Here is a 284,027-nt window from a genome sequence, read left to right as displayed (position 1 = left end):
CAGGGGCCAATTTATTGTTTCACTATTTGTCATACCCTCTATTTGTTTATCTCATCACATGTTGATATATGATTGGATATTTCCAGTTTGGAGCTATGAAAAATTAAGCTATTAGGAGGCTGGGCCTGGTGGCACATGCCTTTAATCCCAGCAGAGGCAGAGGCAGGTGGATCTTGAGTTCAAGAGCAACCTGTTCTACATAGTTCTATGCCAGTCAGGATTCACAGTGAGACCCTGTTTCTACCATTGCATATGTGCGTTTGCTTTTGAGTACACCAACACGAACCACAACTGTGTTTGCTTCTGTTGCTGTGATAAAACACCATGACCAAAGCAACTTATAAAGAGAACATTTAATTGGGCTTACAGTTTCAGAGGGGTAGAGTCCATGAGAGCCGAATGACAGCCTTGTGAGAGTGAAGGTATCATAGTGAAGCATAAATTTCATTAATCTTATCAGTAAACAGCAGGAGTCATCTGTCTCTCTGGGGGCTCCTCTCTGCCTCCTCTCTCCAGAATTCTCCTCGTCTGGTAGTCCACCTATACTTCCTGCCTGACTACTGCAAATCATGTCCATCAATCAACAAGAGAATCATATATACAGAAGCACATCCCCCATCAGCCTACCCCTGGTGACATACATCCTCTGGTGAGGCCACCCCCCCCCCCACACACACACATCCAGCATGGTCTCACTATGTAGCCCTGTCTGTCCTGGAATTCGGTAGATTATGCTGGCCTGGAACGGACAGAGATCTGCCTAATTCTGCCTCCTGAGTGCTGTGATTAAAGGTATAAGGCCACAGTTTCTAACCCTCCCTTAACAGGCAGCAAATGGGAGACTGTATTCAGACACCTGAGACAGTACATGTGTGAAGGTCAGGGGGCAACTCCTGGAAGTCAGGTCTGGCAAGTGCCTTTACCTGCTGGGCCATCTTGCTATCCCACTCCTAATTGTATTGCGTTGTGTTTTGGTATTTTTGTTTTTGTTTTATTTTTATTTATTTTTTGAGACAGGGTCTTGTGTAGCCTAGCTGATCTCAAGCATCATTGTGTAGCTAAGGATGAGCTTGGACTCCATCTTCCTGCCTCTACATTCTGAGTGCCAGGATTGCAGAACCCTGTCATCATGCAAACTTTACACAGCAGTGCGTGTCAAACCCAGGCAGCAAGTGCTCTCCCAAATGAGCTAAAGATTTTTAGATAGATTTAAGCAAGGGAGTGGGTGTGGAGGGGAAGTATATTAATAGAAAAAAAAGCTCAGGAAAAGAACAAGATGGGTCCAAGGAGAGCCAAACTTAAGTGTCTGAGCAGTTGTCATTGATGTAGTTGGAGTAGACTGAACACCTGTCAAGGGTTGCTAAGAACCTTTTTTTTTTTCCTTTTCCTCTTTTTTTGTAGATGACTCTGTGGGTGTCATGGAAAGGATTGTAACATGTCTTAGTTACTTTTTATTGCTGTGGTAAGATACCATGCCCAGGGCCACTCATAGAAGAATTTGTTGGGGTTATTTACAGTTCCAGGGTGTAAGTCCATCATCATGGCACAGTCACATGGCAGGGAGCAGGCATGCACTGGAACAGTAGCTGAGGGCTTGGGTCAGTCCAGAAGCACAAGGCTGCAACAGTAGCTGAGAGCTTGGATCCATCCACAAGCAAAGGGCAGAGAGGGGTGGGGACAGCGATTACTGATTGCTAATGGTGTGGAATTTTCAAACCTCAAAGACACCCCCACCCACCCACCCACACCGTGACACACCTCCTCCAACAAGACCACACCTCTTAATCCTTCTCAACACTCAAACATATGAGTCTATGGGGCCATTCCATTCCATTCCATTCTCACTACATACCCTGGTCAGATAAAACCACAAGAGAAGCCTGGTGTTGGTGGTGGTAGTGGTATGCACCTTCAATCCAGCATTTGAGAGGCAGAGGCAGGCAGATCTCTGGAAGTTCACACCCAGTTTGGTCTAGAAGGCCCAGAGAAATCCTGTCTCAAAAAACCAAGACAAACAATGCCCCCTAAAAAACCCAAAATACCAAAACAAAAAACAAAACCCAAAACCCCACAAGTGGAGCTAGAAATGTTAGTAACTAAATTTTGTTTTGTTTTTGAGAGGTGGGAAGGAAGGCTAACTATGTAGTCCCCTTGGTGTCCTAGAACTCACTCTGTAGACCAGGTTGGTCTCAAACTCACAGAGATCCTCCTGCCTCTGCCTCTGCCTCCCAAAAGCTGGGATTAAAGACAAGCACCAGCACCTGGCTCCCACCTTGCTTTTTGAGACAGGGTTTCTCACTAGCCTTGTGCACCCCAAGGTCCCAGGGATCATAGGCAGGTTGTCATAATCTTGGCAGAAAGTGCATTTACCTGCTGAGCCATCTCACTGGCTCTCTGTTATAAGATTTTTGTTAGTAAAACCATGATGTTCAGCCAGGTAGCAGCCCTTAAACCCAGTCCTTTGGAGGCAGCAGCAGGTGGATCTCTTGAGTTCAAAGCCAGCCTGATCTATAGGGTGAGTTCCAGGACAGCCAAGGCTACACAGAGAACCCCTGTCTCAAAAAACCAAACAAGCAGACAAACAAAAACCATGATGTAGACATGAAGCATTTTATAGCTATAAATCTAACAACAACTTCATATACAAAATCCACTATCTTTTTAATCCCTGCCTCTACTTACACATTAGGGCATTAATATGATGATTTGTATCTTTAAGATGTGATGCCTAGTGTAGTGGTTCATGCCTAGTGATCCCAGAAGTTGGGAGACTGAGACAGGAAGATCATCAGTTCAAGGCCAGTCTGGGCTCCAGAAGGCCCCATCTCAACTTATAATGCATTATTGTAGATAATTATCCCTAGTCATTTGCTTATTTTTGAGACAGAGTTTTGCTATATAGCCAGACAAGTCTTATATTCCCAAACCTCCTGCCTCAGCCTCTCAAATGCTAGGATTATAGGCTGCAGTAATGTTATATCAATTGAAGGTGATTCATGTGTGTGTGTGTGTGTGTGTGTGTGTGTGTGTGTGTGTGTGTGTGTGAGAGAGAGAGAGAGAGAGAGAGAGAGAGAGAGAGAGAGAGGAAAGAGAGAGAGATCATTGTGAAATCCCAGGATCCTGAATTTGTCTGTGTATACCTTTTCTAGTGAATTTGTACATTGTGTAATTTGTGGTAATAATAAACATTCTTTCCTAATCTTGAATTGCTTATAGCATGTCTCACAGGCAAGGATGGTGATAAGCTCACTGGCTTGCACTTATTTGGAAACGTCTATATCTTCATTTCTTTTTTTTTTCTCTCCTCCTTTCTCTTCCCCACCTTTCCCCCCCCCCCAATCCTCTTCTGTGGTGGAGACCAGACCCAGGGCCACACATGCCAAGCAAGCAGAGCAGTTTTCCACTGACCTGTTCTTCAGCCTTGCTGTTCTGAAGCCCAGCTCTGCTGGGTCCAGGGATCTGTGTTTGTCATTGTTGTGGATTTTCTTCTTTCAAGATTTTCAAAATGTTCCATTCTTTCCTTCCCTTCAGGATAGCTGCTGAGGAACATGCCTATAGTCTAACAGACTTTATCCCCTTGTAGCTGTTGAAACTTTTTCTCTGATTTTAGACAATTTAACTATATTATGTCTTGGTGTCCTTTGGATCAACTTTTTGGGGACTTATAGGCTTCATGAATCTGAACAGCCATTTTACTTCCCAAGTTTGGGAAGTGTTTAGTAATTGTTTAGATGACCTGTGTGTGTGTGTGTGTGTGTGTGTGTGTGTGTGTGTGTGTGTGTGTGTTTAGAGGGAGAATCTGAGAACATGATTTTAGTGTGAGGGAATAAAAGTAAAGTATTGTGGATAATCTGGCATTGTTTTCTAACTATTGAATAATTGGAAAGCTGTCAGAATAGCTGGCATGAACTAATGAAAATAAATGAAAAAATAGGATTTCCTGGTCACCATCTTAGGGCTATGGAAATTTTCCTTTCTATTATGTACTTTATGGAGGCAGTGGCTCATACCTGTAATCCTCACACTCAGGAGGCTGAGGCAGAAGGCTGAAGCAAGCCAGAGCTACATCTTGACTCCTCATCTCAAAATACAATAAAAAGTACTTTTAGATGTCTGTAGTTCATGAATACATTGCCCTAGTCTCCTGTTGCTCCTGGCTGTTAAGACAGGAGCTTTGCTTAGCATCTCTCGTCCTCATCCTATCTGTCTCAGCCCAGGCCCAGAGACAGTGGAGCCAAGTGACCAAGATGTCTCTGCCACCATACCCAAACTGATAAGGAAATCAAAACCCAGCTGAAAATGCATTTTGATTAGTTTAACAAAAACATTTTTCAGTTAAATTATGAACTGTGTATTGGCATTCATACACATAAAATACATAGTGAACTGAATAATTCATACAAACTCTAGGAGAGTATTCCAAATACAGAATTGTGATTGAACAACAAAGCAGTCAGGTTCTAGGAAGGAAGCCTGTGATTTGGTGCTGAAATTCACAACTGTGTATCTGTCACAACCCTTTTTGTTCAAAAAACAATGTTGACTGACTTGAGACCCCTAAAGAGAGATGAAAAGAACAATCTTCTGTGTGCAGAACACAGCAAGGGACAGAATGACAGCGAGCAGCCTTCAGCATCTCTTTATGTAACTCCTAGAAGGATGATGGAGCCCAGGGCCATGAGAATCTGACACTGCACCGTGTCCATACTAAACACTCGAATAGTATTTCCCTGTGACAGATGGTCTGTGAGCCACTGCTGGAAGAAGGATGGGCTACTGTAGACGCCGGGAAAATGTCTCCGCCCACAGCCATGTCCATAACTGGTGATTCCCATCACAAAGTATCTTTTGTGTTCTGGCAAATAGCACATGAGTGGTCCACCGCTGTCACCCTGTTAAAATCCAAGATGTGTTTATCATTTCTTACCCTCAGATGACCTAGTTACACCACACCTGTTTCTGTGAATATTCTTCTCGGTCTACTCCAAGGATGACAGATTTTCTTTCAGGCAGTAGCCCACCACGCTTCATGTCAGAGTGCAGTGCAGGGAGCTGGTGCTTTGCTGGGACAGCCCCCAGATCACACATGTTACTAAGATGACCCTAACATGTTAATAGAATGCTTTGGGAAATCAGGACACGGTCAGTCTAATGTCCAACTCAGACAAGAGGTGTGCTACCCTGGAGGACCAAGTCATTGCTTGGTTGTGAACTACAATATTATAAATAAAATTGTTTGGATTTTAGAACACAGTTTTCAGGAGAAATATAACAGGGAGAATACAAAAGATTGAAAAAGCACTGTTCTTTAGAATATTTGCTTTACCACTGAGTAGGAAATTCTCTTCAGATGTGAGAATAGTGTGTGCCATTAGTTACCTTGTCGTCCACAAGGGATAGCATGTCCATGTTGAGATCATCTACTGAAGGAAGAAAGGGGTATGGGGAGGGCTGTCAAGGGTTTCGTGACCAATCAGCCCCTCCGTGTTTATACAAGACTATCAGTGCACCCAAAAGTGCTTGTCATGATTGCTAGTAATGTCCTCAAAGCAGAAAGGATGTGAAGGCCACCATTTCAGTGCCCACAGGTTAAGGACTAGCTCTGAGTGTTGACAGTTCTTTAAACCAGGCAGCAATTGAATGATCATTGAAATCATTGTTTTTTGATGTGTCAGGGAATGCAATTTGTTTAAACCAAATGTTTCATAAAGATTTTTAAGGAAAAGAACAGAGGAAACACTGGGTGGTGATGACACACGCCTTTAATCCCAGCACTCCTGAGGCAGAGGCAGGCGGATCTCTGAGGTTGAGGCCAGCCTAATCAACAGAGTTCCAGGACTAGATCTATAGCTACTGGAAAACCCTATCTCAAAAAACAAAAACAAACAACAGAGAAAACAAATTTTAGACTGCAGAAATAGGAATGGAGAGAAAATGTGAGGGTGCAGAATAGTTTTGTACAAGCACAGGGCTAATGGGTTTGGAAATAGTGATGAGCATGAGAGGCCAAGCACGGAGAGGCGGGCATCTCTCTCATGACACAATGTGCACTTAGGGCCAGTTCCCAACAAGGAAAGAGAATAAGCTGGGAAAGAAAAGGCAAGAAGGAAAATGGGTTAAAATTTGGAAACTTGAGGTCCAAATAGTATCTTTCACAAAACTGGGTATAGGGGTTGCACACTTTTAATCCCGGTGCTCAGGAGGCAAAAAAGCAGGCAAATCTCTGAGTTCTAGACCAGCAAAAGCTACACAGTGAGATCCCGTCTCAAAAAACAAACAAACAAAAAAAAAAAAAAAAACGCAAATAACAACAAATGTGAGAGATAGGTCAGTGGTAGAACACTGCCTAACATATGCAGGCCCTGGGTTTGATCCCCAGTGCAAAGGAACAAACAATGACCAGACAAAGCAGCAGCAGCAAGATACAGTTAACAGAACAGGAGAAGATGCTTTTGAACAGCACATCTAGGGATATGTATTCAGCATGGATGACATGGTGCTTGCTGCCCTGAACTGAATACAGAAGAGAAAGTGAGCGAGCTGAGCAACAGCATATGTCACTCTGCTTCCTGACTGCAAACAACAGGTCACCAAGTGCCTCACACTCCTGCCTCCCTGCCCTCTGTACATGACAGACTCTGTCTTCTCAGCTATGAGCCAGAATAAACCCTCCTTCTTTTAGTGGCTTCAGATATCATGTTGATGGCGGTGAAACAAGTAGCTAGGCAGTGCTAATGTGTCCTCCAGTCTAGGCAAACCCTGAAATCACGATAATGAAACAGCCAGTCTTGGAAGACCACAGATGGCAAAGCTATGTAGTCCTACAGATTAGTAGCTGCCTGTCTGGGGGATGGGTGGGATGAGAACAAGGTGTGATTTCTCTGGGGGTGTGTGGAGGTCAGAGGTCAATGTCAGGTGTGTTCTTTGGATGTCATGGCAAATGTGTAGATGTCAGAGGACAACCTCAGTTTGGTCTTTCCAGCTACTGGCCTGGGGCTGTGTCTCTTGATTTATTGCAGACTTGTGGGGATCTCCTGTCTCCCACCTCCTTGTTGGAGCATGGGGATCACAGGCATGTAGCATGTCCTGCCATTTCTATGAGTTCAGAGGCTCTGACTTCACATCCTCGTGCTTGCACAGCAAGCACTTTCCTAAGACATCTCTCCAGCTGTGGCACAGGGTTCTTAATGGGGGGGGGGGTCTTTTAGTGATGACAAGAGTCCTAAAGTTGGACTTGATGTGATGGTTGCACACGTCTTAAAAAAATATGCTGGATTATATACTGTAAGTGGGTGTGTGGGTGCATTGTGGTTCTGGGTGACAATAAAGGAGGGAGAAAATGGTTCTGGGTGATAATTTTAAAAAGCAAGAAAATGGAGAGATGGCCTAATGGTTAACATCATTGGCTGCTCTTCCAGAGGACCAGGATTCAGTTCCCAGCACCCACAGGGAAGCTCACAACTGTCTGTAACCCCAGCTCCAGGGATCTGACGCCCTCCATAGACTCCTTGAGCACTAGGCACACAGTACAGGGGGAAAGAGCTGGCAAGACACCAAGACACACTGAGACAAAATTTTAAAACAAGAGGCAGAGGAGCAGCAGGGTGAGGACAGATTCGAGGCAGATTTTGCCTATGTTTGAACCTGATGGGGATAAGAACCAGGAAATCTGACCCAAGGTTTGGATTGTTGGAGTAGGAAGAACAGAGAAAAGTTTTGTATTAGCCTGATGAATAAGGCCTCTGTTCAGGTCCCTCCTGGCTTTAGAAGACCTCTCAGAGGGGAAGAATTGGTCTTACCCTACACGTGTCAAAGGTCCCGTTTTCATGACCTGCACAGAACGAAGTGTTAGGGATCATTCCGTAGCTCTGCTCAGAGTTACAGATCTCTCGAGAAATGAAGTGCACTTTCGCTTCTTGTAGGAGGTTTGTACCATTACCTGTAAGCATCACAAGGAACAGAGCTCTTAAGTTATGTCTTAATAACTGCAGGCATTTTTACAATGGTTTAAATGTTGGTGTGTAGTCCAAGTGTGGTGACTCACAGGTGTAATTTAGCACTCTAGAGGCTGAGGCAGGAGGATTATTATTGGTTCAAAGCTAGCCTGGGCCACAAGGTGAGATTTAGACTCAAAAAGTAAGAAGTGGCCAGAGGTGTGTAGGTCACTTGGTGGAGTGTTTGCCAAGCACACAAAGCCCTGGGCACCATCTCTGACATTGCCTAAGTATGCGTGGCGATACATGCCTGTGATCCCCAGCACACAGGAGGGGTCAGAAATTCAAGGTAATCCTCAGCTACACTGTGAGTTTAAGGCTAGCCTGAGCTACATGAGCTCTTGTCTTTAAAAACAAGATGTGAAAAATTAAAGTGTGAGCATTTAATGAGAGCTCACTGGCTTCCTCACTAAAGAAACTGGCTGCCAGTTACATAAAATGTTATCTCTTTATCACTGAATCAAGGTTTGTTTTCTGAAATACCCTGGGTGCTCACAGCCACTCATCTACTTTGTCCAGGGCTTGCCCATTTGAGGCCTTTCATGATATAAATGGACCTGTGGACTACACTGCGTTTTCTGTCTGGCTCATTTCACTTAGAATAATGTTCATTTATGTGCCAGTATTCCATCCCTTTGTGTAGTTTAATAGCATTACATTACATGAAATTACTAAAAACTATGAATAAGAAGGTTGGAGAGATGGCTCGGGTTAAAAGCACTTACCACTCTTGCAGAGGACTTGAATTTGATTCCTACGCCCATATCAGGCGGTTCCCAACCTCCTGTAACTCCAACTCCAGGGGACTTGACAATCTCTCTGGTCTCCTGGGGCACTGCACACACACACACACACACACACACACACACACTTAAAAATAATAAAATAAATGAATGCTGGCTACAGTGGCACACACTTTAGTCCCAATACTCAAGAGGCAGAGGCAGGCAGACTTTTGAAAGTTCCAAACCAGCCTGGTCTGCATTGTAAATTGCAGAACAGCCAGGGATATATGGAGAGGCCCTGTCTCAAGACAACAATAAAATAAGATAAAAATAATAAGCTAGGCATGGTGGTACATGCCCTTAAAAAACAAAGAAATAGCTGGGTGGTGGTGGTGCACACCTTTAATCCCAGCACTCGGGAAGCAGAGGCAGGCAGATCTCTGTGAGTTTGAGACCAGCCTGGTCTACAAGAGCTAGTTCCAGGACAGCCTCCAAAGCCACAAAGAAGCCCTGTCTCAGAAAAAAAAAAAAAAAAAGAAAAACAACAAAAACGAGAAAATAAATGCTGGGTATAGAGGCTCATACCTTTAATCCCAGCATTTTGGTGCAGAAGCAGGCAGATTTCTGAATTCAAGGCCTGCCTGGTCTACAGATATAGTTCTAGAAGTACATTGTGAGACTATCTCAAAACTAAACTAAAATAAAATCAATGGCTGTTCTGTGTTTGGTTTACTCAGTCATGAGTTGTTTGGGCTTCTGAGAGATCTCCCATTTTTTTGATGTTCTAAAGCTGCTACAGATGTTTATGGAAGGGTTCCTGTGTGAACATGCACATTCATTTCTTTCTAGTGTACATCATGAAATTGCATCAATTTTGAGGAACTCCCAAATTGCATTCCAGAGCAGCCTCCCCATTTTATAATCCCAGCAGCAAGACTGCAATTTCTTCAGCTCCTCCTTGGTGCTTATTTTTCAACATTTCACTATTATCAATCCATGTGTGGCATTGAATTAACTTCTATGTACCTATTTTTGTGTGTGTGCTAGGAGCTAGTTCAGGGCCTGATTCATGTTAGGACATGTTCTCTCACTGAGATACATTCCAAGCCCCTGACTTTTAAAATCAAATTCTCTAATTCTTGCTAGTACTGAAACATTTGTATATATTGTTCTTATACCTGGTCATTTTACTAAACCGTTTATTCCAATGATTGGGTTTTTAAATGTTTTAATTTTTATTTTTTATGCATATGGATTTTTGCCTGCATGTATATATGTACACCATGTGCATATTCTGCCTAAGGAGGCTAGGAGAAGGGTTAGGGCCTCTGAATTAGAGTTACAGTTGTGAGCCACTATGTGGACACTGGGAGCCAGATCAGGTCCTCTGGAAGAACAGTCAGTGATTTTAAACCCTGAGCTGTCACTCCAGCATTGGGTTTTGTTTTTTTATCAAAAGCATCTTAAGGAGACTTTTATTAGCATTTAAAAGAAAAATGGTAACAGGTTAGCTGAAATCCAGGTGGCAGCAGCAGTGGGAGGAGGGATGGAAGAAAATCCATGCTTGCTAAGCCAGGCATGGACTAGGCCAACAACTCATTAAGAAAAGGACATGGGCTAATGAGCCTAGGAGAGCCTGCAAAGCCATGGTTTTCATTGGTTTTGTTCTTTACATGGGGTTTCTTGTGTGTAGCAAGGATAATCTTGAACTTCTGATCCCCCTGGTTCTACCTCTCCAGCACTAGGACCACAGGCCTGCATCCTCACCCACAGTTCATTCAGAGCTGGTGTTTGACCCCAGGGCTTTGTGCATGCCAGGCAAACATTCCACCAACTGAGCAACATCCCATATTGTGCCAATGGATTTAGAGCCTGCCTTAGTGTAGACAGCTCAATAGCCTGTGACTTTTTGTAGACTAGAGCTCACTCTGTGGAATACACAGCACATCACTATTGCTGGGCATTTAGGTGGTCTCCACTTTGGAGTTTCTTAATGACACTGTGATGAGAATTCCTGTGGCAGTTCTCATCTGATAGATTCCTAAGACTGGCTCATATAGTAGCTGTGTTCAACATGGTATGAACATGTGACAATTTTGAAGAAACTGGCCAAGCTAGATGTGATGGGATACTCCTGTAATCCCAGTATGCTGGGAGGTGGTGGCACATGCCTTGAATCCCAGCACTCAGGAGGCAGAGGCAGAGGCAGGCAGATCTCTGTGAATTCCAGGCCAACCTGGTCTACAGAGCAAGTTCCACGACAGGCTCCAAAACTACACAGAGAAACCCTGTCTCAAAAAACAAACAAAAGTAATCCCAGCACTTGAAAAGCTGAGGCAGGGGGATTGCTGTGAGTTTGAAGTCAGTCTGGTCTACATAGCAAGTGTCAGTCTAGCCTCGGAGATTTGCATTTCACCAAAAAAAAAAAACTGCTTACATATTTTCACCATTTTACATCCCCCATCCCGACTCAGCAATGTGGAGGTGTTCCAGTTTCTCCAGATCCTTGCCAAGACTTGGAATTGTCCATCTTTAGGGTTGTGACCATTTTACAAGATGGTGGTGACGTCTCCTTGTGGTATTGTGACATCACTATCTTTTCAACTAGTATTTCATCTGTATGCCTACTTTGATAAGGTATCTTTTCAAATTGTCAGCAAATTCACAACTCAGTACTGAGTAATACAAGTTTGGGGTTTTGTTTATTTTTCAGGACAGAGTTTCTCTGTGTAGTTCTGGCTGTCCTAGAACTTACTCTGTAGGCCAGGCTGCCTGCCTCTGTCTCCCTAGTGCTGGGATTAAAGGTGTGCTCCACCATTGCCTGGCTCCTATCCATTGAGCCATCTTCCCAGCCCTAGATTTAGTTTTTTTCCTAAGTGTTCTTTTATTCATTTGCATTCCACCACTACACTTTTTAAAGACAAGAACTCATATAGCTCAGGCTGGTCCCAAACTGTGTAGCTGAGGCTAGCCTTGAACTCTTACCTTCCTGTCTTCACCCTCTGAGTCCTGAGATGACAGGTCTGGGGTTATGCCCAGCTTCCATCCTCGTCTTCCTCCCCCTTTGGCCATACTCTTCCTGTTGTGCTAGCTTGGCAGGCCCTTCAGTTGCATCTTCCACATCACACCTTTCTTCTTTATTCAGTGAGTGCCAATTAAAGTTGTTAGTTTTGTTTTTTTTAAAGATTTTATTTGGCTGTCACTGAAGCATGCCTGATCATTTAATCATCTACTAAATTATAAGTGCTCTTTTTCTTCCTTCAAAGAACTAAAATTTGTTTACTTGATATTCTATACCTAAATATTAATAACATATGAAGTGCTTGGAGGGTTAATCTATTATTTGCTATTTCTATTGGTTTCATTATGAATAATGCTGATTTATTTACTTGGTGATCTCTGTGCCTCTCCATCCCTCCCTTCCTTCTACAGTCCTGTGGACCAAACTGAGGGACTGTGCACACTAGCCCTCTGCCACTCAGCGACATCTCCTCTTTTTTTTGGGGGGGGGGAGGCATGACAATTATTATTTAATTAGAAATTTTTATTACAATTATTTAGTATGTACACATGTGTGCCCACACATGTCAGTGTTAGAGGACAACTGTGGGAGTCAGTTCATGACAGGCACCTTTACCAGCAGCCATCTGACCAGCCTTATTCATGGTATTTCCATGTATTATAATCACATAATAGTGGGCTATGTAGTGACGTGTTATACATGTATATATTTTGATCATATTCACCCCATTACCCTGTTTTGTCTCTCCCTCCCCCATCCCCTTCCCAGTTATTCCCTGTATCCACTTTTCTGTCTTTCTTTTGTGACCTAATGAGTTCAGCAGGGTTGTTCACACGGACACCTGACCAGTGGCTACACCCTGCCGTGTCTTCTCCCTCAGCAGCAGTACTGTGTTCTCCAGGCTTTCTTGCTCCTCTCTTGAATGCTTCCTGATGACTATGATATCTGAACTCCTGGCCTTTATTCTGCTGAGTCTCCCTCATGGCACCTGGCTTCCTTAAGTTTTAATGATTTAAAAAAGTAACACCAGAATATTAACCTATTCATTTTCTTGAACCTCTATGAAGCAATGCTCTGAAGCCTTAGATAAAACTGGAGTCTACAAACATGTCTGGTGCCAGACAGACAGCTCCATGCTGTCCAAATTCTCAGCCTGAGTCTACGTCTTCATAGACTTGGTATGATTCAGACTGCAAATCCAGGGGAGTGGTAGTCATCATTACGCATACAAATGTCCACCTCCTTATCCCATTTGGCAGGTTTTCTAACTATTTCAGGGCTTAGAATATAAGTAGATAATTCTTTGATTATATTTGACTCAATCCCCAATGATTTTGTGGCTGATTGTAGCTAAAGTGTGTTGCATATACATAAGGCAGAGGCCCAGTGTACCCTTTATGTAGTCTTCTGCTATAATTTCATGCAACTAAAATACATCAAAGTTATCATTGTGTGTGCGTGAACACATGTGTGCTTACATATGGAGCCAGTGTTCTCCACTGAGAAGATCCCAGGGATCAAACTCAGATCATCAGCCTTGAAGGCGAGCACCATTTCCCACTGAGCCATCTTGCTGATCCCACAAGTAAAACTCTAGTGCACCTCTGTGAGTTATTACTGTGGGCATTTGGCTTTCTCCATTTCCCTCAACTTACTTTCTTGTTGTTTTTGAAACAGGGTTTCTCTGTATATTCCTGGCAGTCCTGAAATTCACTCTGTAGATCAGGCTGCCCTGGAATTCAGAGATCAGCTTGTCTCTTCCTCACAAGTGCTGGGATTGAAGTGTGCACTACTGCCTGGCTCTTGTTTTGTTTATAGGACAGGGTTATACTCTGTTGCTGAGTGCTGTGACACAAGCTGTAACCTCAGCAATGAGAGGCTGGGCTGGGATGACTGAACACTGGCCAGCTTGGGCTTTATAGTGAAATTCTGTCACAGGAGAGAAACCTCCTTCTTTGGGTCTGTGAATCTGCAGTTGCTACTTCTGGTGGATTGAACCTTTTATTATTATATAATCTTCCTCAGCATTCTGATAATAATTTTATTTAATCTGGTCTACCTTATAATATTAATATAATTCCGGCTTGCTTTTCCGCTCTAGATTTATTTTATTTTTATTATTATTTTACACATATGGGTGGGTGTTTGCCTGTATGTATGTCTGTGCACCACGTACATAAAGTGCCTATGGAGGCCAAGAGGGCATTAGATTCCTCAGGAACTGGAGTTAGAGACAGCTGTGAATTACCATTTGGGTGGTGGGACTTGAACCTGGGTCCTCTGAAAGACCAGCCAGTGCTCTCAACCACTAGGCCATCTCCCTAGGCCCTATGTGGTTTCATTTTTAAATTGCTGTTGTCATGTCTTTCCCATTGTCTCTCACATGGCCATATAGTCTCTGGGACTATGAGATGGAGTACTGTTCATTAGAGTTTCTCTGAGGATTAACTTTTCTCCTGCAACATGGTGAACTACATGAATACCAAAACAATCCTGAGAATACCATTAAAGGAAGCATGTACAGGCCAAGGACCGAGTGTAACATGCTTCCCAGCTTCCTGTTGTATCTGAAGGATGCTGTGGCTGTGGCAACTCCATGCTGTTAGGAGTCATGGAGCTCCAGCTCTATGGGCATCTCTCCTGGCTCAGTGGGCTCTTTGTTTTCCCCAATGTCCATAAAACCACTCAAACCAGGGATCAGTACTCTGTTAGCTTTGGCAAACACTCTCAAGATTAGCATTACCTTTGTGTTCCAATCCCCTCCCCCTTGTGCTCAGGTCCCTTTCTCCATGCTCCATCTGAAGTTTTCGTGTTATTGTGAGAATGGGGTGTGTGCATGCCACGATGCAAGTGTGGAGGTCAGAGGACAGTTTTGTGGAGTCCTCTCCTTAAACTCAAGTCATGAAGCTTGTTTAGCAAGTCCTTTACCCATTTGAGCATCTTGCCTATTCTGTGTGCTCCATTCTGCCTTATGTATCCTTCCTGTTGGGTGGTCCTTGGTGGGAAGGCTCAGTGTGTTTGTGGTGTGCCATACTAGAACACCAAGTTTTATCTGGACTGTATTCACTTATATCTGTCTTCCAACTGCTGGGATTAAAGGCATGCGCTACCACTGCCCAGCCTCAAAGTCATCTTTGACAACATGAGTTCAAGGCCAGTCTAGGCTACCTAAAACTGTCTTTTAAAAAAGATAATCCATACTTGTTGGGCCCATGTGCAATGGAAAACAAATCTCCATGCTTGATCTCATATGCTCCAAACTGGTCGATGATGCTCTCAGAACAGGTCATTGGGCTAGTTAAAGCCTGAATAGGCTTCTGATCAGGAAGAGCTCAATCTGAGTCCTAGCTGCTGCTTTGTAAAGGAAGGATGGAGCAGGAGGGAGAATCGGCAGGAGGCACTAAAGGTTGAGATAGGATTTCGTGTAGCTGAGGCTGGCCTTGAGTTTATCCCACACATCGCTGAGGATGACCTGGAACTTCTGATCCTTCTGCCTCCACCCTGAGTTCTGGCATTACATACGTAGGCCACTGTTTCCATAAAGTCTCAGTTCTTAATACCCATGGTCTCTGTGCAGGTTTTATCACTGTGACACAACCCTGACCCACCTGGGATGAAGAACTCCCAGTTAAAGAGCTCCCTGCATCAGACTGGCCTGTGGGTAAGACTGGGTATTTTTCTTGATTACTGACTGATGTGGGAGGGCCTGCCCACTGTGGATGGTGTCACCTTTCAGCACTGGCCCTGACTAGAATAAGAAAGAAAACTTAAGTAGATATGGCAGTGTACACCTTTAATCCCAGTACTTGGGATACAGAAGCAGATAGATTTCTGTGCGTTCAAAGCCAGCCTGATCTACATAGAGAGTTCCAGGACAGCCAGGACTCTGCCTCAAACAAACAAACAAAGCAGGCTGAGGAAACCATGGATGCAAGTCAGGGGGCAGTCTTCCTTGGTTGTCACCTGCCTGATTTCCCTTCATAAAAGACTGCGATGGGGACACATAAGCCAAATAAAGCCTTTCCTCCCCACACTGCTTTTGGTCATGGGGCTTATCACAATATTAGAAACTGAGCTAGGACAACCTGAAGCTCCTGGCCCATCATGCAGAATGACAGCAGCAGCAGCATTTTCAAAGGGTTACTGAGGGGGCAGGAGCCTGAGACATAGACATGCTCCGCTCCAGAAGCCTTTTCTGTCCTCCCTGTCAGGCCTATGGATCAACAGTGAGTAACTCCATGTGAGAGAGACACAGCCTCCTGCCTAATCCTGCATAGGGCATTAAATGAAACAGAAACTAAAGAGTCAGTTCTGGGCATCCCAAACTCTGATGTAAGGTGGGCATTTCTGTCACAGTTCTCTTGTCAACTCTGGGCTGCAGAAACACCAGGCTGTCACCCCAATGCCTGCTATCAGTTCAAGGTTTTTTGGTGTTTGTAACCAGGTTCCGATATACTTCTGCTTGTGCAAGGAAACTTTTCTTTCCCGTAAGGGGAAAAAAAAGTAAAACTTTGCTTTTCCAGTTTATAAAACTCAGTTTTTTAGCTTTTGGGTTAAAAGATAAGAATAAAGAAATAAATTTGGGCCAGTCAGTGGTGGCAATGACTTTAATCCCAGAAGCAGGAGGATCTCTGTGAGTTTTGAGACCAGCCTGGTCTACAAGAGCGAGTTCCAGGACAGGCTTCATAGCTACATAGAGAAACCCTGTCTGGAAAGACCAAATAAATAAATAAATATAAATAAATAAATAAATAAATAAATAAATTCATAAATGGAGCAAGAATAAAACTTAATGGTAGACTGCTTGTCTAGCTCATGCAAAGCACTGAATTTGATCCCTGGCATAATAAACTAATTAATCAACTAATCAATCAATTGCTTAAAAGAAATACAAGGATATTAACATGAAAGTGGATTCCCTCCCTCTGCCAACAATCAGGAAGCTGTGTGTGTATCAGTTGAATTCAGACTATAATTACCTTCTTCTTTGGTTCGTCCCCAGCCACTTACAAAACACGTTGTGTTTTGGTCCAGTTTTTGGAAAACACCAAAAGGTAGACAAATAGGCTGAATATAGTCATTATACCTCACAGCTTTCCTTAAACGGAACAGTGCGATATCATTTACGAAAGTTTCCAGAATGAAGTCTGGCTGGACAATGATGGCTACTACCCGTATATTCCTGATGTGGGTGCCCTTCCGGGAGAGGTCGTTGGTTCCAATCACTGCTCTCCACTTGAAAGGGTCACTGAAAGGAAACACATATTCTTATTAGACAGGTTCATGTAGACTGTCCTTGATTTTCCACTAAATTGGGTTTTTTTTTTTTTATATTGGACTGGGAACCAAGTTTGAAGTGATTTTCCATGTGATATAAGTGTAAAAATAAAAGCCCAATGTTATGATTCAGCAGAGGGGAGAAAGAAACTCAGATTCTAGAACAGGAGAGCTTCATGGCCGACTAGGACAGTGTCTCTTACTAGCAAATGGAAGCCTGAATTACACGGCATATGGTGTTGAGACAGCTAGCTGTTTGGAAAGAAAAGAAAATGAAATCTAGAATGAACACAAATCTTACCAAAGTAAGATTAAAAACTTAGAACTATCTAAGTTGATCTTCAAGAGACGGGGAGGTGATAGATGTGGGATTTGCCTCCAAATAACTGGAAAACAAGGCGAGGAGCTCAACTCTGTAGAGTCTAGGGTCAGCAGAAGTTATATGTAATTCATGGCAATAAAAATCATTAAAAGATTAGGTATAAGTTTAAAAACATGAAGCTCTGTGATAAGCACATGGAAGAAAATATTTCCTTTAATTTTCAAGATTTATTTTATTTTATGTGTTATGGGTGTTTTGCCTGTATATGTGTTTGTGCTGTGCACCACATATGTGCCTGATGCCCAAGAACACCAGAAGAAGCTGGCAGTGGTGCATGTCTTCAACCCCAGCACTGGGAGACAGAGGCAGGCAGACCTCTGAGTTCAAGGCCAGCCTGGTAGAATGAATTCTAGGACAGCCAGGGCTGTACAGGGAAACCCTGTCTCAAACAACAACAACAACAACAACAATAATAATAATAAAATGCCAGTTTCCCTGAAATTGGGAGTTCTAGGCAGTTGTTAGTTGCCAGGTGGGTTCTAGAAATTAAAACTAGGTCCTCTGGAAGCGCAGTGCTTTTAACACTGAGCCATTTCTCAAACCTTAATTTTTAAAAAATATACTAGAATAAAACATATGGTCTTATTAGAATTCAGAAAATTAAAGCAAAAAGAAAACAGATGAAAATTTAGCATTGACAAAAGAATTTGTTTGTTTATTCAGACAGTTTTGCCATGTTTATGAGTTACTTGTCTCACTGCTGGGATAAAATACTCCAATAAAAGCAATGTAGTGGAGAAAGCTCATTCTGGCTCACGATCCTAGTACATCATCCATCATGGCAGGAAGGCGTGGAGGCAGGGGTTTCAGGTGGCCAGACACTATATCAGGAATCAGAGGATAATATGCCAAGCTCCCCTCTTCCCTTTTACTCAGTCTAAAAAAGGAATGGTGCCTCCCTCAGTTAGGGTGGGTCCCACCTCAATTAATCTTCTCTAGATAATCTCTCACTGGCATGCCCAGAGGCATGAAAGTATGTCCTAATTATAAAAGAAACCCATTAGTTAAACGAGAAATGAGAGAGAAGAAAACTAAATCCCATTGGTCTGCTGTGGAATAGTCCTTCTGTACACTGATTATGTACTACTCTCACTGGTTAGTAAAGAAGCTGATTGGCCTATATCAAGGCAGGATAAAGTTAGGCGGGGCAATCAACCTTAGGGATGAAGAGGGGCAGAGAGAGGGAGTTACCGGGAGGTGCAGAGAGAGCAAGATGGGCACACCATACTGAGAAAAGGTACCAAGCCATGTGGCAAAGCATAGCCAAGAAATATGGGTTAATTGTAAGAGTCAGCCAGTAACAAGATTGAGCTATCAGCCAAGCATTTGTAATTAATATTGAGTCTTCATATTGGTTAATTGGGAAGCAGCTGTGGCACAGGAAAACTCTACCTACAATGGCTGTTTCTGCCAAAGTGAAAACTGGCATCACAGGAAAAGCCCTGTGGTTCTGCCCTGTGACAGACACCAATGCCACTACACATGCACTTTTCGGTGTCATATACATGGCTAGAAATTGTGGCTCAGCATTGGAACACTCACCTGGCATGAGGAAGGCCTTAGGTTCAGTCCCAGTATCAGAAAAACAACAAGGATACTCTCTCTTTTGCCAGAAGTATACACTGATGATATATGTGATATACCTTGTACAAGGAAATGGGATCTGCCCACTCTGTCCTCAAGATGCCCTGATCCAATACATGTCCCAAACCCTTTATCCACAGTTCTGTTTGACAGGGGTGGATACTTGGCCAAAGGATGGTTCATTAATAAACTGGGGGAGTATTGCTTTACCTAGAATGAAGAGCTAGGCGGGGCCAATCAGATAATTCGTCATAGAAGTTGATGAGTGAACCGCTTAGCAATAGAAGCTAAAAATGAAAGATTAATATATAGAATGAAGGGCTATAAAGGACAATGGAGAAGTAAGTGTTATGACAAATTCATTTAGTAGAAAGAGGGAAAAGGGCAGAAAAATTAAACAGCAGCTAACTAGTGTTTTATAAGGGATGCCTGTGAGCTAGAGAGATGACTCAGGGGTTGAGAGTGTTACTGCTCTTGCAGAGGACCCAGGTTCTGCTTCTAGCAGCCTCATGCTGGCTCCTAACCATCTGTAATTCCAGGAACAGGGGACTGGATGCCCTCTCTGACTAACTTGGGCACCATGGACACACATAGTGCAAAAATATACATACAGACAAAACACTCATAGGCATAAAAATATTTTAGGAAAAGAGACACTTAAGAAAAGTCTGTCATAATTGTCCTATACCATAGGGTCACTAGGATGGAAACTTGGAAGTTACTGGATTGGGCATGAAGTTAGCCTTTGGAATTATGTTTGGGTCATAGAGATCATATGGAATTTTATATGACTTAGTGCAAATGAGGGCCAAGAGTCTCTTTGAGAGTTCAGACAATAAAGATTAAGTCTGACTTGTCCTGTTTTTATGCAACCCATGAACAAAGTATGTTTTATGCATACACATACATAATTATATATATGGATTTACAGGATCACACCAACAGTCATTTAATTATGTAATTTTCACTTATGTACAGTTCCTTTCATACTAAGTAATATAACAAACTGCATGGCCTGCAAACTCTATAATGTATCTACAGAAAAAGTTGCCGTTGTGTGGTTTAAAGAATTCATTTAAAAATGCAATGTCATATATATGTTGTGTGTGTGTGTATGTATATGTATATACATATATGGAATTACATATAACTACTTGTAGATATGCTTAACTAAAGTCCCATAACACTTTACCATTTCAAACTATTCCCTACCAGAAGAAAATGGAAGTGACATTGTGAATACATACCTAGCCTCTTTAGTGCAGTGGGCGGCTGTGAGGACCCACCTGTCTCTCACTAAGGCACCACCACATATATGCACAAGGAAATTGCCATCTTGAACCTGCAAGCTAACGAGCCATGGCCAGGCACCAACGGCAGCTCGTGTGCCTCCTATAATCCGAGACCCTTCCATTGCACCCTTAAGTGGTGCTATTCCACAATCTAAAAACAAAGCAATACATTATTTGGAGTAAACACCCACATTCTGTGTTACTTCCTAACCTGAACACATTAACATATTCTGTTCCTCTTTAGACACTGAAGCAAGCCAAATCTGAGGCAAACTGAAATTTGAATGGCAAACGAATTAAGGCAAACACGTCATATTTGATTACTTAGGAAGACACAAAATCAACATAATTTATTAAGTCTATTGCCCAGGAACATAAAAATAAGTTTCTCTAAACAAGTCCCATTTCTTTCCTTTATGAAACAGTGATTGAGAACCTAAGAGCCAGCAAGCATGGTGGCATATAATTGTTTTTTTTTTTTCTGGGTTTTGTTTTGGAAACAAGAGTTTCTTCGTGTAGCCCAGGCTGTCCAGGAACTCACTTTATAGACCAGGCTGGCCTCAAACTCAGAGATCCTCCTGCCTACTGGTGGTGGTATACACTTGTATTCCCAGCATTCATGAGGATCAGATTGGAAGATCACCAGTTCCAGATCAGCCTGGACTAAATAGTGAGACCTTGTCTCAAGTGTGTGTGTGTGTGTGTGTGTGTGTGTGTGAGCGCGCGCATGCGTGCATGCACGCTTACATAAAGCCTCACACTTAGTGGCTCAATGGTAAGGATATGTAGGTAGTATGTATATAAATAAACTTCTGGTTCAATTTCTGGCATAAAATAAAAATTGCAATTGATTAAGTCTAGAGGTACAAGCTGTATAATTCTTGCCATTTAGCCTGTTGAATAATTGTCTCAACTGCATTCTGAAAAGGCCACCTAACAGCCCTTTGGGCCATGAACACTAATACATTTGTTTATAAAACGATAAAAGCCGAATGTTTTGGGGTTATCACTGACATTGCTAACGAGGGTCTGAGAGCAGCTTAGTTCTGTGTCTTTGGGGTGAGGAGAGTCTCCCTGTGCTGAGGCAGCCAGGGCCTCGACCAGATACTGCCCTTCGTGACAGGCTGTTCCTCTTCAGGGGCCCTGGCCTCCGGCCCTTGTTTGGTAGCCTGTCCCTGCGCTGGGATGGGGCCATCCTTATGGAGCTTGGAGTACACAAGGGTGCTGCCCAGACACAGCAGCGCGGCACTCAGAGCCCACGACCCCATGGCACCCACAGGCCCCACGACGGAGCCAAGATGGCGATGGCGCCTGAGGTGCACGCACGCGCAGTGCCTGCTGGTCATTTCCCCTACACTACTTCCTGCATTTGCATAGCTGGCAAGGCCGCCCCTGGGCCCTGTTGCCCAGCGGAGGACTTACAGAGAGCTGCCGGCTTGGGCACGAGTCATCGCGGGTTTGAAGCGGTTTACCACCAGCACCTTTGGGTGGAAAGGCGGGGGACATGTGTGGAAGAGAAGAGAAGGGAGGCCTTACCGTGGTGTCCGGTACAAGCCGCCTGGCAGCAGCTGAGAGATCAGAGCTCTGGCAGACAGCGGGGAGGTGGGTCGGCAGGTAAAGGCCTCGCCTTGCAAGAATGCCCACCTGACCACCAATTGCAGAAGATGGCCTCCTCCCACAGCCACAGGCACCGTAGCATGCCCAACCATACTCCACAGGCTCCATAGCATGCCCAACCATGCTCCACTCCACCATAGCACGGCCACTCATGCTCCACAGGCCCACTCATACTCACATGTGTCATACACCCACGATGCCCACAACAATAACTCAATTTAACATTAAAAAACTTTGAAGTGAAGGTTGCCTATATATAGATAATACTTCTTTTATGTGGGAGTATTTTAAATAAAAACGTTAAAATGGCGTTAAAATCATGCTTAAGGCCTAAGTGTATATGGCCTTTTTATGTTTCCCAGCTATAAACCTAAAAGTTCCTAGGAATCTCAAAAGAGACCCCATTTACAGTGAAAAACAGGTCTTAGCTCCCTTGTTTAGCCCTTAGGACCCATGGTTATATATATATATTTTTTAAAGATTTATTTATTTTCATTTTGTTTGGAGTGTTACCTGTGTGTGGATATAAGTAGTAATATACTTTTGGATGGTTGTGAGCCACCATGTGGTTGCTAGGAACTGAATCTAATGCTTCCAGAAGAGCAGCCAGTGCTCTTAACTGCTGAACCATCTCTCCAGCCCCACACTTAACTGAGAGAGAGAGATATTTTTGTGTGTGTGCATGGGTGAACACATGTACACCACTGTGCATGTGTGGCGGCCAGAGGATAGCTATCAGGTATTGGCTGTCTCCTACCACCGTATAGGTTCTGGGGATTAAATTCAGTCAGGCCTGGTGACAAGCATCTTCTCTTACTCAACCATGTCAGGGACCCAGATGTGGAATGTTTCTTTAACTAGGCAAAGATGTTATACTTGTTTATGTTGTGGAATACTACTTTAATTATGTAAAGGTGTGTTGCATTTGTTTAACAATGTGAAGATGTGTTGCTGTTTCACCTTGCCTCCTAAGGTATCTGATTGGTCTAATAAGAACCAAATGGCCCAATAGCCAAGCAGTAGAGGGATGGACACAGCTGGCAGGCAGAGAGAATAAATAGGAAACGGGAGAGAGGAGGAGGAAAGAGGAGATAACCAAGGTCTGGCGCCAGCCCACCAGCCAGAGCGGCCAGCCAGAGAGCACTGCGGAAGTAGGACATAACAGAGTGAAAGCAAGGTAAAAAGCCCTGAGGCAAACCATAGACGAAGAGAAACAGATGAAATGATTTAAGAACTATGGGACAAGCACCAGGCAGAGCACTCATAACTAATATTGTCTATGTGTCACGATTTGGGGGCCAGAGGTCCAATTATGGCTGCTACACCCAGCCATAATTTTATTTTATCAGATTAGAGTTCTAACCAAGGTACCTTTGAAGCCATCCTATAATTTCACTTATCATTAAAGGGAGGAGGAGTTTCTTGGCAAACCTTTGAGATGTAACATGAGAGCTACCAAACTTGTTCATATAATTAACCATGGCTGAGACAGTCATGTGACTCTCCTTTGAAAAGCCCACACCCTCTTTTCCCGAGCACCTCTGCCTTTTTTTTTTTTTTTCTTTTTCTTGTTTTTCAAGACAGGGTTCCTCCCAGTAGTTCTGGCTGTACCGGAACTTGCTCTATAGACCAAGCTTGCCTTGAACTCACAGAGATCTGCCTGCCTGTGCCTCAAGTGCTGGGATTAAAGGTGTGCGCCACCGCACCTGGCAGTTTATTTTCATATGTGTGTGGTGTGCCTGCTTGTCTGTTCATTTAGTACTATAGAGGTGTCAACCTCCCTGGATTAAGAGAGAGCTCTTAATCACTGGACCATCTTTTCAGCTCTGTCATGCTTAAATTTGTGTTAGAAATCGATTTTTACTTTATCTTATTGAGACAGGGTCTCACTATATACCTCAGGCTAGCCTTGAACTTGGTGTGTAGATCAGGATGGCCTTGATGCACCTGTCTCTGCTTCCCAAGTGCTTGGATTAAAGGTATACACCACTGTACCCAGCAGAAATCTCTTTTTAAGAAAGTCCAGCCCTGCTTCATACCGGCTGATCCCAAAGTTGTTGGCTGGGACAAATTCAAGGACACACAGCTTCACCCTAGTAGAGGCTCCTGAAGGATAGGGACCTCTCAATCAGCCAGCTCCATGCCGGCTGTTGTCTCCCACTGTATTGCTGTTGACAAGGCTGGGGTGATAAATCACATTTAAAGATCTCCTTCTCCCCCAGCCAGCCAGATTCCTTGCATCTCTGAGAGACTCTGGACACATCCCTTAACATTCCAGCCACTTTAAGGAGGGCCTTTAAATAGCCCCAGTTAATCCATGGAACAAGTTAGTACTACCTTTATGCAACACATGCTGGCTTTCTTTTCTTTCCCACCAGGTTGGCTTTTAATTCTTCAGCCAATTACAGGCATGGGCCACTATGCTTGATTTAGTGCTGCTGATGGAGCCAGGCCTTTGTGCATGCAAGGCAAGCAAACCCTGTGTCAACTGAGCCAGGCCCCATGCTCATGCACCTAGCCTATTAGTTTTTAAATTTTTATTTTATTTCATGTGTATGGGTATTTTGGCTGCATTTGTGTTTGCACATTGCTTTTGTTCCTATGCCAATGGAGGCCAGAAGAGGGTGTTGGATCCCATGAAACTGGGTTACAGACAGTTGTGGGCTGCTGGGAATCAGTCCCAGGTCCTCTGGAAGAGTAACCAGTGTCTTAACTGCTGAGCCATCTCTCCAGTTCTTAATCTCATGCACCTGCCTTAACAACCTTGAGTGGAGAATGCTTTAGTAAACATTGCTGACCAGTTCCCAGAGTTTTAAAGATTGATGGCTAACATTCAGTTTTAAGTGGTTTTGTCATCCCTATCTTGAGCTACACTGAACTTTATCATGCTAACCCCATACTTTCAAGCTTTCATGGAACAGAGGAATACTGTAGGCAGTGATAGTCTTAGGGGTTGGTCTTTTGACAGAGTTGTGGGAAGGATGAATACAAGGACAGCTACATTGCATGTATCATCTCTCCAGTGAGAGATGGGTGGCAGCCCTGGGTAGAAGGGGTAAATTATGGGGGTGAGGTGCTAAGCTGAAATCAGGGAGTGGAAAGTAGACACTTGGAGAAGCAGTTCCAAGTGGTCCCTGGAGGTTGACACGCTGGCAAGAAGCAGTCCATCCTCACTCAGTATTTGTCAGAAGGTTTGAGAAGGAAACAGCTGGCGCAGGCATATTTCTGTGGGAGGATTGTGCAATTAGATTGGCAATGGTTTTGGAATTGGCAAAGTCCCTGAGTTTTGCTATGAAGGATCTCCTCTCAGAGGTGACAGACAGCAGTTTGAATGTGTCCTCCAAAGGTTCATGGCCTAGAGGCTTGGTCTCTAGTGGGTGACACTGATGTGTTGGGACATTAAAGAAGGAGGGACTAAGTTGGGATTTGGGGACATCAGAGTCTGGACTTTGAGACTCCAGACTGAGGTTTTTGTTTGTTTTGTTGTCTGGAGACAAGGTCTCAGGTTGACCAGGCTGTCCCAGAACAGCCTGCAAAGCCAAGGGCAGGCATGTGCCACATCCAGCTAAGTCGGAGCTTTCAAGCAAATCTCTTTTCTTTGCAAAGTGCCTATTATCTGGTACTCTGTTGCAGCAACACAAAGTGGATTAGTGGGTGTGTTAGCACTGTCGAGATTAAAGTTTAAGAGATTGTGACTTCTAGCTTGGGCATTCTCCAGGGTTGTTCCTCCAACATCAGCTGGCTTCTATGACATGAGCTGCCCTGTGGCCTTTTGGAGAGGCCTCTAAACAACCAGGGAACACTGGGTGAGCGGGGTTAGAAGAACAGCAGTTGGAGCGGACACTGGGGGCTAAGCCCGGGGACTGGGGGTGGGCAGGTGGCTCTGTACCAGGAGCTGCATTCCCATCTCCTTCCTTCCAATCCTGTTTATTAAGGCCTTTTGTCTGCTACTTTTGTTTTCAGAGACCAGAGCACTCCAGTGTTGGGGGTTTCTTTCATGGGGTTCAAGAGAAGGAGGGGCTGTTACTATTTTGATAGAGTAGATCACACGTGCATTTTAATCCCTGCTGCTCCTCCCTCTTCCTATTACATGTCTGATCTTAATCATATGCATGTCTGATTTCACACTACATAGATAGTAAATAAGTATCTGCCTTCAACCAGGCATAAGACAGCCCTAAAAGGTGATCAAAGGACACAGTTTTGTCTTACTGCGCATATACCCAGAACAAGTTCATGCAGGATCGCCTTTCTAGTCTTCATATTGGGATACATTGGTATTGAATAGAAATTGTCCTGTTACTAGGAGCAGGGAAACAGACCATTGTTTGCAGGTGAAGGTGGGGGCTTGGGGATTCTGAGGTTGCTGGATGCTCCGTTTGGAGAGGGGTGTGTGAATGGTATGTGCAGATGCAGTGCCAAGTGGGAGGGTGCCTGGCCAAAACCAAATGGGCTCCCAGATAAAACTACCTCCTATCCTTACCTGTCTGTTAAAGTCCCCACACAAAATTAGGCGAGCATCTCAACCTGATGTTCTCCTCTCTCCGCTCCTAAGTGAAGTCTTGGGAACCATGTTCAAAAGCAGGTGAAGGCATTGTGTCAGGGTTGGAGACCTGGGAACACTTAGACTGACAGTTCTCAGCCTTCCTGATGCTGCAACCCTTTAATACAGTTCCTCATGTTGTGTTGACACCAACTATAAAATTATTTTTGTTGCTGCTTCATAACTGTAACTTTGCTGCTGTTATAAACTGTAATAATATATCTGATCTGTGACCCCCAAAAGGGTAGAGATCCATAGGTGAGAACTTCCAACTTAGAGAGTCAAAATAACCACACAAGGATTCACTTGGGGCATGTGAGTTAGTGATAGGAATGTGTTTTGTGTTTTTCTCATTCTGCCCCTCAGTGTTGAGACAGTCTCATTTACCTTGGGCTGGCCATGAACTCCTGATCAGCTAGTGGTGTGGTACATGGTACATTGATTCTGGAGACGGCTACAGTTTGCTACATTATAAAAGAAGCTGAGATCCAGCAATTGGTATTGGAAAATGGGTTGGTGATAGCTTGCGAATTTCAAACTTGAGGAGGGCGACTGCTAGGACGCTTGGCCTTTCCTCTCAAAGAGCAGCACTCCATGGAAAAGATGGACAAGACTCAGGAAGTCCGTGTGTGCTGGTCTGAGTGGGAGGTGAGTCCCTGGAGCAATCAGAAAAGGCAGGAGTGTTGGATTCGCTTTAATAAAAGAAAAATGAGCACCTAAGCAGCAGGAAAGAAAGATAGCTCATCCCAAGTTTAGCCATTTCGTGTCAAATATTCATTAACTAATTGCTTTTTTAAAAAATCTGAACTGGGCAGTGGTAGTACACACCTTTAAGCCCAGCACACTTTTTTTTTTTCCTTCAGGTTGTGGGGGATTCGAGACAGGGTTTCTCTGTGTATCCCTGGCTGTCCTGGAACTCACTCTGTAGACCAGGCTGGCCTCAAACTCACAGAGATCCACTTGCCTCTGCCTCCTAAGTGGTAGGATTGAAGGTCTGTGCTCCATGCCTGCCATACACTTTTTTTTTTTAAGTAAATAATTTCTGGCATGCATGTTAAGTGATTGAACTCACGTTCTCAGGATCTGTGACAGTCACCATTGTCCACTGAGCCATCTTAGCAGCTCCTTACCTGCCTGGGCATTGGTGCTGGAATGCTGACCTCACCTCTGTGTGAACACTGGGCAGACCTTCAGGAATGTGACTGAATGCTGACCCTGCCTGAGCAGTTCCTGATGTCCCACATGCCTTTGTAAAAAGGGAGAGCAACGAGGGGGAAGATGAGAAAAGGAAGAGCAAGGAAATGAAAGGGGGGTAAGGGGAAGTGGGGGGCTCAACTTACAATGTATACAAATACTTAAAAAACAAATGTCTTCCTCTTGCTGGTACCAGGATTTTAGCCTTTTCCGTCCTTCAGCATGAGGTTATAGGAGAAATTTGAGTTATTTGGAGACTATTTTTTGTGATGGCTCATGCTGTTAATTGAGGGGAATCTAGGATCATCTGGGGGATAAATCTCTGGGCTTGTCTGAGGGCTGTCACCTAGATTATGTCCAAAGGTCCAAAGGCCTGCCCACTGTGGATGGCACCATCCCATTTGGAGAAAGGGAGCTGGGCATCAGCATGCATCCGTCTCTCTGTCTCCACTGTGGAGGTGTGTGACTAACTGCTTCAGGTCCCTGCCATCATCTTGACTTTCCTGGTCACCTTGAGTTGCAATTTTTTTTTCAGCCATAAAAAAAGAATGAAGTTATATGTTGTTGGCAGGAAAATGGATGCAACTGTAAAGAATCATAGTAAATGAATTCATTGAGCTGGACACGTTTTCAAAATGTTTTCTCATTTATGGTTCCTTGACTTTATATAAATACATAAAATTATTTATATATCTGTGAGCCCAAACCCATCAGGGGCCTGCTAGCCAGAGGGGGAAGCAGCAGGGCGCCTCCTCTCCAGAGCCACCTTGAAGCTCTCTGTGATTTTGCCTCATCTTGAGGGATCTGCAGTAATTGCTGGACTTGTGAAAATCCCTGGGATCTGTGTCTGAAAGGACTGTTGCAGAAGATACAAATATGAGTCAAGGTTAGACATTAGGGTCCTGTGGGCACAAGGCAGGGGTGGCTCAGTCAGCAGAGTGCTTGCTACACAGGCGCAAAGACCTGAGGTGGCTCCCTGGAACCCACATACAAAGTTGGACGTGGTGCACATGCCTGTAATCCCAGCACTGAGGCCAATGATTGATACTGACTCAGAAGAGAAGCTAATCACTAGAGATTGACTCCTGACCCCTACATGCATGTGCATACATATGCATCTACACATGTGTACACCTACACAAACATTTCCCCCATATACACAATACAGAAAAGATGCTGCAAAATCTTAAGGAGAGAGACAGTCATGTCCTGAGAGGACTGGGGTTCCTTGGAAACAGTTCAGGAGAAGTTGTGGGTCTACTTACACGCCATTGTGCTGGGCCCATGTCTGTGTGGAATAGGGCTGCCCATAGCCCCGAGTACTTGCACTTTGTTGATACTGGCTACCTCAGACTATGGAGAGCCAGCTCCTAGACCGTGTCCAGGGTATTGAAATCCAGAGTTGGTATAAAGCTACAACTTTCTATTGAAGGAGGCTTAGAGAAAAGAAAAGCACTCGCACACTTTCATGATGGTTTCTCTCTGGATTCTCTCGTGTTGAATTCCTGCTCTCTTTGCTTTTCACAGCTTATAAAGACCCACAAGATCTTTCAGGCATAACATTCGTCACACTTTATTTCTAAGTAAATGGTAAGGAACAGAGTCCTCTAAACTGCTCTCATACAATAAATCTAGTTGCCAGAAATAGAAAGCACCCTTACTCTCAGTCAGCTCCCTAATTGGTGGGTTATAACTTGCAGTTGTAAGGAAAGGATTTTAAAGGAGTTATAAAACTAAACTACTAAGGAATCTGAGAAAAATAAGGAAATTGTGTGCCATATCCTGTACATATCAGTATATAAACATTTTAAACATTTTGTGGTTAGCAGTCATAAAAGCTGGGTTTCTCAGACTGGAGACTGTTTATAGAATGATACATTGTCAGGGTAGAGCACAGAGAATGAGCCACAGCAGTTGCTGGCCGGGAGCTGAGCCCCCCTTCCCCAGCTAGATCAGGGCCGAGGGCAGATAAGCTTACTCGGCATCTCCAAGGCACAGTGACATAAAAAGCATTTTAAATCTTAAAATACATTTTGTTTTTCTGTCCTGCATTTAACCCCTTGACCATAAAAAGGGAAACTTGTAACTCTTTCTCAGGCAGAGCTGTGAAGTTAGTTTATATTTTGGAGCCCTGGCCAGTTAGAGAATCTTTTCCCTTGGTATCTGAAGAAAGAGCGTAAAACTGAGGTTAGGAATTTGTGTGGAAGTTAATCACTGTCCTTGGTTATCAATCAGACCTGGTACAGCAATTAAGTTGCTTCACACTTTTTACCTTGGCTCAACAAACCAGAGAGCTGGCTATATGTCCTTGTAAATAAGATTGTTCTTTGCTCAGCATAGTTTATCTTACAAACCATTAGCAAGGCACCTGGTCTAATCTAAAGCTACTTTGAAGTTTTATATCAGTTGATAGTATATAGCTGTCTTGGCAGCTGGGGAAATACAGTGTGCATCGGTGTTTTGCCTATGTCTGTATGAGGATGTTAGATCCTCTGGCTGTGAGCTGCCATGTAGATACTGGGAATTGAACCTGGGTCCTCTGGAAGAGCAGCCACTGCTGCTTTAACCACTGAGCCATCTCAGCTGTTTTCTTAAGCTGTGTCCCAAGACAGCTCTTAAGGGGAACTTATAGTCCTCACTTGAGTAGCACCACCTCTTTGTATTCATTACAACATTATTATCTGTCAATCAGATAACACAGCTGAGGAGGAGCCACCATCTTGACAATCCACAGATAGAAATGCACAGGAGATTGGGATGTATTCATGAGATACACACATACTAGATGCAGACAGTGGGAGAGTCCCCATGGCTGCTAGGGAAAGAACGTTACAGCGTGTGCAGTTGTAGTCAGGAGCAAAAGATATCCCTGGGTCTGGATTTCTCGAAGCCTTGTTTAAGTGAGATTCCTCTGTCAGAGAGTATGTTTCTGGTGGGTTGACACCTTGGTTCTGTTTTTATGTCATGGCTCTCAGTAATTGACCATTGAGGATAAAGCTCAGCAAGCCATTCTAAGCCAGGCTTCAAGTGTTGTGTAAGATTTCACTGGCTGGGGCCAGCAATGTGGCTTGGCAGGCGAAGGTGCTTGCTAAACAAACCCGGGAACCCCAGGAAAGATAGGTAGGAGAGAACCAAACCTATCCACAAAGTTGTCCTCTGACCTCTACACACAGGACAGAGACAGAAAGAGCCACAGGCCCCGCTCAGCACAGTGCATTCAGGGCCCAGTGGTTAAAGGGTGGGAATCTGATTGTCTTTGACCTTTGGACCTTACCATTCAGTTAGTGTCACGTTTGTTTATAGCCTCTTAGAGTTGGCAACTTTGGAAGTGCTGGCACAAGTGACTCATTTTGTTGGCTTTGAGACTGGGCCTTGCTGGCCTCAAACTAACAATGCTCCTGCTGCAGCCTCCCAAGCATTGGGACTGTAGGCATTTGTCACCATGTACACGTGCCACCTACTCCGGTAAACCATCTCATAGCAATTTGTTTTTTGAAACACGGTCTCACTATGTAGCACTGGCTGTTCTGGAACTTGCTATGTAGCCCAGGTTGGCCTTAAACTCACAGTCATACACCTGTTTCTGCCTCAAGTGTTGCTGGGATGTGGCTTTTCCTAGTTGGTGTGATCCCACTGGTGGCCTTACCCCATGCTGGGAGGGGCGTGGCACAAAGACAGATGCCAACTGTAAGAACCCGAGAGGAGAGAAGGAAAGTCCCTGGGCTAGAGTCTCTCAGAAGGGACCCTTTTCTTTTTGAATCTGGTAGGCATCCTTTGTCCTTTTGACAGGTTTCAGGGTGGAAGCTTTTCTCTGAAGTTCAGCATTAAGTCTACCCTGCAGTGCCTATTAAACACCTAAAAAAATTCTCTGTATTGCTTTGGAGCTTGTCCTACAACTAGCGCTGTAGACCAGGCTGGCCTTGAACTCAGAGATCTGCCTGCCTCTGCCTCTTGAGTGCTGGGATTAAAGGCATGTGCTACCAATGCCTGGCTTGAGATCCCTCAATTTAAAAAAAAAATATTTTTTTTCATTTTTAATGAAGTGTATGCATGTGTGCCTGAGAATGAGTAGGTGTGCATAAGTGTAGTGTTCTGGGGAGCCAGAGGCATTGGATCCCCTGGAGCTGGAGTTACAGGCAGTTGTGGGTCACCCCATGTGGGTCCTAGGAACTGAACTTGGTTCCTCTGAAAAAGCAGCAAGTGCTCTTAACTGAGCCATCTCTCCAGTCCTGTTCTGCTTTTTAAGACAAGGTTCTCGTGTAGCTCAGGCTACTCTTGAAACCTGTCAAGTAAATAGAGATGACCTTGTCCTGCTGATCTTCTGCCTCCATATCCTGTGTGCTAGGATTGTAGATGTGTATGTACCTCCAAATCTCTCAATTCTGTATCGGGCTTGGAACACAGGGCCTAGAACAACTATCCGAACTGAGCCACAACCCCAACTCTGGATCTAAGATTTGTTTGTTTGTTTACTTTATTTGCCAGCTGGTTTTTCGGGTCAACTTGACACAAGCTAGAGTCATCAAAGACAAAGGAGCCTCAGCTCAAGAAATGTCTCCATGAGACCCAGCTGTAAAGCATTTTCTCAATTAGTGATAAATGGGGCTGGTGGTCCTGGATCTATAAGAAAGCAGGCTGAGCAAGCCATGAGGAGGAAGTCAGTAAGCAGCTCCCTCCGTGGCCTCTGCAACAGCTCCTGCCTCCAGGTTCCTCCCTTGTGTGAGTTCCCATCCTGATTTCCTGCAGTGATGAACAGAAATGCTGAAATGTAAGCTTAATAAACCCTTTCCTCCCCAGCTTGCTTTTTGGTCATGGTGTTTCATTGCAGCAATAGGAACCCTGACTAAAACTATTTATTTATGGATATAACGTTTAATAAGAGAATTACAAAACATGTCAAAGGAAGCTTAGCAAGCTACACACTTGCACATACACTCCAGTGTTTTCCAGAAAGCTCATTGCTTTAATCAGAGAGAAATGGGTTCTAGTTTTAAGTTGAAGAAGTAGATTTTGGCTTTAGAAAAATCCTTTGGAATTTACATTTTGAAGACCATCCTATACAAAATCTTTGAATCTAGGCATAGCAGTGCATGTCTTCAATGACAACACTCAGGAGGCAGAGGACTACCACATGGAGTATGGGACCAGCCTGCTGTATATGACAGGTTCTACACCATCCAGTGATCGAAAGATCCTGTGTCAAAACTAAAAACAAATACTATTTAAAAATAGCATATGACTTAAGCAAGTGGTACATAAGTATATCCCGTGTACAAGATGTCCCTCTTAAACCAGAGGTATAAAATAATGGTTAAAATGATCTGTCATGCTGGGTGGTGGCAGCACATGCCTTAAATCCCAGAAGTCAGGGATAGGTGGATCTCTGTTAGTTCAAGGCCAGTCTGGTCTATAGCGTGCGTTCTAGGCTATCCTGGACTACACAGAGAAACCCTGTTTTGAAAACCAAACAAAAGAGACGTGTCTTAGTCAAGGTTTCATGTTGTGATGAAACATGTCCAAAGGCAACTTAGGGGAAAGGCATATTTTATTTGTACCTCATCACAATACATCATGGAAAGAAGTCTGGTCTGGAACTCAGAGCAGGAACCTACAGGCAGAGGCTGATGCAGAGGCCATGGAGGAGTGTTTCTTATTTATTGGTTTGCTTATTGCTCAGCCTGTTTTCTTCCAGAACCCAGGACTACCAGCCCAGGGATGGTCCCACCCACAATGGGCTGGGTCCTCCCCCATCAATCACTTATTAAGAAAATGCCCTCCAGGCTTGGGTGCAGCTTGATCTTGTGGAGGCATGTTCTCAGCTCAGGCTCCTCCTCTCAGATGGCTCTAGCCTGTGTCAAGATGACATAAACCAACCAGCACAAGGTGGCTTAAGTGGAATTGCCAGGACTCTAGCAGGCAGCCTGACCTGCTGCATTTTTCTAAATAAGTAAATAAGATCTGCTTCTGTTAAAAGGATGACAGAACTAAGACGCAGCATAGAGGCTCAGCAGTTAGGAGCATGTACTGCTCTTGCAGAGGACCCAGTTTGGTTCCCAGAGCCCATATCTGGTAGCTCAAGCCAGCCTAACTCCAGCTCCTAGGCATCTGCGCCCTCTTGTGGCTCCTTGGGCACCTACACACATGTGCACATGGGCCCTTTACATAAAGTAAAATCTTTAAAGTTATCCTTTTTAAAAACTTTACTTGAAGTAGACCAATATATTTTTAAAAATCCAATTCACTTAAATATAAAGCACTAGAAACAATTTAAGCATATTTTATTTTATCAACCTAATTACATATGAATCTAGTCTCAAAAGATTTTTTTCTATGCCTATTGTAACATATTTTAATGGCAAAACACTGTTGTGACTCTAAAGTTAATAACAGGGCCTTTACTGGGAGCCAAATAGTGACCTCGGCTGAGGAGCTGGGTTCAGGTTGACCTGAACGACATGGTCCTCTGTGGAAGTGGTCCCATGAACTAGTGCAGTCACAGGACAGTTTCAAATCTGTTACTGAGTAACCTGTGGGGACAGCGCGCGCACACACACACACACTCATACACACATTCACACACACTCACACACGCACACTCACATACTCACAAACACACACACACTCACCCACAAACACCCACTCACACATGCACTCACATTCACACACACTCACACATGCACACTTACATTCACACACTCAAAATACACATACACACACTCACACACATACTCACACTCATACACGCTCACACACGCTCACATGCACACACGCACATGCTCAGACTCACATTCTCACACGCACTCACTCACACATGCACGCTCACATTCACACACTCACACTCACACATGCTTACACATACACTCACACGCACACACGCTCACACCCACCCACACACACATCTTAGAAAAGGAGAGCTAGATGAACTTTTGAGAGATGAGACCCTGTCTTGTAATAACAAACTCAAGGGAATAGGAAGTGATGCAGTTTTATTCAGTGATCTTGGCTAATTTGGCCTGAGACCATGCAGCTTTGGGTTTTGTTTTGTTTTTTGAGACAGGGCCTTACTATGTACCACTGGCTGTTCGGGAATTCTCTATGTAGACAGGACTGACCTTGAACTGGAAGAGATCTGCCTGCCTCTGCCTCCTAAATGCTGGGATTTAAGGTGTGTGCCACCATGCCTGGTTTTCATTCCACCCTCTCTTCCCCAAGAGCTGGGCACTTCAAAGAGTTACGGTCTTTCCCATCATCTAGCACAGCCCTTCCATCGCATTCGGTCCTGCTGAGGCTTGAGATTCCCTGTGCCTTTCCAGATGTATGGGCTCAGTCATCAGCTCATGTAACTTCAACTGTAAGGGAAACCAGGGAAGGGGCACCACGTCTAAGAGAGACTCTCCAGAGCCCCTGCTTATCTGTACTTCTTCATGAGCACTAACTCTGGCACGGAAACTGGACCACAACTTACGTAATGGTTTAGGCTGTAAGGCCAGGATTTGGAGGCTGAGGAAGGATGATTGATAGGAGTTCAAGGTTGGTGTGCAGGTTAGTTTTATCAACCTGACACAGATAGTAATCTGGGGAAGAAGTAACCCCAATTGAGAAAGTGGCCCCACCAGATTGGCCAGTGGGCAAACACGGGGGGGCTGTTTTCTCCATTAATGATTCATGTGGGAGGGCGGGCCTAGGCAGGTGGTCCTGCCCTGACCTCCCTCAGTGACAGTGACTTAAGACTTGTAAACTGAAATAAACCCTTTCCTCCCCAAGTTGCTTTTGGTGACAATGTTTCATTACAGCAATTGAAATCCTAAGACAATTAATTGGCATGGCTACATATTGCAGGCTAGCCTGAGCAAAGAGGACAGCACTGTCCCAAAAACAAGTAATGAAATTATCCATTTACAGTAAGCAACTATAGCTACCACTCCATTTTAAAATTCTATTGAACAGTACAACCTATCGATTTTCTGTATTTTTCAACTGTATCCATTTTCTGAGTGTGTTAAGTAAGAACGGTAGCTAGATTGGTGTCTTCCCTCCTACTGGAAGGGAACACAGAGCTGAGTCAGGACAAAAGTAACTTGAGTGTGCGTGCATGCCTTTAATCCACTCAAGAGGCGAGCTAATTTCTGAGAGTTCCAGGACAGCCAGGGCTACACAGAGAAACCCTGTGTGTGTCTTAAGCTGAAGACCCAGGGACAGGAATTGGCAGTTGTTGGCTAAACCTACTGATCCCATTATGAAGGTTTTGGCTAGTCTGAGGACTGTCAGTGGATGTGGTCATGTCCCAGTAGGTGGGAGGGAAGTTCTGTCCTCTATGACCCTTTTGAGGGGTTCCTCTGCCTCCTCTGTTGTCTTGTGTCTGAGTTCACAGTCCTGGTTTTTCTGAAGTTTTCACCGACTCATCTGTCTGCTCTGATTTAATCTGCTGAGTGTCACTGTGTGAATGACATTGCTGTCCCAGTGCCATGGTTTGTGCTGGACAGATGGCATTGGTTTGTACATGCCAATGCGATGTGGAGTCATTCTGCCCCGGTTTTGCCCTCAAAGTGGAGCCAACAGTTGTTTTATAAAATGGAATCATTCAGAGCAAGGCACAGTTTTTGGAAGCTATTGTCTTCTCCAGAGCAAGGCCTGAGAATCGATGTCAGTCAGGAATCTCCAACCAAAGAGAAGCATCTGGAGGAGGGAGGGGGAGAGGCAGCATGGGAATAGGCCCACCTGGCTGAGAGGTCAAGAAGTGCCACCTCTGCCATTGTGGCCTCAAGAGCCAGGGAAGCCAGTGGTGTCAGAGTCTAGGTCTATTGGCCCTAGTTCAGCCCAGAGGCCCAGAACCGGAGTGCAGGTGCCTTGGTAGGGGGTGGGGGTGGGGGAGAGAGAACCTCCCATCTTTTATGCATTTGGCTCTATTAAGTTAAAATCACAACTCTCCTCTCCAAGGAGATAGATTCTAGAACCATGGCCTGGGGACACGGAGTTAGGTTCCCTTAGACTCCACAGCCCACTGTGGTTATCAATTTCATGAAGTTTTTATAGTATAAAGAAAGTCCTAAATTAAGGCACTTATAAATGTATTGGTGGAAACATTAGGCAGGGGAGGGAGAAATCTCTGCTCTGGGTTTCTGAAGCTGCCCGTAGCCTTTGGGTAGGAAGAAGCTAATTAATATGTTAACACATTTCAAAGGCTCTGTCAGTCACAGGATGTTAACTCAGACAGAGTTCAGGTGTAATCAGCCCCGAACCTGTAACATTCCAGCGTCTGTGCAGTGAAGGTGGGGTGCTGGGTGGGCTTCACTTCAAGGACTCCTTTTTCACACCCCTCAAGAGACTGGCTGAGGGAGGCCTTCCTACAGGGCTGGGATTGGATTCTACTCAGTCTGCTGACTGAGATGCTGACCCCTTCTGAAAATCCCCCCACAGATGTAACCTGTGAAAGTTCCAACAGTGTCTAATTTTAATCTGTAAACATTTTAATGTTTGTTTTAAAAACAAAAGACCTTTTTGTAAGAATATAACGCTACAATCCAGACCAGACCTTGCTGCTCTGAGCCACAGTCCCCGCAGCTCAGTTATCCCCACAGGTGTCGTGCTAAGCGGGTCCCCTGTGAGCAGCTTGACTTCCTGGTGCTAGGATCTCCCACCATGCTGTCTGTCTGTCTCTGGTGCTGGGACCTGAACTCTTGTCAGAGCACCAGAGTTCAGTCTCCAGCACCCACATAGCAGCTCAAAACCGTCTGTCTGTAACCACTTCTAGGAGATCTGACACCCTCTTCTGACCTCTGTGAGTACCAGGCACACATGTGCTACACATACACGTGAGCACAACACCTGTACACATCAAAGCAATTGAAAACAAACATGAACAGAAGACACCTCCTCCAGAGTTGATACAGTTTACTTCAAAATGGTCTCTAGGAAACGGGAATTTTCTCAGGAGTCTCACACTGGGGAAGGCTTGAAGATTTCACATGATTCTAACTTGTCAGAACATGGCAGGAGAGACCTTTGACACCCAGGTTGTCTTTGTCCTGGCTCGATGAGTATGATAGCTAGCCATAGTGATCAGGGCTGCTTATACTCATGGCAGGATACACCATGACCAAGGCTGGTTAAGCATAACTCTTACCCTCATGTCAGGGTCCCAGAGACAAGACTGGAGCAGGGGGACCTTTGTTTGACCACATTTGATATAAACCTCCTTTGCTTTTCACTACTACTTACCTATTAACTGGCCAAGCTTGCTGTGGCCAAGGCCCAGGCCACAGGCTGACCCTGGGACCATTGGGTCTGTGTGGCTACTCATCTTAGGAGTAGGAGGGAAATGAAATAATATTGAGAAGTGAGATTATTCCATTTGACCAACCCAGGAAGAAGGCTAATTGTGCTTCCTGAAACCCACAGGAGTGTCAGGGCAAGAGCCAAAGAACGTGCAGGGGCTGAGGCTCTCCATTTGTGAGTCCGTTTGGAGTCTTCTTGGCCCTGAGCTGAGGGCAACAGCATCTGCTTCTGGCTGGGTGCTGGGACTGAGGTAGAAAAAATGTTTCTCTCAAGGAATTAAAGGTGTATGCCACCACTACCTGGCTTTTTATTTTGTTTGTCTTATTTGAGACAGGGTTCCTCTTTGTAGTTTTGGAGCCTCACTTGCTCTGTAGATCAGGCTGGCCTTGAACTCAGAGATCTGCCTGCCTCTTACTGCTGAGTGCTGGGGTTACAGGCATGTGCCACCACCGCCCAGCTTTAAAATCTTAAGGGGATCTATACATTACCGTGTAAAATGTCTAATAAAACAAGAAATGGGAGTTAGGCCATGGGCCCGCTCCTGATTTAACAGTCAGTGAAGAACACAGTTGATGCCACCTGCAAGCCTCGGACCAGATGAAAAAATATACTGTAGTCCTGGGCTGGAAGGCTCACCATGGCTGAGGTGTCCTAAAACCATCCCAGCTGAAATCTCAGCACACTTGGGGTTGGGAGGTAATTACAAGCTGGCTGACTCTGGAGGGTCAGTACACTGCTGGTTCCCATGTGACTACTCTTCTTGAAGACAGGCTCCAATTTCTCATGGGGTCACTGCTCTCATTTAGTGAGTGATTTCATCATGGGGTGATGTGTCTTATTAGAGTTCACTGTTCTAGACTTTGGGTGACTAAGGGTTCAGGGAAATGGCTGGAGGCTTTCAGGTGCCTTTTTAGGGGTGTGGGACGGGACAGAAGATACCTTGGTTGGTTATCATCTTCATGATGTTGTCCCTGAAGGGTGTCCGGGGAAGACAGGTCCGGGTCCAGCCTGTCTTTAGAGAACCCTGAGTGAATAGCATGCCTCAGGCAGGGCTGGGCAGGGGCTGATCTGCAGCAAAGGAGGCAGAGACCAGGCCTCAGTCCATCTGTGCTTCCTACCAAAAAGCACTTTCTAAACCTGTCCTGGAACTGTGTTTGTTGTTAACGTCTTCTAAAGCTGTGAGCAGCCAAGACTATAGTTCTGACGAAAGACTCACAGACCAAAGAAACAGTCTTTTCAATCTTGCCAATATTTTTGTTATTGTTTTGTTGAGACAGTTTTTCTGTGCAACAGTCCTAGCTGTCCTAGAACTCAGATATCTGACTGCCTCTGCCTCCCTAGTGCTGGGATTGAAGGCGTGCACCCGGTTATTCACTGATAAATTGAGTCTGATTTTACTGCCCCATGTGTGGTCTATCTTTGGACTGCAATAAAAAAGTGCCTTTTCAGTTGGGTGTCTGAGGTTGGCACACATCCTGTTTGCCTGGCGTGCTAACTTCACACTGAGTTTTCTTTCTCGGATGTAGTTGACTAGTTTCATTCTGTTGCTGTGATGGGTTCATTTCATCTCACTAGTTCATGGCCCGTCATGGAGGCATCTGGACAGGAAGTCAAAGGCAGGCCTGCTAGCTGGTCTACATTACCTCTCAGCACTGCAGAAGCCATGGAAACATGCTGCTTGCTCCCAGCTCCCTTGCAGACCTAGGCTCAGCTAGCTTCCTTATTGGTCCAGGACTACCTCCCAGGGAGTGGCGCGGCCCACGATGGACTGTGATCTCCTTCAGGTCACTCTAGGCTGTCAAGCAGGACAGGCATCCTATTAGCAATGGCTTACAGTGGAAATGCAGTATGTTAGGTTGTTAATTGTTCAAATCTCCTGCTTTTGTAACTAGAAGTTTTCCTTGTTTCTTATATTTCTTCAATTTAACATCTTCCCGTGTATTAGATTCAAGTTTAAAAGTGAGCTGGGCATGGTGGCACTGTCCTCGAAGAGGCAGGAAGATCAAAAAAAAAAAAAAAGCTTATTTAGATCAGCAGTTTTCAACCTGTGGGTGGTGACCTCTTTGAGAGGGGTCCTCTAAGACTATCGGAAAACACAGATAAACTCATGATTCGTAATAGTAGCAAAACTGCAGTTATGAAGTAGTAACAAACTTTTGTGGCTGAGGGTGACCACATGAACTGTAATATAAAAGGATGGCAGCATTAGGAAAGTTGAGAGCCACTGTTTAGGTGAATTGAACATTTTTATCATTTTATAGTGACATTCCTTGTCCCCAAAATGATTTTTAGTCTATTTTTTTTTTCAACATAAATACAGCCACCCCAACTTTCTTCTGGCTAGAAAGTTTTTAAAAAAAAGATTTATTATGTATAGTGTTCTGCCTGCATGTATATCTATCTCTACATGAGAGAAGAGAGCACCAGCTCTCATTATGGATGGTTGTAGATGCTGGGAACTGAACTCAGGACCTCTGGAAGAGCAGCCAGAGCTCTTAAGCTCTGAGCCATCTCTCCAGCCCCTTCTAGGCTAGAATTTGACTAGCTTTTGAATATTACATTTCAGTCTTGCTGTTTTCTTACATTCTTTTACATTTTTGATTCAGCATTTATAAACATATAGCAGGATTTTGCATCCCACTCCAACTTGACAGTCTTTTATTATTTGGTCTGGTTCACTGTTTTTGGTCTTTTAGGTAGGGTATCTCTATATAGTCCTGTTGGTCCTGGAACTTGCTATGTAGACCAGTCTGCCTTCAAAGTCACAGAGGTCTGCCTGTCTCTGCCTCCAAAGTGCTGGGATTGAAGGTGTGAGCCACCACAATCTGGCTTCAATCTCAATATCGTGTTTTCCAGACATAATCTTGCAGTGGAGTCCAGGCTGGCCTGGAGCTCATGTCTCAGCCTGAGTACTGGGATTACTGCTGTATCTATGAATTTATGTAGTAAATATACAAACACTTTGTGGACACACTAAACTCATCAAGCTTTCCAGTAGGGAAGAAGACAGCAATAAGAAAGGGATTGTGGTGGGTGACTCATGTGTACATTCTCCCTTCACATCTCAAGATAACGAAGTACCATTTGTCCTGGATGTTGCACAAAATCTTGATTTTCATGTGTGCTCCTGTGTACATGCACACCACAGTGCATGTGTGGAGACAACTTTTGGAAGTCCATTTCCTCCTTCCACTGTGTGGGTCCAGCTCACTCAGGCTGTCAGGCTTGGCAGCAAGTGCCTTCATCCACTGAGACATGTCGCTGGCCCTAGGCCATACAGTTTCCTACAAACTTGTATTTAAGTTTGTAGAACTGTGAGTTTAAAGGAGGGCTGCCATCTAGTGGACACATTTAAGTAGGTTTTATATATACACATTTATGTATATATGTACATATTTTTTATTTCACATATTGATCCCAATTCCCTTTCCCTCCCTCCCATCTCACCCCCCCACACTCCACAGGGTGATGCCTTCCAGGAGGGCTCATCAAAATCTGTCAAGTCATTTGGAGTGGGGCCCTCCCTCCTGCCTCTAGGCTAAGGGAGTATCCCTCCATGGGGGATGTGCTCCCAAAGTCCTTTCAGTATATCTTTAAGCTAAGGAGCTTACCCTTTCTGCCTCAAAGCCATTGGTGCGAAGGGACACATTCTTTTAACCAAGACCACATGTTTTAGGGTTGACTAGACCTAGAATATAACATTAGTTTTGTTATTTATTGTATGATTTTGAGCAGAATATTACAACTTATGTCTACATGAATTTAAACTGAGACCCTCATCAATACTGAGGGGTTCTCATGATGGAGCTACAAGGCTGTGTCGCCCTGGAATTTAGTGAAGGGACTTTTTCTTTTTTTTTAAATGTACTACTACTATCTATCTGTGTGTAAGATGTGTGAATACTGGTGCATGCCACATCACCCAGGTGGCCAATGGACAAGTTTTGGGACTCAGTTTTCTCCTTCGGGTCTGAGATGGAATTCATGGGTTATTGTTTCCTGAGTGGTTATGCTGGTTTTTGTTTGAGACATGGCTTTAAAGCAACAGGCGGTGTCAAAATTTTTTCCCCCAGACAGGGTCTCTGCCCTAAAATTCATCCTATAGACCGAGCTGGCCTTGAACTCAGAGATACCCTGACTCTGCCTCCCAAGGGCTGGGATTAAAGGAGTGTGCCACCATACTTGGCCTCAAATACTCCTGCTTCAGTCCTTTGGTTTCAGTAGATTACAGGTGAGCACCACATCTGGCACTACAGAGGTTAAAGTTTGATCCCAGTATTTCTGCTGATGTAACCTTAGCAAGCAGTAATATTAAGGGCATGAGTTCCACAGGAGTGGGAAGGTGACTTACGTCTTATGTGCAATGGAGAATAAAAGGCCTACCATGACCTCACTAGCGGAATGGCATACATGTGCACAGAATATACTTGAGTACACATGTATGTAAAGTCACCTTGACTTAGAATAATTTATTGACACGTTATGTAAGGTATAAACTGAAGACAGCAAAAGACTACATAGAATGCCACCAATTTGAGAGGAAAAGACCTCAATCATGAAATGGCAGTAAAGATTTAATTTCTAATGCAGTTACCACAATCCACCTCCAAGCATGAGAAAAAGGGGACAGTGGGTACATGTGTCCTAAACCTCATTTATAGGACAGTCCCTAAGATTTAGGGGCAGGACCAATCTAGAACAGCCTCCTGGTGCCTTTTATTGCATTTTATAGGGAAAAAGACAGGGAATCTCGAATCAGTATTACTGATTTGGCTGGGCAGTGGTGGTGCATGCCTTTAATCCCAGCACTCAGGAGGCAGAGGCAGAGGCAGGTGAATTCCTGTGAATTTGAGGTTGGCCAACCTGGCCTACAGATCGAGTTCCAGGACAGTTTAGTCTACACAGAAAAACCCTGTTTGGAAAAACCCAAAACCCAACCAACCAAAACAAAACAAAACAAAAAACCAAAACCAAAACCACAACAACCCCCCTCCCTAAACCCTCAATATTACTGATTAGGTTGCATATGCTTTTGAAGAGTATGACCTCTTGCTTCTCCGTCAAACCTTTCTCAGATGGAGCCCACTGTGCACTGTCACCTGTCATCACAACTGATAACTCCAGTGAGCAAAGGACACCTAGTCTTCATTCTTTGCTTTAAAGCCATCACAAGATGACTTACTGGGCTGGGAAGCTACCCCACTGGCAGGGTGTGGCCTAGCATGTCTAGAAAGAGTCTGATGTGCTTTAGCTGGAGCTGCAGATTGGGATTATTTCCACCAGCCCGTCTAAGAACAGACAGTACTCCCTGCTACAATGCCCTGACAAATGCAGTGGCTGTGTGACCCCATGTTCTTCAGGCTGATGCATCACCACTTTGAGACCAGTTTTGTGCAAAAGCAGAAAGTACATCAGTGAACAATCTCTATGGCAGGATCAATGGTAAATGGCTGTGCACTAGTGTCAGGTCCCAGGTACCTACAGACAGCTTTCCTGAGACTCTTGTAACCGGTTCTGACTGAATCAAAGCACAAGAAGTCCCTGATGGCTGTGAAGCTACTAGACCTTAGGCTAGAGGTCCACTTTGGTGTCAGTTCAGTGGCTGTTAGGGCTCGGCGTTCACACGTCACACAGTGTAGTTTGTATTCGGCAAACTTAATCTTATCAAATATTCTTTAATTTCATAGACAATATGAAACATACTATATAGGCACACAACAGTTTTGCAGTACAGTTTCAAAGTGTATACAGGTTAGAATACAGAGGTTAAACACTGGTGTACTGACCACAGCTTGAACTTTAGATAAACTTCATAGAAAAAGTACAATTCAGATATCAGCCAATTGAAAACTTTACTCTTCTCGTAATATAAAAATGATAATTTGAGATACAAATTATTTTTTTTACTAAACTATATAAACATTTAAAATAATCATTAAAAACTCAACATTAGAATTTATAAAGATTCACTATAAAAATATATCGGCAGTCACTTCTCTGATAAAGGTACCATTGGCTACATTACAAAATAGTCTCAATGTAAAATTGCCTCAATAACTATTTTAGAACCTGACAAACTACAGGAAGATGATTATCAATCCTCTGGGAAGCTTTGGTATGCATCTTCAGGTTATTTAAGTTACCTTAAGGGCTTCTGTAAACACTTCATTCTGTTAAAGCACAAGCAATGCTCTTCAACTGCATACAGGTTAGAGAATCAAACAAATTATTATATCCTTGTGAGAAACTGCCCTTACCTTCTGGAAGCAAAAAACAAACTAAACTGTCAAATCTTCAGGACAGTTTTCTTTCCATTCTGATAAAAATGTTACAAATCACCATACTCAGATTGTGTGCCCTGCGCCTGTTTAAAACTTCTCAAAATCCCTCAAGTCCAACAAAACCAACTGTTACAACTCATTTAACACAGCTGACAACATGACAAGGAACAATCAGACCACATAATTTACATACTTAGTAATGTATTATGCTTTCTTTTATATTTGTAATTTAGAATTTATTGGCAGGAACACACACACACACACACACACACACACACACACACACACACACACACACACACACACTCTCAACAGTAAGAAATAGAAACAGTGGGAATTGACTGCTTTACCAACGCTGTTGGCCACTCTTGGTTGGATTGTAAAACTGCCGAAGTCCGTCCCTTGAGCACTTTCCCCCAGCTTCCAGCTGTGTCGGCAGCTTCCACATGGCCACATTCCCACTCACCCTCTGTCACCTTCGCACTGTAAAATCTAATACAAAGTAGCTTCTTTGACCTTTGAATTTATAAAACTCCACTAAAAAATAAATCCACCTAATTTTTAAGCAAGTCCATAAAAAATACTTTCTCTTTAAAGAATCAAACACTTTTATGAGAATAAAGATCCTTCAGAGTTTTTAGTTCTTCTATGAGAGTTTTATTTTGATTTTCCAGAACGGCCACACGGTTCTCCAGGCATTTCACGTACTCTTTCTTCTTTCTGCGGCACTCTCGGGCAGCTTCTCTAAACACAAGCATTGACACATCAGGGAGGTGCCCCACCCTTCTCCAGACTGTTCCCTGGCTGGTCTCATTGTGCAGCCCACGCTGGCCTCAAATCTGCAATCCTCCTGCCTCATCCTCTCAATGCTGGGATTATAAGCAAGTGCCACTACCCTGGACCCCACTTGAAAAATTAAGGTATCATCTATGGGGTTGGAGAAGATACATGACTCAGTGGTATAACCAAGTTCAGCTCCTAGCACCCATATTGGGTATCTGTAACTCTATTTGGGGGTATCAGACAACTCTGGCTGTCACAGACGCACAGAAAATAATTTTAAAAGACAAATTTTTGTCTTTAGACAAGGCTGACCTAGACGTCTACACCCTTAGCTTTGCTGGGATTCTAGGCGTGAGGCATGGCAGTGCCTGGTCAACACCCAAACTAGTAAACACATACTTGTACAAGGGCCCGCTAATACACAACCCCATTACCCTAGAAGGCATCATATCCTCCTGGTCAGCTCTCTACCAGGCAATTGCTATCCTATGTCACCCAGCCCTACTAATCCAGTCAGCTTCCAATTAGTGCCTTTTATGGACAAGGTCTTGCTCTGTAGCCTAAGCCAGTTCTGAGTTCTGACGTCTATCTTCCTTAGCATCTTGACTGAGGGAATCAGACATGTCATTTAGCACAGTCTTCTCCAATTTTTAGAGAGACACTCTCACTGCCACACACAACCTTCCAGAGGCTGAGGCAACTGGTGTGTGCAATCCCGTCTGGTTCCCCACAAACTTGTTTTTAAAAAAGATTTGACTTATTTCTTAGTTTACTGAGATTTCTTCTTTTCTGCGTACCAGTACTTGCAGTGTTCATGAACCTAGGAGGGGTTGGGTCCCTGTACCTGGAGGTATACATGGGTGGCCATCACGTGAGTGCAGAAAATCCAACTTGGTCTTTTAAAAGAGCAGCCAGTAAGTACTCTTTACCACTGAGCCACCTCACCTCTGCAGCCACCACCATATCCAACTTATAAGTGGCATCCAGTGAACATGCACGTGTACCCTTTGCAATGTATTTCCTGTAGGACCACATGTTAATTTAAAACCAACTGGTGCCGAGTATCACCAGGAGTGCCAGGAATGCACTGAAACTCTTGCTTCACTATCCTCAGGCTCGACGGCTCAGCTTAGACTTCCTAGATGCACACACAAAGTGTGGTGTGATTTCTTGTTTAGATTCCCTGATTCCTCTTCTTTAGTTCTCTATTTATGGAAGTAAATCTATACAGATTGAGTCTGCTGCTGTATCTACTACAGTTCTCTTTATATAAATTGCAAGCACTCAGGGTAATAATTATTCTGTCACACAGACTCAGTAGGTGTAATGTGTTGGGAATGTGTCCCTCCTCACAGGAGGGAGCGAGCCAGCAGCCCTGACCTCTACTTAGGAAGCATCACCTTCAGGAGTGTCATGAGATGCACCTGACTCTCCTGGCATGCAGCCTCTAGAGCTGCTCTGTTCACCTACCTGTCCCCTTGCTTGCACTCAGCGAGGTCATCCTTACTATAATTTCTTAAGATTCCTCTGTCCACTGTACAACACACCAACCCCTTATCTCATTTTCCCTAATTTGATTTGGTATTTTTATAGTATGTCCATTAATCTTTTAAATTATTTTTATTTGCTGGGCACAGTGGCAAATCTGAGTTGCAGGACAGCCAGAACTAAACAGCAGGACCCCGTCTCAAAATTAGTAAAAAATTAGGAAGTATTGTGTGTGTATGGGTACTCCACCTGCATGTATTGTGCATCATCTGTGTACTTGGTGCATGTAGAGGCTAGAAGGCCACTGGATGCCTGTGCACTGGAGTGACAGAAGATTATGAGCTGCCATGTGGATGCTGGGAATCAAACCCAGCCCTCTAGAAGAGTAGCCAATGCTCTAAACCACCAACCTATTTTTCCAGCCAACTCCCCACCACCGGTTTTGTGGATGTTATAGAGCCAAAGGATGACCTTGAACGCCCAATCTTGTCTTTGCCTCTCAAATCCTGAGATTAAAATGTGTCACAATGACCAGCTCAACGGTTCTTATTTTAATGAAGTCACATTAAGAATTAATTTCCCCGAATGTTGTCTTGTTTTGGAACTGCTTTCCTATGTTCTACATTATAAGATTATGTATTTTTATATTAAAGTCTTGAATTTTACCTTATACATAAAAAGGTGCCGCCCCCCCCCCCCAACCCCAGCCTGGGTCAGAGTTAAGCTATATACTGCCACCTGGCTTCAAAGACCACAGGCATGTGCTAGCATGCCGGCCTAAACTTTTTCTTGTTCTGCAGAGTGGGACAAGTTAACAGTCTTATGTGCCTCAGGCTGGCCTCACAGTAGAGACTGACACTAAACCTGCCAAGGGCTGGCCTTCTGGACACAGGATACCCCCCCCCCCCCCGCCAATCTATTTGTTAAGAGTTCAGTGTTTGGAATCTGGTGGAGCTGTATCAAGTGCTTTCATCCATGGGTCTGAGGAACTGTGCAAAGGAACTAATTTTAAGTGACATTTTTAGCTTTGAATAATATAGTGACCTCATGAAAAGCACAGGCAGCTCCAAGACTGTCCCGTCTCTTTAGCATATCAAACCTAGATAAGAAGTGAATTTCGGTTGGAAGAGGTAAAAACACATCTTTAATCCCAGTCATCAGGAGGCACAAACAGGTGGATCTGAGTTCAAGGCCAGCATGGTCTACAAACTAAGTTTCAGGACAGTCAGAGCCACACAGAGAAACCTGGCTCAAAAATCAAAACAAAGACTTATGGCTAACGTACAGCAGCATGTCTAGGGAATAAGTTCATGGTCTAGTTCATTCCTAACCTCCTCATATTTTTAGATTCTTTCCTATAGGTTCATCCACTCATTGTAAAGGGGCAGCTTATACATTACATCAATCTCTACAAACCCTATGTAGCTAGTTATCTTGTGAGAAAATAACTCCCCCTCTTTGACTATGTTGTGTTTGAGACAGGGTCTCACGTAACCTAGGCTGACCTCAAACCTCACATGAACTTCTCACATCTTATTCACCTCCTGCCAGTGCACACCTACTTTTATGTGGCACTAGAGATCAAACAAGGGCTCTGCACTCGTGAGACAAGCATTTTTGTAACTCTGTAAGACCCTTTTCTTGGGGTTCGTAGGTACAAGATCTTAACCGTTTTCTTCTATTGACATAATGTACTTCATTTATCTTATCTCATCTATTGGAACCTCCAAAACAGTAGTCTCTGCCTTTTTACCAAACTAATCCAGACACCTTTTAATAAAGAAATGTTATTCATTTTCAATTAAAACTTGTGTTTCTACATGATTCTTTATGCTAATTTTATTGCTTTAAAAACTTTACCTTCTGGTCTGTGTGTGTGTGTTTGAAGAAACCCTGCCACATTTTAGTCTTTACAATCCACTCCATTTGGGACTTTTTTGTTGTCACTTCTAGTTTCTTGGTACATAAAGTTACCCATTATATACACATTTTCTCAAGAAGCAAGTTTTCATGCCTGGTATATTAAAGTGAATACAGTAATATGTCTAAAATGTATTTAGGGGTAGTGGTATGCTCAACTGATGGAGTGCTTGTCTGGCATGTACAAAAGCCCTGGGCCTGATCCTCAGTCCACACAAGGCTCCACTTGGTGGAGCCTGATAGTCCTAGTACTCAGGAAGTGGGAACAAGGTAACAATCAAAGTCACTGTTGGTTACATAGCCAGTTCCAGGCCAGCCTGGTTTAAGTTATGCAGACAAATGGAAAATATATATATTTAATGGGGGAGTAAATGTTTCATGCTGTGTTGAGTTAAAACAATTTGTAAAAATTTTTAACTTTAGCCAGGCCGTGGTGGTGTATGCTTTTAATCCCAGCACTTGGGAGGCAGAGGAAGGCAGATCTCTGAGAGTTTGAGGCCAGCCTGAGCTATAGAATGAGTTACAGGAAAGACTCCAAAGCTACACAGAGGAGAAACTCTGTCTCGAAAAACCAAAACAAAAAAGTTTTAATTTTATATATACAAGGGGACACATGTGCCACAGTGCTCACATGCACAGAGGTCAAAGGACAACTGTGTGACTCTGTCTCTTTCCTTTCATCTTTATGTGGGTCCCAAGGATTGCCAGACGAGAGCCTGTACCTGCTGAACCATCCTGATCTGTGATCTTGATGTCACCATTTTAAAAAAAGATTTATTTACTATGTATATAGTGTTCCATCTGCATGTATGCCTGCAGACCAGAAGAGGGCAGCAGATCTCATAACAGACTGTTGTGACCCACCATGTAGTTACTGGGAATTGAACTCAGGACCTCTGGAAGCGCAGCCACTGACTGCTCTTAACCTCTGAGCCATCTCTTCAGCCCTTGATGTTACCGTTTTAACTGTTTTCTGGAGTCACGAACTGCCCACCTGGGACGGTAAGTTCTGAGAAATGTAGACCATGTTCTTTCTGACTGTTCCAAATGGCTCTCTTCTTGAAGCTCTGATCTTTATTACATAATCCCAGTGTTTAAGTGAAAAGGTACAAATCCAGCTTTGTCAAGCTAGAAGATGAAGCAGCCTCATAGCTGCCATGGCAAGGTTTTGTTCTGACCAATCAGAACAGCCTAAAGGTTTCCATAATCCAGGGTTTACTCTAGAGCAAGGCCCTACTCTTCAGTTGGAAGGGTAAGAGAGAAGGGAGAGGAGTACGTGGGGCAGGTCCATGAGAGTAGCCAGCTCAGGTGACGCTGGCTGGCACTGCTATACAAATTACAGTGTATCTTGTCTCTTCAGGGCCGTGGATGGCTCAAGTTCAGTACACACACAACTGTTGTACCTAGCATGGCTTGCTTACTTACTGTGGCGTTTGCTACACTACAGTTCTGGAACCATACCACAGAATTTCTAGGCAAGAAAATGCTGTTTGAAAAGCTTTGCAACATTAATTTTATTTTGTTTTGTTTTCCGAGACAGGGTTTCTCTGTGTATCCCTGGCTGGCCTCGAATTCAGAGATCTACCCACCACTGCCTCCTGAGTGCTGGGATTAAAGGAGTTGTAAGCTGCAGTGTGGTTGCTGGGAATTGAATCTGGGTCCTCTGGAAGAGCAGCCAGTGCTCTTAATCACCAAACCATCTCCCCAGCTACTATACTAAACAATGCTATTTCAAAGGATGAAGTGTTAAAAAAACAGCACAGAAGTCGTCTAGGTGATAGGCTATTTAATACAGAGACTTACAAATGAACTCACTGGGAATGAACTAGATATAACCTGCCACACAGTAAAAGTAGAGCTGACCCAAACCTCCTTTCTAACTGTCTAGTTAGGTTAATAGGTGACTGTGTTTTGAGACGTGCAGAACTTACCCACTCTGGAAACTGATCTACTACCTACCTGTTCTTCATCAGCCGTATTTCCCTTTTCAGTTGGGGGTCATCTGTCTTTGTTGTCTGAGACGTAAGAGTCACAGGAGAAGTCATCACCACAGTCTGTGGCAGTGAAGTGGCCGATGGTGTGGTGCGGATCTGATAGGTCTGCATATCTCCAGATGCAGCTGTAGAGCCAAAAAAGTGAGTTATTGGTGAAGTGCCCTGGAGAGGACTTGGACACATCTGTAGGTAAGGAGTACACTTACTCTGCACAACCACCTGGTTACTTGGGACGAGGATCTGTTGTCCGTCTGAAGTCTGCGCATACTGGAGGATTGTACCCTGTTGAGTATTGCCTGAATTTGTCATGGTTAATGTCTGCAGTCCCTGGACTCCATCTGTACCTGGACTGGCCAACTGTAAGGCTCCGTTGGGGGCAATGGCAACTATAACCAAAGAGGAAAACAGTTATAAGGCTACGACAGACTAATTCAAAGAAGGTCATAAAAAGCAAACATTTATTATTATTATTATTATTGTTTATTGTTCTTACTTTACACATCGATCCCAGTTTCCTCTCTCTCCCTCCCTCCTTCCCTCCCATGCCCCCGACCACCCTCCAGTCCCATTCTCCTCCACAGGGAGGGTGATGCCTTCCAGGAGGGGTCAATAAAATCTGTCAAGTTATTTGGAGTAGGGGTTAGGCCCTCCCTTCTCCTTCTAGGTTAAGGGAGTGTCCCTCCATGGGGAATGTGCTCCCAAAGTCCTTTTGTGCACCAGGGATACATCCTGGTTCCACTATCAGTGGCCCCTTAGACTGCCCAGGCCTTCTAGCTAAGACCCATGTTCAGGGGGTCTGAGTCGGTCCAATGCTGGCTTCTCAGCTATAAGTCTGGGGGTCCATGAGCTCCCCCTTGTTCAGGTGGGCTGTCTCTGTGGAAAAACAAACATTTAAACAGGTCTGAAGGTGGGTGTGATGGCACTCTCCTTTAATCCCCACACTGGGGAGGCAGAGGCAGGTAGATCTCTGTGAGTTTGAGGCCAGCCTGGTCTACACAGTGAGTTCCAGGACAGCTGGGGCTACATAGAGAAATCTGGATATTTCATGTTAATTTGCCACAGAAATTTCAGGGGCATAAAGAGATCTAATCTAATGGCTAAGGATTTCTTCCTTCTTTTTCTTCCCTCCCTTTCTTTCTGAGATAGTTATCTCATGTAGCCTAGGCTGTGTTCAGAGAGATAGCAAGAAGGCATGTATGTCACCATGCTTGTTCTAATTAATGGCTAATGTTTTTTTCCCCACTTGGGGGTAGAAGCAAAGACACAAACATCTTAGGGTTTTCTCTGAACCTGGGCATGGTGACATGACACACCTGTATGATCATGAGTTCACGACCACAATAGGCTAGCACAAGTATCAAACAATGGAGAATTAAGAATATTGTGTTTTAGGGGTTAGGGAAATGGCTTAGTTAGTAAAGATGCTTGCCTGAGGACCTGAGTTCATCTGATGTCTTCATACATCCTGTACACACACTAAAAATTGAAAACAAAATTGTATTGCCAGGTAGGTAGCACACATCTTTAATCCCTGCACTTGGGAGGCAGAAGCACATGGATCTGAGTTCAAAACTTGGTCTAGGTAGTCAGTTCTAGGCATACATGTGATATCCTGTCTCAAAAATAAATAACAGAAACTCTCATTTCCTGTCCTAATTTATTTACTTGCAGGGTGGAGGTGACTGCTCTCTAGATCTTGTAGTACCCACTATCTCTGGTGTACACTCTTTCTAGCTTCCTCATAATGGACTGATAGTAATATACATCAAATGTGTGTATGAAATACTCATAGCTGCAGATGAGTGTGTTTGGCTATCAGACATAAGCACGAATGTTTGCAAACTGCCCTGTTCTAGTTTACCATGTGTACTTACCTGTCCTGTTTATTCTAAAGCTTTACTGTTCAATATAGTAGCCATCATATAAAATTAAAGGACTCAGTTCCTTATTCTCACCAATCCTACCTATTTCAAGTCCCAAAAAACTTCATTTGGCTTGATGGTTACTGTCCTGAATACTGTAAACATTGTCATCATATATATGAAAGTTCTACTGGACTGGACTGCCCTAAACACTAGTTTACACTTACCACTTGAAATATTTGCATAATCTTCTAAGTAGTTTTTCCCTTTTCTTTTCTGATGCCTTTAAAAGTCTGTGTAGCTGGGAGATGCCAGTGAAACAAGTGTATGATAATGCAGTGCACCCAGCTTTAGTTAAGCCAGTGTCAACCTCTGCCGTTTCTTACATGTCCAAAGAACTCTGGGGGGGGGGGGGGCTGGAGAGATGGCTCAGAGGTTGAGCTCTGGCTGCTCTTCCAGAGGTTCTGAGTTCAATTCCTGGCAAACACATGGTGGTTCACAACCATGTATAATAAGATCTGGTGCCCTCTGCTGGTGTGCAGGTATAATACAGGCAGAACACTATACACAATAAGTCTTTAAAAAAAACCTCTAGAGGGGTGAAGAAACAGTCTTAAAGACTTGTTCCAAGGCTGGAGAAATGGCTCACTGGTTAAGTGTGCTGGCTGCAGTCAGGAACATCCAAGTTCAAGAGCCTAACTTATGCAGTAAGTCAGGTGTCCTATGTACACCTCTACTCTAGTTCTGAAGTGTGGAAAACAGGAGGATTGCTAGAGTTTGTCACTGTGCCAAGTTTAGGAGAGACCCTGGCTCAAAGGAAGAGGTGGAGCTAAGGAGAGTAGACCTTTTCTGGCCCCTTTGTGTGCACATACCTATGCACACAGAAAGACACACATAACACACATAATCAGCCTTAAAAAAAACAAAACAACAAAAAAAGAGTTGTTTCTTTAAGTGACACTTAAAACAGAGGAATGAGGTTAGCCACATTACTATCTGCATGGGGGGGGGGGTGGAGGGAGGAGGACGATGGGACAGAATAACAATCTCAAAGACCCTGAACAATAACAATTGTGTGGGCTGGAGGTACAGAAAGTAAGTGTGTGTGACCAGAAAATGAGTACAGGCCTGGGGTATTATGTTAGGTATAAAAGGGACTGGAGCAAGAGTCTTATTTGATAATTTCATTCTCTTAGAGTCCGATATGATTGTAGATGCCCTCATTTAGTTGAGGCTGGCTTGAACCTGCTACAAAACCAATAATGATCTTGAACTCCTGAACCTCCTGCCTCTGCCTCCCAGGTTTGGGATTACAGGTGTGGGCCACCATGCTCATTTTAATTGATATTTTAAATAAAACTTTGTCTAAGCATGGAAAAGAAAATTAAGGTATAAAAGGAGCCAGGCAACAGATGGACTGGACGCTGGCTCTCTGCAGGGATTCCAAAGGTATAGTGCTGAGAGGTGGTCAAGCCACTTCACTGCTGAGCTATACTTCAACTGCCAAGTAGACTTTCAAGTGGTCTTGCACATCAACATTTATCAAATCTCCCAAAGTGATAGACTGGCCAGGAAAATTATGGTGAAAAGCTTATACATAAATAGCATCACTTCTGAGCTGAGCAGGTGCTACAGGGGAGGAGCTGGAATCCCTTCCTGACTCCCACCACTAAGATAAACTAAAGGTGTGCCAACAATTGAAAAGGAAGATATGGAGAAAAAGCACAAGTCCATTATCATAAAAGACTGAAAATATACATATATGTACGCTTAGAACCAACTGGGTGTGGTAGTATACAACTTTAATCTCAGAGGCAGAGGGAGGCAGATATGAGTTCCAGGCCAGCCAGAGCCACACGGAAACTCTGTCTCAAAAACAATGGTATTGAGTTCATTATACCTGTTATCTTTGTTAAGTGTCATTTTAACAAATAATGAAACTCATTTCCTAAATTATTAGGCAGAAACAGTGTGAGCACAGTACAAGTTCCAGACTGGTTAGTACTTATTCACAACACAGCCAGTAACTTGGCTCTCTACACTGACAGCCCAGCATCGCTCATGGTACATGCTACTGTCACATCACAAGTCTCAGTTCTTTTTCTTCCTTAAAAATACAATTTTCATGTTTAATCTTTTTATTACAGAAGTAAAGTAAACTAAATATTAATTCCCATCAACATTAAGGTCACAGGCACAAGTGGCCCAGAGAGCACCTGAACTTATTAGTTTGGGGAGAGGGGAGATCCTACCTCTAGATCCAGATAAATACAACTTTCAAGCTTTGTGACATTAGAGACAGTATCTAATTTTTTTCAGGGGGCAGGGCAGGAGATTCACTATGGAGCCGTGGCTGGACTTGAACTTCTGTATGCCACCACACCAGGGGTAACCTATTTACCTCTCTAAGTCTGTTCTTCACCCACGGGCAACTCCTATCTTACACTTGTAAGGAAGTGAGACAATGCAGAAAAACACCTATGTTAATAGCCAACCCCTTCCCCTTCAAGTAGAGCAGTCTTTCTATAGGCGTCAGTTCTGCATGTCTACCATATGGGAACAGCTATACATACTGTACTGTCCGCTGCTGGTCTGATAGATGGGAGTTGGAACAGACATAGAAGTGACAGCAGAAATGCCAGGATTTTCTCCGTCTCCTTTTCTGCTCCGTATATCTTCAGAAGAGAGGTCTTTCAAAATTTTTCTGTTAAAAAAAAAAAAAAAAAAAAAAAAAATAGAAGTCTGTTTAATGACTGTGCCCTACAAAGACACTTTCCCACCCAACCCAGCCTCCCAAGTGCTGGCCTTACACATACAACCACACCAGTTCAGATTAAAAGCAAGATCATCTAACCAGGTGTGGTGGTGCATGCCTTGAGTCTGTTTGGTAGGCTGAGACAGGAGGATTAGAAGTTTGAAATGGGCAGGGCCCACACAGTCAAAGACAGAAAAGAGATTAACCAAAAGCAGAAGCCAGTCCTAACCGGCTCAGTGTGTTTTATCAAATCACTCCGTCTTTAAATTCAGCTAGCTGCTGAGACAGATTGAGTCTCCACAGTGTAGTCTTTCTAAAAGCTGTCGCTAAGAACACCTTTAAATCCCACAAACTCCTTTCTGTGAATCCTCAAGTGACCTTGACTCTGGAATTCTAGAGTTTAATCTAAGGTGCAGCTTTCTGGATGGGACAGATCTCTGAATTCTCCAGCACTCACCTCAGTCAGCTTAGTTCAACATGGCAATAAACCGTGTGCACAGAGGTAACTAACAAAGCAGAATTTAAAGCCCCAACAGGGAAAGATTTGTGTGTCATTGTTCCTGAAGCAGTTTGCTGTAGCTGACCCTGCAAGGACAAGCCTGCTTTGAGAGAGAAGTGGGAATCAAGAGGCAGGGCCCTGGAGCAAAAGCAGATAGTCTGACTCACAAACCCTATTAAGCCAGTCTTATCGTAGATCTACATACAAGGACAGAAGCCACCATTTGTCCCCCCAAAACCAAGGAAATCATGTCGCTCCTTTACTCATCCAGATGGAGGACTGGCTAGAAGAGTGACGTGTTCCTTATGAGAACTCTGTACCCCAGCTGTTCTGGAATTCATTCTGTACACCAGGATGGCCTCAATAAGTAACTGTTGAATTTTTTTTTTTTAAATTTATTTAATCTCGGAGGTGGAGGAGGCAGATCTATGACTTCCAGGCTAGCCAGAGAATCACAGTAAGATCCTGTCTCAGAAAACTAAATGATAGCACAACTCTCTCTCTCTCTCTACTAGAGCCCCAAACCATAGTGTTAATTAAGTCCTAGGGGGCCTGAAGTGATGACTCAGCGATTAAGAGCACTGACTCTCTTCCTGGGGGATCTTTTCAATTCTCAGTACCCACATGGCAGCTCACAACTGTCTGTAACTCTAATTCCAGGGGATCTGACACCTTCACACAGACATACATGCAGGCAGAACTTCAATGCACATAAAAGAAAAGTCAAGAGGTGGTGGCGCACAACTTTGATCCCAGCACTCAGGTGGATCCCTGTGAGTTCAAGGTCAGCCTGGTCTACAAAGCAAGTTCCAAGACAGCTAGGGCTGTTACACAGAGAAGAGGAACCCTGTCTTTAAAACAAAAAATTTAAAGGATTAAGGAGTCCCTCCATTTAGAATTTATCATTACTATGTACTCTAGGTTAGCTACACTGAAGAAAAACACAGAGCACCCTCTCTCTAGGTGCAAGACCCCATGTACAGCTGTCCTTTCTCTGCAGGACAGGCTCTGTTCTGAAGTGTCCTTCACTCAAAAAGACCAACTTGGCCTTTTCAACTTTGAATCCTACAGTCAGGGTTAGAGCAGCCCATTGTACTCAGAAATAAGAGCCAATCTACTACCATCAAAAGGCAGAGAGACTGCACTCCCATGAGCTCTCCAGGGTTATCACTGTTATGTTAGGAAGACTATAAACTCCTGTCAAAAAGAGAATATACTCGGGAGTCTGAGGCCAGCTCCAGGATAACCAGAGCTACACAGAAACTATCTCAAAAAACCAAAAAAAAAAAAAAAAAAAAAAAAAAAAAATCAAAGCAAAACAAAGCCAGTTACTGCAGCTGGAGAGATGGCTTAGTGGTTAAGAGCACTTTTACAGAGGACTGAGTTAGTTTTCAGCACCCATGTGCACATACCCTACCACATACACATAATTAATAATAAAAACAAATCTTTTAAAACTGTACAAAGTTAACATGTCTGTCCATTAACTGTTGATTCAATGGAGTCCAAATTCCTCAAGAGACTACAAGTACCTAATTCCTGATCACGTTTTGGATAGACTCTCTTCCTCCAACACCTTCACTTCCCAGGCCCTAGAACGGGCAGACCTGCTTTCCTTCCTCCTCTTTCTCCTGGATTATGCTGTTCTTAGCTGACAGATTTCTTCTGCTGCCTTGTAAACTCTGCCTGCCCCATTCTAATGAAGATCAAGTTAGTGCTGCCTAGATTCACACCTCGTAATTCTTCCCTATTTATTCTTCAGATGGACTGACCCTATACATACTTCTCTCACACCACCTATAATCTTACTAGACTATTTACACCTTCATCATTCTGTCTCTGGTTCCTCCTACCACATAGACTCTAGCTTTGGTCAATTCTACCATGGAATTGTCACCAATTCACTCACTCCAAATATACCTCTACTCCTATCCATATGAAATTCAGACAATTCCAAAGGCCTGTTAATTGGTTGTACTACTTACAGATGCCCATTCACTGAGCAAGCAATTATTTGGCATCTACTAAAGGATGAACTCTGCTAGGACCTGACATCACAGAAAAATATGTCCGTCCCCTTCAAATTCTATGGACTAGAAAGATGGCTCAGTGGTTACTGTTCTAGCAGAAGACTCAGGTTCAGTTCCCAGCACCCATATGGCAGCTCACAACCACTTCTAACTCCAGTTCCAGGGAATCTAACACCCTCTTCTAGCCTCCGGAACCCACATGCTACACACAAACACACACAGGCAAATACCATGAACATAAAACGACTCTAAAGGCACATATATACATGCTAACAAGTACTAAAGGAGCCACAGAACAAATATCAAACTGTCTCAGGGCAGTCAGGAAAAGCTAAGTAGAGACTTCTGGTAAGCACATACGGGAGTGGGGTGTGCAGAGGAGCGCAGAGGTATACACAGTGTAGAGCTATTTCAGTGAGAGCTGAATCTTGCACTTGGCTGTCCTGCTTTTTTATGGCTATGAGTTATACCTACCAGCAGGACCCGGTGACATGTACTTTTAATCCCAGCACTAGGGAGGGAAGGGGAATCTCTGTGAGTTTGAGGACAGTCTGGTCTACATAGAAAAGGCCTGTATCAAAAACAACAAACCATTTTAAATCTTAAGCTGCTTCCAACCTACATCTCATAACATCTGCGACCTTGCCTAACCATGCTTGCATGCTAAAGATTTTCACAATCTCAACACATTTGGTAACGAAACAAAGTACCAACCTGTAAGATGGGCGCCGGGCCAGGATCCCGTGAGCCTTCTGTGAGGAGCCTATGCTGTCAGATGAGTCCTGAGACTCCTCACTTTCTGATAAAGATGACACCTAAAACAGAGTTTTTAACATTCAAAGAAATGATTTGTCTTCTGTCACCTAAATGCACATTAACTCCAAAGGTCTAAAAGGAGGGAGGGGGAGCAACTAAAACAAGCTGTGCAATCCACACCTCTATTCCCAGCACTCGGGAGGCAGAGGCAGGTGGGTCTCTTGAGTTGGAAACCAGCCTGGTCTACAGTGAGTTTAGGAACAAAGAAACCAAAAAAGACAGGACATACAATACAGTAACCCAGAACTAACATCAATGCTTATTATATATATCTCAAATACAATGATACTAGTTGGGGGTTGGAGAGAGTGGCTTAGCAATTAAGAATACTGGCTGCTCTTCTAGAGGTTGGAAGTTCAATTCCCAACATGTAGACAAAGCACTCATATACATAAAATACATACATACCTTTAAATGATAATATTCTACTAAAAAGAAATTTCTGATCTCACCCTGCAGCATATTTAGACATGCTAGGGAGATTGCTGGATCTCGAAGCCTACAGATCAAGGTCCATGCTAGACAAACACATGGGAGGGTGGGAATTGAGTTGGTTCAGGGGTGATGGATGAGCTTGTACTGTTCTTCCAGAGGATCAGAGTTCGGTTCCTAGCATCGGATGCCTCTGGCTTCCACAGGCACCTGCACACATGTATAGGTGCTCACAAACAAATACACTTAATTTAAAATAAAGTGAGTGTCTGAAATTTGGAAGGCAAAGCTCTTTGGAGTTCTTAAAGCCTTAAAAATTAAACAGGCAATGATACTTACTTACCTCAAGAGTACTTTAGCATTAATAGACTAGTAAGAATAAGAAGAGACCAAAAAACGAGAGTGACGGGGAAAGCGGGAGCAGAGCGAGCGAGCTGCCCTGGGAAACGACTGAAGGCAGTGCAAGGAGAAGAGCAACTAGCGGTGGCCGAGTGCTGCCACCAGGACAGACTGTGCTGGAGGTGACAGGCAATTTCAACAACTGTAGTGGTCAGCATCAGCACTGTCTCATCTCATTAAGTGAACCAGTGTATGTAAGATACTTTATACGGCAGACAGATACAGCAAATATTAACTATTCTTGAACAATTTAAAACAAGCTTTAAGGAGAGACAGGGTTTCTCTGTGTTGCCTAGCCTGTGCTCAAACTCACAGATCCATTTACCTCTGCCTCCTGAGTGCTGGGATTAAAGGCATGTGCTACCACTGCCCAGCATATATTTAACCTTAAAATGAACTAAATATGAAATAAACTAAATATGAAATATTTGACTAAAACTGAATTCTAACACCTGACTTCATTTTCATTTTTGAACATAATTCAAACAGGCTATGGAAGGGAGAGTCAGCCCTTTTGCACCATCTGGCCTCCATCTAAACTTCCCTTAGACTGTTACAGTGGCCAAGCTCTTCTGTCACATTTAATATCTTCAATGAATGAGTTCCAGCCTAGTGTGGCAGCTCATTCTTGTGACCCCAGCACTCAGGAAGCTGGGAGACAATGATTTTTGGCCTGTCTGGGCCAAACAGTAAGACCTGTCTCACAAAAGGTAACAAACCCTCAAGAGTTCTGAGTTCAGAATACCCTTCATATCTCACAGCAAATCTACATGTCACAGGAAAAAGGAACTAGTTAGTGTTACTCAGACAACACTAGTTTCCACTGATCCAGTTACCACAGATGTTCCCCCCCATCCCCAACCACAGGGTCTCACTATATAGCCCTGGCTGTCCTGGAACTCACTACAAACTCAGAGATCCACCTGCCTCTGCTGGGACTAAAGGCCATTCTGACAAGCCTGATGTTCTGCTTCCAATATAGACCTTTGCTACTTTCAGTTTGTCCCTGAGTTTACTTCAGGTCCTCTCACTAAACCCCTAGGACAGTAACTTCTACAGTAAACATTCCTCTTTAGTGATCCCACCAGCAAACAGTCTATGCAGCTGCTGTCTTACATACAGAACAAACAAGCCACATAGCAGCCTTGTGTCACACAGCTGGGATTCCAGCACTCCAGGGTTTGAAGTCGCCTCACTACACAGCAAGACTCTGCTAAAAACAAAACACAAATCCGATAACACTGCCAGTCACTGTGCACTCAGGAAGAAAAGTCTGACACTTTCCTTCCCAGACAGCCTCCTCGGACAATGACACTGGATCAGAGGTGCCCTGCCATTCCTTGCAGCCAGAATGTAGAAAGAACTGGGAGAACATAGAATAGCTCTCTCTTGGGAAGAGCTGGTAAGAAGGGAGGTGGAGAGGTTTGGACTTCAGATACAGCACTTGGATCTGCCCTTAGGAAGGGTACCTCCTGATGAAGTTAAGAGTCAGGGTTTCTTTCGTGAATGGTACCCCTGGGATAAAGAGGTCTTTGCCTCAAGAAAAGTTTCTTTTTCAGCCAGGCAATGGTGACACAGGCCTTTAATCCCAGCACTCGGGAGGCAGAGGCAGGGGGATCTCTGTGAGTTCGAGGTCAGCCTGGTTACAACAGTGAGTTCCAAGACAGCCTCCAAAGCTACAGAGAAACCCTGTCTTGAAAAACCAAGATTTCAGGCCAGCCTGAGCTGCTGTGCCTAGAGAACTTCTAAATTGTCCCCACATACAAGCTGTCTTCTTATTTCACTGCCATATATCAGGAATTCTACAATACAACTTCTATTTGCCTCATCTGGCCTACAGACTACCTTCTAGTTCCTAGTGCAACTAAGAGGATGTGTAAACCTCAGGGTATATAATCCCATCTTCAGAGGAACCTCTCTGATTTCTGTCTGCATAAGACAGAGCTGTCTGGCTGACCCCTGAAGCTGGACATGCTTTCCAGGGGAAGGAACAACTGTCAGTGGCACAGATGCTCTTACTGACATCTAAGAACAAATGGGAATACACACACACACCACAGCCGTGAGATGTGATATCTTTTGCATGCAGTAAAAAGTAAACACTAGGTATGCCTTCCTTGTGGGCCTGAACTAATCTAGGGCTGAGTCTAAACTGGTGATAGCTGTAGGGGCAATGGAAGAAGGCATCGGCTTTGGGCCCTAAAGGAAAAATACCCCCAGGGCCTGGAGAAAAGGGCCAGGTGGGAGGGTGGACAAAAATGATGTTCAAGTCAAGAAACTGACTGTGCAAACACAAACCCTTCAGTCACACACCCCCACGCCCCAACAGAGGTCTAGGGCCTAAGTAAGCACTCCATCATTGGGCTAAACTCCAAATCATGTCATGTATCTGGCCCAAAATGCCATCTATCCAACCTTATGATTGGATGTAGAGCCTAGCCAGAAAATTCCTGATAAAAGAGCAAGGGGCTGGAGAGATGGCTCAGTGGTTAAGAGCACTGAATGCTCTTTCAGAGGACCTGGGTTCAATTCCCAGCACCCACATGGCAGCTCACAATTCTCTAACTCCAGTTCCAGGGGATCCAAAACCCTCACACAGACACACATGCAGCCAAAACATCAATGCACACAAAAATTAAAAGAAATAATACCATAAAAAGGACCTAGTAATCCATAAGAATTCACCCTAAATGGATCTGTCAATAACTTGGATAGGAAAATAGCCTCCTGCCACCCCCTCCCCCCAAACAAGTATAAAACCTCCCTAAAATGTAGAGAGGCACACTGGTCCAGCATACCATAATAAAATATCTACCTTCAACATCTGTGTCTCACCTGAATTCTTGTAAGGGAGACCCAAAAGTGAGGAAGCCAGAGTAAGATACTGGTGACAGTTACTAACAAGCTAGCCACATGTTCCTATCAAGTATGTGAAATGTGGCTACTGTGACTAAAAGAGGTTTTTTTGTAGCCCTGGCTGTTCAGACCAGGACAGTCTCAAATTCAGAGATCCACCTATCTCTGCCTCCCAAGTGCTGTGATTAAAGATAGTCACCATGACAGCCAGCTTGATGGAATAGTAACTATAAATTTATTTAAATTAAAACCGACGAACATGCATGCTGCTGGCTAACCCCCCACCCCCCCCCAAAAAAAAACAAAAACAATCCTAGTGGGGTGTTGGTGGTACATGCCTCTAATCTCAGCACTTGGGAGGCAGAAGAAGGAGAATCTCTGTGAGTTTGAGGCCAGCCTGGTCTACAGACTGAGTTCCATGACAGCCAGCCAGGGCTACACAGAAAAAAACTTGTCTTGAACCAATCCCTCCCAATGAAAAAAAAAATGCAATCCTATCCTGATACCTGTCAAACCTAGAACTTCCTAGGAATAAAGACTTGTTAATACATTAACAATTATAATTTGTTATATTGTTTTTAATAAACCAAAGTTATTAAGTCAACATAAAAAGAAATATTTACTAAAAGGAATATTAAAAAGGTCAGCCTGAAAGGCTGAGGGTATGATGGTAACACCTTTAATCCCAGGCAGAGGCAGGTAGATCTCTGTGCATTTTAGATCAGACAAGGCTACAAAGACCTTGCCTTAAGGGGGGGAGGGAGAAGAGGTGGTCCTATCCTTCGATGTATGCAGCCTAGTCCCTCCCTGGGTTACTTTCGTCATGGGCACCTAAGAGCACACTTTCAGGAAAATTACAGTTCCATCTATTTTCTATTCTACAACACACTATCCTTTTAAGACCTTCATTTGTAAAGGTAACTACAGAAAATTTACTTCACTGTTTTAAAAAAGCCATGCTCCCTACTGTAGTTGTTAACTAGTAGGTATTACCAAATAATTTGTAAGCAAAATAAAAGAAAAATAAAGTTAAAACCTCAACCACTTCCTCTCGGATGGTGCTGTCTGCCAGATGCTTCTTTTGCACCTTCCATCTGAGGCCTGGGGGCCCCTGTGCTCTTTCTGTCAAGTTGTGAAGTGAATGTTCACCTGTCCTGCTGACATTTCTTGGGGAGGAAGCCCTTTTCCTGGTAGTGTCAAATTCCCTCTGAGGAGTTCTCGGTAGCTCCAAAGGGGAAGGGGAAATACTTTTAGGACTTCTCAGGGTCAAAACTTCACCGTTGGGTGAATTCTGGCCCATGTCTTTATCTCTCTCCTATATAGGAAACATAATAGAAAGAAATGTCTCTTTTGCTCCACACAGTATTTGCAGTCAGAATCTTTACCAAACTGGTATGCCAAGTCTTTTAATGTAACCCTCATTAAGGGGTGCAAAACAGGAGATGCAAACTTTCTTACTGTTTTTCAGGCCTACATGCTATCTGCCAAGTTTTGACCTGCCCATTTTTCATTGTTGACAATTTATTATGTTCTAGTCAATGCCCTTAGTACTTCTCTTTGGGTTTTTTTTTTTTTTTTTTTCTAGAAACAAAGTTTCTCTGTGATAGTCCTGGCTGTCCTGAAATTCACTCTGTAGATCAGGCTGGCCTTGAACTCACAGAAATCCACCTGCCTCTATCTCCCCAGTGCTGGGATTAAAGGTGTTGCACCATCACCTGGCAATATCCTTTTTCTTAAGATTTATTTATTCGTTTATTATGTTTACAGTGTTTGGCCATGTATGCCTGCATACCAGAAGAGGGCATCATATCCTACTACAGATGACTGTGATCCATCATGTGGTTGCTGGGAATGGAATTTAGGACTTCTGGAAAAGCAGCCAGTGCTATTAATCTCTGAGCCAGCTCTCCAGATTAAAAAACAAACAAAAACAAATAAAAGTGTATGTGGGTATTTATGTATTTGTGTACATGTATGTAGATGGATGTCCACAGCTGTCAGAAGAGTCAGCCAGATCCCCTGGAGCTGGAGTTGCACAGGTAGACTATGGGCAGCTTTAGGGAGCTTGGGAACAAAACTTGGGTCCTCTGCCAAGAACAGTAAATGCTCTTAACTCCTGAGCCATTTCTCCAGCCCTTACTTTCAAATGAGAATCTGATGTCTTAGATAAGTGCTTGTCTACACAACAACCAGAAAAACCTAAATGTTACCGATGGTGAATACACTCCCTTTGAGAAACTCTACACTAGAGAGTCCAAATGAAAGGCAGAGCTAGACAAGAAGGTATAGGCAACAGTATCTCTTGAATAGAGACTCATTTTTTATTAACAAGTAAGATTACATAAGTAAATATCATCTGCATCACAGGTGCCATGTTTGATTGACCTTTAGAGTCCATCATAAACACACAGGTTTTAATAAGTGTTACTGTTTCACTACACATTTTCCAGGATGGCACTGACAGTTGCCTAAAACTTATGTGTCTGAAAAGAAAATGTTGCAAAGGGTGTATTGGGGGAGAAAAACAAAGGAAAGCACTTTGTTTTCAGTCAAGGAGAAGAGATGGAGGACTGAAAGCAGCAAGGCAGACAGAAATGACTCCTGAGCAATCACCGATAACTTGTTCTAGACTCTTTCCAAGAATGAATGTAGAGTGAGCAGCTTTGAGAAATACAGTTACCTGGCTTGAACTAAACGGCTCCCCAGTAGTCATTTTTAAAGCTTAATGGCCAGTAAGAAATGAAGCATCAGAAAAAGAAGCAGAAACAATAAACAGCAGAATTGGACCCAGAGGAGATAGTGACATCATTAGACACAGACCATCAAACACTTAAGCAACAGAACTGATTGATGCTATAAAGGATTTACCAAGGAGACATTAAATCACACAAAGCAGAATTTAGGGACAGGAGCAATGCCTCCAAAATACTGCAAAGAAAAGTAGTATGCCAACCAGGCTGTGTAGAGATAACTTGGAACTTACTTACCATGCTAGGGTATAACTGTTTATTCACCCCGACTAAGCAACAATTAGACCCATTCCCAAAGAACCTGCTTCTAACAGGTGGCTCAAGAGAGCAGGGCAGGATTCACAATCAAGTCCTGACCTACTAAGAGTATAAAGTCCCAGTTCTCTTCTTGAGAACACAGCATAGTTCTTCGCATGGACAAACTATTTGAAAAGAACAAAATGGGTGTACTGAAGAAAGAACATGGCATTGTTTGCTGTGTAAACCTCCATGTAACCTCCTGTCTCTGCTCCAAGTGTAACCTGGGGCCAGAACTTAAAAGATATCAGGAATGATATCCATCACATGAGAAGTGTACAAGCCTAGGGTTAAATTGGTGCCTTAGGAAGATCTTCTATTTGAGACCAGTTCCTCAGCTGGAGGCAGAGGATTTCTATGAGTTCAAGGCCAGCCTGGTCTATAGAGGGAGTTCCAGGACAGTCAGAGCTACACAGAGAACCAGTCTTGAAAAACAAACAAGACTGGTTTCTCTTTGGATAGTGGCCAGAGCTAGACAACACTATATAAAGAGCTTTCCCTCCATTATCTCCAAGTGTGTGGGGTGACATCACTTGGAGGGCATTTTATTTCTGTGTTTACTGTTTTTGTTTGGGGGGGGGGAGAAAGTAAATACAGAAGGAAAGAGATGGGTAAATTATAGTAAGGATGTCTGAAAAAGCCACAAGGAATCATACTACTATTACCAAGGGAAAAACCACAATACATGTAACTCCATATATAATTATACAATTTAAATACATTTTTCTCATCTGGGCTAACAATGCTCCCTCTAAGAGCCAAAGGTCACCTAACAAAACCCCTGAATATTAGACATATGGTACATCTCAGCACTTAAGGCAAAGGCAGGTGGGTCTCTGATTTCAAGGCCAGCATGATCTACAGAGCTAGTTCCAGGACAGCCAAGGCTACATTGAGAAATCCTATCTCAAAAAAACCAAATACACACATATACACACACAGCCCTTTTTGGAGTTGTTGGCCAGAGCTGTCTAAGAAGCTCCTAAAACATAGAACCTATTGCCCTTGGTTGCCCCCAGAGTCAGTGAGTAACTATAACTGAAGACACCAAGACTTCAAAACTAAGGCCCTAAACTGGAGCTGGAACTGACCTGAAAGCCTCATTCCTGAAGTTGAGCTTTTATGATACCAGAAGGTACCATCCAAGCTTCCAAAGGAGAGAAGGAACCAACAGTCCTCCCCTCCCCCCCAGCTATGATGCTTATATTTTGAATATCAATGATCAAGGGTGCAGTAGTGGCATATATCTTAGTAGTAGCCAACAGCTCTCTAATTTGAATGAAAAGATCTACTTGAAGTAAACCATGCCTCATACTGGAAACCTACTGGGTGCTAGTGCAATCAAGGTTCCTGAAGGAGAATCTACAACTTAACTTAATGAACTTAATGAACCAGCATAATCTGTAACAATAATCTATAAACATTTGTCTTTACACCCATAGGTAAACGTAGTCTTCACCCATCATCAAGGAAACACATGCAGAGAAAACACCCACATACATAAAGCATTACAGGATTGAACAGGTTATATTTAGGAGAGAGTGTGTGTCCACATACACATGCTGTAACAATTAGTGAGGAGGCTATGAATTTATTTGAAAGAAAGCAGGAGAGGTATATGTGAGAGTTTGGAGGGAGGAAAGGGAAGGGAGAAATAAGATTAAATAAACTCAAAAACAGAAAATAAGGTAAACTATGGGCCTAGGATTGTAGGTCAGCGGTGCAGCATACACTTAGCATTCGGGACTCCTTCAGTTCAGTCCCCAACAACCTTTAAAACTTAATGACTGATGAATTAAAAGACAAGAATTTTTAGAGCTAAAGAACAAAAAGACAAACATGGAAAACATGAGAGGTTAAGAACATAGGAAGAGGGAAAAATATAAAGGGAAATGGCTGAAAATGTTATAATAATAATAACAGAAGCAAGAGAGAAAGGGAAATTATGGGGCATTGGGAGGAAGAGGAGCCCTGACTGCGGTCTCAGCTGGGACTCAGACTCCAGCCCAGCTGACATCTGTTGGGAAGGTCACTGACATGAGCAGCTGCAAGAGCTGAAATGGACATACCCTCAGGTGGGGAACTGTCACTTACAGTGGGGATGGCCTAACTCCTGCCTTACTGTAACCGTGTCAGGTACCCTCCAGGGTCCTCATGTAGTTACCTTTATAGCTCCTGGCAAAACTTCAAAACTCACACTAGCCCTGTTCCTATGATACTGAAGAGAAGGAAGCATGATTCTCCATTAGAAGCCCACACCAGTATCTTCAGGGCGCCTGATCCTTTTCTCGTGCTTGTCTCTTAATCACTGAGCTTTAAAAACAAAAAACAAAACAAAACAAAACAAAACAAAAAAAACAACAACACAAAAAAAAAAACCAAAACAAAAAACAAAAAAAAAAAAAGGAAAGAAAAAAAAAATCCATTCTTTTCTTTTTCTCCTAAGACAGGGTTTCTCTGTGTACTAGGTGTCCTGTAGCTCACTCTGTAGACCAGGGTGGCCTGGAACTAAGAGATCCACTTGCCTCTATCTCCTGAGTGCTGGGGTTAAAACCCTAAAATTTTGTTTGTTTTTTGAGACAGGGTTCTCTGTGTAACAGCCCTGATTGTTCTGGAACTCACTCTGTAGACCATGCTGGCCTCAGACTTACAGAGATCCTGCCTGCCTCTGCCTCCCAACTGCTGAGATTAAAGGTATACACCATCACCGCCCAGCTAAGAAAGTTTGTTTTTAAAATTAGTCCAGGTCAGGTTTGGCAGCAAATGCCTTTACTAGTTAAGCCATCTTTCTGGCCCTTAAAAATCTCTTTTAAGGGGCTGGAGAGATGGTTCAGTGGTTAAGAGCATTGGTTGCACTTCCAAAGGTACTGAGTTCAATTTCCAGCAACCACATGGTGGTTCACTACCATTCATGAGATCTGGTGCCCTCTTCTGGCATGCAGGGATACATACAGGCAGAACAATGTATACAAAATAAATAAATCTTTTTTAAAAAAGTCTTTTAGTAAACACCTTTGATTTCTATTGGCTCACTCTGAACCTTCCCCCCCCCGCCCCCCCCCCCGTGGTAAAGATAAAACTCAAGCTCTAATTAGTAGAAGTCTCTAAGAACTCAGGCTGCTGTGGGCAACAGTGTGGAGCTGTCTCCACCACCACTAATCACCACCACTCACAGGGCCTGCGGAACTATGGAATGAAAAGAAGCCCACACTTGACACCAAACAGCTAAGAAGGAAGAAGATTATAAGAGCAGATGTAGCAGGGTGTTCAGAGGCACATCCTGATAATCTCAGCTCTCAGGAGCTGAGGTGAGGGGCCCAGAAATTCAAAGCCAGCCTAGACAAACATTCAAGGTCAATCTGGTCTATAAACGAGTTCCAGCTAGTAAATACTATCAATAAACAGCAAAAGCAACAAAGGGGAAACAATGCTACATTTAGTAATGGGATACTGGTTCTCAATAGAACAGTAAAGGCAGGAAGCTGGGGACACAGGTCTGTTACCTGTCATGGTGCACTCAGGCAGTAGCCTGGTCAGCCCAGGGTCCTATGGCTGCTAAGTCACTACATAGTCTATATGCAGGTCCTTTAAGAGGCAAACTGCCCACTTACACTCTTTCCCAGTGTTCCTCTGAAGGGGCAGGCAGGACTGGTCCTGTCTCCTCTTTCTCTTCTCTCATCCTCCCCCACTCCCTTCCCTTCCCAATACAACTTCCTTCCACGTAATTACTGTCTGATGGCGGGTTTGTCCCCTGCCACGGGATCTGCTTTGGTCCCACCTTGCACTGTATTGTAACAATAACACATGCACCTTACGACATAACTACAACCATAGGACTTGTGGGTAAGATGGCAGATTAGAACACACTGCCTCCATGTGACACAGTAAATAAGACAAAACAACTGACAGCCTCTTATGACAGACAGATTGGTCACATCAGAAATCAGAAGTCGAGGACAGCCACAAACCAAAAAAACAGGGTAATACAGGACAACAAGAAGAGGTGGCACAGGGTTCCTTTGTTTCCTGTGGGGAGAGAATCTCATCTAAAAGGTAAGTGGGGTTGGACAAGCTAACATTTAGGTCTTGAGTCAGTTGGGAGACTTGGTGAGACAGTGACTGGACTCTTCCAGTGTGACCAGTCAGCACTGGAGAGCATGTTGTTACTCAACATGTCTCAAGAGGACAGTGCTGGGAGCCATCTTGGAAGAGAACCTACTGTTTCAGAAGCTACTGAAAACTGAAGGCCTGAAAACAAGAAGCATAAGTCAGGGACCCTGGGGCTTACAGCCACAAGCCCAAGGCCAGTAGGCACCAAACTCTGCAGCCACCTATCTGCCCTAGAATTCACTGCCAGGGGCTCTGAGAAGCCTGAAGCTGAGGTAGAATGAGCCTTTGACTTGGGCAGACTCCTCCCCCTAGCAGGATGTTTAACACTCCCTGGGATTTGATTGGACTGAGCGGGATCAACTGTTGCTTCTCCCACTCCCCAGTGTGCCTGAGAAACACCGACTTAGACAGCAGGCACCTGGGTATAGAAATCAATCTCTTAAGCATGGGAAGCCTGTCTTGCACACAGGCCACAAACCTAAGTGTGACCTGAGGAGACTCCTGACATGCAAAGGGAAGATTTGAAGTCAAGACAGCTCTGTGGGCACCTATCCCATGCCCCATCTAAATGGTACAAAAGACAGGAGATGCTAACTTCACCCCACGCTATATCTTCCTTTATTTATTATGTCTAGTATTGTTTATTTTTAAAACAGGGTCTCAGTATGTGGCATGGCTGGCCAGGAACTTGCTCTGTAGACCAGACTGGCCTTGAACTTGTGTATGCCTAATGACCTCAGACAGAGGTCAGAAGAGGGTGTTAGGTTACCTGGGTTGGAGTTACACATGCTTGTGTAGGAGCTGGGAACCAAATCAGGAACCTCTGCAAGAGCTCTTAACCACTCAACTCTCTCTCCAGTCATAGTAACATCTTTAAGTGCTTTTAACACTTTTATGTTCATCTAATTTCATTTATATACATTTTTCATATATGTTTTTTGAGACAAGGTTTCTCTGTACAGCCCTGGCTGTCTTGGAAGTCACTCTGTACACCAGGCTGGCCTTGAACTCACAGGGATCCTCCTGGCTCTGCCTTCCAAAGGAAAAAGTGAAGTGTGAGGGGGAAACAGACAGATGACACACAGGTTAAAAATACTAGCTGTTATTGGAAACAATTCAAGTTTGGTTGTTAGTACCCACTTCAGGCATCTCTTAACCACCTATGACACATTCCCAACCTTTGAAGGCACATGCACTAACACACACACAGACACACACACACATTCCAGTGCACACATAAAAATCTTTAAGAGGCAGGGCAGTGGTAACTCATGCCTTTAACCTCAGCACTCAGGAGGCAGAGACAGGAGGATCTTTGTGAGCTCAAGGCCAGCCTGGTCTACAGTGCAAGTTCCAGGACAGGGAGGGAGGGAGGGAGGGAGAGAGGGAGGGAGGGAGGGAGGAAGGGAGGGAGAGGGAAAGAGTTCAATTCCCAGAAACCACATGGTGGCTCACAACCATCTGTAATAAGATCTGGTGTCCTCTTCTGGCCTGCAGGCAGATATGGAGACACAACACTGTATACATAATAAATATTAAAACAAACAAACAAAAAAACTGTTGGGGATTTCTGTTGCTGCTGCTCTGCTGACCAACTGTAAGGGGCAGTTTGGCCCCAGTGGCAGAGTCTGATGAAAGAGGGGGTGTGAGCTCTCTTGCAAGGTGGAGCAAGCCCCTTTGGGAACAAGGTGGCACAGGCGGCAGTGGAGACTGTACTGGGCCAGGATTCTTCTATAATTACTGTGCATGGATTTTGGCTTTTTTTTTTTTAAAAAAAAAAGGGGTAATGCTTCCCCTGACTTCCATCTACTTCAATAAACCATGAAATAATACAAGCCAAGCCCTCAAAGTAAATAATGGACAACCAAGACTATTATATTCAACAAAATTATCTCTTACAATTGATGAAGAGGAGGCTGCTCTTCCAGAAGACCCGGGTTTGTTACCCAGCACCCACACTGGGCAGCTCACAGCTGCCTACAACTCCAGTCTCAGGGATCCCATGCCTGCCTACTTCTGAAAGCACCTGTACGTACGTGGCAGACACTCATAAAGACATAAGATTCAAAAATAAGTGAAATCTTAAAACAGCAGCAGCATTAAGTCATGGAAGGAAGAGGAGGCTGTTCTGGGGAAATCGCCCCCCCCCACTTCCTCAGCAGTTCAGAGCCTCATTTCAGTTCCAGGACCCACACTGCAGCTCACAGCCCACCCCACATCAGCTCCAGTACCAGGGGATCTGACGGCAGTCTGGCTCACATGGAAGTCAGAGCAGCTTATCCTTTTCCATCAAATCCAAATCATCAGCTTGAATGGCAAAGAACTTTTACTGGCTGAGCCAACAATTCTCCAGCCTGATCTTATTCTTAAAGACCTTAACAACTCCACCAGAAAACTCTACATCTAACACACTTTCTGCAAAGTAGGAGAATGCAAAACTAACACAAAATCAGTAACTGATGTATACACTAGTAACTTGCATGTAAAGAAAGAAACAACTCATCTCACAATAGCTTCAAATGATAAATAAATAAAAGACCTAAGAATGAATCTAACTCATGAGTATAATGTAAACTTTAAAAGATAGAGAGTACATCTGCCATGGATCAGCATAGTTAGCAATGTGCAAATGCTATATACTACCAAAAGCAATCTGAAAGCCAGTGACATTCTTCACAGAAACAGAAGATCTAACACTTACACGATGCAAAAATGGATGCAGCCAGTATGGAGGTTTCTCAAAAAACTAAAAATAAAACTACCATATGACCCAGCCATTCTATTCCTGGCTGTATACTGGAAGGACTCTCGGTCAACATACCACATCCACATTCACTGCGGCACTGTTGACTGTAAGCAGGAGGCTGAACCAGCTACACCTGCCCACCGCAGAGAATGAATAGAGAAATGTGGCGCATGTATACACTGTAAAATTTTATCCAGCCACAAAGGAAATGAAGGCACAACCTTTACAGGAAAATGGACGAAACCAGAAATCATACATTAAGCAAAAATATTAGCCTTAGAAAAATAAACCTGTTTTCTCTCATATGCAGAGACTATATTTAAGAGAAGGAAACAGACAAATACACACACATTAAAAATGAGACAGAAAGGGTGTGTGTGTGTGTGGGGGGGGGGTCTAGAAAGATGGCTATAAGAGAGCAGGGAGAGAGATCCTAAGCAAGGTATAAAGATAAGAAAGCCAGAGAAGAGGCTAACTGGAGGAAGGAAAGGAACCAGCCAGAGGTGGAGAGGTATGGCACGGGGCACTGGGGCAGGAGAACTAATGAGACTGAACATAAATGTAAGAAAATGCCATAATGAAACCTGATGGGAGATGTCATTCTGTAAATAGGTTTCTCTTATTAATGAGTAAAGCACTTCTGGCCAATAGGGAAGCAAGATAGGTGGGACTAGGAGAGGTTGAGGATTCTGGGAAATGTAGGACAAAGTCTCAATGTGATCTCAGGAGAGGTTGCATGAGTCTGGCATTCTCAGTAAGATAAGATCATATAGAAATACATATATTAGTAATTATGGGTTAATAATTAAGACAGAGCCAGCCAGTAAGAAGCTCTAGACATTGGCCAACAGCATGTCTCTGTGTGTTATTTGGTACTGAAGCGGCTGTGGGACCAGGCTGACAGGAAAGTGCTCGTAAGAGAAACCCATTACTTTACATTAACGTGAAGCCTTAACTTACAAAAGTGATTGAGCTGGGGATGGTGGTACTTGCCTTTAATCTAGCACTCAGAGGCAGATTGAGAGCAGCCTGTCTGTATGACAGACTCTAGGGCAGTAAGAGCTACACAATGAGACTAAAAGCACACAACAAAAAATTTTTAAATAAGAAAAAGAAGCATCTCTGAATAAGAGATGCCAGTTCTTCCTAAAAACAAAACAAAAACTTCAACTCTGCGAGTTAGAGGCTGGCCTAATCTTAATGAGTTTCAGGACAACTAGGGCTTTGAAGAGAGACCCTGCTCAAGAAACAAAACCAAACAAAACAAAGATGGCTGGTTAGATAGCTCAGTGGTTAAGAATATTTGTTTGGGTCAGGCATGGGCCTTTAATCCCCAGCACTTGGAAGGCAGAGGCAGTTGGATCTGAATCCAAGGCCAGCCAGGGATACATAGTGATACTTTGACTCAACAATCAAACAGAACATGCAGGCAGCTCTAGCAGAGGTTGAATGCCAACTTAAAAAAAATCAGTCATTCCAAACCCCGCCACCTCTTTTATTTTTTTCTGAGCCAAGGTCTTATGTAGTCCAGGTTGGCCTCAAATTTGGTATGCAGCTAAGGATGGCCTTGAAATCATAGACTTCCTAGCTTTCCCTCCCAAGTGCTAGAATGAAGCATGTACTACTACATGACAATCCTAAAGTTCTTATGGAAGCACAAAAGATCCCGCCTTAGTTATGTCTTGTTGCTGTGACAAAATACCAACCAAAAAGCAATTAAGAGCAAACAAAGGGTTTATTTAGCTTTACAGTTATTGGGATACAAAACCTCATGGCAGAGGAAGAAAGTATGATGACAGAACCATGTTGAGCACACAACCTGACTCTAGATGTAGGGATCCAATTCCCACTTCTGGCCTCCACTGGCACCTATACACACATATTCACACTCACACAGAGACCCCACCCCCACACACAAAAATAAAATATTTAACTGTTATCTCAGTACTTAGAGGCTGAGACAGAAGGGTCACCAGTTTGAGGCTCATCTGGGCAACAGAACAATATTTCATGTCCACCCTCCCCCAACAAAACAAAAAGCAAGCAAAATAATGAAAACAAAACTTCTAGGGCTAAAGATGTAGCTCAGTGGTAGAGTGCTTGCCCAAAAACATGAGGACCTGGGCTCGATCACTGAAAAGGGGGGAGGAGAGGGGAAGAGAAGGGCCAGGAGAAAAGGAAAAGAAGAGGGAAGAGGAAAGAGGAGCTGAGTGAATGAATGACTCTATAACCCAGAACTACTTCAGAAGAGTCACTTCTTAGCTCCTTTGTGAGCAGAACTGCTTGAGGAAGGCAGCAAGGTGGACCACAGGTAAAGCAATGCCACTAGGCCTAATGACCTGGGTTCAATCCCCAGGACCCACAGGAAGGAAAGAGAAGCAACTCCCATAAACTGTCATCTAATCTCCACAAATGTGCTGTGGCAGTGTGCCCTGCCTACCACAAAATAAACAAAACTTCTCAGGCAGGTGGTGGTGCATGACTTTAATCCCAGCACTCAGGAGGCAGAGGCAGGTGCATCTCTGAGTTTGAGGCCAGCCTGGGCTACAGAGTGAGTTGCAATAGAGTCAGAGAACCAAAAGAAACAAAACTCTCGGCAAGAGAGATGGCTCAGAGATTGAAAAAGCTCACTATTCTTGCAGATTTGGTTTCAGTTTCTAGCCATCTATATGGGGGCTTATAATCAACTGTAACTACAGTTCCAGAGCACCCAATGTCCTCTGGCCTCCTTGGGCACCTACACATATATATCGTACATGAATTCACACACGCATGCACACACACACACATATATATACAAATAATTTTTAAAACTTGAGGGAGCTGTTTATTCATTCTATAATTTGTCTATTCATTTTTCTTCTCTTCCTATGCTCTTTGATTTAAATTAGGGTTTCATCCCTACATCCACTGAAACAGTCCATGTCAAGGCTCTTAGGGAAATAAGGGGTCTTCTAAGTACATCCATTGATCAATATATAAGCTGGCTTTAAGATTCAAGATACTACAGGGTGGTAGTAACACACACCTTTACTCCCAGTGCTCTGGAGACAGAACTCAGGTGGATCTCTGAGTTCAAGGCCAGCCTGGTCTAGAGTGAGTTGCAGGACAGCCAGAGCTACACCAAGAAACCCTGTCTTGAAAAACACACACACATATCAAGATACCTCACTTGATGCAAAGTTAATTCATTACTGCTGACTGGCAGTAAATAGGAATGTCTCCATATGAAAAGTAGAATCCCAATCACATCCATTGCACGCATCACGATCAGACTCACATCTCAGTAATCTCATCTACATCATGACTACTTAAAGACACTGTGTTGTACATAGTTCCCAGATGCTCTGCTCTTCTCCCTTTTCTGTTTCCCATTTGGGTGATTTTTATTAGTCTGTCTTCAAGTTCCCTGATTCTTCAACCATGTCAAGTCTAATAAACCCTAACACAACCTAATTTAACCTATTTGTATTTCTAGCATTCCTATGTAACATCCAATTTCCTCTTCTGCAATCCCTCTGTGTTTATACCTGCTATTTATCCCAAGTTGTATGCCTTGGCATGTGCATACCAGCAACCAAAAATAATTTTAAAATGTAACTGGTAGCTAGGAATAACATATACCTGCAATCTAAGACAGTATTTCTAAGAGGCGGCAGAAAGATCTGGAGTTCAAGGCCACTCTTCACTACACAGTGAACTTGAGGCTAGCCTGAGCTATGTAAGTCCCTGTCTTAAAATGTAGTTGACTTGCCCAACACACCTTTAATCCCAGCAATCAGGGATGCAGAGGCAGGAAGATCTCTAAGTTATAGGCCTGCCTAGTCTACATAGTGAGTTCTAAGGCAGCCAGAGCTACACAGAGAAACCCTGTCTCAAAAACAAAACACCAAAAGCAAACAAAACCCTAAAGTACCTGATTTATTCTTCCATCCTGGTATAACAGCCCACCTGTAGGTCTCAAAAGCCAGTGACCTGTAAATTATTAAACCTACTCTTGTTTGGGTAGGAATAAGACTCTTTTCAGCTTTCTATGCCCTAGGTAAAAGCCAGAAGTTGCCTCATGATTTTAATTTATATTAAAATTTATTATTAACTCCTAAGTTGAAATTTCTATACTGAACATGCATGCCAGTTAATTAAGCTAAATTCTCTAGTGATTCTGCTTGTCATGAAAAAGATTTTAATATCCTCAATGAACATGCTGAAATGAGGACGGCCATGCTGGGAACAAACATGCCTATTATTCCAGTACTGTAACATTAGTGCTTTGGTACTAGGCTAGAAAAGGATGAGAATTCCAGGCCAGGTTAGGCATAATGGTGCATACCTTTAATTCTAGCACAGAGAGAGAGAAGGGAAGATTTCTGTGAGTTCGAGGCCAGCCTGGTCTATATGATTTTCTGGTCAGCCTGCAAACCCCCCTCCCAAAAAAAGGTGGGGGGGGGTCTTTCTTATGTTTTTGGTTGGGAGCCTAACCTTTAACGGCTGAGCCATCTCTCCAGTGGGGTGTGTGTCCCCCCTTTCTAAAGGTGCATCTGCCCCTCCCTCTCTTGCTTAACAGCATCATTTCAAAGTTTCTCTGTGCTAGGTTTTCTGAACACTGGTAGTAAGACAACAGGTTAATTTGTGAACACTACTGACCAGCTCAGTAAGTATTCTGTTCTTGACTTACCTGATGGGCTATCTGAGAAATGTGAGTCCCCTGAACTGTTGAGCCAGGCTGAGGTGCAGTCTCTGGAGTATTACTCTTGTGGGAATCTTCCATAATCAGCTGGGAGAAAAAAAAAAAAACCTAGTTAAAATGCTACAGAATTAGCAACTATTGCAGTCACATGATGCTTGGTCAGTTAGCTACCCTACAAAAGAGAATCAGCAAGTGGCTACAGTTTATTCTTCACCTTAAAAAATTCTCAAACACCAGAATGTTTATAAAGACGCAAATCTTCCTATAGATAGGAAAGGCCTTTCTCCAATTGAGGGCGAGTCTCTATCTAACTGTATGCACAGCTTCAAAAAGAATTTACTTAACAGATAAACAAGGCCTGTTGGTGTTTAACTTTGTTTTCTTTTTGAGGCAGAGTTTCTCTGTGTAGCCCTGGCCCTCCTGGAACTTACTCTGTAGACAGGGCTGGCCTCTGCCTCCCAAATCCTGGTGTGCACTACCACCCAAAGATGGTGCTCAACTTCAATCCCAGAGTTCAGCAGGTGGCTCTCTCAGAAGAGCTGGCCCAGACAGCTCTGTCTCAAAAACAAAGTCAGTGTTTCTCTTTCATTCTAAAGACCAGATGATCTAAATATTAACTCACAGGATATGTAGGCTGAGAAAACTGGGACTAAATTGTGACGGAATGTCACATGGGAGGAGAACCACTAACAAAAAACTGGTTAAAGATTTAGGTCTTTTTACTGTTACATGTAGGACTAGAATGAATTATCTAGTATGCATGAGGTCTTAGCACTAGCGTTGGCACCACCCAAAACACCCCCAAAGACAAACTAGCCTTGTAGTTACAGCTATGTCTACATAGACCTTCAAGCTAACCAGGGCCACATAGTCAAAACCCCAACCCAAAAATAAAGAAGGAAGGCCAGGCAATTGTGGTGCATGCCTTTAATCCCAGTACTTGGGAGGCCTGGCCTACAAAGGAGTTCCAGAACAGGCTCCAAAGCTACAAAGAGAAACCCTGTCTCGAAAAACCAAAAATTAAATTATTAAAAAAAAATAAAGGAGGAAAGGAAAGAGAGGAGAGAGAAGGGGGAGGAGACAGGAGCAAGAGAAGGGGGAAAGAACAAGAATAAAAGATTTGATTTGAAAAAGAATGAATACACACACAGGCTGAAACTTCAGTTGAATGTCAGTAATGCTAGAAAGTGGGTATCTAGCTTTCTTTGCTTTCTAAGCAACTTTTTTCTAGTTTTCATTTTATGAACATGTGTGTTTTGCTTGCATGTATTTGCCTGGTGTCCCAGGAGGGCAAAAGGTGTAGGATTCACTGGTCTTAAGCACCAACCCATCTCTCCAGTCTTTAAAAACTTTAGCTGTGGGGCTGGAGAAATGGCTTAGAGGTTAAGAGTACTGACTGCTCTTCCAGAGGTCCTGAGTTTAATTCTCAGCAACCCCATGGTGGCTCAAAACCATCTACAGTGAGATCTGGTGTCTTCTGGCATGCAAGCACACAGACAGGCAGAACACTGTATACATAATAATTAAGTCTTTTAAAAAACCTTTTTAGTTGTAGCCGGGTGGTAGTGGCACTTCCTTTAATTCTAGAACAGAGAAACCCTGTCTCGAAAAATCGAAAAACTCTAGTTGTATGAAATACTGAGGAAATCTTCTCATCTTGGTCATTTCTATTTTATTTCTCATATTTTGGGGAATTTTGAGACAGAGTTTATCTTGCTCTATCTATCCTAGAACTCACAACATAGACCAGGCTGTCCTTGAACTCAGATCAGAGATCTGCCTGTCTCTGCCTCCAAATGCTGAGAATAAAGGTGTGGACTACACCTGGCTTTCTCTTAGCATTTTTTAAATGTACAGTGAGGTTATGTAGGCTACATTTACTGTTGTACAACCAACCTCCAGAGTTTTCCCTATCTGTTAAGTAACTGTCCACTTTCTCCTTTCCTCTAGGAGCCCTAGCAACTCCTGTTTCTATTAGTGACTACTCTAGACACTTCAACAGAAAAATCAGAGTGTGACTTTTTGTGTCTGCTTTACTTCAGATGGCACAATGAGCCCAATTCATCCACACCATAGCTCACATCAGGGTTTTCAGGGTTCCACTCTATGAAATGTACATCCCACATTGTTTATTCCTCCCTACTGATGAACACCTGGGTTGCTTCAGCCTGAGTGCTGTGAATAGTTCTGCTATAAACATGGATCAACAAGTATGTCTTCAATACCTGCTCTAGCCTGGCATGGTCTCATGGCCCTTTTCCTACTCCTAACAGCTCATGAGCACTTAAGCTACAGCAAGAACAAGGCAGTATCTTACTGCAGTTTTGGTTTTCATCTCCCACTGATTAAAGATGTTGAACATCTCTCCATATTCACGCCACCAACCAATTTTTTTTTTTTTTTTTTTTGTTTTTAGTCTGGCCCGAATGCAGAGGGCTGGGATTATAGAAATGCACCATGCCTGTCTTAGAAAACAAATTCATATTACTCTCCAGATGTAAATAAACTATTGTTAGTCACTGAAAAAAAGAAGTGCAAAATCACCTCCTATAGTGATTTTAATTTCCCTTCCTCTTAAATATGACATTAGCCCCCCACATCAAAAATATATAAAGAAGCAAAAGGCTTAAAAATTTTTTTTTTTTTTTTTTTTTTTTTGGAGACAGTTTTTCTGCATTGCTTTGGAGCCTTGTCCTGGAACTAGCTCTGTAGACCAGGCTGACCTGGTCCACCTGCCTCTGCCTCCAGAGTGCTGGGATTAGAGGTGTACATCACCATCCCCCAGCCCAGACTAAGAAATCTTAATCACAGGATGGGGGTTGGCTCAGTGGGTTAAGAACACTGGCAGTTCTTACAGAGAATCTGATTCCCAACACCCATATAGCTCACAACCATATGAAACTCCAGTCCCAGAGTATCTGAGGCTCTCTTCTGATCTCCACAGGCACACATACAGGCAAAACATCCATGTACATAAAATTAAAAAACAACAACAAAAAACCATTTGGAGGCCATTCGGTGAGTTCCAGGCCACCCAGGTCTACATAGTAAGACCCTGTCTCAACAAACAAACAATAAAAGGAAACATGCATGCAGGCAATACATTCATAAATTAAAAATAAAATTTCACAGAAATTTTTTAAAGAATCAAAACTTCCTCCCACCAAATAAATTTATACTTTTACCTCACTGTAAGCAACAAACAGTACCTGTTCTGTTTTACTTACATTATGCAACTACAAATACACTATTTAAAAAATGTATTTATTTTTGTTTCATGTGCATTGATGTTTTGTCTACGTGAATGTTTGTGTGAGGGTGTCAGATTCCCTGGAACTGGTATTACAGATGGTTGTGAGCTACCATGTGGGTGCTGGGAATTGAACCCAGGTCTTCTGGCAGTGCAGCCGGTGCTCTTAACTGCTGAGCCATCTCTCCAGGCCCAGCAATACTATTTGTTCATCTTTTCCTAAAAAAATTTAAATCTGGTTGGCTTTTACTGTTGTAGTTGTTTTACCTTTGTTTTTGAGACAGGGACCTAAAGCCAGGCTGGCTAAAAAGCAATCCTACTGGCGGTGGTGTTGCACATTTTTAGTTCAAGGCCACCCTAGTCTACAGAGTGAGTTCCAGGGCAGTTGAACCATAAGCAGCAAAGAGATAAAGAACACCACATACCAATGAGAATGACTCTGGGAACTGAGAGGTCACAGCAGACTATGGTTTGCTGGCACAGAAAAGGACACACACAGGTGTACACACAAAGGGCAGGATCTCCTGTAGCCCAGGCTGGCTTCAAACTTGCTTTATAACAGAGGACGGCCTTTCTTGAACTCCTGATTCTCCTGTCTCTACCTCCCAGGGCACCTCTCCTAGACAGCTTTATGCATAATTTACCATTACACCCAGGGTCTCTACATAATAGGTTAACTATCTAAGCTACACCCCTAGCCCAAGGCAAGGTGCTTTGAACAAATTCTGCAGATAGGGACTTCCTAAGTGAGATTCCAAGATAAGAGCTTTGTTTTTATAGTCCTTGAAGGCCATAGCTAAGGTCTTGTCAAGTACCCTACTACCAAAATACACCCCCACCTCCTAAGAGCAAGTCACATGCCACCCCCTAGATGCCCTGTTTTACTCAGGGATTGTTATTTACTGTGGATCTCACATTAATTACTATGTGAAAGACCTGAAGCTAGGGCTATTTTAACAAAAACCTCATTTCACATGGCTCTGTTCCAGCCATACCCTCACATTACCACCCCTATCTGTCTTAATAAGGTTCCCTTGTCTGGCAATCTCTCTAGATTATTTAACAATGGGCTGTGTTTGCCAGCAGGCCTGTTTCTCCTCATTTTAAGCTTAGGCTAATGTGTGCTTAGTGGCCAGCAGAGACACAGCAAATCAATATTCTAACAATGTTGTGCTAAGTTTGGGGTCAGGGAGCCAGCCCCCTTCTCATCTCCATCACTCACCTTCAGGCTTTCTTCCATGCTATTTCCTGTGCTACAAACACTATTCCCCTTCCTCCTGAGACCTTCTAGGATGTCTTCCAGGCAAACCTACAGAATGACCTCCCTAAAGTAGTCTAGAAGCTGACTGTATACCCTAGTATGTTTTTCCTTTTTTAAATATTTTTCTTCAAGTCAGGGTTTCTCTATAGCTTTGGCTGTCCTAGAACTCGCTCTGTAGACCAAGGTGGCCTTCTTATGGCATGTACCACAGTAATGTATGTAATTCCTGTTTTTCTGTCTCTCCACCACAATGTAAGTCTCTTCCGTAAACAGCACAGCCTTCACATTGAACACTGTAACACAAACACCTGCTCACTTAGGTGTGTCTATTTAGAACTGATGAAATAATGGCACTGCACAGAAGCTATAGAAACAGGGCAACTGAGGCACAGGGAACTTAAGAGACATAACCCTATGTGAGAGCTGGAGATTCAACTGGAGATTCACCGAACTCATGTCAAGGTCTTTTGCTTTGTTTTGTTTTGACTTTACTACCATCTACTGGTGCTATGTACTATCACAGTCCTATAGACCAAACAATCAAGAACTACAAACACTAGTTAGGAGCTGTCACATTCAAGTTTAGGATATCCAGTTTCCTGTTTTGTTTCCAAGTGTGAATATAAAGCATGCTAGGCAGACACTCTTCTTAGCTACACGGAGATAAAACTGTACATGTGCACTGTAAAGTGGGACAACTATCATTTTAAACAAAATGTTTACTGGCAACCAAGTCCTGGGACAAATGTGAACGTAAATGCTATACAAACTTATCACAGGTGAGGCCAGTTTTACAAAGATTCCTACTACATCTCTGCTAAAATGGCCTCAGATGTCAACAGACTCTTGAAGAATTGGGGCCAAATGCTTTTCAAGGCAGGACTGCTGGGAGTTCTAGGCCAAACTGAACCACATAGGATTTAAGACCAGTTGGGAATACAGTACGAGGCCTTAGCAAACAAGCTAACACGGGGCTGCAGAGAATGCTCAGCAGTTAAGAGTCCTTCCTGCTCTTACACAGGACACGGGGCCAGTTCCTGGCACCCACTGTAGGGAAAAAGGGCAGCCCCAGAAACACACTTTGGCCCTACAACCAGAACCAAAGAAATGCACTCTGACCCTAAAACTAGTGCCAAAGAAACACACTATGTCCCTGGAATCAGCCAGAGCCAAAACTGACCCTAAACCTGTGCAGAAAACCAACCAATCCCTGAGCAGGACATCTAGCCAATCTGAGCTCAGGGATTGAAATCTGACCAATCTCCATTCTGGAAAACTCCACCCCCTAAGAAGCCCTAATATAAACCCTGTGTCTGTAGCACTTGGGGTTGCAGGGCTGTCCTCTGCCAGTCTCCTGGATTCTTCCCTCCCAATAAACCTCCTTAGAGCTTCCTTCCCTGGGAGCAGAGGAGGAGAGACGTTAACTTTTCACAGCAGAGCTATATAACACTTTCTCGCCTGGGAAAACCTTCCCCTAGCTAAGGGCGGTGTTAACAACTTCGCAGGGGAAACCTTTCCCTGAAGCAGGGCTGTAAGCTGCTATGCTTACTGTGTGACCTGTGGTATTCCTTGGCTCCCGGGTGCCAGAATACTTTTCCATCCGATCTGTAACACTCAGTATTCTTTGGCTACCGAGTGCCAAAGCATCCAATCCGAGATGCAACAATGCTTACATCCACAACAGCCTTTAACTGTAGTTCAGACCTGACACCCTCTGGTCTCTTAAGGCACCTACCTTCAGGTAGTGAACATAACTTAAAGCAAGTAGTAGCGGGGATAAACGGCGTCGCAATAAATATATCTTTTTATTTGTTGTTCTTATCCCCGGCCCCAGAAGGTGTTTCTCTTGCCTTGGCGGTCCTGGAACTCGTTTTGGCCTCAAATTCAGCGATCCACCTGCCTCCGCCGCGGAGGCAGGTGGATCTCTGAGTTCAAGGCCAGCCTGGTCTATACAGCGAGTTCCAGGTCAGGCTCCAAAGGTACGGAGAAACCCTGTCTCGAAAAACAAAAACAGGCTACCATAAAGGCGAACATGTCTAGAAGCCCTGCACCAGTAATCCCGCCTCAAAAAGAAAGAGCAGCTACCGAGACACAGAGTTTTATACAACTTGAGCGGCCAGCGGGGAGACACCCGGAAGAGGGGCAAGGCACCGCGCGCCGCGGGTGGCCTCGGTTTCCCCCTGGTCGAGGCGGGAGTGGGTAGGTGGGTAGGGAGCCTGAGAACCCGGTGCCTGCAGCCTGGTGCGGGCCGTTCCCGGCTCTTCCTCCCGCCTACACGCCGGGAGACGCGGGGTGGGCCGAGGGAGTCGCGGTCGATAGCTCGGCATTATCTCGGGGCTCTGTTTCCAGCGAACCCAACGCCCGTGCGGCGCTGGGTCGGGAGGCGCGCGGCCGGAAGCGCGCGACCGTTCCCACCCCCGCGCCCCTCCCCCACCGGCCAGCCGCGCGCGACCCCCCGGCCGGCGCGTGGCCGCCATCGCGTCCCTCCCCGCCGTCACCGCGCTCCCGTTCGGGCCGCCCCGCTCCCCGCCGCCCCCACGTACCTGCGGAGCCGCCTGGCCGCTGCCCGGGGCGGGAACTTCCACTCCCCCCGTCCCAGGCGGCGCCGACTTCGCTCTTTGCGTCCTAGCCGCAGACGGCGGCGGGGTGGCGCTTCTCCCTGGGGTTCGGCGGGGCGGAGAGAAGAGGAGTAACGAGAGCCAACCGTCCCGGGCTACCGTTTCCCGGCCGCGAGGGGCGTCTCTGGCGGCATGATCGGCCGCAGGCCGGGGGCTGGGGAGGGAGGGAGGGAGGGAGGAAGGGAGGCAGAGGCGGGGCCTGCGCGGGCAGGCGTGCTGCGTCACCGCGTGCTCACGTGGCACGCCGCCATCTTGGCCAACCTCGGGAGGGGGCGCCCCTGTTGTGTTTACTCACCCGCTTTTCGAGCTCTTTCCGCCTGGTGCTACCTGGCCGCCTCCAGCGTGGGGCTCAGCTGCTTGCTTTAAGCGTTCCCGCGGCGTTGAATTCCCTGACCTTGACCATCGCTGCTCCGTATGCTGCGAGGCAACGGGACGTTGGGAGGCTCTTATTTGATTTTTTTTTTCAGTGCCTGGCCTCGGGATAACATCATAGGAGCTGGGTGGAGGTGGAGGCAGCGGGATCAAAGGGAAGATTGGGCCTGGGAAGATCAGCAGTAGAGCACTTAGATAGTACGGATGAGGGCCTAGGCTTGGTTCCCTAGCAAAAAGTTTAAAGTGTCCTCTTAAAACGTCGTCTTAGGCTGGGCGGTGGTGGCGCACGCCTTTAGTCCCAGCCCTCAGGCAAGTGGATCTCAGAGTTCCAGCCAACCTGGACTACAGAGTGAGTTCCAGGACGGAGGAATCCTGTCTCGAAAAAACAAACAAACAAAAAAGTAGGTAAATAAAGTAAAAAGCTTTGTGCCATTAAAAAGGAACATGCTGAAGCACAGATTTTTTTTCCCCCGAACTCTTAAACTAGAACGTAGTGCCTGTGCCGCTAGCATGCTGGGTGCCCAGAGGGTATGTGGATGCTAGGAACAGTTCTGCAAGAGCAAGTTCTCTAAATAGCAGCACTGTCTCTCCACTCTTGTTTTTCCGTACACGTGCGGGAAGTGTTTTGTTTTTCTCTGTGAAGTGGCCTTCCCTTATGAAGTACCTATTTGCCCGACCCCTCGTCATTCCTAGTTAGTAATGGAATCAGTGTAACACAGGTAAAGCCAGTCTCCCCATTCTTACACGAGTCATACTTGAAAGATGGTTTGGTGGTTTAGAGCACGCATGGCTCACAGAGCTCAGTTCGGTTCCCAGTGCCCACCTAAGGTGACTTACAACCCCCTGTAACTCCAGCTCTAGAATTACTTCTTTGGCCTCTACAAGTATCTGCGTCCACACGCACATATCCCCCCCCACACACACCTAGAAACAATAAAATAGATTTTAAGGGAGTTTTGAGAATTTCCCACTGGCAATGTGACCCTGTAAAGTCACACATTTGCCTCAACTGACATTTCATACACTGCCCTCAACTGTTCCCTCTACCACTCTTGGCCTTTTATTAGGTTTTACTCTGTTAACCAGGTTAGCCTTGAACTCCTAGTCTCAGGTGACTGTCCAGCTTCAGCCTTCCAGGTGACAGTGGATAAAAGACATGTGCTACATGTCCAGCTTGAGTAGCTCCTTCCTATTGAAGCTAGCTAACTTTGGTTGTCAGGATATGGGTAGATATATATGTATGTACATATATATATATAATCAATTTTTGAAGACTCCCCCCTCCTTTTTTAAAAATTTTGTGTGCATTGATGTTTTTGCCTGCATGTATGTGTGTAAGAATACCAGATCCTCTGAAAAGAGTTACAGATAATTGTGAGATGCCATGTGGGTGCTGGGACTTGAACCCTGGTCCTCTGGAAGAACAGCTAATGCTCCAATCCTCTGAGCCATCTCTCAAACCCTATGATTCCTCCTTTTCTATACTGCAAGCCTTCATCTTTTGTCACACTGTAATCTTAGTAGTTTCCTGTCTGGTTCCACTAATGCCACAAAATGGAAGACAACTATTAGTTACTGGGTTTTTGAATTATCTAAGTATCACATGCCTGCAGAAGCTCCCAGGTGCCATGACTAAAGATCTGAGTACAGAAGAGTCAAATCTCCACATCCAGAACAGGTAAATCTGCCAAGTGGTTGGTAAATCTGGAGGAACACAGCCTCAGGAGCTTATTAATGGTCCTCCAAAGTTTCATGGACATTCAGAAACAGCACTGACTAGAATTAGTCTGTAAATGGAAATCCATGTGTTCATGTGACAATTCTGAGATAATCAGAATATATAAAATTTAAAGGTTTGCATATACACATAACAATTCTAATGACTCTGTTACCAAAATATACAGCATGTTGAGACAGGGTCTCTGGTAGTACAGGCTGGCTTTAAACTGGGTATGTAGCTGAGGACAAACTTGAATTCCTGATCCTCTTGCTTCTGCTTCCTTAGTGCTGGGATTATAAGTGTGCATCCCCATGCCCACATTTCCTACCTGTTTTTAATCTTACCCATGCCATCTTTCCAAAGTTAAATTCAGTCAGACATGGTAACTCTCATCTCTAATCCCAGAACTCCAGAGGCTGAGGCTGTAGGAGCATGATGTGTTTTGAGGCCAGCCTGGGCTACATGAAAAAGCATAGATCCAACCTCAGTTCAGATGATGTCCTCCAGCTGGTCCTTCCTGTTCTTGTCTGTCTCTGCATCTCCCTGAAGGCACAGACTTCATAACTCTTAAGACAATGTCTGTGCTTGGTGGGCAGCACTTGGTAACTATTAAACTGGGGAGCTTGGTCCACACTGCAAAGAAGAGCTTCAATGTCTGAACAATTTGAAGGGCTCCCTTTAGTTTTCCTGAGACCAGGAAATGCTAGAACAAATGAATTCTCACATCCAGAAAGGCTGGAACTCACAGCTCAAGGCAGAACACACTGTCTGCAACTCAGGTCTTAAAACCATACATACCACAGGCTCAGAGAGAAGAAACTGAACATTTAACTCTGGGAATTCCTGACAATTGGACCAAGTGGTTAAAGTTGCTTGCAGCTAAGTCTGAGGACCTGTGTTGGATCCCTAGGACCCCATCATACAAACAGAACTAACTACTGCAAGTTGTTCATGGCACCTACACGGGTACCATAGCAAGTTCCCCTCACACCCAACAAAACAATACCAATGTAATAACATTGGGGTGGGGGGAAAGCAAGGGGCTGGAGACAGCTTGGAGAACACTTGCAGAGGACTCAGGCTTAGTTCCCAGTGCCCATATAGTGGCTCACAATCATCTGTAACTTCAGTTGCATGGGATTCAGTGCCTTTTGTCCTCCTGAGGCATTCATTCAGTGTACATACATAAAGCAATACATTTATATAAAGATAAGAACTAGTAAAAAATACTAAAAAAGAAAACAAAGAAAAAAAAAGAAATCCCAGCACTCAGGAGAAAGAGGCAGACAGATCTCTGTGACTTCGAGGCCAGCCTGGTCTACAAGAGCCAGTTCCAGGACAGCTTCCAAAGCCACAGAGAAATCCCGTCTCGAAAACAAAACCAAAATCAAAACAAAACAGAAAAAAAAAAAATCTCTGTCTCAAAAAACAAAACAAACAAAAAAGTGAGTTCCAGGACAGCCAGAGCTGTTATACAAAAAAACCCTGTCTTGAAAAGCCAGGGAAGGAAGGAGGAAGGGAGGGAGGGAGGGAGGAAGGAAGAAAGGAAGGAAGGAAGGAAAAGAGAAGAGAAAGAAACCCAATTTTCAAAAGCAATGGAATTTGGAAAAAGATTCCCAAGGTTAAATAAGAAAATTTCTAACAACTGCTTTCTTGGTTTTCACAATGACACTGCTGTCCCTTGACCCAGTCTCCGCCAACTGCACAGCTCTGCAGCTCACTCTCTTCCTGAACTATGACTTTCCCATTTTAGTGTCTGAAGCCATGTTCTAAAGGTCCCAGAAAGGGGGTGTGGGTTCAGTGCTAGAGTGAATGCTGAATCTCCAGGAGACCTGGGTTCCATCCCACCCCCCCCCACACACACACACGAGCATGCATGTGCACCACCCAGTGTATGGAAAATTAAACACAATCAAGCATCAATATTTATTAACACAAGATAAAGGAAACACATTCAATGAGTTAATAGAACACTGTCCAGCCAGATGTTAAATTTAAAAATGTATTATCTAATCTAATTTCAAATAAATAAAAAAAAACCTTTATACATAATTACACAGTACTTAGTTTGAATTTGACAGGGGTAAATATCCTCTCGACAGAAAGTAAACAAAACAGCATTTAGGACTAAAGATCTTCACATGTCATTGCAGTCTCTTCCTCAGGACAAATCTCATGGCCCATCTACATCTACACAAGCCTAAGTCAGGACTATTGAGTGAAGTCAAAGGCTGGCTGTGTGTACAGAGAGCTGCAGCCTCTGGCTCCAGACTCTCTGGGTTTTACATCAAAGCAGATGACACAGGGAACACTAAGGCAGTTATAAAGGAGTTCCAGGGTAAGGTAAGTCCCCAATGCTTGGTTTTAGAATCCCTGGATATTCAAGGAAAGTAACTGATTTGGCCAAGATATTGAGCACCATGCCTGGGGCAGAGACCTTAACAGGAGCCTAAGGTCTCAGGCCCCTGGGATTCCAGGGGAGCATTAAGCAAGCACTGCCCAGGGACTAAAATGAGGAGGAGATGGGCTATAGCCCCTGCAGTTGAGCCAACACAACCACACACAAAAGGACTTGATACTGGGGAGAATGGACCTCTGTGTGTATGGTGGGGAGTCTGAGGGCTCAGGTGCGTGGGATGGTATGTGTGCAGCTGCAAGAACTCCCCAGTCCATCTCAGTCTCTCTCCTGAGGGCCAGCCCAAGGTTCACAGATTTCTCTTGCCAGGTGTGGCTGGTTGCACAAGGCTGTAATTTCAGCACTGGAAGGTTGAAGCAAGAGCATCAAATTTGAGGTCAGCCCAAGCTATACAGTAAAACCCTATTATATATGCACAAACACACAAAAAATAAAAAGAAAATAGTTTTCTTTTGCGTAACTAGGACAGGGATTTACACTCAGCCTCGCCCCCATGCTCAGTGGTAGGAAGGCCTGCAGGCCATTTTTAATTTGTAAATGATGGACTTCCCTTAGAGTGCTGCTTTCACAGTTAGTTCAACCAGGAAGTGTCCACTGAATGTGGAAAGGGCCAGAGCAGAAACTCCTTTTAAAGAACACACACACACACAAAAAAAACCAAGTCTGAGATTAAGATCTGTTTCAGGGGTCTATCACAAACCCCATCAAGGAGGGAGGTGGACTGACGAGGACCTCAGGGACCTCTCTCAGCTTTAGTTCTATCACTAGCATGGCCTGGCTTTAAGGGATGGGCCCAAAGCAAGGGTGGGGGCTATTCATTATCAGAAAGGGGGTGAAAAAACTAGAGGCGTGAGGCAAGGCATGGAGGTGTCTGCTGCAGTCTCAACACTCCGGACAAGCAGAGGACGGAAGACCAGAGGTTACGGGCCAGCTCAGTGGTAGAATGTTTGCTTACCACAGGCCCTGTGTTCCACACCAGCATTGTTTTAGAAAAGATGACCTGCGAATGACAACTGGATAATCACCCCAAGTACTGGGAGCTGGCCACAGTAAGATGAACTGGCTACAGTTCTGTGCTTGAAGGAATAATGACAGGGCTGCACGCTCCAATATGACAGTCACTAGCCGCATTTGGCCACTGAGATGTGAAGTGGCTAGTCTGAACTAAAATGTGTTTAATACACATAGGATTTCTAAAATTAAAAAAAAATTCATATCAAAGTAATAGTACTTTTTGTAACTATGTTAAAATCAATACCACAAACTTAAAAAAAAATATTTGCAAAACAGTTTTTGGACTTCCAAAATAAGCAAGCTGTTTCCTTTGGAGATGAAGTGACCCCTGAATGGGATGTTACCCTGCCCAGGAGGTGGTATCCCTTTCCTGTACACCCCAATACCTCCCTCATCACATGCAAACCAATCCTATTGCAAATGCAAAGGCCCTGAAGTGGAATTCCGCTCAGAGGGCTTCATTCTATGGAGCAAGAGCAGGGAGGAAGAGGATAAGAAGAAAGGACCATAGTGGCTGAGTCATGACTAAAGACAACCCAGGAGTGCTGCCCTGGTGAAGAGTCTGGTCTTTGCTTAATAAACCATATTTTTTAGGGTAATTACAAGTCTTACAAATTGCTTAAAAACACATTTAGTTTACAGGATGTTACAGTGGGGTAAATAATATGTATTATCAAAATAGTCTAAATAAATATTTACACAGTAGACCAGAATGGGTCAAAGAGAACCATTCTGATTTAACAGGTTCATTCTTTTTCACTTGAAGTTTTAATTTTTAAAAATATTTCTGTAAGAAAAAAATAATAAAATTTAACTATATTCAAATACATGAAGTTTCAGACCAAAGGAAGGAAACTGAGCCAGAGGCCAAACTCAGACTCACACTGAGTGTGGCCCAGGCACCAGTTATTTCAAAAGTGTTTCTTGCATACATCAGACTTCCCTGTTTCCGAGGGGCCTGGCTATTCTGGCAGCCCAGACTGGTTAGTGTTAGGATGTGCACATGTGGCCCAGTTACTCCCAGCCTAGCATTCGCCTCCAGACATCAGAGGACTCTTATGGGTAGGCGGAAAAACTACTCCTAACAGAGGACAGAGTTCACTCCTCAGCTTTCAGGGGTTGGGGGAGCTCTATATGTAACCTGCAGACACAGAGCATGGAAAAAGCAGAACTTGTAAATTCTCAGTAGTCACTCTAAATTTGAAAAAGTTTCAACACTGGTCCGAGTGAACTACTGCGGTTCTGTACAGTAGGTTAGGAACTGATGACTCTTAACTACCTCTAAAATTCTGACATGAGATTTTTTTTTTTTTTCCAGCTCAGAGGAATGGGTTGAAGAATCCTTAGAAGCTCAAGCTAATTCTGGGAATACAAGCTTTAAAAACACAGGCAGCTTTAGTGCAGAACACCCCCACAGACAGGCGCTGTGCTGCTGGGCCAGCTGGTCCGACCACACAGACCCCAGCAGAAGCTCAGCTACACCAGCTGCAATTAGGGAAGCTGACTGCTTAGTTCCTTAGTAGAGTTATGGGCACTCTTATTTACACATTTAAACACTGGTCAGATGTTTATAATTGAGAATTAGACACATCCAGCGGCTCTCACGTGTGTTATCTGATTTGACTATGGGCTGATTCAAGCTTGGTAGTTTCATGTTAAGAAACCCTGCAGAATACCTGACTACGGGAAAATGTCAAAATACAGTACAGATTGGGGCACTGTGAGACTCAGATTACCCCTTCATGTGAATTCATTAAACTCCCTTACAAAGGTCTAAAACATTAGGTAAAAATACAGGTATTTATACCAGGTGAGGAAAATGCAACATGCATGTAACTGCTTTAGTAACGTGCTGTCGCAGACGCCAGAGTTCAGGTCTGATGTACTGTTAACATGTTTTAGTTGCAACCACACAATTCCCCTTTCCTGGGTGTTCTGTGGCTGCAGAATCCCACAGGATGAGATGAAGGCTACACTGGAGCCATCTTCATGTCAGCTGCAAGCCTGCTCCTAGCCACGGGGCTTCAGTCTCTCTGATCCTTAGGATGGTCCCCACAGGGCTGGCTACATGTTATAAGCCACATAGATAGGGTCTAACTGGTCAGCCAGAAAGCTGTCTCGGAGGTGCATCCTCTGTTTCTCTCCTCTGGAGTTGATGGGGATGACCCCTGGGTCCACCACAACCACAACGCCAACGATGAGGTAATGTTCTTCTAGAACCACATTGGTCACGAGAGGAACCAGGTCCAGGGCTTCCTGCTCAGAGCCACACAACTCCACAACCACCACCAGCAAGTTGGTCCATGTGAACACGGCACTGAAATCCAATGACATTCAGTTAACATCCATCCATTAAAAATACTTATTATTTTGACGAGTATATGTGTTTGCCTGCACATACATAAGTGATCTGTGAACATGCAGGGCCCAAGGAGGTCAGAAGACAATGTTGGGTCCCCTGGAACTAGAGTTCCATCTGGCCGTAAGCCACTATGTGGGTGTTGAGAACAGAGCCTATGTGCTCTGCAAGAGCAGCAAGTGCTCCTGACTGATAAGCCATCTCTCCAGTCTCCTCATCCTTAAAATATTTCTTTTGCATTAATTGTGGGGAGGATACATTTCATGGGTTGTGGAGAGGTCAGAGAATAATTTGGGAATCAGTTCTCTCCTCCCACATTTGGGTTTTTGCAGATTCCATTCAGGTTGTCAGGATTGGCAAAAGTGCCTTTTACCTTGGAGCATCTCGCTGGCTCTGTCTGGGCTTTTGTGCTATCTTCTGAGACTTACACCCATCCACTCCTGGATGTCAATCAGAGGCAGCAGCCATGTATGTGAACGGCTGACTAGCTGAGCCTTCCAGCATCCTCTCAGTCTGAGAGTGGGACTGCCTGGACTGAGGACTGGGTGGAAGGGCAAAGCAGCTGTCCAGGAAAGAGGGAATCAACGCAGGTGATCACAGCTTAAGAGGTGGGAGAGGCAGTGACTCCTAATTGTCCACCTGTCCCTTACTCTGAGACTCAGTCTTTACAAAAGGCAAAGACACCAGGTGTTCATTCCATTTCCTCTTCAACGTAAGTGTCCTTTATCTGTTTGAGATAGGGTCTCTCTAGCTTAGGTGAGCAAATATGTCTGGCTTGACTTAAGCTCCCTGGCCCATAAGACAGGGTTTCTCTGTGTAGCCCTGGCATGTGCTAGCACACCTGGCTTACTTTCTTGAACATAATGTCTGTTGCTTTCAAGTGTCACACATTGTGTGAAAGTACTGTGAGGTAGACACACTTTCCATTGAGCAGGTTACTACATCAGAAGGTATGTGCTGGCTTTGGATATACAATGCTAAATGACTGTTAAAATTATCCAAATATCAAAGATAGCTGTAAGTAATATAAGATTGTAATAAAGCTGAATATCTAAAATAAATTGTGGCACCAAAGTTCCTACATGCTTTACCAAAGTTTCCTCATGTAAAGCTGTTCTTGCCTTGATGTTTAGGTCTAAAGAGAGAATCTGACCCAGGCAACCCATAAGACCCTTTTCTGTGGGTGTTTGAGGCAGGATCCTTCTTTGGGTAGCCCAGGCTGGTCTGCCACTCTAGATGTGCCTGTGTCAGCCTCCTCAGAGCTGCCATGTCCAGGAGGAACATCTACAAAGTAGTATTTGGAAAGCATGAGAACCTATCATAGAAACCGTACTTATGTAACAGGGGACACGCTGGAGAAGAACACAGGAGTTAAACAGAGAAGAAACAGCTTGCATTCTCTATCATTAAGAACCCAGAATAAAGCACTCAGGAAGCAGAGGCAGGCAGATCTCTGTGAGTTTGAGGACAGCCTGGTCTACAGAGTGAGTTCCAGGACAGGCTCCAAAGCAATACAGAGAAACCCTGTCTCGAAAGACCAAAACAAACAAACAAACAAACAAACCAAACAAAAACCAAAAAAATCAAAACCAAAAACCCAGAACAACACCTGTGATTTTTGAGGCTAGCCTGGTCTACAAAGGGAGTTCCAGGAGTGATAACATTATTGAGACAGACCCTGTTTCAAAACAAACAAACAAAACCAAGAATGAGGTACTGGAGAGATGGCTCAGTGGTTAGAGCACTAGCTGCACTTGGGTAAAGTAGGAGCTCTGATTCCGGTACCTATGTTGGGTGGCACATAACCACATGTAAGTCCAGCTGCAGCTCTTCTGGACTCCAAGGGTACTTTTGTACATGTGCCATATTCTCTCTCTGTGTCTCTCTCTCTCTTATACACGTACACACACATTAAAAACAAAAACAGAGAATGAAAACTAGTAGGTGAAACCCAGTTTTAATCTTAATGAACTTCCCACCAGGCTAATCCCTGGATAAGGGAAATGCAGGCAAGTTCCTGTGATGAGAGAACCAGCTGAGATGGTAAGCCCATTCTTTTTACCTGCTTCCCACTGACAGTTTAAAACACATGTGCTGATTTGATCTTGTAGTGATCAGGAAGCACAAGGATGTATGGAGAGGTGAGACTTTATTGTTAGTCATTTTTTTTTATCGTTTATTATTATGCATGGGAGAGAAAGCATGTGTGTATACCTCAGCCCACATGTGTAGTCAGAGGACAGCTTGCTGGAGTTGGTTCTTTCCTTCTACCATGTGAGTTCTGGAAATTGTACTCAAGTCACCAGGCTGGATGGTAAACATGTTACCTACTAGGTCAACAAGCAGGCCCAGAGTGAGCCTCTAAATTGGGTCTTTTGAGCTTAAAGTCAATTATTCCTACATTATACTAACTAGAGGCAGGTGATCCGCTAATTCTTCTACTTATGAAAGTCTGCCCTTACAAACTGCCTCAGTCCCACAGCGTCCTGTCACGTTCCCTGGTGGCTACAAGGCCTTTACCGTTCTGGTGAACAGGCTTTGATGGCCACAGTGGGCCATGCAACCAAGATGGAAGGTGATTTACATATTTCCTGACTCTTGAAGGGGTTCCACATGAGTAGGTGGGATTGGAACAAATAGCTCATTAACCGGATCACTTTTCATCATCACTAACGCTGAAGTTGGAGTAAGTTGTATGGGGAAATTACCATTCAGCAATGCTCCTGTGCACCCGGGACACAGAGGTCTCTATATCAATCGGATGGTATCGTAATCCTCGAAGTTCCAGTGTCTCATCCAGTGCACCCACCACATATAAGGCGTCGTGACGTTCTGAAAGAAGGAACAGAAACAGGCTTCAGATAGATGCCTGCTAAACACCATATAGTGTTGACATGGCCAGTCAGCTGGCTATGACTCTGGGAAAATTCCATAAGGTCCAGAGTCCGGTTAATTGCTCTGTGAGACAGAAATAAGGTTAAGTGGCTGCTGTAAGGAGTATGTTGTTTAGTTTGGACTGGAGAGGTGGCTTGGTAGATAAGTTCCACATAAAGAGTCCATATAAAGGTGGAAGGAAAGAACGGACTCCAGAGTTGTCCTTTGACCTCTTCGTCTGTGTGGTGGTGTGCAGAAACACACACAGTTTTTTAAGATCTTCTTGTTTTGTTTTGTTGTTTTTCGAGATAGGATTTCTCTGTGTAACAGCCCTGGCTGTCCAGGAACTAGCTCTGTAGATCTGGCTGTCCCTGCCTCTCCTGGGATTAAAGTCGTGAGCCACTACCACCCAGTAAGATTTTATTTTTAATTGTGTGTACACATGTATCTGTATATTTGTACGTGCCCTAAGAGTCCAGAAGAAGGTACTGAATCCCCCAGAGCTGGAGTTACAGATGGTTGTAAACCACTTGATGCGAGTGCTGGGAACTGAACCTGGCTACTCTGGAAGAACTGCAAGTCCTCTAACAGCTGAGCCATTACACCAGCTGCAAATTAAAAAAAATAAATAAATTAAATGATTTTGCAACACAGTTGACATGGAGAGTAGCACATTACTAGGTGCTAAAAACTATTATATGATAGGAATTGTGCTAAGTGCTAGGGAGACACAAGTGACCAAACATAGGTCTTGCTCTGAACACCTGGTGGGGGCTGGTTAGACAGCTCAGCAGATGAAGGTACTTGTCAACACAACATACACAGTGGAAGGAACACCCAGCCCTGCAAACTGTCCTCTGTCCTCTAATCCACAAATGCGCGCACGCACGCGCACGCGCACACACACACACACACACACACACACACACACACGCTCTCTTGCCCCTCCCCCATCTAATGCTTGAGCATATACACATACAATAATTAGGTTAATAACTAAAAGTATTTTTTTTTAAAGACCCAGCTGGGGAAGATACAAACAGGAATTCCCCTGTAGCAAGTTAAGTAAAGGACAGGCAGGGGTAGACAGGATCTCTGAGGAGTTGGGGAAACCCATTAGCCCTAAATCAAGGATTTGAACAAAGCTCAGCCACAAGAATTAGCTGGGGGAGGGGAGGAGAGGAGGATCTGAGACACAGGGGCAGCAGCCACACACCACAGTTTCCACACTTCAGAGCACCGAGACCAGTCCGACCAGATTCAACCCAGCAAGCACACAGAAGGAAGGTGGCTTTTGCAATATTTTCTGGTAAGAGTAGACTTCTGATGATGAAATAACAGCAGAAACACAGCAGCAGTCAGGTAATGATTTTCTCTACGGGCCAGCATTGAATGCACCCCATCACTCAATTGCATATCATTTCCACCACAGAGGACACCATGCTCTGACTCTTCAGAACAGGTGGAGTGACTGCTCAGTCACCTGGCTAGGGACTGCAGCCCCACCATGAAACATGGAGAAATGATACACACTGTTCAGCTAAGAAGAAATGGTCTAGCTGAGGCCTTTACAGCCCATGGTGTTTTCAGGATCAATTCAGTGTGCAAATATAGCTAGTGTTGAGAATTCTGCAGTGGTTATCAATACCAGAGAGGAAGAACACGTAGGACCTGTGATGGGCAGAGAGTGTTGCCAAAAAGCAGGCTTGGATCTACTTCAGAAACAACTACCAGGCCAAGCATGGTAGCACACACCTCTAATCCCAGCACTCCAGAGGCAGCGCTGGACTCAAATGGTGTGCTAGGGTAGACGAGACAAAGGAAGAAAGAGCTGTCCCAGGCTTGTTCAGGGTTGGTATGGGTCCTAAGGGAGTTCTGCTCTGCCTGAGGTATTCCCAAGAGCATTGCTAATGGGGAAGAGAACAGGGGTGGAAGTTACCTCCAGTGGCTGCTGTGAGCTCAGTCCTGCGGACGAACCCAAGGTATCCTGTCCGAGCCCAGAGAGTCTGCGCAGCATCTCCGAAGCTCAGGCGGGTGTTGAAATGATCAGCTTGAAGAGTCTCGCTATCATAGATGGTATAGTAACCACTGGCTGTATGGGGACTATTCACCCAGATCTTCAAGAAAAGGAAAGAGGACGATGTTAGTTCAGTTCTCCTGGGACAGACTATTTTTAAAATCTCATTTTCATATTAACAACACAATCACAACAGTGTGTAGTTGACATCTGCTAGCACTGACTGTCTGCCAGACTTCAGTAACCTGATCTCCATCAGCTGTGACACACAGGACAGCCACATAGCCACACCATTGTTATTCTTGCTATACAGGTTGAAAGAAAAGTCTACAAGTTCCTCTAAGATGCAGGACTAAAAAGGAGACCCTACCCCAATGGTTAGCACCAGAGGCAGTGTTCCTGACCACTAGGATGCACTGCCTCCCTGGGTTCGTTTCTCACAGGCTTCCAGAGTCCCACAAAAGCACTAAGGCATGGTTACTACACTGCTGGTGTAACCGTGGCACAAGGCTCTTAGGATAACACTACAGGACACTTGAATTCACAACGTAGACAGACTAAGAGCTCACAACTACGATAATAGCAGCCACCACTGGATCTATTAGAAACTTGATAGTCTACTTTGGTGCATTGCAGGTCTAGATATAATGCATATAACTATCAAAATTTCTGTTCTTTATGTGCGGTGCATGTTGTCATTATTAAAGCTGAGGAAACAAGTCTGAGGAAGAAAGCAAGCAGCCTGCCCTCCCTTGATAGCTGGTAACTGGCTGTGGTGGTGTCAATGAGAATTGCACCCATAGGCTCACACATTAAAACCATTAGAAGGGTCAGGGTGTGGCTTTGTTGGAGGAAGTGTATTACAGGGGGTGGACTCTGAGGTTTCAAAAACCTCTCTCTCTTTCTCTGCCTATAGATCAGGATGTAGCTTTCAGATACTATTCTAGTGCCTGCCTGTATGTTGCCATGGTCCTGGCCATGATGATAATGAATTAAACTGGTTTTTGTTGTTGTTATTTTTGAGACAGGGTTTTTCTGTAGCTTTGGAGCTTGTCCTGGAACTCACTCTGTAGACTAGGCTGCACTAGAACTCACAGAGCTCTGCCTGTCTCTGCCTCCTTCCTGAGTGCTGGAATTAAAGGTGTATGCCATCACCACCCAGCTGGACTAAAACTGTAAGCAAGCCCCCAATCCAATGTATTTTCTTAGAATAATTGCCACAGTGTCTCTGCCCAGGATCAGAGGCGGCTCTCTGACGTCTACACTTCCAAGGCTCCTCCCACTAAGCTATGGGTCAATCAGCATTCCTTAACGATCTGGGAGAAGGGGAGAATAAAAGACTTAAGAGGACTTTCATATTAAAGCAAAACCCACAAATTTTGGACTATAATAACATATGTGAATTTGTATACACGTGGCTCCTCTTGGTTCCAGCCCTTCACAGGTGGGAACAGGTAGCATTTGGCTGGTTTGCCTTCAGCTAAGGGGATGGCAGTGAACAAATCTGAGACTATTTCTACCCAGGCTTGGTTTCAGTCTCAGCCTCCTCCTTTTGTCCCTTGCCATCACAGCTTTTCCAGGAAAAACAGCTACTCCCAGTGGAGGGAATGGAGGGCAGTCTAGTTCTGTTGGCTTCTAGTGTGTGGTCCTTAACACCCCCTTCACTAGGTCAGAGCCCTGATTTCCGAGTGAACATGAGATCCACCTTTCAGAGTGAACGTAGGAGTCACACCTACCTCACCCAGGTGAGAGTCTCCCACAGGTCCTTTGGTCTCCGGATTAACAATAACTACTTTTACTCCAGGTAAGATCTAAGAATCGAAGGGGAAACACAGATGTTCAGTCAGTCAAAGCTCCTAGCTTTGGCTGTGGCTTCACCTACTGGCAGAGGCCTATCTAGCATGTCTGACCTCTAGACCTGGGCCTTTATCTCTAGGGACTAGAAATGGCAGGAGCTGCTATCATTCAAGGGGCCCTGATGCACTTTTCTAGTCGTTCCTGGTCAATCTTCCTCATATTGACTGAGACCCAAGAATCAGTAAGTTCCACTCTCCACCTAAAGCAGACTCAGGATGCCATCTCTTCAGATGAGAAACTTCTGTCCAGGGCCACAAAAGTGAGACTCTGTTATCCTTTTGGGCAAACCCTTTCCAAACATAAAACAGCAGGGGGACAGCATAGTCAGCAGGGGCTGCAGCTGGGAAGATGCAGTAGTGAGAACACAGAAAGACATCATGGCCTGGCATTTCGAGAGACGTCAAATTTCCATCTTCAGGAGGGAAAAGAAACTAAGCGCTGGCCAAGTGGACAGTTCAGGGCTTTTCATGCATCCTGGGCCAGGACTGTAGCTCATCAGTACACCAATTAGTGTGTACAAGGACCTTTTGGGCAAAAAGACAGGTGGGCTAGCCAGCCATTCTGATCACCTGTCTCACCCCGTTGAAATTGTTAGCTTGGGTCTCTAAACCCTACCAGAGTTTAACTATCTAAATCTGGAGGAAGGAATGAAAGGCAAGTTCCCTGGAGTCTCAGCCTGCCCTCGGGCATTCTTGAGGCCCTGGGCACCCAACTGCAGACATGGGCAGTTAATGGCACAGCCCACACAAGCAGTTCACTCAGCAAAAGCACTGCAGTCAGCTCACTTTGGGGTGACATCTGCTGAATAGATTAAGCAAGATCTCCTTTGATTTTCTCTTCTCTGTGCCTCAAGATTCCTAGGAGGAACCTGAGATGTTGTCACAATCCTGTCCTCTGTCTAGACAGGGCAGGGCAGAGGGACAATGTGGGTGGGGGAGATGCTGCGGATGGAGGGGATGGGGGATGAAGTGGTGCTAGAGCTCTGCTCCCTGATGTGCTTGGTCTCCCACAGCCAGCATCTCTTCTCTATCCTGACTTGACTTTCAGGGTTTGCACAGAACTGGCTTTGTGGTGCTGTTTATGTATGCACTTGTGTACAATGAATACCTCCTTTTTCTGGCTCATCAGTAAGAAAGGCATGACATGATGTTTAAACAATGTGGAGATAAATCCACATCTGTCTTCATGACCATATATACTTATTCTGAAGCCATCCACTAAAGTGAGACTGTTGTGGGCTTAGCCCTAGCTCAGGCTTCTGGCCTTTGCCTCCAGCCCACCCTCCCCCCAACAGCTGGCAGAAGAGAGTACCTTTCCAGACTCAGAGAGCAGGAGGCTCTGGGGGGCACCCCGTTCCACAAGACGAACCCTGCAAAGAAACAGCAGTTAATGTTTACAGTCTTGCTAAAACTGGACTCACCACTAGAGCTGCCTCTCCCAGGCCTCTAACTGGCATCTTCTGTTCCTAGCAGAGCAGGGCTTTCCTACACTCTTGATGCTATAGGTCAGGCAGATTTTTTTTTTTTTTTTTTTTTTTTTGAGGGTATTAATGTGCTAGGTTTCAGTCATAGCTCCTATTGTGAGAACCACAAATGTTTCAGGATAGTAAAATCTTTGGAGAAGATGGGCAAAGCTCTAGGGCAGAATGCTGCTAAGCATGAGGATGTGAGTATGGTTCCCAGCATAAGGAAAGAAGCCACATGTGCTTGCACATGCTTATGATCCCAGTGATGGGAGGTGGAGACCAGCATATCTATGGAGCTAGACAGCTTAGCAGAATTGGTAAGCCACAGTTCTCAGAGAGAGAGCCGTGTCTCACAAAACAAGATACATGATTCCTGAGGACCTGAGTAACAACAACTGGGGTTGTCTTCTGGTCTACAGACACAGACACGTACACACAAACCAACCACCATGGCACAGCCTCAAGTCTACCTGGGTACTCTACCTGGGTACACCAGCTACCAGCCTGGTGTGCACAGGGCTCAGTATCTCAGAAGTGCCCACTATGGGATGAAGCTACAATCTACTCAGCTAGTGAGGAAGCAGTTTTACAAACCCTGGAGTCAAATACAGTATTGTTTCAAAGATCCTGTCCTGCCTCATTATCTTATCTGGCTCATCTTTGGTTTTAAACTGCAGAACAAAGACACTATTTTTTTCTTTTAAATTTAGTCAGGTACTCCTTAGATATCTGTGGCTTTCCTGGAACTCACTATGTAGACCAGGCTGTCCTGAAACTTAAAAAAAAAATCCACCTGTCTCTGCCTCCTGAATGCTGGCATTAAATTATTAGTGCACCACCATGCCCAGACCCACAAACATATTTTTTATATAGCTGGGAGCTAAGATTACATTTTAATTATAGAACAATGGAGGAAGTCAGGCATGGTACATTACCTGTAATCTAGCAGAACCAGAAGCAGGAGGATAACTATAAATCTGAGGTCAGCTTAGACTACATAACAAACTGGCTTTTCAAATCCTAACCTACTCCTTTGGGTGGAAAAATAACCCAAAACCCCAAACCCAGTGAAGCAAATGTGAGACTTAAATCTTTCTTTTTATAAACAAAACACTACTGTTTATGAATAAACATGAATCCTTTCCCTTCCTGTATCACCACTCAAAATCTAAATGTGAGGAGGATGAGGGGGTACTGAGGCTGAGATTTTGCTCACTGTACCTGTCATGTCTCAGAGACTTCAGGTCTACATACACAGTCGTTGGATCGGGCCCCGAGGTTCCCTGAAGAGGAACAAAGCAGCACAGTGTTTATTTAAGGCCTGAATGACCTGTTCCTGTGTATCACATCTCACAGATGAGAGGCTGAGGGTCCCCTGAAACAAAGATTCACTCTTGATTTTTCTTCAACCAAGTAAGACAAAGGCAAAGCCAGCGGGTAGAGGAGCCTTGGGCCTGGCGTTCTCTTAGGTGTCTCTGATGTACTAAAACAGGACCAAACCCAAGGGGTTTACCTGAGCAGGGCTCAGCAGGGATGAGAAGCCACCATGCCAAAACAGATGAGAGCAAGGGGCACAAAGGGACTCCACAGGACAGTATCATGACATTTCCTGCAAGCCACCTGACCATGGTGCCAGTGCCAGGAGACCTTAAAGTCTTGGCCACCTTCTTTCATGTTGGTCTATGCATTCACTTGCCTCGTGAGCCTCCAAGCATCATAAAACCAGACTGTTCTAGACCCACCAAGAACAGCATGGCGAAAAAGGAGATACAGGTATGTTTTAAAAAGGAAAAAGATACAGAAGATAGGAAAAAAAGAAGGCCATATATTAGCTGGGCAGGGGTGGCTCACGCCTTTAATCCCAGCACTCAGGAGGCAAAGGCAGGTGGATCTCTTGAGTTTGAGGACAGCCTGGTTTACAAAGAGAGTTTCAGGACAGCCAGGGCTACACAGAGAAACACTGCCTCAGAGGGGGAAAAAAAAAAAAAAAAAAAAAAAAAAAAAAAGAAAGAAAAGAAGAAGAAGAAAAAAAAAAAAAGGCTGTATACTGTATATTAATTAATAAAATGCAAATAGGACTCAGAGAGGCTCCCAGAGTATTCCATACTAGAAGGAAGATTTATACTGGAGCCTACTAGCTTGCTCGTGTCTCAGCACTTTCCTAGTAAACTGTGGACCAGCAGGCCAATGCTGGGGCAAACAAAAGTCCCATGTTATAGACAACATAAGGAGACACAGAGCAAGTGAAATAAAAAGCCTATAATCCCAGAGTAAGTAAATAGAGCAGTGTGGCCTTGAAGTCTCCACTACGGAGCCTCATTGTCTAGTGTATGTGTGGGACATATTAGCTGCCATTCTTAGCTCTCAGAAAACTAAGGCAGGAAGACTGCCTTGTATTTGAGACTGTCTCAAAGACCACTAACAAACAGCAAGAACGATTTCATGGTATTACCTGTAAACATATTGCTACATTGACCCTGGATCCGAAAGTGGTGCTGACAGCTCGAGGGGACAGACCAATGTCTTTAAAGAGCTTGGAGAAGGACTGCTGGAGGGTGATGCGGGGCCTCTCCTCTGCTACCACCACACAGGTCCTGATGCAGGAGAGGTTGATCCCTCGGGTCTGGAAGACATTGGTGTCAGAAATATGGTTAGGAAGATCCCTCCTTGTCTGAAAAAGCCAAAAGCTACTTTCTTAGCCCAGACATAGAGAAAAGCTGCTTCAGAAAGGAAATGCCCAAACATCTTGTTACAATCACCCACGGGGAGATCCGCTCTGCTCCACTTTTTGTCTTTCTTATTTAATCTAAAATCTTAAGGTGTTGGCTGTGGCTGTGGCTGAGCTGGATCTGTGGGTGTAGCTGGGGTTGGGTCTGTGGCTAGTCTGCTCTGCGGGCTGGTCTGGTCTGTGGCTAGGCCTGGCCCTGCCCACTTGTGGCTGCTCCTCACCTTTAGCACCTCCACTTGGTTCCCCAGCCCTTTAGTGCAGAGCTCCATCACTGAGTAGGAGCAGAAGGTGTCCCTTATCTTGTACTGGTTGACGGTGGCAAGCCAGAGGAAAAGGTTGTTCTCCAGCTCCAGAGGAGGAATCAAGATGGATTGGTGACCAGAATAGACGCTGCAAAGAAGAAGTAGAAAAATGACACACACTTGTTCTCAGCATCCTCCTGGAGAGCTGACACACACTCACTCTCAGTATCCAGAGCACCACATTGATACAAGGCTGACCGATTGATTCATCTGATGCCTACATGATCACAAAACAAAGCAGGCTATGGTAGCTGTGCTAACAAATTCACAGGACGAGCCAAGAGCACAGGATTAAGACAATTCACTCAAAGTGAGAAAGTGGGGGTGGGGGTGCTTCACTACGTGGAGAACACTCAAGTGGGGACAGGCTGGGAAGGTAGAGGAGCAGCAGGTAGGCAGAGAAGTATGGCAGGCACACAGAGTGCAGAGGGAGTGAGGCCAGGAGGGCTGGAGTGATTGTGAAAGGTTTCAGCTGCTATAAGAAGTATGGCTGAAAGTTGTTATGAAACCACCATGGCGTAGGAACTAGAGACAGAAAACCACTGAGGCTGGGAGACTGTTAGAGGGGGCTACAGAGTCTGGGATGGCAAGGATGGATCCCAACAGTGCAGCAGAACAAAACGGGAAGACTGTAGAATCACCTAGAAGATCTACAGCCATCAAGTCCAACCCTCTAAACCCAGGGTCACCAAGAATTCAGTAACATCAGAGTTGGGGTCTGGGTCAATTCAGTACAGAGAAGGCCTCATTAGCTTTTTTCTTCCATGTAAAATGGGTAATTTGCCAGGTTATAAATATGCAATAATCCCACTAGCCTGCAATAGGAGACCTTGAACTCATGGTCAACCTTCCATTTCAGTCTCCCAGTGCTAGAATCACAGGAGCAGCCATCATAGCTGTTCTGTTGCTTGGTTTGCTTGTTCTTCTTTTTAAAGACTTTTATTTTTATTTATTTATTTTAGTTTTGGGGGGACAGTTTCTCTGTGTAGCCCAGACTGTCTTGAAACTCACTCTGTAGATCAGGTTGGCCTTGATCTCACAGATCCAACTGCCTCTGCCTTCCCAGTGCTAGGATTAAAGGTAAGTTCACCACCTCTTGGCTACAATTTTTCTTGGTTGAGCCCACTCTTCAAAGGCTGAGCCATCTCTCCAGCCCAGCTATTTTATTTTATGTAAATGAGTATTTGGCTTGAATGTATGTCAGTGTATCATGTGTGTGCTTGTGGAAATCAGAAGGCAACATCAAATCTCTTGGAATTGAGCCACAGACAATTGTGACATCATGTGGGTGCTGGGAACTAAACAAGTCTTTTTCAAGAAGTAGCAAGTGCTCTTAGCCACTGAACTGTCTCCTTAGCCGCCACATCTTCTTTGTGAGGTGTGTTCTTGTTATGCAACCATACTTGCTTTATGATTCTCCTTCCTTAGCTTCTCAAATTTGTAGAATCTCAAGGACACATTTCCATTCTTGGTCTTGTTTAATTTTTCTAAGACCCAGAAGTGACTTTAATACATAGATAAGTAATGGGAACAACTGAATCCATGAATATTACATGTAACTGTAATAGGAAGTCGAAGATAACACACACATTCTACTTTGGGCCCCATGGACAGCCCTACCCCAGTGAAGACAAGGCCATAGCAGGAAGATGCTGGGGGAATGAGTGATAGGCACTTGTGAAACATTCACGGTGTGTGTATAGGAAGTGAAAATTCAGGTTTCCTGACAGGCAGTGGGAAAAGCATGGACCTGCCAGTACTCAGGAAGCAATCTGGTCAGGGTAAACTGCTGCGTTCCAGCCACATGATGTCACTGTAGCCCACTGTGCCCTTCCTGCCAAGCCTAGGGGGTACATCCTGGCTGCCAAACATGTCATACTTCATCTGAGAATCATCCTTCTACTTGGCTCTGCTTCTAAAACTAGGATTACAAGATGGAACAGAAAGCAGGTAGCAGAACAGTGCCATGTTATAGGAGGGAGGCATAAAGCTAAATGAGGAGAATAAACAAGTAATACATAGAAAACTAGACAAACATCAGAAATACACGAGATGCTTGTATTTTGGAAACAGAAGCATTTTACTAAAGTTAACCAAGCCAAGAAAGCAAAAGGGAGGATGAGACTGCCACAGCTCCAAACCCGTCGGGCTTCTCCATCCTACCTGCAGAGACACCAGAGTGCAAAGCCAAGTCCGCAGTATGGGTCAAGGCAGATGGCGATCTGCCGAGAGGAGTACAACTCACACTGGAGCTTGATGGCTCTACAAAGAGCATTGACTGCAGAGTGGGACATCTGCAAAGCAAGGGACACACACAGGGTGACATTGGCACCCAACAGGCACAGGAACTGCTCTGATCAGCTTCGGCCCCCAAACTCTCCTATGACATATGGGTTTTACTGCTTCATAGCCTAGCCTACATATAAACTAAGCAGACAGGTGTGTATTCCATGGCTGACAGTCTCACAGGACCTGAGTTGATGGCTGCACACTGACCTTACCTAGAGTTCTTACTATCTGTAGCATGTGTATTAGGCACACACTTCACGGTGCAAATCCTTTGGGATAACTTTCTCCAGAAGAGCCAGTGCTCATATTTAACTATAGCTGTGACACTTGACCCTCCACCCACTGGTCTCTGGTACAGCTGGCTAGCCGGCACAACTGAGGTCCCTAGAACAGCAGGCCTGTCTGCTCTCTGCATCTCAGCAGCTCATGGTGAGATCATTTACCTTCACTCCTGTGAGCATGCCGGTTGTGGAGACACTAAAATCAAGATATGCTAGCATCTCAGGAGTGGGCGGCTTATACAGCTGAGGTAACCGTTTCCTGGGTAAGTCATCTGCAATGCAAAGAAGAAACTTGATGTCAGGCAGACATGAGGAACACAGAAACCATTGCTCTTTCACTGCTCCCAGGGCTTTGCTATGGCCAAACCCACCTTCTGGGATGTGTGAAAAAGGTCTGAGTTTCTTGTATCTAACCTGGCAGCTCACTATTGTCATCCTCAAATGCAAAGTAGGGCTGTGGTGCCACTATGCAAAGTAACGCCACATGGGGTGAACTCATTTGGAGACATCTTGATGGATAATAGCTTGGTAAAAAGTAGAGCAGCGGTGTTCAATCCCAGAGATAAACTACATCACCAGCTCTGTGTCCCTGGGGTTACTTCCCCTTGACATCTCTTTTGCATTTCTCTAAAACAGATCTCCAAAACACCTACCTTCAGAGTTACTGAAAGTTAACTCACACAAGGCACTTGTTAGTTTATTTGATGTGTATGCGTGTGAGCCTAAGTGTATGCATGTGCAGAACACGCATGCAGGAGCCTCCTGAAGAATTTGGAAGAGGCATGGATCCCATGGGACTGGAACAGGTGGTTCTGAGCTACCATGTGGGTGCTGGGAACAACCCGTGTCCTCTGCAAGAGCAGTCAGTCCTCTTAACCTCTGAGCCATCTCTCTAGCTCCCACATGAAGTACTCTTAAAATCACAACTTGTGTATATGCTCAAAACGCATTAATTATTGTTATGCTGTGTCCTATTGAAGCACATTATTTACAGTTTAGCATGTCATAGCACGGTGTGGCAATGTTGACTATTAATCTGACAGGATCTAGAATCACCTGGGGGACAGCTGCCAAGCACACAAATAGGGGAATTATTTGGATTAGGTGAGCCTCTGGTCATGGTTCTTAAGGATAATCTTGAGTAGGGTAATTGAGCTCCAATATGGTACCTATTGGAGCATGGCACAGTATGGTGAGCTTGGTTCCTGAGAGTTGCTCTCTTCCTCCTGACTGCAGAGCCAATGTGACTAGATGCTCTAAGTCCCTGCTGCCTTGACTCTCTGCCACTGCACTGCACCGTGAGCTGTGAGCAGAGCCAACTTTCCTCCTTCCTTACCTTGCTTTTGCCTAATGTTTTATCACAGCTACTTTAAAAGTTAGATAGTTCCCTCCTCTAGAATTTGGAATTACTTTTTTTCACTCATTAAAAACACCTCTTCCTGTGCTGGAGACAGAATGATTGTCTAACATGCACAGAGTTCTGAGCAGGGCTCACTTCTGGTACTACAGAAAATTAGATATAGTGGGTTAGATTGTCCTTATCCTGAATTTTCTTTTTAAGTCAAATCCAAGAATACCAAGATGCCTGAAGCTCAACAATGCCCCTGTGATGGTCCTTTGTTTTCTGGGTTAAGAAACAATTGTCAATTATAAATCCCATGTCACTGGATGACTATTACTGGTCACATGTCACCACTATAGCTCCATACTGCAGGTGTACATTATACTAAGCTCTACAAGGCTCATTTCACAGACAGTTTTGTCCAAACTGGGAGGATACCCAGCTTGAGAATCACCTAAAATTCATGCACATATGAGTGAGTTTCCTTCCTTTCTTTTTTTTTTTTTTTTTTTTTTTTTTTTTTTTTTTTTTGAGGCAGGGTTTCTCTATAGATTTGGAGGCTGTCCTGGAACTAGCTCTGTAGACCAGGTTTGCCTTGAACTCAGAGATCTGCTTGCCTCTGCCTCCTGAGTTCTGGGATTAAGGGTATGTGCCAATGCTGCTACCGCTACCACCACCAGCATCTGTTTGTTTGATTTTTTTCATTTTTTGTTTTTTTTCTGTGTAAAAGCCCTGGCTGTCCTGGAACTTCCTTGGAACTTCCTTCGTAGACCTCAAACTCACAGAAACCTGCTTGCCTCTGCTTCTCAAGAGTGAAGATTAAAGACATTCACTATTGCCGTCCAGTTAAATAAGTTGTTTTTCTTTTTTAAACATTCTGGTTTCCATATCACATCACATTTGATAATTTGAGGTACAGCAACAGTATCTCAGAATAGGCTGGAGTTGCACAGCAGTGAATGAAGCTCAAGCTAGAGCCCATGTCTTCTAACTTCTAGTCCACTGTTGTTTCAGTTACATCATGTCGACAAGTCAAGGGTCAGAGTGTCTCAAACATGGTGTGTGTACATGTTTAGGTGTGTCTAGATGCATGTGGATCTGCATGCAAGCATGTATATGTGTATGTGCTTGTGTGCCAGTGAAGGCCAGAGGTCATTTCTTAGGAGTCATTCACCTTGTTTTTTTGAGACAGGAGCTGTCATTGGGACTTGGGGCTCACCAGCTGGGCTAGATTGGCTAGCAAGCTCTAGGGACCTGCTGACACACCTCTGTGGCCAGTTGTTTATGCGATTCCTGGAGATCAGAGTTCCTCACTCTTGCACAGGTTCCAAATGAGATGTCTCTCTAGTCTTTGTCTCAGTATTTTATATGGACTTACATGCATCTAGCCATAAAACATAACCACCTTTGGATGATGCCAAAAGCACCACTGAATACTATTTGTCTTCCCCCACCCCAGGCAGGGTCTCAGGCTGAGGCAAGGCCTAGACTTAAACTAACAATCCTCTTGAGTCAGACTCTAGAGCCCTGAGATTATAGATATGAGCAATCACATGCAGCAAGATACTTTGTTTAAAGAGCACTTAGTATATTATGGGCTGGTTCTTGGACATGGCTTTACTGTGTCCTGTATGTTGGTAATACACATTGGGTGTCTGGCTTTCTCCATGTCAGTGCACAATGAAAGGTGTTACAATACAAAAGCTGTGCAAATGGGTTTGGTGCAGACTCTAGGAAACTCTGGTAGTGAATGGTAGCAGTTCTGGAGCAATAATCCCCTTCCCACCTGTGTCAATGATGGTTGGCCAGGTTTTCACATCCACAGCTGCAGCTGCCTCTCGAGACTTCAGCAACCTCATTAGAGTCTGAGTGGTGAGAATACATGCTGCTTTGCTGACCTAGAAACAAAGGGACAGCAGTAAACATCAGAAGGCTCAGCACTGGCCACTGCTAAATGTACTTTGCTCACCATCCTGACCAGGGTTATTTCATTCTCTTCCCCTTGTGTTTTATTTCTGAAAATGTGTCATGCTTAATTCTCCCAGGATGATGAACATTTTTAACAACAGGGGCTGCTGCTTAAAACAGCTGTACTCTCAGGAAGTACCCTGCAATTTCAATCCTCGTAAAGACCTAATAAACCAAGACACAAATTCTGTAGTGCCAAGGGAATGGGAGGAGGTGGTGGGCGCGCCCAGAATTAGTGTGTGCGATCCGGACCTTACAATGAACACCAATCTGAGGCTATGGACCCAGACAGAAGCACCCACACAAATGGGCTCTGTTCAGCTATGCAGGGAAAGGCAAAATGACCTACTTTCACCCACAAAGTACGTCAATACAAAGAAACACCCAGCGCCTCCCCAGGCCTCTCTGTAGGAGCTAACGAAGACCTATCTGCTGAATTAAACTCTAATGAAATCATCTGTGATGAGCATGGCTTGATACGGCTGTCCTTGGAGAAACAAATGTCCCATCAATTAGAAGTGTGTACCCTGGCAGTGCTGGCCCAGGCTGCCTTCTGTTAAAGGTCACAGGATATAACACAATATAGACTTACTCAATTTCAATTCTCATATATTGTAAGAAAAACAAACAAACAAACAAACAAACAAAACCAAAAAACCAAACCAAAAAGACTTCTATCATCCCCAGGACAAAATTCAAGGGGTTTTGCTTGATTTGGCACTGCCAAGGATTAACAAGTGTTCAACCACTGAAGCCATATCCCAGCCCTGAAAACATCATATACACACACACAATGTATCTCGATTATATTCACCCCTACCACCTCCTCCAACTCCCTTCATCTCATCTCCCTCCCAGCTTCAGGTCCCCATTCATTCATTCATTCATTCATTCATTCATTCATTCATTCATTCATTTTCTTGAGCTGCCGAGTCCAGCTAGTGGTGACCTTCTGCACATAGGCATAGGGTCAATCACTGGGACATGGGGACCTATCAGTGACCACATTCCTAGAGAAAAGTAGCTTCCATTCCTCTGGCAGCCATCAACTTCTCAGCTGGGGCTTGGGCATAGGGAGTTCCTCTCCCTACACACCTTTTAATGTGAAATAAACAAAATTAACCCAAATAAAAGTGACCTGACTGGGAGAACTTGACATGAAAACTTTCACTGTTTCTTGTGCAAGAAAAAAGTCAGACAGGTGGTAATGTGTAAGAAGGGATTCAGGGCAAGATTTATGGAAAATACTAAACACAGCTCTACCCTCGGTGCTGGGGATTAACATGTACAGTCCCTACCCCTCCAGTCATGGCTCTTCTAGTCAATGATGATCAACACTCTGGCCAGATTTAAAACAAAACAAAACAAAACAAACAAACAAACAAACAAAAAAAAAAAGGAGACCGCTGTTAGTTTATTTTCGTTTGCTTGTTTATTTGTTTTGTTTTTCGAGATAGGATTTCTCTGTATGACAGCTGTGGCTCTCTTGGAACTCACTCTGTAGATCAGGCTGGCCTTGAACTCATAGAGATCTGCCATCTCTGCCTCCCAGTGAGTGCTGGGATTAAAGGCGTGTGCCATCACCACCTTTTTCTTTTCTTTTTTGGTTTTTGAGACAGGGTTTCTTTGTTGCTTTGGAGGCTGTCCTGGAACTAACTCTTGTAGACCATGCTGGTCTCGAACTCACAGAGATCCTCCTGCCTCTGCCTCCTGAGTTCTGGGATTAAAGGCGTACACCACCAACGCCCAGCTTCTGTTTGTTTATTTTTGATACACACTCTCTGTTACTTAAGGTTGGCCTAGAGCTGACAGCTATGCATCTGCTCCTGAGTGCTGGGAAAATGTGATGACTCAGCACTACAGAACCAGGAAATTATTAGGGTTCTTAGTTGTATGAATGTAATTCTATGAAATGGGACAGAGATACGGAAGGTACTCACGTCAACGATCATGCGCACTGTGGGCAATGTGGCAGTAAGGTTCTGAGCATGAGGGGGCCGCACAGTCACAGGTATACACCCTGCATACAGGCAGCCGTAGAATGCAGCAATTAACTCGATGCCTGCAAGACAGAGGGAGGGCACTGTCAGGGGAGTCACTTAGCTGCTGCTACCACAAAGAGCTGAACTCAGAGCCTCCGTCCAGCCTCCAATCATGTGACAGACCACAAGGTAATAAACTCAGGGCCTCCAATCAGGTGACAAGTGGGTTACTTACTCATTTGGTATTGATTTTGTTTTGTTTTCCAGACAGGGTTTCTCTGTGTAGCCCTGGCTGTCCTGGAATTCTTTCTGTAGACCAGGCTAGCCTCAAACTCCCAGAGATCTGCCTGCCTCTGCCTCCCAAGTGCTGGGATTAAAGGCATGCACCACCACCAGGCTTTATTTGGTGTTCAAACAGTCTCTCAAGCACTGGGATTACACACCATACCTACATATGGATTATTAGACAGCTCAAATGAGACACAGACAGAATAAATTTTAATAAGAATAATAGAAAGTCTGGCACAGTGTCTCATAAAGTATTTGAGAGGCTGAGGCAGGCATACTGCCAAGAGATCATGATCAGTCTGAACTACATAGTGATAAAGACTAGCCTGACCATCTTTAAAACAAAACAACAAATAAATAAAAAATAAAGAGGAAGGTAGCATATGAAAAAACTTAAAATATCAAAAAAGGCCCCAAAAAGAACGACACCCAAATTCCCAAATATTGTCTATAAATGTTTGTTTTCATTTAAATGGACTTGGTTATATAAAATTAAAAAAGGGAAAAAAAATTCAAGGTGTTTCAAAAAAAAAAAAAAAGTCCCCAAAAGGCCCAGGAAACAAGGAAGGGATGTATGTATGTATGTATGTATGTATGTATGTATGTATGTATATGTATATGTACACACACACACACAAAAAAAAAAAAAAATATTAGGGTGGTGCCAGCAATCAAACCCAGAGCTTTGCGTATGGCTAGCATGTGTCATGCTTCTGAGCTACATCTTCAAGCAGAGAAGTGAACTCTTGAAAGATCTCTTAAAGGTTGGTTGTGATTATCTTCTATTACTTAGAAAGAATAACTGCAGAAATCAAGGGTATTTAACTAAGGAACAAGGATTTTGGAGACTTCTTAGATGTTGTGGGTCGGCGAGTGTGGCTTAGGGCCCCCAAAAAGTGCTGTGAACCTGCCACTTCATTACTGACAGATGGAAGACAACTTCATGCAAACACACATCCCTCCATGACCAGATGGTCTTCTAGCATTCTTAGTGTCCACACAAATGAATTAGCATAGAAAGAACAACAGAGAAGGGGAGAGGAGGAATAAAAGACCAGGAAACAGTGAAATGGAGCACTGGGGACAGAAGGACACAAGAGGGGAACACAAATATCTTTGTTTTCCTTCTGTCTTTCAATTCAAAGGTTTCACTTAGAATTCTGAATACTGAGCTCCTGAGATGGCTCAGCAGGGAAAAACACACATTATGCACTCTGAGCTGAATTTGACCCCTGAACCCCACAGCGGAAAGAGAACCAACTCCTAAAAGTCGTTCTCTGACCTCTGCGTGCCTACATTCACACTCATACACACTCCACATACATAATAATGAATCAACAAATTCTTAAAAAAGACTATTTATACAAAACTTTCACCAAAGAAATTATACGCTCCTCTTCTTATGTAGAGAAGATTGTATCTGAGCTAAGTTCATAAAAGATGAAAGCAACCATAGAGTGACCCAAACGCCAATCATGGCAGGAATGGTGCTAAGCCAGTAGAGGCCACACAAGCATTCTTAAGAAGGCTCTGGGTAAAATGGTTCTATTCCTGAACATTTCACAAATCAATCCGTTTTGCTTTTAGGGCTGAACTAACCCCAGAGCCTTGGCATGTGCTCATCACTGACTTTCACCTGCAGGCTTCACCCACTTTTCTAGTAGATAGAGTCTCACTGTGGTGCCCAGGTTGGCCTCAGCTCTTGGGGAGCTGTGAAAGTAGGTGAACAGCAACATGCCTTGCTTAGAGGATCTCCAAAAGTCAAGAAGTTAGAGTTTTTCCCCAGTCTTTAACTTATAGTGTTTGTGTACATAAGTGTGTGCACATGAAGGTGGAGATCAGAGACTGCTACTGGGTCTCTTCCTACATTGTGCTTTACCTTTTAAAAAAATGTGCTTGCGTGCATGCTATTTCTATTGAATGCTCCAAGACCGCCAACTGGGCTGGAGAGTGACTCCGCATTCAGCTTGTTGGGATGGACCAAAGAGTTTCCTGGCCAACTCAGAGGGAGGTAGAAGGGCACACAGGGGAGGGAGAAAAGGAGCTGAAGAGTTTCATAGCCCTTCCGGGAAGTGGAGGAGGGGGAGGATATTAACACCTGATATTGATTGAATTGATTGATTGATTGATTGAGGCAGGGTTTCTCTATAGCTTTGGAGGCTGTCCTGGAATTAGCTCTTGTAGACCAGGCTGGTCTTGAACTCACAGAGATCTGCTTGCCTCTGCCTCCCGAGTGCTGGGACTAAAGACGTACACTGGGCTGAGTTTTATTTTTTAATAAAATGATAAAAAGCAATGACAATATCTGGCACCCCATGTTGGGTACCACAAGTAGCAGGCTTTCTAGGATAGCAAGCCCCCAAATCATGACACAGAGACTTATTATTAATTATGAAGGCTTGGTCTTAGCTGAAGGTTGTTTCTGACTAGCTCTTATAACTTAAATTGACCCATTTCTATTAATCTATGTGCTGCCCCATGGCTCATGTCTTTTACTTACCCTCCTGCATATCCTGCCTCCTCTCTGTCTTCTCTGGCCTCTCTCCTGTGCCTAGATTCATCTCTTTTTCTTTTCTCTCTGCCTGGAAGTCCCACCTAACCTCTTCCTGCCTAGATGCTGGCTATTCAGCTCTTTATTAAACCAATCAGAAGGCACCTTGGCAAAGCCACATCTTCACAGTATACAGAAAGATTACTCTGTAACACATGTGCCTGTGTCTAAGCATGTACCAGTGCATGTGGGTGTCTGTGTCTAAGCATGTGCCTGTGCATGTAGGTGTCTGTGTCTAAGCATGTACCAGTGCATGTGGGTGTCTGTGTCTAAGCATGTGCCTGTGCATGTAGGTGTCTGTGTCTAAGCATGTACCAGTGCATGTGGGCATCTGTGTCTAAGCATGTACCTGTGCATGTGGGTGTCTAAGCATGTACCTGTGCATGTGGGTATCTGTGTCTAAGCATGTACCTGTGCATGTGGGTATCTGTGTCTAAGCATGTACCTGTGCATGTGGGTATCTGTGTCTAAGCATGTACCTGTGCATGTGGGCATCTGTGTCTAAGCATGTACCTGTGCATGTGGGCATCTGTGTCTAAGCATGTACCTGTGCATGTGGGTATCTGTGTCTAAGTATGTACCTGTGTATGTGGGGATCTCTGGGAGCCAGAATAGAACATTACACCTGGAGTTATGTATGGGTGGCTGTGAGTCACAAGGACTGACTCTGGTCCCTGGAAAAGTGGCAAGAAGTCAGCTGCTAATCCATCTCTCCAGCCTTTTCGCCTTATTTTTTGAGATAGGTCCTCTTGATGAACATGGAACTCACCCATTTGGCTAGACTAGCTGGCCACTGAGCTTGAGGGGTCTGCCTCTGCCTCTGCAGCATGATGACAGCTGGTGTATACCACACTCCCAGGCTTTTTTTGAAATACAAATTTATCGTGTTCGTGTGTTCGTGTGTGTGTGTGTGTGTGTGTGTGTGTGTGTGTGTGTGGTCAGAGGACAACTTTCGGGAGTTGGCTCTCTTCAACATCAATTCACCAGGAATGACAAGCACTGGCCCGAAGTGTGTGTGTGTGTGTGTGTTCAGAGGACAACTTTCGGGAGTTGGCTGTCTTCAACATCAATTCACCAGGAATGACAAGCACTGGCCCGAAGTGTGTGTGTGTGTGTGTGTGTGTGTGTGTGTGTGTGTGTGTGTGTGTGTTCAGAGGACAACTTTCGGGAGTTGGCTCTCTTCAACATCAATTCACCAGGAATGACAAGCACTGGCCCGAAACCTCGCTTTTTATGTAGGAGCCAGGAATCCAAATTCAGGTTCTTAAGCTTTTGTAGCAATCACTGTGAGGCTGGCCGTGAACTCCAAGTCCTTTTTCCTCTGCTTCCCAAGTGTGGGATTGTTAGGCTGTGCCTGCATGCATGGCTCTTTGTTGTTTGTTTTGAAACAGGTCTCACATGTAGTCCTGGCTGGCCTGGAACTTACTCTATAGACCAGGCTGGCCTTAACTCACAGAGATCTAACTACCTCAACCTCCTGAGTAATGGCTGTCTATGTAACTTGTTACATAATTCTTACTGGTCTTGAATATTTAATTCTCCTGTTGCCTCCTGAGGACTGGAATTACAGCAGTGTGCTGCTACCAAGTGTGGCCTGAGGACCTTTTATAAAGTAGACACTGATGGAATCAGAAGGGAATGCAAAATATACAGTCTCAGCAGAGCTGTCACACTGCTCAATGCAGGGGATGCAGCTCGTATCACACTTTAGCAAGTGTGCATGGAGTGCCTTGGTGCTGGGAAGTACCAGACCTCTGTGGTAGTAGATGGTGGCCCTGAGTTCCCATCCTCTCCTGGTGTCATCTAATAACACAGTTCAGAGTCCAGTTTACCAATCTAACACTTACCAGGTGGGTAGAGCAATACCACATTGTCCCCTGCATTTAGATGTCCCTTGTCCCCAAGTACTGATGCAATCCTCTCTGCTCGCTTATGAAGCTGAAGGCAGCTGGCTGTGCACACAGTAGTTCCCTTTTGAACAGAAGAGGCAAAGTGGGTAGAGGTTCAGTACAGAAACAGAGGCACAAACAAGCACAGTTAAGCAGACATTATACTCCACAGGATAAATTATCAGCTTAAGAAAACTTCCCTGGTAACAAAAGACAGGTGTGGGATTTATTTTCTTTCCCAATGTACCAGGTACTCAGGGTATGTTAGCACTGACTTAAACCAAACATATTTATAGTCTTTCTTTCTTAATGTCTTCATGTTTCTTTCTTAGTACACACGAATTACTCTACTCATGTATTTGTTTGCTTTGAGACAGTGTCTCCTGTGACCTAGATATGTGCTTTGAGTAATGATCTTTAACTCCCCATCTTTCTGCTTCTACCTCCTAGTGCTGGGATTATAGGATAGCATCACCATGCCCAGTTACATGGTATTGGGGATTGAACCCAGAGTCTTGTCCATGCTAGGAAAACACTCTCCAATCCTGCAAATGGCTTGTAATATCTTGGCATTTAAGAGCATGAAGTACCTTGGCATTTAAGAGCATGAAGAGTACGTGGTCAGGAGTTGCCTGGGCTCGCCACTGCAAAATCTCTGCCAGGAACTGGTGCTAAAGTCACAAAGCAGAAAAGAGGACTCGAGGTCAGCAAGTTTCAAAGACTCATGTAAGACGCCCACATTGCACTCTGTCCTGAGCTCACTGGTAGAAACCTGACATGTCTGGAACTCACCTTCCTCACCAGGTCATTCTCTTCAATTTGGCCCAGGTCCCTTCCTGCAGCTTGTGCTATGCGTTTACCAGCAACCAGATTCCCAACCATCACAGAAGCAGGGCCTACACCTATGAACAGAAGCAAAAACCAACTCTGAAGACAGTGATTCAAGTTACAAACTCTCAGAACATTTCCAGCCTGGTTCAAACTCATTCAAAAGTTAATTTAACAATGTTGGGGAAGCATGTGGTCTCTCAGACATGGGCCAAAGAACTTACACTCCAGTGAAAAAGGCAACCAAAAAGTATACACACAGCAGAAACAGTTGGGCAGTGGGAAGTGCTAGAAACAGATAAAACAGACACAGGAGACCCAGGGTGAGGGGATGAGGGGCACAGTGGCTATGGAGCTTGTGTCTACAGGGATAATTTTACTTCAGAGTCCATTGATCCATTCGTTCCCACAAACAGTTTTATTTGCACCGACTGACACAGCCCTAAGAGGAGTGCTTACCAGTAATGGATATTTGGTTTGCAAGAAACTTATCACCTATCAGGATGTGGACTGAGTTCAGCAGAAATATGAATAGCACTGGGCCAGCTAGATGCCTCAGAGGTGTTTCCCACTAAGTCTGACGATATGAGTTTCACCTCTAGAACTGTATGGTGTGAGAAGAGAACCAAGGCCTGCAGCTTGTTCTCTGATTTCCACATGTGTGCCATAATGCATTTGCATGAATTCTCTCTCTCTCTCTCTCTCTCTCTCTCTCTCTCTCTCTCTCTCTCTCTGTGTGTGTGTGGGGGGGGCACTATTAGGAGGTGTGGCCTGGGTGGAATAAGCATGTCACTGTGGGGTCTCATATGCTCAAGCTATACCCAGTGTGGAACAGAGCTCACTTCCTGTTGCGTGTGGATCAAGATGTAAAATCTCAGCTCCTTCTCCAGCACTATGTCTACCTACAGGCCTCCATGTTTTCTGCCATGATGACTAAACCTCTGAATTATAAGCCAGCCCAATTAAATGTTTCCCTTTATAGGAATTACTGTGGTCACAATGTCTCTTCACAGCAACAGAACACTGACTAAGACAAGGGTCTTCTGGGTGCAGCTCTTAGGCGTATGGGTCAGTGGGAGGCAGCTCCCAGGAGCTACTGCACACTGCTGACCTGGAACACTCCCTCACCTTTCCAACACAGCTCTGAAAGCTCCCTGTGCCAACACCATGCTTTCCCTAACCAGTTTTCTTTTCTGTTTCTTCTTTTTCTTAGACAAGTTCTTCCTGTGCCAACCCAGATGGCCCAGAACTCTCTGTAGATCATGCTGGCCTTGAACTCAGAGACATCCACTTGCCTCTACTATGTAAGAGCTGATAACCCAGTTTACCTGGAATAAAGGCTGTATTCCTTCCTTTGAGAGAAGGAAGAACAGGTCACATGTGACTTCCATGGGATCTGTTTGGAGGAGGAATTCTCCTCTTTACAACTTTCTCCTCTCAACTAGCCCAGACGTAGAAACATGGGGCGGAGGTCGGGCAGCCCACAGACCCAAGACAGTCTAAAATAGTGGCCAGTTTTGTTTTATCAGATTCTTCCTTCCTTCCTTAGCCACACTCACATAGGACTCTACTCAGCTATACTGACTTGTTGGGCATGGTCTGACTTGCTCTGAACAAGAAACAGTAGGAGGTGATGACAGAAATAGATGCCCTAACCATGCTTGTGTGGGTTGGCTGGACATCCTGTTTCAGTCATGTATCCTGAGAAAACTACAGCCCATACTGGGCATGGTGGCTCACACCTGCAAATCCAGTAGTAAGGAAGCTGAGGCAGGACTGCTGTGGTTTGAGGCCAAAGCTCACCAACTCGTGAAAAAAAAAAAATGTAGCCGATGAAGAGAACACACAAGAAAATTTGGAGTGTGACCTGCAGCTATGCATACACCATCAGTGAAAAAAAGCAAATGTCTGAGTTTTAGGGTATTGTCATGTAGCACATATATAAGAATAGTTCAATGACAAGTCACCAGAGCAAAATAGATTCTAGAGGAATGGCTTATCTGTTAAAAGAACTAGGGGAAGCAGCAGAGCATACCTGAGGAAGACCTAGCTCTGAATCTTTTACCTGAAGATAAACAGACTTGACTCAGATTCAGATTTTTCTGTGACTTGAGCCAAGACCATACTGACATACTCCCATGGGCCAACAGCATCTCAGTGAGGCTGACTATACACTCATCAACTTTTTCTTCTTTCTTAATTCTCTGGTTTCCTAAATTTAAAAAATATTTATTTATCTATGTAATTAGTTATTTTTAGTATATGGGTGCTTTGCCTGTTTGGACATGATGCGCATGCAGACCTGAGGAGGTTAGAAGAGGGCATCAGATCACCTGGAACCAGAGTTACAGTGTGGGCAGTCACGATGGTAGTGGGAATTGAACCCACGTCCTCTGGAAGAGAGGCCAGTGTTCTAAACTGCTGAACCATCTCTACAGTTGCTACTTTTCTGAATTTTTATCAAGCCTCAAACTCTCACTCTTTTCCCTCACCATCTCCACTCATCAGTGCCAGTATTTTCGAACTGCACTGCTTTTCATAGCTATGTGGCCTTAGAAGGCAATCACAGAAAAAAACAAAACAAACAAACAAAAAAAACAAAAACAGCTTTTGGAGGCTGAAGAACTGGCTTCGTGGGTAAGAGCACTTGTTGCTCTTATAGAGAGAGGACTTATGTTCTATTCCCCGTTCCTTTATGGTGGCTTACAACCATCTGTAACCTAGTTCCAGGGGATCTAACACCCTCTCTGGCCACCTTAGGCACTGCACACATCTAATACATGGATACAAATGCAAACAAAATACCAATATACACAAAAATAGATTTAAGGCTGGAGAAAGGGCTCAGTGGTTAGGAGGACTGCTCTTCCAGAGCACCCAAGTTCAATTCCCAGCACCCGTCTGGTAGCTAACAACTGTCTATGATCTGACACCCTCACACAGACATACATGCTGGCAAAATACCAATGCACATGAAAATAAAACAGATTTAGAAGCTGGGTGTAGTGGCACACACCTGTAATCCCAGTGCTCGAGAGGCAGAGGCAGGTGGATCTCTGTGAGTTTGAGGTCAGCCTGTACAACAGAGTGAATTCTAAGACAGCGAGGGCTACAAAGAAAAACCCTGTCTTGAAAAAAACAACAACAAATAATTATTTAAAAGAAGAAAAATTTAAAGTTTATTGTACCTCTAAGAACATTTTAAAAAGTTTCTGCTCGCCAGGCAGTGGTGGTGCACACCTTTAATTCCAGCACTTGGGAGGCAGAGGCAGGCAGATCTCTGCGAGTTCAAGGCCAGCCTGGTCTGCACAGTGGGTGCCATGATTGCCACAAAAAAAAAAAAAAAAAAACAAAAAAAACCTAAATAAGTAAAAGCATCTATTATACTTATCAGGGGAATGGTGGTGTATATATAGAATCCAGCACTTGGGGAGTTCATACAGGATGATTGTGAAGTTAAGGCCTGCCAGGGTGACATAGCTAGATTCTGTCTCAAAACAAAACATCCTATAATGTCATGTAGAATAGAATTTTACTCATAATAAAACAGTGTAAGGTTTAAGATGGGGAAGTATTTGCACATGCCTGTAAACTGTCTTCATTGTGGTGATCGAATCCAGGAACTTGTATCTGCTGAACACACACTCTTCCAGTTAGCCACACTGTAGCATGAGGTATGTTTTATGTAGTTGCCATATGTCTATGCAGGTAATGTTTCAAGACACTCCTTTTGTGTTCCATTTTATTTTTATATGTTTGTCTGTGTGTATGAGTGCACACATGTGCCATGTGTGTGGGTACCTAATAGAGGCCAAAAGAGGATGTCTGATCCTCCAGGCTAGAGTTACAGGCAGTTGTGAGCCATCTGGTATGGATGCTCAAATCTGAACTCAGGTCCTCTAGAAGAGCAGCAAAGACTCTTATGTGCTCAGCCATCTCTCCAGCTCCTTTTACATTTCTTTATTAATCACATGGATTACTTGTTTCAGACTGTCTCATTATAGAACAGTAGCCCCCAACAACAAAAGACCAATGAACAAACACAAAAGGTAGAATGCTAGCCTCCATAAACCCTTCATTTCCACTAGCAGAAACCACTGTTGCTATGATACAGTAGTTCCCACAGCCTGGCCAAGGGTGTGATGGGACTTTGCAACAGTGGACCACAGTTATCTACATCTTCACACCAGCAGCAGTGTAGTGGTCATGGGAACACCCCTACTTTATTACTGCACATGCTGCTCACCTTTCATATATATGTATTCAAATGCCACACTTTCCTTTCTAATCCTTCCATTTTCATCTTCTTTTTCCTCAACTCATGTGAAGGCTAATCCACACTGGGTAGGGGCAGGGGGTACCTGGAGAGAATGGATTTGGCTTTGATGTTTCTAGGAAGATGGGACGATAACTGGGCTTCTCATTACCTTCTCTTATAATACAAAGGTATTGGCATACAAGGCCATGACAGTTTTAAGTTCCCTCTTCATCTCTTTCACTGAGACAAGACCTCACTATGTAGTCCTGGATGGCTTGGAACTTATTATGTTCAGCAGACTGGATTTGAACCCAGAGGTCCCACCTGTCTTGGGGTACACCACGCCCTGCCTTCTTTCTTGAGACAGGGTCTCAAATGGATTTGACACATGTTTGAACAGGACTGCCTATCAATCATTTACAATCAGTGCCTTAGCTTTCTGAGCCCTATGACCAGTGTTAACTTGGGAATCAGGCAAGAAGGTGAATCTGATTTGTGTTTTTTCTCTTTTCTGGGTGGCAATTCATTCGCTTGGTTTGTACCTTGAAAATGGCCAACACAAAGCACGCTGTTTATCTTCTACTTATAATTCAGAAAACACCTGTTCCCAAGAGGTAAGATAGGTCCACACCAAACTCCAGCAGCTATGAGGGAAGGAGGGGAAATCCTAGGCATGAGATCCCACAGAAAGCCAGTGTGTCACAATGATACTAAGAGTGAGTCTCAGCTCTGCACTCAGAAGTCATGTGACTTTATGGGCTCACATCTGGAACTACACATGAAACGTACATAGCCAGCAAACATATAATGTGCCAGCACACGGCACATAGTGAGCACTAGCTGGATACCAGCTGATCTTGTCACCAGAGGACTCTAATCATGGAGGCAAACTCAGAAGAGGAGAAATGGTCCACCAGAGCAACATGCCCCACAGGGCAGCAGTCTTCCTGGCTATGGGTCAATGTGAGCTGTTCTTGTGTTAGCTCTGGAGAGTCTAAACCCACACAACATCACACTCTGGCCTCTGGAAGCCACACTGCAATGTCATGGCTAAAAGTTAGATGTTCATTACCTGGTTGCTTTTGTCGGGGTTTCGGCAAGTTTGTCACACATGTATGTGGGCACATGAGGATATTACACGGGTGTAGAGATCCCTCAAGAAAGAGCTGTTTCGTCTGAGATATATGGATCCCTCCTAGTGGAGTTTTTGGTAATGTGTTGGCAGGCACCAGAGCAAGACAGTAAACGCCTACTTGATGGATGCTATCGATTGCCTGGAAAAACATAAAGAAAAATGTTCAGGGAAATTACTTTGATGACATTTGATATATCCCGAAAAAGCCCACTATTTTACGGCAGGATGTTTTTCTATCCATCCAAGGATGTATGCTTGTCCAAAAGAAGGGGACTCAACAGGTAAGCTCTTTATGTTGTCCTCTTACCACATTAGGAACTCTACAGTCAGTTCTGATGAGAACTAACTTGATGAATGTCAAATAAAGTTAGAGAATTGGGAAAAGAAAAAAGATCTCCTATGTGGGTGAGCCATCTCTCCAGGCCTTACTATTGTTTCTTTGTGACAGGGTTTTACTATGTAGTTCACAGTGATGATTTTGAACTCTAAATTCTCCAACCTCTGCCTTCCAAGAGCTGGGATTACAGCATGTACTGCCACTCCTGACTAAAATGAATCCTTTTATGACTGCCCCCTTAGCTACTTTTCAGATAAACAGGTATCAGACCATTCCTACTGTCTTTATATATTTTCAGCCTAGTTTATATTCATTTATGTCCTCTGATTTTTGTTTTTTTGAGAAAGGGTCACTTTATGTCCTAGAACTCAACTCACAGAGATCTGCCTGTTTCTGCCTCCACAGTGCTGGGATAAAAGGCATGAGCCACCATACCTAGTTCTTTTTCTTTCTTTCATTTTTTTGGGGTGGGTTCTTTTGTTTGTTTTCTCTGCGTAACATTCCTGGTTGTTCTGAAATCTTGTAGACCAGGTTGGCCTCAAACTCACAGAGATCCACCTGCCTCTGCCTTCTGAGTGCAGGGATTAGAGGTGTGCACCACCATACCTGGCTTAAATGTTATTTTTAGACAGCATATCTGGTAGCCACAGATCCAGGGCTCACCTGCAGCACACGGCTCATCCACTGGAAGCTATCCTCCTCAGACGCATCGGGTCTTTGCTCCGCCACCACCACAATGCGCTCGTCATAAAATACAGACACAGAAAACACAGCAATTCTAAGAGAGACAGATCAAACACATCAGTCTCCCTTCAAAACCATGCTACTTGCTTTCTTGAGTTGGAATCAAAGAGGTGCCATCCCGACATACCACCCAGACATGAACAATAGAGAGAAAATGTGTGATTATCACCAAACCAGGATCAAGTGATTCACTTAAAACAAAAACAACATGGATTAAGTACCACAGAATGGTAAACAAGACATAGCTCCTGTCTTTGTGGTGCTTATGTGTCAGAGACAGAACCAAGCAACACATAGATAATGAAGCCACATTGTGATGTGCACCAGGAAGTGCCTTGGGCAGGGCCAGCCAAGTGGGGTGCCCAGCGGAGTGGGATGGGGTGCTTGGAGGAGCGCCTCCCTGGGGAGTGGACACTGGAGCAGAGACCTGAATGAGGTGAGGACACGAGCCACGCGAAGATCTGGAGGAAGAGGATTCCGGGCAGAAGGAACGGAAAGCGGAAAGGTTCTGAGGTAGGGACGAGCTTGGCAGGTTTGAGGAACAGCAAGAAGGCCAGTGTGCCTGGAGCAGAGTGGTGAAGCAGAGAGTGAAGCGAAAGTCAGACACAGGCAAGGGAGACTGAGGGAGACCGAGGCCAGAGAGGAAAGGAGGATGGAGTTGGATCTAAGGGAGGTCTCCGCTCAAATGTCCCCTTACTAGTGAGGCGTTCCCATACCAGACCACCTCAGGTGTTCACTCCACGGCACTCACGACCCTTTCGTGTGTCATCTGTGTTGCCATGTGTCTGGTTCTTGTGTTTGTCATGAGAATGTGAGGGTAAACACACAACCTGTGTCATTCACTGTCAAAGAACCTGGAAAAGCAGTGTGTAATTGGCACCCAGTGAGTACTTGTTGAATGAATGCAGGAAGAATGTGAAGTGACTGGAGAACCAAGGATGCTGGATGGCCTGCCCACTCCCTCCCACCCACAGAAGTTATGGAATATTAACTATGTTCTAGGAACTGTGCTGTGCACGGGGGGACACAACTGTGGCCATAGACAGTGGGTCTAGGACCCAGAAGTTCCATTCCTAAGAACTATGCTGTTACAGAAAAACCACACAATTCAGGAACTGGTTCTTTTGTGATGTCTTCCAATTTTCTTCTTGCGTAATTCAGGTCAGGATAGGAGGGATAAGGAGGCATTTGCTCCAAAGATAATCCTACCAGACACCTGCCTGAGATTGTGAATGGCTGGAATACCTCTTTCTGCATTAGTAAGCAAGAGAAAAGGCCTGACTTTGTCCACAGGACCTGAACTTCTAAACACTAAGCTCACCTGTCAATCTCCACAGAGAAAACACAACTGAGTTAGAAACGGGAGGAGAAATTCTTAGCTGTGCTCTTATACAGAGTGGTGCCTTACTACACTAACTGGACAGCACCATCTTGGCAATGAGGAACTATAGAAGGTGGGATGATTTATTTATCTTCAGTTCTTCTCAGTCTTCAGAACTCAAGGAAGAGTAACAGACTCACTCCTCTCAGTCACCCAGTGCCAAACACTGTATGTAGGACGTATATTTAGCCAGGTTTCTGTTATTTTAACCCAAGCTGGCCTACTAATGTGAGAGAAGGAGCTACAGAGCACATCTCAGATCACCCAAGTGGTGACACTCAGCACTCACCTCCCTCGATAGACAGTCTTGATGGACTCCACTGCCAGTCCTGTAGCGACAATGTCATCAGCGTTGTGTCTCCGACCACTAACCATAAGTAATCCATCCATTTTTCCAACCACGAACACCAAGCTACCCTGAAAGTTAATGATGATCTACCTTCATTTCCATGTAAGACAGACACATCACACTTCCTGCTTTGAAATAAGTCAGTCTCTGTCTGTCTGTCTGTCTGTCTGTCTCTCTCTCTCTCTTTCACACACACACACACACACACACAAACATACACAAAGCTAAGAAAGACACCTATAAAGCGTCAAAAAAACTGTGCATTTATATAAAAGAAAACAATTATCATAGTTTATGTTTTGTTTTTCTAACTTTTTTTATTTTTGTCAAGAAAGGATCTCACTGTGTGGCCCTGGCTGTCCTGGAACTCACTCTATAGATAGATCAGGCTGGCCATGAATTTACAGAGATCCACCTGTCTCTGCCTTCTGAGTGCTAGGATCAAAGGCATATGCCACCACTGCCCAGCTTGGATTTCTTTCTTTCTTTCTTTGTTTCTTTGTTTCTTTCTTTCTTTCTTTCTTTCTTTCTTTCTTTCTTTCTTTCTTCCTTCCTTCCTTCCTTCCTTTCTTTCTTTTTTAAAAGAAATCATCTGAAATTAGTGAGAAAGTGGCATTTTTAGAACCAAAATAATGCATTAGTGACCTCGTGTGTAAATGTGTGGGTGGGCAAAGGCATGGCACTGAATGCGTATGGAGTCACAGGAGAGCTCCAAGGAGCCAGTTCCCCCTCTACCATGTGGGTCCTAGGGACTAAACTCAGCTCATCAGGTATGGCTGAGCCACTAGCCAGCACCCACTGAGGCCTTACAGTCTGTAAAACATTAATTCATAATTCATTCATATTCTTAGGGGGACATTTCACAAGGAAGAAACTACAACCACATATCTTTTACTTTCCCGGTCATGGGTATGTGTTAGTTCATGTTAATTCATTTACTAATGGAATGAGAGGGAAGTCAAACAGTTTTAATATGTAAATAGTTGCTTTAAGCATGTAAGAGTAACACTGTTTCCATTAGGCAAAAGCAGAAATAGAGAAAAGGGTCTAAGAATGCTGCCTATTTCTTCCCAGAAGGACAGCAGGGCAGTAGGCCACTGGGACCACCGCCCCAAAAAGCATCACGGTGTGAGCACTCCACAGACAAGTCCCACGCCTTGGCCTACTTACATGTACTCAATGAGCCAGCAGTTATCTCCATGTGAATGTCACTCATTAACTTTCTGAGCACAGTGTAGTGCCACACAGTGCCTGGGCTAGGACAGAAAGGCAGAATCTCTATGCACAGGAAGCTACTGGCCCACCCACAATGCCAGAGCAAGCCAGCCACTTTCAACTGTGTCAAGAGCTGGTATCAGTGTGAGAAGAGAAGCTAGAGATGTGGCTCAGTGGTTGGGGGATGTACTGGTCTTAAAGAGGACCTGAGTGTGGTTTCCAGCATCCATGTCATATGGCTCACAACTCTTGTAACTTCAACTGCAGAGCATCCAACTCCTCTGTGCATGTATACACACATATAATTAAAATAAAACAATCTTAAAGAAAAAGAGAGAAGCCTGCTTCTTCAAATCCTTCACAGTGACACTGTTCAGCTGGCACAGCCTTTCCAGCTTCGTCTTTCTTGTAGCTAGGTAGGACCATGGAACTAATTTGGACCAGACATAACCAGATTACACTGGGTTTAGGGGGTTTTCCTAAGAGCAAGGATACACATGGAGCTGAGGCTCCATTCCAGACCCCAACAGTAGAGCAGTAAGATGAAGAGTTGGGCATCTGAAATTGTTCTAGTGGTGGCAAGAGGTCAAGACCGCTGAAGGTGAAGCAAAGGTCAATCAATTCACATGAGCTGAGCAGTGGAGAACAGCAGATGGGGTAGGAAGAAGCCAGCGACAGATGAGTTTACAGAATAGGGACCACCCTTCACTTCCCATGGCCTGGCCCTCTGCCATCCTCTTGGATTCCTCAAGAAAACCATGTCCCCTTTGAGAGCAGGCTTCTTGGATCCTAGTCGTTTCTACAGCTGTAGATACCATGGGCCAAGTAACAACTCCCAAGTGCTGGGACTAAAGGTGTGTGCGCAGCTGCCAGGCTCCTATGACATTCTTACATAATCTTCTAAATAGAACTTAAGTGCCTGGTGTGGTGGTGTACACTCTTAATTCCAGCACTCCGGAGGCAGAGGCAGGGTCTCTGGGAGGTCAGGAAAGCCAGAAAGACTATATAGTGAGACACTGTCTGAAGACAGGAAAAGGAGGAGGAATTGTGATTGTTGGTAAAAGGCACTGTGACACCTTCAATTTACTCAGAATTTGTTCAGTTCTGTGAATTAAAGTTCAAATGTTTAGAACATATGTAGCAAAAACTACATGAAACCAACACTTACTGGCCCTACAAAGCCCAGCAGCCCTGACCGGATGAAGGGCACGTCTCCCACAGGAGAGCCTGAAGAACCCACAGGAATCACCTAAAAGACAAAACGGAAAGGTTAAAAGCTTTCTAAAGTCTTACTTAAAAGAAAAACTAAAAGTAATATATGCTCATTGAACAGGGTGTCATTAGCACACGCCCTTAGTCCCCAGCAATCAGGTGAAGAGGTGGGCAGATCTCTGAGTGATCTCCAGGCTGGCCAAGGCTGCATAGTGAGACCCTATCTTTAAAAAACAAACAACACCCCAAATGTGTGTGTATGTGTATATGTGGGTGTAATATGCTTAGTGGAAGCCATATTCTGCAACAAACCCAGGAATCTCAACCATCTCAGTGTTTGTTGTTTATCTCTCTAGACTTTGAGAAAGATCATATATATACATACTTAAATGTTTTATTACGTCTATTTTTTTTAATTTTATACACATAGCCATGTGTCACCGCACACATATGTAGGTCAGAGGACAACTGTAGGAGTCAAGTCTCTCTTTTCACCATGTGGACTGTGGGCATAACATATTAGGCAGCATGTGAAATGCCCTTAGTAACTGGCCCATCTCATGGGCCCGAGATACATAGATTGACATAACTGAGTGTGTTAAAACAGGCGCCATGGTGGGGAGACAGCTCAGTGAGTATGAGTAAAGTACATTCTGTGCAAACATGAGGGCCACAGTTCTGATCCCAGCACCCTTGGAGAAAGCTGCAGGAGAGTGCAAACAGCAGAAGTTCCAGTGGTTTCCTAGCCTAAAAACTAAATGACAAACATAAACAAGATGGAGCAGGACAGAGGAAGATGCCCCACATGAACTGTTTCACACGCACACGTACATATACAGAGCACATGAACACACATAAGCACACGTGGGTATGCACACAAAGGCATATATCACATATACATACAAATGTAAAAGAAAGTATTAAAAAATAAAAAGGATATATACCTATATATATATATTACTAACACCTTTCACAGTCTATCTTGGATAGCTTTCCTGTCAGGTAGTAACTGATCTAGCCCATGCTGTAGGACAGTTGTATAACAGCATTTCATAGGGATAGGACAGCAAACCCTTGAAAGTCAGTTTACTGATAATGTAGACTTTGGTCAAGTTGAGATGTCTCTGAACCTCAAGTTCTTCTCAGCTGTGGAAGAATGCTCTCAGATCCTCTTCTGAGCTCATGTAAAGATAAAGCAGTGCACACAGATTTGGTTAGAGTGCAGTCTGCCTGCACAGGAGATCTGATACCTCACTAAGTCAAATAGCTTTCATGGGCTGGGGATGCATCTCAGCAGTACCACCCTTGGCTAGTACTGCAAGCACCACTAAAGAAGTGTAAGAATTCTAGGCATGCAGTTTCCTGTATTATCTTCAAATACTGCTTGAAGGCCTGGAAGATGGCTCAGTATGTGAAAGTACTTTCCCTGAAAGCCTAATGACCTGAGTTCAGTCTCTGTACCCTATATAATGAGCCAGATGCAGACTCACACATCCACAATCCAGCCCTGCTACAGGAAGGGAGGAAACAGACAGGACCACAAAGTCCATCCAGTGGCCAGCTAGCCTGAAACACACACTGCAGCAAGAACAAGAGAGGCCCTGCTTAACAGAATAGGAGTAGGGGCTGGACAGATGGCTCAGTGGTTCATCTTCCAGAGGACCTGGGTTTGACTCCCACCACCTACATGGTGGCTCACAACACTCTCTAACTCCAGTCCTAGTCTAGTTCCAGCTACCTCTTCTGGCATCCAAGGGCACCAAACATGCACCTGGCACCTGCACATACATGCAAACAAAACACCTTCAATTTTTTAAATTGAAACAAAATGGAAGGAGCTACACATGTGCAGCTGTAGCAATTTCTTACCCCTTCTCTCTCCCCCCCTTTCCTTTCTCCCCTGCATGTCTCTCCTTTCACACACACATACACACATACTCTCTCTCTAATACAATTCTGCTTGAAGCTAGGTGTGGTGATTTATGCCAATAACACAATCTTCTCAAGAGACTTAAACATGAGGATGATAAATCTGAGGCTTGTCAGAATACTCAGTGATATACAACCTCAAATAGCAAGGATCTTATTCTCAGTAAGAAAGATTCCAGGACAAGCATTACAAGCACTGAAGATACATATAGTCCAAGCACTTAAAAATAATATGGGGCCACCAAGAGATTGAGTGGTTGTAGCACTTTGCTACCATGTCTGATGACCTGAGTCCAATCCCCAGAACCCACAAAGTAGAAGAGAACACACACCTACAAGCTGTCCTCTGACTTCCACATGTATAAGACTGTGCACACAGAGACACATACACACATACACATAACAAACAAATAAAGGTTCTTATTTTTTAAATCTCTTTAGGAAAAGAAACTGGGTATGGTGGTTCACTCTTATAGTCCCATCAACTCAGAAGGCTGAGGCAGGAGGATTATCAAGAGTTTGGGGGCAATCTGGGCTACAGTTTTTGTTGCTGCTGTTGTTTTTTTCCTGGTTTTTCGAGACAGGGTTTCTCTGTACTGCTTTGAAGCCTGTCTAGACTTTGAAGCCAGGCTAGACTTAAACTCATAGAGATCCACCTGCCTCTGCCTCCCAAGTGCTGGGATTAAAGGCATGCGCCACCAATGCCCAGCCTAAAAACAAATTTTAAAGAAGGCAAAACAGGGACCGAGAAGGCAATTCAGTAGTAGAGTGTGTGTTTAGCATGCACAAGAACTTGTGCTGAATGTCCAGCATAGTAAGAAGAGGGAAGAATGAATAAAAAGACTTAGGACAATAAAATGTACATATACTTAAACCAGACAGTGAGTCAACCAAAAGAACAGTGTTGAGCATACACCTGGGGAATCTACAAGCTTCCACTCCTGCAAAATGAATGGAAACAACCTCTGATGGCACAGAAATGATGGTGGCAATGACAGTAACAGGTTTATATTACGCTGTTTCAGGCATGTAAACAGAGATGACAGCAGCACTGTTATTGGTCCCCTTCAGGTAGCACATGACAGATGACACAGATGCACTGCCACACAGAAAGGATATGCACCTATTTCCAAACAGAGTGATTGAAATGCAGCTTCTGATGTTTGCAGACTTACTCTACACTGTCCTACCATTTTGAGAATCCTGAGCAGAGTTCTGTTACTGCAAAAGCAATTCAAAGAGCTGAAAGTCAGCAGTATAAAGGAGCCACAATCCATCCACAGAATTTCTCTGGTCCCTAAAATGTATCCCGGACAATTAACCACCCATTCTAATGTGCAGGCTTACCAGGGTAACTTCTTATTACAACTTAGCTTTGCAAGCAGAGTGACTACAGGAAGGCCATGCACCATCTCCTTAGAAAATGTTGCTTCCTCTATAATACAAGCTTTACCAGCAGCCTCACTTGTCCTGAAAGAGTCTTAGCAGACTCTTAGCAGAACAGAGCAGGAACAGAGAGGAATGAGTGAGCACCTGCTTGAGGAGTAATCTGACCTCAGCAGAAGGTTAAGTCTTTTTGTATATGTACATGTGCACATGCATGTGAACAAATGTGTGCGAAGAGCAAAGTCGATGTTGGGTGTTTTCTTGCCAAATCTGCTAGTCTGACTGAGCAGCTTCCTTAGGGATCAGGGCAGCTGTCATGAACGCCTGGCCTCTGGGGATCTCAACTCAGGCATTCATGCCTCCGTGGCAGGTGCTTTACTATCTCCCAGGCCCATGTCTATATCAATGACCTGAGCAGCAAGTACAATTGTCACAGCACTCTCAAAGGCAAAATGTTGAACTTACAATGCTCTAACAATGGCAAATCTGCTGGAGTAAATCTTTGTGAGACCTCATTCCCTTTAATATCCAACAGGCACACCACATCACTTCCTATGTGCCAGAACCTAACCCAATCCACGTGTAAATGTTCATTAATTTTAGTGTTCAGAGCAGCCCACAAGAAAGCACTGTTACTATTCACATTTTGTTCTGCTTTAGTGTTTTCTGAGACAAAGTCCTGTTATGCAGCCCAGGCTGACCGTGAACTCACAGTCCCCTGACTCAGGCTCCCAAATGCTATGACTGCAACAGCAGCCACCATGCCTGGCTATCAGTCATATCATAAAATAAAGGAATTGGGCACTCAGTAAAGCTAGGTGGCTCACAAAGCACCTGGTGAATGCTGGAGTAGAATGTGGTCTTAGGCACTGGATTCCTAAAGACTTGATATCAACCACTAAGCTATGCTGTGCCATCAGCCAGTATGTCTCCCTAGTAACATCTGACCTCACCAAACATCTCCCTATGAAATAACATCATGTACCTCAAATGTATTTTTGGTCACGCCAGCAAGTCCAAAGTACATCATCCCTCCAGTCCTGGAACTAACACAGATTTCTCCAATCTCATCTGTCTTGCAGAGCTGAGGAAGTCCATCTGGTTTCACAATGCACATCATGCCTAGTGCACAGAAAAAGTGACAGAGTCTAGAAAACGGCAATGTAACAACTTTGTTTTCAAACCCAGAGGAGTTGCACACTGGGAAGTAGCATTAAGAACAGCCAACAGAAGTGCCACAGAGAGCCTGTGAAGTCTATCCCACACCTACAGCTCTTAGACACGGACACACTGCAGAAGGACGGCAACAGCCTCCCTCATGATGAAGTGGAGGCTGATCTTACACAGGGCCATGCAGTACCCACAACAGCAGCATACAACTTCCTGGGTTGGCAACTGCGGAGAGAACAGTGACTAACATCCCTTTCCACATGAAGAGCATCATTATGCAAGCCTCTGAGACTGATAACCCAGACGGCCAGGGCCAGCTTAATAACACCCACTCAACCATCGGAGTGGCTTGCTGAAATGATGTGACTGAGCAAAGAAACTGCGGTTTCCAGATTTGGCCCTCTTGCTCATTAGCCCTTCTGTCTCTCCTTTCATTTCCCCATCTCTTTAGCTGGGACTGGGGATGGAATCCAGGGCTCTGGGCATACCAGGCAAGCCTTCCACCACCAAACTTCCTCCCCAGCACAGCACCACTATTTCTGATGACAAATCTTAGGAAATTCCAGTGACACCCCTTACAACTTACCCCCAGGCATCACATGTCCCACATCCTGGACTGTCAGTGCTGAGTTTTTATCTTCTGTATTGACCCGTATTACCCCATAGCTCAATCCATTCATTGAGAGAATGGCTCTTCCTGGCAAGGGAGCCCCTGGAACCCCAGGCCTAAAATGTGAAAAAAGAAAAGAAAGAAAGAAAGAAAGAAAACAAAACCAAAAACATCAAGCCAGGTCTATACAAACACACATGCATATAAACAAACAAGTAAATAGAAAACACATGAGGGGTTGACGAGATAGTTCAGTGGTTAAGGGCTCTTGCCATGAAAGTTTAATGACCTGAGTTTGATCCCCAAGTTCAGAAGGAGAAAATTAACTCCTCTAAGTTGTCCTCTGACCTCCACACACCTGCTGTAGTACAGGTGCACAAACATATACAAACACACGCTGGGAATTGAACCCAGGTCCCCTGGAGGAGCGGACAGTGCTCTTAACCACTGAGCTATCTCTCTAGCCCCAACTTGTAGGTTTATGAAGAATTTAAAACTCCTTTTTCATCACCAGGAAAAAACTGTACATCTCATCCAGGCCATGATAGCCATCAAGAAAAGCCAACACTAGGAACAGTACCTGCGGATGGCAACAGTCATGGCTTCAGCAGATGTGGCACATGGACAGATGGCCTCAGGTTTCAATCCATGGCTTTGGAACAGGCTCAGGAAGGCATCACAGGATGACACAGACCCTACGGAGTTGGAACAGATCAACTTGAAAACTGAGATAACCATTTTTCTTATTGTAGGAAACTAATGTGGGCGTGTGTGACATATTTGTGGGTCAGAACTCACACTGCACATCAGTCATTTTTTTGTAACAGTTTACTGTACCTTTGAGAAGGCCTGACACAAGCTCATCCAACTCATGAAAGGTCCTGACAGTACCTACAGTTACAACCTGGAAAGGCTACACCTACCAAGGGGACAGAACAAACTCAGAAGCAACACTGTAGGTAATATGCAGCCAGGTGGAACTCTAGCAGCTCTCCTGAAATAACAACCATAGCCAGGGCAATGCAGCCATGGTAGCCCCACCTGCTCTCAGTGGCGTTCTCTGACTCTTGCTTCATAAGTTCTCCATGTGTGTTTTAAAGCAGAATGTAAGGTCACTTAGGAGAAAGAGCACACAGCTTCCAAAGCTCCAGACTCCCCTGAGTGGAGGACCAGCACTTCTGTGCTTATCCAGAAAAGCAAACAGCACAGTAAGATCTCTACAAGTTTATTGCAAATTCCCTTTATTTGTGATTGGAAGAAATATATATATATATATATATATATATATATATATATAAATCAAGCCATGTTCAAACATCTCCTTGCACCTAAGAGCCTCACGTGGAGGATTTACATGAGTAAGGCATGGTTTCAAATAGCTTCTCAGTCCACCAAGAGATGAATGGATAAACAAACATGGTGTGTCTATGATAGACTACGTGTATATCACTAAACATAACAAGACTGCTTCATACCACGTATCAGAGCTGACCTGATCTACAGAAAGAATGAAGAGGGGCGAGAGAGAAAACAAGCAGCTGAAGAGCGCTTGCTTATTCTTCCACAGGACCCAAGTTCTGTTGCCAGCCCCAATGTCCAGCAGCTCACAACCAACTATAGTTCTAGAGGGTCAGAAACCCTCTTCTAGGCTCTGAGGGAACCTGCACACATGTGGCATATGATCACACAGACACACAAACATACACATACATTTGTTAAATCTTTTCTTTTTTTCCTTAGAGGAAGGAAAGTTATGATTGTCTGGGGCTGAGGAACACTGCAGAGGATGAAGAGTGACAAATAGGGAGAGTGTGATTTCTCTTAGGTTAATGGAAATGTTCAAAGCTTCAGTTGTGGTGATAGGTACATACCTATAAACATATCATACCACTGACTCAGACCCTTGTAACAGACAAGTGTCACTTGTAAATGACATTTCAATATGGATGTTGGAAACAGAAAAGCTCAGAAAAAAATGAGCAAAACACCCTGCCTATCACATGTTCTGGGATTTCTACACCCAGTTACTCACAAGGATTGGCGCCATCAGTGACAATCAGCATCCGGAGAGAACTCAGGCTCACATCCCTTTGGTCCCGATGTGCCATCATGGCCCAGTGTAAATCTCGACACTTTACAAGAGCTACTTTGGCTACAAATGCAAAGGGGAAAGAGTTGGGACATATACACATCTTTAATTTGGGCATACATTTAATATTACCATAAGAACATTTTCACTTATTTTTTAGCAATAGTTCTCACTTGGGGTAAGCAAGTGCCATATTCAGGTCACAGTCAAGGAAACACTGACAACACAGCATTCAATAGAGCTAACTATGACTCAAACTCCAGAGAATTCAATTTGCAAGAAAGAACACAGTGAGATAAGGCAAACAGCTTACCTACAATAACAACTCCAAAATTAGGAAAGCCACAAAGGCAAAGAACGGTTTCTCTACAGGGGCATGCCTCCACCAATCTCATAATGAATATGTGGATGTGTCTGATTACCTTTGTGGGCATGGACCCTTTGGACCCAAGAGAGAGGACAGGTCTTCATAACAGAGTAGGGTACACTAATTGTATGCATCTTATTCATTACATTCTGGAAGCAGAGAAACATACAAAGTAGTCAATACAAAGCAAATATTTAGCACCTTGAAGCTGTATTGATATTCTGCTAACAATGTCAGAGAGGTATTACTCAAGTTCACCCTTTCAAAACAAATACTTAAGATGCCAGCATGAGTGCTGAAGCACCTCCAAGAGCTGCTCTAAGCCTGGTGCTCTCCTTTCTCTCCCAGGGCATCACAGAGATGATACCTGTCCCTCCAATCCCACGCATGGATGGACGGACACACACACGGACACACACACACACACACACACTTTAGGAACACAAAGGATATAAATGAAGCACATGATAGTATACACGAACTATCACTTGCTGCTTTTCACTTCCATTGTTTCAAAGATAAATCTATGCATGTTAGAACCAGAGGGTTATCTAGCTCTCTTTATGGCTGTACATGTCATAATCAGTGTGGAAGCAATGCATTTGTACTCACATCCACTAACATGTACACAAGTGTTTCCTTTGGGTAGATATAGAAGAGAAGCTCTGCTGGGTCACAAAGTCCCTGCTTTTAGAGTGTTAGCGGGTACTACTAAATGGCTCCCCAACCCACTTAGTGCTCCATGGTGCTCCTGCTTGCCACATTCTACAGGGAAGGGAAGGGAACGAAAATGGGACAGCACTACAGAGCAAAAGGTTAGCTTCCTAGTTCCCTACAGGCTAAGTGTTTGTAAAGATAAAGCTGAGAGAATTGAGGGCCAGGCAGTTTGTTACCCCTCCTGCCATCCATGTATCAAGAATATGGGTGATCCCTTAGAGCTAGGTGTTCAGAAGCTGCCTGATATGGGTGTTGGGAACAGAAATTGGGTTCACAGGAAGAGCAGTTACATGGTCCTATTGAGCTAAACCATCTTTCCCTCTCTATACTTTTCTTTCCACCTACATGGCATGTTATAGTACATAGTTTTCCCAAAGAAATATGCCCTTTCCAACTCTACCCACCAAAATTCTCTACCTACATAAACTTAGCTATTTCTAAAATCCAACTTGGCTGTCATCTCCTGGTGGAAACTCCTGGACTAGTGGAGGAGTAAGAAGTCGTTCTTCTCTGACAGCCACAGTGCACTCCCAATACCTACTACAGGAAGCCCCCTCTTCCTTGTCACTATCTTCTGTGCTCAAAGCATGTAGTTTTGTCTTTTTCTCTAACTGTGTATACATAACATATGTCCATGGCTGTTGTGTGTGGCTGTGGACCTGTGTGCCATGGTGTGAGTGTTAATGACAGATGGCAACCTCGGGCATTGGTCCTTGCATTCAGCTTTAAGACAGGGTCTCTTTTATTTAATTTAAATTAATTTATCCCTCTCTCTTCCTCCTCTGGAATTACAGGTGGTCACAATCCACCTGACATAGGCACTAGCAACTGAATTCTGATCTTCTGCAAGAGCAACAGGTGCTCTTAAGCAGTAAGCCATCTCTCCAGTCCCAGGCAAGGTCTCTTGCTGTTCCCCAAAACTATGCCAGGCAAGCTGGGCACAGCTTCAGCAGACTCTTGTCTCTGCCTCCAACCCCACACTGGAATTACAAGTGGGCACTGTTGTACCTGGCTTCCCATGGACCCGGGGATCTAAAATCAGGTTCTCGTGCTTGCATGTCCTCTAGAAAATATTACTGATATTTTGGGAGCTTCAGGCACAAACTTCACTTGTCCCAGAGCCTCAGCTTCAGGCACATCTTACTACAAAGGCCCCGACTCTGGCAGCTTACCGCAAACATGCCATGCCACAGCCCAGCATCCTTCTTAAAGTCCAAAACATTTACTACAGCTTCTCCTAGAAAAGAAAAGATGAAGGGAAACAAGAGGAGGTCATGGTGAGCAGGAAATGACAATCACATTCATGCCCCCACCATGCATTTGGTGCTTTTAGAGAAACAATTGGGAGATCAGAGTCTCCGGTTGCTCAGACCCCTACAAACTGGCTGGAGAAGGTGACAGGGTGATGTGGTCACTGCAGAGACACTAAGGTCTTCAGCATTTAGGGACATCACTCAAGGAGTTTTTCCTATTGAAATAAGGAACATGTGTTTTTTTTTCGAAACTCTGGAATTTTCACAAATATATGTAAAAATTACACTTCTTTGAAAAACATGAAATAGTGTTCTATATAAAATCTTATGTATACAGATGCCCATTTCTAGGTATATCTACAACTAGATTATCAACAAAATAAAACAGATATACATAAGCCTGCTTCTAATTGTTTTCACTCAATGACAGATTTCTCCATATTTCTAATATTCAGGAGCTTGAGTTTCAGTGCCCCAGGGCAGAACTTCTGAATGAGCCCAGTGGAATTTAACTGGACATTGTTTGTGGCATTAATGATTGTTCTCAAATATGCACATGCACATATTTTATAATCAGACAAAAATGCTGCTCTGAAATGCACACCGTCACCTTTCGGTCTGTAAAGGGAAATAAAACATTGAAAAATTAATGTTAAAAAGGGCATCTTGGGGGCTGGAGAGATGGCTCAGAGGTTAAGAGCACTGACTATTCTTCCAGAGGTCCTGAGTTCAATTCCCAGCAACCACATGGTGGCTCACAACCATTTGTAATGAGATCTGGAGGTTCTTGCCTGCAGGCATATATGCAGGCAGAATGTTGTATTCATAATAAATAAATAAATCTTTTAAAAAAAGAACATCTATACATCTGGAGCCTGTGTCTGTGATGCTGGCACAAAGGGGCTTGGGTAGATAGAGGCAAGCTGAGTCTGTTATTATGCAATATACATTTATATACCAAAAGGTTTACACTTTTTTGGGTTGTTTGTTTTGGAGACAGGGTTTCATCTCATACTGTACCACAGGCTGGCCTAAAACTTACTATGTATCCCAGGCTAGCCTCCAAATGACACTGCTCCTGGTTTAGAATGCTTTCTGTTTTAATCTGTACCTTTGTTTACAACAGTATTTCTTGGACTGGAAATATTTAGTTGCAAGTTCTACATGAGGAGAGACAGACACACCAAAACCCCACAGCTTACAAACACATGGTGTTAACTGAGCTTTTCTATTTCTGTACTCTAGAAATCATACTTTATATGTTTAAATTTATTTAAGTTTATTTAAATTACAGTTTTTTTTTTCTTTTAAAGAAGGCAAAAAAGCAAGCCAAGAATGTGTCCTGGAACATTTCCCTCTGAATTTGGTCATTGAATGGAGTCCAATCACCAAGTGGGAGCTCACAGCCACACGAATCTGAAGCTAACAATGAGGGCAGTCACGGGATGAGGTCTGACCTTCAGAATAATTGCAGGCCTGTGACAGAGCTTGGCAGTGAGACAGCATTGCAAGCCGGGATACTGTAACTCCCATTACACTCCCTTCTTTGCTGGTTTTATACTAGAAAAATAAAACAAAATCAAAACTATAAGAAGCACAATAAGACGGGTTATTATAAATGACAAATTTCAGAGTCCAAACCTAAACCCAGATAAACAATACAATGGGCTTAATTTTACATGTTGAACAGGAATATTTAAGGCTCTGCACTTGGACCCCAACTCTAGACCAACAGAGCCAAGACTGGAGGACAATGAAGCCGACTGGAGCATCTGCAAAATGACTTCAAAGTTTAGTCGCTCATCAATGTGACCTGGTCATCAAAAAAAAGCCAAGTGACTTGAGCTGTAGAAACAGAAGCATATTGCCAAATATAGCCATTCCTCGGTAGCTGCTCAGTGGTGGAACATTCGCCTAACTGTGTGAGACACTGGCTTTGATCCCCTAGTACCACAGAAATGCTAACACCAAAGAGATGTGGGCCCTATTCACTCCTGCACATGGTTTCTTTGCTTTTATCACTAGTGTTCCATCCTTCCTTTCTAATGTCAGACCCAAAAAGTATTTTGCACAATTTACACACACAACAGATCTTTGCCCATCTGACTTCCTTAGCTTTTGTTTGCATCTCCTCATTGTGCTGACCATCTATGAGTTGTTTTTTCTCCCTCTCTGAGCAAGTTTTCACAACTAGCCTAGGCTTGCCTGAAACTTGTGGCACCACTCCTGCCTGTCCGAGGCAAGCATGCTACCAACACTCCACCCATTCCTCACCTCCACCCATGAAAACTCTTGTGTTTTCTTCCTTTCTTCACAATGAAGCCCTGGATGTCCTCAAACTCACTAGGTAGACCAGGAATCTGCTTTCCTCTACCAGGAAAGATGTATTTTTATTTTATGTGCATTGTTGTTTTACCTGCATGTGTATCTGTGTGAGGGTGCCAGATCCCCTACAACTGGGGTTACAGACAGTTGTGAGTTGCCATGTGAATGCTGGAAATTGAACCCTGGTCCTCCGGAAGAACAGCTAGTGATCTTAACCACTGAGCCATCTCTCCAGTTCAAAAGCACTTATTTGTTTGTTTGTTTGTTTGTTTTTAAAGCAGGTCAGGGCTGCAGAGATGGCTCATAAGTTAAAAGCACTGACTGCTCTTACAGAGGACCCAGTTTGGTTCCCAGCAACCACAGAGCAGTTCACAACTGTCTAGACTTCAGTTCTAGGAAATGTAAAGCTGTCTCCTGGCCTCTGTGGGAAGTGTGTACACATGATCCACTCATGGACACTCAGGCAAAACACTCATACACATAAAATTCAGAGGAAAAAAAAAACCCACCTCAAACCTAGTACTCCCTTTACAACTCAGCCAATCTAGATTTGTTTATGTGTTTGGTTTACAGGGAGTGCACGTACATGCCACAGCACATGTGTGGAGGTTGGTGGAGTTGGTTCTCTCCTTCTTCCTTTATGTGAGTTTTGTAGTCAAACTTATCAAGCTTGAGTGGCAAGTGCTTACCTGCTGAGCCATCCAGCTGGCCCTAGATAAATGTTTTTTTATATAATAAAGTCATTCTTATTCCCTCCTACTGACAACCCTTTACTAGTTTCTAACTCAGTAGTGGAATCCTGAGAGTTGTATGAGGCTCTCAAACAAGTGGATCCTAAGTTCCAGGGCCTGAGGTCAGGGGCTAAGGAGGGATGCATGATAAAGGGCCAACCTTAGCAGCAGTCCAGGATACCAGCAGCTCCAGTTTCCAGGAGGGGAGTGATACAACATATCTACCCAGAGAGGCAGGATAGAGAAGCCTCATTACTGAATGGGCTTTAGCTTACTCAATTGTCTTTCAGACATTCTCTGAGCTCTCCTTAGAAACAACACTCTTTGCAGTCAACAGTACGTCTACCCTCTTCTTCTGCGGCCAAAACCATTTCAGGTTTTACCTATACTTGTTATTACAAAAGATTTCAGGCCAGGCTGTGGTGGCACATGCCTTTAATCCCAGCACTCGGGAAGCAGAGGCAGGTGGATCTCTATGAGTTTGAAATTAGCCTGGTATACAGTGAGTTCTAGGACAGGCTCCAAAGCTACACAGAGAAACCCCGTCTTGAAAAAGCAAACAAAAGATTTCAGTACATAGTGCTCCCCAAGCCTTTTAAAAAGTTTCATGGATGTGTGCACTAATTAATTTAGCAAACGGCTGATGATTAAGTCTTAAGAGGCCACAGAGGTGAACGGTACAGTGTCATGGAATTTCAGTCACGTGACCTTTTGGCAGTGGACAAAGTTTGAAGGTCAGTCTCCTTGTCAATGGAGCAGATTTTTCTTTTTTTTTTTTTTTTTTACACTATTTATTTGCTGGAGGGACACCTATGTCATGATACACATGTGGGATTAGAGGAACTCGTGGGCATCAGTTCTCTCCTATCATTCAAATTCTGGGGCTAGAACTCAGGTCCCTTGGGCTTGGTGGCAGGCACCTTTACCTACTAAGCCATTTCCCCGACTCCATCGAGCAGGCTCACAAGTTGAAATCTAGTAATTTCTTGTTGCGCTCACAGATTAGTTAGTGCAACCCTCTTCAGAGAAGCCTCCTATTGCAGTACATGGTGATTAATGGAGATGTGACAGCTGGTCCAGGGGCAGAGTATGGGAGAGGCAGAGTACTCAGCCTAAATGGCACCTATCACAGCCCTCCTCCCAAGACTAGGGGTTCATTGCAGAAAGAGGGGGACAGAAGAGTGAGAAACAGAGTTAGTGGATGGTGATGTGGAGAGTGTTTTCTGAACACAGCAAGGCAGCCGCCCATATGAACTCACAGCAGTTATGACAGCGTGAACAAGAACTGCTCAAGCTCAAGCCAGACAAAATCTCAGCACGGAGAGGCAAGGTGGGCATCAAGCCCCACCACCAGCTCAGAAGCTACTGGCAACTGATGGTGCTGTGAAAGGGAGAGACAGTCTTCTTTAAGGTGTGCCCCCAACCCTCAAAGGTTGGCCACATTCCAATGGAAGGCCACACATCCAAGAGTATTTGGAGGTACTTTTTGAATTAAAAAAAAAAAAAAAAAAAGACACAAAGAGGGTACTTCTGGGAAGTCTGGGGCAATGATGAGTATGAATCAAATATACTGCACAGAACTGACAAGACTAATTTTATAATAAAAATAAATCACTAATAAAAATAAAAAAACGAGGGAAATAAACAAAAAATAAATTGAACAAGGAAGTTAAATCTTTCTGGGTTTTTACATGAATTAAATGAAGAAATGAATTTCAAGACTCCGGCCCTGAGGGCTGTGCAGACTGATTCGGTCTGAGTGCTGCTGTCAGCCAGTCCTGGTCCCACCTTCACGACCTTTCCTTTCTGTATGTTGAACTCACTGCTTCCCTTCACTCCTCCACTGCTTTGCCCCAACTCTGAGGACAGCAGCACAGTGCCTGTTCCGGTCAGCCACCTCTTCCATGGGTGCTTCTCCCAAGACTTCTGCAGGTTCCACTCCAGAAGACCCAGTTCCTTCTGACTGAGAGGTTAGAATGACAGCAACCAGCACAGGGGACACACCAGGCCCACACACTTGGTTGTGTCTTGTAGTGGGATATTCACTTTGTCTCCTTCTGTGGCACTGACTATGCCCATTGGGGGTGGAGCCAGGGGCGGAAGTGACCCGTGGAAGGAGGTCTGAGGAGGAGCCAGGGAAAGCTCTCTTGTTGCCGGTTGGGGAGAGGAGAGCATCGGGTGGAACTTGCTGGTGTTCATCTGTCTAGGTTGTAAGTTATTTCTCCCTGAATAAACATCTATTCGGCCTATTTGTTTATCCTGATCCTTATTTAACAGCAATAGAGACTTTACTGTCTTCCTGAGTAACTCTTTTCCTCTTGACCTTATGCCTCAAGTCTACATTAAAATCTCTTTTAATAAACTCCAACTCTGCCTCAAAAGTTAACAGTAGCAGAAAGCCCACTATAGGGTATTTATAAGGCTACAAAATGGAAGCTTCTTTCTTAGCATTCATTAACATGCACCTGAAACAAAAGGAAAGCCAAGAATATACACAAGCCTCCGGACTTACCTCGATGTATGCTGGTTCCGTACCAGCAGGTGAGATGTGGGGCTGCCAATCTTTGGGAGGTTTTGAAAGGTACTTGGAATCTGTTACAACCCACTTGAGCCGAGGCCAACCTAAATCAAACCCAGAGTGAAAATTGAGATGCCTAAGCCACTACTGAAGGACTTCACACTGAACTAGTCATCTTAAATGTCAGAAAATATTAAGATCATATCATCATCAATAAAATAATTAATTTTTATTGTAGCTTCTTTCAAAAGAATGTTCATTCCACATGATAAATACAGGCCGCCTTGATTGTCCTCAACAACAGGGAGATTCCTTTGTCAGTGGAAGACTGCAGAGCCCCATGCCCTCACTGTCCCCTGCTTTAATGTATACAGGGTAGCTAGCCTTTCCAGTCAGTAGCACAAAGGTTAAGAGTGTTGCTACAATCAGACAGACTGGATTCAAGTCACTGCTCTGCCATTTATTAGCTGGGGTTGGGGATTCTGTTTCACAATTTCCTACCTGAAAAATAGGCATAATTACTGTACCTATCTTGAATAAGTAAGAATTAAAAACAAACAAAGACACGTAAAGTCCTTAGCTGTTACTCTATTAAAATTCAAACTAACCAGGACTCAGGAGGCAGAGGAAGGTGGATTTCTGTGGGTTTGAGCACAGCTTGGGCTACACAGGGAAACCCTGTCTTCAAAAAAAGCGAAACAAAAGCAAAAGCAAAAATAAAAGCCTGAAGCACTCAGGTTTGAGTTTCAATCAGTAACCTGGGTCTGAGTAGTATTCACCTTTGAACTGTACAATTTCTCCATTCTGGGTTTTTGGCAGGCCCTTCAGACAAATTTCACTGGTGAGAGCTAAGGCAATCCCACAGCTTCCTAGCAAGAAGCCAATCTGCTGACCTCCGGCATCCTGTGAGAAAAAAATAATGAGCACAGTGAGGGTGTGAACGTGAGTGAGCATGAGTGAGCACAGTGGGGGTGTGAGCATGAGTGAACGAGACCACACCACGCTTAGCAACAGCACCCAGAGATGCTCTAGCACTTCCCACTGTGCTGCGGAGCCCAGACAGCTGGCATATGTCAAAGCTGGAGACAATTTCTTTGGGTTCCCTAAATACAACCAGACACTACTTTAACCTGACATTGCAAGCATGCCCTGTAAGCCAGTGTGACCTTCTCTGACTCACGAGGCAAGTGGAATCAATTCTAACACAGTTTTCTTCTCACAGTCCTACCCCCCCAGAACTAAGAGTAGCAGCTACCCATGCCAGAACAACATAAATAACACAGATAGGCTAGATATAAGAGCCCATATTTCCAGACAATTCCACCTAGTCTTTTTTGGGGGGGCATGGAGGGTTGAGAAAGGGTAATTACACCTAATCTTATGTTCTACTTTAAATGAAATAAGTTTCAACCTTAAACAGCAGCAAAAGCAATCAAAGGCAAAGTCTAAAGTATTTACACCTTTGAAGTATCATTAAGAAACTACACAAGTATTGTCACCTTAAGAGGAACCTTATGATTTTCTTCCTGAGTAATGAAAGGACTCTATCCATCAACTAAAACTTTAGCAATGTCACCTATCTGGGTCTTAATCACTTAAAAAACAATGTTGTCTTACAAATGAACATTCTATACCATATTGATCTCTAACATCAATTCTCAGTATAAACAGCATGAAACGGCCAGTGTGAAGACTCAGAAAAGCAATGGGCCTGAAATGGAAGTCTGTGCTGTCATTTTTACTATCAGGGCTGACACAGTCCCAACACAGCTCTCCATTCTGGAGCAATCACTTCCTCCAGTGCATCACCCCCCACTCAGCCACGCTGGGTTATTAAGTATATAGGGTGATGGGAACCGCTACACACTCAGATATAATCCTCCCGTGATTCTAAAACGATAACGTGACAGATGAGATACGTTACCTGCTGGACATTCATATCTACATAATTTTTGACAACTTTACTGTTTTTTGGAAAGTAAAGCTGAGTATTTAAAAATATGATCTGGGCTGGAGAGATGGCTCAGAGGTTAATAGAGCACTCTGACTGCTCTTCCAGAGGACTTGGGTTCAATTCCCAGCAACCACATGGTAGCTCACAACCAACAGTAATGAGATCTGGTGCCCTCTTCTGCAGGTGGAACACTGTAGACATAATAAATCAATAAATGAATCTTTAAAATATAAAAATATCATGTTGCTTCTTTTTTTCTTTCTTTCTCCTTTCTTCCTTCCTTCTTTCTTTACTGAAACAGTATCCCTCTGTGTCCAAGAGCTCATTCTGTAGACCAGTCACAGAGATCTACCTGCTTCTGCATCTCAAGTGCTGGGATTGAAGGCATGCACCACTATGCTCAGCAATCACATTGTTTCTAGTGTCACTAAGTAAGTGCAGTGCCTTCCTTATCACAGCAAAGGATATTTAACTCAGCAATGTTACCTTTCTGGTCAGTGGTACTTCTATGGGTACTGGAATCACTTCTGCCAGGAGACATCCATAAAAAGCCACCATAAACATGACTGGATCATTGTTGGGGTAAACCAAGGCAACCTAAAATTTCCAAAGACATTCAGCAACAGTGGAGTATGGACTGATTAACTCTACGAACACAGAACATTTTCCATGAACACAATAAGTCAAACAATTTAATAGTTACTTGTTCTGAAAGAAATTAAGTGACTAAGAAATACAAAAAGAGGAGCACTATCATCCCTACAGTTACACCCTCTATTCTGGGTTCAGGGATTTATCTCAGAAAGGATTTGCCTCCCACAAGGCCCCATTGCAAATCCCAGCAACACTAAAAAGCCAAAACCACAAAACTTACCCATTTTGACAACTAAAAATGCAATTCATTATCACTTAATCTTGGCTGTGATTCAATAGCAAACAGCTTGCCTATTATGTTAACTATTGAAAGCCTAAGGCAATTTACCTTAGTGCAGAGTTAATGGGATATATGTGGTGGACATCTCAAGACAGATAGCATTTATTAAAGCTGTGCATCACTCAGGCAGCGCCTTCAGTGAGCCCTTCACCCAGGGAGCCATTCCTCCAGCTCCTTAATCATTGGATTCCTGTTCCTTATATTCTTGCAATCAGATTCTTTAAGCTCACTCCAAAAGTTAGTCCAGTTTAAAACTTTAAACTGTCTTAGAGGTCTAAAAATGATTAATTCCACAGAAACATTTCATTACTGCTTACAAATTGCCATCTTGACACTTGGGCAGACACAACATTACCTGCTTAGGGTTCAGTGAGCCATGAGAAACCGTCACTATCAGTTTGTATAGTAAAAGCTACACTTTAAACATTTCTGGTACATTGTAAAAGCATTTTTAAAGAGTTACTTGAGGGTCCATAAGGTACCCTAAAAGTGTTTGCCACTAAGCCTGATGACCTAAGTTTAATCCCTAGGACTTAGGTGGTGGAAGGTCAGAGCTGTAGCAAAACCTCCATAAGACCCCACCCCTACAAATCAACAGGTGTAAGTTAATTCATAAAAACTGCTGGGTAGTAGCTGGTATTTCATTCTACAAATTACAAATAAACAGTAATATTGAATGGCAGGAAGTAAACATATTCAGTTTACTAACAGGGAAAGAAAAATGTCAAAATTTTAAAAAAACTATAATGTCACTTCCAATTAAAAACTAAATGAAACAGTTGTCAATTTGCCTTTAACAATTTTAAGAGCCAGTTTTATAAAGACAAAGATCTGAGTCAATTACTTTCAGAAAGACTTAATTTCCCTTTTTATTACCTCAGTTTTTCAAAAAACAGCTCCAGAAAGAGGCCTGAAGCCTCTGAACTACAAACTAACACCTAGTTTTGAGTAGGACAGTAGGGACTCTAGACTAAACTGGCTTTATTTTCTAGGAGGAAGAGCTACAGGGCAGCTGGAAAATGGTCTTACAGAGGACCAGGGTTCCCTTTCCAGTAAACACGTGGGAGCTCACAACCATTTCTAACTCTAGTTCTTGAGACTCTAATGCCCTCTTCTCCTTAGGCACCAGGAACATGGAGATACACATGCAGGCAACACACCCATACACCATCACAAAATACATAAGCATTTTAAAAAGGGGTTATGAAATCTTACCACTGTACAACAAAAGCCCAAGGTGTGTGCATTAGAAACAAGTGAATGTCACCTTTCTAAACAAAACAAAACAAATTACCCTGTCTCCAGGTTTTAACACAGGTTCATTTTTGGTCCCCAGTTTATTAAGCAGCGTGTAAGCCAACTTTAAACTTCTGCTCCACAATTTTCCTAGAAAAAGAAAACAATGAGACAGAAAAAATTATAGGCATACTTCAGCCAGAGAGTACTGGGTTCAGCATGCTAAGACAGGCCAGTTGTGATGAGTTAGCACCAACCTTCCCAACACAGCAGCCTCTCAGGCACTCTGAAGGGCCACTCTTGCCCCAGGACAAATAAAACATCACCTTGCCTTACTTAATATTTCAAGTTCTTTTCTTTTCTGTGCCCCCCCCCCCTTTTAAGACAGGGTTTCTCTGTGTAACCCTGTGTAGTGAGATAGTCCGTCTGTGGCACTGACCACGCACATTGGGGGGTGGAGCGATGGACGGAAGTGACCTGTGGAAGGAAGTCGGAGGGAGAGCCGCTCTCTTGCTGGCGTGACTCGGACAGGAGAGGATCGGGTTGAATTTCCTGGTGTTCATCTGTCTAGGTTGTAAGTTATTTCTCCCTGAATAAACATCTATTCGGCCTATTTGTTTATCCTGATCCTTATTTAACCGCGATATCTGGTGTCAGAAGTGGGATGGGCGTGGTCAGTGCCACAGAAGGACTATCTCACTACAGCCCTGGCTGTCGTGGAATTCAATCTGTAGGCCAGGCTGGCCTTGAACTCAAGAGTTCTGCCTACTTTTGCCTCCTGAGTATTGGGATTAAGGGTGAGTGCCACTGATACATGGCTCAGTTCGAATTTTGTTTTTATGATGTAGTAACAGTATGCTGAAGTATACCTTAAAAGAGAGGGCAACATTTTTTGTTTGTTTTATATCCAAGACTAAAAAGCAGTTGGCTCTGTCCTAGGCTTTTTTGAAGAACAGCTCATCTGTATCTCATGAGCTACTTGAGACTGGAAGGGTTATAATAATTTGGAAGCAAAAAAAAAAGACAACAAACAGAAAGAAAGCTGAGTGTGTGGGGGGGTAAACGCCAAAAACCCTAACTTTCAGGAGGCTAACACAGGAAGTTTTCTTCTGGTTCGAGGCCAGACCGTGTTACAAAGTGAAATTATGTCTTATAGAAAACATAAAACAAACTAAGACCAAAAGAGAAGCTGGTTTTAGGAGCCACACAGGTGGACTCACAGGCTTCATATGAACGAGAACAGTCCTTAGCACTTGGAGGAGCTATAAAAGTGGAAAAGTATTCATTTTATTCTTTATAGAATTGTATGCTTATTATAAGCAAGATGATGCAGGCTGGAGATCTAAATCTGGTTTTCCTTCCACACAACCATTAATACTGACAAAATGCTTTCCAAAATCTTCCTCCAGCCAGGTGCCATGGTTCATGCCTGCAATCTCCGGAAATCAGGAGGCTAAGAGGATTAAGAGTTCAAGGCCATCCTTGGCTACAAGTCTGAGGCCATCCTGGGATAAATGGCAAAACAAAACAAAAACAAATCCTCTTCTAATGTAAAAGTAAAAATAAATCTTTTTGCTGTCTTTAAAAACTAGCTGCCTGTGAATGTCACTCTAACAAATGAAAATGTCTGGCAACAACTCCACTTGGAATAAAGGGTCCAATTAAATAACTGAGACATATGTAACTGACAAATACCAAGAGCAACACTACCCCCAGTCTTCAAGAACCCTTAGCGCAGTGGGGACCCACCATATGTGAGCGTGTAGACTGGTTTCCCAGAAACATCCAGCCCTGTCAGGCAGGGGCACTTGGCTTGGGTAGAGCCCCACCGCTGCAGGGCGGATTCCAGTGCAGGGGGCCAATTACAGATGACTCCCAGGGGCTCCCCCTTCACCGGCGTCATCTGTCGGCCCTCAGGTTTTGGCTGGTTGGGATCTGGCTGAGGTACTGTGGCAAACAGGCAAGAAGATGAAGTAAGTTTACATGCCCCTAACACAATTCTAACCTCAAACACATTTTCTCCTCGGTCTCTGGATTATTCTCGTAGTAAAAAGCCTTAGGGCTTCCAGCATTCTCCTAAAGAGTCTCAGCAACCTGGGGAGAGATGGCTCTTACTCCCATCACCGTTGACAGTGCCCCAAATTCAAGGGCTGCTTTAACAATGTTAGCTGAGTGGAACTGTGAGAAACAGAGATGAACACTTACACCAAGACTCAAAGGGGCTGTTTATACTCATGTATACACTGTAGGTTTTTCTACAGTGAACAAGCATTATTCAAATAATTCTTTAAATCTAACATTTCTTTTGTTTATTGTTGGTTTTGGTTGTTTTTTTCTTTTTAGGACAGGGTCTTGATATGTAGCATGGAACTCAATGTGTAGACCAAACTGGCCTTGAACTCATAAAGAGCCATCTATCTACCTCTGTTTCCCAATGTGCTCAGCCTTAAATTGTACATTCCCAAATTCTACATTCTCATAGAAGGAAAGATAAATAAAGTATTTATTATGTACCAATTATGTGGACAGACTACAATAAACTGAGAATGTGAACAAGCCGGGTGTGGGAGCCCTTGTCCATAGTCCCAGAGTTCAGGAGGCTGAAGCAAGAACAAGCTCAAATTTAAGGTTTGCCAAGGAATACTGCCAAGACTCTTGTCTCAACAAAACACCCTGAGAAAACAAATATTGCACATATACCTATAGAGTGCACTAGGAGCATAGACAGCAATAATAATACCTCAACTCAGATATTACTTGTCCAAGTGGTGATGCTTTCTCTCCTGGACTCCCTGAGTATGTAGTAGCCCTTGTTGTCCTGGTTTTCCTGGTTTTGCTATGTGCATATCCCTAGTGAATGCTGGAATTGTATGTGAGCCAGAGAGATGGTGCTCTTCTAGAGGACACAGGTTCAATTCCCAGCACCCACATGTCAGCTTACAACTGTCAGGATACCTGATACCTCTGTGGGCACCAGGCATGAAGGTGGTACACATACTTGCATGCAGGGAAAACACCCACACACAAAATATATCAATGTAAGTAAAAATAAGAAAAAAAAAAAAAAACAAAAAAAAAACCCTGTTCTTTGTAACTCACTGTTATGATGGATCTGTAAAAATTTGTTTTGACTCATTCTTTTTTTAGAGTTAGCATACAAAATAGTGGGTTTCCTAATAGCATTTTTATACGTCTGTATCATTACACTTCATTCTTGCTCAATCCAACTTCTACCCCTCCTACCCCCTCCTGCTGGCCTCCCTCTCCCCAAACAGTCCTCACATCTGCTCTCACATCACGTGAATTCCATTTCTGTCTCTTAGCCCCATCTCTGCTAAGACCTCCTCCTCTCTCACAGTCCCTTTGTTCAGGACCTGTACACACACACACACTCTCTCTCTCTCTCTCTCTCTCTCTCTCTCTCTCTCTCACAAATCTAGATTCTGCAAGAAAAAGCATGCTGTCTTTATGTTTCTGAGTCTGCCTTATTTGATTAGTACAATGATCTCTACTTACATCCATTTCTTCTTACATTCATTCTTCTTCTGACAAAATACTCATTTCACTTCTCTCTCTCTCTCTCTCTCTCTCTCTCTCTCTCTCTCTCTCTCTCTCTCTCTCTGTTTTTGTTTGTTTTTAGAGACAGGGTTTCTCTGTGTAGCTTTGGAGGCTGTCCTGGCACTCTCTGTAGACCACATCCCCAGTGCTGGGACTAAAGATGTTTGCCACCACTGCCCAGACTTCACTCCTTATTTTGTATAATATTTTCAGATCATTATAGACCCTTACATTTAGTCTACATTTAGCAGGATTACCCAGGAATTACTAGTAATAAATTGTTTCATCTCTACAGCAACTGTGCACCACCTGGTAGGCACAATTTTCCACTAGGACTTCATGCAAACATCTTCATGTTTCCAAAAGATACTGGTATTTTTCTTTTCCAAAAATGACAATTAGTCAAAGAAATCTATTTGCAATCATACAGAATGGCTGTATGCTTTTTGACCACACTCACACCCATTCCCTTTTTAAGTTTTCTTAGGAAATTATTATTTCATCAGTGAATGTTTTTTAATTGTTACACCACTGTCTTTTGTCATATAGAGAACTGACTTCTTACCTCCCCCATAGTCTTCATCACAAACCTACTGGCTCATCTGTTCCCTCCCTGACTCATTTCAGAACTGACTACTCTAAGTCACTAACATGGGGAAGGAAGTGCATTTTTATGTCTTTAAATGTCTTTACCATCTACCACTCTGTCTTCTAGAAAGTAAATGTGTATGTGTTGATTAGCAGATTCAATAAAAGGCCCATCTGCATTACAAGAAAGAGTAGACAAACTCTTGAGGTTGGATTTGTTTTCTATACTCTCAAAAAATACAAATTGTAAATAACTTTAAAAATTATGTATTTCTAGCCCAGTGAAATGGTTTGGCAAATATAGGTGTTTGCCATCAAGCCTGCTGACCTGAGTTTGATCCCCAGAACCTACATGGTAGGAGAAAAGCAATTTAAAAACATCATCCTTTACAATAGCCACAAACAACATAAAGTATCTTGGGGTAACGCTTACCAAACAAGTGAAAGACCTATATAATAAGAACTTTGTGTCTTTAAAGAAAAAAATTAAAGAAGATACCAGAAAATGGAAAGATCTCCCATGTTCTTGGATAGGTAGAATAAACATAGTAAAAATGTCAATCTTGCTAAAAGCAAATTTACAGATTCATTGCAATCCCCATTAAAATCCCAGCACAATTCTTCACAGACCTTGAAAGGATAACAACCCACTTTATATGGAAAAACAAAAGACCCGGGATAGCCCAAACAACCCTGTACAATAAAAGAACTTCAGGAGGCATCACCATCCCCGACTTTAAGCTCTACTACAGAGTTATAGTCCTGAAAACAGCCTAGTATTGGCACGAAAATAGACAAGTAAACCAATGGAATCAAATTGAAAATCCTGATATTAAACCACACACCTACAAACACCTGATTTTTGACAAAACAAATAAAAGTATACAATGGTGGGCGGAAAGCATCTTCAACAACAACTGGCACAGTTGGATGATGGTGTGTAGAAGAATGCAGATAGACCCGTGTCTATCGCCATGCACAAAACTCAAGTCCAAATGGATCAAAGACCTGAATATAAATCCAGCCACACTGAACCTCTTAGAAGAGAAAGTAGGAGGTACCTTTGAACAAATTGGTATAGGAGACCACTTCCTGAACGTAACACCAGTAGCACATACACTAAGATCGATAATTAATAAATGGGACCTCCTCAAACTGAGAAGCTTCTATAAGGCAGAGGACGCAGTTGACAAGACCAAATGGCAGCCCACAGACTGGGAAAAGATTTTCACCAATCCTACATCTGACAAAGGGCTGATCTCCAAAATATACAAAGAACTCAAGAAAGTAGCCAACAAAACACCAAATAACCCTATTTTTAAAATGGGGTACAGAACTGAAGAGAGAATTCTGAATAGAGGAAATTTAAAAGGCTGAAAGTCACTTAAGAAAGTGTTCAGCATCCTTAGCTATCAGGGAAATGCAAATCAAAACAACTTTGAGATACCATCTTACTCCTGCCAGAATGGCTAAAATTAGAAACACCAGTGATGACTTATGTTGGAGAGGATGTGGAGAAAGGGGAACACTCCTCCACTGCTGATGGGAGTGCAAACTTGTACAGCCATTTTGGAGATCAATATGGTGGTTCTTCAGGAAAATGGGAATTAGTTTACCACAGGACCCGGCAATCCCCCTCTTAGGCATATACCCAAATGATCCACATCCATGCAATAAAGACATGTACTCAACTATGTTCATAGCAGCATTATTTGTAATAGCAAGAACCTGGAAGCAATCTAGATGCCCCTCAACTGAAGAATGGATAAAGAAGATGTGGCACATCTACACAATGGAATACTACTCTGTGGAGGAAAAAAAAAAACAATGGAATCTGGAAATTCACAGGCAAGTGGATGGAACTTGAAGAAACCATCCTGAATGAGGTAACCCAGTCACAAAAAGAGGAACACAGTATGTACTCACTTATATATGGATTTTAGACATAGAGCAAAGAATCACCAGCCTATAATTCACACCGCCAGAGGAACTAGGATACAAGGTAGATTCTAAAAGATTCATATAAGGTCACTCACAGAAGGGGGAAGCAACAAGTTCTCCAGAGCACATGAGGAGTGGAGGGGGGCAGTGAAGGGAGAGGGAACTAAGAGAAAGAGAAGGGGAGGAAAGTACATGGGACTAGGAATATTGAGTCAGGGGAGGGATAGAAGAGCGAAGAGAGAGAGAGAGAGAGAGAGAGAGACAGAGAGAGAGAGAGAGAGAGAGAGAGACAGAGAGAGAGAGAGAGAGAGAGAGAGAGAGAGAGAGAGAGAGAGAGAACATAAAAGAGGGAGCCATTATTGGTTTGAAGAGAAAACTGAACCTAAAGAAATGTCTAGAGACCTACAAGACTGACTCCAACTAACAATTTGAGCAACAGTGGAAAGAAAGTCTACCATAAATGCCCTTCCCTGATAATGAGATCAACAACTAATGTATCCACCATCATGGAGCCCTCATCTAGTACCTGTTGGAAACAGAAGCAAATACCCACAACTAAACACTGAGTCGAACTAGAATCGAGATGCAGAGAGAGGACAAGACCAGGTTGCAGAAACACATAGAGACAGCTGACCTGAACAAGGAGCTACTGGGCCCCCAGACTAGACATCTGGGAATCCAATATGGGAGTGACTCAGACCCCCTGACATGGGTCTCAGCTAGAAGGCCCGGGCAGTGTAAGGGACCTCAGACAGTGGAACCAGGATGTATTCCTGGTGCACAAAAGGACCTTGTAGACACATACCCCATGGAGGGATACCGCCTTAACCTAGAGACAGGAGAGAAGTCCTAGTCCCTACTTCAAATGACTTGACAGATTTAGATGACCCCTCCTGGATGGCATCACCCTACTTGTGGAGTGGGGGGAAAGGGAGGGAGGTCTCTCTCTCTCTCTCTCTCTCTCTCACACACACACACACACACACACACACACACACACACACACACACACTTCTGACTCACTGACTGAGCATAAAGACCACACACACTAACAGGGACTATCTAAGCTCCCCATCCTCCTCACCCATCTCATCAACCCCTTCTCCCTGAGCCCTAAGGCAAAAATGACCCTTAGGGAAAGTAGCCACCGAGGGAGCTCCTGCTATACACACCCAGCAGGTGCTGGCTGCTAGTGGGTGTGTGCTTCTGGAACCTTTACTACTACCTTCCACAATTTCTTCAGAGTCGTCCACAAAAAACTCCTTTAAGGGAGGCCGTTTGGGTCTTTTCAGAGTGCTGAGAAGCTGCTGGATTTTTGTGGATACTCTGCTATTGACAGGAACACCTGTAAGAGAAAAATAGTAGTAAACTGAGTAAAATAAGTATAATTTATTTCCTCAATTACCTCAAAAGACTTTCCTTCCTTTAAAAAAAAAAAAAAACTTAACTATTAAGCTTTTTATTACCAATGAGACTTATAAGGATTTAAGTGCCTTTTTTCCTTCCACATGTGGTTCATAGTACCTTTCATAAACACCAAGTGGGAAGAAGTGAGCCAGCAGCAGTATGTCTGTCTCTGCAGCTGGGGCAACTGGGAAGAGCTGCTGGGGAGGATTTGAATTTTCCCAGTTTAACATATACTCCCTAACCTTACTCCAAGGGACTCCATACCATCAGCCGTATCCATAAGGCTGGATCTGTTGGATCCTTTGTGCATGCCTTTAACTATGCCGGAAGGGGGCAGGTCAATGTTTGCCGGGCGAAGGGAGGAGGAAGAGGTAGTTGCAGTGACATCGGGAGGGGCCGACACATTCTCTGAGGGGAAAAGACAGAACTTAGAATCACATGGTATTAACAGCAAAAAATAACCAAGTCTTTAGAAGGAATAAAAATCATTAGCTCTTTTAAAACAAACTTTAAAAAATATTTATTGACATTATTATTATTATCGTGTATTGTGAGTTAGCTCTCTCCTTCTGTTGCAGGTCCCAAGGATGCCTGCAAGTACTTTTACCTGTTGAGCCATCTCACCAGCCCTAAAACAAAATTTTAATCACAGTCTACTAGCAAATTATTGGCAAACCAGAGCAAATCAACTTTCCAAAAGTTCAAGACCTGAGTAGTTTTAGTTATTAGATCAAATCACATAGCCAATGTTTCTCAAAAGCATTTTTCTATACAGAGTGGATAATAGGAATCCAATGGTGTAAAAGTCATTTCAAAATGGAACCAAAGTGAGTAAGTGCCCGATCTGCCACTAGTTCTCTAGTTCCTTGAACACTTCTTTATGTCATGTTTTATCTAGGATGTTCCCCTTCTACCCAAGCGCTAAATGGTGGCTTGGACTGGGTCAGAGACCAATGTTCTTAGAGGAAAGAAAACAAGATAAAGTCAACTTCTAATTTTGATGAAATGGTCTATCGTTGAATTGGACCCGTTCAAGCAAGGCTATTTCTTGCTCTAAGTAGAGATTAACCCACATATGCTCCTTCATGGAAAAGTTCTTTTGACTTTTGTTTTTTGAGACAGGATCTCATCAGCCAGGTAAGCTAATCCTCCTGCTTCTACCTTCCAAGTGCTGGGATACAGGTACGCACCATCTTGCTCAGTGTCCATGAAGTACACTGATATGAGAAAGTCAGCGACCTAAGTTAGAAGAAAGCTACTGAATGAAGCTATGCCACAAAAAAACAAAGCAAAACCTTCTGAAGGTAATTAAAGGACACACACCATATGACACAAAAATAATGGAAAGCCACTAAAGGGCATTAAAAGGAGAAATGTGCCTTCTAAGATCAATGTAAGAGAAAAGTTTCTGTGTTTCAAAGGTCTATGAGTATTAGTTTTAGAAATAATGCTTTTTAAAGTCTGAAATGTAACTGGTATGATGAGATCAATGTGTATAATGTGGGAAAAATAAAGCACTAAGTTTGTTCTTTTGTGGATCTCCTGTTCCCGCCTCCCAAGTGTGGGACTACAGGTGTGCTGTGCCACCACACTCAGCTGTTGTTTGTTTTGTTTTGAAGAAGGGATCCTTCTATGTAGCTCGGGTCAGCCTTAATCCTGCCTCAACCTTCCACTTGCTGGAATTGTAGGTGTCCGCCACCACACCTAATTAGAAATGTGTATTTTATCAGGGCATTGGTGGCACATGCCTTTAATCCCAGCACTTGGGAGGCAGAGGCAGGAGGATTTCTGTGAGTTTGAGGACAGCCTGGTCTACAGAGAAAGTTCCAGAGAAACCATCTCGAAAAACCTAAATAAATAAACATTTTTAAAAAATGTGTATTTTATACTGTATTTGACCCAGCACGTCCACCTGAGCAATTTTTGTAAGAGGATAGCACTGCACACTACTTCACTACTTCATTGTCCAAAATAAGAGCGTGGCTAAATAAACTAAGTCATAGAAAGACAGTAATACACTTTAAAATCACAAGAAGAAAAGCATAATTATAAATATTTAAGAGATGTTCAAGATAAATTGCTAAGAAAAGCAGGTAGTGACTTAATTTTATTTAGGACAATTTACATTTTACAAAATCAAAGTCAAATCCCTACATGCTCTAAACTAAATCTAGACTGCACGCCAAGATGGCAACACCGACGTGTAATCCATACAATCACGGTCTTATCTTCTCCGAGGCAGAGTCTCTCTGCATAGCCCCAACTGTCTGGGAACTCACTATGTGACCAAGCTAGCCTCAAACTCAGAGATCTGCCTCTGCTGCTTGCCTCTTCCTCCTGAATGCTGGGATTAAAGGCATGAGCCACCATTCCCTGTAGATTATAGTCTCTTTTAAGGAACAGGTACTATTTCCATAGGAGCTAACATCCAAAGCAGCAATACTGGATTAGATGGTTTCTGCAACTCAGCTAAAAAAAATTAACAGAAAAATAGGAAGTCACATTAAGTCATCTTAATAAAATCCAGACAATGTAAAATAGGTGTTTGGGTTTCTTTCTCAAGTGGAAAAGCTTTCTTTTAGACATATTCATCAATAAATTCTCCCGCCATTACTCTGCTGCTTGTTCTCTGTGACAGAGTGGTGGGAAATATGCCTGTCTATGTCTGGCTGCACTGGGAGGCTCAGTGATACACAATAGGCTAAAAAGTGCAGAGTGGGTCACCACAATGATGTGTGGCTTTTATACCTACAAGGTAGCTATCTTTAACTATAACTTTCCAGAGCTTTCTTTTCAGAAATGAAATTAAAATATTATATAAAGTGATACATAAAGGTTACTGAGATGACAATTAGATAATGAAATGTGACTGGTTGTCAAGAAAAAAGAAGAAAGACATCAGACACAGTGCAAGGACATGACTTAGTGCAATTGGTGCCACCAAGTAAGTAGAGACCTGAGAAAAAACAAAAACAAAACTCACAAATACATAAAGCAGAACCAAGCAACAGCTATACACCATACAATAGCAGCAGCAGCAGCCAGGAGCTCGACGTGCCGACCCTCAGCCTGTATACTTCTCATGCAGCAACATCACCACAGCAAGCAACATAAATCCAGTCTTTAGGCTAAGGACAAAGCAAAAAGGCCTTGCTGGCAATGGCTTAGTGTAGAATTTGCTCAGATTAAATATGTTATGTTTTATGAAATATAGACAGTGTTTCTGGGAAATCTAAGGTGCTACATATTTTAGTAGCTCTTGATATAGGGACTATTTCTCTTGTGGGATAATCACATACTAAGACTGGTGTTATTTTGCAGCTTCAGAATTGCTTATGGAAATAGATATGGCTTCAGGTGAAAAACATTTGTATCAATAATGCTGATGATACCTATTATTCCTGCAACAAATATATTGCTGGTGTTTTCTTCTCAGCCTCACGAACTGTTCTTTGTGATCATATTTTTTTAGCCCACATTGAAAACCTAACACAACATAAACTGTTTCCAGGATACTGGGTGCCAAATGGAACATTAGGTGGGTTTCTTGGGTAGATCCAACTCCTACCTATTCGGGTATTGGCAAATACATCCACTAGAGACCCACTGGTTCCTTTGACCTCTCCGTGGGACAGCGTAGAAGATGCGGATGAAGAGGTGGACGATCCCTGAATTGAGCGGTTGATCCAAGACTCAGCATTCTGCAAGCTTTGTTGCAAGGCAGCAGAGAGCGCAGCCTGGCGTCTCAGAGAGCCCTCATCCTCAGAGGCCGAAGACGTGTCTGTGTGGAATTAGAAAAAAAGAAGTCTCGATCCTGCCTTGAGCACAGACTGTTCAGTTAGTTCTTGCTCATTGACTACACACCCATGTTGACACCAGCAAAAAAACACTAGCATTCTCAAGTTAGATTAACAGGTGACATTTCTTAAGACGTGAAAGAGAGATCTGTGGGCCACACCTAACAAAACAGAATGTTGACCTCAGAAGACCACGTTAAACTTTAACAAAATGTTTTAAGAATTTAATTACTTTCCTGTCCTGAGATGAATGGATGTCTAAATTCTGGTTTGCCTGCTTGTTAGAGACCTTGTGATGGGTGGCCACATGGCTTTTTGTGTGTATTATCTCTGCTTAAAAGGGGACACAGAGGCTGCTTCTGTTAAAAAGTTCCATGAGGGCTGGATGATGGGACTCAACTCTGTCCGGAGAGAGGTTGCCTTAGCCTGGAGGTGCTGCTTGCTCTACTGGACAAGGTAGCTGGTCACAGGGTACAGGTGAGGTTTCCAAACATGGTGAAGTCTGAGAATTTCCTGGTGCCTTGACTAAGCCTGGGTCTGACTTTAGAAAGCAGGCCTAAATTGGAACAGCTTGTTGGAAAAAAAACAAAACAAAACAAAAACTAAAGTTCAAGCAAATATAGGGAGGTCAAAGCTGGGGAGAAGGCGGAATTATCTCTGGCTAGAGTCTACAAGGCATTCGAGAGTCACCATCCATCCGACCTGGGAAAAAAACTTCTAAATGACACGGGTGGCTCTAACTAGTGATCTATGGGATGAATGAACTCCTTCACTTGGTTCTTGTTTTTGCAGTGCTAAGAATGGAACCCAGGGCCTTATACAGGCTGTATAAGTAACTACCAGGTCCCTGGTCCCACTCAGTTTTTCTTTTTTAATGAAAAATGTCACGCTCAGTTCTACACAAATTTTTCACCTAATTCAGATATCCGTGGGTCCAAGACATGCAGTGGTTCAAAGAGCCAGTGAAATAAACAAGAGGGAAGGAAAACTGCTAACACTCCACAATGGAAGTTGAACTACACAAAAACCCTACAGTAACCCAGAATCCAAAAGTCTAACCTATAATCCCAGAGTACCAAAGCTAAAGCAATGGCCACACCTTTTCCTCTTGTTCAGGAAAACCAGCAATGCATTGCCTCACATAAAGGAGACCCACAGCCCAAGAACGATGATGGTTTGTGATGCACTGTATGCTGAAACTGCATCAGGTCCTAGGGAGACTGAGACATATGAATGCCTATGAATAGTATGTGCCACTAAAAGCCATTCGGTGTGGTACTGGCCATACACAACCCCACACAAGAACACAACATGCTGTAAGAAATAGAACAAGCCAAGAACTCTCTGGGAGGAGGACTTATCTAGGCCCAGGGTTTTAAGTACTTCAGTGTAAGTGCAGTACATTGTGAGGAGGTATGAGACAGGGCGGGGGATGGATGGACGGATGGACAGACAGAGGCCCCAGAAATGTCATAATAATAAAGAGGGCTCCCTAAAGAGAAAAGGTGCATAATATAATATAACAAGGAATGGTCAAAGGGAAATGCAAAGAATGGATTTAACAAAAGCTTTTTTTTTTTTAGTAACTTCTAGAAAATACTCTAAAAATTCCTTGAAAGGAAAAGATTCTATAAACAAGCAGAAAGTGGGGGTCAGGGAGGCAGTGAAATTTGTGACCCTCACCATGAGAATAAAATATTTTGGGGGTAACATCTCAGAATCCCACAAAGGCCTCTGGATTTACAAGCTGCCCCTACAGTGTCATTTTAATTTGTGTAAATCTAAAACCAGAATAAATCAATTTTTACAGATAGTAAAGCTAGTATTTTCATTATTTGATTTATGGAAAACTGACTGCATTATGTTTCTGCATTTGATCAATTATGCAATTAGGTTTAGTGGTTCAATTCAATTACCTGCTCTGCCTGGTAGTCCTTCTCTGGATGTGTACTGCCATATAGCTATGGAATAGCTTAGGCTAGGGGAAAACATGGGTGGCTTTGGTGTCTGTCTTCCACTTGAACTCTGAGGCCCGCCACTTCCCTTGTAACGTGAAGTTAAAATGATTCATTGTGAAGCCTGTTTATCCATTCAACAAATAGGACTGAGCACTATCCCAGTGGGTGGGATGAGATACTGAGGGAGAAGACATACTGCTCTCTCTTACATGCTCCCCTGCCCTGCAGGGTAAATAGGAATTAGCGGAGAGGCACAGGAACAGCATCAGGTATAGCATGTGAGAAAACACAGCAGAGACAGAAAACAAGGCATATTTGAAGATATTACCAAAATGGAAACTAGCTGAAGCACACAGAGCAAGACTGACAGAGGTGAGGGCACAATCGAGGGCAAGGACATGCAAGGAAATATGCCACTGTAGGGCCGGCCCAGCTCACAGCTACCCTCTCATGTCACACAGGCCTGATGATAAAGAGTGTCCTGTCTTTCTGATCTGCCATAGTATCTGATAGTTTCCTTAACAACAATTTAAATAAGGCCCTGAAGGGATGGCTCAGTGGCTAGGAGCACCTACTTCTGTATCAGAAGAGCTGAGTTCAGATCCCCCCACCCTTGTCAGGGTATCACAAACACCTACAACTCCAGCTGCAAGGGCTCTGATGGCACCTGCTGCCTCCACGGGCATTCACACAAACACAAACAATAAGATAATTTTTTTAAGACAGAATAATTGGATGCAGACAAAACATCCATATACATAAAATAAAAATAATGAATGAGAGCAAAGAGAATGAAAACCTGAAGGTTGGTAGAAAAAAAAGAAAAACATTTGCTATGATGATCACGCAACCCAACACAACCCAAGGAATGTGGCTGCTACAGGTTACAACTTGTGTAGAATTCTCAAGAAATGTGCAATGCTAATCACTGCTCTGAGCCTGCTGAGTTCTCTTTCCTTTTCTCTTTTTTTGAGATCAGGTTTTGCTATGCAGGTAAGGCTGGACTAGAGGTCTTCTCAATCCTGTCTCCTGGGGATGGGTTTACAGCCATGGGCCACCATACTTGCCTGAGCCTACAACTTTAAAAAAAAAAAAAAAAATCAAAATAATCTCTTTTAAATATTATTATTTTGTAGTATTAAAAAAATTGTCAACCAAGAATATTTGTAGGAATTTGGGCAAAATTAAAAAAAAATTTTTTTTGGTTTGGGGAATTTAAAATTCTGTTTATTTGTTGGAGAGTTGAGCACATGCCACAGTACACTTATGGAGGTTGAAGAACAACGTGCAGAAGTTGGTTTCTCTTTCTAATATGGGTCCTGGGTACTGACTTCAGGTTGTCAGGCTTGGCAGCAAGTGCTGTTGTTACCTGCTAAGCCACTTCACTATGTAGCCCTGGATAGCTTGGCCTTGAACTCGTGACACTCAGTCTTGCCTCTGCCTCCTAAGTGCTGGGATTACAGTCATGAGTCCCTACCTAGAGCTCAAACTTACTTTACTGTTGTTGTCTGGTTCTCAGGGTTGAACCTAAGACTTCATGCACGCTAGGCAAACACACTGCCATTGAGTTATGTCCACTCATGTCCACTGGCCATGAGTTATGGCCAGAAAACCATTTTTTCCTCATTATAGATGGCTGTGACCCACCATGTGCTGGGAATTGAACTCAGGACCTCTGGAAGAACAGTCAGTGCTCTTAACCTCTGAGCCATCTCTCCAGCACCCAGAAAACCATTTTTAAACCATGGTTTGCTCTTTGTGGTATAATGTGATTTAATACAACATCATTTGATATTGTTCATCAGAAGCCTAGCATCCATTTCAGTAGTTCTCAATCTGGGGCCTCGACCCCAATAGTGCATATCAAACATTTACATTAAAATTCATAACAGTAACAAAATTACAGTTATGAAGTAGCGATGAAATAATTTTATGGTTGAGATCACCACAACATAAGGAACTGTATTAAAGGGTCTCACCATTGGGAAGGTTGGCAATCACTGCTCTATTTAGGTGTTTTGTTTTGTTTGGTTTGGTTTTGGTTTTGGTTTGGTTTGGTTTTTCAAGACAAGGTTTCTCTGTATAACCCTGACCATCCTGGAACTTGCTTTGTAGACCAGGCTAGCCTTGAACTCACTGAGCTCCACCTGCCTCTGCTTCCCAAGTGCTGGAATAAAAAGCATGTGCTACCACTGCCTGGGTAGCTTATTGTTTTTAAGGGAAGAAAAGTCCAAAGTTTACTAACTGTTCTTAATTGCTTATGACTTTAGTCATGCGTAAACATTATATTTAAAATGCTTATTTTAAAAAAGTAAACACTTGGGGCTGAAGAGATGGCTCAACAATTAAGGGCACTGGCTGTTCTTCCAAAGGACCCTGGTTGGACTCCTAGCACCCACACAGCAGTCCACAATTGTCTATAACTCCAAGCTCCAGAGATCTACACAGCCACTCAGAAAAAAACATCCATACACACAAAAATTTGAATGTTTGTTGTATTAGCTATTCACTGTACTCCTGGGTCCTTTTCCAAGAAAAATCAAAGCATGTACCTATACATGAATGTTTCTTGAAATAGCTTAAAATGAGAAACACCTCAAATGTACAAGTGTAGACAAATGGATAGGTAAACTAGTCTACTATGTGGTGGAGCCTAACTCAGCCAAGGGCGATCTCTGCTGGGCAGGTATAACATTGAGGAATCTCAAAATCTTAAGCTCAAAAACAGCCATACCTTTCCTCCACTGTGAGAAGAACAAACTGCATGGCTGCTATATAAGCATCTAGAAAAATGCAAATTAATGTATAGAGATGGAGAACAGTTAAGGCTTGATCTTCTGGGGGAGGGTAAATGTGGACGGGTTCCATCACACAAAAAAGTCATTTCTCCTGCCTGGATTGGCCAGATACATCGGCGCTTCCAGAAACACTCTGAGGAGAGAAGGTTTTTACATGGGCAAAGGAAAATTTAAAACTTGGGGAGAAAAGTCTTTACAGAATAAGATGAGATCTAGGAGAAAGCATATGCATATAACAAGGAAGACAGTTAGTTCTGGGCAGTTAGAGAGCTCAGAGCTGAAGGTGCTTGCTGCTTACCCGACAAGCTGAGGGTTTGATTCCCAAGTCTCATGGTGCCAAGGAGAGAACTGTCTCCTGCAGGCCGTCCTCACACCTCAACACATACCTTCCTTGTGAATGCACAGATAAACAAATAAACTTTTTTTTTTTTTTTTTTTAAGGTCTGTTCTGGGGATAGGGGCTATATCTATTTTAGGCTACAAATTCTGAGCCATTTAAACTAAACACTAAACTCACAAGAGTGGACACTCATTTGCCATGTAGTTTTTAGGGAGACTGAAAACTACCTAAGAGGACTTTTATATTCCACAATAATCCTTTTGTGCAGAAAGCTGGCTAGGGGATAAAAACTGGTCAGAGAATCTAAGAGCAGGGCCATGGGCTGCCTGACAGGAAAGAAACAGTCACTAATTACCTAGGGTCTCTTAATCTTTATGTATCACTAAACAGTTTTTCTTGGGTACTTCCCACATCTATTGAAAAATCTGCTTAGAAAACAAATACTATAAATATACTTGGAGACAAGACACAATTTATGTTATTTTGTTTTGGTTCTTTGAGACCCAGATTCATGTAGGCCAGACTGGCCTCAAACCAGCTAAATAATTCAGAAGGACCTTCAACTCCTCTGACCACCCTGCCCTCTGCCTCTACTTCCCTGGTGCTGTAATTACAGGCCTGCATCAAAACACCTAGCTACTATTTGGATGCTAGACTGAACACTTAACAATCCTAGTGCTCCAAATTGTCAGGAAAGCATATACTCAACATGAAACAGTCCAGAATGAGAGGCAAATATGGCTTAAGTGGCTTAAGGAGTGACCTTTTCAATCAGTCCACTCTAAATTCGGAGTGGGAACTGTTAAATGGCTTAGTGGGTAAAGGTGCTGCACCAAGCCTGACAACCCAAATTCAATCCCTGGAACCCAACTGGTAGAAGGAGAGAACCAAAAACACACACAAGCCTGAACACACACACGAGCTTGCGTGCGCGCGCGCACACACACACCCTTACTAACTAGTTAACTAATCAAGATCATTCTTGACTTGGGTCTTAGCTCTGACATAGCAATCAGATCCTGTTTTCTTTTTGTTCATTTGTGTGGGGGTGTACAAGGGATCAAACCCAGGGCCTTGTGCAATCTGCATATGTGTCCCAGTATTGCATTACCTTCTAGCCCTGTTAGAGTCCATTATTGTTTCCTCAAGTATCTTCTTTACTAGCTCCCAAAAGCAATCTACCTTGACATCATCTATGGGCAAGTTAATTTTCTCTAGTTCAGTCTTGTGCCCACATGCCCTCCCTCCCTACCTCCCTCTGAGTAGTACATGAAATGTATTCAGTAACATTAAGCATGAGATTACTTTCATTAGAAAACCTTAAATTTTACAAAGAGCTATTGAAAATACCAAGTTTAAGCTGATGACATGGTGGGTTTTGCATTATACGTTGGCCTAAAGAATACTAAATATTTGTTAATTGGTTCCTCAAGGATGAGTGACTACAGCTCATAACCCCTTTGAACAATGACAATATGCTGTCAAAAAACACAGACCCACCACTTACAGGGGTCTAGTCTAGCCACTGTGTACTTTGTGGTTTTAAATAAACTATAATCCTTGGAAAATTCTGCAAACTGGTAGTCTATCAGATTTCTTTTTCTTTTCTTTCTCTTTTTTTGGGGGAGGGGAGGGTACATGGTCTATATACCAGAAGCTGGCCTCAGACTTAAAATGTAACTAAAGGGGACTGTGCACCTTCTGTGAGTGGAATCACAGGTTTGTGCTACGAAGTCTATGGTGTAGTGCTATTGACTGAACCTGGGACTTCCTTTGCGCTAAGCCTCATCCCCTTTCAAGTAACATTTAACTGACTGAATGGTGTTTTGGTCCATAGCTTTCAAGAGGCAATGGCTAAGTGACATATACTATTCTAGCAGTGTGCAGATATGGGAAGCTGTTAGGTAAAAGAAATTTCCTATCTGTGACACTTGGTAGAAAGATACACTCAGGAAGAAGACTGAGTCTGCCTGCTACTGTTTTACAAATGAACAAGTCACTCTGTGACCATGAACATGCTGGTGTCTCACATCCACGAAACATCTAGTCTTCCTACTAGATTTTTTGTTTGTGAGAAACACAAGTTTGGCAGGGCAGTCATTGTTAGGTGAAAGTCCTTGGCACAGTGCAAGGAACAACAACAACTCTATAAAGCATCCGTAAGTTAGATGAAAAACTAACAATACCCCAATGTGTTCCAGAACATCATGTTAATATACAGAAATATAGAGAATGAAATTAATAGTGTGGCAAAAGTTTAAAAACAAAACTACGGAGAGGAAAATTTATCCTTGTCTTCTATCCCCAAGAATAACCATAGTCACTGGCAAGCAAGACCCTGTATGGGATCTCACACATACACACAAAGCTTCACTGCACTAGAGCCAGGTTTGGGGTCACCTGCCCACTCTGGTAGAAGCAAACAATAAGCCCACACAGCTACAGAAAAGGCTCAGGAGCAGAAACAAGTAAATCATTGCTAAGGGTTTGCACTGTTTTCTGTATGAATGAATAATGGTGGTAACAAAGAGCCTCCACAGAGAGAGCTGAGGTAACTGCCTCATGACATCAGTAAATGATTTCAGCACATACAAGAACTGGGTGACAGTCATTCAATCAGTCTAACGGATGGGGAAAGACCACAGGCATTAAAACTAAGAATCACGGCATACTTGAAGAACTCAAATTTTCAAATCCATGGCAGTTTAGTGTAAGCCCCAATAGTCACATTTTAGACCGACTTGTATCCTATTATTTGAGAGTTATTTATGAAAAAAGACAAATTATTTCCCATGCCCACTATTTACCATTGCTTCCAAACTGCATGACACCATAAGTGAAGCCAAACTTTCTGGGGTCTTCTTCCTTACACCCTTTTGAATGCAGGTGGCTGTGCACCTCTCAAAGGGAAAGCAGATGAGTGCTCAGTGCACCACAAGCGAGGTCCACAAACACAGCACACGAAGGGGAAGAGCCTTCAAACATGATGTGTGGAGTGTTAGCTCAGTGTACAAAGAACAAAGGCTAAAATATTGTGAAGTGAGCAAATGTGGCACATGATTTTGTGGCTTATATGTGTGTACACATGAGGTAGGATGTGTGTGGAGCACTGGAGGGAGTAAGCCTGTAGAGGTCAGAGGTTGACAAAAAGTATCTTCCTCAACACATTTCTGCCATATTTTTCAGACAGGGTTTTCCCTGAACATGGGCCTTATCATTTCAGCTAGGCTGACCAGCTGACCAGTCAACCCCAGGAATCCATCTGTACCTCCCCATACAGTGCCAGGGTCAGAGATGACGGTGATGGGGATTCAAACTCCACTGAGCCATCTCTCCAGCTGCCCACCTTTTGATCATTTTTATAACTGGCCAAAAGTTGATTTTAAAAACATTCAATGATGAGCAATCATGTCATTTCTCTTTTTCTTTTACACCCCTAGAAGAGAGTCTCTTAACTTGGGTACTTGGGGCTAGCAAAAGTAGATAAGCCAGATAAAACGGTGATATCTGAGTTAGAGGTCACAGGTCCTGGGATATGTTGTTAGTGTTTTTCATTGTAACATGTAAAAGTAGCCAAAGCTCTCTATGTAGCCCTGGCCATCCTGGAACTCACTCTGTAGACCAGGCTGGCCTCAAGATCAGAGATCGCTTTCCTTTGCATCCCCCCCCACAAGAGTGCTGGGATTAAAGGCATACATTACCACCACCCAGAAAGAATGGCAAATTCCAGTGCTGTCATGAAGGGTGCTAGCAGATTCCTAATGATTCAGGCCTCCTACTTTCCCTCTCTAGAGCAAAATACTTGAACTTGGTATGAGCAGAACAGCTACGTGAGACCACCAAGGTCTACCTCACTGGGGCTGTGTAAGACTGCTGGGGAGGGGCCTCAATGTCTCTGGTAGAGATTTTTCTACTTATAACACAGATGTCCCTAACAGCATATAGAGGTGTTTCAATTCCTATTCAGAAAGTTCTAGAGGAGAAGATAAATGGACAGGAAGCCCAATCACCCTTCTCAAGAGGACTGTGTCTTCATCATGAAAATATTAACATGTGTAACATGTGATCAAGAATAAGCTCCACCTTGAAGGTTTCATACTGAACACAGCATGCATGTTTAGAAATACAGAGGCTTGCGGTAGAAGGCTGCAAAGTTCCATTCAGCAGGGACAGCTGTGACTTCTTTCCAGAGCTGCTAAGCTCCCCTCTGGCAGTGACTTTTATGAAAGGGTTTATAAAAGTGAGCACTCTCACTTCTAACCCAAAGCCATGAGAGTAGCCATTTACTCTGAACCCACACAGCCTTGACACGGGCTGGGAGAGAGCTGCTTCTAAGAACTGCATGTCATGTTGTTCCTTGCCCTTTGCCATTTACTAAAACTGAACCTTCAGCCATGCTGCAGGGGATCTGCCAACATGGATGGCTACTAAACTGAGAGCTCTCTTTGTGCCCAAGGACCCAACTTGTATACAATACAAATGTGGAAGGGAACCCATCCAAGATTCTGAATGAGTGGGTCTCAAGTATGCACCATTATGGACACAAAATGCCTCACTGTGTTAGTCTGCTAGAGGTATCCTGCATTACATTTTGAGAAACACTTGAAGCCACAGAGCTATTTCTCTTTCAAACATATTGACACCACAAATGTGAAGGGAAAAAAAGCATACACAGCAAATGAGGCCACAGCAAACCCAAGTGCTCTAAGAAGTTAGTCAATCGCTAGAAGAAAACTGTTAACACGAGCCTGGATCCATAAGCAAAGCTCAGCATGGTAGCTGTGAATAAAAACCAACCACACAGTGCAGCCTCCAGAGAAGCACTCCAAAGCCATGACGGGGATATGGGGTGGAGGGGGCTGGTTAAGAGCACTTGCTGCTCTTACCAGACCCAGGTTCAGTTCCCAGCACCTGTAACAGTTTGTCGTTCTGGCTCTAGGGTACCTGTTACCTTCTTTTGGCCTCCAAGGGTAGCAGGCATATACACAGTGTACATACATACATGCAAGGAAAACACACACATAAAATAAAAATACACAAATCATTAAAAAATTATTATCTGGTATTTGATCTAAGGAAAAAATAATATGAACAGGAAAAAGTCTGAGCATTGTCTAGTGGGTCCTAGGATATGAAGTTCTAACTCCCAAATTTACACTGGACAGAACAAAGGATGGATGGATATCTATTTCCCACTCATCTCTGGATCCAAGACATAAAAATACATTAACACGTGTTTATTTTTTACGTATCTATTTCAAATCTGTATCGATGTCCTCCTAAAATCTTTAATGACACACAAAACTGTATCCCAAGTCTACCCATTCTTAGGATGGCTGTTAAATTGAGATAAAGTATCAATTAAGGAGACTAATGGGTTAAATCTATGACTACATGTCTCATTTGGAGAGCAACAGAAAAGCCATGTCCTCACAGAGGGGCCTGGCCTGTTGTTTACTGATGACAAAGAGCATGGATGTCGTAGCCAGTCAACGATGGAGATTCAGAAGGAAGCTGTCTGCACAAGTCTGAAGATGCCTTGTTGTGTGCTGTGCATAAAGTAACAACACCCAATACCTTCAGGGTGCACTCCTTGGGTTCATTTGATGATGGGTAACTGTCAACGAGAAAGGCTCTGATAAACCTACCAGGAGGAGTGCAAGCATCCGCAGGAGACTGGACAAATGTGGACCGCCTTTTGGTGGGCATGGGCAGAGCCATTTTCTGTTCTTTGTGTTTTGCCAGAGCAGCCTGAACCGCTTCTGTGTGGATATCTGAAAAGTCAAACATATGGATGTAAGGATTCAGGCATTATGTTGGCCTGCCCCTGCCACCTGGCAGAATGCACTCAGGCAGTACCCTGGTCAGCCCAGGGTTCCATGACTACTAGTTTGCACACAGGTGCAAAGGACCCCTTTAAAAGAAAGACCCCGCCCACTTATGCTCTCTTTCTACTCTCTTCTTCCCGCTCTCTTTCCTGCTGTTCTCCTGAGGCAGACAGGACTTTTCCTGTCTCCCTTCTCTTCTGCCCTCTCTCTGTGCCTCTTTACCTCTTTTCTCTTTCCTTCCCCTCCCTCCCCTTTCTAATAAAACTTCTCACTTAAGCTCTGTCTGCCTGGCATGTTTGTCCCTCCACGTCAGCCATGGAATCTGCCAAGGTTCCTTGAGTTTCCCATAATGGATTTATTTGTATTTGTGCTAGATGGTAACCTCTGAAGGATGAACTATTGGTACTTAGGTTGTTCAAAACCCCAAGGGGGAGGGTTAGGTGGCTTTATTTATCTTTTGATTCAGATCAATTAAGATAAAAACCAAAGAGATAGAGACAAAAAAAGTCAAGGGCAATTATACAGAGAAGAGTGAAGACCGATTACACAACTGTGGGACACACATGGCAAAGGGCTGACTAGAGGGGGTGGGAGTCTAGCAACTATCTGTGCTCAGAGGGAGCCTCACCTCTAAATGAATCAGAATTAATTCTAAGGAAAAAAATTAACATCTCCTAAACTGAAAATGTTGAATTAGAACACTTGCTACGAAAGTAGCTTAAGCTGAGCTGTCATCTGAAGGAACTTGGTTAAGATCCAGATGGTCTGTGCCACAGGAACAGAGGGGGTGGTTCTAGTCTACAAAGTCACAGGTAAATGTCATTCATCTGCCAGTCTGCACACAGCTCTGTCCTCTTGCATGTGTCACAGAAACCTCAAAATTAACATATTCCAAACAGAACTCTGACTTCTCCATCCCACTACAACAAAACCTGGATCACTCTACCCACAGCAAGATGCACTCTGCTACTGCTTTTTGTTTGCTTGTTTGGGTTTTGTTGAGGTTGTTGAGACAGAGTTCCTCTGTGTGCTTCTGGCTGTCCTGGAACTCCCTCTGTACACCAGGATGGCTTTGAACTCACACAGATCGCCTGCCTCTGCCTCCCAAGTGCTGGGATTAGAGGCATACGCCACCAGGCCTGGCCACTGATGAGTCTTACTTGCATTATGACACACAAATATTTGTGAACATGTCCATATCTATCTATACATGTATTAAAAGAGTCCCCAATATCTGATTTCATCCAGCAAAGAACTCCTTCTAATTTCCCCCTTTCCGTTTATAATTTCGAGGTCTCCAATATTTTATTTCACTCACTGGGTTTATAGAATGCTACACAAACAGTTACTTCAAAATTTGTTATATTAATCATTTTAAAAAATCTTCTAACTTGAGCTTGGTATCTGTTTATAATTCTGCCTTTTTTGTTTTTTTGAGACAGGGTTTCTCTGTCTAGCTTTGGAGCCTATCCTGGGGTTAAAGCTGGGGTTAAAAGCATGTGCCACCACTGCCCAGCATAATTCTCTTGTCTTTAGACTGGGAGTGTTTACGTAAAGAAAGCACTATAATCAAACATTGTTCAGGTTAATTCTCATGCTACACGTAGCCTGTTTAGTGTGGCTTCAGTATTCCCATGAACAAAACAATTACAGTTCCTTCCAAAACCTTAACATTACTACCAAAACTAAAACTATGCCAAAAGGTTTTTTAGAATAACAAACCCTTCACTGAGTGATAGTGGTGCATGCTTTTAATCCTGGAGGCAGGTGGATCTCTGTGAGTTTGAGGCCAGCCTGGTCTACAGAGTGCCAAGACAGGCTCCAAAGCTAAAAAAAAAAAAAAAAAAAAAAAAAAAAAAAAAAAAAAAAAAAGCCCTGCTTGAAAAATGGATAGTTGGATGGATGGACAGACAGCACTTCCAGGACTGGTGTTGTGACACATAACTTTAATCTCAACACTCAGGAGACAGAGGCAGGCAGATCTCTGAGTCTGGGGCTAGCCTGGTCTACAGAGTGAGTTCTAGGACAGCCAGGACAACAGAGAGAAACCCTGTGTTGGGAAAGAGGGAGGGAGGGAGGCAGGGAGGGAAAAGAAAAGGAAAGAAAAACAAAGGAAAAAACAAAACAACAACAAGACCCCATAAATCCTTCTTCTATCAATCAATCCTACAAACCCACCCTCAGAGGTAAACAGTCTCCCGTGGTGGTGTTTGGTGTATTTTTCCTGTTTCTAAAACAAAAGGCCACACATGCAAATGTCCTTTCTCACTGTCCTGCCTTTCCTATAGGAAGGGTAATGTTAGATGCAAATACTGCTCTTGGCTTTCTTCACTCAACAACACACCCTGGAAACCATCCTTCATCAGCTGCTGAGTGGTTTACTTGTTCTCTCTCTACCACATCCTACAGTCTATTTAAGCAGTGACCTGTTTGGGAATCTTAGTTATTTCCACTATTGTATAGTTATAACTAATGTAGGGAACCGATTTTAAAGCGTGCCACGTGCATGACCTGCAGTGTGTACATGCGCTCATGTGGGAGTCAGTTCTCCCTTGACAATGTGGGTCCTGGAGGCCTCTTCAGGGTTGATGACAAGTACCTGCATCCACTGAGCCATTTCCTCAGTCAAAGCAAGGCTTTTTGCACAAAGGTTTTTGTATTGAGAGCGGTATAGCAGTGAACTAAATTCCTGTAAGTAAGAATCCTAAATCATTTAGTGAACACACCTATAGGTTGTTTGTCCATTTGTTTGTTTTGAAACAGGGTTTAACTATGTAACCCTGGATGTCCTAGAATTCATAATTTAGATCAAAGCTGGCCTTCACTCAGAGATCTCTGCCTGTCTGTGTCTCCTATGCTACTGTACCTGGCACATTTTGTGTCAGATTTGTTTTATTTAAAACAAAACTCTATGTGGAGATGGGGCCCAGACAGTAGCCCAGACTGTTCTGAGACTCACTGTGTAGCTGGGGATAACCTTGATTCCTGAATCCCTCTGATGAGCACTAGGACTCAAGCTCATGGTGCTATGGCTGGCTCAGAAATGGCGGAGATGAAATCCAGGGGTTTGTGCATGCTAGGCACTCTATCACTGTGCTACACCCTTAACCTTATCCTATCATAGACAGTTCCTCCTTAGTTTTTACTATGTCATTTCTCTACCAGCAAAGTGTAAGCACACGTTTTCCTGTAGTCTTCATGTTCATGTGTGTACCCACGTGAATGTTTGCGTACATGCCTGCAGACACCAAAGGTCTGTTCCAGGTATCTCTATTTCTTTTCACTTTGTTTTTGGAGGATGTGTGTGTGTGGTGGTGGTGGGGGAGGTTTCTCTCACTGTACTGGGAGCTTGCCACTTTGGCTAGCTCCAGAGAGTGTCCCTGTCCCTGCCTTCCAGTGTTGGGGTGTCGTTACATGGGTGCTGGGGAACCTCCAACTGAGGCGGATCCACAGGCCCTTGGCTTCTCCCCCCCCCCAGTTGTTGCTGTTGTTTTTTGAGAATGCCATACATTGCCCAAACTGGTCTTGAACTTAAAATCTTCTTGCCTCTGCCTCTCAAATGCTAGAATTTCAATCATCCTCAATTATGTTCAAGTCTTGTTTAGCTTTTATTTTTCTCAATTTGAACAATGTTATATGTCATCACAGTTTCAATTTCTATTTCTTATTAGACATACTAAACATCTTTACAAAGGACCTATGATCCATTGTATGTGTTTAAACATGCTTCAGGTGATTTATTTATGTTTAGTGTGTGTTTAGATGTGTTTCAGGTAATTTATTCATCTGTTTAGTGTGTATAGGAATAAGCCTATGGTGGTTTGAATGAGAATGGCCCCATAGGCTCACAGATTTGAACACTTGGTCCCCAGTTGGTGGAACTGTTTGGGAAGGATTAGGGGGTGTGGCCTTGTTGGTGGAGCTGTGTCATTGAAGATAGGCTTTGAAGTTTCAAAAGCCCTCATCATTCCCAGTTAGCTCTCTCTCTGCCTTGTGATTTTTATCTCAAGATGTGAGCTTTCTCTGCTTCAGCTCTAACCCCGCTTTGGGGGGGGGGGCAGGAAAACAACTCACTCCCTGAGACTCTAAATCCTGATAAATGTTTTCCTTTATAAGTTGCCTTGGTCATGGTATCTCATCTCAATGGTAGGACAGTCATGGACTCACTCCCCAAAATTGCAAGTCCTAATAACTGTTTTCTTTTGCAAGTTCTCTTGGTCATGGAGTCTCATTTCAGTAACAGAATAGTCACTAAGACAGTACCAGTGGCCAGGTGCTTATAAAGAGGTCAGAGCCTGTTCATTCCTTCCACTACGTGAGTTTTAGGAAGTGAACGCAAGTCATCCGGCTTGGTGGCAAGTGCATTCACCCACTGAGGTAAAAATAAACATTCATGTCATTTGATCATTTTCCCCACCAACTTTTGGGTTTATTTTCCTTAACTTTTCTTCATATGTTAGGAATATACAAAATGCCAAGATGTAAATTTATACTGTTTTCCCACCTTCATAAAAAATTTTATGTTGCCTTTTACTGCACCAGAAAGTCTTTCTATATATAAAGTCCATGTGAGATGGTTTTCTTTGGTATGTGTATCCTTGTAGCATTCAGATCTCTAACCCAGAGAGGCGAAGGGGGAGACAGGATGTGCTCCAGAGCATCTCCCAGCTGTATGAGCACCGTATGTCAATAGTACATGAGCGCCCTGGTAACCTGCAAAGCCAGCTATACACCACACACTAAAGAGCCCCAGAAGTACACTGGTCTAAAGCTGAACTTGCTATTTTACCCCAGTAGTATGCCCACAGGCCTGTGTGCTGTACAAACTGTTCTAATTATGAGATCACTTTAATATAACATAGTTAATATACAGCTATTGCTCACACTTCTCTGTGTTTGCTAAGCCATTCTTCATTTTTCCAAACAAACCTCAAAAGTAAGTTCTTTGGCTTTGCAAATACTTTGATAATCCAACTCTATGCACCAAGAGGGGCAGGGAGACAGAATTTCAATCTTATAGTCCCCATTATCTGCTTTGATACGTCATTTTCTTTTGCACAAACAGCTATTTATCCTTCAGAAAGCTCAGGCAGCACCAACATGAAACCCATCCTCCACAGGATGCACCTTCCTGACTCTTAGATGCTGCCTTTTTACCCTGGGCTGTGAGAAGGACTCATGTTTTCATCTGTTTCTCCAGAATGCCATGCTGTGCTCAGACCACAGGAAGTGCTCCATCTCTGTCAGATCCACATTTTCTGTAGTCTGTAGTATATTAATACAGAAAGACCTGTGCCAGCCACCTAACACAAACAGAGAACCGATCTGGACAAAGACTAGATGAAAGAGGGAGGTACCGCTGTGTTTCTCTAACATAAAATCAGAAGGATCCAAACTGACGAGAATTTATAGTAGAACATGAAGTGATTCACTTGAACTGTCATGGCTTAGTTTGCTGTCCTGCTTACAATTAACCACAGAGAGATTTTATGGGCCATTTTGTCAACAATGAGAAAAATGAGCAGTGGGGATTGCTCAGTGGCCAAGCACTTGTCTGACATGTGTGAGGCCCTAGTCCAATTGAAGTTCAATCCCTAGAATCACCAGAAAGGAAAAAAGAAGTAATTATATGTTACAAAAACCATCTAAACACATAAAACACAAGAAGTAATTATATATTTAAAAACAACCTAAACACATACAATACTGAGTAAGAACTTTGCAAGATACAGCAATCAACAGTCAGCTACATTTTCCTCTCAAGTTTCTTATATTTTTGGTTGTGAGCCTAGCCTTTAATGGCTGAACCATCCCTCAAGTCCTCCTCTCAAGTTTTTGTACCTATGAATATTATGTAATGTTCAGTCTCCTGCATGCTGGGACTATAGGTGTACACTACCTACCATGTCCAATTTGGGCAATTACTTTTAAAAGCACAGTACCAACTCACTTACTTTGGGTTGCGAAATGAAATGATTTTATGTAGCATTTATATTATATTATTTTAGTATTGCCTAAGTTTATCCAAATCAAGATTGCCATATCTTATTGAAATTTTGACACTATCTTATAAAACAGACATAATAAAATGTTTTTCAAAAAGGGCTCTTATATTAGAAGAACCATGGTGTATCACTGTCTTGGTAAATAAATAACCAATTACAATGGGATAAAGTACTTTCTCAATGACAGAACAGAAGCAAAGCAAGTGCTCTCACCAGGTTCCTTATCTCCCAAAGTATTTTTTTACATGTGATAGGAAACAAGGGCAAAGCCAGGCATCAGCCCCGCTGATATGCCTTTGGGAGGCTTAAACCATCTGTATCACTAAGAAACACACAGTAGGTGTCACAGCATCAGGTCCAAGAACACTGGGCCACCCAACTGTCCCTGCATGAAAACCCTGGCCCAGACACTGGTGTCAAAGGAGACAGACCCAGTTGATCTAGTCAAGACTCTACTGATCAGAACACAGCAGCCCTCATAATAGAATGTGATGGGTTCAACAGTGCAGGATTCATCTTGATCTCTGATAAGGAAATCACTTCCGAAGTTCAGTCTGGACAAAGCTGACTTTGGATTTCTGTGCCAGAAGTCATGGAAGCTGAGTATCATTTCCTAGCTTAACGGGGTGATGCTAACACACCCTGAATGTCCTTTCTCATTTTATTATTTTATATGTGGTGGATAATTTCTCAAAAGATCTACATCAAGGATGTTGTCTTATGGACTTACTTTCCACTATAAGCATTAACTGTGTGTTTTCTGCATTTCACTTGGGAACAAATCACACATGTGTAGAAAGCTGCACTCCTAATGGTCAGGAGGAAGAGGTACTAACTATATCAGCTGCATGTTTAAGGTCCTTTGGCTGAGTACCAAGAGCAGGTCACAGGACCCAAATCCCTAAAAGCAGGGGCTGGAGAGACAGTTCACCAAAGAGCACTGGCTGCTCTTCCTAGGGGACCTAGTTTTCATTTCCAGCACTGACATATCAACTCACAAAAGTCTGTAACTCTAGTTCCAAAAGATCCAACACCCTCTTCTGACTTCCATGAACACTAGGCATACACATGATGCACAGACTATATGTAGGCAAAACACCCCCACACAAAAATAAACTCTGAAAACATAAGCTCTTACAATTACACCTGAAACATTAAGCACAAAGACTATTTAGAGTTGACTATGATTGCTTGGAATGTCAGCCTGTGCCAAACAGGAACTTTTTCCCAGTCACACTTACCAGAATTAAATAACCAAGCTTTTCTGTGCACTTACCACTTCACTCTGAACTGCAAGTTTTACTAAACATCCCTTATGCACTTGAGCCATTTTGCATGCCTTACAGCCCTCCTCATGACTGGAAATGCAGAGCGCAGAGATGGAGGTTCCCTTCCCTCACCCATGCAGCTGCTGTTGATATTAGAAATGCCAGAATTCTAAGACCATTCCATCCTCCCATGTGAGGAGTTTCCATGGCTATTCAGCTGAACGTCACAGTACACTGACTGAAAGCCACAGTGCTCAATTATAATCTATGCTTTCCGGCCTTTTTATGTTTCAACTCTCACAGGTTTTCATATTTTCGGAGGTTTCTTTTTAATGTTAGGGAGGTGCTTTCTAAAAAGCTTTATTATTATTTATTTTATGTATATGGGTGTTTTGCCACATTCATGTCTGTGTGTATGCATGCCACTGGATACCAGATGAGGTATTGGATCCCCTAGAACTAGAGTCACAGATGGTTGTGAGCTGCCATGTGGGTGCTGGGAACTGAAACTGGCCCTGGGAAGAACAACAAGTACTATTAATCACTGAACCATCTTTCCAACCCTTCAGAGATTTAAAAATAAAGATTTATTTTATTTTTATTTGTGTTTGTATGTTTGCATACATACATGTGGATGCCCTTGAAGGCCAGTAAACAGAGGCAGGTCCTCTGGAGATAGACTTGTAAGCTGTTGGGAACCACTCGATATTAGTGCTAGAACCAAACTAGGTCCTGTGGCAGAGCAGCAAATGCTCTTAGCCACTGAGTCATAGAAATTATTTTTGTGAACCACCTTTTCTTCCCTATTTATCACTCCCTACCGGCCTGTCTCTTACTAGTTTCCTCTTTCCCACAAAGTCCAGTGAGACAGATACCAACCTGACCACAATGAACCCTTATCACTACCCTGCGTTTACAGACACCTGATTCACACACCGCTTTCTATCAACTGGGGAATTCTAAAAGAAGTGGTTCAGAATGGCAGGGGCTGGAGGTCACTATGGGGTTTCTGTAAGGGAGTGTCATAAACTTCACTTCATCCAATGAGCACACAAGCCTTCTTGATCTACAATCATTTTGAACACAGAATGTAGAAAATCAGCTTCTTGGTTCCTTAAACTAAATCTTTTATCATAATCCGTCAACAAACAGGTCAAGAAAGAAAGGTAAACCAGGGGAGAAACAAGGTCTCCCAGAAGGCTAGAAATGAGAATTCTAAGTACCCAACCCCTTATGCTCTGGTTAGAGCACATTGCTGACCATGAGTTGGCCTCAAAAAGAGACAGTGATGCCTAGGAAACCAGCTTGGATGTTTGGCAATATACAGGAAGTCTAGATATGCTCTGCTGCTGCCAGTGTTACCTCCCTCTGATTCACCCTAAATGCAGCTGCTTTTAGCTGGGAGTGGTGGTGCACACCTGCAATCCCAGCACTTGGGAAGCTCAAGGAGGACTCATGCATCCAAGGACAGCCTGGGCCACAATCCAGTAGCAAAACAAGCAATCCTACTTTACTTCCTTTGTTAATCCAAAGTCCTGCTTTAGCACCGAAAGACATCACTGTACAGCAAGCAGTGTGCACTGGAGTGAGTTACTAGAACAAATAGAAATCTGAGCAGATTTCTGCTCTGCTAAAATTCTCAGTACACTTGAGAATCTCAAGATTTGGCCTCTGGAAACCTTCCCTAGCCTGTCTTCACTCCCTGCTGGCCCCTGCACTCTAAGTTCCAGATAAAATGAACTACTTTGGGGCCCACTATCTGGTGCCATTTCCCTAACTAATTCTTGACTGCCATGACTCCACTGTTACCTGATCCCTCAGGACAAGGTAAGTTTCAAGGGAAACTGGTATGATGTGCAATCCTTTTGTGGTGGTAACTAATTATCTCTCATCATCATTACTCCATATGTGAAATTATGTGCCTAGTAAAATTCACTCACAGAATGGATCAGTCACTATTTATTCACACTGATGTTGCCCTTGTCTGGCTCCTTTTCTGAAACTGAAGTTCCTTGAAGGCAGAAATGGTCTCATTTGCTGCTATCTGGTCAAAAAAAAAAAAAAAACTTGAAATCTACAGATGACACTCAAGGCATATTAGATACACTGTTGAGTGAATGAAAACAACCTTCTGGCTAACAGAAAGCAGCACATCAACCACAAGGGGTGCTCAGAACACAGTTCACACGGCTTGGCACACATAGTTCACACTGCCCAGGATACACAGTTCACATGGCCCAGGACAAATAGTTCATACTGCTTAGGTCACAGTTCACACTGCCCAAGACATATAGTTCACACTCCTTGGGACACACAGTTCACACTGCTCAGAACACAGTTCATAGAGCTCAAGACACACAATTCACACTACAGGCAGGAAAGCTTCTGCAATTTCTTCTTACCTGATCGGTATCGCTCATCTCTGGCCCCTCCAGATCGAGTTCGGTGGTACTTGGAAGGAGCAGAAGTCTGAACTGCAGTGGGAGCAGGAGTCTGGTTTTTGTCTTTTTGTCCTGTTGAATCTGTTTCTAAAAAAGAATTTGGAAGATGGTTATTCAGTGGCAACAGTGGGGAGGCGGCGTGTTCTAAGCATTTTACTCATTCTTGCCACAGGTGAAGGTAGTTAGCCTCCATCTACAGTAAAGGGTTAAAAGTTAAGATAGGCACATAAATTCAATGTGAAGGCCTCAAGCTAAAAAAAATTACCTTATAGATGTAACCATCGGTGGTCTAATAGGAAAGAAATAGCTAGGCTGTAGTGAGATATTCACTTTACATCTGTGGCACTGACCACGTCCATTGGGGGTGGAGACAGGGGCGGGAGTGACCTGGGGGAACTAGATCTGAGGAGGGGTCCAGAAGCGCTCTCTTGCTTGCAACACATGGACTGGAGAGCATCTGGAGGCATCCTTGAGACCAGGAACTCGCTGGTGTTCATCTGTCTATGTTATAAGTTATTTCTCCCTGAATAAACATCTATTCGGCTTATTTGTTTCTCCTGATCCTTATTAAACTACGATACTAGGCAATAAATGTTGTGTAAAAGTCATCTTCAAGGCTGGCCCACAAAATGCCTAAATAAAACTTCCAATAAGGTCATGGTTTTTGACCAGCCGGTTTGGGTTTTCTGCAGTGCTGAGAGTCAAACTCACATGAGTTAGGTATGTGTAGTACAATAAATAAAAGACCCAGAGATTGATATTGGGGTTCAAGCTTCAAGCTGAAGATAGAAAAGCCAAGCAACTGGCCACTAGATCTTATCTACCTATGCTCAGACCAAAGGGCTCCTCAGACTGCTATGTTCTCCTCAACATAGCTAGAAACTCCTGAGACTGATTTCTGAAGACCCTGCTCCTATCTTTTATACCTCTCTAGTGCTAGGATTAAAGGCGTGTGATACCAAGTGCTGAGATCATCTTTGTGAGCTGATTCTCTTAGCACTGGATCAATTTCATGTAGTCAGGGTGGCCTTGAACTAACAGAGATCTTTCTGTCTACCTTCTAATCCTGAGTCATGGGATTAAAGGTGTGAGCCTGGCTTCTATGGCTTCTGTCTGACTCTGCTTTCTAAATCCTCAGGCAAACTTTACTAAGTCATAAATAATATATCACCATGGGTACGGCCCTACCACCGAGCAAGATTGTCTTTTAATATACTGTATTTGAGAGAACAAGGAGGGATATGCTTTAGGATGTTCTCCATCTGTGTTCATCGACAGATCTAGAGCTATTCTTTACTGGTTCCTATTGCTGGAATTTTCACTGAAAGTTTGTTAACTGAGCAGAGCATGACACAGATGGAGATTTTTAAAGCTGGTGTCTACCACAATGTGAGTGCTACATGACATAGTTCTAAACAGGTAATAACAAGACAATTGTCAGTTCAGTTCAGGTGAGTTGCAAACCCACTCCAGGTCACTCTGGTCTCCCTGTCTGATTCCCAGCTGTCCCCTTCCACTTCCTTTAACATCTCATGCAGACACAGACTTTTTAAATGTCCTGAGTTTGTAAACAAGCCTTTAAGGTCAACCTAGATTCTCAATAATATACTTCAAATAAAAGCTACACAGAATTCTCACTATATTCTCCATATCTTTTTTGTTACTTTTATTAGTCTTGGACAATGGTCTATTATGGCCTATCTCCTGGATTTGTTTGTTTGTTTGTTTGTTTGTTTTGAGAAAGGGCTTTAAGTAGCCCAGGCTTGCCTAGATTCTGGAGTCCTCTTGTCTCAGCATCATCAGCGTGGATATTACAAATGTGTACCACCAAACCAAGCGACACTGATTTTTCTTTTCTTTTACTTTTTGAGACAGGGTCTCATATCTTCCTGGCCAGCTGGGAACCTGCTGTGCAGGTGAAGCTGGCTTTGAACTTCTGATCCTCCTAAGTGCTAGGATTACAAGTGTGCCACAATGCTCGCTTACAGTCTGTGTTTACAAACAAATTTATTGAGACATAGCCAGGAACAGTCATGTAGCATCTGTAGCTGTGTCCACACTGTCCAAGCATAGTTGAGTGGTTATGACAGAGACTATGGGGTCTTTAAAGTCTAAAATACCATCCAGCCTCTCACAGAAAGCCTTTATCAACTCTGATCTACAATAATTAAATCAAAATTTATTTGTTTGCTTGTGCCTAGAAGTAGTTTCAACTTATATATATTTCATTCTGCACAATAAGCCGGAGAAGTCGGTCCCTTTAACAGGGATGGGGGAATATGGGCTGGGAGTTGCAGAGCCAGAGCACAGACCCTGGCTTGTCTACCTCTGGCTGGTCCTCAACAAAAGGCTCCAAAAAGAGCCGCTAGGAAGCCTCCCAGGACTGTTAAAAAGCAAAGTGATGGGAATTAATGACTTAGGCTGGGAGCAACAATGCTTTGGGATTCAGAGTCAGCAGTTAGGCAAAGACGGAAAAGCATCCCACTGACCAACCGACTGACCAAAAACCCCACACCACTTCCCACCATGGAAAAGATTCTGCAAAAAGCCACTTGTTAGAAAAAAATACTTGAAATATAGTCCAACCAATTTTAAATAGCGACCAAAAAATAGAAAGGAGCTATTTTTATTTCTACAGTCAGATGATATATACAGGAAGGAAATCACATTAGCACACATGAGCTACTCTGTAAATATGTGCAGGCACAATGGTTTGAGGTGGCACACTATCTTCAAAACATGCTCCTGGTGGTCTGGAGGATTTTTGTGTTTAAGTAGGTTTTTTATTTTGTTTTGTGTGTGTGGAGGAGCCATATAAAACTACAATTGTTATTATCTATCACTGGTTATTTTACTAATCAAATGACATAACAAATCACTCTAAGAAACATGGTGTTTTCAAACTGTATAGTTAATAATTCAAATGCTTAAAAGAATGAATGTAAATTCTTACTTAAAAGGGGAGACACAAAAATTTAAGTATTTTTTCTTTCTCAGACATGCTTCTGCTTTATATTTTTCAATGTAACTAATTAAAATAGAGAAAGATGATTCAGGCTAGAGAATAAAAACTGCCACAAAGAATGATAGGCATACATCTGGGAAAGACCTGGAGAAAGCATACATTTCCACTCAGAAGGAGCTACTGGTTATCACAGGTCAAACAAGGGCGTATAACTCAGAGCAAGTCTTCTAATGAAAATGGGCTCAGCTGACACACAGCCAAGAGCACAGTGGAATGGATGCCAAAAACCTCTACAAGTAGCCAAGTAATGGGAACTCTGTGGCGTTTGTCTCTGTACCCTCAGGAATCCATTCATCTAAGCCAACCCATTTTCTCTGGGGTCTAGAACCATGACAATCATTTTGTTATACTTTGTCAGAAATAAACCCAGAAGTTCTATTTACAGTTTCTATAAGTATGTCCAACACATATTGCCATAGAAACACAGATTTATGGTAGAATAAACTTGGCTCAACTGTATAACATATCTGCTTCAACTTGACAAGAGGCTGTCTTGAAAGGATGTAAAAGCAGCCGGGCAAGCTGATCCACACCAATCATTTAAGCATTCAGGAGGCTGAGGCAGGAGGACTGCTGTGAGTCTGAGATCACCCCAGGTTACACAGCGAGACTCTGTCTCAAAGACAATAAACAAAGTCAGCAAGATGGCTCTGTGGCCAAAGGTGCTCCCACCAAGCCTCACAACCCCACAACCAGAGCTCAATCCCCAAGGCCCACACAGCAGAGGAGAACTGACTCCTGCAAGTTGTCTTCTGACCTCCACACACTCCATGGTACAGACACTCAGGAACACATAGACATACACACACTGAATGAGTGAGTGAGTGAGTGAGTGAACAAACAAACGAACAAACAAACAGGTAAACATAAAAAGAAGTTGTAAAATAAAAACAAAGAGGTCCAGAAAGCACTGAGTCCAGCAGGGGAATTTAACAGCTGGGTGGCTCATCTTCATGAAATGGAAGCAACCACCTGCTATGAACTTTATCAACTTTTCATTTCTAGGCACTGCTCTGAGACAGGCTGGGGGTGGAGAGGGGAAGAGAGAAAGAGAGAAAAGCGGGGAGGAGAGAGGCAGGGAGACAGGGAGGGGGAGAGAGACAGAGAGAGCTGTATACAACCATGTACAGCTAAAATGCTTTTGCTGAACATAAAACCAGATGTTCATTATAGAACATTTAGGGAATACCTAAAAGAAAATAAAAGTGATGTTAATTCTCTTAAACTAAATGTTAGGACCTATTAAAATAAAACAATATTCAGTTCTCCTGCTCCTGGATAAAAAGTGATTCTTTGATCAAAATTCTCCAACACTAAGCTTAGTTGTCACTGTTTCCCCTGTAGGAACTAGCAGTGAGTATGTACTTGGGACTGAGAGGACAGAACAGTGTCCTGGGAAGGTAACAGGAAGCTGGAGTGTTGGTGCGCCAATCTATGGATGGATGGAGGTGTCTGAGGACGTGGGAGGGCAGGACACTGATCAAAGGTGAGTCATTCCCCATCCAATCAGATCTCAGCAATTACTTGGAGAACTATAATACAAGGTCTGTGTTTCAGATAACTGTGTCATTTTATTGCCATGGTAGCAAAAATTAAAAGCAAAGGCATAAATCACTACATGCTGAAATATAACTAAGTAATCTATGAATCGAAATTAAAAAAAAAAAAGATCAGACCCTCCAGTCCAGGATTAGATGGGACTTACAAGTCCCCTGTGTATAAGCGTCAATGAGATGCAGCACAATTCTTTACCCTTCCACTGTTCCATTTATAGAAACAAAGATATTTATAAAATCGAATTAATTTACAAGGCACTGTGGTGTACATAAATGCTGGAACAGGAGCCTCACTAATGAAATCTTCAATCCTTGTATGAATTTAACAGACATCATGACTCAGTTATTCTTCAATTGTTTAGTCAACTTGCAGAGTGGCCACTAGGGGTCACCATTACATTTAAATGGTGAAGGTAAGTTTGGTTAGTGGTTTTTGTTTTGTTTTGAAAGCAGGTTTTAAATTCTTGAAAGCATCCCTTTTTAACAGTCAACATGTGTATAATTTATCACTTTCCAGAAAGGTGGTGTGTCTTCTATGTGTCTGCTGTTTGAACACAGTGATAATGATAGCTCAGACAGGAACGGGTATTTACTAGTAGAAAACAAACAGCACACAGTTTTTCCACCTAGGAAAAATGGAGAAAGCCAATTTGGTTCTTACTCTGTGGCTCTACCTATGATTTGCCCTGGTCTACCATGAGTTAAGTGCCTGCCTGGACTGATTGTGACCCACAGATTTTCTGGGCCACAGGACACCAGGAAAGTGGCTGTACCAGAGACTAAGGGAATACTTCCGGAACTCCACCCTGGGAACCAAGGGGAGCATGTGAGTCAAGAGGGATGGGCTCCACCTTCAGGATGCATCAGAGGGGCAGAATAGAAGCAGCTCAGCATCATGAGCTGCACAGTGACACTGGCTTCAGCAGCACCATCCAGCCTTCACTTTCAGATGTAGAGGCTGAACCACTTCTACTGCTGCCTAAGTCCCTGTGGCTCCTGGACAATTCAAGAGGAAAAAGAAGCCCCAAAAGGAAGGGACTGGACTTCCTTCTGATAAGATATATGGGGTAGATACAATGATGTGTGCCCAGCCATGGCAATTCCCGTCCTACCCACACCCACACAAAGAACACAGAACCAGGGCTGGGATCTGAAGGGGCAGGCTCTCCATTATGCAGGACGCCTTACCTGCAAGGCAGCTTCTAAATCAAAATGAGATGGACAGAAAGATTCCACAGCAGGTAGCGCCCACCTCTCAGAGACATACACAGGCCTACTTAATCACTCCAAAACATCACTCCTGTTCAGTAACTGGATTCAAATGGCCCCTCTGAGTTTCTCAGCACTCTGTTAAGAACTTTCACATCCTGTGTATTTTGATCTTTAGGGAGTAAGAGCCTTCCTGTGCCCTCAAGGTCAAAGAGGCCAAGGTCAGGGCTGCTCGTACTCCTATGCTCCTGAAATAACTGGCTTTAGTTTTTCATACTGACAATTTTTTAAAAGTTATTTATTTTTATTTTATGTACATTGGTGTTTTGCCTATAGAATGTCTGTATGAGGGCATCAAATCCCCTAGAACAGTAGTTACATACAATTGTAAGCTGCCATGTGGATGCTGGAAATTGAACCTGGGTCCTCTGGAAAAGCAGTCAGTGCTCTTAACCACTGAGCCATCTTTCCAGCCCCGACAGTTTCAAACAAAAACAAAAACAAAAAACAGGTAACTAAGAGCTTTCTCATCTCCTCACATCTACTAATGACAGTGGGTGGTCGGGAGAAAAAAAATGGAGATTATCAATGTAAAGATTAGGATGAAGGTTGTGACTGAAACTCCTACTCAATGGGGTTAGGGCATTTCAGTGGGCGAAGCGCCTATCTGTGACCCCAGTGCCCTCCTCCTACAGAGAGATGGGCAGTGGAGGGGCTGGGGGACCCTTAGGGACTGTGGGCCAACTAGCCTGTGTAAGTAGTGGTAAGGACAACAAAGGGAGAGCCTGTTTGGAAGTGGAAGGTGACACCCAGAGCTGTCCTCCAACTCCTTATGTGGGCAGCCATTCACACGCATGTGTGGGGTGTGTTTCACATACACCCTCCAAAGCAAATCCTGCCTACTATGTACACAAAGTTATATGTTTTACGAAAAATAAACCATTACTCTGCTTTCATGTCCTTACAGGAAGCTGTTGAGAAAAATAGTATGCCAGGCTCTTCTTGATAGTTTGGGGTGATGGGGGCTAAACCACAAAGCTTTTCCTTGTTTCTGTAACACAGTCTTATAAACATTTGCACAGCCGCGAGGCAGGACTGAAGGTTGACGACCTGGGATGAAAAGCCTGTAAAGGGAGCCCTGCAGGGCAGCTGTCTGTGTATGGAACACTCAAGAGCAACTAAAGACACCAACAAAACAACAGCACCCACCCAGCTTGACAAAGGAACTTTGCTTACTGTAACTTCTTACTGATATACGCTAAAGAAGGTCACCACACAACCACAGCCACAAACATTTGCGTCTTATCCCTAAGAAGGCAGGGTGTGTGTGTGTGTGTGTGTGTGTGTGTGTGTGTGTGTGTGTGTGTGTGTGTGTGTCTACAGGCTGAGGAGTGTGTAAAAGGTAAGGTCAGCCTGGTCCACACAGTGAGTTCCAGAAGTCAAATCAGGGCTATCTAGTGAGACCCTGTCTCAAAGAAGGAAAAAAAAGAGAAAAGAAAGAAGGTAAGCTCCCATCCTGACTGGGACACAGACACAATGAAATGGAGTTAACAGAAGAAGAAATCGAATAAAGGAAAAACAAATACATAACAGTCTGAACAACATCAGTAAAGTATGACAGAGGGTCCACTTCACCAAAGCCATCAAAAACAGTTGTGACACATTAATGTGAAAGGCCTGGGATCTGAGGGGAGGAACCACAGTAGTAAGTACTTTAAGAGCAGTTTCTTATTAATTAATTGATGGGTGGATTAACTTTTGTGGTGCTGGGAACTGAACTTATGGTCCCACACCATGAAGCAAGCACTCTACTCCTAAAGCACTCCCTGAGCACGTTGTATCTTAGGGCAAAGTTGCCCAAGTTGCTCAGGCTCTTCTTGAACTCACTCTATTGCCCAGGGAGGCTTTCAACTAGACATCCTGCTGCCTCAAGCGCAAGTAGGAATTACAGGGCTGTTTCACCAGGCCGGACTTAGTTTCAGGGGCAATTTTAAACAGTGAGCCACCCAAGCAAGGAGGCAGCAGGGCAGGCATGATTCTTCTGAGACCCAGCCTGAGGAAGACTGTCAGCGTGCTAGTCAACAGCTAAACTGAGGAACCAAGGCAGGAGACCCTGTGCATTCATCCACTCATGTCTTGTACTGTAAGGCCCTCATGCTTACTACATGGGTGATGATCACCTCAAATGCCTGCTCCACCTGCCTCTATCTCACAACTGGGGTTGCAGGCATATATCAAAACACCCACCAGCTCTGAGATCTTCTAAATAAATACAAGTATCTTTGTGCAAATCTAGAACAATCCTAACAAAGTGTTGATGTGAGAGTTTGGAGATGGCTCAGTGGTTAAGAGCTCTGGGGCTGCACTTGACCTCTGACCCATGTTTGGTTCCCAACATATATGTCCAGTCTAGTGGTTTTGCTACTGCCTGTGACTCCAGTTCTAGGGAACCTGACACCCTTTTCTGAACATACACACAACATACATATACATACATACACAGAAACACATAAATAATAAAAATTAAATGCATTTTAAAAAAGAAAGAAGTCATTGGGACTCAACATGACAGAATGGATACTCCTATGTATGCCCACTCCTCCAAAATGCGTATTATAGGACAAGGGATCGACTTAACCCAGGAGACAGAAAGAACACAGAAAAACTACAAAAATACAAACAGAACTGATGTATTAACTGAACAAAAGCAAAAAGTTGTATAAGAAAGGGCATGTAATCACAGTAAACAACATGCCTTAGCTGTGCTGGTTACCAAATTACAAACACCCTGAGGACAAAACTCACTCTCTCTCTCTCTCTCTCTCTCTCTCTCTCTCTCTCTCATACTCACACACACTCTCTCACACTCACTCTCTCTCTCACACTCACACACTACCTCCCTAATACTGAGCATAGCATAGGGTATGTTTTGGGAGATGTGAACTGTGAAGGAAAGGAAAAGGGGGAAGGGAAGGGGCATGACACGTTTGTGGTCCAGGGAGGAAAGGTGACAGACACCGACTGGTCTTTGTCTGTGTCCCCTGCACTGAGTGAGGACTGACCTTGGCTTTGCTCTATCTTTACCTCATTTTTTTTTTTCTTCCTTTTTTTTTTTAAACATTTCGTTTTGGAAAATGGCCTTGGTAAACTGCCCACACTGGCCTTGAACTTGTAGTCCTCCTGCGTCAGTCTCCTGGGTGTCTGGGATTCCAGGCTTGTGTCTCCAGGGTGATACTAATTTTTTATAGAAGGAAATGAATAAATAATACCTCAAGTTGGTTAAAGCTGAGGGAAAGTAAATAAAGATACTATTTAGAATACAGAGTAGCTATCAAAAACAATAAAAAGGTTGGAAGCCATTTGTCCCTATAGAAGGAGAGGCAGGGCACTGTACATCTCTGTTGCTAGAAGCCTGCAACACTACTTAAAACAGATGAATTAATTTCATTTAAAAATAAAATTTAATGGGTATGTATCTCATGTATGGCATGTCCCTTACTTCAGTTTCACCCTTAGCATTATCATAAATCAAAGTAGAAGGAGGGAGGAATATTAAGCCCAATGCAGGTGTCCAAACCTCAAACAGCAGCACTCAGGACAGGACGGTGAGTGCGAGACAAGCCTGGGACACAGAAAGATCCTGTGCCAACAAATGCATAGAAGAATGAACTGAACCAGGCGGTGGTGGTGCACGCCTTTAATCCCAGTGCTCTGGAGGCAGAGGCAGGCAGATCTCTGAGTTCAAGACCAGCCCGATTGACAAGAGCTAGTTCCAGGACAGCCTCCAAAGCCACAGAGAAACCCTGTCTTAAAAAAAAAAATAAAAAACAAAACAAAAAAACAAAAACAAAAACAGGGAGGGAGGGAGGGAGGGAGGGAGGGAGGGAGGGAGGGAGGGAGGACTGAAAATGGAAATTCTCCAGTCTCAGGTGACAATGAGCACACTCCAACAGTGTCAGCAGATCTGAATGAAAAGGTCACTGAGGGTAGAGACACACTGCCAGGGTACAGGGTAACCACCACTTCCAACTTAGCAATTTCACACCTAGAGAGGTTTGCTGAGGAAACAGCTTTGCAGATGTCTGAACATAAGATATGGCACTACAAAGAAGGGGGTGAGAGAGAGAGAGAGAGAGAGAGAGAGAGAGAGAGAGAGAGAGAGAGAGAGAGAGAGAGAGAGAGGGACAGGGAGAGGGAGAGGGAGAGGGAGAGGGAGAGGGAGAGGGAGAGGGAGAGGGAGGGAGGGGGAGGGAGGGAGGGAGGGAGGGAATGTGTTTATAAGAGTGTTCCTCAGAGACCTTAGGAGCCAGCAGTTCAATCAGACATAAACAGACCAAAAAGCTAGGGACAGCACATGAAACTTTCTTCAAATGCAATGAGAGGGCTGGTGAGATGGCTTGGTGGTAAAGGTGTCTATCTGCTGTATAAATCTGATGACCTGGGTGGAAGGAGAGAACCAGCTCCATGAAGCTGTCCTCTGACCTCTACATACACGCTGAGGCACATGTATCCACTCATACACAAATAGTAACAGTGAATTAAATCTAGAAAAATGCAATTCAGATGAGGAATGGACTGTCTAGAACTTCTGTCCTTCAGCAAACTCCTGTGTAGAGTGAGAGTCCAAGCCAGAGCAAGTCAGCAGACTCTAGGGAAGCAGCAGAGACTCACAAAGGCAGGCCATTGTCCAGCGCTACCACCAGGTCCCAACAGCACCTGCAACATTACTCAATAAATATACATTGTTGTTCTGTAAGTAATGCCTGTATCTTTAAAATAAATTCTTTTCTCTTAAAGCTATCTGGAGCTATTAAATGCCTGTATGGGGGGGAAAAAAATCTCTGAACTCAAAAGATTAGACCAGCAGAGTAAGGTGCCCTACACAAAACCTTCCATTTTCTTGTCACTCCAAAGATAATCACTCTTGCCCAAGAGAGAATGATTTAGAAGTGACAGAAGGCTCATGGTTTGAAGTCAGTTCTTTGGGCCACTCGAGAAGGAAACTAAGTCCCTGGCCCCTCCTGAAAGCATGCTAAATGAGGCACAAGGGAAACTTTGCTTTGGACTTCGGAAGCCCTGGGCACAGTGAGGTGCTCTGCAGGCTACTGGTGGCCAGAGCACGAGGCTCTACGTATCCGGGTAGGAGCTGAGAACTATACATGCTGCTCATAGTGAAAATGTTCAGGGCCTTGAGTGAGACTGCCATCTTCATAAAGATGTATCTGCCTCTTAAAAAAACAGCATGACATAAACATCAGAGTTAGGGGTTTATTTAAAGGAACAGCAGTTAACCTGATTCTGAGAGTTTAAAAGTGATTTCACATGGTAATTTGGACAGGTCACCTTCCTGCCATATGGTAACTGTACAACCTAATCCTTAAGATGCTACTGAATTAAATCATGGTTAATATTAACCCAAATTCTCAGCACTTGATTTCCATGACTTAATCTTTTCAACATGTTCTTCAGTCTTCTACTATCTGCTTTATTTAGAATGTTGAATTTTCCCACTAGTCCATTTGTAAAGATCATGTAACATTTGAGAAAAGACATGTATATATAAATACAAAGTATGTATATTTATATATATGATACACACACACACACACACACACACACACACAGATGACCAGGGTGTAATTTGCTGGTAAAGTGTTAGAAGGATGGATAATAAGAGCCTGGGAACTGAACTCAGATAATGAGTACATGCACTCAAGTTCTAACAACACAATGCTGCAATATTAACTTCTTATGCTAAAAGGTATTAGTGACAAATGTTACTCTCCACCTGTACTGAAACCGTTACCTTCATAAGAAGATGCTGGGCATGGAAATGGCTCAGCAGTTAAGAGTGCTGGCTGCTCTCTCGGATTTGATTTGATTGGTGCTGGGTTTGATTCCCAGCACAAACATGGCAGCTCACAAGCACCTGTAACAACTTCCAGGGAGATTTGATGCCTTCTTCTGGCCTCTATAGGCACTGCATATGGTGTGCAGGCAAAACACATAAACAAAGATAAAATAAATTGAACAGCAACAACAAAAACAGCAGTAGCATCTCTCTAGGAGTAAATAAAACCCAAAAAGGCAATAAATAAAAAGAGTCTGAAAGAAGTGAACGCATTTGGGAGGGGGCGGTGCCTATTGAAATTCTTATAATGTCACTTTTAAAAAGTAGAGCTAAATGTCATTTTCAAAATCTGCAGCTCTGTGGAATGACATAGACAAAGACAGAATGCCTTCTTTTGCTACAGAATTTATCTAATCCTCAACCTATTCCTTCTGGGAAACAGATTCAAGAACAAAAGGAGGATAAACAGAAACTGAGAGAATTTACTAGTAATATTCTCATTAAAATACCCAGTACTAACAATGTTCTTAAGACGAAAGCTGACCTGAGAGGAGTGAGTATCAAAAGGAACACTGAATTGATGATTAGTAAGTCCATAAAACAATATCAGCAGGTAACTGAGAGGCAGGCAAATGTTAAAATGTAACATGGGAACTGACATTAAAATACTCTAAAGTTCTTATATAAGAACTTTATATTGAGAGGTAGGCAAGTGCTCTAACAGGAGTTCCCTCCTAGCCCCAGAAGATAGTAACAGCCTTTAAAAATATAAAACCAAACCTTGATGGATGACAGGGAAGTGATGATACCATAGTGACTGGTGCTTCCTTCCACACAGATGACAGGAGACACAAGTACCTGAGTACAATTCCTATCAACACTAACAGTCCAGCAGACAAGAGAAAGTGCAAACAAGAAGAACTGCACACAATACAGTAGTGTGAGCTAAGGGGCTGTCCCAACACCAAACACTAACAGATGAGTTTCAGAGACCAACTATAAGGTCTAGGCATGTAGACATGTCTTAACAGTTTCCCTCTGTACAGGCATGTTCCCTGAACACAAGAAATTAAGAGCTACTTATTTTAGGAAGTAAGGCACACAAATCTAGGTGGACAGCCTAAAAATTCATAAAAGTCCATGAACCAACTCAACACAAACTACCAAAGGAACTTGAAGGCTGGAGGTAGTAGAAGGCAGATCTCTGTGCGTTCGAGGCCAGTCTACAAAGCTACACAGAGAAACCCTGTCTCGAAAAACTAAAAACCAAAAGCAGAAGGAACCTGAAGACAATGAATGAGAAAATAAAGTGATTCCTTGGGGAGACAATCGCTGGGAAGGCTGATTGGGTAGGGGATGGGGTGATGGCAAACAACACAGATAAGTAGACTTTAGAGAATGCTGTGATAGCACAATGGATCTGAAAACTTACAAGTAGTTTCCTAGAAAAATTAAGTCTACCAGAATTAGCTCAAAAAGAAACCAAGAGCTGATGACTTGGTCATTTAAGGAAGAGATGGAGACCGGAGGGCAATTACAAAGAACCAGTTCTCTTCTTCCAGTATGTGGGTCCAGGGAATTGAACTCAGTTCATCAGCCTTGAGGGCAAGTATCTCTACCTCCTGAGCCATCCTGATAGAAGAAGTTTCTAATGATAATTTGTTGGATACTGTTGTAGTTGGGACTTGAGGGAAGGAGGACCTGGATTCATTTTCTGTCTTATGATAAACCTCCCTGACAAACTCAGAGGAGAACAGGCTTATTTACACAAAATTCCAAGATACAGTCCATCACTGTGGGGAAATGAAAGCAGGAACTTGAAATAGCTAATCACACTCACGATCAAGAGCAGAGAGAGAATGAACACATGAATCCTTCTAACATTGAGTTCAACTTGTCTACCCTTGTACAGTCCAGGACCCAAACCCAAAGAATGGTGCTGCTCACAGTGGGCTGCCTCCTCTCACACCAATGAACTATTAAGATAATCCCCACAGATTTTCCCACAGGTCAACCTGATATAATTTCTGTCAAATTAACAAAACCTGTGTGTGTGTGTGTGTGTGTGTGTGTGTGTGTGTGTGTAGGGTTGGACTGGTGGTACTGTGAGGGCAATATGCAGAAGTCATCAATTTAATTTGAAAAAGATGAAATAGAAGTGACATTAAATAGGTTATAAGAAGACAGAGGCAGGTGGACCTCTGAGTTTGAGGATGGCCTGGTTATATGGTGAGACCTAGTCTCTAAAAGAGGAAAAGGAAGAAGAGTACACAGCTGGATCTATGGATCAGGGATCCAGAAAGGATCACATTTGGGAGTTGCCAGTATCCAAATGATAAAGCCACAGGTGTTGGCTCACATAATATGAAGAGATATTTCATTGGTTCTCAAAATCTGGCTGCAAGCATCATGGGGAAACCTAACAGAAATGTAAACTTTCAGGTTCCACCCTAGACCTCCTAACTGGGCCTGCAATCTATATACCTACAAGCCACTGACTATGGGAATTAAGAAGGCATGGGGCCTTGTTGTAAGATTTCCAACATTTGCCAGGTATGATGGTATACAACTTTAATCCCAGCATTTGAGAGGCAGAGACATCATGTGAGTTTAAGGCCAACTTGGTCTACATATCGAATTCCATGACAGCTAGAGCTACACAGAGAAACCTTGTCTCAAAAAAGAAGGGGAAAAAAAAACAAAAACAATATTTAATGCAAGAAGGTGATCCAGCAAGAATATCTATAAGGAGCAACAAGAAATTAATATTTTTAAATAATCGACCCTCCACAAGACATGCCCATGGGCCAGCCTGATCTAGATAATCCCTCCTTGAGCCTACTTCCCAGGTGACTGAGAGCACACCTGTCCCAGTGCTCGGAGGCAGGCAGCTCTCTCTGAGTTTATGGCTGTTTTTTAACAGGACAGCAATGCATATTACAACTGCTGGGAGGAAGGTACCTGCTGCATGGGAGGAGAGCACAGCTGTCGGCCTCAGCAGAAGCATCATTTCATGACTGACAGGCAGAACTGCTCCACAAAGTGGTAGAAGATGCAGGCCCACTTTTCCTCAGTATTACTGCTTTTTAAATTTTTTTCTTTAAGTGTGTGTGTGTGTGTGTGTGTGTGTGCGTGCGCGCGCGCCTGTGCGCGTACAAGTGAGTGCGTGAGTGCGTGTGATGCCTGCTTGTATGTTTGAGCACTGTGTTTAGTCAGTGACCACAGAGGTCAGAAGAAGGTGTTGGATTCCCTGGGAATGAAGTAAAAGACCACTATGAACTGCCATGTGAGTGCTGGGAATAGAACCTGAGTCCTCTGGAATAGCAGCACTTAACTGTTGAACCACCCCTCTCCTATACTCTAAAATTTCTACAGACACTGTATCCCTCACTGTGTGGACTCAGTATGTACCACTCACAGTGCCTTATCCCTGGTACCACTAAAGACAAAGTCCGAAGTTTCACAAAGGGGAGGAGTATTTGGGATCCAAAGCACAGCACTTCTACCTGGATAGATAATCTTGTTAAAAAATACCTGAGCATAGACTTAGGAAATTGAAATCTTTTGGCAGGGAGTTAAGAGAGGTACAATTGGAATGGCTTCTAGTTCCTTCATAGGATCATCTGCAAGGGCAATTCTACTGAGAGATGTGCAGACATTCTTGGTCTACTGCAAATACACACTTCATTAAGTAATCACCTACTTAGAATTTGGCTCCCCATACGGGTCTACCTATAGGGCAAGAATGTGCTGACAATGCAGATTTCTCACTGTAAATTCATATCCTGGATTTCAAAAACAATGGGTTTATAGTGGACACTGAAAGAAATGTAAACTCCTGCCCACAAGCTTGAATGCCAAGCACTGTCCACTGAGCCATTCCCCCAGCCTCCATTTCCATTGTTTCTGGGCTTTCAGAGGTTTAGGCCAGGTTCTTAGCTAAACAACAAATCACAACACTCATCTTTCCACCGCCTTAATACATCACACCAAATGCTGGCTTTTCATTAGCTGCCACTGATCAATGTCTACCTCTCCTCTCTCAATTTATTTCTATACCCATCCATTCATAAGCTGTTTTAAAGTCAACTAGCTTTTGTAGGAGGGGACCATCAGGCCTCTATGTGTGCATGTCCCACATCCATGCAGTCAACTAGCCTTGGGCAACAAATACTTTGGGGAAGAGGTTGTCTGAACAAACAAGTCCAGACTTTTCCTTCCTACTACAACTCTCTAAGAAACAGCACAGCAGCGATTTAGCCAGCATGGTTGGCATCAAAAGTGAGAAATGATTTAAAACATATGGAAAGATGTGTATAGATTACAGTCAAACACAAGTAGAACATGCCATTTTCCGTGACAACCTTGAGTATGTGCAGGTTTTGATAACTAAAAGAAATCCTAGAACCAGCTCCCTGCACATGCTGTGAGACATTGAAGGAAATGTTTATTTATTCTATTATTCATTCAACAAGTATTCAAGACTATAACCCTGTGCCACAACCATGGGAGACATAAAACACAGTATTTATAACTGAGCAATTAGCTTCATAAAGAACAGACTTATAAACATATTTTGATTATAAAAGGAAATTAAAAATAAAAAATATTTTTAATAAGTATGATTGAAGCAGCACCTAGCTATCAAAAGAAATGCTGAAGTTGAATGACTTAAAGCCAGGTGTGGCAGTATACACCTTAGTCCCAGCACTTTGGAGGCAGAGACAAGCAGGTCTCTAGAAAGCCAGACTGTTGGCCTACATAGCAAGCTCAGGCCAGCCAAGGCTACTTATTGAGACCTTATCATAAGAAAACAAACAACAAACAAACCTCTTGGGGCTGGAGGGTTGGCTCTGAAGTCAGGAGAGCATGTTGATCTTGCACTTTTACAGAGGACCTGGGTGTGATTTCCTGCACCCACGCTGTGGCTCACAAGGGTTTGATCTGATGCCCTCTTCTGACTTCCATGGGCACCAAGCACACTTGGTGGTACACAAACATTCAAGAATGCAAAATACCCATACACATAAAATAACAAACTAAGTAAGTTATTTCTAAAATATAAAATATAAACCTAGTGCTAGGCTGGCATCATGGCTCACCAAGTGAAAGCACTTGCCACCACACCTGATAAACCCAGTTCCATCCCCAGGAAGCGGGGCACCAACTCCTACAAGCTGTTCTCTGACCACCATATGCAGACATATATCTGACACCTTGGAGGCAAGGGAAGACCAACCAGAATTAAGCACAAAGGGGACTTTGGGCTTTCAGATATGTAAGGATGTTGATCGACTGACAGGCGTTTGGGGGTCCTACCTCCACATCTTCCTGTCCCCCAGCATTAGCAGGCCCTTAACAGGCATCTATCTTCCTCCTTGTTCCTCTCTATCACTACCAAAAATCTCAAGTTGCGCGCTCTCTCTCTCTCTCTCCCTCCCCCTCTCTCTCCTCTCTCTCTCCCCCCCTCTCTCCCCCCTCCCTCTCTCTCTCTCCCCCTCTCTCTCCCCCCTCCCTCCCTCCCTCTCTCTCCCCCCTCCCTCCCCCCTCTTCCCCCCCCCCCCTCTCTCAAGTTTTCCACAGTCTAGAATTTTCTGTCATTGAATGTTTCAATCTTTCACACACCACCACCCAGGCTCTAGGCAAATTATGTAATGACCTCAGGTACAGAATCTTTCCTCTGCTCCTGCCTCTGTTTCTCTTCCCTTATGAGAAGGCGGGCAGACAGACAAATGACAGATTGTCTACTGAGACAGTATTTCTTTGGTGTAAGAATACTGAAAGTATTTCGCACCCCGTACCTTGGGTCTGTGGGCTGTAAGGAGACAGAAGTTTGGACCTCTTCTTTTCATATCCTTTCTGTGTGATGTCCCCTGAAATATCGAGAAACAGAAATAGGTTATGCATTATCCTTATTCTGCGGTTGTTCGCTGTAAAAAGAAAATTAATTACAGAGTGCTACAGAAGTACCATATTTAGAATACATTTTTTAACGTATGGTTCTCTGTCAAGACTTTGTAAAGTGTGACTTCCCATAAGCTCAGAGAGGACTACTTGTAGAAAATTGCAGGCTTGTCCCCTCATCAGCCTTGCACAGCAATTCGTAACACACAGTGACAGAGGCTCCCTGTCATCCCTCAGTGCCCCTCACTTCCTTGGTATTTAAGATACTCCAAAATGGAATGACTCACAAGCACCTGATATTTGAAAAGGGATTTGCAAGGCCCCCTCCTAACACTTGGCTCAGAATCTAAGGCTGGAATTCCCATACACCCTCTACTTGATTCACTAGTTTGTATTATTTATATACAAGGTTGTTCTCCTCTGAAAGGTTAAGTAAAATGTACCAATAAAGTATACACATATACAGATACAACAGAGTGAGCTGATACACAGAAAACTGTCCACACCCCAAGGAACAGGTGGATGGGCAGTGAGCAGGCTGAGTGGGAGAGGAACCGCATAGACCCAAAAGGCATTCAAGGGAAGAGAAATGCTTCAAAGCTGTGACAAGAAATTTCACTAACTAGTGAAATACACACAATAGAAGAGCATTTTCTAAAGAATTGAATTTTTTAATCACAGAAAGGTCTATTCAAAATGAAGTTTTACATATAACTCAATGTATAAAAACAGAAATAGTTTTAAAATAACATAAAAGATAATTTGAACATACAGCTTTCCAGCATTTTTCCAAGTGTGTGTGTATGTACAGAAGCCAGGAGGCTATTGGTTTCCAAAAGTTCTGGGCATTTACAGGAACGGGCACCAGGATCTGAACCATAGTCCCCGTGTTGTATAGCAAGTACTCCTAACCACAGAGCAATCTCTCTAGCCCCTACACTGTTGTTGTTGTTGTTATTATTATTATTATTGTTTGCTTTTCAAGATAGGGTTTCTTGTGTAACAGTCCTGGCTGTCCTGGAACTAGCTCTGTAGACCAGGCTGGCCTTGAACTCACAGAGACCCATCTATCTGCCTCTGGCACCCACCTCTGGGATTAAAGTCATGCACCACCGTCGCCCACCATGTTTAATTTTTGAGAAAGAGGCTTGGTATATAACATGGGTTAGTTTCAAATTCACAATCTTCCTGCCTCAGCCTCCTCAGTGCTTAGCTGCCATACTTGGCTCTAAGCATTCACATCTTTAACATTTACTGTGTATACCCCAATGGCTAAGGGAGAATTTGATGACAAAAAAATGAAATCCAGGGTGACAGAAGTCTGCTATTGCTGGCTGGCTTCGGCATTCCAAACTGGACAGATCAGAAGGGGCTGGAGGCATACTGAAGACAGACAGCAAGGAGGAAAACCTAGATGCCCCAGCCTGCTACAGAAATAAAGGGATGAGAAGAAGCAAATTAATTAAAGAGAATGTGAGGGATAAACCAAGAGAGAGGAGAGAGCCTGGGTAAGACCTTGACCGGCTGAGCATTAGTGGCACACGCCTTTAGTCACAGCAGGCGGATCTCTGTGAGTTTGAGGCCAGCCTGATCTATAGAGCTAGTTCCAGGTCAGGCTCTACAGCAACACAGAGAAACCCTGTCTTGAAAAAAACAACAACAACAAAAAGACTCCTTGACTGGCTCATGACTTGAGCAATCAGATGAATGATGGTACCACCTGCTGATAGTGACAGAGATGAGCTATGTTTCTGACTGGACAGACACAGCAGCTGAACTGAACTTGGTGCAGGTCTGTGGGACACAGAGATGCCCCATCAACAGGGAACCATACAGACCTAGAACTCAAAACCACATGGATTGGGAATCATCAGGATACTGATAAAAATAAGTTACATTTTTCTAAGTTATCTGACAACTTCTATAAAAATTCTGATTTAACAACTTCACTTCTGTGAATGCATCCAATATTGTATATATATATGAGTCCAAACATAAAACAGTGAAAGAATGCCCCATTCTTGTGACGAGAAACCTGGAAACAAGCCGGGTATTTATCAGTGACTTTCCGTTAGCAGCAGTAAGACACTGGAGTGGAGGTGGGGCATGTGGCAATGTCTAGGAACACTTTTCTCCCAGTTGTTGAATGACAGGCTGTGAGCACTCAGGGAACAGGGCAGCCACACATCATAGCCCTATCTAGCCCAAACAGCAAAAGTGCTGAGGCTAAAAGGCCCTGATCTGGGTAAGAGGTAGGTATTCTAAATATAGTGGGAAAGAACAATGTCTAAAATTTGTTCCTCATAAACAGCAACAGCAGAACAGCGGCAACATGTGACCTAATCCTATAAAACACAGGCCTATGTATGTCTCTGCATACAGAGGCATATAAATCTAGAAGACCAGGGACCAAGGGAGTTCATGTTACAGAGCGAACTTCAGGAGGAGCTCTACTTTGTTCATACACTCTGACCAAGTCTGATTTTGACAAAATAGGATTGACTTATGCTATCTCATTTCCCCCCATAAGCCAGATACAGCAGTGCAAACTATTGTCTAAACCCTTGGGAGGCAAAGATAAAGGACTACTGCAAGTTCAAAGCCAACATGGTCTACTTGCTGAGTTCTAAGCTGGCAAGGACTATGTATCAAATTCCTATCTCAAAAACAAACAGAACTTTTTCCATTAAAAAAGAATGAGGGGAGCTGGAGAGATGGCTCAATGGTTCAATTCTCTACTCTTGTAGAGTTCTCAAAACCTACATGCATAAGTAACTCCAGCTCCAGGGAATCCTATGCCTCTTTCCTCCATGGGAACATGGAGGAAATTTAATTTGTATGTGTGCATACCAACACAGACACACATACAAATTAAATTTTTTAAAATCTTTATTTATATTTTTTAAGACAAGAGTGAGGACTAGTGGGATAGATAGCTCAGGGGATAAAAGCACTTGCTGTCAAACTGGCTGACCCCAGTTCAATCACTGGCACTCACATGGGAGGAGAGAACTACCCACAAGCTGCCCTCTGCCCTGTGCAATGAGCTTACATATTTTTAAATTACATAAAAAAGAATGATCATATATGTACATCTGCTAGCATAAGACAGCTAAATTGTCTAATGGGAAAAGAACAGTCTATATTATACTTTGTATGGTGTATTCAACTGTTAGAACAACAATATTTTTAAACATGCACGGATGCATCAAAAACATGACTATCTTTCTTCTGTATTGATCTCTTCATCTTTGCAGAGCTGGGGCTGGACCCCAGGGCCTCATGCATACTAGCTACAGTTCTGCCTCGAAATAACGCAACAGTTTCGTTTCCTAATATTCTACAACAAAACCATTATTTCAAGAAATTTTACATTTTCATTTATATTATATACTGAATCATGCAAACTAAATCACAAGATTTAAATCACTAAATCTGCTTCTCTAATAGAATAGTGAAAAGTAAAAATCGAGACTCTTCCCATCAGCCAATTCAAAAATTCAGGTAAGCGCAAAGAATATTATACACAATGAACAGAGAAAGAGGACCTAGTGGAAACCTACACTGCAAACAGGAAACTGTTTTTCTCTGTAAAGTAACAGATCACAGTTCCTTCCCACTCAAAACTCCTCTGCATCTCCCACTCTCTGATGCAGGGGGTGGAGCATTCCCAGTGACATCCCCAGTGAAAGGCCTGTACAAGACTTTCCTCAGTACTCAGTCTCCATCACTCATTGTTGGTAAATGATACTGGGCAAACTTGGACTGGGCAGCTGGGTCATCCATCAACCACTGAATGTCTCAGTTCTGAAAGGGGTCAATCAAGAGAGTCTAATTCTGCCATGCCAATTAGCTAGATAAGATTTGGAATTGAGCAAAGACATGAAGGAGACCCAGAAGAAACAGAATGGCAGCAGGAATGTGACGACTCTTGACGTTGGCTCCTAAAACTCTCTTTTCTGACTGTAAAGTCCCCCACTTGTTCCTCCTCTTAGGGCTCATCTCCTGCAACCCTGTGCACACTTGTGTGGCAGGGAGCCCTTAGCACACCACTGGAATTTAGTGGTCTGTTTACATTTCGGGCTTCCCTAATACACTGTGCATTTGAGGGCAGGGATTGTCTTGTTCAACTCAGTGGCCACCCACAGCCTGGTACAATACACACTTGTTGAACAATGAAGAGACTGGATGAATTGGTAAAATGGAAGCAATGAGGGATCAATAAATCAAACAGACATGTGTAGTTGGGTGGAAAAGCTGAAATGGAAGAAAAAGAAGTCCTTATTTCAGCAGGAGCTGAACGGCTTTGGGAAAGGAACCAGAGATGTTTACTGACTCTGACAGCAGACCTTAACTGAGGGGAGAACAAAGGGAGGGCCTGGTGGCACACACCTTTAATCCCAGTACTCGGGAGGCAGAGGCAGGCGGATCTCTGTGAGTTTGAGGCCAGCCTGATTTATACAGAGTGAGACCTGGTCTCAAAAAAACAAAACAACAATAAAAGTGACCAGAAAAGCACTTGCACAGCCTGGAGAGCAAGAAACAGAAATCCACGATGGGGCATTGAAGCCAGAAGAAGCCACAAAGACAGACACAGATGCACACACTAGACTGCATCATGCCATCAACCAGGATTCAGAACTCTCAGGCCATCCTCACCCCATGAGGTGAGCACATTTCACTGCACTGAAGCAATGCTTTTCAAACCTGACCCCACCTTTTTATCACTCACTGTGCTGTAGTTTCCTCTTGCTTTAGAAGGGGGCTGCAAGCACTCTACCACTGACCTACATACACAGCCCCTGATCATTTATTTTTAATCCTCTTCCTGCCCCTCTCCTGGGGGTGGGGAGGAGTGTGCTCTTTAGAGTCAGTTCTCTTTGCCCTTTCATGGAATCCAGGGATCAAGCTCAGGCCATGAGGCTTAATGGCAAGCAGCTTGACTGAGCCAGTTCTCCAGCATTTAAGTTTTTTGAGAACTAAACAAATACAGGGATTGGCTTTTCCCTACCACTAAGATGTGTTCCACCCACGTGTATGCTTATCAGAGAACACCTGTCCAAAGATCTACATGGCTGGCTAGGAAGGAAGTACAGTCATAAAAACAACCAGCCAGGAGCAGGCTTGGAGCTCCGTAACTTGTATCTGTCTAGCACCTTCAAAATTCTGCTTCAGCAAGGCAGAGAAGATGCTGCCGATGCCACTGTGAAGCTGGGTCTACAACCTCACATGGACATACATGTAGGCAAGACACTGATGCATACACACAAAAATAATAAATCATTCAAAATAAAGTACAAATAAAAAATTGCTAGAGGTGGTAGCAAAGATGGCAGCAGCCACTACAAGTTCAGTAGTTGGAGCAAAACTCAGTCTGTCTGAGTTTCATGCCCACTTATTGTTAAATCTTAAAAAAAAAAAAAAAAGAAAAGAAAAGAAAAGTTATGAAGGGTCCCCATTTCCCCATTATCTTCAAATTGGTACCTGTTACCCACTCATTCAACCCGTTACATGAAGATGAAGATTTTAGTTCAGGAAGGTAGTGAACATTGGTACAGCTGCAGAGTACAATATGAGTTGTGACAATTCAGACATAGAAATGCACATAGATCCACACAGGAAAAGAAAGAAATACCACTGAGAATGTCAGTGAGGCCCATCAGGAAGCTAACCTGAAGAGGACAGAAAAGCTTACGTGATACCTCAGAAATTAATTCTTTTTAGTAATTTATTCAACTTTATGTGCATTGGTGTAAAGGTATCAGATCCCCTGGAATTGGAGTTACAGACAGTTGTGAGCTGCCATGTGGGTGCTAGGAATTGAACTCGTGTCCTCTAGAAGAGCAGCCAGTGCTCCTAACAACTGAGCCATCTCTCCAGACCACCAAAAAATATTTTTATTAAGTTTTATACATTCCTTCAAATGAAAATTCTTTTTTACATGTATTTAGTGTGTGTCTCGCATGCACACATGCGAGAACTTAAAGGGGAAGTGTGTGTTGTGCACCATGGTACACACATAAAGATCCGAGACAGTTCTCTCCCTCTTGTCCTGTGGGTCCCAGGAATCAAACTTAGGTCATCAAGCATTGTGGCAATCACCTTTACCCACAAAGCCATCTCACTAGTCCTAAAATGAAAAGATACTCAATGTATTACATACAGGAGCCACGCATCTTCAAACATTCTTTTTCCTGAATAGGCTCACAACCATACAAAACAACTCTGGCTTTCCCCTCAAACCAATGGCCTTTCCCTGCTGTTTCTTGGTATGATTTGGATTCTAATTAACTAAATACACTGTTTTGGGCCAGCACAGTAGCTTAGCAGGCAAGGCATCGCTGTGGAAGCATGAGCTGGATCCTAGAAACGCCAATAAAGGTGGAGGGCAGAAGTGACTTTGCCCGCATTCACACACCACTTTTTTTAAAACCTTAAAAGTACTGATTTATCTCTAACATTCTTTGGGTTTCTTTCTACATGTAGGTGAAATAAATTTTGTATTAAAAAGGTAACATTTTCAGTTAAGAAAGAAATGATATTCTGCTAAACTATTACAATCTATAGTGAATTCCAAGCCAGCCTGTGTGAGACCCTGTCTTAAAACAACAGCTGGAAGAAGAGACTCTTCACTTAACCTAATATTTTTCAAAATCAGCTTGTGGTTTTTGTTGTTGGTGCTTTTGGGTTTTTTGTTTGTTTTTTTATTTTTACTTTTTGTTTTGGTTTGGTTTTTTTGGTTCTTTGAAAGAGGGTTTCTTTGTGCAACATGAATGGCTGTCCTTGGAACTCATGGTAACAATTTTTTTTTTAATCATTCTTGTTAATTTTACAAAACAATTTTTGAAAGAAATGAAGATGTTCGACTTTCCATTCTCAGATGTCCTCTTACCTCATTTAGAGCAGTGACTGGACTTTTTTGTGTAAGAATTAGAAGTAACCCCCAACTGCACTCTCCTAAAACTCCAATCACAGGATTGTTTTGGCTACACAGCTCAGCTTTCTAGGTCAAATATATGACTTCTTACAAATGGTATTTCACTAAAGGCATCATACAAGTTCAAACAAATAAAAGGCAACAAAGCAAAATGCTGAAGACACTGAGTAGCTGAACTCCTCAGTGTGACTACATCATTACGCAGCTGGCTAAATGAATCCCACTGATGCAAAGGACATGCTCCTTTGTCCACTTAGAAAAACTGCCTGCCAGAAACTATGCTCTACAAATGTCTGAATGTTAAAGGAGGCAGGAGGAATCAAGGAATGCCGAGTTTCCCACAGGTTTGGGCAATAGAGGAAGGACAGGCCACAGAGAAGCAGACCCCAGCTTAGACTTCAATTCTTGCCATCCACTTGCTACTAAAACCACTGAGCAAGCCGGCAGCATAGTGAGCAAAACCGGAATAGCTCCTTCTCCAGGTGCTTCTGGTGGAACTTCAAGAGAATGAATACAAAAGTCCCTGGCACATAGCATACACTCGACTAGTTTTAGTTGACACACCCCAGCCCTACTCCACCCAGAAGTCCTAATATACCTTTATATTTAACAGATTCATTTAGAAAATTCTGGGTTGATTGGATCTTTCTAGGCACCTGCCCTACAGATGAGCTGTGTAGCTCCACAGTTCTCTGGCTCCATCTTTTTTTTTTTTTTTTTTTTTTTTTTAAAGAAAAGGGGCTGGTGAGATGGCTTAGCAGGTAAATGTGTATAATCTATCCCTGCAGGCCAGGCAGGAGAGAACTGACTCTTGAATGTGATTAAGTGCTGCTGTTAGCACACCCATCTAAAAAAGTTTTAGAAGGATGATATTAGAAGAGGAAAGAGGGTACCTGGGTCTGTGAGGCACTGGACTCTGACCACCAAAGCCAGCAGAATCAGAAGCCTCAGATGTGGCAGACACCTGAGAGGGTCCTGTCAGCATGTACACATGTGCACATACATGGTGCCACCACGCACCAAACCAAGGACCTAAATGCACATAACTATGGATGCTGCAAAACTCCAGGATGACAAGATAAAGGGTCATTTTCTCTATGGCTGCTTCATTCCTCAGACTGTCGTCTTTAATTTTCTCACAAAGTTGGAAAACCATTTCCACTCAATGTGGCCTATTTTTTAAAGTGTGACGATTTTTTTTTTTTTTTAAATCTATACCAACCAACAAAGCCACATTAAGCAACTCGTGAATCAGGCATGCTTCATCAACAGGCTGGATGAAATGAGCTGATCAAAACTGATCATGACTTCTGGGAGTACAGAAATAAAGGAAGAGCTTTTGTGCAGAGCTGAGGAATTCCGCTGGCAGCCGATTCATGCTGCAGACCAAGGTACAGAGAGCGGAGACACCAAAGAGCACAGCAGCACTGCCAGCACATCCGACAGCTGACATCGTCTCAGGGTGGGGAAGGCTTGCCAAGACCACAGGAAGCACACTTCAGTGTTTGGAGGGATTTGTAGTTTGGGGTTCCAGGCATCAGGAGACTTAGTTTTTCATTCCAGTTTTGATATAAACTGGTTCTTTGATCCCAGGCTACACTGTGGCCTCGGTTTCCTAACTGGTAGGGAGGAAGCTCACATAGTCTGGCATTGCTAGCATGTAGTGGGCAGTACAGAAGAGCCGGCATGAATATTTAGATTTTAGCAGCCATCAGTGTAGGAGGTGGCAGCTGAAGTGGTGGTGTGAATGATATCACCCAGAAAGAATTCTGTGTGAGGAGGAAGGGAAGAAATCCTGGGGTAAACTGACATTTGGGGAACAGACAGAGTGGGGGAAAGATGGCACTAAGGAGCAAGGAGGCCAAGAACGGAGAGGAGAAAGAATGACAAATGTAGCCACAAATATAAAGTCAGCCCTGAAAAATGTTGGCAGCTTGATCCCCAGCAGTCCAGTTAACAATTTATAGGAAGGTGAGGGCAGTGGCAGGCTGTTCAGAAGGGAAGAACTGAGTAATGCTCAGTCAGACCTTCAGGATGTCGCCACAGGAATGAGGAGTCCATAAGCTGGAGTCCAAAGGGTGGGTAGTGGGGTCCCTAAAGATAGGCAAATGCATATCTTAACTAGGAAGCACTGTGAAACAGAGGTTGAAACACTCACTGATGCAGCCTGCAAACACTAAGAACCTCATAAGTGCCAAATATTACTTTAGCTGGGGACATTGCTCCAGAATATAGTCACACTCACTAAGTCTCCAGTCTCTTCCAGAATAGAGACATCCAAGAAACTCTGTGATTAATGATGTAATTACATATTGGCTGAGGCACACTGAGAACTCTGAGACCCCAGCAGGGCTGTCCTGATGAACCATGTTCAAAGGCCTCTGGGCCTCTGTTGGATTGGTGGTATGTCCTACATCTGTGAGTCCTTAATGGTGTGTAAATATCCTGAGGGAGCTAGCAACTGCAGGCCAATCACCTCTAAGAAGCCGAAGTCTTTCTAGCCCACTGTATGAAGCAAATGTAGCACTTTCTGTGCTTGGGGGGGGGGGTGTATTGGAGATTACCTGTTGCCTGCACCTTGACTGTAGGAGTACATTGGAGGAGAGCCATGGGCTTTAGGACCACCTCTGGGGTCTACACTGACAACCACCATCTAAGACTCTACGAAGAGGGACAGAACAAGAAATGGGACATTTTGTTTGGTTTTGAATTGTGTACATGTGTATGGGTCTCTGCTCTCTAAGCCTCAGTTTCCTCAAGGGTAAAATGTGTTAAGAGAGTCCACACACTATTAAAAGAACTAACCCATGGAGAGAACCTTCATGCATTCCTAGCACAGAGTAAGCAAACTACTCTTAACAGCAAAAGAAATTCAAGAAATGCACCTGGTAGGGCCCAATGCTGGAACTACACACACTTGGGAGCAAGACATGTACAATCAGGGAAATAGCCTTTTAAAAGACTGCATGTTGTATGGTCTCATTAATGTCCAGAACACAACTAATTCACAGGGGCAGAAAATAAACTAGGGCTTCCAAGAGCAGAGAGTGAGGGATACAGAGAAAGGCTCTGTGGTGTGACTGAAAAATTTCTCCAGGGGGTAGGGTAGACAGATGGCTCAGCAGTTAAGAGCACTTGCTCTTCTGGAGGACCTGGATTTAATTCCCAGCACACATGAGATGGATCACAACAGTTTGTAACCTTACTTTGGGGGTCCAATGCCCTCCCCAGACCTCTATAAGAACTACGGTGCAGGGGACAGGAAGGGAGGGGAGGGGAGAGACAGAGGGAAGGAGGGAAGGAAGGAATCTCTCCAGTAACAGACAGTGCTAATTATCAATACTGTAAGGTTATAGGAAATTATATCTTTTAAGTGAGTAAATTGTTAAAAAAAAAAAAAATCAAATTATAAAAACCCTCAATGGACCTCAACGTAACAATCAAATCACAGCCACTCATGATAGTCTCGGCTGGACTACAGGTCATGCAGAACACCAGCACATAAAGTCTCATCGCTGTGCCCCTGTAGTGATGTTCCACCCTATGGTGAGCTGGGAAAGTCACTCTGGGAACATAATTCATTCTTTTAAAACAAGAGAAAATATTTGTAAAACCTGATCATAATCCAGATGATAAAGGAAGTTATAAGAGCTTCTATGAAGGACTGAGGATACAGCTCAGGGATGGAGCGCATGGCCAGCATACACAAGACCCAAGGTTCCCTCTTCGATGTTACTATGGAAAACCTTCAATGAAGTTCAATTCAAAAAACTTCCATGAAGCTGCCAGAGATCATACATGAAGGTGGCAAGAAGTTAAGGTGATTTCCTTTTTGTTTGTTTTTCAAGACCGGGTTTCTCTGTGTAGCCCTGGCTGTCCTGGGAACTCACTGTGTAGAACAGGCTAGCCTCAAACTCACCGAGATCAACCTGCCTCTTCCTCCCAAGTGCTGGGACTAAAGGTATGCGCCACCAGCATCCAGCCTAAGGTAACTTCTTTAAAGACCACCATAAAAGTCTAGTCCTGTGCCATTTACTCACAATGTACACAAAGATACCATTTCCATGTCAGCTCATAGGAAATTGAATGAAGTTGTGAATGCAGATGTCTGTGTTTCTTGTTACAGTGAACTTTAGTTTCTCAAAACTGTATGTGATCTGTCATACTTGGAAACAATGGGTAGTATGCTTATTTAAACGATCCATAGACTAATGTCTGACTTGTCAAATTTAACTCCTCCAAAAGCTATTCTGCATTTAGTATAGTATTCAAGGCACATCACTAACTGGGAAAAAACAATTCATCAGGAATCTACATGAGATACAAAAAAATGCAAGGAAAAGAATTTAGTGGTCTAGGCAGTGCCAAGTTCAGTTTCTCCCCAGACTGTTGTTCTAAATCAGCAAGCTAAGGCCTGGAGTCAGGCTAGGCTTAACCACCATTTTGAATTGATCCTTGAGCAGAGCAGGTCCTGAGAAAAAACCGCCACTGGATCTAGTGGCATCTAAAAGTGGACTTCAGGGGCTGGAGAGATGACTCAGTAGTTAAGAGCACTGACTGCTCTACCATAGGACCTGGGTTCAATTTTCAGCACCCACATGACAGCTCACATGACATTTGTCTATAACTCGTTTCAGAGGATCTAGTATTCTCACACATACATGCAGGCAAATCATCAATGCACATAAAATAAAAATAAAGTTTTTTTTTAAAGTGGATTTTAATCACCTAGGGCAACCAAAGAGCTAAAATTCGAAGAGACAAGGGCTGGGAGTATACTAAATTGGGAACAAAGCATGGTCTCCAACACCACACAGGACTGAGCCTGGTGACATACACCTGCAACTCCACATATAGAAGACAGAGGCAGGAGAATCAGAAGTTTAAGGTCACCATTAATTACACAACCAGTTCAAGTCCAGTCTAGGCTAACATGAGAATGTTTTAAAAAAAAAAAAAAAAAAAATGAAAAGCCTTTCCCATTACTAAGGTTGCACATCAAGCCACTAGCTCTCTCCTACTTCCCCAGCTAACTATATTGAAATGAACCAAACTTTTTCTAAAATATCCAATCCCAAATAACTCGATGAAGAGTTTTCTCTTTTAAAATGACCATGCTTTATATGCTTGAGAAAAAGTTATGTGCAAATACTGGATGTGCAAATACTAAATGTTATTTTAAATTAGGTGCTAGTTACATTCCAGGATATACGTATTCGTGTGGGTGTGCGTATGGCAGAGGGGAGAGGGCAGATGGAAGGAGAGAGATATCGAAAGTGAGACAGTACCTGAATAAGAACGTTCATAGACACGCATCTCAGTGTCTTCAGCTGCATCATGTCACCAATCACTGCTGGCGGTGTGCCCTTCTTTCCACTAACAGACTCATAAAGAGAACCTGGGAGGGCTCCCTCAGCACACTAATACACAGGCTTGAAAGTACAAACACTCAAGGCTGACAACAGGGATCCCTACAATGCCAAGTGCTCCTTTGTGATCCAGCCAGCTAATAACGAGAGAGAGAGAGAGAGAGAGAGAGAGAGAGAGAGAGAGAGAGAGAGAGAGAGAGAGGGAGAGGACTTTGGCTCTCTGGTTTCAGGATCAGAATGTTGAATTATATCAAGAAGAATATGTGACAACTATAGCATACTAGGACAGGACAGAGCAGGAACATGGTGGGGGGGTGAATATGGTGTCTATCACCAAAACCATATGCAAACAGAGGGACACCAGTCAGATAACCTAGAGTAAACATGACAAGTTAAATACAAAGAAGCATCAAGATAGCAGATAAATACTGGGAAGGTCACCGAGAGTCAGTTAAAGGGAGGGGGGAACAGCGGTCACTTAGCTGGCTAAAATCTGATGAAAGTCCTAAAATACTTTATTCTTATAGAAATATTTCAGGAAAGAACTATGTAGAATGAAGGTGAAAAGTGCTAAGCAAACAGGAGGGGAGTGGGGCATGAGGTGTTGGGCTCTTCATCTGAGAGCTAGGCTAGAGCCAGGCAGAGTTGGGCAGGAGCACTATGAGGGGCTAGGCAGGAGCACAAGGAACTGAGCAAGAACACTTCTGAGAATGAGGGATATAAAATCTGAAGACATTAGCCATACAGATACCTTGGAAATGGCTTTCTGGGCAAAACCCTACAGAAGAGCAATTGGCTATACAAATCAGTGAATTGAGAAACACAATAGAGGTCTAGTCCGGAACATGTCAGGCAAATGCCAGCTGCTCCCAAACACTCCTTGTCTTGGAAAAATAATTTTCAGATGAACAAATGATACACAGAGTGTCTAAATGACACAGAAATGTTTCTAAAAACAGACCATTTGTTTATAAACTAATCAATTAAAATGGTTATCTGTATGAGGCAGAAGAATGTTCTCTGAGCCCTCCAGCAGGAGGAGGATAACCTTTCCAGGTTGGCAGGGCACAGCCTCCTGCCTCTGGTAAGGCCTGTTCCAACCTGCAGCTTCTACACAGTATCCCACAGTGCTACAAAGCAAGTAGAGCTAACTGAGGACTGGTGAGGGAGATCTGTTTTTCTCATTTGTAAGATGTTATTTAACCCACAATTATACACACTACAAAAATGACATTTCTGTGAAGAATAGCAGCCAGCCAGTTCTAGAGTCAAGCAATACTATTAATAATTAAAACACTAGAGTCACAGAAAATATTTTTTCTTCATCTGCTACTGATGGGCGCCAAGGACTGGCTTTGGAAATCACTTGAGAAAGCAAAAGATGTCTGGCTTTAACTTTATTTATAAAACTGAGTGAGAGAGGTATATTTATTCAAGCATGAGGTTCCTGAATTTACTTGTCTGATACCCTGAATGAATAAACTTTCATTCCTAACCTTCATGAAAACAATACTTTCTCTACCTGGCCACACTTTCCAGACACCTAAGTCTCCTCCTGCTGCTCAGCGGGGCTACAGGACAGCCACCATAGACAGACTGAAGAAGTCTGTACTCTCAAACCTCCTGCCATCACAGAACACAGACAGACCATTCTTGTAGAAACAGTGTTGGCCATAACTATCACACTAATGAATGAGCTCAGCAGTACCATCTCGAGGAAAGGAGGTAGCTATATCCCTTACTGTATGTGGACATCTGGTGAAATGACGGAGAAATAAAATTAGAACATGCCCTTGGGGCAAGAATCTTAAAAATATTTCTATGTAATTAGGTTTTAGATTTTTTTTTTTTCCATACTGTTGTTTGAGGCAATCTTTCCACACAAATAGGCTGACCTTGAACTCACAATTCTCCAGTCTCAGCCTCTGGGTTTACAGATATGTTCATACCTGGACATTGAAGTATGTATGTATGTATGTATGTATGTATGAAGTATGTATGGGAAGTATGTATGTAGCTCAGTAACAGAGCACTTGTTCAACATGTTCAAGGTCAGGGAGAGGGGAAAGGGAGAAGGAGACAGACAGAGGGAAAGGGAAAGAAAGCCTCATGAGAAATCACTTGAGTGAAGCCATTTTCTGCAAGAACACTCACTTCCTGTCCAATGGGAAGAAGCAGAAAGACTACGCTGGTAGCTCACTCCCATAATCACTCTGAGATTGAGACAGGAGAGTGGTGGGTTCAAGGACAGACTGCTGCAATTTACGTATGGAGAAGATTTTTATTGTAGACAGGGAGAAAGCAGGTAGAGGAAAGAATCCAGCTGAACACGGCCAACAGACTATGAGAGGAGAGCAGGGGAGGGAGAGCAAGAGAGGCACCCTAGACAAGAGGCCAAGGCAAAAATGGCTGGGTTACATAGGGATCAGGCTGGGGAAGGAAGGCCCAGCCCCTGGGAGGGAGAGGGTTACACAGATTTAAAAGATAATTATAAAAGAGTTCTAATATTAAAACATCCTATTGTTTAGACAAAATTAAAGTCAGCTCTACACACATGCCAGCCTGTGCTATCCATGACTCAAGTCAAGGACAGAGCAGGACAGGTATGTGAGCCACCCTCACTGTGTGGTATGGGTTGGTTTCTCACAATAACCACCCCAGAAGCAACCTCAGATCCATCAGACAGCATCCCAACACCACTCTCTGATTCACTGGATAACACCCTGCTGCATAAGACTATAGTACCACACGCTACTGTTACCTTAGGGTGACACTTGTTTCCAACCTCTTCCCTTCGTAATCAGAGTACTGGAGTGTGTCTGCACATCCTAGTCATGAGCACAATGGACAGGTCAAGAGAATCATGTACATGAAACACTTCAATGTAAGACACCATACTTTCAAATGCCTTTGCTTAACTCTAAGATTTTCTTGAATGAAATATGTTCTCATTAAGTGGTGGTGGCCATACTCTTGTTTTGACACCAACACACAGAGAAAAAAAGCAGGGGTTGGGGGTGTGGCTCAGAAGAAATAAACAGGACTCACATGAAGACTAGAGAAATGGTGTGGTTTTAAGCACCAATGTAGTTAGTGAAAAGCTAGCTTAATTTAAAAACTACTTCAGTAAAATAGGCCATTGTGGCACATGTGTTGGGGAGACAGAGACAGGTGAATCTCTATATACAAGGCCAGTCTGGTCTACAGAGCAAGTCCAGGATAGCCAGGGCTAAACAGAGAAACTTTCTCAAGGACAAAAAAAAAAAAAAAAAAAAACCATTCAGTAGAAATTTTTATCAAATACAAATACATTGGGGGGTGGGGGGTACATACATATACATCCAATTAAGGCCAGTGAAACTTAGGTCATAAAAAGCAAACAGTCAACTTTTGGAGAAATAAAGCTGGGGTAAGTGGTGACTTTGTTTTGTGGGGAGAGGGTAGGCTTTCACTATATATGCCCTTGCTGACCTGGAATTTGCTATAGAAGACCAGGCTGACATCAAACTCACAGCAATCCTCTTGCCTCTGCTTCCCGAAGCCTGGGATTAAAGGTGCGTGTATGAACCAGAAGAAAATATTGGATCCCGTGGGGTGTAATTATACCTCAACACGGAGACTGATCCATTGCTGCCCACACCAGGTATGAACATGGTACACAGACATACATTCAGGAATAAAAACAAATGCATAAAAATAAATGTTCCAGTTCAATGGTGGTGATGCATGCCTTTAGAGGCAGCAGCTTCATCTACAGTTTCAGAACACAAGGAAACCTTATTTAAAAAAAAAAGTAAATGAGCCAGCCATTGTGGCACACACCTTTAATTCCACCACTCAGGAGACAGAGGCAGCCAGAGCTCTCAGTTTAAGGCCAGCCTGGTCTACAGAGTGAGCACCAAGTGAATAAATAAACAAGCGAATAAAACTGTTGTACTTGGCCAGCATGTACACAGAAGTAGTCTCTCCAGTGACCACACTGAGTAAAACCTTGACATCCCAGAAGTTTTCAGTTCACAAACAGTTAAGTCACCTGTTCTAAACAGATTCACAGGGCCAGAGAGAGAACCCACCATCCATGTCTATATCACTGACATAAAGCACCAGAATCTGTCTGTTCTCTCTCATCAGAGGCAGGACTACAAATACTCTACCCATTCCCCTCTGTGCTGTGGAGCAGGGCTACAAAACCTCTACCCATGCTCCTCTGTACTGTGGAGCCTACAAGGGCATATAAACTAATGATCATATGAAAATCAAGTGTGTGTGTGTGTGTGTGTGTGTGTGTGTGGCACATGTGTGTACATGTATGTACATGCCTGTCAGGGGTAATCTTGACTGGTTTCATCAAGGTGGGAAGACCCAACCTAAAGGTGGGTAGCTCCATTCCCCAGGCTTCAGTCCTGAAGTACAGAAAGAGGGAGCCAAGCAAGAGCATTCATTGTTCTCTGCTTCCCTGGGCAGGTGTGGTGTGGTCAGAGGCCTGAAGCTTTGTTGCCTTAACTTTCCCAGGATGCACGTGAGCCAGAAGAACCTCTTTCCTTAAGCTTCTCGCCAGGTATTTTACAGCAGCAACAGAAAGGGAACAAGTCATAACTAAGCTGATGTATAACAAAGCTAGGTAAGTCCATTTTGTCAGGTGCCAAACTGTATTTCTCAATTGGCTCAAACTTAAAACATACATTTTATAAATACTTGTGATGACTTTTTCCAGATTGACAAATGATGCTGAGCTCTCTGCATTATTAACAGCATTAGGCTGACTAAGTAAGTATCTATCATATTAGTCTACATCTTTACAAGATAATACATGTACCATCTTACTTGGTGACTAAAACTAAGGAAAGTCCTGTGAAGTTCTAAGTTTGGCATAAACATAGGCCATATGAGAAAACAAGAGCTGCTTCTAAGACGGGCGTGGAGCCACACCTTTAATCCCAGCATCAGGAGACAGAAACAGGTGATCTCTGTGAGTTCGAGGCCAACCTGGTCTACAGAGTGAGTTTCAGGACAGCCAAGGCTACACTGAGAAACCCTGTCTCAAAACACCAAAAAAAAAAAAAAAAAAAAGGGGGGGGGGAGGCAACAGTTAAACTTCATCCTCAAGACAGAAGCCAGAACAGACTGGTCCACAAAATAGCAAGTACTGAGGCTCTAGACATGAAAGATGTTGGTGTGAAGGGCCCATTAGAGCCAGCACAATTGGGGCATGGATTGTGACAGAGGTGAGGCACATCAAGCAGGGCCCTGAGACAGCAAGCAGTTGATGAAGCAGGCATGAAGGACTAAGCAAGCAGCTCCAATGGTTAAGGGCTGTAGCAGAGCACTTCATCTGCTGTGAGAACACTGTACAAAAGACAAAGATGGAAGGAAGGAGGCCAGTTCTGAAACTCCAATTCCCATCTGAGAAAGGGTGATCAATGGTGGAAGCACACACATGAGAGGGCATGAGAGAAACAGAGAACCGCAAACGTGCTCAAGTACTGCAGAAACAGGGTCGAATGGAAAGCGACCCTCAGGTTCTGACTTCGCCAACAGTATACATTAGGGTCTGTTTACTGAAGTGAAAACCCATGAAGTCACTGTCACCCACATGGAACCCAGATGACAGCCTTCAGCTGGGGATATGGGTTTAAAAGTCAACAACCTGGGGCTGGAGAGATGGTTCAGCAATTAAGAATGCTGGCTGCTCTTCAAGAGGACCTGGGTTCAATTCCCAGCACCCACATGGCAGTTCACAACTGTCTGTAACTCTAGTTCCAGGGGATCAGACACCTTCAGGCCAATGCATATAATAATAAAGTTAAATAAATTTTTATTAAAAAGTCAACAACATAAAGACAGTGTGAAAGCCACAAGATCTGGAAAGAGGGAAGAGTAGAGCCACACCGATTCTGTAAAGCAGTGAGGATGGAATGGAAGCGTCAAGCGTCAGGTGGCTTTAACACAGCAATAGGAGAAAACAAAAGAGAGTGCAAGCAGGCACACAGCTCAGAGGCAGAGCCCATGCTTGGCGCCTGCCAACCACAGTCCAGGACCAGAACAGGCCAGTCTTTAGGGAGACTGCTTTTTGTAAAGAGAAGAAAATCGGCCATAACTATAGGAAGAGGCTGACTGAACAAGGATGACTTCCTGTTAAATACGGTGCCCCAGTACATACCAACAGACTCCACCAACAAACAGGAAAAGCCAGCAGACACAGGAAACAGAAGAGGGATTGAGTGACAGCAGAATCCTGTGAAGGAAGTGGAGGTCTGAGGTGTGGTGTGGGTAGAGACAAGCACTCCTACCCTACAACCAGCCACCACAATGGATGGAGTCACGATAGCAGCCTGGCTGCCAAAGCAATGTGATACTCTGATACATGATGGGAAGACTGCCTGCTTTCCCCCCCCCCCCCAAGAATCATGAAGCTTCACTACTAGGAAGAGAACAGAAAAGGAGGCAAGTGTGATAAGTTATGACACTGCTCTCCGAACACAAGAGGACGAACATCACCCTGGCTCTAAAGGTGTGGTTCTACTTACAGTTCCATAGAATTCTAGAAATAACTTTGTGTATAGTCTTTGCTTCAGTTTTTTTAGACAAACTCATACCAAAAATTAGATTTCTGTGTGTTTATGTGTTAAGAAATGTATATGCATGTATATACATATATATGGACACAGGTATATAGGAGTACATGTGTGTGCATATGTGCATTGAAGCCATAGATGGACACTGGGTATTTTCCTTGGTCACTTTATGATATACTGAGAGGTGGGATCTCTTGCTGAACCTGGAGCTTGTCCAGGGAATCCCATCTCCCTCATCAGAGTTCTAGGATTATAGAAGGGCTGCAACGACCACCTCAATTTTTATTTAGATGCTGGGGATCCATATACAGGTTGCACAGCAAGCACTTTATCCACTGAACAATCTCCCTAGGTCCAATAATTATGCCTTTTAATATCACCCTCGGAAATCCAATCAAGTAAACATCCTCCTCTCCCAAACAGAATAGTATAGTTTATACTCTACACATTCCCAGGTTCTTTTGCCTAATTACCAGTCATCTTTTAAAAAGAAAACTGATAACAAACTAAGTAGGGGGTATGCAAAGGAGAGGAATGTAACCACTACCTTTCTATATTTCTGAGTGAAATGATATGTGGATTCAATGGTTAAAGATTAAGAGCCAGCCAGGTTGGTTCTCAGCACCTACAATTGGCAACTCACAACTAATGATTCAGTTCCAGGGAATCTAGTCTCCTTTCCTGGCCTTCACAGGCACTGATATACGTGTGGTGTGTGTAGGTATTCAGGCACTCATATATTGATATAAAATTAAAATAAATTAAAATTTTTAATTACTAGACATGAAGTTGCAGGGGTTAGTGAAGAGGGATGATAAAAGATATTAGATTGGTCCTATGTAATTATCACTACTGGGTGATGGCTACATGGAGACTTGGTGCTCTCTCTCTATTTGAAAATGTCCAGAATACAGAGATGGACAATGTTAATCCAGAAGGCTAAAATGGAGACTGTATTTACCATATACTTCCTATAAGATGACACTATGCCTTCAAAATCATAAATTCTACCTTGCATCTTTAATAGCAACTCAGGGGGAAAGCACCTATCAAAACAAAATCCACTTTGTTTCAAAACTGACTGCCCTTCTCTCCTCCTTTGAGACCCACCCTAGCTCATGAGTCACACACTACCCGAAAGGAGGGGACACTCCTGTCTAACTGGGGAGGCTCTCCTGGCTCTCCAGCGAGTCCTGTCCCAATCAGTGTTGGAAGAGGTGACATTTCAGCTACAAATAAAAAATGGCAAAGAAAAGGTTTCCATCTTTCTTTCCTTTCTGGATAGATTTCTATAACCTCCACAGCTCAGGAAACCCCTGCAATAAAACCACTCACCCTCAATCACTTTCTTTTCTGCTAACAAGGAGATCATACAGATAGGGCTGCTCTTGACAGGAGGAATGTAGTGCCTAGTCTTACTGCCATGGGCAGGTGAATTTACAGCAGGACACTTTAACTCTGTAGTAAGTGTGGGCTGCAACAGATGCTCAGGAGGGAAGTCAGCCCTGAGGGACTCCCTACTGCAGCTGGTGGCTAACCAGATGAACTTCCTAGCAGCCTTCCATTGGCCCTCAAAGCCCAGCTGGTGCAGCCCAGGGTGGTCTGACTGGTTTTACTGACAGGACTGGTTGTCCCAGAGGTGTACATTACTTCTGAGCAACAAAGAACGTTTTCTTCACACAGAGCACATCCGATGTTTAGTTCATGAACACCTATCAGTGTCAGAGATTGTCAAGTTGGCTAATGTACAGACATTTCTAGAGATTTTTAAAGACTCAGTTGGGACCTGTATTTTTACATCATCAGATACTTGTGGTTCTTAGGTTTAGAAACTAATAACTCAGCATGACCTAAGGCACAAATAGGAGACTTAATTCCTAAAATCAATGTAATTACACTGAACATTATTAAAACATTTTCTTTAAAATAAGGCCACATTATAAATAAGTTTTAAAAAGCTTAAAAAGTATTTATTTCATTTTATGTATATATTTGTCTGTCTGTATGTATGTGCCATACATGTGCCTGGTGCCCAAGGAAGTCAAAAGATCCCCTGGAACTAGAGTTATCATGTGGTTGCTTGGAATTGAACCCAGGTCCTCTGGAAGAACAGCCAGTGCTCATAACTGCCATCCTTCCAGCCCCAAATTAAAATTTTAATTAAAAAAGTTTTTAAAGGGCTAAGAGCCAGGCGTGGTAGCATGTACCTTTATTCCCAGAGGTAGGTGGAACCTGATCTCATAGTGAATCCCAGTCTCTAAATCAGTTAATAAATTTGACAAATTGAGACAAAACTAAAAACAATTTTTTTGAGGCTGGCATCATCAATATTTAGGCCTATATGTATTTTAGTTGGTGGGAACTACCTTGTGTACCATAGCCTCTCCCTCTCACATCTTACTTTAAGAACACAATTAGTGATTTTGCTAAAAAATTGTATCAAGAACCCAGACCTCTACCTACTAGATGCCAGAAACTCTTAATTTGTAAAAAGCAATGTTTCTAACCATTGGAACAAAACCGGTCAAGCACCGAACACCTGACTAAAGGAACCATGTTAAACATGGATGAAAACAACATGGAGTAGACTGGGAGAAAAGACACAGGAAATGAAACTGCCTTTGGATATAACAAATGTTGGATATAACAATGTTATTAGACATCTGTGTGAAAACTAAAGGAGACAGGCTTTAGTTTCAAAAGTGGGTGTCCATAGAACTCATAAGCAAGAAGTCTCTTAGTGGTGAAGGCTTACCATGGTCAAGATTGGAGGCTTTTCCTAGGGATGGTGACTCAGAAGCTCTGGAGCCAGCCTATGCAGCCCGAGCTCTGGAGGCCTGAGGTAGCCTGAGTCCCTCACTTGCTCCCACCCTGGGCTCACACATGACTCAAGTTATGCCTCACTGTGGACCTTCTCTGCGATGTGAGCACTTTCTGGATGAACACACAGGCAAGCCAACGGGGTTAGCAGGTTTGTGGCCCTTCCCTGCTGCCTTTGCCCCTGAAGGCTGAGGTGAGGTTCCAGACCGGTTTTTCACTCTGTGCCCTAGGATATTCCCAGCATTTGCCTGGTGCCTGTCTGAGGCTGCCTATAGGAGTGGAGATCTGACCCAGAGTGGTAGTCAGCCACAATCAGCATTCTATGGGGCCTCAACAAAGACAGAGTGAAAGTCAGAGGGGAGAATTCCTCCACAGTAAATCGCAGTCCTGTAAAATGGCATCCCCAGCCTTCTGCCACCCCACTCCTCAGAACTGAGGGGAGTCTTCAAAGGCATTGTCTGCCTTGTTTACTATGGGGAAGGCTATCTGGAACATTTGTTATACTTGCTCAAGAAAAACACACGTACAAACCAGTGATGAGCTGAATCGTCTGTTATTTTTCTCTTTGACCCCATTTGTCCTCAAAAGACTGGGAAGAAATTCATATCTGAAAGCTACTTTCTCAGATATAAATGAAGTGACCCTCGGAGTCAATGAGCTGGAAGTGATTTCAAACAAACCCCACAATTTTTGAAATGCTGAGAGCTGAGCTCGACAAACTCCTAACGCTTGGGGTGCTGGGTATACAGGTGTTACATATGGGTGTGGAGGCCACAGACTGAGCTTGAGCCATCCACCTTGGCTTTTGACACAGGTCTCTCATGAGAACCTAGTGATCACATAAAAGCAACAGGTCAGGGAGCTTCAAGGACCGCCCTATCTTGATTCCAAGTATAGCATGCTAGCTTCTCACACATGGGGTAGAGACAGAACTCATTCACCATGCAGTAAACACTTCACTGGAAACAGCAAACTATCTCCAGCTCCTAATGATTTTGATATTGTTTAATGAAATGTTCTAAATTTGGAGGCTATGCATAACTCAATAAATCCAGTATTTTACATTTACAAATATGTGTGTGTGTGCGTGTGTGCGTGTGTGTGTGTGTGTGTGTGTGTGTGTGTGTGTGTGTGTGTGTGTGTATGCCTGTAATCCCAACATTCAGGAGGTAGTGCTGACAGGATCAAGAATTCTAGACTATTTGTTTATTCGGTTTTTCAGGACAAGGTTTTTGTGTGTAGTCCTCCCTGGCTGTCCTGGAACTTGTTCTGTGGACCAAGATGGCCTCAAACTCAGAGATCCACTGCCTCTGCCTCCCAAATGTTGGGATTAAAGGCATGGTTCACCAGGATCAGGAACTGAAGGCCAGCCTTGGCTACAAAGGGAGTTCAAGGCCAGCTGAGCTGGAGCTATATGAGATCTTGTGGGTGGAAGGGAAGGAGGGAGTTTAATTAGGCAGAAGCAGGAGAGTGTCTTGTGAGTCTGAGGCCAGCCTGGTCTGCACAACCGGTTCCAGGCCAGCCAAAGCTACACAGTAAGACCTCATCTCAAAAACAATGAAAGGCAGAAAAGACAGCTCACCAATTGAGTATATTCTGCTCTTTAGTTCCCAGCTTATCAAGTGGTTCACAATCACCTCTAACTCTGGCTCCACAGGGTTCTATGCCCAACTCTGGCCTCTGAGGGTGCTGCTATGGGCACTATACTCATGTGATGCACAAACAGCTCTCTCACACACAATTAAAATTTTTAATTGCTGGGCAATGGTGGTGTACACCTTTAATCCAAGCACTCAGGAAGCAGAGGCCGGTATCTCTGAGTTCAAGGCCAGCCTGGAGTACAGGCTGAGTACCAGGATAGTCAGGGCTGTTACACTGAGAAACCCTGCCTTGACTACCCCTCCCCCCAAAAAAAGAAAATTTATGAAACAGAAATTCAGAGAATGAAATACTATTATCTCAATAACCAAAGGCACTAAGTCCTGTTCACCACATGACTCTGTGAACTTGAGACGGACATGGTCTACATAGCGAGTTGTGAGCTTACCCAGGACTACAATGAGTCTCAAAACAAAAAGTAAATAAACACTGTTCACAAAGCTCAAAGCCTTCATCATGAGTATTAGATCCTTGGAATCCTTCCTCTAGCATGACAGACACTGTCAGGTAAAGGAAATCTGAAAGAGAGAGAGGGACAAGGGACTTGCTCTAGAGATATGTAGTACGGAAGTATGCACGGCTGAATTCTCTCCACCCTATCTGGGCGGTCCAAAGAGTGGAAAAGGAACTTAAGTCCATGGGAGACAGAAAAGCCTAGTAAAAAATGCGACAGCTACACTAAATATCCCTCAAGGATGAGGTTAGTGCAGGCAGCAAAGGTTAGGCAAGCACAAGGCCATGTTCATACGGACGCCCTGTAGAGAAGCCTGATGGAGAACAGTATGGGAGGACAGCAGTGTAAGGGGGCGTCCAGTGAGGTTAGGCCGCTGTGTTGGTCTGTGAGAACATGCAGGAAGGGTGGAATGGAAAGCACAACCCAAGAACTGTGGAAGAACCAACAGGACCTGACAGGAGAAGCAGCCAACTGTTTATAAAGGGTCACAGAGGAAACATGGGGCCATCCATGGCCCCTCACACACACACACACACACCTTAATGTAAAAATTAACTTGGCTCCGGCATCTGGGCTCACTGTGGCTACTAGCCAGACCTGATTCAGTAGCTATGCTTCACTGATCCCTGACCTAGGAGTAACAACCCAAGATGACACTCAGGTTTCTAGACTAACTTAAGAGACAAGCTGTGGGTGTTGCACACAAAGATTGTGAAAACAAAATAAAATGACAGGCCTCATGAACTCCTATTGGTGAGAGTGGGTACAAAGGTGGCGGGGTGGAATGGCAAATTTCAGTGTAGATGTAAACAGCTAAAACCAAGACAAGTGTGGGACTCAGGACAGGTAGCAATAAGGCTGTTTAATGACTTCTGTCCAGCAAAGACACAAATGAGAAATACGGCTTTGGCCGGGGTAATACAAGGGAGGGAGGGAGGGAGGGAGGGAACACCAGGGAAGGAAGCAAGCAAGCACACACATACCAAGTGAGTTTGGGAGAAAAGTCTTAAGAAGAGGAAGAGCTGAGTGGTGGTGAAACAGAACTTTAATCTCAGTGCCTAGGAGGCAGAGGCAGGAAGATATCTGAGTTTGAGGTCAGCCTGATCTATAGAGTTCCAGCACAGCCAAGACTACATAGAGAGCCTCAACAGATATAACTGCTGAAGGACCAACAATTCCATCATCCCCTTAAACAAATGCTTGCTATGAATTTCCAAGAGACCAAATAAGGCTCTTCCCCCAAACAAGGATTGTTCATTGGCCTCCTTACACCATCATTTCCTTCCTCAGGACCAGGCCACCCTCATATAAACCATGTGCGGTAAAAGGGAGCATTTTCAAGAGAGGTGGTTTGTTTCTAAATTATCTCTCTACCATGAGTCCAGACCTGCCAGGTATAACATCTCCAGCATTTCTTTGCAGATTCAGTGAGAAGAGGTTGATCTGGCTGGCAATGTGGGAAAATAAACAGCTGTTCCTACCTCATGTGTGTGAGCTGTGTGCTGGAGTTAAGTTGATGGTTTCTACAGCTTACACCTTCATTCCTTGCACAACTGGACCAGGGGACACTCTGCCATCACAACGTTCAGTTAGTTAGAGAGCCTAATTGTAACACTGAATGGCTTATTTTACCGTGACCAGTAGTAGTAGTAGTAGTAGTAGTGAGGAGGAAGAGGAGGAAGATCCAGAGGAGCCAGGCATGGTGACCTGTGAGAGTAGCCACCTCTACAGGTCCCAGCAAGTCCACGAGTGAAATGAGTGGCTGCAGGAGCTGGGGAGGGCTCTGTTACTGGTCCACTTTGCACTTATGCACTTGGTCAATAACACACAAGAGCTCATCAACCACCACAAGAAATGTCTTCTACAAGTACCATTCAATACTAAGTTGCCTGACAGATGAACATTTCTAAGGTATTTTAAGACAGAATGCTGCCTTTCATATTTGTATATAAGAGTAAACGGGCAAGGAATGCCAAAATTCCAGACTGAAATTAATTCAGCATGCTGTATCCACTTTCAGATTGTAAGATTTGGGGAAAGAGGTCCAAGAATTCTTACCATCATTAAACACAAAAAAAAAAAACATAGTCATAGGAAAAATACACTAGGCATAAGAAAAATACATCTCCAAAATGCCCTCCAGTTACTGAAATATGATCCATAAATATTTATCTTTGGTTGCTTTAAAAGTACTCAAGAAGTCATTTTATTTGAAAGAATGAATTTTATGCCTTCATGTAAAATACTACCATACTGTCACTATAAATTAGATTGTGACATTTTTAACCTGAGGAAGGGAAGTACACGTTCTAGAGAAAGAAAATTTCTTTCTTTCTCCTGTCTGACTCTGCCTTTCTCATCTGTGACAAGTGATGGGTCCCACTGGGAAAATAAAACTTCCCTGGATAGGTAGATCCTTGGGCAATCGATGCTACTCCTCTACCCCCCCCCCCCATATCTAGCAACATAGTCTAGGGAAGTGGTTCTTACCCATCCCGGCAATTCAACCCTTTAATACAGTTCCTCATGCTGTGGTGACCCCCAACCATAAAATTATTTTCATTACTACCTTATAGCTTATTTTACTACTGTTATAAATCGTAATATAAATATCTGTGTTTTCTGATGGCCTTAGGTGACTCCAGTGAAGTTGTTTGACCCCAAAAGGGTTACGACCCACAGGTTGCGAACCACTGGTTTATGGCTCCAGCACATCTCTGCTACATCTCCCAACATGTAGTAGACACCAAGGATAAGGTCATGCTGCAAGGGTACAGAGTATCCCAACAGTGAATTGTGGGCAATAGGAAGATATGGAACTAAAATAGGCTAAAGTGATTGACAAGACTGACGGATACTGATCTCTTCACTCCCTAAACTGCTCAGCACAAAGCTTTGGATGAGCATTCCAGCATTTACCTGCTTAAGGGGACAGAGAGCTGCAGTGTCTGGGTGAGTGGCTGAGATCTGCTTCATCGGGTTGATGTGCCAATAGTTTGCACTAGAGAGACTTCACTGGATGCCTACAAAGATATTACTATTTAATTCAGGCTGAGTGACAGAACACAAGACCCTAAGCAGCATTATTTATGAGCACTCAGATGCAGAATGGTACATGCCTATCAGTTTCTGGGTGCCAAAGAGCACCCTTTGTTTTAACATGCCTCCTAGCCAAGATGCTGACACTGGGCATATTCTCCAGCTCTCACTGTCTCTTGGAGCTGCTCAGATCTGATTTAATGCTCTCCAGGAAGATTCACAGCATGAGAGGGGTTAGATCACTGTGCTCCATGAAAAGCAGGCACTCTGGGAATGTTCATTTATGGAAACAAGAACCAAGACATCAACATGTTTGCTGTATTCTCAATTTCATTAGCATAATGGAGAATCTGTAAGCAATATTTTAAGCAAATGAATTTAATAGGCTTTTCATCTTACACGACTGGCATACTAGAACTTCTCTCTCATTATCTGGAAAATGGCCAAGACGGGATGGAAGGGAGGTGATTGAGAAGAGTCGGCACAGCACCCTGTAAGTGTCTTCCAAACACAGTCTGCCTCCTGCTCACTCTGACTCATCAGATCTACTATGTGTCTCTTGTCCACAGCACTCAGGAAATGTCTGTCTGAGTCAAATGTTATAAAACCATTCCCATACAGCATGAGTTCAGAGTCACAGACTTAGCAACCTCTGCTCTTGCCGCCCCCATACTTTCAGTTCCTCTCCTTGCAAAGGGTTTTTCTAAGAAATAGATCTTAATTTCACAGTGTGAACATAAAAAAACAAAATTTGCTTTGTACAAACCCAATTTTTAGATTTTTATTTATTAGTGTATGAGATAGAAAATGTGAGAGTGAGAGAGAATGTGCAAGCAAGGACATGTGTGGAGGACAAAAGACAACTTCTGGGAGTCAGTCCTCTCTTCCACTAAGGTCATCGGGCTGGTCTGGCAAGGCTGGTGAGCTGTCTCACCGACCCAAGTACAGTCTTTTAAAGGAGGAGTATTGATTCAGTGAAGTTTAAGAAATGGTTAAACCCTTTTTTTTTTGGTTTGTTTGGGTTTCTTTGTTTGTTTGTTTGTTTGTTGGCTTTTCTTTTTTGTTATGTTTTGTTTTTTCAAGACAGGGTTTCTCTTCGTAGCCCTGGCTGTCCTAGAACTCACTCTGTAGATCAGACTGGCTTCAGACTCTGAGATCCGCCTCCCTCTGTCTCCCGAGTGCTGGGTCTAACAATGTCTTTACATCGGTGTGAAATGGACATCTCAGCTTAGAGAAAGAGAAGATACATGAAGATGAAAAAATATCGACATCAGGGATAGGACCTTGGTTTCCACTTTCAGAACAAGTAAAAACTGCTCAGTGTTGAGGACACAGTGGACTTACGAGATGGTGTCACCAGCATCCTCAACCTGACTTCCCAGCTACACCCACACATGTTGTTCCCTACAGGGGCACTAAAGCTAAAGTTGAAACTCAAACAAAAACTCAGTTTTAAATAAATTCCCAGTCCTGGGTATTTGTTAACGTTATACAATTAAATGGCCTAGGTTTTGAAGGTCAAAGATTTTGACTCCTGCCTACCACCAAACCAATTGTTCAAGAAGCTGCCAATAATAACATACCCTCTGTGGGGCCTTTCCGGACAGCCCTGAACCCTCCCCTACACACTTGGTCACTGCATTTGCTTCTCATGTCCCTATTATCACTTACCTCAACATACAACCACACTTGAACTTCATTACGAATCACTCCCTAACTATGACTTCTTTATGGGCAGGGGCTAGGTCACAATCATTTTGTTACAGCTCATTACCCACTAAAATAATTAGTCAACAAAAGTTTAGTTGAGAAACTGAAGCCAACACTTACTTCTAAGAATCTTTTATCAAAAAGCAGTGGTGGTGCTCTACTATAATCCCAGCACTTGGGAGCTAGAGGCAGACAGATCTCAGAGTTCAAGACCAGCCTGGTCTACAGAGTGAGTTATAGGACAGCCATGGCTACACAGAAAAACCCTGTCTGGAAAAATGAAAAAAAAAAAAAAAAAAAAAAAAAAAAAAGCAACAAAGCTATTCTTGGACAGGCACTCAATAGGTAGAAGAAAGCAGATCTCTGAGTTCAAGGCCAACCTAATCTACAGAGACTTCCAGGACAGTTTTTAACTGAAAAATAAACAAAATATCATTAATTTTTTCTACATGTATATGGGGTTTTTTGTTTGTTTTTGTTTTTTGTTGTTGTTTTTTGGGGTTTTGTTTTGTTTTTCGAGACAGGGTTTTTCTATATTGCTTTGGAGCCTGTCCTGGAACTAGCTCTGTGAACTAAGCTGGACTCAACTCACAGAGATCCTCCTGCCTCTGCCTCCCAAGTGCTGGGATTAAAGGCGTGCGCCACCAACGTCCAACTTGTTTCTTGTTCTTTATGTGCATATGTATATATACATCAGCATGCCATGGCATACATGTGGTAATCAGAGGACAGCTTGTGGGAACTGGTTCTCTTCATTGGTTCATCTGGTTTGGCAGTGTGTGCCTTTCATCTGCCAAGTCATCTCACCAGCTCTTCAAAAGCTCCTCTTTGAAAGGGAGGCTCCAAACACCCTGAAGTACTAAAAGGAATTATTCGTGGATGTGTCCATGTCTTTATACTTGTCTGCAATGTCCCATGCAAAACAATTCTTGAATTTGATGCATAAACAGTACTGAGCCAAACAATACACCTAGAATACTCATGATACACATATTACAAGAGACAGCCAAATACATACACATATATAAATACAGATGTGCATAGAGAACACAACACAGCAAGACACAAAAGACGATTTTTAAATAACACAAATTTTAAACAGCATTTAAATTTTCCAATTTAAATGAAGAATTAGAAAATCTTCTAGGCTAGATTTTCAGAAGGATAAGGTGCCACCAAAAACAACTCAAGGCTCATAAAGAACTAAGGTGACCAGCGCTAAACACTAGCCAAACTCCTGGAATGCAGTCACAGACAGGGAGGAGTAATGAGCAAAGGGGTCAAGACCAGGCTGGAGAAACTAACAGAATCAGCTGACCTGAACAAGGAGGGGCGCACAGACTCCAGTCTGATAGCTAGGAAACCAGCATAGGACCAACCCAGAGCCCCTTAATGTGGGTGTTAGTTAGGAGGACTGGGCAGTTTATGGGGCCTCTAGTAATGGATCAGTATTTATCCCCAGTATACAAATGGACTTTGGGGGCCCATTCCACATAGAGGGATACTTTCTCACCCTAGACACATGGGGGAGAGCCTAGGGCCCGCCCCAAATGATATGACAGACTTTGAAGACTCCCCATGGAGAAGGCCTCACCATCCCTGGGGAGCAGAAAAGGGATGGGCTGGGGTTTGGTGGGGGTGAGGGAACTGGGATTGACATGTAAAACAACCTTGTTTCAAATTTAAATTAAAAAAATGAGAGAAAAAAAAAAAAAAAAAAAAAAAAGACACATGTCTACAGCTAAGCCACAGAAGGCTTCAGGGTTTAAGAACAGTAGCAGATGCCCACACAGAAGTTGTTCACTTCTTCTCCTCCTTGGAAATTAGATGACTTTAAAACTTACTTGTTTCATAATAAATACAAAAATATGTTTTTAAAACATTAAGGCAGCCATGGTGGCTGTGGCAATACCTGTAATCCCAGCACTTGGGAGGCAATGAGAAAAGGCTTCCTGACTCGCTACCTTCTACCCAAAAAAAAACAAACAAAATAGGACCATGAGATGGCACAAAGGGTAAAATCATTTGCCACACAAGCTCAATGACCTGAGTGCCATCCCAGAAGCTGGACAGCAACCTTACCTAGAGCACACACTTCAGGAATAGTGAGAGACCCTGTCTCAGCAGGATGAGAGGAAGGAACTGGTTCTCTAACCCCTACATGTCACCATGGCACACATGTATCATGGCATGTGCATGTACACACACATACACACACACACACACACACACACACACATGCTCACTTAAATGAATGAATGAATAAATAAATAAGAAACTAGCTGTCATCTATTCATGACTACTTGGATAGCAATGAAAATAAGCAGGGCCAAGCATAGGGGTGCATGTCTGAAGCCCCAGGATTTGGGAAGCCGAAGCAGGATCATGGGGTTTAAGCCTATCCTATACATGACACTGGTGGTGTACGATTTTAAAAATCCCAGAATTTGGGAGGCAGAGGAGGGTGGATCTCTGTGAGTTCAAGGCCAGCCTGGTCTACTTAGTGAGTTCCAGGACAGCCAGAGCTACACAAAGAAAGCCCATCTCAGGAAACCAGAGGGAGGAAGGGGATTTATCTGACAATTACATAGTTCCTTAAATATGAGTTTGTCTAAAATGGAGTGTGTTTTATTTAAAAACAAAACAAAACAAAAAGGCTACAGTCTCTAACTGCTACCTAGGAAAGGACTAAAACCCCCAAACTTTTGGTAGAGCCTAACCTCCAGCCAAACTCACTGGAATAAATGTGGGAGGGACCCCACCTTTAAGGATGGTAGCATTCACATGCTCATCTGCAATGTCTGGCAGGCCAATAAGGGTAAGACCAACCTTTGGTTTTCTATGAAGAAAGTCACTTATTACAACAACCTAGTGTCTCTGGAAAGGTCCATCCCTAGCCTAACCCCAAACCCTACTAACTACCCCAGCATTAGCTAGTATCTAGCCCTGCCAATGACCCCCAGGACTCAGTTCTCTCCTTCCACAGTGGGTTCCAGGGGTTGGACTCAGGCCATTGGGTTTTTCTGACAAGCACTTTTACCCACTGAGCCATCCTTCTGGCCCTAGAATCAATATTTTTATCAAAGTTCTCAAGACAAAAAACATAAATATATATACATATGTGTGTGTGTGTGTGTGTGTGTGTGTGTGTGTGTGTGTGTGTATTTATTTTCTGGTGTTAAGCAAGACAAGAGGTCTCATTATCGTGTCTCTCCCCTCTAGCCGCTACAAAAGTTCTAAATTAAACACAGCACAGCAATCAAGTTTCTTAGAGAACTAAGAAAAAAAAGCAAGGCAAGTAGGAGTGTCCACTGGGGCTCACAGTCCTGTGGACTTCCTGCTGCTGCATTAAAAAACAAAACTCCTTTAATTTCTGGCTTTGACCGAAGAATGGCCTCGTCCTTGTGCCCCAATTCACAAAACAGAACAGTGGACACAAGCTAAAACTGTTGAAATGACCTCATCCAGGCTAGAGGCCTGAGGGAAAAAACCAAGCAAGCCACAAGCACAAGGTAAATTACTCTTTTTGTCATTTCTCCATTCTTGGCTTAAGTCTCGAACTCTAGGTCTGACTTAGGTGTGGGACATTAAGGAAAAGGGACTCTGAAACCTTAAGATGTGAATAATAACACCAACCCAGGCCCATTTCCACATGGAGTGGAGAGATCCTGAGTGACCCTCAATCTCACACTTGTAGAACTGTTCTAAAGAACATCAAAGTGTCAAGACCTGGACTATAGTCAGACACAACCCAGGCCCAAGACTATACATGCATACAGTAACTCCAACAAAGGCCAGAGATGAGCTGCCATGAGAGCCACCACCCACTAACATGGACCGTACTGAAGGGCTCTTAGTAGCCTAATGGCCATTGACCTGAAAAGGAGGGACTGTGGTCCATTCACCTCAGTGGTAGGATGTTTCATCTACAGGAAGCTCCCAGGATCCATCCCCAGCACTGAAGGTGGAAGGAATTATGTAGAAGTGTAAAATAATATTTTTAATTGGTATTTAATTATACATATATGAGCGTTTTGCCTGCATGCATATCTGACACCCACAGAGGCTCAAAAAAGGTGCTAGATCTCCTAGAACTGGAGACAGTGAGCTGCCCCATGTGGGCTGGGAATGGGACTTGGGTCCTCTACAAAGATAATACATGTTCTTAGCCATTAAGCCATTTCTCCAGTCCCTAAAATAGTATTTCTAAAGCATCAATCATTATTTAGTGCAAGTGATTGCCTTTAATTGCCTTTAATCTTAATTGCCTTTTAAACTTAATATCACATTCTTTTCTATGAAGATTAACTTCTAAGTTACAGTTTTAAAAGAATGTGATTGTTTACTCATGGGAGAATAAGAAATGTGACCCTTAAGGGAAGGTAAGGGAGGACATCTAATCACCCACCCCACTTACTGTCCCTGATATATGATACTAGGAATGGGAAGAATTATTCACAGGCCTGAAGACACTGACCAAATGCACTCTTTTCTGTAGAGGAAGTTTCTGTCCCACCCCGTCCTGCAGCTGTTCAGTCCCAAATAAACACAGAGGCTTATATTAACTATAACCTATTTGGCCTATTGCTCAGGCTTATTATTAATAAGCTTTTACAACTTAAATTAGCCCATAATTCTCATCTATGTTTAGCCATGTGGCTTGGTACCTTTTCCCAGGAAGGCATTCTCATCTTGCTTCCTCTGCATTTGACTGGCGACTGTGTCTCTGCCTCCCCTCTTCCCAGCACTCTCCTAGTCTGGTAGCCCCACATACACTTCTTGCCTGGCTATTGGCCAATCAGCATTTTATTAAATCAATTCCGAGTGACAAATCTTTACAGTGAACAAGAGTAGTATCCCACATTACTTGTCTTCTACTAAGATGCTCTCTGCATTTCTTCCTTTCTAAAAAGTAAACCTGGGACCTGAGGAGATGGCTCAGTGGCTGCTCTTCCAGAGGATCTGAATTCAGTTCCCAGCATCCACATGATAGTTATCTACAATTCCAGGTCAAGGGGATCTGATGCCCAATTCTGGGCATACGTGATGGACAGATATACACAGACAAAACATCCATTCATATAAAATAAAATAAATAATCTTAAAACAAAGAAGATATAGTAGTAACAGCAATAATAATTCTGGAGTTGGGCCTGGTAGTGTATTGTGTATACCTTTTTACTATACACAATACACTAGTCCCAGCAATCAGAATGCATAGGGAGAAGTATCTCTGAAAATTAAAGATCAGCATGGTCTACAGAGCAAATAACCAGGTCTACACAGTGAGACCCTGTTAAATACTCAAAAATAAATCTGGACTGGCATAGTATTCCAGAATTTAGGAGCCTAAGGTAGGAGGCTCACAAGATCACAGGTGGGGAGAAGGAGTAGGAGAGAGGAGGGAAGAGGGATAGAGGAAAAGACATAATATGAAAATAGCAATCTATAATTTCCTACTAATCTGGGGAAAAGATGTCTTCTTGTCTAAGTAAAGGAAGAAAGGGAAGGATCTAAGAGTCTTTTCTCAACTCTACTTTTGTCTACCATGGACTCCAACAGATTCTTCAGGGACTACCTCCTCAGGCAAACTGCTAGCCACAGTTTAGCAGGTATCAGCCGTGGATCACACTCTCCTTGCAGATGCCATGTATCTAGGAAGCCCTGGTCATTGCAAACATCAAGGCCAATGCTTCAGGTATGTCAGAGGGCAGAGCAGGGATGGTGAGCACCCAGAATAGAGTTTATCACATATGCCGGAGGCGGGGGATCTTGCCCTAGTGACACTCCTGATAGTCAGGACACCAGCCCCACATCAGCCCAGACATCTGCAAAAGCAAATTGGCACACAAATGACAGGTCATTTCTGAGCTTACCAAATGCTTTCCCTTAATCTCTTGCCTTTGCTTCTGTGGTCCTATAAAGTTGGAAGAAATCACTAGCCCCACGTGACAAAGTCCCAAATCTCAACCATTAAGAAAGCTTAACATGTATCATTCAGAACCTTCCACCTCAGCCTTTCTAATTCTGAATAACTCTTCCACTCACAATGTTTTACTTTTAAAAAGCAAATATGTGTTTCCATAGTGGCACACAGAAGCCAAGTCAGACCATACTGTAAGATGACACAGTTCACTTCCAAGGACTCATCTCCTGCTTTGCGTTGTTTGTCAGTCTCTGAGCAGCTGACCAAATAAAGAGAGAACCTGCCCTTCAGTGAGTGTGCTTTGTATTTGGGGGATCAAAGAAACATAGGCAACCAGGAAGCAAACCAAAGGAAGCCAATGAGAAGACAACTCTGATGGGTCTAGACTCCAAAAGACACGAGGCTCCAGACAAATGAGGATAAAGGGCAACTAGCCACTGAAAGGCCTAGTGAGCTGGAAAAATGTAGTTACTGAAGTGGACTGAGGCTGGGACAAATGAGGGTAAAAGTTAGAAGCCAGAGGCGACAGCAGATAAAAGGTGACCAGAAGACCAGCATGAGAGGAAGAGTGGAGATAAAGGGCGGCTAGAGCCTTCAAGGCAGAGTAAGTGCTCAGCCTGCTCTTTCTCAGTCACCACACACACACACACACACACACACACACACACACACACACACACACACACTTCTGAATGTACAAAGCAGATAATTACAAGATAAACATCTCCCAGACAACCCCAGAAAGCCAATTCCTAAGTGGCAAAGGGTGATTTACACTACAAAAACCCAAGGGAATGGGAGGCCAGATCCCTCAGCATATAGGGTCGCAATGGACAGACTCAGGGGAAGTTTGTTTAAAAAGAGCCAGATTCCCAGACCCTCCCTCTCCTCCATGCAGCCAAGAGAATGCCCCTCCTTGCTCTGGCAGAAAAGAGTAGAACCAGTCTAGGAGGGCGGAATGTCTCTGGAATGGGGGACCCAGGCACAGCCCAGAGCAGAACAGTATACTGAAAAAACAAGACACACATGGATATCTTTCAGAGATGCCCCAAGCTGAAGACAAGACACTGGCCTGAAGAAAATAAGATACAACAAAGGACACAGAGGAAATCTGTAGAAAACTAGAGAAATGTGATGTTCTCCACAGTTGTGCCAGTCACCCGGGGATTAGCCATAAAAGACTTCAAGAAGGGGCCCTGCGGTGGGGGCACACGCCTTTAATCCCAGCACTCAGGAGGCAGAGGCAGGTAGAGCTCTGTAAGTTTGAGGCCAGCTTGGTCTACAGAGGGAGTTCCAGGACAGGTTCCAAATCTACAGAGAAACCCTGTCTCAAAAAAAAAAAAACAAAAAAGAAAGAAACAAAAGTTAAAACTGAACAAAGCCTTGGTATGGTGGTCACACAGGAAGAGTCTGGATACACATCAATGAGCAATACAGAAAATAAAACACATTTAAGGGATCACACCACATAACTTAGCTATGAACAGCATTTATAATCATAATATAAACACTATCAATCCAGCATTTAATCAAAATTACAACTACATGGAGAGGAAGATAAATGGAAAAGGCAAAAGAAGTGAGACCCAGAATACACATATCCATTTAAAGGTATGGAGGTAAAGGGGGGGGGGGCAGATGAAGGTTTGAAGAGGAAAGCTGAAATTTTTAAGTATATGTGCACAAAATTTTATTTTCTAAAACAAGATCAATTTTTTATTTATTTATTTATTTATTTGTAAAAGAAATAAAACTTCAATTAAAATAATGAGTGGGGGGAACGGCAGTGAGCCACAAGTCCTCTTTGATGGAGACACTCTATATTGGCTATTGGAATAATAAAACCATTTAGTGCGCTCTTTAATTCAGCCCTACTTGCCAGACCCCACAATAGTTCTCAATACGCAGATTCCTCTGTGACATTCAGCATTGCTTAATGCACTTCCGCAGTCAGTGATGAGGAAGTGAGGCTGCAAAGGGCCAGGCCTTGCTTGAGGGGCTGCATACAGAAGCATGCAAAGCAAACATAATTGCCCCACTTAGTACTTCATTATAGGGTAGAAAGACTTAAACAAGTAATCACATGATAAAAATGAGTTTTTTAAATGTTCATGAAAAATGCACAATCATCTTACAGAAGGCCTTTGACAAACACTGCTGGGAAATTGGATGTACCCACATGAAGAATGCACCACATGAAAAAATCAACTCAGGATAGAGCCAGGACCTAAACAGGAGACTGAAACTCCCAGAAGTAATAAGGGAGAGTCCTCATCAGAGGAAGTGACCATGATTCCCTGGTGAAGTATGGAGTGATGCTGTACAGCTGTGGTAAGAGGAATGTGAGTTCAAAGGTAGCCTGAGCTAAATAGAAAGGCCCTATTTTATTATTTTATTTTATTTTGAAACAGGGCTCAAAATATGTAGTCCAAGGTGTCCTGGAATTCACTCTGTAGACTAGGCTGGCCTCAAACTCACAGAGATCCTCCTGTCTCTGCCTCATGTGTGCTAGGATTAAAGGCATGTGCCACTACACCTGAAAGGTCCGATTTTTAAATGAGATGGATGGATGGAAGAAAGGAAGGAACGGAGGGAGGGAGGCAGGGAGGGAGGGAAACAAACAAGAATGTTGGGATGGAAAGAAGGCTCAGCAGGTTGAAGAGCACTGGCTGTTCTTCCAAAGATTCAATTTCTGTCACCCACATGGCAGCTCCCAACTGTCAGTAACTACAGTCATAGGAGATCCAATACCCCTTTCTAGCTTCTGTATGCACCAGACACATACATGGTACACAAACATACATGCAGGCAAAAAACCCATACACATTGCAAAAGACGGGAGTAGGGATGTGTCCACCAAAAGACAAGCCAACACAGAGAAACAGGAAGGTATAGAATGGAAGAAATTATGCACATGTATCACTTAAGGTAAGAGTGAGCCCCAGAATGCAAATGAAGAACTCCTATTCCTCAGCAACAAAAATCAGCCCAGGTAAAAACAGGCAGGGAGCAGAAAGAGGGAGAAAGCAGACAGTTCTCCTACTAGGTGAATAAGCAAAAGCAAAGATGCTCAGCATCACTCACCAGCAGACAAATACCAATGGACCCAGCAGGAAAGCTGCTGAGAGCCCCAAACAGTGCTGGTATGGATATGGAAAAGTTAGAAACTTTTGAAGGCTAGTAGGATGTAGCCTCCATGAGTTCCTCACAAATTGAAAAATAGAACCATCATATGACCCAGTAATCACTTCTGGATATACACTCCAAAAACACTGCAAGGAGAGACTCAAACAGGCATCTGCACTTCATGTTCAGAGACGTTTGCTTTCCAACCAATTAAAACATCAGTGGACAGAGGAAGCAATACAACAAAGGGGACACAGTACAGTGGGAAAGCATTTAGCCTCTAAAATGAAGGAACCCAAGAAGCACAAAAGCATAGGCATGTAATCTCAGCCTGAAGCAGGGAGTCATGAGCTCAAGGACAGCCTGGCCTACACAGAAAACCCCATCTCAAATTTAACTAACTAAAACAATATAAAAGGGAAGGAATCCTCCCACACGCTTGCTAAAGGGGTGAGACTTCAGAACATTATGCTAAGTGCATCACAAGAAGCAAAATGAGGAATATGGTGTCAATCCACTCATGTGGGGAATCTAAATGGCCAGACCCATAGAGACAGAAAGTGGCTGGGGGAGGGAAGGGGATTGTGCAGTGGGTTCAGGGTTGCAGACACTCATGAGATGTTCAAAAGTGTGCATTCACTGAGTGTACATACTGCTACTGAGCCAAACAGTATGGGAAAATGACTAGGATGTAAGTTGTGTTATAAACAATCAGATTTAATGTGGGGAGCAAACTTATGAAGTAGTTGAATGGGAAGAGAGGGACCAGGAATAATTTGGGTTTGGGGACACATACATCAATGCCATGCAAATGTCTATGGACAGTCCACAGCACTGCCCTCCATTCTGGTAAGAAACAACACACAAACAAAGGAGGACACACTTGGCACTAAACTGTAATACACAAGTGCTTGGTTCTGGGCTTACTGGTGCTATCAAGAGTAAAGGAGACAGACTCGGCTTCTACAATAAGCCAACTACAATGACATGGAGCACATGCCATCTTCACAGAGAGACAAGCACCATGCTCACCATGCTGCCCAGAGAGCTCACAGTCTTCCCAACGCAGACAAACTGCAGAGGGAATGTGTGTGTGAGAAGTGCTACAAGAGGGCTGAGGACACATAAAGCCAGGAGTACAGGAGGCTGAGGCAGGAGGATCATGAGTTTGAGGCCAAGCTGACCTACCCAGTGAAGCCACGTTTCACTTAAAAAATAAAATAGAAACAAAAAAGGATGCCAAAAACATACACCAATACAATGAGTGACCTGTGGCTCTAGTCAAGCTACTGAGGAGCTCACTGATAGTAGCCAGGGAGGACTAGAAGGAGACTCTAAGGGCAGTTATCTTGGTATGTGTACAGCTCGTCATCTTGCTTTATTTATGAATCTTACCTTTTCTACAATGAACATATGTTGTGTGTGTTATGCTATTTATACAGGACATGTTGAAATCAAACTCTGACTTGAAGAAGATCTAACCCCAGATGCCAACAGCCACTAAAGCCCTGCAGTGCTGGGTGAACAGACTCACTTATAGCTCTCTGTTACGTTTAGTCTTACTCAAGGGCACAATGCCTCCACAGTAGTAGAGTATACAGCTATCACCAATCATCATAAACCCTACGAGACCATCACAGCAATGGCCCTGTAATTCAGAAAAAATTGCACCAGAATCTATTTAATTTTAGTGTTTAAAATGCACTTAAGTACCAGTCATCTGGGAAGTCTAAATATCCAAAACACTGTACTACTCAACATTGATAAAAGAATTCTTATATGATTGTTTTGTTCTGATTAAGCTCCTGTGACTGATGTAATATGTAGCAGTTAACGAGAAAGGAGATGGTAGAAGGACCCTGAACAGAAGTGCACATCACTGTAGGGTCCCCTGAACAAAAGCGCACATCACTGTAGGGTTCCCTGAACAGAAGCACTCATATCACTGTTCAGTCCCCTGAACAGAGATGTGCATGACATTGTACAGTCTCATTTATACCAAGAAGCCAGACATCGATGCCATAGAAACAAAAAGCAACTGAGTACCTGCCAAAAGCTTGGTGTGAGAGGTCAGGGAGTGAGAGCTCATAGATTGTGATGCCTTTATAGGAGATGAAATGTCTAAATTAGATGCTTTTGGTGTTTGTACAACTCTGTAAATACACAAAATGCACTAAATTTTCTACTTACTTTAAAAGTTTGAAATGAATAGAACACAAATCACTATCTCCAAAATAAATCTCATGTTTTTAAAAGGTGAAAAATAAAATTTCATAAAGATCTAAAAAATTAAATAATTAAAAAACAAGAGAAAATTAATAACAGAAACAGAGCCAAGTGGTGGTGATGTGTTACGAGTAGGTTTCTCTGGCTGGTCTTGTCCCACAACTGCACCAGCCCCAAATAACACACAGAGACACTATATTAGATATAAAGCTGTTGGCCAGTTACTAGCATTTCTTATTGGCTAGCACTGTCTTAAATATTAACCCATTTCTATCAATCTAAGTATTTTATCGGAGAGAGGGACCGGCAGTCTGCTCTCTTTCCGTCCTACATCTTGAATCTCCTCCCTCTTCCTGAATCCTCATTTGTATCCTAGTCCCGCCTATCTTGCTTTCCTATTGGCCACCAGTGCTTTATTCATTAACCAATTAGAGAAACATATATACAGAATGACATCTCCCAACAGTGATGCAGCTCTTTAATCCCAGTACTCAGGAGGCAGAGGCAGGGGATCTCTGTGTGTTCAAATCCAGCCTGGTCTAACAGAGATAGTTCCACAACATCCAGAGCTATACAGAGAAATCCAATCTCAAAAACAAACAACAAACAAAATCAAAAACAGAAATCACAAAATGGCTAAACTAAAGATTAAATGCTTTTTTAAAAAACAAAGAAAGGAGGGCTGGAGAGATGGCTCAGTGGCTAGAAACTCAGGCTGTTCCAGAGGACTTGGGTTCAGTTCCCAGCACCACATGATCTCTCCAGTTCCAGGGGATTCAGTGTCTTCTTCTGGGTTCTATGGGCACCAGGTACACACGTGGTGTACATACCAACATTAAGACAAAACACACCTATAAAAAAAAAAAAAAAATCAACAAGGCTCTAGCCCACCACAACTGATGGGCTTCTATCTATATGATGGGAGAACCAATTCCCACAAGTTTGACACATGTGCCATGGCATGCATGTGCAAGCACTCACACACATGCATACAACACAAAATAAACTAAATATTTAAAAAGAAATAGGCCAGGTGGTAGTGGTGGTGCATGCTTTTAAATTCCAGCACTCAGTAGGCAGAGACAGGTGGAGTTTAGACCAGCCTAGTCTACAGAGTGAGTTCCAGGACAGTAAGAGTTACACAGAGAAACTCTATCTCAAAAAAAAAAAAAAAAAAAAAAAAAAAAAAAAAAAAACACCAATAATAAATAAATAAACAAATAAATAAATGCCAGACAATTGACTGTGGAGAATGGAGACCAAGGAGCTTAGACAGACATAGATAGACGGATGGAACGGAGGGAGGGAGGGAGAATGAATCTGGGAGCCAGGCATGACACATACCTATAATCCAAGCAGAGGCAGGGGAATAGCAGCAAATTCAAGGCCAGCAGCTACACAGCACATTCAAGAACATCCTGGAGCTCACACACTGTTATAAACCTTAAACTTAAAAAAAGAGAGCACAAGGAGGTATTAGAACTTAATGCTATGCATTACAGAGTTAATCTGATCTGTTTAGATGACTCTTTTCAATTAATTTTTTGGATTTATGTGTGTTTGAGAGCATGTGTGTACGCGTACACACGTTCACACTCTCTCTCTCTCTCTCTCACACACACACACACACACACACACACACACACACACGAATGCACGTGAACACCAATGCCCAAGTGTGAAGGTCACAGAACAACTTGCAGAGATTGGTTCTCTGATGGGGGAGGTTCTTCTGTACATGTTTCTCTTATTGGTTGATGAATAAAACCCTGTTTGGCCAATAGAGGCAGAGAGAGCCTGCCAGAAAGAGACACCATGTAGACCACAAAGAAGTAACAAGTCCAGGCATTCTCCAGTAAGCCAAAACCATGTAGAAATACATAGATTAGTAGTTGTGGGTTAATAATTAAGACAGAGCTAGCCAATAAGAAGCTCCAACCTTTGGCCAACAGTTTAATAAGTAATATAATGTCTGTGTGCTTATTTGGAGCTGAAGGGTGGCAGGACCTGGCGGGACAAGAAACTCCAGCAACAGTTCTCTTTCTACCACATAGGTCCCAGGGATCAAAAAAGTCAGTATGTTTGGCAGCAAGCAGATTTACCCACTGAGCCATCTTACCGACCGACCTCATTCTCTTTCTCTGAGCAAAGAACAGGAAAAATAAATAAATAAATAAAATGGCAGATATGCCACCAGCTAAAGGAAGAAGACGTAAAGCCTATATAAATAGCAAGCTGGAAATTTTCTAGATAATCTACCACTATATCACTGACAGCTACCTAAAAAAGGAACAAATCATAATATTCAGTCCTTTAAAAATACATCACAGCCAGGCAGTGGTGGCTCATGCCTTTAATCCCAGCATTCAGGAGGCAGAAGCAGGCTGATCTCTGTGAGTTTGAGGACAGCCTGGTCTACAAACCTACACAGAGAAACCCTGTCTCCAAAAAAAAAAAAAAATTCACATCGCTTCTCAGCCTTGACTAAGATCAAGTTACTTGAAACAAGGATTGGAGGTGCATGTCTGTGGTAGATCACATAGCATAGATGAGAGCTGGTTCAATGTCTAGCACTGTACTTTCACTGTATGTAGACAACGCTCTCAGAACGAAACATAAGACTCTTCAGACATGAGCTGCCAACACCCAGTTATTAACACAAAGCTCAGAGATCACAAACACCCCAGCAAACTATTTTTTAACCATACTGCGTGCTCATCCCTGACGTGTTCAATGAAAGCAATTCAAACTTACAGTCTAAACCTGAAGCAGCTGTACTAGGAGCTTCACTGGTCTGAAATACTTTCTATTTTTAGTTTCAATGATCATGCAGTTAGCTAATTACCATGAAATTTAAACTTTAACTCAAAGACATGAATGAGCTGCAACCTGTACCACAGAAAGCTCACACATGCCGCTATACATAGAAAACTCCTCACAAATGCCTATTTAACGGTTGAGAATGACTAAAACTCTACAACTTCTTAAAGAACATCAGTTCTTAGGGAACTTATTGCACACTGGGATGTGGGGTGGAGGTGGGGGGTAACCTGTCTTTGTCTTAAAATACAAGCCAATACAAACCAAGGTACAGCTAGCATCACCAAGGCTTTGGGTTCAACCCACCAGAGGTGCAGAAAAAGCATGCCAATCAAATGTACTCTGTAGCTTTAAGTACATGCACCTACAGGTGTGTATTTGTATAAACTGCAAATGCATCAGACACACAAAGCACATTTACATTTTTAAAGTATGTCCCTCCCTGCTGTCCATTCTCTTTGAAAAGGAATTCATAAATGCAGACACAAAATACACATCACCTACCACTGTCACGTTGGGGGAGGACATGGACATGGAGTAAGAAGGGAACTTGTTACTCTGCTCTTCTAAAGTCAGTGCTGGAGGAAATCAGCATTAAGATAAATGTGTTTTGTTGGAGGCTAGCCTGGTCTAAAGAGCAAGTTCCAGGACAGCCAGGGCTACACAGAGAAACCCAGTCTCGAAAAACAAACAAAAAAAGACAAATATGTTTTTTCTATCATTTTCCTAAATATATACACTTTTTTAAAAAAAAAAAAATGTATGTGATTTAATCCTAGTACTTGGGATAGAGAAGCAGGTGGATCTCTGTGAATTCTTGGCCTATCTCAAAATAATTAAATAATAAAACAACAACAAAAAACTTTTTGATCAAAACTTTTATAAATTTGAGTGATTTAATGAAGTTTCTACCTTGCCCTGGTTGCTGGGAAGACAGGCTTTTCTTCCCCTGGTTTTTTGAGACAGGATTTCTCAGTGTAGCTTTGTAGACCAGGCTGGCCTTGAACTCAGAAATTTCCTGCCTCTGCCTCCCAAGTGCTGGGATTAAAGGCCTGCGCATTGGAAGACAGACTGTTGTTCTGGGTTTAGTTCAGACTGATTGTTTCGTGGGGAAAGAAGAGATGTGGTGGCTATGTAGCCCAGGCTGGCCTTGAACTCTTTCCTCAGCCTTGCATCCTAGTCCTGAGGATTATAAACATAAGCCCCTGCTCCCTGCACTTCAGTGTTTACACTGATTGGATTTATATGGGAAATAGGCCAGTAATACTTCCCTTATGTACCTGAAGGGCATTTCCAGGGCTGTGGAGATACAGCGCTTGTATAGGTATGTGTTCTCAAACTTGAGTATTTTTAAGTTGTGATATGGTTGCATTGTGGATTCATGTCTCAAGTTTCACATACTGGAAACTTAAGAGATTGGAGACAGTAGAAAAAGGAAAATAAATGAGGTGTGTCTCTCTAAAGTTATATCTGGTTTATGTATAATTTTAAAACACGTTATTTATGTAACAATTGAAAAATATGCCAGGTGTGGAGGCTGAGGCTGGAGGATTGTGAGTTCTATGAGACCCTGTCTCAAACCAACAAGACAAAAGCCAACCCAAAATCTAGAGTATTTTATTAAATGAAAGGCTATGATTTGTGTAACAGGATCTCCCCACTCCCCCAAAGTTTCTCTGTGTAGTCCTGGCCGTCCTGGAACTCACTCTGTAGACCAGACAAGCCTTCAGTTCAGAGAGATCTGCCTGCCTCTGCCTCCCAAGTGTTGGGATTAAAGGCATGTGTCACCGTGTAGGGCCAAAGAAAAAGTTCTGATAAATCTGGCCATGATGGCCCATGCTTATAATCCCAGTACTTGGAAAGTGGTGGCAGCAGGATCAGATATTCCAATGCATCCTGAAAAAATAAATAGTAATAGTTTTGATGGCTCTACTACAAACTACTGCTGGGCTGTAGAGCTAAATGACCCCAGGCACACCTGCAGCCACTCCCCCTAGCTAGCTAATCTGAACTCAAATCTAAACTGGAAGTTCCACACTTTGCCAAACTTTCCATCTCTGCCTTCCTGTCTACCTAGTTGACCCTGAGACCTTCTAGCCTCGATTCAAGCATCGACCTTCTCTCAAGAGATAAAACCTGGTACTTGAGGAAGACACTGCTATAGTTCACCTGTGAGAAAGTCATCCCACCCTTCTCCTAAGTTAGAGAGCCCACATACTTCTAACCAAGCACATGGCTGGGTGTGGGGCCACATAAATAAGCTCACCAAAAGAATGAGCTATTTATTCCCTTTGCCATCCTAGTGCTTAAACCAAGATGCCACCCACACATGGAACAAGTATATGGGTACTCCAATACCACACATAATACCTACCCCAGTTCACCCACATGTAATTATCTAAGAGAGAAATGCACATCTATGTCACTTACACCATGGCCAGCTTTTTCCCTATCAGAGTCCAGCACAGCTCTCCACTTAGAACTTGTCCACATTGCTTCCTTGGCCTCACAAAGGCACTACAGGCTATTGTTGGCTTTGTGTCACACTTCTAGCTAGACTGTGAACTTACAGTGAAAGTGTCTTATAATTTATCCCTGTTCTGTAGTGTAGACCACACCCAGCAGATCATCTGACCTATTATTCAAGTATTCAAATTATATATATTTGAATTTAACATATCACTGACCAAAGTACCAGTCATTAAGGTCAGTTACCTCACTCTCTTCCATGGTCCAGAGTCAACAGGCTTTGCTTTCACCAGGCATCGGTGCTTACCCCCAGCTCTGTCCCAAATGGCCAGCTGAGCTTTCCTGCAGTTTTCACTTCTGATCAGTGTCAGTCACTAAGTTACACTATACTGGCATCTCCTGTCAGCAACTACAAAAGACTAGAAAAGAATTCACCACTGCCCAACAATGCCTGTGCCACCTAGCCACTATGAGAGGTGCTGAGAGGCTCATTAAGGTTACATGTTCCCAGCCCTGGCACTGTATTTGGTCTGGTGTTTCTTTAGACCATCTTCCCTGAGCCCAGCATAAAGATCAAGCAGCCTGTGCTACAGGAAGCTTCTGGAGGAGCTCTGCAGTCTAACCATGAGGATTCCTGAGTGTGTACTGATATATGTCAGGCTGAGACACAGCCTAACTGTTGTTTTTATCTAAGTTGTTCTATTTACCAATAAAGACTCAGGACCCCGATGTTGGGGTGAAAACCTGCTAGATCAGAGAAGCTGAGAAGCAACAGCTGATCCTCCTTTTCAGCCAGACACCCAGCAAGAAGTGTCTCTCCATACATCCCAAACCAAAGACCCTGAATTTCTAAGATCCTCCTTCCTGTCCATCTTTCTATGACTAATTCTTGTCAACTAGTCACTGGCTCCGCCCCATCCAAGGTTAATTTTATTAACACAGTCTTGGAAGTTTCACAGTGTGATCAAATATCCCAAACACCTACCCTTTAAATTAATGTTTTATATACATCCTATACATAAAGGTAGATGGCAAGTCTACACATACTCTCAGTGTCTCTGCACTTTGAGAATGCTCTCTCACACTGAGGCCAGGAGAAGAATTTTCTGTTTGTGGCACACTCAGTGTTCACAGATGTCTTAGCATTTCAGATTTGAGATTTTCACATTAGGGATGTCCATCTCATATAAACACTTCAAAAAAAAGTCAGGCCTGGTATTTCAGAGGCAGGCGGGTCTATGTGAGTTAAAGACCAGCCTAGTCTACAAAGCTAGGACAATCAGGGCTGTTACAGAGAATCCCTGTCTCAAAAAACCAAGAATAACTGTACAAATGAATGAATAGGATAATCAAAAAAAGAAAAAGCCCTGAAAAATAAAATTAAAGCAGAACAGTGGTGGCACATGCCTTTAATTCCAGCACTCAGGAGGCAGAGGCAGGCAGATCTCAGTGAGTCTGAGGCCAGCCTGGTCTGCAAAGTAAGTTCCAGGGCAGCTCGGACTATTACACAGAGAAACCCTGTCTCAAAAAACAAAACAAACACAAAAATCTACCCCGTGCCCAAACAACTCCACTACTGACTATAACCTGTATGGGTACCAAGAAAGGTAAGAACATTCATGAGTCAAAACTATAAACAAATCTACGTGTCCATCAACAGCAAAACAAATGAATTATCACAGCTATAAATCTAAGTATTGTGTACAATGAAAAGAAAGCAACCCTGTAACAACTCCCACGAAACAGAGCAAAGTCCTGCAAGGGAAGCCAGAACAAAAGAAAACATTCCTAAGATACCACTTAAATAAATGTGAAAGGAAAAATCAGTCAATGTCCACAGAAGTCAGCACCTAAAGTTGAGAAAACCCGCTGCTAGGAAGGGACAGTCCTAGATAATGAAGGTGTTTTCCTCCTTTTTTCCTATTGGTTTTGTTTTGTGACAGGGCCTCATGTAGCCCAGGCCTCCAACTCACTATGTAGCTGGAGATGACCCGGAACTTTTGGTCTCCCTGCTTCCACCTCCAAGTGTATACTGGTGTATGTAGTTTTATGGGGTGTTGGGGATCTTAGGTTTCCTGCAAGAAAGATGGGCACTCTACACACTAAGCCACATCCTTAGGCAATGCCTCCGCTAGACCGCTGCAGGAGGTTCCCAGGTACATTCCTTCTGCAGAAATGCCATGTAAATTCATTCAACTACAGAACTTGGTTTTATGAACTTTGAAAAAACTATTCTGAGTATTCAAGAAATGGCTCAGTAGTTAAGAGTCCTGGCTGCTCTTTCAGAGGACCTGGGTTCAATTCCCAGCACCCATACTAGGTGGCTTACAATTACCCATAACTCCAGCTCCAAATTAGTCAGGACTATAAGACCCTGTCTCAAAAATATGAATAATGCACAAACAAACCTGAATTCTGTATGGCTCCCCCCCCACTCCCCTGTTGCTCTGCTCTGTTCTTGTTGATTGGTTGGCTGAGGCATGGCTCCTAACTCTATATTCTGACTCCAGCCTGCCAAGTTCTATGATTAGAGGCATGTATCACCACCCCTAACTATACTGTATTTTCACACTTGCTCTTAGCCAAAGGCCAAGAAGGAACTTAAACTCAGTTTCTGTTGTTGTTTATTAAGTAAATACTTAAGTAGAGAAGTAACTGGAAGGAATGTATAGTATTATTGTTTACAGTTAGATACTGAAATTAAGGAATGAGCATTTTCTTCCCCATTTTCTCTTAATTATCAAACATGTGGTATTTCTACAAGGAGATACTGGGAGTCTGCCTTCACCTTAATTACCTTACCCATTACAATCTGCCTTGGTGGGGGTAAGAGCACCAAAACCCTGAAACCACAGTCATCACCACAAGAAACAACCAAAAATTTGTTCTGGCTATTGTGGTTCTTTTCCTTTGTAAGGCCAAAGCCAGAAGAGTGTCGTCATGGGTCTGATTAAAGCTCTGGAATGTTCTAGCACCTGTTCAGTTCTGCTGATGAACTACACATGTACAGCATGGTAAAATCCAGACAGGACTTAACAAGTGAGGTGTATCAAACACAAGCATGTTATTGTCAGGGTTTCCAGGCGTGGTTACTGCTCAAGTGTCATAAGATCATGCATCTGAGTCAGTCACCCACTCTCCTGTCTGTGTCCCTCCTCGTACATCTCACACAGTATAACTAATGCTATATGTTAGCTATGCGTAGGTCTGTAAAACAGAAAATGTTAGAGAGTGATAACTAAGGAAAAATGAAGACAGGAAAAACTGTACCAAAATACACATCAACACAGATAAAAAGACTTTGGGAGCATGTTAGAAGTCCCAAAATAAACATGGTGCCTGGCCATGGACTTATGAAGTTCCGGCTTGCTCTCTCACTGCAGTGTGTGACACTTTCTTTTGTGAGGCACTGATTCAAAAGTAGAAGGAGGAGTCAGATTCCAGGAAGTCCCAGATCTAGAAAGGTGTGAGACAGTCTGCAGTCACACACCCTCCAGACTTAGACATTTCAGAGGATGTCTAGTCCACAGAGAATGAGATGCCATGACTTTCCAAATTGGATAGCTCATTTGTAATTCTCTATTCCCCAAGCAGAAGCTGTTAGTGACCACAGGACACTCCCCCCAACATGGGGAATTGAACCCAGAGCCTAGCACTGACCCACACTCACAAGCCATCATCACGGTTTGTGGGTGTAAAAACTCTCTTCAAGGATATCATTTCTTCTCAAGAAATGATGTGGATTTCAAGCAGAATCAAAACTGCTACATCACTCTGCTGCAACATACTGATTCTAACTCAAACTAAGCACATTAGGATCCCCTTCATCTATTAATTCAGCTTTAAAATAATAAAGACTAGACATAATTTTTTGGTCAGTTTTGTCCCCATTTTAATCCTTTAACTCCATATATTTGGACAGATCACTGTGTTCTAAATAAGGGAGAAAGCTGACGTTTCTCTACAACAAACGTCCACTATTTATCAGCCAGGACTAAAACCTATTTCTTCACCAGCTTTTCCATAACAGGCCACAGAAGAGGCATTTGTTTGTTAAATACAAAAATTTTTCACAGAAATGAAATGCTCACAGTTTAGAAATTACTATGGACATTAAGTATTTTACTGCCTCAATCTGAATTTCTACTTTCTAATCTCTTGAGCCATTCTAAGCCTGAGTTATTACCATGAAACTTTCTTCATCCACCCTAACTCTGAAACTTGACTTTCCTGAACAAGCACGGCATCACAGCCAAATTATTTTCACATTTGCACAGTACATGTTTCTGCAAGGAGACAGCATAAGTGTGGAGGACACCTGGGATCCCTCCAAACCCAAGGCTTAGGCTCTTTCATGAGCCCAGCCATGGAAAACGTGCAGCTTCTCATGTTCATGCAAGTTCCTCTCTCCAAATGTAACTGCCATAGTGATCATTAGAAAATCTCCAGCCCATTCTTATCTCACGTTTAAATGAATGCATACCTACAATTACACTTCAAGAACACTCCAGAGGCCAGCAGGTGACAGTTATCAAAGGGTGTTCACCTTTAGAGACAACCAATCAATCTGGTCCTTGAGGCTTAGAAATAGTTAACTTTTAATATTATACATGACTGTGTCAGTGTGATTGGGGGAGGGTGGAGTGTGCTTGTCATAGCTTGTATGTGGAGGTCAGAGGACAGCTTGCAGAAGTCAGTTCTTTCCTTCCATTACATAGGTCCTGGAGAGATGGAACCCAGGTCTGAGGGCTTACTGGCAAGCACCTTAACCATAGCCATGGTACTCTTTACTTAAAGGTATTTAAAATGTATTTCCCTGAATGCCCTATCATCATTTATCATTGAACCATGTCATAAATGCCTCTATCTGCTCACTACCTCTAACCCACAGTGGTACAGGAAAACTAATATCCCAAGCACATGTATAGTTTGGGCAGAGAATATCAAACTCTACAACCTAGCCCTAGCAAAGGTAGAACATAACTCAGTGGCAGAGCTCTGTCGAGTATACCTAAGACCCTGGGGTCAATCCCAAACAGCAACAGGAAGAAAGTGCATGTTCCAGACTGGAAACCTTTAGCTTAAAACAAAACACATTCATAGTCTGGATCCACACTTGGTACTCTTCAGGAGACCTCCAAAGGCTTTTTTTTTTTTGGGGGGGGGCTTGTTTTGTTTTTTGAGAGCAAGTCTTACTATTTAACCCAGGCTGGCCTAAAATTCACAGAGATCCACCTGCTTCTGCCCCTGATCACACACCCTAGTGCTGGGATTAAAGGCCACACCACCACACCCATTTAAATTTTTGACTTTTGAATGCTTTATGCTTTTTCTTTTGTTTTTTTTTTTTTTTTTTTCAGTGCTGCTGTAGGATATTTGTTGCCATTGATACTCCAAGACTGACAATAAAGGTTATCTTCAGTCAGAGGGCAGAGTTAGTCACAGATGCTTTGGAGAACCCAGGATATACATAGAGAAGCACAGGAAGTAGTAGGAAGGAGCTTAAAAAGTTTCCCAGGCCCTTTTGGATCAAGAAAAGAGAGCGAGGAGGTCACTGATCGCTTCTCTGATCAATCAGGTTTTTACCCCATGTCTGACTCCCAAGGTTTATTTAATAATAGGACAATATAAATAAACACTTCCTCTGGGACCACATGTTGGGTGCCAACTGTAGTCAAGCTTTCTTGTGTGACATCAGCCCCCAAATAATGGCACAGAGAATTCTTATTAACTATGAAAGGCTGGCCTTTAGCTTAAGCTTGTTTCCAACTAGCTCTTATTTAAATTAGCCATTTTCAATTAATCTATATTCTGCCATGTAGCTTTTTAACCTCTCTTCCATTTTGTATGTCCGACCTGCTCAGTCTCTCACTGGTGTCTTCTAAACATCTAGATTCATCCTAAATTTCTCCCTCTACCTGGAAGTCCTGCCTATTCTTTCCTGTCGAGCTATTCAGATCTTTATTAGACCAATCAGGTGCCTTAGGCAAGTGAGGCAAATCACAGACACATCTTCATGCAGTGTAGTGTAACAAGTATTCCAGAGCACAGTGCTGACAAAGAAAATATGAGTTACTGATAGAAAATGAGAAGGTTAAACAGAAAGAAGAAATTGTAAAAGTTATGAACCTTATATCAACATACTATTCCAGTCTGAAGGGAAGTCTCTGAGACAGATATTTGATGCAGATGACCTAGGAAAGGACTCTGCAAAAGCATCAGGTTTGCCGAGACAGTAGTCAGCAAACAAAAGCTGCATGCTCTTTGTGCCTTAACTCAGAATTCTCTGATCCCTTATTTTTGATATAGTCTCCAAGGAAGAGTTTAAGTGTTAAACAAAATTTTTAAAACTGAGAACATAAAACAATGTATTTAAGGAACTATGAAAAATACAAAAATGCCTATAATTTTTAATCATTTGCAATTTCCCATCCAAAGATTTTGCTCACATTTTCTGCTGTGTGCAACACATAGGAAAATTCATGACCAACAGTATATATGAACACTTTTAAATATGAAAGAAATATGTAAGAATATTCACGATTGTAATATTTATAATAGTAGAAAATCCAGAAATACATTGTCAGGAGCCAGGCACACACCATTAACCCCACCACCGGGAAGGCAGAAGCAGGCCAGCCTAGGGAGGTCAAGGACAACCAGGGCTATGTAGAGAGTCCCTGTTTCAAAAAACACCCCCCCAAAAAATCAGGTTGAAGGCTACACATAGTATAAGGACAGATAAAAGCCTATGGGCCCTAAAGGGTGATGTATGTCTTTAATCCCATTTCCAGAAATACACACACACACACACACACACACACACACACACAAAAGAATGTAACAATTTAACTATAGGAAACATCATCAGTTGAATAAGATCTACAAAGAAAAGAGTTAACAGACCTTGAAGTCAGAGGTTTGGGTGATAGAGATTATACTTCTTTTTTCTATAAACCAAGCAGTAGTTCTGGGTTCCAAAGCAATATTTACTTAATACTGACAATACAAAAGCTATAGAGTCTAAACATTTAAGCATAATTTGCACATATAGCATCAGGACTAATTAACACACAAAATAAACATTGTTTCCTTTGATGACATAAGAACAATAACACAGGTCAGAAGTGATGAGTGCCAGGGCTAGGATGTGACAAAGTGGCAGAGCATTTGCTGAGCTGTGCAAGGCCCTGGGTCCAACCTCAGCAAAGGGAACAACAAGAGCTATCATCGTTAAAGCTAGGAGTGGTGGAACATACCCATATCCCAGTACTGGATAGGATATCGAGATCCCTCAAAGAGACAAAGGAAAAACAAACAGAGGTAGAGAATGGAGAAGGCTCAGTGGTTAATAGCACTTATTGCTCTTCCAAAGGACCCACATCAGGGAGCTCACAACTGCCTGTAATTCCAGTTCCAGAGGATCCAACACTCTCTGGCCTCCATGGATGTATTTGTGGTACACATACACATACAAACACATAAATAAGAATAAATAATAAATCCTTTCTAAAAAGTCACTAGGAAAAACACAATTAATAGAATTGCAAAAACTTGGGTGGGGGAGTACACGTAGGATTAATTCTCATGTTCCTAACAGGGAATCAAAAGATACCTCCTAAAGTTGCTACAACGTGTGTGTGTGTGTGTGTGTGTGTGTGTGTGTGTGTGTGTGTGTGTGTGTTTATATTATACAGTCCTGGCTAGCATAAGCTTACTATGTAGACCAGGCCAATTCTGAAATCAGAGAGCACCTGCCTCTGCCTCCCCAGTGCTGGGATTAAAACATGGGCCAGCACACCTAACTCCTACAATATTTTTTTATTAATTTATTCTATTATTTATCAAAACTACAAAAAAGATTTAGAAAATGGTGACATTTGTGGACTTGTGAATGGAGGATGGAGGTTGATAGAGGGTTATTTCCTACTTCACACTTTTGAGTTTCTCCAACTGTTCCTATGCCTTTTTATGAAAAGAAAAAGAAGAAAAAAAAGAAGATACAGTGTTCTTACAAGCATTTTCTTGCCTCATTTACACCTCAATAGCCCTAAAATAAAATGATTTTATCTCTGCTTCACACACATGTGCACACAAAGACAGTGACACAGGCATGTGTAGTGATGGCCACACTAGTCTGTGAGGTTGAGTTCAATAATACTGTGGGTCTGACCATAGTCTTGGGTACATTCCCATTAATAGCCTGACTCTTCTCCCAGGCCCAGAGGTCTGACATCAAAACTCACCACACCAACCTGTATGACATCCTTGATGCCATGTGGTCTCCAAATCCATGCTGATCATACTGACTGAGCGGGCTGGCCACAGCAATGAAGCTTCTAACTCTGAACCCTCCTCAAACCCTCATCCCTCTCACCTCCACTTTGCTAACTTCCATACCAACTTCATCCCCAGAGTGCTCTTAACTCAGGGTGAGCAGCCTTCTCTGGCCAAGGCCACTGCCCTTCACCTAGTGATCCAGTCAGTAACTATCCCAGTTTCCTCAGCCAACTCCAGCATTTCTTTACCCAGCCTCTCTCCCCTACTACACCTCAGTACCTTCCCATAATGATCACACTGCCCTTGGACCTGATTGCCTTTGCTCTCCATTCAGACAGAAGCCTACACCCATTGTCTCCTCAGGATGGAGCCCCCATCACAGCCTCATACTCAGCCAGGGGAGTGACAATGCAATCTGCTCCCCATCTCATTCTCCCAGTTTCTCTACAGTTTCGAATCTAAGTATCTCTCTCCACCAAAGCACCACACCACCCACCTGAATGATACTTCTGTGCCTACTCCAGCACCTCAGGAGTCCTTTCCCCAAGAGCTATTCCCAAGCAGGAGAAGACAAACCTTGAGGCTAGCACCTGCTTCATCCTGCACTTCCCAGAAACTCATCTGTTGGCTGGAGTCTTCCCATTTTCTGTCCTAAATGTTCACCCTCCTCTCTTCAAATGATCTCACCCACTGCCCTCCACTATGGAAATAAAACCTTCATTCTACACACATGCTATTGGATGTCTGTCCTGTCTGTCTCCCCCTCAATGTTACTGATTAACACATCAAACCATCAATTTCTCTGAAGTATAAAAGTGGGAGTGTAGCTCAATGGTGGAGGACCTTGTGTGTGCTGGGTGGGAATGCAGTTACAGGTGGTTGTGAGCCACCCTGTGGGTGCTGGGAATCAAAGCTAGGTCCTCTGAAGAGCAACTGAGCCATTATCTCTCCAGTCCAGATTCAAAACTATTGAAAGATAATTTCTAGATATAAACAGATTATAAATCTCAGTAAAATATGGATCTAGCTATAACTTAGTTTTCTGTGAAAATGAGAAATGGGTTCTCAGCTTTTCGATGCCAAAGTGACCACATGACTTGTTGCCCAAGTTTTCCTCAAAGTGCTGATGAAGTCATTTCTTCTTCTGCAAAATGAGTGCTGACTGTGCTGCCGCTTAGCTAAGAGCTAAAGCTTAACTTCTAGGGAGGTGGAGACCGTTTTCTACCACCCTTATGGACTGACACAAATTATGACAATGCCAAGTTCCAATTGTTATCTTAGTAAATTCTGATTTCACTTCTGTCTGAAGGAAATGTCCTTCGGAGCCTGCTCGAAAGATGAGAAGAGCCTCAGCTCGTGCTGTACTGCCTTATGGAGTTTACTTCTCAGAAGTCTGTCTCCAATACTAATCAATCCAATGAGAGAAAAAGAAAAACAAACAACTTGGTTGGGTTATTTCATTTCAACCCAAGTCTAAAAGACTATAAACCAGTCCTTCCTACTCTTTTCCTTTCCAGAAAGATCCTGAGATGTTTCGCTTGGCATACTAAAATAGAGCACTGTAAACAAGTAAAAAGTGTAACATTCCCCAGTTTGTAGATAAACCTGATAAACAGACGAAGTCACATCTCTTATGACTCCCAGTGACAGCACACATCCTCTTTCTGACTCTTACTATTACTTCTACATTATCTGAGAAACAGGTTTGCTACACTTGGGAAGTCATTTCCTGTTGAATGAGTCAATCACAACAAAGAACCTGATGATGACCCAAGGAGCTGCTGAGGTGACTTCCCTCAGAGCTCAGGTTTCTGTTGGTTTTCTCAAGGAAGGACAGTGAGCCACTGTACTCCCCTCTCCCCCCAACTTCCTAAAAAGCCAAGGACGTCTCAGGTCTCTGCTGCTTGTGGGGCAGATTGAGCCAGTATGCACACAGGTGTGCTGACTACCTCCATAGATCACAGCCACACCCAACCTGCAGGTCTGAGACTACATACAGCCTCTTGTCTCACCTACTCTTACTCATCCCATCTGGCACAGCCTTACCTCAGCTACCCTTATGTCTCTAAGTGTCGCCTTGTTCAGGCCTCCTGAGTGCAGCCACTTAAGAAGGGTTGGCTTGTTTCTGGTTTTAGATGCTTTGTTTGTTGCTGTCTTTTTGTTTTTAATATCTTCACAAAGCTTTTCCCAAAAAATACCTAAACTCATTCTTTATTCTTTGATTTTCATAGTACTCTCAAGGCCTCTGGACTTCCTCCTCTACCACGTTTACCTATCTACCTTTTCCTGTCCTGTCTTCTTTCCCTGACTCCAGCAGTCTCGGGGAATCTCCACTTTACTGAGTCAAGGGGACCATGTTCCTTCTCCAAGTCCCCAAACACCTCTACCCCAGATCTAGCATGCTCGGGTTTTCCTGTCTGGACATCAGAAATGTGCCAGTGCCTACTGTGCCAGAAGTTCTTTCTGTCCTTGTGGTGGTTGGGACAAGGGTCCTGCAACATTCTTTCTAATGGAGTCAGACACATGGACAAGCAAGCTACTATTGGATCTCCTCACAACCAGGCTAGGACCCTGCCTGCCTCCATCTCCACTTCTCTCTGCTTTGCATGCTTCACCAAGAGGAACCCAACATGATGCAGTCTCCCATACACAATCCCTGTTACCAGGGCCACTAAAACTGCCTGTAATTCCAACATGAAGACTGCATTGAGTTTGAGCCAGCTTAGATTATAAAGGGAGCAACAGGCCAACCAGAGCTACACAGTGAGATCCTGTCTCCCAGAAAAGAAACAAAACAAACAACAACAAAAAAAGCTCAGGCCCCCCCATGACAGCGCCCCTTACCAGCAGGAAGTAGTTTGTAAAGAACGACGCCCAAATTCCCAAATATTGTGTATAAATGTTTGTTTTCATTTAATTGGACTTTGTTATATAAAATAAAATATAATAAAAAAATAAAAAATAAATAATAATTAAAAAAAGCTCAGGCAAAAGCCACCATAAGGGTCTCCTTCGCTCTTGAAGAAATCCTCTACTGCTCTGCCCTTCTCTCACGGGCCACCTTCTTTTCTTTTCTGCACCTCCCAATGTTGGTGTTTCCTGCTCCACAAGCTCTCCTAGGATAACCACCATTACACCCATTATGGAAGGGCATCCTGAGGAGGACTGAGCGCACCAGCAGGTCAGGAAGGACAGGCCTTCCTGAAGCATCCAAACCCACAGAGCCTATGCTGCTATAGACCTTCAGCTATGTGCCTCACATTCAGTGAGTGTGACTCGGTCTCCCCTCTGCCCCTTCCCCACATTAGGAATAGGGCCAGAAAGGCTAGCTATTTCTCAAGAAGCCTCAGAGCCTAGTATTCTACTAGATTCCCCTACCAACTCTCCTATCTGCAGCCCTCCTGCTTTCTGCCCCCTTAATTACCTGTTTCCACTCCACCTTCCCTAATCTCTTGGTGAGTCTTCTGTGCTGTTGTTCTCTGGCCCCAGTCTTCACCAGTTAGGGCCACTTCGTACATATTCTCTGTGAGTGTTGCCCTTTATTGTGTGACATAGGAGCCTAGAATTATCTCTCTCTAGGGAAACACAAGGACGGCCTTTAATGCTTTCCTCAGAAAAAAAGGAATACAGGACTAACTGGTATGGCACACTCAAAGTGGCCAGCCACTAAAGCAAGCTGTATTCATTATAACCCTCAACATTAGGGTTTCGTTTTATCTTAGATTTCTTTTTTTTTTCTTCCAGCTTGTTTGTATGTGTAACATGCATGTGTGTGTAGGTACTCATTTTTGAATGTGTTTGACACCCATATGTAAGGCTGCACATGCATGTGAGTAGACTTGATGTTGGGAATCATCCTCAGCTGGTAGTGTCTATCACCTTCTTTATTCAACGAGGCAGGGTCTCTCAATCAAACCCAGAGCTCACTGATGCTACTACTGCTACTTTCACTAGCCAGCTTGGTCTAGGGATCCCCATCTTTGCTTTCTGAGGCTGGATTGGGCTGTCACATCCACCCAGTATTTAGCAGGCTCTATGGTGAAAATGCTAGTCCTCATGTTTGATGCTAAACTCCTGAGCCATCCCCCGCCCTAGCCCTTTATCTTAGGGTTTCAAGTGTTTATTAAAATAGTAATTGAGTATCTGTAGTCCATCAACACAGATCCCCAATAAGAAGCCATGACCACCTGTATCCTGCTGAGAATACATGGTCCACAAGGTGGCCCCACCCCAGCCATACCTTCAGTCTTGCCCATATATAGAGACACACGGGACAGACTGAACTCTACTCACAAACATCATCATAATTCTGAGTCACAAATCTAGTCTCCTCCTCCCCTAGCCATCTGTCCACAAACTTCTACTGAGCCCCAATGGCACCATTTCCCATAATACAGGGCCACCAATGTCCTTCACCCAAGCACCTCAAAGTGTCTGTGTTTCCTTTTGGTACACACACGCTTATGGCATTTATTATGCAATAGAGATGCTATTTGCAACCAGCAGGGTAGCATATGCCTATAATCCCAGCCCTTGGGAGGCAGAAGTAGGTGAATCTCTCTTAAATTCCTGGCCAGCCATAACTACAAAGCGAGGTCCTATCTCAAAAACAATAAATAAATAGAAATATGTAAAGATAGGGACTAGGGAGATGGCTCAATAGTTAAGAGCACTAGCTGCTCTTCAAGAGGACCTGGGTTCAATTCCCAGCACCCACATGGTAGCTCATAATCAGTTGCAACCATCTCTTACACCAGTCCCAGAGGATCTGACACCTTCATTTGACCTCTGTCAGCACAGCATATATGTGATGCACATAACTACACACAAGCAAACATTCATACTCATAAAATAAATAAATGGGGGGGGGGACTGTTACTTTATTCCCAGAGGATAAGTGAAAGATCGTGGATGTGTGACCACAGGTATGGGCTACACAGCATATCCCATTCCACTCACAAGTGCTTTTGCTAGCTCAGTTCTACCCCATCATGATGGGGCTACTCACCAGTCATGATAGGAGTTACTCACCAGTTGTGATGGGGCTACTCGCCAGTAGCTGAAGTTATAAAGTGCAAACACAGGGGGCCTAGTACAGGCTGAGCACTCTGACGTGATTACACCCACACAGAGCTCTAAACTAGAGAACTTAGGATAGAATAGCTGCTCATAGGATTAAGTGGAGCAGAAGTTAACCTGGAAGAGAAGCAGAAGGGTAAGCCAGAAAGGGCGTCTAAAGAATGTGAGCATGAACCAAGGCCTTCCAGTGAGAAAACAGAACATGTCCACAAAGTCACCCAGTGTGGCTGAAAAGTAGTGAGAATACAGAAGGAGCAGGAAATGAGGAAAGGAAGACCAACTTAGTACACAGAGATGACACTTGGGTTTTATCCTGCACATGGAAGAAGCCAATAAAACTTTTTGAAGACGAAGACGAAGAAGAAGAAGAAGAAGAAGGAGGAGAAGAAGAAGAAGAAGAAGAAGAAGAAGAAGAAGAAGAAGAAGAAGAAGAAGAAGAAGAAGAAGAAGAGTATTTGGTTTATTTCAAAATAATCACAACAGGATAGAGAAGGGTGGGCTAGGGAGACTAGCAGTAGAACGCATCAGATGGGAAGAACCAACACAGCTCGGGTCCATCGGAAGCCTGATTTTAAACTAGCCGTGGTAGGAGGCAGGGCTTTCATTAGGTCATGAGAGCAGAGCAGTCATGAACAGGAGTAATGCCCATTCTTACACACAGGCTTCAGGAAAGCCTGTTCCCTCCTACTTTGGGGACAGAGCTAGAAGGCAGTTATCTCTGACACAAAGCACAGCCCTCACAAGAATGAATGTGCTGCCTACCTCAACTCCGGCTTCTTGAGTTGGGAATAGCAATCAATATCTACTATGTACCTATCATCCAGTCTACAGAATTCTGTTATAGCATCAAGAATGATCTTAGAGATGCATTAATTACTGTCTTGTTGCTATGGCAAAACACCTGATAGAAGCAACTTAAGAGAAGGATTTATTTAGCTCACAGTTCAGGGGGCACAGTCCATCATGACACAGAAAGCATGTGGCACCAGACAACCTCTTGTTCACATCTCAGCAGACTGAACAGCAAAGAAAGACATGTGAAGTTGGGTATGTTTGTTTCCTCTCTTTCCTCCATTTTTATCCAGTCCAGGACCCCAGCCTGTGAGATGTGCTACCCACACTGAAACCCATCTTCCTACTTTGCCCTCAGTAATTCTCTCTGGATACCTTTGAATACGACCAACAGCCCATCAATCTCATTAATGCACTGATGTTTCTTTGTCTCAAGTTGTGGTAGTTTGAATGTAACTGACCCCCATAAACTCATAGGGAATGGTACTATTAGGAGGTCTAGCCTTGTTGAAGTGGATGTGGCCTTGTTGGAGGAAGTGTGTCTCCGTGGAGGCAGGCTTTGAGGTCTCTTTTGCTTAAGCTTCTCTCAATGTGACTGACACTCTGTCGACTTTTTTTTTTTTGGGGGGGGGGGTTTCAAGACAGGGTTTCTCTATATGTAGCCTTGAAGCCTGTCCTGGAACTCCCTTTGTAGACCAAGCTGACCTTGAACTCACAGAGATCCACCTGCCTCTGCCTCATCAGTACTGGGATTAAGTGCATGAGCCACCACCACCCAGCTCGAGACAACTTCTTGTTGCTTGCAAGAAGTAAGACTCTCAGCTACTTCTCTAGCACCCATGTCTCCTGCATGCCTCCATGCTCCCCAGCATGATGATAATGGACTAAACCTCTGAAACAGTAAACTGGCACCTCATTCCTTTAGAAGAGTTGCTATGGTCATGGTGTCTCTTCACAGCAATAGAAACCCTCACTAAGACACAAGTTTATAGTGGAGATTAACTATTACAGACAGGAAGTAGGCATTCTGAAATAATCATCTTTGGAAAGAGGAACTAGATGTAGAGGGGGAGTTAGGACAGGAAGAAGCTTTGGATTTGCTAAATACAGTGTCTAGAAGGACACACACCAGTGGTGGACTCACAGCAGAGGACCTCAGTGCTGGGAGTCAATTGAGGACCACTGACAGCTGAAGCCTGGGCATGGGTGAGTCTGTTCTGTTAGTATATGTAAGTAAGATGACAATAATGATAAGTTACTGAAGAAACCTGCATCAGAAGAAAGATGGAGTAAGAAGCCGGGACCAATCATGAGAACAGCCTGGGACCCAGAAGGAAATCATGCCATCAAGTTAAGAAAAGAGAAAATGTCACTGAGATCATGATCCACACAGCCAGGTATGGTATTCACACTTGTAATCCCAGCATTCAGGAGGCCAAGGCAAAAAGACAGGTTCAAAGCTACCCTGGGCTATAGAGACCCGACTCAAAAAGATAAAAACAGTAAAAACAGCAGCAAAGGGCTGTGTCCAGTGCTACAAAGAGAGATCTAGAAGTACTCAGTCTAAACCAAACTGACTAGTAGCCATGGAAACAGCTGTTTCACTGGCTTGATGAGGCAGACACAGCAGACTAAGCAGTGAGCAAGGGCACAATAGGAGACACAGTTGGTATCCTCTCCACTCTAGACACAGGAGAATGCTGACAGGTGACAGCAAGCAGATACCCATGCAAAAATCTGGGGAGGGTTTGTTGTGCTTTCTCCAATCTTCCCCATAAAAAAACTGAACAATTGTAAATACTGAAGAGAAGGGACCAAGAGTCAAGAAGTTACATGAGAAACCGAACAAAAAAGAAAAAAGGTAAAAGGGTTAGTTAGGAATGAAAAAATACTAAAGACAGGTCCCAAGATTCCACAGAGAAGGATCAATGGGTGGGTGGCACCGAGAATGCAGTAAAGGTGTGCACTTGACAACAGGGAGGGAGTAGTTTGTTCTTCTGGAAAATACGGGAAAGGGACTAAGAACAGGAACTGGAAGATAGCTCAGGAGTTAAGAGCAGTGTTTGCTCTTGCAGAGGACCTGGGTTCAATTCCCAGCACCCACAAGATGGCTCACAACCATCCTAACTCCAGTTCCAGAGATCCAAAACCCTCTTCTGTCCTCCATGGTACACATCCATACATACAGGCATCACATAAGAAACAAAACAAACAAAAAACAAGTCTACACTCAGGAGGCAGAGGCTGGTGGATCCTGAGTTTGAGGCCAGCCTAGTCTACAATGTCAGAATTCAGGGCAGTCATCACTACATAGCGAGAACCTGTCTTTAAAAAAGCACATCTACACCACACAGCACTCCATTCACCATAAACACAGGAATCAACAACAATAAAATGGCTACTGCTGTGTTCAGAAGCATTAGCACTGACCCCAAGGTAAGCAACATGCAAGTTTATCTGTTCCTTTAGGAAACTTCTAACGCAAAGACAATGATTGTCAAAACCTTGGACTTAGCAAAGGCTTCAAATGAAAGCTCTAGCTTCAAAAAAGATCAAAGGTCATCCTAGAGGGAAGGTCAGCCCGGCCTGTACTACAGGCTACATGTCAACTCAAAGGAGATGCCAGAAAATAAATGAAGAAACAAAAGAAGGTGCTCACTGGGCACAAATGGAGAGTTTAGGTTTGGTCTGCTGAAGGGCTGAAGCACCCACAGTGGCCTCCCATGGCTACAGAAGCCTGAGCCTCAAAAACCACACTCACGCTCAAGTCATGTGTCTGACCCTACAGGTATATCATACATATGGCAGCTGTCCACCTGAAACAAACCAACAGCTCTTCTGCTCCAGTCAGTCAGCCACAGGAACCGGCATGCCTTACACCAACGATCTAGGCTGTCAACAGAACAGCTCATGGTAGAGCAGAGCCCTGCTGGAAAAAAAAAATCTCCACAAGCTGATTCCATTCATCACTTCACAAAGGACCCTATTCTGTTCACTAGTACAAAGTATTAGAAACAACCAAGTCACTGTGAATGTATTCACCATCAGGGCAAATAAAGGTTAACACATGTAAATGCCCCTACATGCCATATTATACCCATCATATATTAAACTTCCTTACAGTTCTAATAAGGGAGCCAGTCTTTTTGTATGGATAGTAGAAACCCAAAGAGGAGAATTAGGCAGTTTGTCCAAGGTCACACAGCTCACTAAGATACCTACCAGCCATCAGCACATGTTACTCAAATGACTATACAACCCTAACTCATGCCAAGATCAAGTCATCAAGCTAGAGACTTGATTTTTTTTCCCTTTCAAATCAAATTGAACCAAGCAAAAATTCATTGCACTACTAAAACCTTATTAAGAAACAAGGCAGAAGGCTAGAGAGACAGCTCAGGGATTAAGGGCACACACTATTCTTGTAAAAGACCAAGTTTGGTTCCCAGTACCCACATCACTTACTAACAACCACCTGTAACTCCAGCCAAAGGGGATCCAACGACCTCTTCTGGCCTCCAAGGACACCTATACTTATGTCATGTGTGAATACATACACACTCACAATTAAACAAAAATAAGCCAGTTCTGATGGCACACCCCTTTAATCCCAGCACGCAGAAAGCAGAGGCAAGCAGATCTGTATAAGTTCAAGGCCAGCTTGGTCTGCATAGCAAATTCCAGGCCCTGTCTCAAAAATAATAACAACAATAATAAAATTAAATTAAAAGACAAAATTATAAAAAATAAAAATAAGGGGCTGAAGAGATGGGTCAGAAATCAAAAGCTCTGGCTGTTCTTAAACAAGACCTGGGTTCGGGGCTAGAGTGATGGCTCAGTGGAAGAACTGGCTGTTCCTCCAGAGAACCCAGGTTCAATTCCCAGCAACTACTTGGTGGCTCACAACCATCTGTAATGGGATCTGGCACCCTCTCCTGGACTGTAGGCAGAACACTGTAAGATAGATAGATAGATAGATAGATAGATAGATAGATAGATAGATAGATAGATACCTGGGTTCAATACCAGCACCCACATGGCAGCTTACAACTGTCAGTACTTTAAGGGGGTCCAATGCCCTCCTCCTGTCTCCAGAGGCACTGCACACACATGGGGCACATACATATACACAGGCAGACCACTTATGCACATAAAGTGTGTGTGTGTGTGTGTGTGTGTGTGTGTGTGTGTGTGTGTGTGTGTGTGTAAGAAAAAAAAGAAATGAGCCACACATGGCAATGCATGCCTGTAATCCTGCACATGGGAAGATGATCCAAGAGGATGGAGAGTTCCAGACCAGCCTGCTATACACAGTAAGAACCTGTCTCAAAATAAGAAATTTGGGTTTATTTAAAAGAAAATATATGAATCAGAGAGATGGCTCAGAGGTTAAGAGGACCTGGGTTCAATTCCCAGCAACCACATGACAGCTTACGCCTGTCTGTACTTCATACCCTCTCTGGATACCAGCCACCTAGTGTGGTGCACAGACATGATGCAGACAAAACATTCATACATATTTTTTAAAAAGGAGGAAGAGGAAAAGCTAGGCATAGTGCCACAGCGTTTAGTCCCAGAACTTGGGAGGCAGAAGCAGTCAGATCTCTGTGAGTTCAAGGCTAGCCTGGTCTACATAGTGAGATCCTGTCTCAAAAACAACAACAAAAGGATAAAAGAATAAATAATTTTTAAAAAGAAAATGTAAATGGCTTCTGTAGTTTATGTTAAATGAAAAGCAGTTTAATTAGTCAGAAAACATGTGACTGACAAAATATAAACTGGCAGTAAAGAGTTACAAGCAACTACAGACAAGAAGGAGGCATTATTCCATACTGTGGCATGAGAGATCAATGGAGAACTGTAATAACGGCACAAACCAAGCCAACAATTCAGGCGTGGTGGCACACACCTTTAATCCCAGGACTGGGGAGGCAGAGGCAAGAAGAGTTATATGAATTTGAGGCCAGCCTGGTCTATACAGTGAGTTCCACGACAGCCATGGCTACAGAGATAGAGAACCTACTCAAAAGCAAATAAATCAATCTTTGGGGGCCTGGTGTAGTAGCTTCTGAGCCAGCCTAGACTCTCTTTCCAAAAAGAAAATAAGTAAAATCTACAGAGCTGAGTGATGGTGACACAGTACAATGGCAGAGTGCTCACCTAGTATGTGTGATGCCCTGACTCAATCAATCCCCAATGTGCCAATTAAAAAAAAATGCATTTTTAAAATATGAAACTGGGACTGGCCCAATGGCACGAAGGCAACCAGCAAACAAGGCTAACAACTTCAGTTCAGTATTCAGGACCTGTACAGTGAGAGAGAGAAAACTGATTTCACAGTTCTCCTGACTTCCATTCATGCAACATGACACAAATGCACATGTGTACTCGAGCAAAGACACACACACACACACACACACACACACACAAGAGCTCACTGCCTATACAGTATGCAATTAATAATTAATATAATTTAATAAAAGTCTATAGGACTGAGTGAGAGTAGAAATCAGTGGTAGAATGTTTGCTTAGCATGCAGCAATATAAATAAAAGTAACAACCTATATTCCAGATTATTTCATGTAGCTCTGGCATGTGTGTCAACCTGCAACACCATGAATAAGTGACATATCTGGAGGGTCCCCACTACAGATAATCAGAAATGCTTTACAAATTTTCTGCTGGCGAAAGTCAGCCTGCCAATTTCTGAGATTAAAATATAGTCTGCCCATCATCTCCCTTTCCTTTTCAACTCTCCTACAAGTCCTAAGAAGGTGCCCTCTATTGTCTCCTCCTTCAGGGTGGACTCAGAGATAGGGAATGAAACATGTAGGGACAGGGGCTGGGATCCTGCTCATGCCCAGAGAAGTGTTCAAACAAGAAAAGGGAGGCTCCCTTCCGGTAAGTGTTGTTTTATCTTAAATACCTTTCCAGTCTCTGGGCTGTTCCCAGACACGGAGAGACTTGCTCACCCTCCAACCTGCAGCACCAGCGCTGGTCTAACACCTTTCTCCCCTCAATGCAAGCACCGGCCAAATCACAGGCTTCACTACCAACCATACAACCTTGTATTTACAGCTCTCTGCTGCTTTTCGCAATGGGAAAGCTTTCTCCTTCTTAGAAGGCAGTCCCTGCACATGGCTCTGTGACGTTTTGTTGACATTTTTAAGAGATGTCCTCTAGCAGGCTCAGAGCTCCTTGAACGCTGGCACAGCATCCTGCTCAGCTCTGTATTCTCTGCAGAGAAGGCACAGGATACAGCAGCTGGGCAGCATGCAGACACCATGAATTAGAGAACCAACAAGGCTATTCAGAACCGTGGCACAAATGCAGTGTTGTCTTAGAGGGGGGGAAACTATTGTGCATCACAACTCAGACATCTAAATCATTCAGACCCCATAGCTATATCACAGCTAGAGATAATGGTCCTACTTAGATATATGACTTCAAACAAAATACTTAATCTTTCTGAGTCCAAATTTTCCATTCTATCAAACCAAAAAGGGGAGGGGGATCAAATCTGCCTGTTTTACCACATCAAGGTTAGTGGTACTCAAATGACAGAGCATAAGAAAAGTATTACACAACAGACGATCGATCAGACAGATTTAAACAAACAATTCTCACCAAGCCCCATTACACCATAGGGGTGAAGTCCAACAGAGCGTAATGTCAATAGATGACACAGGTCAATCTTGAGAAAATATCAAAACGGGGACTACGTTAAGATTCCTACCCAATTCATCTACCAAATTCTTTTGTAAATTAGGTTTCTAAATGGTTCTCCAGACACTTTCAGGCTGTTAATGCAGGACAGTGAGCAAGCAGGAACAGCTGGCCCATCACACAGGTTCTGCAACACCTCTGCGGCAAACAGCCCAAAGGAGGCCAACCTGCATCTCAGCAGAGCAGCTGATCTATAACCAAAGCCTGCAGCAGAACACATGCACACAAAGAAAATTCTCTACCAGTAGTTTGCTCAGACTCTCCCCATCTTTAGGGCCAGCTACAGCCCGAACCTAAGAAAAACAGCATGGAAAGACTGAATGTACCACATCATGACAAACACAAAGGCTTAAAAAAAAAAAAAAAAAAAACAAGGTTTGTTTTTGTCAGAATGGTAATTATAGAGAAAAATGTTTTTTTTTAACAGAAAGGTTAGTTCAAAATATGCTGCAGATGTCAAACACCGCCACAGATTTGAGGACCCCCTGCTGATGTCACAAACACCACCACAGATTTGCGGGTCCCTGCTTTATTTTAACTTCACTTGAACTCCGAATAGCACCAACCATCTGTGTACTTGAAGCAAGACAGACAGATGGCCAATACGCTGACATTGCAAGCTCAAGGTTTCTCAACTGTTATTTCCTTCTAGAGCGCAAAGGAATAAAATGCAGGGTAAGGCAGTACAAATCCTTAAGAAATAAATTTAAACTAAGTCATGTGCCAATCAAAACATCCTGCATGGAAAAATAAACCATTTCCTTGACCTTGAAATGTTTAAAGTCTGACAAGTCCCAGTTTCTAAGACTTTCACACCTTTCTCAGAGAGTAGGTCGAGCTAATCAGTAGTGGATCCTAGAAATAGTTCTTTCTAAAGATGTCTAGAAACACCCAGAGCTGTAAACACTAATCATGTGGGGCAGATCTACACCAAGAGGAGCGCCCAGGACTTCCCTTTCCTGGTGAAAGCCATCAGATTCTATTTTTAATCTCCCCCCTCATGCAAACATCCAGCCAAACCTCCCTTTCTGGCTAATGAAAACGACAGCTAATTTATTACTAAAGAATAAATAAATTTCGTAAAAGATTTTAATGGGATTCTTCAGACTTAATGACAACATTTCACAAAAGGGTGACAAGGAAAAAGAAAACACATTTTAACAAATTGCTTCAACTGATTTTTTTTTTACCTGGTGAGTATTTTGACCAAAGTTATCACTGGGCAACCAGCCCAAAGGATTCCTATCTTCCTAAACACTTCCCAACTGATTAATTGAAAAATAATATGTTGGTAATTACGTGCAGGTGAAAACAGCACCACCCTATACATTGGGAAAGCCTTAAAGTGTTATTAAAATTAATTATTTCCTTGAACTGCTTAAGATTTGTAACACTCAAATTCACTCCTGGTTTTTCATTGTGATTTTTTTAAAGGGGAAAACCCCGCAATGCCGTAAGTTAAGAAAAGTCAGAACTCGAACTCTCCTGGGAACTTGGTCACATTCTTTTTTTTTCCCCACCCCAATCAACAGTTTCTAATGCACTTGAAAAATACTGGTGAAGTCCTTTGCCAAGGAATTCAACAATATGAAACTCAGGGACACCAGCAAGGAACTGACACCCAGCACCGAGAAAATGCTGCTTTTGTTCAGAGGCCGCCTGCGATAAAAACAGGAACTTTACAGAGAGCTGAGCTGATCGCCACAGCACATTCGCCTGATCACATGCCCATGGCCGGCACTGAGCTTCTCATTGTTGTCGAAGGGACTTTTCTAGTAACACTGCCTAGATTTAGTCCATGTTTGAAATTATCTAAATAAACCCAACCCTCCCAGTACCAATCCATTGTCAAAGGAAAGGGTGCTGGGCAGGATTTGCATGAAACCGGTAGCCACCTCTTCAAAGACTCCAAGAGGTGATCAGATGCGGAAACCCAGCCTGAATACAGGTGCCAAGAAAAAGCCCTGCTACCCCCCATGACAGAGATGGTCTAAGAGCGACAGCCTCGGCCGTCTCTCTGGGTGAGCGTCACTGCCTCCAACCTCCAACCTCGGACCTTCAATGGCCTCCCCGCTCCTTTCTCACGCCTGTCACTGGCGAGGCACCTCGCATTGTTAGAGGAGCAGGAAGAAACGCAGCAGCGGCGTTCCCCTGTGTCTCTCTCTGAAGGCAGGAGAGAGGGTGCAGACGTGCGGGCCCTTCAGGAGAAAGGCAGGGCAGAGGGGCAAGGTGTCGTGTCAGGCGGAGGGCGCAGCTTTGTCTCCAGCTGACCCGTCCCCAAGTCCTGCGGGCACCCCACAGGGACAACAATGAAAGCGCAGCCACGCTTCCCGGGTGGGGAGCGGCGAGCACCGCCGGCCCAGCCTCCCCGCAGGCCGCCGCCCGCTCGCCCGGCCCGCTCGCCCGGCCCGCCGCGCGCCTACCCTCCGACAGCTCCAGCTCCAGCTCAGCCAGCTGCGCCCGCACCTCGGGGGGCAGCGCGGCCACCGCGGCCGGCGACGGCTCCAGGCCTCGCTCCGCCATCGCGGCTCCGCCAGCCACACTCCGGAAGACGAAGAGGGGGCCGAAGGAGGGACGGACTGACGCGGGCCCACACCCCGGCTACAGGATCCGGCTCCAGCCGCCGAAAGCCGCCGGCGCTGCCGCTGCCGCCGCCGCCATGAGCTAGGGTCACGTGAGCGCGCGGTCCCGCCCCCGTCCCGGAGCAGGCCCCGCCCCGGAGGCGCAGCACGGTCGTGGCTACAGCGCACTCTGCCGCCGAGCTTCGGGAGTCGCCTAGGAATCGACGAGAGAGGATGCACCTGCCCAGGACACAGCACTCACCTTCCACAAACTCTCAACAAGGAGTTTCTCAGGAGTTAGCCTTAATTCTTCCAGCCCCTTTTCCGGTACGGTATGCCTCTGTTTTGTCCTTTCCCCCATTTTCCCTAATGGACCTGCAGAGGCCATGTCCTTCACCCACCAGTTTCTGGATTTTTTTTTTCGAGACAGGGTTTCTCTGTAACTTTGTAGACCAGGCTGGCCTCAAACTCAGAGATCTGCCTGCTTCTGCCTCCCGAGTGCTGGGATTAAAGGTATGCGCTATCACCCGCCTGGATAGTTACAACTTTTAAAACAAGAGAAAAATGGGCATCTCACACATGTAAATTCCAAGCACTCCAGAGGTGGAAGATTCAAAGTCGCTCTTTCCAGCCTGGGCTACATGAGACCTATCTCTAAACATAAGAAAAAGGATTACAGTAGAATTTGCTACATCTTGCCTTGACTCATAAAGACTTATATTAAAAGAAAAAAACAAACACTTAGTTGGGGAGTGGGGAGCGGGGACACAGTTCCCGTTGTTAGGAGCCACTGCTTTCACTGCTTTTGCAGAGGACCCATTGCCAGCACCCTTGTACTGCCTGTAACCTCAGCTAGAGGACCTGAAGCCTTCTGTGACCTCTGCAGACACCCACATACTCACACATAAACAAAGATTTGTTTGTTTTGTTTTTGAGACAGGGTTTCCCTGTGTAGCCCTGGCTGTTCTGTTTTGGTTTGGGGGTTTTCGTTTGTTTTGGGGGGTGTTTTGTTTTAGGTTTTTCAAGACAGGGTCTCTCTGTGAAGCCCTGGCTGTTCTGGAACTCACTCTGTAGACCAAGCTGGCCTCAAACTCAGAGATCCACTTGCTTCTGCCTCCTGAGTACTGCATCTCAGGGGTGACACCAAAATAATTATTCAAAGACATGTTGTTGGGTGCAATGGTGCAAGCCAGTTCCAGCCAGCCTTGTCTACATAGTGCTTTCCCAGCCAGCCAGGGCTACACCATGAAACCCTGTATCCAAATAATAATAATAATAATAAATCTAACTTTGCAGCCTTGGCTGTCCTGGAACTCTAAAGTGACAGAGATCTAATTTTCTCTGCTTCCTTCTGGGATGAAAGACATGTCCCAGCCATATTAGGGGGTGGGATGTGTTTGCTTTATCCTTTTAGCCCCCTTAGTATGTAACCTAGTATGTAGTTCAAAAAAGTACTAATTTTAATTTAGTATAAGGAAGGCCCGAACATTGCTGTATTCTTACCAAGAACTATTGAAATCTTTGTTTTACATTGTAATTTAGTCTTTATTTTTTGTAGAGTGTATATTATATTTTTTATTACTGAACAAACCATTCCCAATTTAAACATAACCAAATCTGCAGGTTAATAATCTTGATCTCCATCCATCTGGCAGATAGATCATGTTGACCATGATTCAGTACAAACTCTCAAGCCTGCTATTGTGTGACTCCTTCCTTACAGGACCAGCTTGGTTGTACCTGATTTTGTTACCGGTTTTCATCTGAATCCACTGAGGAATAGGACGATTTTGCTTTTGTTTCTTGGCCAGGAATTGCTTGATTCTGAAAGTCTTGTGAGAAGACATGGCGAGAATCTGAGTTAGGCGTGTGCTGCACGATGGTGGAGGAAAGGTGAAGAGCTGTAATTTCGCCTTTTGTTGATAGTATTGAAATTTTGCCACATAAACAACTGCTGTGGGATCTTTTCTTCCTACAGTCTGAGAGGCTCCTGGTGTTTCCCTCTTTTTCCATGTTGCTCCAAAATGGGAGCTGAGGGTGTAGCTGAACTGGGGGACTGTTTGCCTAGCATACAGAAAGCCCTGGAATCAATCTCCAGCATGACAGAAAGTGGGAGGGCTGGCTCCTGTTTGTAATCCCAGCTCGGGAGGCTGAGCTCAAAGTCAGGCTGGTCTACTTATTCAGTTCCAGGCCAGCCAAGACTTCATATTGAGCTGTTATCAAAAAATTACCATAAAGGAGGGAGGGATGGAGGGATGGAAGGAAATATGAAGTCATGACTGTTTAGTAGTGGACTTTGAGATTCCCTTTTAACTGAACTATATGGGCTACAGATGTAATTCGGTAGCAGAGTGCTTGCCTAGATAACACAGCAGCCAGGCCCCAAGACATACCAGTTTGCTCAGTTGTTCCTGTCACTATTTATGTGTGTATGTATTGATTGTGAGGGTATGTTTGCACCACAATGCCCATGAGGAAATAATCGGTTCTCTGCCACCATGTGGGTCAGGAGGTGAGACTGAGGAAGTGTCTTTCCACTGGAGTCATGTCACCAACCTCAGTTTACTAATCTCCAATTCATTGACACCTTCCATCAGGAAATGAAAGCCAGGGCTGAAAAGATGGCCCAATTCTGCCCTCGCATCTGTCCTCAACCCTGATGACTTTGAGTTCAAACCCAGCAAGTGGGAAGAGAAAACAAGCTCCCACAAATTGACTTCTCACCTCCACATGCACATCCACTCAATGCACGCACGCACACACACGCGCGCGCACGCACGCATACATACATACATACATACATACATATATATATATGAAAAAATTTAAGGAATGTGGTGGGAATTTAGAAGATACAGCTCAGCGGTTAAGAGCACTGTTCTTCCAGAGGACTCAGGTTTAATTCCCAGCTTCCATGTGGTAACTTAGAACCTTCTGTAACTCCAATTATTCCAAGGGATCCAATGCCCTCTTCTGACCTCTGAGGGACCAGGCATGTACCTGGTGCACATATATACAGGCAAAATACTCATACATGTATGAATATTTGTATAAATGAATATACAAATCTTAAAAAAAAATGTGAGGGGGCTAGAGAGATTGATCATCAGTTAAGAGCACTTGCTGCCCTTTCAAAGGCCTAGCTTTAGATCCTAGTGCCCACATCAAGCAACTCACAAACATCTGTAACTCCAGCTCTAAGGGATCTCTGGTGCTTCCTCTGCCTCCATGGGCATCCATATGTCCTGTGAACACCCAGACAGAAACATCAACTTATAAATAAAAACAAATCTTCAAGCTGGACAGTGGTAATACATGCTTTTAACCCCACTGATAGGGGAGGTCCTTCTGTATGCTGTGATTTTATGTTTCTCTTATTGGTTGATGAATAAAGCTGTTTCAGCCAATGGGCAGGCAGGATGTAGCCAGGCAGGAAGTATAGGCGGGGCTACCAGACTAGGAAATTCCGGAAAGAGGAACACAGAGAGTGAGTCTCGAGAAGAAGCCATGTAGCTACTGTGAAGATAGGACATCTGGACATTCTCTGGTAAGCCAAGATCACATGAAGATACATAGCTTAATAGAAATGGGTTAATAATTAAAAGAGAGCTAGCCAATATGAAGCCTGAGTCACAGGCCAAACAGTTTAAAATTGTTATTTGGGACTGAACAGCTGCAGGGACCAGGTGGGACAAAAACTTCTGGCTACATCCCAGCATTCAGGAGACAAAGGAGTAAGATCCGAGAGCACCACAGCAGTAATCCTACCACTCAGGAGGCTGAAGTAGGAGGGTGGCAGTGAGCTTTCAGCCAATCACAACTATAGTGAGTTCTTGAATCTGAAATCTGACTGAACATGTACCTGCTTTGACCAACAGGATGTGGCAATGGTGCCCTGGTGTGAAATACTTGGAAGTCAGTCCTGGAAGCCAATGCTGCTTTCATTAGTTCTCCAAGGGACCTCTCCCACAGCTCTCTGAGCAGTCACACACACACTACCCTGCCTCCTCTTCGTGAGCCACATGAGAGAAGACCAAGCCACAGGGAAAGGCACATGAGGTTCCACGAGTAGCAATGCCAGCTAACCCAACCCCTACCCCAGGCCTAAGAAGACTTCACCTAACTCCAGCCCAGGCCCTGAGAGTCTTTTGAGGCCCAGGCTCCTTGTCCAAATTCCTGTGATTTACTAAAATCCAGTTACTTGCGCACAGGAGCACAGGACACAGGGTGATGGTCTACTACCCAGCAGTAGATTATCAGAAGCAGGAGACACTCTTTATCCTCAAAAGCTCTACTTTCCTCTCAGACCAAACCAGCCACAAAAGAGGTTGAATACGCAAACACTCATCATGCAGCTGGCCTACAGCTTTGTGATTCTGGAGGGAACTATTCAACAGGCATAAGAGGATTTCCTCCCTGGTGGAAGATGTGCAGGAAAAACTGCCTGCCTGCGGCCTCCTTCCTGTCTGCTTTACTACATACTGCACCAGCAGACAGTTTGTGCTGGCACATAGGAGCAGCAAAGAAAAAGAGACCCATCACCTGAACGCCACAGAATTGGCCTGGGAAAACAACAAATCCTAGAACCACTTGCCCTTGAACTTCTTGTGATAAAAGAAACTAGGCTTAAATTGCATTTAGTATGCTGGGCCTGGTGGAATATGCCTTTAATAATGGCACTTGAGAGACAAAAGCAGGTAGATCTCTGAAGTTTGAAACCAGCCTGGTCTACATAGTGAGACCTTGTAACAAAACAGTAACAAAAACAAAACACAACAAAACCCCACAAAACAGCAACAAAACACAGAACTTAATTTCATTCAGTTGGATATTTTGTTATTTACACCCAAAACCTCCTTCCCATCTAATATTGGGTTTGTTATTTAAGAAAAAGAAAAGGGCCAGGCGTTGGTGTTGGTGGTGCACACCTTTATTCCCAGCACTCAGAAGACAGAGGCAGGCAGATCTCTGTGAGTTCGAGGCCAGCCTGGTCTACAGAGCTAGTTCCAGGACAGACTCCAAAGCAATACAGAGAAACCCCGTTTCAAAAAACCAAAAAGAAAAGAAAAAAAAAAAAGGAAGGAAGGAAGGAAGGAAGGAAATGGGATATTACAGGTAAGAAAAATATGAAATGACTAGTTACAGCTGCAAAATGTCTATCAAATTGTAGCACAGACTGGGGGCTTTGTGGAGGGAACTGACCACTTGATATGGATTTTAGTCAGGTCACACTGGAGATTTGCACTCTGGGGGAGTCCCAGCTAAGGACAGAGGAGAACTACCTGATTAGCTCTGCAAAGATTTGCAGACCAGGAAGGGTGATGCATGCTTGAAATCCCAACATATAGAGGGCTAGGGCAGGAGAACTGAAGATAAAGCCCAACCTGGGCTACACAGCAAGTTCCAGGCCAGCTGGGCTACAGAGGAAAACCTTGTATCAAAAAATACATAAGGAGCCTAGGGAGGTGGCTCAGTGGTAAACAGTACTTGTTCTCATAGAGAGCTTGCATTGGGCTCCTAGCACCCACATGATGGCTCACAACCACCCAGGATTCTAGTTTCAGAGTGAAAAGTTTCTATACAATAAGCCTCTCTACTGATGCAGCAATCCAAATCAGACCAAATCAAACTGAATTAGAAAAAGCCCACATTTGAGTGTTAGTTAGGAGGACTGGGCAGTCTATGGGGCCTCTGTGGATCAGTATTTATCCCTTGTATACAAATGGACTTTGGGAGACCATTCCATATAGAGGGATACTATCTCAGCTTAGACACACGGGGGAGGGCCTAAGTCCTGTTCCAAATGGTATGACAGACTTTGAATATCCCCTTGGAAGGCCTCAACCTCCCTGGGGAGCAGAAAAGGGATGGGATAGGGATTAGGGGATAAGGGGGGGGAGGGAACTGGGAATGACATGTAAAACAAGCTTGTTTCAAATTTAAATAAAAAATATTATCGTAAATTTAAGAGAGAGAAAGAGAGAGAAGGAAAGGCCCACATTTAATAGATACAGCACTCCCGGATGGCCTTCCAGCCCCCCACCCAGAGAGAAGGCAGGAAAGAGACCTGAAAACCCAGGAGTCTGTTTTCTGGTGGGCAGTTTAAATACTGTGTGAGGGTGGTCTTGAGCATCTCTATAGGAGGGGTCATCATTTGGCAGGCTTTCTGAGATGCAACAGGGTTTGGAGGGAGAGAGGGGAGGAGAACTTAGGTGGAACTTCCACCATAACATTCCAGACTCTTTGGGTATATGGATGCCAGGGGCTGGGGCAAAGCTTTTACCATAACACAGAGAATCTTATTAAATCAGCCTGCCTCTGTCTTAGTCTTAAAAGACATCTTATAGAGAAAACAAACTAGATTCATTCCCATTTATGATTAAATCTTAGTTTCTCAAGGATTGGGTTATGCACACCTGTAACCTTAACTACAAACGGTTCTGTACTGCCTGCTTCAGGAAACAGCAACTGTGCCTTTGTGTCATGAGGTGGCTATGATCACCTTGCAACCATGCCTTTTTTTTTTTTTTTTTTTCAAAAACTTGTCATGACCACCTTGTTATGACCACTGTTTCAAAGGTTTAGTTCATTATCATCAGAATGGGGAGCATGGTGGCATGCAGGGTATTGAAGAGCTAAGAGTTCTACATTTTGATCAGAAGGATACAGGAAGTGAACTGTGTGCCACACTGGGCACAGCTTGAGCATAGGAGACCTTAAAGCCCACTCCCACAGTAACATACTTCCTCCAACAAGGCTACTCCTACTCCAACAAGGATATACCTCCTAATAGTGCTACTCCCTAAGAGGGCCATTTTCTTTCAAATCACCACAACCACTTTGTTATAACCACCCGTTGTTATAACCACATTGTCATGACCACCTTGCAACCATGTTTTTGAGGAAGTTGATATGACCACCTTGCTATTGAAAGGGGTAAACTAATAAAGGGACTAGACTCTCACTCAGCCCCCTGCTTTGGCAGCCATGACAGGCTACAAAAAAAGACATGTAGGTCTCTGACTCAGCACATGACACAAAGAAAGTTCAGATCCCCTGGCCTCCCGGAGCCTAGGGCCAAAACTGAACACAAAGAAACTACAGATCCCCCCTAGCCTCCTAGATACTTGGTTCCTAGGAACTGTTTGGCCACAAAAGAAACTCCAGGGGAGACCAAAACCTTCCCTGTAGTCTCCAGGATACAGTTCTGAAAATTACTGGTATCTGTGACCAACAGGCCACCTGCAAGTAACAAGACAAAGCCATAGAAACTACAGAATGTTCCCTCTCATCACTGACCAATGAGAATAATTGGTACACAGGTGTGTCATGCCAAAATATGACTTTGAGAATTCCCGATTGTTCCCCAAATGTCAGCCAATCTGAAACCAACCTGTACCTACTGGTTTTAATCCTGTGATTTTTGCCTTTAAAACCCTGACAGTAGATAGGGAACTTGCTTCCTCTGGTAGCTGCTGTGGCAGCCAGCTACACAGCATCCCTATCATGGTTGGATGAACAATAAACTTTATGCATTTGCATCAGTGGGTCTGCCTCTCTCTGGTGGTCTTTGGGGATCTTTCAGACTTGGGCACAACAGCTATGACCACCTTGTTATGACCACCTTGTTATGGCTACCTTGTTATGGCTACCTTGCAACCATGCATTTGTTCTGAAGGGTTGTTGTTACTAATAAGGTTTTCCCCGATGGTCTAGTCCCACCACCATGCCAGCCCCAAATAGCACACAGAGACTCTGTATTTGATATTATGCTGTTGGCCAATTACTTGTTTCTTATTGGCTAGCTCTGTCTTAATTATTAACCCATTTCTATTAATCTAAGTACTTCCACATGGTCTCATCTTACCAGAGAGAGGGGCCAGTGTTCTGCTTTCTCCAGTCTCTCCATGTTGGGTCTCCTCCCTACTACTTCCTCTTTCCTCCTTGTCTCCTAGTCCCTCCTATCTTCCTTTCCTATTGGCCAACAGTGCTTTATTCATTAACCAATAAGAGAAACATATTTACAGAATTACATATGGTTGTTATGACCAAATTTTATGTTTATAGTATTCTACTTCTGCAACCCTATTTTCCTAACCAATCTCCCATTTGGAACCCCCTACTCCTGAAGTATAGAAACCCTTATTTAACCATGTTTGATGCTGATCTCTTGAACTCCACCTTTAGGAAGAGATAGTCCATGTACATGAATTCAAAAGCTTTCTTTAAGCTGGACAGTGGTGGTGAACGCCTTTAATCCAAGCATTTGGGAGGCAGAGGTAGGAGGATCTCTGTGATTTTGAGGCCAGCCTGGTCTACAGAGTGAGTTCCAGGACAGGCCCCAAAGCAATATAGAGAAACCCTGTCTAGAAATAACAAAACCAAAAAGTTTGTTTTAATTACTTTGGCCCTGACTTGGGCCAGTGGTCTTTCCCTCGTGTCTATGGGACTCACATTTGGAGACCCCAGTAAGAACAAGACAACAAGTCACACTCAGAAGCCGGAGCCTTCTCTCCAGGACTCCAGGACTCAATAGCTATCCCCTAAGAGGTGCACACCTTGGACATATTCCAAGGGCTCAGGACATGTCTTCAGTTCATCGGACTGCCTGAGCAAATGGCCATATCAAAAGAAAGCAGCAAGCACCAATTTATGGAGGCCTCCTTTAGCTGACTTCCACTTTTGGCTAACTGTTCTTGTTGAAACATGACAACCCAAAACATGGTTTTTATATGTAAAAACTCATCCTGAGAAAGGATTAACAGAAACTAACTTAAGAAGATATATCTGGGCTGGGCAGTGGTGGCACACACCTCTAATCCCAGCACTCAGGAAACAGGGGGGAATCTCTGGGAGTTTGAAGCCAGCCTGGTCTACAGAGTGAGTTCTAGGACAGGCTCCAAAGCCACAGAGAAACCCTGTCTCAAAAAACAAAGACAAACAAACCAAAAGTCCGGGCTGGAGACAAGGCTCAGCAGTTAAGAACACTGACTAGTCTTCCAGAGAATCCAGGTTCAATTTCCAGCACCCATATGGCAGCTCTCAACTGTCTATAACTGCAGTTCTAGGAGACCTGATACCCTTACACAGACAAATAACACTGCATATAAAAATAGATAAATAATAAGAAAAAAAAAAGATAAATCAGGCAGTAGTGGTACATCCCTTTAATCCCAACACTCAGAAGGCAAAGGCAGGTGGATGGATCTCTGTGAGTTCAAGGCCAGGCCACTCTTGTCTACAAAGTGATTTCCAGGACAGCTATGGTAGTTACACAGAGAAACCTTGTCTCAAAAAACCAAAACCAAAAGAAGCTATTAACTTTTAAACTGTTAAAGATAATTAAGACTTGCAAGTTAATAGGGTATAAATGATTTTTTTTTTTTTTTTTTTTTTTTTTTTTTTTTTTGAGACAGGGTTTCTCTGTACAGTCCTGGCTGTCCTGGAACTCACCCTGTAGACCAGGCTGGCCTTGAGTTCACAGGAAAGATAAAACAAAAAGAGCATTGTCCAGGCCTGGGGGTGGGGCTTAATTTAACTTGTCTTGGGTAGTTCAGTGGTGAAGTACAGGTCTAAGATGAGTGAAACTCTGGGTTTTGATCTCAATCACTGAAAAAATGGAAAGGAAGGAAAAAAAAAAAAAAAGGGCCCCCAGGAAGAGCAGATCTTCTCAAGGAACAACAAGCACAGGGCAATGACTACGAGAATCCACAGGGTTCAGGAACTATTGTTTCTGTTGACAGAAATAGTAGCTGGGCCCTAGGTATAATAGGGCACTTTCCACTAGATACACTTTAAAAGATACAGTCTTATTGGGTGCACAGTAGCTGGGGCCATGGATGTTGCACTTGCCTAGCAGATGAAACCCAGAGTTCAACTCCTAACACACACACACACACACACACACACACACACACGATGGCCAAGACTTGATAATCCACAAGAACACTAAAGTTTATATAGGCAAAGACCCTCCAGACATATATCTAATTGCCTCTGATCTGAGGCGGTTTCTAAACTCCAAGCTCTCCCTAAGAGTAAGACAGCTGTGTAAGCTCTGCAATCCCCAAGAAAGGCATATGCCAAAAGGCTAAAATTTTCCCCCTGGGGGACAAGCCCTATCTAAAGCATTCCTAGAGAACGACAGACTAACCCACAGATTTACTTTGTTTGCCAGGGTGGGTATTATGGTAGAATTACAGGCTTTGTAGTAGGTGGCTTGCAAAAAAAAGTTGCAAAGGGACTAGTGGCACACACCTGTAAACCCAGCACCAGAGGGACCAAAGTAAGAGAATTATATAAATTTTGTATTTATTCATTTATTTATTTATTTTTGAGACAGGGTTTCCCTGTAGCTTTGGAGACAATCCTGGAATTCACTCTGTAGACCAGGCTGTCCTCAAATTCAGACATATGTCTGCCTCTGCCTCTGGAGTGCTGGGATTAAAGGCGTGTGCCACCACCACCTGTCAAGAATTACAAGTTAAGGACACTTATTATGCATGGCAAGCCTCTGTCTCAAAAGGAAAAAAAAGCTGCAGTGATGGCTCACCCACTTGCCACCTCTAGGTGAAGTCCAGCCCCCATCCTGATATAATATGCATTTGAGCAATGGCCTTGTTTGCCCGATGAGATAATAGTAGGCATGACAAAAACTTGGGAAGAACCTGTGTACCATGACTCACTTGCCCTCTCTCCTGCTTCTGCAAATTTGGAGGCCATCACCATGTGAATGGAGACTGGCTCACCAAAGGAAAGATTTGGCTTATACTCACCACCCCAGGCAACACCTAACCAACTGCACAGCCAGGGAGGCCACATGCTGCAACATGCAAATCCCTGAATGAACCCTGCTCAATTTAGCCCAAAAGGCCAACCCAGAGTCATGAGCAAATAAATGATAGCTGTTTTGAGTTGCTACATTTTGGCAGCCTATTACAAAGCAAAGGCTTGTTCAAAACAGAATATCCTGTGGCTTGGAAATGGTTCAGTAGTTGTGCAAGCATGGAGACCTAAGTTCAGATCCATAGCTCCCATAGATCTTTTACTTGTGTTCATTGCTGGTCCGAGGCCTCTGGCTTCTGCTGCACTATCGATAATGGGCCCTCACTGGAACTCCTCTTGGATATAATATTGTTGTCCTATATCATGGAAGTCCTGCAGTTTTAGGACTTCTGTAGGTTTGTCCCCTTCACATGCTCCAGCAGCTCATAGATGGGGTGGGCCAACTCAAAACTCTGCATCTGGACCTGGGTGGTAGTGGCACGTTAGCCAGCCAGCCAGCCAGCTCTCCTGCATCCTCACCACCAGGGCTAGCTTTCCAGTACTACCAAGGCTCGCTCACTCAATGTCACAGAAGGTAAGGAGCCGTTCTCCTGCTCTCATGCCCTCAGAAGTCCTTTTGCGTGTTGTTGTTATGTTCACTGACTTTGCCAGTTTTTAGTTTATTTCAGTAGGAGGTAGAACCTAGGCTTTTCACATCCTAGGCAAGCGCTCTACTACTGCCGATGTCCTGTGTCCCAGCCCCCTTTCCAGCTTTTGAGATTGGGCCTCACTAAATAGACCAGGTGGACTTAAGTTCACTCTGTAGCCCACATAGGACTTGAACCTGTGGTCCTTCTTCTGCCTGAGCCTCCCTAGCAGCTTCGATGACACCCACATCTGGCCTGACTTCCAGCAATTGGATGTTGTAAGTAGGAAACCACTGTCTGTGAACAATGCCAAACTGATTACCTCCTTTCCTCGTTCATACTTTACTTCTGTCTCCTGACTTGCTGCTTGGACAGGACCAGCTTGATGAATGATAGGTGGTGGGAGTCTTTCTACTGAACTACTGAGGGTGTTCACGGTTGTGAGTGATGTTCTTTTTATCTAGGACATTTCTTCATGCTCTAGCTTAAGAGATTTTTGTTGGTTTGTTTGCCCCCTTCCCCCAACCAGGGTTTCTCTGTGTAGCTTTGGAGCCTGTTCTGGAACTCACTCTATAGACCAGGCTGGCCTCAAACTCACAGCGATCTGCCTGCCTCTGTCTCCCAAATGTTGGGATTAAAGGCATGTGCCGCCACCACCCAGCCGCTAGTTTAAGAGATTTTTTTTGTTGAGTTTGTTTTTGTTGAATTTGGCATGTGGCCTTTGGTACCAAATATTACATTATTTTTTCTTTTATTCTGAGAAATAGACTATTAAGATACTTTATTTTATTTACCTTGTTTTTTTGTTTTTGTTTTTGTTTTTGTTTTTGAGACAGGGTTTCTCTGTATTGTTTTGGAGCCTGTCCTGGAACTAGCTCTGTAGACCAGGCTGGCCTAGAACTCACAGAGATCTGCCTGCCTCTGCTCCCAAGTGCTGGGATTAAAGGCATGTGCCACCACTTCCCAGCAAGGCCTTAAAATTTTTACTAATACTTTATTTAGTATTTAAAAAATCTATTTGAAGTGATCCATTATTTTCTTGAAATCCCACTTACCTCTTAAAATAAGATGAGCAGCCTTTCCATCCCTCTATTCTCTGAGACATTTATGAAGGCTGGATCATCTGTTCTGAAGAGTTTAGGAAGACTTGCCAATGAACTGGGTGTCATATTCTAGAATACTATAGGAAGATACAATGGGGAGGAAAATATGGATTCTTTTAAAATTTAGTGATATTTAGTGCATGTGTGCATTTATGTGTATGTCTGTGTACATACATGCAAGTGTATGCACACACACCTGTGTTGTGGCATGTTCGGTGAAGCCAGAGACAACTGGACAACTTGTGAGACTTGATTCTCTCCTTCCACCATGTGGCTTCCAGGGATAGAATTCAGGTTGTCCAGCCTGGCAGCAAGTACCCTTCCCTGCACAGGCATCTCCACAGCCTGTGGTCACTCTTAATTAGTGTTTCATATGCAGTCAAAATATATTCTCAGCCAGTTATTGTGGCTTATGTCTATAATCCCATCACATGGAGACCATGGAGAGCAGACAGTGAATAAGAGCAGTTTAGGCCACTAGGGTTGAACTTGGGTGGTATGGTGGAGGAGGCTGATATCAGATGTACCCAGATTTAGGGTGAATGAAGAAAGTTGCACCATAGCCTCCTCCAAGCCAAACATTACAAATCATCTGATTTTCATATTTAGCTATTGATACTGCCATGGTTCCAGGACCTAGAGTCACTTAAAGTAGATATTTTTCACATACCATGAGAAGACCAATGTTTGTGACAAGGCTGGTGTCATTCACCTGGCCTCACTTATCAGGATGACATCAGATCCCACCAAGATACAGGTGAGCATAGCACAGTAAGATATGTTGAGAAGCTGGTGTGGTAGTGCACACCCTTAAATCCCGGGACTCAGAAAGCAGAGGCAGGTGGGTCTCTGTGAGTTTGAGGTCAGCCAAGTTTATTGACTGAGACCATATGTCTAAGCCTTTAATTACAGTGCACACTAATTATGTGAGTCCCAGGGGTAGAGTTAGGTTCTCTGGCTTGGTGGCAAATACCTTTACCCACTGAGCCATTTCATCACAAATTTGACAAATTAGTCAAAAATTAGGGGGCAGAGTTGGAGAAATAGCTCAGTAGTTATGAGCATTTGTTGCTCTTGTATAGGATCTAGATTTGGTTCCCAGCAGTCACATGGTGGCTACCAACTGTAACTCTAATTCCAGGCGACCCAATGTTCCAGGCATGCACATGGCACACATACATATGTTCAGGAAAAACTTATATACATAAACCACCTGAAAAAGTAGGTGGCTGTAAATGTGTGGGTTTCAGAATGACTTGTCTAAACTATTCCATTAGAACATGATAAGCGGGGTGGGGGTAGAGGGTGGGGAATAATAGTACTCTAATTACTGTTGATTGGGGGTAAGAAGAGGGGTGCCTAGTCCAAAGCAAGGACTAGAGTTTGCAGGCAATGGTGGAGGCCTGAGGAAATCGCATCAGAAGCATAAACTAGACTGTTAGGTTATTTCACTAATTCTCTCAAGGACAAGGAGAGACCATTATGAGGATAGAGACTAGTAGGCTGAGGAGGGGTGGCAACCAGTGCCTAGAAAGGACTTGAGCAGGAATCCCACCTTGGGGTTGGCCTCTGGAGGTTGTAATTTGTAAGCCACGACTTGTAATACATACTTCTACTTGGAGAGACATGTTCACATAGTAGCAAATCCTTCATTGAGGAAGAGGCAAATACGCCCACCCACTTCAGTCGTTAGCAGGCTTAGGGCGTCCAGGTTTTGTCTGGCAGGAAAGACAATGATGAGGAGCTTGAGATGTGGAGGATGGTTCTGGGGTGGGAAGACCACGGGCACTCAGCAGTCAGTGCTTGTAACTGCTACAAAGACAACATTAACAACTCACTGCATTGATACGTTACATTTTGAACTTTTAAGTTTTTTTGTTTTTTGAGACAGGGATTCTCTGTATTGCCTTAGAGCCTGTCCTAGAACTAGCTCTGTAGACCAGGCTGGCCTTGAACTCATAGAGATCCGCCTGTCTCTGCCTCCCCAGTGCTGAGATTAAAGGTGTGTATCACCACTGCCCAACCCAATTTAAGTGTTCCTTTAAGGCTCTTAAATTTCTATCATTAGTAAGCAACATGGCAGTATGTCCATGTTTGCTCCCAAAGATATCATAAAGCCAGAACTGACCAGGTTCCTCAGGGAGGAGCTGGGACGCCTGCTTGCTCCTGGAACAGCAGTCTGCTAAATTGTGGTGTAAGTTAAGCTTGGAGGAGCCAAGAGAATAGAAGCAGGATGGGGGAGCTGATTGACCTCTTTAGCAGTCTTGTGGGTGATGGCATTTCCCGAGCTGGATCATTAATGGAGGCCTGGTGTGTAGGGACAGGCTCCATAACCCGGTTAGAGGAGACTATGATAAATATAGTCCACTTTGTGGGAGCCAGTGGAGCTGAGAGATGAGTTTCCATCTATGAATCAAGCAGTCAGCGCAAGGCAGAGGTGAACAAAGCTTTGGATTTCCAAGTGGTTCTCGGCAGGAATGGGTGAGGGTAGGGGCTTTAGGAAAAGGTTGGAGGTTAGGTGGAGGGTAGGAACCAAGCGCTATCAGGATTTTCTAGGAAGGTGATATGGAAAAGTTGAAATGTACAAGGAAATAAAGTAGGGAGGCTCGTGGGTGGTAGGGGGTCCTAGAGCTGCTACGGTGGGATGACAGAGTGACTAAAGGTGAGGCCTTGTGGGCTAATAGGGAAGGTGCTAACACACAAGGCAAAGTTGCCATCTCCCACCTGTTGTTTGTATCCACGGGAACCAGATGCCCTTGCAGGGTAGTTGACCTTTGGGGGCAGAGTAAGGGAAGTTCCTGGTAAACAGACACCCACTTTAGGAGATTCACTTTTCTGGTAAACAGATACCCACCTTTAGGTTCTCCTGGGGGTGGGGTGTCTCTAAAAACTACTCAGGCAGCAGAATGACAAGTCGTGGGAGGTCAGAAGGCAGTTCTGAGCAACACAACTCAGAAGCCAATGTCAGTTCAGACATCCGGAGTCTGACCCCCAAGTGGATTATCTTATGCCTATTTAAACTCAGCAATCTGGTAAAAACTATTCCTGTGGTGATTATCTCAATCCCACGTGCACACCACCACATACCTAAATCTGAGGAACAAAGCTAAATACAGATCAGATATAAGTACATCAAAACTCTGTAAAGTTTATGTAACACTCTCCATAAAAAGAGGTTCTATAGACTGACAAAAAAACAAATTTACTACAAGAGCCTGGAATTCAGTGCCTGAAAGCCCCTGGCTACACAGATTGTACAAAGGTCACCAGGCTAGAAAACCCATCAATTCCAGTCTTCTGGGCAGAAAAACGGGTTTGTTCTTTCTCCTGAAGGAACAACGCTGTGCTTAATTGCAGGTTCCCTTGGTGCTTGCCTGTGAGCACAGACCTCTGTGGCCTCTACACTCAGGCTTCTGCTCACCTGGCTGAAGAGCTGTTTGGGAGGCTGTCACTAGCACTGCCATCTTAGGGGACTGCTTTGTGCCAGCACCATGCTGTCTTTTCTACTATGGCTCTGTAATAAATTTGAGATTACTGGTAGACTTCTAGCAATGCTCTCTGATCATAACTGCTTTAGCTTTTTTTGAACTTGTTCTTCCATATGAATTTTGGGATTTTCTGTGAAGAATGTTGGTGGAATTTTGATAGGATTATATTGAATTCATATATTACTTTCAGTAGTCATTTTCTCAATATTCTGCTTACCATTAACATGGGAGGCCTAGTCCTTTCTTTTAGTCTTATATTATTTTTAATTTTTGGTTTTCTGAGACAGGGTTTCTCTGTGGCTTTGGAGGCTGTCCTGGAACAAGCTCTTTAGCCCAGGATGGTCTCGAACTCAGATCCTCTGCCTCTGCCTCCTGAGTGCTGAAAATAAAGGCGTGTGCCACCAACACTTTACTTTTTCCTTTAACATGCTAGAAGTGTTTCATATTCTGTATTAGGTTTATTTCTGGGCTCATAGGTGGTATACCTGGTGTTCTTACATGAGCACACATTCATTTGAAGGCTAAAGGTTCAATCATTCTTCACCATGTTTGACACAGGGTCTCAAACCTGAAGCTCCCAATTTGTAGCCAATTTGAGGCCAGGTACTCTCATGGATGCTTCTATCTCCTGGTGTTGGGATCACAGGTGCACATCACTGCACTGGATTATGTGCTTCTGGGGATCAAACTCAGACCTTCATGCTTGCATAGCGAGCACTTCAACAACTACCCTACCGTTATTTACTGTGTGCGGGTATGTGGGTGATCACATGTGAGCCATGAGGCATGTGTACAAATTGAGAGGTTGGCTCTCTCCTTCCATGGTGTGGGTCCAGGGAAAAATCCCAGGCTATCAGGGTTGGCAGCAGGTCCCTTCCTCCATTTAGCCATGTCACCCCATTCTCTCCCTCTTCAAAATCAACTGTGAGCAGAATTCTGAGTTCTTTCTTTTGGCAAGTTTGTCTTGATTTTGATGCTACAAGATACAAAATCTTGTTAAAAAGTGTTTATATCATGATTTCCATCAATTTTTTTCTTTAAAGACATTCTCTTACTGGCCTGCAACTCAGTAGGTTAGGTCCCAGTGCTGACATGGTTCCATCCCACATAACATTCATGAAGCTGGTGAGGGAGGATTTGGGGGAGGGGAATATGATTAAAATATATTGTTTGAAATTCTCTAAAATTAAAAAATTATGGGGCTTAGAGCTGCATCAGCAGTTAAGAGCACCTACTGTAGGCCGGGTGGTCCTGGCGCATACCTTTAATCCCAGCACTTGGGAGGCAGAGGCAGAGGCAGGCAGGTGGATCTCTGTTGAGTTTGAGGCCAGCCTGGTCTACAGAGTGCCAGTATAGGCTTCAAAGATACACAGAGAAACCCTGTCTTGAAAAACAAAAAACAAACAAACAAAAAGGACACTTGTTCTTGCAGAGTACCCAGGTTCAAATGCCAGCAACCAACTATTTGTAATTCCATTTCAAGTACCAAGCACGCACATGGTACACATTTACGTGGGGGAGAAACACTAATACACATAATAATATTAGCAAACCCAATCTGGTAATGTATGAAAGATATACACCATAAGCAAGTGAAGCTTACCCTAGGTATGTTAAGTAGGTTTAAACTTAAAAACTGATATAATGAGCCGGGTGTTGGTGGTGCATGCCTTTATTCCCAGCACTCGGGAGGCAAAGGGAGGCAGATCTCTGAGTTCGAGGCCAGCCTGGTCTATAGAGCTAGTTCCAGAACAGGCTCCAAAACAATACAGAGAAACCCTGTCTCGGAAAAAACAACAACAAAAAAAGAAAAAAGAGAAAGTGCGAGCAAGCTCACCAAGGGATCTAATTAGTCTTGCAGAGGACCTAGGTTTGGTTCTCAGCATTCACACCAGACTCAAAACTGCCTTTTCCAAGGTCTTCTGGCATCTGTGGGCACTGGATGCACATAAACACACACAACTTAACAATACATATAAATAAAAATTATAAATGTGTGGGAGGCTGAGGTAGACACCACAAATTCAAAGCTGGCATGATCAACAGTGAAATACTGTTTCAAAATAAAGACACATTGACACAACTCTGACTAAACAATGACTAAACCTTTCTTGCAGAAGTTAATAAGAACCCTTACTGTTCTTGCTGAGGATGAGGATTGACTGCCAGCACCCTGATTCCTAGTACCCACACGGTAGTTTATAACCATCAGTAACACCTGTTCCAGAGGATGTGACATCCTCTTCTGACTTCCTATGGAGGCACATGACACACACAAAGAAAGGCAAACACTAATATACATAAACTAAAAATCTAAAAAAAAAAAATTTAATTACAGATATTAGTCATGGTGAGTAAAGGTGCATGGTACCAAGTCAGGTGACATTCAATCCCTGGAATCCATATGGTAGTAGAAAACGTATTCCTCCAAGGTGTATTTGTCCCCATGCACCACAGAAGACATGCACCTCACCCCCCCAAATATGCACCCCAAAACTGAAGTGGAGGTATAACATTTAGGTTAATGTTTTCCAGTCACTCAGAAGATGACAAATGTGAGGTTACTAACTTAGCTGCGTCCACTAAAAACAACACCCACTTACAGGCTGGAGACATGGCAATGTTGGCACAATGCTTGCCAAGAATGCACACAGGCCATCCTGGAACCAATATATCAAGAATGGTGGTACATGACTCATCCTAGTACTTACCAGTGGTTCTCAACCTTCCTAATGCTGGGACCCCATAAAACAATTCCTTATCTTATGGTGGCCCCCAACCATAAAATTACCCAGTTGCTACTTCATAACTAATTTTGCTAGTTGAGAACCACTGACTTAAACAGTGGAGGCAGGATGATCAGAAGTTCAAGGCCATCTTTGGCTAGTGAGGTTGAGGTCAGCCTGGGATACATGAGGCTTTGCCTCAAAACAATGAAATAAAATGAGAAAAGGACATAGTAATAATACAGGGTTGGAAAGACTTCTGCGGTTAAGAGCACTTAATGCTATTTCAGAGGACTGGAGGTTGAATCCCAGCACCCACAGGCAGCTCACAAGCACTTATAACTCCAGCAAGGAATCTGATACATCTTTCTCACCTATGTGAACATACACAGACAAAAATCTGTAAAGCATTGACACAGGCTCCCAAGGTTTTGCCAGCAGTTACCATTAGGAACTTATCAATGAGAGGGCCATTTTGTTCACTGGCGCCTTCATTAAGATGGTAACTTTAATGTGATAAATGCTTAACTAAAGGGCTTGTTACTGGGCTAAGTGATTATCAATCGAATACTTACACTGTTATAAACTGTGACACAATTGCCCAGAAACACCATTTCATTTGTTTTTAGCAATACAGTATATTCAATAGTTGATCTGATCTATCACATTAATTTGGTAGCAGATAATAAAACTCTTTTGTCTCAAAAAACAATGGGAAAGGAAGAAGTAAACTCATTTAATTTCTCTACATTGCCCAGAGGTCCTGCTCTTTCGTTTGTTTTGAAATAGGATTTGACTATTGCATCCTTGTCTGGCCTAAATTTAGAGATCTGGCTGCTTCTCTTTCCCAAGTGCTGGGATTAAAAGACACGCCACCAGGCCTGGCTGTGAACCTCCCCCTTGAAACAGCCCCATGGATGCAGGAGAGGACTGGAGGTTTGGTTCCCAGCATCCACATGATGGTTCACAATTGTCTGTAACTTCAGTTCCAGGAGATTCAATACTCTTTTCTGACCTCAGTGGGCACCCAGCACCTATGTAGTATACATACATATATGTTAGCAATAACACCCACTCACATAAAATTAAATAAGTAAAACAGTGCCTAAATCTTTCAGCTTGGTTT

At 43.5% G+C, this 284,027-nt stretch overlaps 3 protein-coding genes across 4 annotated transcripts; all 3 read right to left on the bottom strand.

Moving 5' to 3' along the window:
• Positions 1-4,591: 4,591 nt before the first annotated feature.
• On the bottom strand, positions 4,592-21,575 carry Tmprss12 (transmembrane serine protease 12). Its single transcript, XM_051189085.1, has 5 exons — positions 21,388-21,575; positions 20,232-20,427; positions 16,721-16,989; positions 7,800-7,939; positions 4,592-4,892 (listed from the first exon to the last, which is right to left on the bottom strand). The coding sequence occupies exons 1-5, from the start codon at positions 21,542-21,544 to the stop codon at positions 4,641-4,643; spliced, it is 1,014 nt and encodes a 337-aa protein (XP_051045042.1). The 5' UTR covers positions 21,545-21,575; the 3' UTR covers positions 4,592-4,640.
• Positions 21,576-43,564: 21,989 nt separating this feature from the next.
• On the bottom strand, positions 43,565-83,905 carry Atf1 (activating transcription factor 1). The gene is made up of 7 exons (XM_051189900.1): positions 83,665-83,905; positions 76,599-76,697; positions 58,232-58,332; positions 54,807-54,937; positions 50,578-50,757; positions 50,337-50,496; positions 43,565-44,930 (listed from the first exon to the last, which is right to left on the bottom strand). Exons 2-7 carry the CDS (start codon positions 76,689-76,691, stop codon positions 44,786-44,788), a joined length of 810 nt encoding a protein of 269 aa, XP_051045857.1. The 5' UTR covers positions 76,692-76,697; positions 83,665-83,905; the 3' UTR covers positions 43,565-44,785.
• A 3,838-nt stretch (positions 83,906-87,743) lies between these two features.
• On the bottom strand, positions 87,744-264,284 carry Dip2b (disco interacting protein 2 homolog B). 2 transcript variants are annotated; one of them, XM_051189898.1, is made up of 38 exons: positions 264,036-264,284; positions 195,503-195,574; positions 178,022-178,147; positions 168,167-168,292; positions 157,194-157,406; positions 153,890-154,033; positions 153,444-153,563; positions 147,881-148,078; positions 146,190-146,281; positions 144,448-144,558; positions 142,787-142,910; positions 142,002-142,111; positions 137,891-137,993; positions 136,353-136,417; positions 134,519-134,612; positions 134,040-134,159; positions 132,588-132,702; positions 131,984-132,123; positions 131,213-131,349; positions 126,869-126,949; positions 124,426-124,553; positions 122,675-122,789; positions 121,612-121,813; positions 116,246-116,355; positions 116,044-116,124; positions 115,412-115,535; positions 110,684-110,805; positions 108,562-108,673; positions 105,596-105,705; positions 105,027-105,157; positions 102,783-102,951; positions 102,286-102,456; positions 101,055-101,116; positions 99,680-99,737; positions 98,248-98,322; positions 96,434-96,611; positions 94,329-94,452; positions 87,744-91,578 (listed from the first exon to the last, which is right to left on the bottom strand). In XM_051189898.1, exons 1-38 carry the CDS (start codon positions 264,133-264,135, stop codon positions 91,326-91,328), a joined length of 4,716 nt encoding a protein of 1,571 aa, XP_051045855.1. In that variant the 5' UTR covers positions 264,136-264,284; the 3' UTR covers positions 87,744-91,325. The 2 variants fall into 2 exon arrangements, with proteins under 2 accessions (XP_051045855.1, XP_051045856.1); XM_051189899.1 differs by lacking the exon at positions 157,194-157,406.
• Positions 264,285-284,027: the final 19,743 nt, after the last annotated feature.

This window comes from Phodopus roborovskii, unplaced genomic scaffold (assembly GCF_943737965.1).
Source record: "Phodopus roborovskii unplaced genomic scaffold, PHOROB, whole genome shotgun sequence".
Lineage (NCBI taxonomy): Eukaryota > Metazoa > Chordata > Mammalia > Rodentia > Cricetidae > Phodopus > Phodopus roborovskii.
Note: the sequence above shows the minus strand (reverse complement) of the source record. Positions and strands in the feature narration are given on the sequence as shown.

Bases quoted from the DNA above. Each gene is read 5' to 3' on its own strand.
- Tmprss12 (XM_051189085.1), bottom strand. From the start codon at position 21,544: ATGGGGTCGTGGGCTCTGAGTGCCGCGCTGCTGTGTCTGGGCAGCACC. The intron at 20,428-21,387 runs GCAGTATCTGGT...CTTTGTTTTTAG, and splicing joins GGAACAGCCTGTCACGAAGG to ATTGTGGAATAGCACCACTT. The intron at 7,940-16,720 runs GTAATTATAGTC...TGATGCTTACAG, and splicing joins GGGACGAACCAAAGAAGAAG to GTAATGGTACAAACCTCCTA.
- Atf1 (XM_051189900.1), bottom strand. From the start codon at position 76,691: ATGGAAGATTCCCACAAGAGTAATACTCCAGAGACTGCACCTCAGCCT. The intron at 50,497-50,577 runs GTAAGTGTACTC...TTGGCTCTACAG, and splicing joins TAACCAGGTGGTTGTGCAGA to CTGCATCTGGAGATATGCAG. The intron at 44,931-50,336 runs GTAGGTAGTAGA...GCTTGTGTTTAG, and splicing joins ATACGGCTGATGAAGAACAG to AGAAGCTGCCCGAGAGTGCC.
- Dip2b (XM_051189898.1), bottom strand. From the start codon at position 264,135: ATGGCGGAGCGAGGCCTGGAGCCGTCGCCGGCCGCGGTGGCCGCGCTG. The intron at 148,079-153,443 runs GTAGTAGTAAAG...TGTTTGCCACAG, and splicing joins CTCTGAAGAAATTGTGGAAG to TACCTCAGCCAGATCCCAAC. The intron at 144,559-146,189 runs GTAATTTGTTTT...TGGAAATTTTAG, and splicing joins TGTTAAAACCTGGAGACAGG to GTTGCCTTGGTTTACCCCAA.